This window comes from Centruroides vittatus, unplaced genomic scaffold (assembly GCF_030686945.1).
Source record: "Centruroides vittatus isolate TY-2023 unplaced genomic scaffold, ASM3068694v2 contig_726, whole genome shotgun sequence".
Lineage (NCBI taxonomy): Eukaryota > Metazoa > Arthropoda > Arachnida > Scorpiones > Buthidae > Centruroides > Centruroides vittatus.
Genome location: NW_027122463.1, coordinates 1,934,646 through 2,210,223, shown reverse-complemented (window position 1 = coordinate 2,210,223; position 275,578 = coordinate 1,934,646). Strand labels below are relative to the sequence as shown.

The window sequence follows — 275,578 nt, the reverse complement described above, 5'->3', positions numbered from 1 at the left end:
TTGATCTTTCTCACTGAATAAAATAAACTTAAACTGTAAGCAACTTAACTTTATGATACTACAATTCCATCTTTTCTGCTTTTATTCTATAATTCTCTTTACTAGAAGATAAAAATCTAAATAAATTTCTGACGTTTTTACTATTCTTATAAACTAATTTAACTTTATATTATATACGTAATGTGCTGAATAGATAATATAATTATTTAAAATAACTTTATTTAAATCATACGTAATTTTTGCCTGACAGATAAAAGTTTTTAGTTTTATTAAATTATGTCACTTTATAAAATATACGAGATGCGTTACAGTTACTTATTATTCATAAATGAATAATTTGCTTATAGATGAAAAAATATATATTTTTTTCGTTATGTTAATATTAGTGGTATGATGTGGACGAGTTATATATCAGAAACAAATAATTTCCATTGGGAATTAATAGTACGTGTCTCAATTTTAGATTTACAATTGGCATTCTGTTTTATTTCCACATAAAAAAATACAATATTTGAAAATTAAATTTATTTAAGTAAAATGTTATAAAAGGTTTTATTCTTTTATAACCAACCATTTTTTAAAATTAATATATATATATATATATATATATATATTAATTTTAAAAAATGGTTGGTTATAAAAGAATTATTTTAAAAATATTTATTATTTATTATCTTACTTAAAGAAATTGGAATTGGGAATTTTTAAAGCATTTCAATTAAAAAATAATGTAAACTTTTACTTAATTATATAATAAATATCATAATATAATAATATAATAAATTACTGCGATTTTCTATTTTGATAAGAAATATAATCATATGAATATTGTAAGTGTATCATTTTTAATATTTATTCGATAGTTTCTTTACAATTTTATATAAAAAGTTTACATTATTTTTTAATTGAAATGCTTTAAAAATTCCCAATTCCAATTTCTTTAAGTAAGATAATAAATAATAAATATTTTTAAAATAATTATACATAATTTGTACTATGAAAATTTTAATAAAATTCATTTAGTAAATTGATTTTTAATATATATAATATATATATATATATAAAATAAGCAATTCTTTTTATTACAGGCGAAAAAAACAAATTTTAAGGATTTACGTTATTAAAGAAAGTGTTTTTTGATTCGAATAAAATATTTGATTGGATCCAATTATCTCTTCTTTAATCTTATAAGATCCTATTGTTGTTTGTATTGCGTATCTGGAAAAATTTTTCTAGCAAAATAAGGTGTTTTACTCGAAAATGATATCAGACTTAGTTTCTAAAGGTGTGGAATCGATACTTTGTATCTTACACTACCATTGATATACTGTATCTCTGGCATTTGTATATATGACGATCTCCAATGAAGAAGGCAAAGTTTGCTCAATAGAGTTTAGGAAATGTTCTTGCATGCTTTATATCAACACCAAAAGGAATATTGTACAAGTTAAAATTGTAATTCATTAGTTTTTTAAGTCTTAATTTACACTTTTAAGTAAATTTTTTAAAATTATTATTAAATTAATCATCGTAAACAATATAATAAAGTTTAATTGATAACTTTAACTATAAATTAATGATTAAATTTGAAGAAGGATTCTCTAATTGGTATAATTAATTTATTGATGTATTTCTTGGTCTACTCTTCGTCATTTTTGTTTGATAGAAAATAAATACATCTGTCAAATTAATATTTATATCAACCAGAATCTATAAATCGTATTAAATTTTTGTAAAAGTTACATTTAAACAATTTAATTTTTAATTATGTTCAAGTTCTTAATGTTTTAATGCTTAATTTAATGCATTTTCTTTAACAAAGTATTGTACTAATTCTATTAGTTTTAATCTCTGATTATCATTTTATGTTTCTATATATCATAATTATGTTACAATGAAATAAATTTTACTAATTTAGGTCTTTGAATAGATACTTTATAACTATACTTAGTCCTACATAAGAATTAGGAATTCAGGAATAATCAATAGTGTAGTCGAGTTTATATAAGTAATTAACATATAAAACTCAATTTTATGTTAAAAAATATGACATTAATTACATATCTGTTTTAAAATTTAGAACATGATATTAATTTACATGTATTTATCGTAATATAACTTAAGTAGGCCCATTTATAAGCGTATAGAAAATTTTCCAGGGAGATAAAACTTAGAGAGAAATAACTATTACATCAATATAAATTTTTATTTAATTTTTTAATGTTTTGGACTTTCTTCTACAGATAGATCACTGACACGTTATAGCTTTATGGGCTCCAGGCGAATTTAAATTAGGGGGCCTCATATACAGTGTTGACTTCAGACATTTTTCTTCGAGGGAATTTTATGGGGAAATATTTTATTATAAAAATTGATTCAGAGTCTCGTGTTAATGGAAACCCAGGCAATTGCCCTTTTTGCCCATAGAATAACGCCCCGCTGAAGTAGATTATAAAGTGCAGTATTGCATGGTCGAAGGTGTAAGCTTACATATTTCAATCATTTTTATAATTATAATTTGTGGAATTTTTCATTCTATTCGGGGGCAAGTGTTCCTTTTTCCGTCTCTTCGTGCGCCCATGAGCCTACTAATCTAGAATAATATATTATTTATAATTTTTAACATTATAAAGTCTTAAATTACTAAATAAATTCTAGTAAAACTCTACTAAAATGTAGGCCTGTAGACTACATTTTAGTAGAGTTTTTCATTCATATTTTATGTTTCTTTTTAACGTAATCTTATTTTTTATATATATAATCTTTTTTCTTCTATCTTATTTTTCTATAATCTTATAAGATAAAATATTAAAGGCTCGACATATAATAAGACATTATTTAATCATTAATCATTGAATAACGTGGAAATTAAGCATTTTAAGCCTCTTAGAAATTTAAAACTTATAGAAAATTTGAATATTCAGATATATTAGGAATTTAATATAATGAATTAAAATAGATCAATACATTTACTTGATGATTTTGATTAATAAATTATTTAAATTCCATTATATTTGAATGGAAGCAATTGGAATAATCAATGTATATACTTGTAAGCAAGCCTATTTATTAGTTTAAATATTAATTTTTAATCAAAAGTTTTAATAGAATTATATAAATTAAAATATTACTTATTAAATTACGGTTTCCTGTAATTATTTATATTAAAAAAAATATATTTTATTATTATTTTTTTTCTGTTATATTATTTTAAGAACTCTTAAAAATAAAACCTTTACAAGTGACTTTTAAAATTTTAAATGGGTATTTTCTATTCTAAGAGATTAAGGATTGTCTCATTAAAATTACAATCCTTTTCAGTAACTTAGAACATCTCCAGTAGATAATGGAAAAGTAACAGAAAAATAATCGAGTTTTACAGTTACACCGTAACAGTATTTACTTGTATTTATTAAAGAATTCGTGGATTTGTAATTCTGAATTTAAGATTAAAATCATTTTAATCAGATTAAGTTAAGTTTCAATAGCCTGAGATTTGCGAAATAACCATATTAGAACTATGTGAAAATGAATAATATACATGCAAATCTTTGGTTTAGTTGAGTGCTATTTATATTCCTTCTTACCTTTTTTTTTATTCTAAATTTAGTTTCCAGATTTTTATACAAACTTCTACTGGAATCTAGTTTGGTTTTATTTATAAAAATCATGCAGATAAACCTGAAAATTCTGTTAGATTTTCAGAAAAACACGTAAAATTTTGGTAAAAATTATCAGATTTTTCAGACCTATTTAAAAATGTATTATCTTATAACAATTGTATAAAGGGCAGAGTAAGTTTTACGAGGGGGCCTCGTTCTATTCACAAAAACAGTTTATACATATTGCCTATTATTATTTAGTAAAGGATGAAAGGCCCCTTGTATGCCGCAACAATTCTAAATCCTCTGGAAAAAACTAGAAAAATGTATCTTTAAAATTACGTAGGCTATATGCTAATTTATATCAAAATTTATTTATAATGAAAAAATAAAAATTTCTTTAAAATATTTTATCCTAGAAAATAAATAATTATTTAAATTATCATCCTTAAACATAGGTCTATTCAGATGATCACATAAGTTAAACAAGTTATAACTTAGGCCCTCACACTGAGTAAACATATTTTAGGGCCTGACATTTTTAAATTTATAATTATTTGATGGAGAAGAATGCCACTTAATATATGATATATGATATTTGATTGCAACAACAAATCTAATTCTGACCCTAAAGATATAATTACATTGTAGATATTATTTTATATTTCTTAATAAAATTTAAATTATTTTTATTAACGTTCTGTTATATTGTAAATTATTTTTAAAAAATTACTACCTGTATTATCAATTTAAATATCAAAAATACTTAATATTATTTTAATAACTGTTTAAACTGTTATAACTGTTATAACTGTTGAATTTATTAATGATGTTTTAATAGATTTATACTTTAAACTTTATTATATATACATACAAAAATATGTAAACAATGAATGAATTTATCTGTATAATAATAAATTTTAACATATTTTAGAAGATATACAACTTAAATTAAAGTATTCATTTATTTTGGGCTCTTTTCCTCATTGGTACCCTCTTAAAAAAGGGACTAACATTTTTAGGGTCCTGTGGGTACTAAAAGGGCCTATAATAAAGGAAGCTGAGAAAAAGGGTCCCAAATATCCAGCACAGAGCGCCCATGAAAAAATTTTTGGGATTCGATCCCAGGACCCCCAGAGCAGTAAAACCATTTCGATCGATAAAATTAAAATATTTATTATATTGAATAAATAGTAATTTGATAGTTAATTAAAATTACTTAAATGTTTTTAAATTTCATTATTACATTAATTATTTTGAATATTAAATATTTATTTAAGTGTGAATGAAGAAAATGTTATTAATTTTAAAATACGTTAAAAGAGAATAGTAATGCCCTTGATTTAATATCATCGAATTAGAAAGAAAAGAACAATAAGTTAAAACAACTTTCAAAAATAATCAAGCGTACAAAAGAGATAAATGAATGTGACAGTGTAGTCTTTTTCAATATTGTTTGATGTGATGAAAACACGAGATAACTCCCTTGCAAAAATGGAGAAAACTTGTTATACCACTTTAATTAAGTTATTAATTATAATAAACACGTAAAATAAACCACATTTAAAGAATTTCTTTTATTAAAAAAAAAGAATTATCATTATAAGAATATATTCGTTGTACTTTATTACAATATTGTTCTTGTATAATACACTTTATAAAATTGAATATTTAAAATATTTTTCTGGTTGTATAAAAATATGATTTTATAATTTTAATATGAAGAATTTTAAAATTGATTATTTTGAATATTATTATATAAATATACGCTTCGATATAAGACAAATTAATATAAATATTTAATATATTCACAGCATTTAATATCAGTGGAAAAATATAGAGGTCTGTGAAGATTTTTAATGATAAATATAGAGTGAAATATGTGGAAATTTATATTTATTACAAATATTTCTAAATATTATTCTTCTCTTTTTGAGATAGTCAAAAGACAAGGATTGGTTGCTAGGTAACATATAGTATTCTTTTCTTCCTCAACTTCCAAAGTCATCTCGTCTATTTTATCAACTGATGTGTTAGATGCTTCGGGCAAAAATTCCTGAATGTCTTTATTCTTTGTAAAGTAATTCTGTTTCATTGTTTTTTTTACTAATTTTAACGAAAGATGTAGTTATTAAATAAGAAAATTTATCGTTAAGAAAAGAGATAAATTGTTTCTTAATTGTGATATATCAATGTCTAATAGCTTATTGTTTATTCTATTCACTTAAATTAACATGTATTTTCTCGAGAGACTACTTTGATCAATGAATTTCCTGGTGTAGATAATATATCGTTTGATGATTTACTAGACAAAGATGGTCTTAGAAGTTACAAAGTCAAGTATATGTTACCTTGGCAACCAGTCCATTTGAGTCTTGTATTCTACCGTAAAGTAACGCTAATCCCAAATGATTTTACCATCAAAAGTGATAATTACTTAGAGAGTTAGTAGTTAATTGAAGTATATTCTTAGACTAGCTACTGATTGTTTCGTTCGTTCAAATGCTTAAAAATTCATAGAGAAAAACTAATTAATACTTTTTATGAACTTATTTGTGTAGAGCAAATAGGAAATTTAAAAAAAAATTAAATTGTAAAAACACGTGGAAAATATTATTAAACTGTAAATAATATATTTTTAATCGATAAACAAAAATTATGTCTATAATTAATTAGAAAAAAAATCGAAAAATTCAGTAAAGAATTTTGAGTTCCATTAATTAAATATTTTAATTATTGTTGAAAGTGAATTTTCTGTTCGTTTTCTTCATAAATTACATTAAATTTTGAAATATTTTACGTGAAATAATCGAATAACTTTCACGTACGATAAGAGTTTTACTATACACATTTATATATTTTTGCTGAACACGAAATTATACTCTGTTTCACGTGTTTTATGTTATGTAAAAATATTTAATCTTTCTATTAAACGGTAAATACATTCGTTGAGGAGACTTCTGCATATCATTTATGAGTGTATATCACTTTATTCATAAGAAGTTGTTGTATAAAATTTTCAAAAAGTGAAAAGTATTGAAAAATATAAATTTAAATACTACTTTCTTCAGATTTAAATTCGTGTTTTTACATTTGACTATTGAATTTACTCCTGTGAGAAAATTTACTTGTTCATCTGAGTTTATCCTTTTTGAGTAAAAGTGGTGTTTCCATCTCTCTTTTAGAGTCTGTTATCTGTTTTTAGAGAGAAAAAACTGCTAAAGTAACTTCTTGTGAATTGAACAATAAAACTTTTAAGTTAAACTACTTTATGTTCTTTCCTCCTTGTACAATTTACAATCCATAAACAGTATGCTTATAATGAGTCTTTTCTATGATAGATATGTTATTTACAATACCCTTATTTGTTTTTCAACTGTATTTTTGTCCTTTATAATTTATTTACAAACTTAGCTGCTTAATTAAACACACGAGATTAATTCAGTAAAAGTAATTCATAATTTGAATACTTTTTACTAATTTTCTTCTTGGTCTTCTGCCCTGTAGGGACTAGAAGGGTTTTCTTAAGCCTTATCGTGTGTGCGACCAGGCCCACATTAAATAGTAAAGAAGCCTCTGAAAAACTCCTGAAATTTTTTGACCCCACCGGATTCGATTCCGGATTCCCCAAAGAGGTTAAACTGGCGTTTTAACCGCCAGACTAATGATTTTAAAAGTGAATTAATTCCTTTTACAATTCTACATTTCTGTATTTGATCCCGAATGTATCGTTAATTAAATATTTTTAAATAATACTATTTTATCTTATCGAATGGAAAACATTAAAATGAATACATCAAATACTTATAAAAAGTTAATAACATTTTTACAAAAAATATAATTATAATATTTAAACAATTAACAAAATATGGTGAATTGAATGTGAACGAACCATTTTTTGTTTGATCCCCATTTGATTTCGTGGTTTTTTGTGAAGGACTATCAACATAGCCAATAAGATAATTTGATTTGTTTGTTTGTATACGGCAACGCAAGTCGTGGGATCTGCCAAAGGAGACACCTCCATGGATGACTTTCTATGGGAACTAGCTCATATTTAGGTGTTACAAACGTGAAGAAAGCCCGGAAAACACCACCGTTGGCGAGGCGCGAATCCACGACCAGTGTTCAATGGTTTTAGCCACTCGGCCACTGGAAGACAGACCATTTGAACCAGACAGAAAGACCTCCGAAACATTTATTACAAAACTGTTGCATTTCTTATGTATTAATAAAAAGATTTAAAACATTTATTTATTTATTATTTATTAAAAATGTAATTTATTTTTAGTCAAATTTTATTCTTTAGAAAATATAATTTGTAAAGACTGTTTGCATATACTAGAAACCTCAAAAAGATAATTGGCATGTTCTCTCTTAACACAAGCAAAGTCTTGGTGCTAGATTTTATATTTTGACGTCATAAGTCTACAAGAAATATTTTTTCTGAAAAATTTTTCAGCACAACGTATAAGTTAATATTGTTTCATCAGATCTACTGGAATAATTTATAAGTGTCACTTTCTAATCCCATTAGTTATACGTAACATTAATGTGTTTAGTTCTTTTCAACAAAATAAAATTGTAATTTTTGAAAGTACGGTAAACAAATCTGTTGTATGGCAAGTTCAAATGGATCGAAGAGATTATTTAAAATTTATTCATTTCCATTATAATAGTGAAATCTAAATAAGCGCTTTAGAAGCAATATTCTACTGGCCTCTTACAGAAATTGAATAGACTTTTTGTTGCAAGTGAGATGTGTCTAAACATCTTGTATATGAATCATAGGAGAAAGAACATCTTTTATGGATAACTGGTTCCTATTTAGCTGTTACTGACGTGAAGAAAACCTGAAAAACTCCACGTTGCAAACTCGTTGGGGAGGTGCAAACCCACGACTAGTGTTCAGTGGGGTTTTATTATGTACAGTACAGTATTTAGTCGAATAAGGAATAAAATAGAATTCAAAATACGGCATTAATTACAGGTCTAGTTACATATACAATGCCCGTTGGCACTAAAAGGGCCCTTTTTCATATCTATCATGAATTCGGCCAGGATTATCATAAAGGCAGTTCGGTGAAGAGATAGAGACCCAACATTTTCGTAACTAAAAATTCCTGTGGTTTTTCTCCCGTTCCAGAAATTTTTCGGCTCCCCAGAGCTGATAACTTAACCATTTATCGGTTCAGCCTACTTGATATATTAAGAATTAAGAAAAATATACTGTTTATTTAGCTGCGCGACACGTGGATGATCTACAAAAGGATGCCTTACGGGAAATCTTTCTAAGAGAAACTGGACCCTATTTAGGTGTTATAAACGTGAAGAAAACTCGGAAAATCACACGTAGCCAGCTCGTTGGAGAGGAGCGAACCAACTATCAGTATTCAGAGGTTTTATCCTCCGCTCATTAGATCGGTATAAATCCTATCTTCTAAAAGATACTCTTTCTAATACGGATTCGAAGCTGATACCGATTTTACAAAAGAAAATTTAACTGATTTTCCCTACATTATCAGGAGAGTCAAAAAATTTGAATTGTGTTTAAGAAACTCTTCGAAAGAGAACAAAGACATCTCATTAGCAGATTTATGGTATAAAATATATCAAATTCCAGCAATGTTAAGTTGGTTAACCAAATCTCTTCGGTTAGAGAAAGATTAGGTTCAATTTAATACAATATCTAGGAACTTAAAAACCAATTTTAGTGTATAGCTGACAAAATTAACAATTTAGAAACGTAAATTATAAACTTGTAAATTAAAAACGAATTAATGTGATTTAGAATTAACTCTTTAACTTAATACTTCTAACGAAAATAATTTTACATTGCCGTATTCGATCAAAAACGACTCTACTTTAAAGTTAGAAAACTTGATCTTTAAAGGTATATAGAATTAATTTCGAATCCCTAATTCAAAATCTTGTATTATACATTTTAGTACCGCGTACAGATCAGATGCAAAATCAATTTTTTTTCTGTTTTTATTAAAGATAAAGCAAGAGAAAGTGTTGATTGAATGGCAAAATATGTATATATCAACTAGTTATACTTCCATTATAGAAGAAAATTCTTTCTTTTTTTACTATAATAACCTTAAAATCCACGAATGTGAGCAAAACTTCGTGACAATTATTTAGTATTAAATCAAACAAAATTACCTATAACTCCATAGAAAACAATTGGTAAATAATGGTCATAAAAACTTTCTAAAAATACATATAGTATATTAACTAAGTGAAATAGTCAAGGTTTAACAAAAGAAACAGGAGTAGAAAGGGAGAATTTAATCTCTTTTATTCCTGTTTGTTTTTTAAATCTGTTTATGGCAGGGGATAAAATTAGGGGTTCACCATTACCCCTGATTTAATCACCCTTATTAACAAATAAACACTGGTCAACCCGTAAACTTTTCAGAGGTTCCTCATTCTCTAGGACCCTGCTAACACGAAATGTAGCTAATACGAAACCTCGCACCCACTCCACCCTATTTCATCCTCTTAATATTTCATGATAAACGTAACAACGGTAGACTAAAATAACCAAACTATTAATATAGTTTCAAATAATAAGTTTAAAAATAAAGATATTAAAATTTCTCAGCTTAGAATCAATTATTTAATTTTTATTTATTATCAATTGCATAATTAAATACACAAGAAAAATAATAAAGAAAGTCGATAATAAATAGAAAAAATAAAATAAATTAGAAACTTTTACTGTAAAATAATGTCCAATAGTGTTTTCTAACTTTATCAAAGAAGAATTTTGTTATATTTATGAAAAAATACGATAGTTTGCCTATTTTTTCTCAACATTTTTACTTTCCTGGCTCTGTTATATATTAATATAACAGAGGGAAAGTATGGCAATAAGTTTAAAAAAATGATCCCTCCAAAATTTTTATATTTTTGGACTCAGAAGATCTTGAAACGTCCAGAAATTTAAGAAAATCCGGTAGATTTTTCTGTATCTTTGGATGTTAGTGTGTGGGGAGCACGATTTCGTTCACCCTGTTTGAAGCTTAATAACTCCTGTGCTTTTTGTGGAAATTTTCTGAAAATTTGCTGAGAGGTTTGAGTATTATGGGAATTAATGCTGTTAAATTTTGGTGGTTAAAGGTCGAGAGGGTGGAAATGTAAGGGGGTTTTTTGATTATTAGAAAAATATAATCTTAGATTGCTAGCTCTAACGTAATTCCTTCTTTTATATTAAAAAATATAAAATATTAATGGCATTAAATATATATATATATATATATTTACATATCTATTCATATAATGAAAAAGTATGTGTTTACTAGTCACAATATTTACTGCTTTATATTTTGACTGTTGCAATATGGAACTACACGTTATAAATGTAATAAATTATATATTTTAAATAAAATATTTAAGTATCAGAATTAATTCAGATGTATTCAAATTTTCAATACGTTACACGAATATTCAGTAACACAGTTTTTAAAACACACGAAACGAACGGAGGGGAAATTCATTTCTATCATCCATGACGTAATCATAGGAGACAAAAACCAAGTTTGAAATTAAATATTCATCGTATCTTAATGAATATTTATCTAGAAAATAAAATTAAACAAAAGTATAGCAAATAATATTAATATTCTGAATTCATTTCGAGTTATTGTTGAATTATAGAATATATATATATATAGTTTGCTTTCTGTACTTTTAATTATAATACCGGATTGATTTTCAACCGCATAAAAATTAGATATTCATTTCAATTATTCATTTTAAGTTTACAAAACAATGTCACATTAATGTTGTGGCAAGCGGTAACCTTCCACCAGTGGCGGATTAAAGCCTTCTGGGATTCCTAGGCGCAGAAGATTGTGGCCCCTCTACATAATTTTACGAAATCATAAACCAACAACTTTAATTGTAGCTACAGAATTATTTATAAACTATAATAGGCAATTGCAACGGTAAAATTGGTTAATTTTTTCCAATTTCGGGATCTCCGAAACCTAAGGTCCTCGTTCCTAGTAGGTAATCGGGCACTAATCTTCCTCCTATATCGCAATTCAAGCATAAGCAATCCTCTAGAGCCTCGTGTTTTTCAGTACCTCAAGTATGTACAGTACATAAATTTGTCGATATTCGGCTTTGGTACAATACTGGTATTCAGAATACAGTACAGCTTATACAATATGAAGTATCGTACTTCATATAAAAGGGCCTAAATCTATGTTTTCTTAGTGCCTCGCAAAACCATTATTCAAATTTATTCTACATTAAATTAAAATATATTTAATATTTATCTGATTTATACAGTAAAACCTGAACAAAACGAAAACTTGCCAAACCGGGAATAAATATTAAGAAATCAGATTAAATTTTTATTTCATAATTCTATAACTTATTAGTAATTTTATATATTATAATACGACACGAAAAGCGAATTGTTGTTACTTTTTTACAATTTTTAAAACACTTAAATTCTACTTTTTAGATTTATGAGCCACATAAAAATTTTTTTGTTAAAGTATTTGCATTAATAAAAATGTTAAAATATTCAGAATTCGACATTCTGGTTTGTCTTAATTAAGTATAGTCAGTGGTTAAATTATACATTATGATTTATGCATGAAAATTATAAATAGTTCAACAAAAAGAGTAATGAATGAATGTATTTATTCATTCATTAATACCTTTAGATAATATTTTATTATAGTTTATGCCAAAATTATTTAATCTTGGCATTTTTATAGTTTTTGGCGGGCATTTTATGGAGATCTCAAGCAATTTTTAATACATAATGACAGGCTGGACGAAGCGATGAAAGCTCCTCTAAGTGGAAGATCGCTCAAAATTTCTTATGGATTAGGCCCTTTACATTGTCATCGCATATCTCCATTATGGATGGATCTGGTCTAATCTATAATATTCTTATTAAAGAAGAGGCTTTCAGAAAAAAACAATTGAAAAATAGGCCTTGTAGAAGAGCAAGAAGGTATTCTCATGGTACTTTCAGAAAGGGAATATTTTAAAAAAAGGCCTTACAGAAGAGGATGAAGAGCTTTGGTGCTTTCAGAAAGAAAAGATTTTAAAGAAGAGAATTGAATTTCTTGGTGCATTCATGAAGGAAATATTTAAAAAACCACGCGTAATGGCGGATAAGTCGTGATACATTCGTTGTGTGCTTATAACACGATTAAAGCTTTGTGAATATGAGGGTTTATGGTAGGTGAATGATTTATAGAATATTGAATATTTTATAGAATATTCAATATTCTATAAATCATAGAATATTGAATCGTCTCTCTTAGTAAGCACCTGAAAGAGACGATTTAAGTTAAAAATTATTTTCTACTTTATCGAATCATCGCCATAATTATAATTATCATGATTCATTTGCATAAATACAAATATAAATAAAGTTTAATAAATTAGTTATCAAAAACAAAATTATAATGATTTGTGTTTATGGATCTCCATTGCTCTATATTTTAAATGAAGTTGATTGAATAGATAACATTTATAATGCATGTAGGCTAAGAAAATAAGTAATATTTAAGTAAATATTTTAATGTTTACTGAAGATTTTCGGTGTATCTCTCTTTAATAAGATAATTTAAAGAGTAAACGTGTCATAAATTACAATTTAGGACCCTTTCTCTGTTAATTTAAGCAATTATCAAGCTTTTAAAGTGTTTGATTAATTTAGAAGACATTAATCGATTTAGAATCATCATCGTACAATTAAGAGAAACTGAATAAAGCATAAAATTTATATTGATATCAAGAAACTAGATACTGGATAGTTTAAGAATATACATTAACATGCATATTTAAAATAATAGTAAGATTAATTACACAAATTTTAATAAGAAATTAGAGAATGAACGTTTATAAAATGAAATAATATACAAAAAACTTTGATTTAAAGATAACCTATTAAAGATGTTTCTAGAGCAGCACGCATCACTGTACAGATAGCTGTTTAATAATGTGATCGATGTTGATGTTAGAAGTCAAGCAAGGAGTCAAAATAAATACCTGGATGGGTTCGAGTGATTGATGTGTTTTTCTAGACATCTTAAAGATTTATTGTTCGAATTTAACGAATTTATCTGATTTAATTATTCACAGTGAATAATTCGGTTAATAATTCTACACTATCGAAACATGTTTATTCGGTTGATAAGCAGGATCACACTCTCAGCAAACCTCATACTATTATCTTAAACGTTAATGTATAGTGATTGAATGCTTATATCTCTTAATAACGAAAACGTATTGATATTTTCAAGGAGATTTGTAATGTAAGATGATCGATTTCTAATTTCCTTCTCTTAATTTTCTTCAGAAATTTGTTGAAAAATTATGTATATAATTATATTTTCGAGTTTAAATAATGGGTAAATTATATATTTGATATTTAATTTATTAAAAGGCTATAATTTTTATAGTATATAAGCGTACTTTTAAAGACATTTTAATTAATACATTTAATTAAATATACAGAAATAAAGACGATAAATCGCTTTAAAATGGCTGAATTTATTACTTTTACGAATATAAATGTATTTAAACAATTAACACAATTATTATTTATAAGTTTTATATTGAGTAAGTGTATTTTTTCCAGGAAATAGTCCACCAGTGACCGAGTAGATAAAACTGAACACTGGTTGGTGACACGAGCAGTGCCGTCTTTAGAACGTAAGGGGCCCTGGGCCAGGACCAAGATGCCCCCCTTAAGGAAACAGAAACAATAGTATATTACAGACCTAGGGATGCATTATTTGTTTCCTCCCGTGGAGTATATACGATTTTTCACCTCCCTCGGCCAGGAAGTGGAATTTTCTTTCCTCTTTATATGTATTTTTTAATAAAGCAGGATTTCCTAGTACAGAGATCAGTCTTAGAATATTTTTAACTTTAATGATTACAAATTATTCTGGTGACGTTCATTTTCTACTTTGAAATTTATAAAAAATGATCATCGTAATACGATGTCTCAATTGAGATTAAATAATCTTTCTATTATGAATGTAGAAGCGAATATAATTAATAAAGTAAATTTCAATAAATTAATTATGAATTTCACAACAGCGAAATGTCGAAGAAAAATTTTGTAAGTTTGCTTAGTTTTAAGATCATTTTTAACTACGTATAGAAAAAATAAAGTATTTGATATTTTTAATAATTTGTTTATTTCAATTAACCTATCTTTTATTTGTAACTTTATTACTTTCGGATTAAGGGCCCCCTACGGCCTGGGGCCCGTAGGCCCTGCCCTAAAGATGGCACTGGACACGGGTTTGACCCTGATCAACGGGCAGGACACGTGGAGCTTTTCACGTTTCCTTCACGTGTCAAACACCTAAATAGGGGCAGTTTCTCATAGAAAGTCCTCCAGGGTGGACCCCTCTTTGGCAGATTGCCCAAGTGTTGCACTACCTTATTTCATCAATCTAATTCAATCCTTTCCAGAAAATATCTAATTTTTCAACGTATATTCTATGTACTATTAATAATTTTAACTATAAACGATGTATAAATCATATAAATTCATTAAAACTTTAAAATTTTCATAGAGTTTAAGAGGTTTTAAACTGATTGTAATAAATAAATTTAATTAATTATATAGAAATAATAGGAATTATACTTATAATTTTCACAAATATAAAGTTCATTCATAAGTTCGTATTGAGTAGGTGTAATTAAACTAACTTGTAAGTCAATGATTCTCTCCAGAGAAAAAGGATACAATTAAGTTATTTAATAAACAACAATTATTGTTTAATCAGTAAATTAAGAAGCTAAATATATAATAAGAGTCATGCTTAGTCTCTTAGAAATGCTAATGAATTTCACGTAAAAATAATAATAAAATAAAATTATTATTCCTTTGAAATGATGAATGATAAAAATTTTATACTTCCGCAAATGTATTAGAATAATATCTATAATTAATTTAACCTTTTAGAACTATTAAATAAAATTATTATTTTTTTTTTTTCTAATATTTTAGCAACTTTTAACGCAACTTCTCAATTTTAAAGTTAATGGATAAATCATTTTAATTTGATAATTTAATGCTGATTAACAAATTATTATTCATTAATCAAACAAAATCGGGGAGATATTAGTAACTTCTAATTAACTAAATTACGAAAACTTTATATACGTAATATCTGTTAATTTATATATATATATATATATATATATATATACAGATAAAAACAGAAATTTTTTTGTCATCTTACATCCTTCACAAGTACATGAACACAGTTAACATTGGCAGAGTCAATCTTTTCTTTGAGGCTCTTCCCTGCCTACGAAACCTCAAAGAGAAGATTGAGTCTGCTTATGTTAACTGTGTTCTTGTAATTATAAAAGACGTAAGAGGACATCAAATTGTTTATCTTTTAAAACCAAGGAAGACAATGGAGTCAACGTTTTCTTCGAGGCTTCGTAGATAGGGAAGAACCTCAAAGAAAATGTTAAATTAACATCAATAATCTGAGGATGGTCCCTTGAGTGGGTTGAAAACGTTTGTTCATCGTAATAAACAAAGTCTCTCAGTAATAAAGTATGTTTGATATATAATATTCAAAAAATCTGAGTATAGATTGAAGAAAATATTAACTCTGCCAATGTTAATTGTGTTCTAGTGCTTAAGATGACAAAAAAAAAAATTCAGCTTGTATTTAAATTTGTAGTATTTTTAAATTATTACAGGAAAAATGAACTTAATTATTACTAGGTAGATCCAAAAGTTATTTAACCAATGTAAAGGCTAAATTAAGTCTCGTTAAAACACTTAAATATTTAATATCTACTAATTATGTATTTGTTTTAATAGCCACAAATGCACAGTATACGGAACACACACGACGTGGTTAACAGAATTTTTTGGCCATCCTGTATATTCGGTAATTTATTTTTTTATTTTAAAATTTTATATACCCAAAAAATATATATTAAAGAATTTTCTAAATGATGTAATTTAGATATTTCATAAAAATTTTAATATATATATAATGTATTAAACAGCAATTTCTAGTTTAATAAACGCTTCGATTTAGATTAAATCGTGTTAATAATATTAGATTTATTTTTTAATAAACAAGTAAAAGAAACACTGAAAATATATTCTTTCAAGAAAAGGAAAGGAGGCAGTAAAATAAATAAAAATATATTTCTCGAGGGCTTCAAGCAAGTCACATGAAAACACATCTATATATATATAAAAAAATTCAAAATATTTATGTATGTTAGGTAAAGGGTTGTATATAGTTCAACGTATCAGTACCAAATTTAGCATGGATATTCTTCGGCCCCCTAAAATAAGCATTGTTAAGATTCCCACCCCAACCACCTTTCAAGACTGAGCAATTTTTGTATTTCACAGTTTAATTATTGTAAATAGTCTACGGTACTGTACATTCTAGTTACAAAAACTATTGTTTTTATTACCGTCTCCACACCCAATCTCATCAATTCCTCCTCAAAAACCGGGACAATTTTTAAATATTTAATGGCATAAATGCATTCCATGATGACTAATTACGTACTATAATTTGGGGCATTATATTTTAATGTAAATAAATGTTGGGTAATTATATTAATGTACTGTATATATATCATCTGTAAGGCCACGTCTTTATATACTAAAAGTATTCATCTTGAGAATGAGGATTCGAGTTTAATATGGTTTAAACGTATTTTCTCTTATTTAAATGTTGTTTATTATTTTTTAATTTACAATATGACGGTTCGAGTATTAGTAATATATTAACAAGTCACTTATTTTCCGAATTTTTTTTTCTGAATTGAGTAAATGTGACTGTTGTTGTAATACTAATCGTAAATTAATAAAAAACAGCATATTTTTAATTAAAATTTAAAGGAAACGAAACGTTTTTGTCCTTTTTATTATAATCTGCCAAAAGTCTAATCACATATCAGATGCGGAGGGTTTCTTCACTACCGTGCCTAAGGCTTTATTCAACCTCCTATTGTTGTTCCTGTCAAAAACAGAACTAGGATTTAAGTTTAATTCCGCATTCTCTATTTATCCTTCTTGTGTGTCTGTCATTTGATAATCATTTTTCGACATTCATCTCGGATTAAACAGATGTTCGTAAACATAGATTTCGATAGTTCCTCAAAACAAATTCTCTTCAATGAAGTGATGCTCCACTATGTTAAAGTACAGAATAAAGTATTTTATATCTCTTTATTAAAAACTAACTTAATATTTTATGTAATTAATAGAAATTTTTGCCATCTAAAGTGAATTGTGGCATCATATTTTTCAAAATTTCCAGCATTTTTCATGCTGCTTCTGTACTATTTATATTGACATTTGAAGAGCAATTTTTTGTGATTTTTTCTTCTTCTTTCTTGAATTTATACATTTCTTTGACTTTATATAAAAGTCAAAAGATATTCGACTTTTACATTATTTTATATTTTTGATATAAAAGAATAAAAATTAAATTAAAAGTTCATTGTATAATTAGTAGTTGGAACTATGAAGAATTAACTGAAGCAATGTGCATTAATTATAAAAGAAATTAATTTTTTATGTTTACAATAATATAATTTATTTTATTTTTAAAATTTAAAAAAAAAATTAAATATTAAATATTTAAAAATAAGCAATATAAAGTAATTTAATTTTAAAAACTGTTAAATTTATTGTAAGAAAGACTGACATTGCTTTAGATCCTAATTAATAATCTTATTTAAATTATCTTTTATATAATTGAAATCTTTAAGTAGAATTAGATAAAATTCGAGACAACACTCCCCTATGTATTTTAGTCTAGAAAGAAAATCAATTTTTATACTTTACCAAGTTAAATACATATTAAAATTCAATATTATAAGATACATTTATAAAAAATAATAATAATAAAGTGATATATATTCGAGAATATCACATAAAAAAACAATTATTAATAACTGTTATTATCATTAATTTTATTTATATTAAGTATGATTAATTTTTGTTTAATTATTGTGATTTTTCTTCAAAAATATTTAAGTAAAATTTATTATTCTGGAGGAAATTGCGAGAGAAAATGAAAACAGAAGACATCTCATTCGTATAGTTTCGTACGGACTCAATAAAGTTGCCTTAAAGACAGAAAGCAAATATCTGATTTTCATAAATTATGGTATATTACTTATTCTCTGAAGTTTTAGAATAAGATCTGTAATGACCAAAGATTAATTGTAAATAACGGACACAGAATTTCGTTGTTAATGAAGAAGAGGAGAAAAAATTGTTTAAATGAGAAAATTTAAATTTTTCATTTAAAATGAAAGTTAACATATTAAATAATTAATAATTTAAATAATTTTTTTATAATTATGAAGAAATATATAAAAAACTAAAAGGTTGTAAAGATGATAGAAGTTAGTGAAAAATCAAGACTTTTAGATCCAATCTCTGATACTATCTAAACTATCAAGACATAGGAATTTTACAAAAATATTTAATAAATAATTGGCTTCTATACTTAAAATGGCAACTTGAAATAAATATCTTGCATAATTGGGCTGAAATTTGAAAATTTCAGACTTATAAATCCCCAATGTCGTCCGTCTTCCTGTCTGTCCTTCCTTTATTCTCAAGAACGAAGTTAGATAGATTACTCTATTGTCAACAGGAAAAGTAAGATGTGCAGGGGAAAGACACAACTAAAATCTAGTATATATTTTAAATTTATTTAATTTGGCATTGCGACAATGCCACAATTAATAATCACTCGTTTTCTAATACATTATACAATAAAACGGAACCCGAATAAAACGAAAATCTGCTTGAAGAGAAAAAAAAATCTTCGGAGTACAGTGATTTTATACGTTTAAAAAAAAAAAACCTGTTCAAAATGGACACCTAAAAAACCGGAAAAATATTATTTATCGTGCGATTCCTGTTTACGCAGGTTATACTTTATATATTAATTAATCTAAATAATTAATAGAAATTATTTTATTTTATAAAATTGAACGACAGGATATTATTGATCTGAATTGTTTCGATTTTCCTCCATGTAAAATGTGTTAGAAAGGCATCTTATAGAGAGGATGTTTTAGTATTTCTGACGCATTTCGCACAAAGCTGTACAAAGAAAATCGTCTCGACCTCGAATATATCTTTTACAATGGAAGCCCATAAATCTTTGTTTACTTTTCTTCCACTGTTGCTCTTATGTTAACATTAAAGCTCTCTCTCTCTCTCTGTATATATATAGAAGCATATATTAAATTTTAATAATATAAAATTATTTATAAATGCTTTGAAAAACTTTACATTAACAGTTACAAATTCTTTTTTATATTAATGATTTTTCTAAGTTTCAAAGCAATTTATTATATGCATACAGTAATTTATATATTAATTAAGTATTTAAATACAGTAAACTTATTTAATTACATTTGAAGAACTTGTATAGATTTAACATTATGTCCACAGTTTAATTTTCGTTTTTATTTTCTAAATAAATATTAAAATAAATAGATTATGTAAGAAATTTTGAATTTTAATCTTTATTAAATGTAAACATATTTTAGATATTTTTTCTAATAATATTAAAGGAAAAATACATATTTAATATATGTTAAACAGCTTTTATTATATATTAAGTTTAATCATCAGTACAAAAGCAATATTAAATTGAATTCTCACATAAATTCATCGGTAGATATTAAACACATATTTTAATATTTGACAATCGCTAAAAATCTAATATCTACAATTTTCAAATTTCTTTGATAAACTACACAAAAAATTTATATTAAATTTATTTCAAGACAATATTTATTATTTTTTTTATAAAATTTACTCTTGCTTATAGTTAATTAGATTAAATTTTTAATCAATTCTGATGAAGAGTTTTATTTTTCTCTTATTAAAAATCAGGAATAAATCTTTGAATTGCATAGAAAGATTAGTAAATTCATTGTTAAAAATATAATATTTTTAATTCTTCAATTATATTTATAGAATTTAAATGAATTTAATTAAAAATGTTGTATGGGAAGATTGAAGAATAAAAAAATTACTTTAAAATCATTATAGATTTTTGCGTAATTTTTTTCTGTTTTTCCAATTATTATTATTATATATTATTATAATTTGTAAAGGTATGTGTTTAATATTTACAACTATTAATTATCCATATAATTGTTTTATAATTTAAACTAGAATTATATCCTCATTGACAATTGCAGAAATTAAACATACATATAATCATGTTTTATAATAAATATCAGTAGAGATATTTTGATATTAATTAATTATACTGCTGGACATCCTGGTATATTTAGGCCAGATAATTGGGCAGATAAAGGCACAAACTAGCCATTGTCAGAGAATTTAATTACAAGTCAACTTGCATTCAAATCCTCTCAGTTTTGATTCAGGGGAGAGAGTGTTGATCCAGATGCAGGCCATCGCTTATCATTCGTTTATCCCACTTTTGAATCTGGCTGAATCTGTAATAGGCATGGAAAAAGCCTTTTGTGTGCTCATAGGTTCGATTTGGTGTGATAAGGAAACTCAATTCAAGAGTAATCTCTCAAGGGTAGATGTTTTACTTATTTAAGTGTTAGACATGTAAAGAAACCCCCGAAAACTCCACGCGACCAGCCCGTTAGATCCCTGCAAAGTGTTCAGCGATTGTTATCTACTCGGCAACTAATGGGCACAAATACCCATAGAAGAGTTTACAAATACTCCTAGATTATTCGTATATAATTGAATTGTTATTATGACGTACACTTTTATAATAAAAAAATACCATTATTTTAAAGAAATTCCTTTAAAATCAGCAGAATTTTTCGTCTATACATGCGTTTTAATAATAAATCGGTGATGATTTAGTGAACTTCAACTAGTTAGTGAAAATATAAAATATTGGTAAAGAATGTTTACGTTGCATGTAATGGGTTGGTCAACTAGATAATGAAGAATAATGAGGAAAGTGTCAACTTTATATAATTCATTTACATTTGTCTTCTTCTAAAATAAAACATTTCAATATTGCCATAGAGACAATTTGATAGCAAATTGATCCACAAGAAGTTTGATTACATGAACATAGAATCAATACGAAGTGATTATATATTTATGTATTCTAACTTCCTATTATCCTATGAATTTGTCGTAGAGTATTAGTTTTATAGAATAATAATTCTTTTATAACTAGGAATACTGTTTCATTCAATTTATTAAATAATTATAACTTTTGAAAAATTAAAACCATTATGTAAAAAACTTTTTAGTTTTCTATTTTAATAGTAATTCCAGATCGATTCGTTTAATGAAAATAAATCTTCCATTTATGGTGTAAAATAATATCACTTTAAGTTAATAGTTATATGATACTTACACAATGATTTATGGTTTAACCATAAATTACCATACCATAATTATGATTATAAATATAAATGCCATAAAATATGATATAAATAAATGGATGAATACGTATTTAATTGTAAATACCCATGTTAAATCACCCGAGAAATAAAAATAAGTAATTTTCATTTATTTATTGTTAAGAAATGAAATTCAATATAACACTATTATATTCTATTACATATAAACAGTTTTAATGAAATAATTATGTAGTTATAATATAAAATATCGTATAAAATGTTAAAATAATTGTTCACTTATTATAGTATATTATAACTTATAATTATTTTAAAATATATCGTAAATAAAGTTAATTAATCGAGGCCTATTTCCCTTAAGCTTCTCATATCTGGTTGCGACTTTCATCTATCCAACTCCGTTCTTGAGTAAAGAAGGGCAGACAGAAAACGGACCCTAGTAGGAATTTATTGGTCTGCAATTTGAAAGTTGCAGCCTAAAAATTTTAATTATAGACTATGGGTGGTGCATTATCTGAACTCAATGAAAGGCTATTCAGTGACCAAATGATCAAACTACTGAACAGTGGTAGTTAGTCGCAGGTTCGTTCCTCTCATTGGACTGATCACGTAGAGTTTTTTGGGTTTATTCACCTAAGTAGGGCCAATTTCCGATAGAATGTTCTCCCGGAAGATGCTCCCATGTGTTGCGTTGCCTTATTTCATCAATCCAATCCACTCAATGATAAATTCAAGTTCGAATCCCCAAGATTATTTGTGATTAGTATTGATTGAAGGAATGTCACTTTTCATTCTCTGTCCATGCTGGTATCTAAATTTAACTCGTATCAATCTGATGAATAAAATAATAATAATGCCTATAGTTTGTATTCATATATTCTTTCATTTGGAACTAATACTGAAATTATGAAGTTAAGCCGTAATTAATATTCATTAATAGTGATGTTTGCAAAACAGATAGCAGTGATGCGCTAATTGATGTTATATCAATCCGTACTGATTAAAATGTCTACTTTCAATTTTGCCCAGTATAAGTAAATCTGGCCGCAATAAAAGTAGCCAGATAAATCACAACTGTAGTTTCTTTAACTTCAACTTTCTACACAATAAAACTTCGTAGTTCGGGTCAAATTTAATCTCGTTTTTCGAAGCAGTTGAAATTTTTTTTTTATTTCGTAGATACTTATCGTCTATACAGTAAAGATATTGCCGATTATTCAATATAACGAGGTTTTCTACAATGGTACATGCAAAATGATACTATATACAAATGATTATTACAATAGCTAATGTTTAATATTGTGTGCGTAATACTAGAAGTTTTGCAAATAAACGAAATAAATGAGAAATTCTATAACTTGATGAGGATGAAACTGGATCAGCAGTGAATTATTTTAAAAATTCTTTCAATTTTGAGTGAAATCAAGATTTTACAAACGATTCAAATTTTTTTTCGGCGGTAGTAGATAAGCGTGTTTATTCCTTTACAAAAAGAACCAATTAAAATGCAACCATTTGCATTAGTCACGTGTTCAAAACACCTTACAGCATTGTAAGGCGTATTGAACATGTAATTGATGCAAATGGATTGCACATTGAGCGAATGTTGTAAATAAAAAACCTTTTGCGTGTTTTTATTTTGTGTTTCTTGTTCTTCATGCGCCATTTTTTCACCTAGTGGTAAAAATTCAAACTACATATTTTTTTGCATTTTCCTTTCCCCATGGTCCACATGACATATATACCAAGTTTCATCAAAATGCGTCCACGAGATCAGGCTCTAGACAGATCTGATTAGGACAACTTTAATTATCACCACCCTGTATATAATTTATGAAAACTTCTAAAAACTAAAAGTTTGTTTTATCTTAGTGTTTCATCTATTAATTTTTTCGTTTCTGTTTAAAAGTCCTTGTAAAATCTTGTGCTTTCTCTCTGATTCATTTATATGATCTAATCAAAAATGTCCTCAAGGTTAGTCTAGTTCTCTGTTGATATTACATACGGAAAAGATAAATATGAACGTGCAAACTAAAAAAGTCCTAAATAACTTTTTCCATTTTTTTCTTTTTTCATATGCTTTTTCCTTTTTGTATTGTCGGAAGTTAAGTATATCCCAGCCCATCAGTAGCCGAGTGGATAAAATAAGTGAATACTGGAAGGTTGCAAGTTTGCGCCTCACTGAAGGGGTGGCTACGTAAAGTTTTCCGGATTTTCTTCATATTTGTAACACCTAAATAAGGGCCAGTTTCCTATAGAAAATTTTCACAAGAGGCACCCCCCCGTTAGCAGATTGTTCATGTATTGCATTGCCGTATCCTACCAAACCAATTAAAATATCCCACACATGCATGCGTGAGATGTTAAAGGAAGAAAAATATTATTAAGAAAAGGGTTTTTCACTCAAGTATACTGTGAAACAGAAAATTAAAGTAAGTTACATCCGACGATTGAGTAAACGAGATCTGCGGCCCGAAAACAGCGTTGTTATGGACAGAGTCTTATTTTACACCGGATGGCTCAAAATTTGCAGGGAATTTTTACTGCGAGAAAGGAGAGTATTGAATTAAATTCTAATGTAATGAATAAAAAATTTATTAATTACTTAACATCAATATTCAAAAATCAGAACATTTTTTGGCATTTTATTTGTTCCAATTTAGGATTAATTTCCTAAATAATTAAGCCATTTTTTTCAATTGAGCCAATTTAATAATAATCTATCATTCATAATTTAGATATTAAATTTAAAATCTATGTTTAATCTTCTACTATTTTAAAATAACAGATCGTAAGTAGTTTATAAGCTAATTTGAATTAGTGTAAACTAGATTCGTTGTTCAATTTTTCATAAAATTGAATTTTCTTGTACCATTTTCAAAAGTTCCACAGAAAAGTTTGAAATATTTATCTAATAGATTGTAAATATTACAGAATCAATCACTTCATGAAATAGATCTTACTTCATTTGCTAATTATTTCAGGAAAAGGAAATGATGTTGTGGTATTTAATTACAAGAGGAAACTGACCATTAACAACAGATGTAACAAGCGATAAACATTAAATTTATTTTTAATTGGGCTGCAATTTAAAAATTGCAGACCTACACGTTCCCACTGTCGTCTGGCTGTCTGTCTGTCTGTCTGTCCTTCGTTAATCTCGAGAATGGGGTAACGTTAACTAATGCCCGTTATTCAGAGATTTTACTATATATAGCATGGTTTAAAAGATAGCTAACATAAATGTATCTCGGTTTTAGACTTTTAGACCATCTTGTATATGTGTATGAGCTTGTTTTTACGTGTTGATATGCCCATATTTTTACTAAGGTTTCTAATGCTAAAACGAAAAAGCAACCATAAATTAAGAAAAAGGTAGTTAGGACTAAGGTATATTGCAAAGCTAACAAGTAAGATAAGTGTGATAGATATAAGCAGATATAAACATATTACAAGTACTGTATTTAATTACTAACGCCTCTTTAACGTGAAATATATTAATCAAACTATTAATGTAATATAAACTTGCTCGAACATTTAATGATGCTTAAATTTAATTACCATTCAATTACCATATTTATAGGAGAAAAATGCAATTCAGATCGATTTCTACTGTTATGCTAAATTAATTTGGTTATTCTTACTAATCATAATTAACTAATAGTTTCTTTTTCCATTTTAACAAATGAATTATCTGTAAGTATATTTTATATATGTTTTAAGTATTTTGGCTTAAAATAAAATTGGACCTATTTTATTTTATGAATAAAAATAATTTATATTTTAAGTATAATTAATTATTATGTAAAGTGTGTTGTATATTGTACATTAAAGGTGCTATACAATAAGTATGAATCCGACTTTGGCGCTCTTCCTGTATATATTATATATACAACACCAAATTAGGACCGGTATAATTTCATATAAAAATTTTTATAATTAATTAAAAATATAGTTGAATAAACCTATAAAATCATACAAAATAATAAAAATAATATACAGCCAAACCTGTGAACAACGACCACTGGCTTGAACATTAGAAAACGGTCGTTGTTTGGAGGTTATTTTGTATCCATCTCAAAGAGGAAACGTTCTTGAAAAAATGGCCATCGTTTAGAGGTGCTCGTTATTGGAGGTTCGACTGTATAATTTTATAAAGTAAAAGAAAATTAATTATATTTTGATCGGGATTCGATACTTTTTTATAAAAGAAATTTAAAAAAAAAAAGTTAAATTTTGTTAAGAAAACTTTTTTAAAGAGAAAATACCTCACGTCAAATAATGCAAAAGAAGTAAAAATTGAAATAATTGATAAGAAATTAATAAAAATATAATTAATCAGTTCTGATTTAATAAAAAAAAATTAAGGATCATTCCTACAAAGTTAGAAGGAAAGTGTTTTTCTATCGAGGTTCTCTTTTATAATCCATCAAACATGGAAAAAAGAGCGCATCTTGTCTAGTCCAATACCAAGCAATTTGTCTTCTACCATGTAAAGTGACAGACTAGATGTATTTAGTGAGTAAATAATATTGATTTTAAAAATATTTATTTAAAAAAATATATATATATTCGATTAAATTCTTATAACGCTATTTATTTGCTTAAACTAAATAAATATGTTGCTTTGTTAATGAATTAAACATTAAACCAACTTAATATAAATAATTAAAAATGAATATCAATATCACATAAGCCATAGTAACTTTTCGAAATCTTTCTAATACACTTCATAATTTCTTTAATTAATTTATTTTATTTATTTGATGGTACAAATTTCTTAATTTGTTAAACTTAAGAAATAAGTTAAAATTTATCCGAAAAAAACATGGAATTTCGTAGAGATGAGTGATATTTAATTTGAATTTGCTTGCAAAGTAGAGAGGTAAATCATGAAAATACTCAATTAATATCTAATATACTGTATATCAGTTGATTTGGAGCTAAATAATGATGGTCCTCTAATACAGGTCGTTATATATTCCTTAATTTCACTTGAATTTTGTAGGAAGAAACTAGCTTGATGCTTTGGTTAGTAGTAATATTAGTTGATCTAAAATATTCCCATTCCAATACGTGTGGCAAGATACTTTTCTTTAAAAGTTTAGCTGTGAACCAATCGAATTTAGTGGCTAACCTTTAAACCTAACAGAAGAAACTGTTTATAGTAATCGGTAAAATTGAACAATTGATTGATGTTTCGCAAAATTTGAATAACAGCTCTTCCTTGTATCATAACCTAGGGAATACGTAATCTAATAAAGTTGACGGGCAAACATAATATTAGATATTTTCTGAGTTATTTAAGATAGAAGAATATTTATAAAGTATTACCATATTTTACGGCGTATAAGACTCAAAAGAAGGCTTAAAAATTGCTTTGTGTCATATGTGTAAAGTTGTGATATCTTAATGAATTCTCCAAATGCTCTTCAGAAGGCAACAGGTGACCTATAACTAGTCTAGTTCTTGAATAGAAATGTTATTGTTTAATTAAACGTATTATTATTTACAGTTGCGAAATAACCCCCCCCCCAATTTTTACATTTTTGGATTTAGGACACCTTGAAAATACGTCGAAAAATGCAAAAAAATCCGGTTTTTTTTTCTGCATATATAGCTGTTAGTGTGTGTGTGTGAGGGGCACAGTTTTGTTCACCCTCTTTCAAGCTTAGTAACACCCGTGTTTTGTATCGAAAATTTCTGAAATTTTGCAGGGAGTTTTGTGTATTATGAGCATTGATGCTATTTATTTTTGGTTGTTTAAAGTCGAGAGGGTGGGTACGAGATTCACTTCTCGTATTTCGAATGGAATCGGACTTGATTTTACTCGTTACTAGTATTTGCATTTTTTTTAAATATAAAACTCATTTCTATCTTCAAAATTATACTTTTTGCTACTTTATAATTATTTAAAAACGTTTTATAATAGACAACGCTACACAATTTTAACGTATAGACGGAAAAGTTGTGCAACTTCGTTGCTTAATATTTTAAACTAGAAAACAGTTTAAAAAGTGAGGCAGAATGCGAAAGGAAAATACTGGCAAAATACTTTTTCGTAAATACTTTGTACCGAAATTTGGCTGATATTTTTAACACAAAGGTTGAAAACAAAAAGGAAAATAATTGCCTTTCAAAATAAAATACAAATATTAACGCTGTCAATAATTTTTATGTGTTTTCTATTTTTATGCTATAAAAAACATCATTCTTTAGTCATCTTACTACTGATACAGTATATATATATATATACTGTATATACTGTATATCTATTAGTATACATGAGTATTATAAGTATAATAATGCCGATAAGAGATGTATATACGTATAAATCTTATTGAAAGTTTTTACTGGAGAATATCAGATCACGAAGAGATTTTTCAGAATTTAAATTTGTATTTTAAACATACTTTTTATACTTATTTTTTCATACTTCTCTTATAGCATTCTCTTCTCTTCAGTCTTTTTTTATAGCATTACAATACTTTTCCTCGAGATAAAAAAAAAAAGATTAAAAAGTTTTAGTTATTCTTTTTATTTTGAAGTTATTATTTGTTATTCTTACTTCAATCTTCTTCACCTCTCTGTGTGTGGGTGTGTCCACCCAAAGAGTCAGAGTTTTTATCCTTGAAATATGACACACCCACACAGAAAGAAGTGAAGAAGATTGAAGTAATTATCTAGCGAAAGTAGATGATCACTTCAAAATAAATATAAAAGAAAAAAAGATGTAAAATTAAAGGTTGAAAACGAACTCCAAATCTATAATAATACATGCAGTTTATGTAAATAAAATTACAAAAATTCTCTTTCTGGTTCGTTTTTCAATAAGGATTTCTAATAAAATTAATATTTACCTTATAATTTAAAAAAAAAAAATTATTTTGAAGAATTTATCTCTGATTTACGAATTGAAATCGTTTTATAAGTAATCACTTTTTTCTTTTAAAAAATAATATAAAATAATTACAATGTTTTATGTGCTACCAAGCGTTGTAAATTTAATCACCTACTCTAAATATATATATATATTTATTTATTTATTTATTTAAATAAGATTAAAGAGGGCAATATACCATAAAACCAACACACGTAAACCTAAATGGAAAATTTAGACTTTATTTTAACATGATATATTCATTTTAAACGTGATTGTTTTCTCTTTTCATTCCTTTTTATTCCTATTCTCTATACAGATGTTACAATTTCCATATATCTCTCTCTTACAATTCGACTACTTGCTCCGTTTAATTCTTAGCTTCTCTCTGTATGTGACCATGTGGTTCACATAATAACATTTAAACATTAAATATTATTAAAATTTGATTTTAAAAAATAATTTTTTGAGTTAGAAATTCATAGAACTTTACCAAAACGAAGTGAGAAAAGTATCGTACGCAAAATCTTCTTTATCTTAGAATTAATCGAAAAACAGTTTAAAAAACATTTAATTTTAGGAAAGTATTTTGTAAAAACAAACTACGTGGGTTTTGTTTTGAACATGTTATCGATCGTATCCGCAATCTGGCAACATTCACAACAAAACAATCGACTTTCCTAGGCACTTGCTGTCATTATGTGGGTACCATCAACACTTGGTGCCATTGTCATCAGACAATAATAGGCCTAAGTATATTTCTGCATGCAATAGATTTTTTTATTATTATATTCTATGTCTATGAATTATCAATAACACGTGGAGTTTCGAATCGTTAACATGATTTATATACGCAACTATATAGCAGTTTTTCGCTTTTGAATGTGAATCTGCACTTTAATGGATTTAATATTTTAAATTATTAACTATATTTTTCATGTTTATTTTAATCGAAATGTTATTTTGAAGCTTTAAAAACCTTTCTAGTAAATTATTTTTCATAAAATTAACAGAAAACTACATATTCAGAACGGATTTATACAAGTTAAATAAGCTTCATCTTAGTGCCTCACGCTATAAATCCATGGTTTCAGCCTTTTAAATTTATCATTTACTGGGGGAAAAGGACTTCTTATGCGTGCTTACGGCCACAAAAATTCTAAATATGTCCCTGTATATAAAGAAAATAACGTAACGTTAAGTACAGATCGAATCTATTAGTAGACTACTTGATGAAAGCTTATTACTCTTTAGCTGCGGGTAGAAATCCTTAGATAACACTTAGTTATTTATTATTATTATTTATCTTTGTCATTTCTACCCTTAATATAATCCTCTTGTAAATATTTGATTATTTTCTAAAATTACCCTTTTCAATAAATTATTAGTTTTAAAATTCTATATTGTTTATGTAAAGAATATAAATAACAGTTTAAAAGAAATAAACTTCATACTTTATCTGAATTATTTACTTTAACTCTACTTAACTTTACAGAAAAAAGTCCCAATTCGATAAAGGTAAGCACGAAACTGTGTTAAAGAAGTTAGCGAATCCAAACACTTTAGTTCCACTTCTAAGTAGTTTAAGCTGAAACAAAAAACTTTGAAGAATGTGTATAAATAAAAAAAAGGAAACGAATTTTCTTTTCCTTATATTTTTTTTTATCTATTTGAAGAATCGTATAAAAATGAATAAATAAATTCGCTATAATTCTGAATTTTGATTGTTTTCATCAACAGTGGAATCTCGATTATCCGTTATTTTCTGCTGCCGGATTACAGATATTTCTGTATATCTTTTATCTCTAAAAATATCACAGAATAATCATTTATTCTTGTTTTCATATACAACAAAATCTCGATTATCCAGCACTTTTTTGTTTTTTTTATGGCGAAAAAATTATAAAAACAAAGTTTTTCAATAAATTAGTAAATAAATCTGAGACAAAATATATCTTAATTTTTAAATTAATTTAATTTAATAATTTTAATTTCAAGTTTTAATTTTAAAAGCATTGAAATAATGATTTCTGCTTAGAATTGAAAAGAAAGTTTTTATAGGTTTTATTTATTTTATTGCTAAACTTATCTAAGAATTATAATAGGCTATATTATAATAGATTTGATAAGTTTGATTATATAATATGGCCTATTATTTATAATAGGCTATATTATATAATCAAACTTCAGTGTAGTGCCTTTCTAAATAGCCCAACTCTCGTAAAACGCCAATAAATACACGTGAAGGATCATGCCCATGAATATTAAATGAAGAACTCTTCAGTATCTGTGAATTACTAAATATACGACTTTTTTACCTTGCAAACCGCATTATAATTAACTCATGTACTTTCAAATTCTCTAACTTGTGTGTTCACCTCATTACTGTAGTTAATATACCTTGGTAGCGCCATACTCAATTTAATGTCAATTTTAGAAGCGAGAAAATGGTGGTAATAAGGCCGGATGGCCTAGCAGAGTTAGTGCGACAGTCTACCGCTCTGGAGGACCCGAAATTGAATTTGGAGGGTCGAAAAACCGCAGGAATTTTACTGGAGGTAGTCCGACCCAGATGTAACTCACCAGTACTAGGCATGAAATCAATGGTTACTGGTGGTCGTGGATTCACGCATCACCAACGGGATGGCCACACGATGTTTTCCGGTCTTCTTCACGTGTCTAACACCTAAATAGCATCCAGGAAATCCTCTCAGGAAGTAACCCCTGGCAGATCGCTTGTTTGTTGTCTTGTCTTATTTCATTGATCAATTGCCAACCAATCAAACGTCCTGGATAGGTCGGCCACCGTTCTTCATCACCTTTCCGCCCCATTGTGGGTCTGGTCGAACCCAAGACGAAAGGCCTCTTAGTGCCTACTAGGAGAATAGAATTTAAAAAATGGTGGTGCTAACTTCAGGTTTTATTTCACGTTTCTTATCCAGCTATTCCGGCTAAGGCCGGATAATCGAGATTCTTCTGTATTGCTATTTTATATTTTTAATTTTTAATAAAATTATTTATCATTACACTTTGTAAGAACATAAATTACTTTATTTAAACATATTCAATTTAAAATTGTAATTTCTTGCGTAGAAAATTACAAGAAATGTATCAAATAAATCATTAGAATACGATTGTAATTATATATCAGGATTTCTATATCAAGCAAGATCTATATTCTGTATTCAGATAATTGAACAATTCTCATTCGAGATCACTCGCTTGTATCTAGTATTATATCCATGAATAGCAGATGTGTTTCTCATAATTTATTTATCATTTCCACGTGTTACTAAATATTTTAAATAAACAAACACTTTGGAAATTTATTGAAGATTTGATTTTCTTCTTCCATACACACTTTTTTAACTGAATATTTATAGTGTTTCTTTACAATTTATCAAATAACTAAGTGATATCGATGCCAAAATAAAGGAGGATTAGTAGACAAGTGACAACATTGATGCATTAAACAAGTTATTAAATAAAGGAGATTAGTTGTGCCTTCCTTTGATATTTACATTGAATAAAATTACAAAAAAAAATTTAAGTTATTAATGCAAATTAAGGTTAATAAAGTTTTAGATTAAGTTATCTTTATTGAAACTTTATGAAAATTAGTTAACATTTTAAGTTATTTTCGATTCTTTACATAACACTGAATTTACAATATTCTCATTAATTCATCTAGTGATTGTATATTAATAATTGTAATTTACTAATTAAATATTAATAAAATTCTTTTTAGTATTAATTAGTTAATATTTAATTATAATCATTTCTTTTTGCTATATTTATTGAAAGTCGTAACGATATACAGCTCACCACTGACGAGTGGATAAAAACCACTAATACTGGTAGTTGGTCGAAGGTTCGCGTCTCACTGGGCTGATCACGTGAAGTTTGCCGGATTTTCTTCACGTGACTAACACCTAAATAGGAACCAGTTTCCCATAAAGTCCTCTCTGGAGACATTTCCTTGGGTTTTTTTTTTCTTGGTGTACACGTTGGCGATCTGTCGAAGAGTATACCCCGGGAGGACTTTTTTATGGGAAACTGGTTCCTATTTACTTGTTGTGTAGTATGTGGATAAAACCCAGAACTTCACGTGCCAACCCATTGGCGAGGCGCGAACCCACGATCAACTGACCGTGTTTAGTGGTGTTCGTTTTCTTTTGACAGATCGTCCAAGTGTTCCGTTACCGTATCCCATATTAATTATATGCTGAACTTCATACTTTCTCAATATTTGAAATAATTAATTGTCATAATAAAATGGAACATTATTTACACCATCAAACTTGTAAAGAACGGACACTGATGGGAACATTAAAAAATGACTTTTGTTTGTGGATGGTCGTTTTTTGCAGGTTATTGTTATTGTTATATTTTTATGCATTTAGAAAAGAGTAGTTCTTGATAACATGGTCAACTTTAGAGGTGGTCGTTAATGAAGGTTCGACTCTACTTATTGAAATATTTTGCCCATGTTTTCTTTATATATAATTATAAAATTATATTTTATAATTCGCTGATTTAATTAATGCAATTGATTTATTTTACTTTCTATAATACAAAACTATTTTCATCCTTTCCTGATTTAATGACACATTATGATTTTCTGAGTAAAAATAACATCTTCAATCACAGCTTATAACGACAGAAATTAATACAATGTAGTAGAATATGATAGAAAATAAATATACAGTATTAATTTATTTATTAAATTACTTGCATTTGAATTTCTTATTCATTTTTTACTATGATTTCAAGATCGATTTTAAAAATTTAACGGTTATCATTCTTTATTCTCAAAATTAAATTTTTAATTCTCTGTTCTACAGTACAGAAATCAAGATAAAGAGCGAATTCCATCCTAAGAAATCAAATTCAAACTTTCTTAATGGAAATTCAATGTAGTTCCATGCTGCAAACCAGATGGTTCCCGAAAGATAGTTACCATCATTAGAGACTGGATGACTTATAATGTTTAGTGAAACCTTCCAATAATCCTTTCCTCTATAATACCTTCTGTCTTTTTTTTTATCTTTTATTATACATTATTTTATAAATTGTAGTGTATAGGAATTTCAAATAATTTTGACATAATTTTTATCTTTTCAGTAATATCACCTTAATCACGACCTTTGACATCTATCATTATGTATCTATATAATTTTCATAGACGGGCATTTATTAATTATAAATTAATTTAAAATATATCCTCTCGTTCTCAAATTAATAGTATCGTGCCCCTGTACATCATACTTTCCCTGATAACAACAGAGTCATGCCGGTCATCAAAGTAGTTCCATTTTGGAAACCACGTTTTCATGTTTTTATTATAGAAACAAAAGGAAAATAATCTCATTACTGCAAACATTTTACTCCTCTCGCGTTGTTTTTGTTGTTCATTTGTTTTTTCGATTACAATTTTCACTTAATTTTCATATTTAATTAATGAAGCTGCGGCTCTTCCTGCAACGAATTGCAGAACAGAATCATCACGAGTATCATTACATTAAATTATAATAGTTCTGTACATTCGGTTTTGTTTGCATTTTCTCTATAATTATTTTTCCATTTCCGAAATAAGAATTTAATATTTAAAAATAAATTCTTCAGGAATTTCTGCTCGTAGTAAAGTATCCGTCTTCATAATCATCGTAAGAACTTAAGAAGATAATATTAAAAATAATTTATTTAATAGTTTTTAAATGCAGGATACTTTCCGAATTATAGATAAATTACATCAAGCTTCTTATTTTTAATTTATCATCGTTGACAAACTCAGAAAACGTTAAAGAAGGAAGAAAAAAAAGTGAAATTAATTATGAATTCTGGGGATGAGAAGTCTGAGTGTGAATGTGTTCTGTCACTCGGAGACATTAAATGAAATAAAAGACGATTAAACTACATCATCTACTGATAATTTCGAGGGAATTTCTTCGTGTAATCAGTTTTATTACAATATTCTGTAACGGAACACATACAAATTATAGGATCATTTCTCTAACTTACCATTATAGGCAAGTCGCTTACAAGAAATTCGGATGGTCTTACCACTTTGACGATGGCGTAGAATTTTATTAGGATTTAATATATCTTTAATCAAAATACAGAAAAAATTAATACGGATCTATCTGTATAAAAATTTACTTAATATTCGGTACGTAGTAGTGTGTGTAATTTAAAACTTAATATGCAACAAAGAGGTGATAATGATAATGTAATTTTCAAGTATTACATACAAATAAAATTTTATGATGATAATTAAATAAATATAATTAAGTATACAGCAGAGTATTTTTTAAAAAAGCATGTAAATTTCCTTGATTTTACAATACAGTTTACAGTAAAACCTGGGTAAACTGGACTCGCACGGTTCCGAATATTTTTCCAGTTTGACAGGTTTGCGCGTTAAGCAGGTTCTTTATGTATTATTAATCCTATGTCCTCTGATTACACCTTCAAATCTATATATACTAATAACTTATTTAAACTGGCAATAATCAATTATACAAATCTTTTAATAATACTTGTCGTCTCCTATCATTAACACACGTCTTGTTGTAGGGTTAATGTGTAATCTAGAAGCGATTTTATAATAATAAATAAAAATCTTTTTATTTGACTTTCGACTTATTTTTCTTAATCAAATAATAAAAATTAATTGAGATAATCCGAGACTTTATTAAAGGAATATTATGACGTATTTTTTCTACTTTTGTAATCCGGAAATATTATTTAAGGATAATTTCCTTAAATAATTTCCTTAAATAACTTCCAGCAAAACTGGCTACAGATAGACAATTACTAACGAAATTTATATTATATAACAGGGGTGTGCAAGCAAGCGTTCAGTGGGAGCCGAAATGTAGGTTTTGCAAAATGCATGGGAGCCGCAGTTCTATACTGTCGTAGTGGATAGTAAGGCGCGCGATTTTATTATATAATATAAATATAATATAAAACAAATATTGAATTTTTTTAATAAACATATTTTCACAAAATTATAAAAATAAAATTGTAAAAATAATAATAAAAAACAGAAAATAACACTTTCAGCAAGAGCCGCATGTAAGTCAAAAAGACCCGCATTTGCCCATGTCTGTTTATATAACAGACATGGGCAAAATGCATCTGTCGAAAATTTAAATCAAGTTAGGGGTAATATAAAGTCCTTGTGCATCTTTAAATGTTAATGAAATTGTATTATATATAATAGAAATACAGTGCAAACGGTATGTAAAAGCTTAGTCTATTTTCGTTATTTTCAATCGGTAAAACTCTAAATATAAATTTAAATTAATTTAAAAATTACAATGTTAAAACACTAAAACTTTAGGAATTAAGCGTTTTTTTTCTTTCTTTCTTTACAAAAAATGTGTTTACAGTTTATTTTTATTAAATGCACGCTTATACAGTTATTAAACTACATTAAGACTTCATAATCATGCTGTCATAAAATAGAAATACATTATTAGTTTTAAGTATGTAATATATTTCGAATTTGATGTGACATATTCACGCTTAAACTAAAGCAAAAAGTAAATTCATAACACACTATTCATTTTAATATTAAATAATCTAAATATACGTATTAAAATTATAAATTACTTTTAAAATAATCAATCTAACATTAAAATAAAATCCCATAACCTCCATACAATCAATTCAAAATGATTAAATTTACAAAATTATTATACGGTTTACAAATATATTTATAAGATCAAAGACTATATAATTTAAATTTAAAATACATTCCGTTCATATTACAATATTTACCTTACGAATAAAGCATATTCGAATTTATATATTGTTACATCGAATATCCACTTGATAGCTGGAATTCGAATCCTTTCAGTGGAAATTGATCCCAATGTCCAGCATCAATCAGAGTTATTGAATAGATAAAGTTATCTGTCAAAAATAACTATCCTCCTGCAGTATAAAGAGCGCATTTACTATAAATTTTCCATAAATATATATATATTTAATATAAGTTTTACATTACTTCTATATTTACTCTATTTGCTGAAAATAAATTTCATTTAACATTACTAAAACATTTCGAAAATATTTTATAAAAAATATTCTTAAAGTAAAACGTAAAGAGTACTGTTTTATTTTTTACATAAGTTAAAAATAAATTAAAATCTTTCCAAATTTTTTCAATTAATACTTTAACGGCGTTACTCCGTTAAAGTATTAATATTAAAAACTCTATCTCATATTTTATCAAAATTTTAAATAAATAAATATATAAGAATATTATCTTAATAAGTGTTGAAAGAACAATAATAAACAATATAATACACAGAAAGTTAACGAGCAAAAATTATTGTGACATCGTCACAATGCCGGGCTGCAATTTTTTTAATCATATTCTTAATTTATTTAATTTAAAATATATGCTCTCGATCTCAAATTGGAAGTTTCATGCCCCTGTACATCATACTTTTCCTGATAACAACAGAGTCATGCCGGTCATCTTTGTTCAATAGAAAATGTTTGAATTAAAATCACATGACTTCCGGTCCAAACTGGAACTTGGTTTATAGTTAATCGAGACCTGCTTCCCCTATTTGGTCTCGACTTTTATCTATCTAACACGTAAGGTTAAGGAAGAAGAGAGAGACAGACAGGCAGCAGTGGGAATTTATAGGTCTATTATTTTTTTCAAATTGTAGCACAACAGTTAACAATAGATTTAATAGAAAAACTACAACAGCTAATGACAGAATAGCGACAGGAAAACACAATACTCAACGACAAAAACAATAGAAAAGTTAACAATAAAACAACAGAAAAAAGGAAGTTATTACAACAACAAAATAAGAAGAATATTACAAATTTCACATCATCAGGAATTAATAATTAAGAAGAAAGAAATTTTACAAAAAACGTTACAAATCTTATAATAAAAATCTACAAGTGGCATAAATATAAGAGAAGAAATTATAAACGGCATAAAAATACGTAAATAAATCATATTACAGTTATATAAACATTGGTTTTATAACCTTCATTTGATAGATTTAATATTTTATTTGATATAAGTTCATAAATTGCCACAATCGTTATGAATACTTTATAGTGGCTAAGTTTCACATTACTCTTCCTGATTTAACGTTTATTAAGTGCGCTGAGAAATAGTAATTCAAGACATCTTTAATTATTAAATTATTACTTGTACTGTGTTTTTTATTGTATAAATAAATAAATTCTCTGAGGCAATAGAAATGATTTATCTATTTCCTCCATCGTGCTCTAACATTACTAACAATTAAATGTTTCATATTATTTGATTCGAATAAGAGCGATGTTATACTTTGCCTACACACTAATTATAAATTTAAAGTAAATTTTATTTAAAATTGTTCCAAAATCTTTACTTTTTTAAATAAATAATCATTTAAAAATACTAAAAAGTCCAGCAAGGAGTTGCTTAACTTTCCCGGCAACGTTTAAACCTGAGTGTGGTGCCATCTGGTAAGATATTTTATTGAAAAACCTTTTATATTTTTAATTATTATATAGCAAAAAGGTTAATTTTGAGGGTAGGGATGGTCTTTTATAAAAAAATTGTAAAAGCTAATAACGTTTAAAATCATTATTAAGTTTGATCCTACTCGAGATATGACACACGATCCTCTTGATATCGCCCCACTCCTTCGACCTTTAACCACCAAAATTTAATAGAACCAATCCCTCTAACAAACAAACCTTCCTGCAGAATTTCAGAAATTTTCGACAAAAAGCACAGGAGTTATTAAGCTTGATAGAGGATGAACTAAATCATCCCCCACATTGATACATACGAAAAAAATCTCCCGAATTTTCTTGCATTTCACAATATTTATAGGTCCCGAGTCCAAAAATGTAAATATCTTCGGGGAGGTCAATTTTTGACCGATCGCCATACACTCCCTCTGTTATATACAATAGAGCTGGGAAGTAAAAGTCAATTATGAATAATTAAAGTTGAGTAATTGTTAGAAATGTAAAAGTATTTGAATTAAATTCTTACATTTATATACTTTATATATAAAATATTTACATTAAGAAATATCAAAAATATAGTAATAAATGATTATTAATATTCTCCTGATTCTAAACGAATCATTAATTTTAATGGATCTAAATTGATTTATTATTATAAATACAAAATGATTACAAACTATTTAAGAAACTTTTCACTTCCTTGAAAAATAAATAAATAACTTAAGCAAAATTTATTGTCGAACTAACATAATTTTAAGTGTAAGATGTTGCTATTAATTGATTTAAATGTGAGTGGCTCTTTGTGTGACATTCTTTATCAGACTAGGCTATAGAAATCTGCTATATATACTAAATATTAATGTCTTTAGAGTTAGAGTGCGATGCATTTTTACTTAAATTTAAAATATTTTACATGTAATTTTGCATATTTAATATTTATGTAGACAGATATGTTAAAAACTATAAAAAGAGACTTAATTGTTTATATTTATTTAAATAAATGAAATTTATGTCAATACTGGAAACAAAATATGCAAGCTATTCTTTATAGCATTATCATAATTTAAATACGTAAAGTGAAATATAGCAATGTATTTTTATATAATGTATGATACGAATGAGAAGTATTGATATTTTGAAAAATACAATTTTAATAATAACTTTGGAAAATAATAATTACTACTACTGACCAAGCCGATAAAACTATTGAACACTAGTAGTTGATCGTGGGTTTGCGCCTCATCACGTGAAGAAAACCGGGAAAATTTCACGTATCAAATATCTAAATACAGACCAATTTCTTATAGAAAGACCTCCAGAGACCTCCACTTAGCAGATATCGCTCATTGGGTTGCCTTGTTTTATCAAGCCAGTTCTTTCCGTAGCACAGAAATACAAGGTTACACAAGTAAATTTCGTTCCTGATATTTTTTAAATACAAAATAACAACTTTTACTTATTTTATAATACAGTGCTGTAGTGAAAACAATTTAAATTTTGTTAAAAATTATTTGCAGTAGTTTCTTTTAAGTATGTAGTACAGTTGTTGCGTATGTAATTTTCCATTATATGAAAAATGGATGTATTAAACTTAAAACTATTTATTATGCCATCATTCGTTTTACCCTCTCGATGTAAAAATACCTAAATTTAGGAGACAATTTGGATAAATGTAATAAAGCACAGGTACTGTACGTAAATGGTACAGGTTCATTCACGTATCTGTGCTTTATTGAAATATAATAGAATATAAAATATGATAGAAAACGGTATAATTTTCTTTATAATGTAGGATAATGATACATATTACAGAATAAGAAAAATCGTCTCCTTGAAAGACGTTCCACGCCTCTTGCTTTGCTGTTGTAACAACAGCAAAGCAAGAGGCCTGCTTCTGTTACAATATATTTGAAAGTAATAGAATAAAATAAAATAAATTCTTGAAAATTCATACTCAAGGCTTCATGGGTATTTGCAGCTTCCACAAATAGACTGCTTGCGACGTTTTGCACCGATACAATTTTCATGGTTACTGTTCTCAGTCTCTTTTACATTTTTAGACCCAACACTAATTCAACACTAATCCACTTTTCATGACAGAACCATCTTTCTATACCAATACTGAACATAGTAGTTGGTCGCAGGTTCGCATCTCATCAACGAAAAACCACAGAAAAACCACACGTGGATTTGCCACGTGTGGTTTTCCATGTTTTTTTCACGTGTCTAACGCCTATATCGGAGACAATTTCTAACAGAAACTCCTCCCAGAAGGGACTCTCTTGGCAAATCAGCCATGTGTTGCGTTGCCTTATACCATCAATCCAATCCTGAAACCCAAATAAAATTGTTTATTAAACAGATTAGATCTCTGTCAACAGGAATCACTCACAAAATGGTTTTTTATATCGTTGTTTACGTCGCAGCTCATGCAAAAAGCTTACAAATATTCAAATATCCCTATTCACATAGCTCTCTTCTACCCTATTCTTTCTTAAAAGAAAATGTAAAAGATAATTTAATTATTTATTTAATTTCAAATTATTGAGTCATATTTTAATTTTTTATATACTGTACTTCTAAATGCTATAATTATTATTCGAATTATTATATATATTATTATTATATAACTTTGAACACAGTTTCAGAAGCACCGGTCTAAATAATATTGAGGGCAATGAAAATCAATAGTAGAATCAATAAATCTATAACTGCTTGAAGCAGGTATAATAAAATTTAATATAGACCAAAAGTAAATTTATATTAAAATATATTATGCTATATCCAATAATAATTTTATAAAAGCAAAAGGAATTAAATGTTAAATAAATTTATTCTTAAAATAATCCCAAAATATGAAATTTATATATTGCATTTATAATTTCTTGTGTAAAATTAATATTAAATTTTCAGCAAGATTTTTAATAGCAAATTCCATAATTCTTTACTTAAATTATGTTTTTAACCTTAATAATATGCGTGAAATATATTAAATTAACCTTTCTCTTTATTGGGCTGCAATTTTGAAATTGCAGACATACATTCCACTGTCGTCCATCCGTCCGCTTGTTTGTCCTTCGTTAATCTCGAGAACAAAGTTAGACAAGTAAGAATCGAGACCAGATATGGAAAGCTTAGGGCCTAAGGGCCTAATTGACTATATACGAATTTTCGGTCTGGACCGGAAGTCACGTATTTTTTTCAAAATTAAAAGATGATTAAAAACGGCAGTCCATCAAACTGTAATAATTTTAGGATCAGCTTGATGCCCTCATTACAAGGAGGCTCTAAGCTGTATACTGTAGAGAGAAACCTTAAGCTATAACTTACTTTAGTGTACATGTATCTTAACCTGGGCATTATTTTGCGATTAGAATTGTAAAATATTTCCATTTTTATCGCATGTTAAAGTCTGTATAAATTGCTCATCAAGTAAAATACAATAATATACTTTATGTATTATTTATTCAATCGATAATCATTGATAGAGGTAGAAATCGATGCATAAAACAAAAATTTTTAAATAAATTTACAACATTCAACGTTGTTTTTCTCGAATGTAACGTGAAAATAATTGAATTCGTTTTCTTTGACTGATATTTTCTTTCTAAGCAATTAAATAGGGAAAACAATAACAGTATAAGGAATATTTTTCTCGCTAATATCAAAATTTAAATTAAAAAAAAATGTTTATGTAAGTTTAAAAGTTTCAATTAAAAATATTAATATATATTTTTTCTTACTTCAGTTATGAAATTATTCGCATAAAACCATTTCCGAAAATAATGAATTGAAGAAACAGAAATTGTTTCTCATATCTCATCTTGTCATAGTTAATCGATTTGCAATTGGTGGAGAATTCACTAAAATCTTTGAAGTAATCTATCGTAGAAAAAATGAAAAAAAAAATTAAGTAATTCTGAATGAAATCCATATATAAATATGTAAACGCTAAAATTAAATTATTTTCATTGAAAAAAAATTAATAATTCTTAGGTATTTTTAATATATAAAACACGTATGCATCGCAGTATTTTTATTCGCTGGCACAGCGAGTTCTTTATGCTCCTTAAATAAAATAAAATTATGTTTTAATCGAAAAAATTCATTCTTAATTATTTAAAACACGATTAATTTATTTATAAATGTGAAACATTTTTTTTAATACTTTGTAAAGAGTTAATATTCATTGGCATATTCAAAAGGGGTTACGCCAGTGAATAAAAGAGAGATATAACTTCTTTAAAAATTAAATTTTAAAGGAAAAAAATTAAAATTGAATTCAATTTTTGATTTATTTTAATTTAAGTATAATGCTGAGACATTTTATATAGGCCTACTATTTCGAACTTTAGCACCCTCATTTTTTCACTAGTTATTAAGCTTTTATATCAGTTTCTAATGTGAGGATTTATCACACCGTTTGGGAAATGTTTTCACTTAAAAACCAAGAGACCTTTTTTTTTGCTGTTCTACTTTATTGGGCTGCAATTTTTAAATTGCAGACCTATAAATTTTCATTGGCGTTCGGCTGCTTGTCCTTCCTTAATTTCTAAAACGGAGTCAGATAGGTGAAAGTCTAGACCAGAGATGGGAAGCTTAGGGCAAGAGGCCTTGATTAACTTTATACGAACTTCTGGTGTGGACTAGAAGTCACGTTATTTCTATCGAAAAATTTTCTCCTGAAAGGAATTAGATAGATGTCCGGCATGATTTTATTGTTAACAGGAAAAGTACGATGTACCGGTGCTAAAATCGAGAGCATATATTTTAAATTAAATTAATTAAAGATATGTTTAAAAATTGCAGTATGACATTGTCACTGCCAAAATGCATATTTATTTAATAAAGTAAAACAACAAGAAAGTCTCCTGGTGTCTAAATGCAAATATTTCCCAGAAGGTGTAATAAGTCCTGATATTAGAAGCCAATATAGAAGCTTAATAACTATTAAAATTCGAAAAGACAACAAGCAAATTTTTGCTATTTAGATGCTTGTATTAATAAAATATAAGAACGTCCTTATTGTAATTTAAGTTTATTTGTTATCCCTTCAAATTTAGTTCCTGGTTACTTCAATGTTTTTACTTGAATTTGCTATTCCATATTGTCTGAATAATTCAACGTAAATAATACAAATTTGCGAATAACGAATTCACATTTTACTTGAAAAATTCAAGAGTGTTTTATTTTTCAAATGACTATGATGAAAAATTAAAATAGTCAATTTTTAAATGAAAAATAAATTATTTATAAAGATATATTATTTAATATTTTTCTTTATAAGTTTCTGTTTATCTAACCCTTCTTCTTTCTGTCATATATCATTATTGGCTTGTCACCAGTCTCAATCAAGAAAAATCTCTGCTACAATATTGCCACGCTCCCTCAAAGTCTAGAGATACCCGAGCCACTTAGTTTTTCATGTCCCACTATATTAAATAACGAAAAAACATCTTAAAATTGTTATATTTCTTAAAAAACACTTCATTAAAAAAGTATAAATATATTTAATACACAATAAAAGCAATGAAAAGAATAACTTGTATGATACCCAGCTGACTCCCCATGATAGAGCGCAGTAATTCTCTAAAGCTTATTAAGGAACATGCATGGGCACAAAGGGCAATTTCCTGGAGCTTCCACTAACAGGGTTCGCCAAACCAATCTTTTATAAGAAAATATTTCTCCCAAAACATCTCCGAAGAACAATGCCTGAAATTAACAATGTACACGGAGCCACCTAATTCAAATTCGCTTGGGCCCTACGAGAAACTATAAGAAAAACTAGTAAATACATGAGATGAAATAAATGAATATTTTATATATTTTATTACAACATATTGATAATCATTTCCTGTGACATCGTCACAATGCTGGGCTGCAATTTTTAATATTAACTTTTGACGCTGAATCTGAAACTGTGACTATTTTTCTCTATGATGACGTTATTTTTCACGTGAATGACTTTTATCTTAGAAAAAGTGAGATCACGTGAATATTGTACATATTAATAGGTCGAGTGATATATCACTCGACCTATTATCACTCGATCGCGGTTTATCATAAAGATCAATTCTATACCAAATTTATCGTTCCATATAGTAATGTAAACAAATTTTGAATTGAAATAACGTGACTTCCTGTCCAAACCGGTAGTTCGTATATAATTAATCGAGCCTCCGGCCCTAAGCTTTCTCAATCTGATCTCCATTTTCATCTATCTAACTCCGTTCTTGGGTTTAATGAAAGACAGACAGACGAACAGACGACCGACAGTTGGAATAAATAAGTCTGCAATTCGAAAATTACAGCTTAATTATATTTCTTTTTCCAATTCTGAAAACATTTTTAAGAATATAAATTTATAATAAAAAATATTTTGTTATTTATAATATAAACTGTGTAAAAATTATAAATTAATAAAATTAATATAGTTAATAAACTGACACAGAATTTTCTTTATATTTCTTCCTGATAAATTTCTATTGAAAAATGTTATAAATGATTATCCCAAGCTCTTCTCCCATAATTTATAGACTAGAAGTATTTATAATGTTTTCAAACACGATATAGCCATTAATAATAGTAAAATTTATTTTAAACAATTCATATATAAAATTGACGATGTAATTTATTTTTAAGACGAATGAAAATATTATCAAAGACAATTTTTATACTAGAATTATTAAATTTAAAATTATTATATAAAATCATGGTGCTGTCATGGTGTACTAATAAATTTGAAAACATTTTGATTTATTTATTATATGATTTGATGGATGGAAGTGATGTATAAGGATTATAATTGGGATAAATTAGGTGCATAATTTACCCCAAAAGAGAGAATTCTTTAGAACTATAAAAGTAAAAACTAAATTAATGTTTAGTGTTACTATATATTGTGTATTTTATTCAGACTAGCATAGAGATAGAGCCAAAAAGAACATTTACTTCGATCCTCATAGTCCCCAAATTTAATGTTTTATATTAAAAAGTAGGATATGAAAATCATAAATAAAGAATTACTTTAACAACCATGAAAAATCTGTTTGTTTTATTAATATATTTTATTAAAGGTGTATCAATGGGTGTGTCACGGTGTTGCAGCACCTCTTTGATAGCAAGCAGTTTTGTTATTTTAAAATAAAAATAAATATAACGAGCAATTATTTTTTATTGTGACATAGTCACAATTCCGGTTTGCAATCTTAATTACTTTAATTGAAATTATATGCTCTCCACCTCAAATCAGTAATGGCTTCCCCTGTATATCATACTTTTCCTATTAGCAATCGAGTGATGCCAGTCATCTATTTAACTCATTTCAGGGGAAAATTTTTAAATTGAAATAACATGACTCGTTTTGTGTTGGAGTTTTATATATAGTTAATCGGGACCGTCTACCACTAAGCTTTCGATATCAGGTCTTGGCTTTAATATATATAACTCCGTTGTCAGGATTGAGGAAGGACAGACAGGCAGACAGATGACAGTTGGTTTTTGTTTCGCAATTTTTCAAATTGCAGCCCAACAATGCATATCGCATAATTTCAATTAGAAAGATTAAGTAATTAATTAAAGTAAATCTAAAATAATTAAATAGCATTCTCTGAAAAACGTTAGGGGCATGGGCCTTGTTCCCAAATATACTTTGAGCAGCATCTATATTTCCAAAATCTTAGATATGCCACTGTATTTTACGACTTTTTCGTGGAAGTGGCACCACATATCTAAGCTTTTCAAAGCCAAAATTATAAACTGTAAGAAGTGAAAACTAAAGAAAATTGAAGATTTTATAAACATTGTTTACACATTTCAGACTAAATTAAAATATTTACAATGAAACCTGTATAAACCAGACTCGTATAGTATCGAATTTTTTTTCTGGTTTGGCAGGTTTTCATTTTGAACAGGTTTTTTTAAACACAGAAAAAGGGTGCGATTCTAAGAATTGTTCCCATTTAGACAGGTTTTCGTTTTATTAAGGCTCCATTTTGGGCACTGTTTCGGGTTTTACTGTACACGTATACATGAATATCCGTTTCTTGGTAATAAATAGAATAATAAAGATTAGTTACAGTACTTCGTTTATGAAAAGTTAAACATGAATCACATGCTCCAGTACTAAAACTATAGACCTACAAATTCTGGCTGTCGTCCACTTGTGTGCCTGTCTGTTTAGCCTTCCTTAATCTCGAGAAAGGAGTTTCATATATATATATATATATATAAGTCGAGACCAGATATGAAAATCTTAGGAACAGGAAGTCCTGATTAACTGTAGACGAACTTCCGGTTTGGAACGGAAGTCATGTTATTTCAATTCAAAACGTTCCCTGAAAGGTGTTAGATAGATGACCGACATGACTCTATTGCTAACAGGAAAAGTATGATACCTGTATACAGAAGCGCTTATTAGAATTTAAAAAGTACCATTCAGAAATGAAAAACCCAAGTCGTTAGATGTGGAAAATTAAACACTTACAGACTTTTCGCAGGGTAACACTTTAGACTTCACGCACGCGAGTGCTATATGCTACCTATCTCAGTAATGATATAGCGGGTCTATTTTGTGTTATATCATTGTCTCGGTAATTAAGTGAATTTAATACATATATTTTTGAATTATATCCTTTTTTATAAGAATTATATTCAATTTATTCTTTTGTTAAATTTTTGCCACTAGATGGCATTACATGTAACTCAATAAATTGAATATAGATAGAAATTAATTCAATTACAGAAATTCAATAACTATTTTGAGTGTGATGTACGACATTATCTAAGTTAAAAGTATGTAAACGTAACTGCCGAGCTTCGAAGCAATTGGTCGAACGGCCTAGGAATGTATAGCAAACAAACAATCATCGTCATTTATGTATATACAGATGCACTGTACTTAAAATTATCTGTTTTTTAAATATTAATTTTAAAGTAAACGAAAATATTCTCATATATAAATTTATAATTAAAGATATCGTTTCTTTACCTAATTAAATATTTTCTCAAATTACACCGTAAAGTTGGTTTGATTTGGTTTATTCCTATATGACAACGTGACACATGGGCGATCTACGGAAAGAGAATGCCTCACGGGATGGGAGTCTTTTATTGTGAGAAAGGCCACTTAGACACGTAAAAAAACCCGGAAACCACCAACTACCAGAGTAATGTTCAAAATAACCACTCAGTCGGTTTGACGAAACACAAAGTTTATATTTACAATATAAATATACAAAATAATACAGATTAGAGTCACAATTAAATATTCACAAACACTAATACAACGACAACCGACTATTCCCGTACAAATTCGTCGAAAGAACTCCTTACGATCAAACAGACTTGTAATTAACAAAACCTCCGAGTCAGGAACAAGTTCGTACTCAACCACTGGGGTTTACTTTCCCCAGATTTCTGTAGCGTCCAACGAGAGAGTTAGTTAGCACTTCGATAACGACGATCCTAATCCGATCCGATCTTCCCGATACGAACCCAGCCGATCCCGATACGAACTCACGATACCAGCTCAGCCGATCCCGATACGACTCACGATAGCTCCCGTTCCCGCCGAAACTACGGCTTAAATAGTCCCAACGTTCGAATCGTCCGCCAATCAAATTTGAATTCTTCCACGACAGCCGCCAACGGTCATTTCCCGCCGGCCAATCGTCCGTCTGTCGTCGATTTGAAACACAACGGATCTTCTAACGGTCGTTTCTAACGGCCGATCCCAACGGCTTTTCCGTTATGAAAGTTCGTTATAATAAACCAGGGCGGAAATCGCTCGCCTAGCGATTCCAAACCCTACAACCAGTATTTAGTGGTTTTATCTACTGGGCACTACTCTGTAAAGTAATATTTTTATTATACATCTTCATTTTTATATTTTTATTTTTTTCAATTATTATTTGAAAATATTTTAAGACTTAATTAATAAAAAGTCGTTTTTATACGAAATAATATTAAAGAAAGTAAAATTTCCAGCAATCTATGTCCTATTTCTAATATGAAAAATCAAAGTATTAAATTACATAAAAAATTTTACAAGAAAGTAATTACAGTACAGCATCGATTATCCGACTCAATTGGGAACTGGGGTTGGTCGGATAACTGAAAAGTCGGATAACCGAAAAGTATGAAAAATACATCGTTAGTATAGTATATTAGGCCTGGTTTAAATACTAGCCTCCCTTTCATGGTCGAGCCAGTGCTGCCAGCTAAAACATGCAAAAATTTAACAAAAATAATATTAAAGTAGCCAAGACATAATCAAATATTGTAGCGCCACATCACTAGCGGATATTTGAATTTGCCGACTAGAACGCGGTCGGTTAACCTGATAAGTCGGTTAATAGGGGTCGGATAATCGATGCTCTACTGTATATTATTCCATGTACTTGATTGCTTGCTGTTCTCTCAATTGGTTCCTTGGAATCTAACATAAAATTGCTATTGAGAACATATCATATAGGAACACTCCTCTTAATGGAAAAAGTGGATTTTTATTTTCTATAATTTATAGCGGATATGAATTTCGAGTCTTATGTTTTTCTTCAGCACTTTTTTATTATGCATAACGGTAAAACTAAAAATATAGTTATAGTGACTATTGCAATAGATTGGTTTTAAAGTTTTTATGTTTTTACAACTTCTAGTAGTCAATTTTTTCTACGTTTTAACCAAAATATTTTTATTTTTACAGTTTTACTTGTTCTACCCACGTTTTAAATAATTAGCTATTCCAGTAGTCATTATAATTATACGTTTAGTTTTACCGTTACGCATAATATAAAAAAAAGGCTGAAGAGGGGCATAAGGCCCGAAATGCATATCCACTGTAAATTATAGTTGGTTGAGGGTTCATGCTTCATCTTTGGGCTGGCCACGTGTACTGTACATTTTCGGGTTTTATTCGTTTATAAACATCTAAATCGGGCCAATTTCACTCGGAAGGCATCTCCTTTGCAGCTCGCCCATGGTTCCATCAATACAATTCAATTTTTTTCATAGTCTCTTTGAAAACCGTTGGGGCTGTCACAACCAATTGCTCTAATACAACATCTACAACCAGGTTTTCTTGTTTCTGCACTTACTTAGCAGATCATTGAAGATACAATTAGACCAATTTTTAGAACCATCATTCCGAGTTGTCTAGGTCTGCTCCTTCATCCAGAATTAAAGATTCTCTAATTGAAAAATAATGCAAATGTATTATTGCTTTTTTAAGATTAATATGATCAATCTAACTCAATTCATTAGAAATAAAAAGTAAACTTATGACGCAAGACATTATCACACAATATAAGTAGACTCAATTTTATTCCTTTGAGAGGGTTGTAGTGAGAGTACAGATGAGAGTTGTGGATGAGACAGTGATGAGAAATGTCAGATCTAAACTGGTCACGGAAAATTCAAGTGTTAAGATTGAATTCAATTGGATTATCAAAGAGATAAAAGGATTTTTTATTGTAAATTGCCCAGAAAATTGCAAAAAGTTGCATTTCTTAGTAAGAAAAATAATAAACACGAATTTCTAAACATTTTGTTTCAAGTTTCTAGTATCTTGAAATTCAAATCTCATGATGGAATATGAATTATATAACAATACATAAAATATTATTATATAGGTCTGCTGTTAACATATTAGACTAATGTATTAGAAAATGCACATATAAAGGCATAGTTGATTATAAAAAGTTATTTAACTGAAAACGACTTGAAATTAGCCAGTTTACTAAATTCAGTAAAATAAAATAACAATGCTTAAATTATATAGTGTAATTCAAAATTCTCCATAGAACTACGTGAGCAAAGGATTCATTTATAAGTTACAGAATTTGATCTACACGAATACCATTGAATTGGATGCACCTAAGAAAGCATTCTTTTCAATCCTTGTAAATGTATGTTAACATACATGTTGGTATGTTGCGCGCACACGTCACAAGTACAGTACTGTACTGTACATCCCTTCAGATAGTTTGTAATGAATTGAAGACTTTCAAATCATCCTCTAGATAAAAATGAAAATAAATTCATTTTAAAAGAATAATGAAGCGTAAATGAAATTAAACCGCTAGTTACAGCTGGAATTTTTATTCAGAAAGCGAAAATGAAATGTTGATTATAAAAAATGCTAAAACTTTTCTGAGATGTTATCCATTCTTCGATTAGTTAAAATTAGAATTAATTTGATTATTTCTTTACCGAATTCACTCCAGATTAAACTAAAAATAAGGAATACAAATACTTTTAAACAACGTCAGCTACTTTGTAATTAATCAAAATTTTAGTAACTTTCAAACATAAATTTATCTTCAGCAAGAACGGGTGTAAATATCGAATATTTCTCATCAATTAGTTAAATCAAATATCTAGAATAATAAAGCAACTTCTTAAACAGATATAACCTAGATGATAACTATCAGTCATGTAACTCCACTTCCGAAATCAAATGTAATTTTCGTAAAAGTATCTCTTAAATAATGAAACAATTCTAGTAATTATATAACGATATATGTTACAATTTCAGAGCAATTTATTGTAATTTGACATCGTTAAAGCAAACAGGAGTGTCGGACCTTACCTGTATTGATTACGTACGATGCGAAAATGAAGCAACTGTTTGTTCTATAATGAATTTATAATTTATTCAAGTAAATTCTTTAAAACAACATTAAAAATAAAGTTATTTAGTTGTGGAATATTTGAAATATTCTTATAACCAGAATTAACGCTTCGATTTTTCTAATTTTAAGTGTAGGATGATCAAAAATCAGTAACCGGGTTTTGTTTTGTTATAGACATACTTGTAGATATGAACAGTCAGCTGAATTTGTTAATTTGCATATCGATCAAGATAGTCACTTCGAACAATTTTTCTGAAGATTATAAAAGTATTTGAATAGAAAAAGCACTATTAGTTTATTGTCGATAATAGTTAACTGAGTTTTGGACAATTGCCCATTGTGCGCGTGCATACACACAAATAAATTACACACACACACACACATTTCAAATTCATATTATGCATTACATTTTCTAAATTGAGAATTGTTAAATCTAGACCTAAACATAATTGTTCTCGGTATGCGAAAACATACATAAAAAGTGTTTTACTTCTATAACTATTAGAAAACTACAATAATAAATAAGTTACTTATTTTAAATTTTGGTTAAGAAGATGCAAAGGACTCTCTGAATATATTGATCTCTATGATACCGAGAGTTATCAATCTGTGGATACATTTTAACGTACTGTACAATATGTGTGATTTTGGCTAACATTTTCAAGTTCCATAAACATTAATACATAATGGTTAAAATAGTAATGCTGGCAAAATAGAAATCCCTATTATTAGTAATAAATAATGTAAATGGTGCAAAAATAGCTATACACTTTATTATGAATTTTATTTATGGAAGGTAGTAAAGCAACAAAAGAAAAAATATATGGTAGTAAAAGTAATAAATTAGAAACATACTCGTACATGTTAAAGTATATAGCTGCTTCTACACTATCTTATACTAAATATTTTAAAATTGATGTAACCGAATTGCATATTAATTATTGAAGTTTTGACAGGAACATTTAACTTTCATTTGATCAAACTTTTTTAGAACATATTCTTAAAAATTCACAGTAGAACAGCTCAAATGAATAGAACAAATTTCCAGTTTTTTTTCAAAACAAGAAAACTGTTCATTAAAGTATAGGGTGATCTAAAAGTCAGTTAAAATATTATAAAAAATAAATTACTTTATTAAAATTATGTTCGTAAGTATATTTGAATAAAGTATTTATTCACAAAATTGACAATACAACATATTGTTGAATAGTCCATATTAGCAAGTAAATATGGGATACAAAACAAACACGGTTAACTGATTTTTGGGTCACCCTACTAAATTCTAAAGTAGAAAAATAAGACTTTAAATAAGACTAAAATTCCACCGCAAATAACGTTTTGTCTTTCCTGCAACCTTATGAGATTTTCTGCGTTAAAGATGATTAAGAAAATGTTTCACGTTGTTCTATTTTCGGTAGATATAATGAATAACCATGCTGCATTAATTTATATTCTCAGATATAATTAAAATAATTATATATAATGAAAAATTGTGGCATATTTCTTGTGGCAAACTGATAATTATCGTCCTCACTCAAACGCTGTTTATCTAAATAATTGTTTAAAATTCATTTAAAATTTTATTGATTTTTGTAACATGTAATTTTTAATTCATATTTAGTGAAGTGTTTACTTAGTATTAATGATTTCAATTTTTAATACTTTATATTTTTATTTATCCGAATAATCTTTAATTTATTTTTGTTTACATGAAAAGGATCATTCATCCACTTTATGAACCTTAATAGATAGGTTTAAGTTCAATTCTGGAGACGATTAATAATAATAAAAATAATAAAAATAAAAAACAAATATTAAAAAAGAAAAACACTAATATTTATTCCCATCTAAATAACAAATTCCCAATGTTTACATCAGTTTGACTTGAAATTCAATTTTATCCAACTATGGGCTATCTACAGATAACACAGATTCACGGCAATAATTTACTAAATTCAACCCTTCACCACAAAATAAAACAACAATAATAATTATAATAATAATAATAATAATGACAATTTTGAAAATACTTACAACGTATAATACAAAGAATGTTTCGAGTGCTTATGTTTATTATTATTATTTTTTTTTTTGTTAATTTTTTTAAATTTTCAAATTTATCGAATAATCTACATACAATAAGTACTCTACCAATTTACAGAGAAGAGTTTTCTTGATATTAGGAATTTTTATTTGTTTTTCTTTCCTAGAGAAAAACTTTTATTTTTTTTATTTTTATTTTTTCTTTGTACGAAGAAGGGGGAAATATAGAATCATAGAAGTAATTCCTGTTGCTTATTTGCACACAGATATTTTTTCATTTCTTTTATTTTCTCTACTGATCATCTCAATCAGTAGACAGCCGCTGGAGAATTGCTATACTGATATAACATCCTGTACTTAATTATCCTAGATGTTTACAGTTTTTCATTGTCCTTTCGGCTTTACGAACTATAAAATATTGTTTAAACACGCTTCATGACGTCAGACTAGGTATTTTTTTTAATATATAATAGTTATTAGATCACTGTCTCAAAAGTGAGTCCATCAGCACCGACTTTTTCAGTCAATCTTGTGATATTAGATGCCACAAGAGGATCCAGTGACAAAGCGCAGAATTGATCGATAGTCTCCGTAGAACCTGTTTGAGTCCTCATGGAACTGAGACAGCTGTTGATAGAAAATAAATTACATATTTTTCTTTCGACAATTAAATTTTTTGTTTTATAAAGTTTTCTTTTTAAAAAAATTCTACCTGCTTGTACTGCTAGATTTAGCAGAATCTGTACTACAAGAAACATCATTTTCTAGATTACAGCTTTCGTAACCAGTTAAAATATCGTCCTTTAAACGGTATAAAATCTTCCTAATTTCGCTATTTGTTGGGACCATATCTAATGCCTCTTCTATGTCTTGTAAAGCTTCTTCGGGACGTCTGAAATGATAAGATATACTCGAGTTCGTAGGTCATTCTGACCGAAGACCTATTTTAGATGCTCTTAATTTTAATCAATTAAAATTAAGGGCACCTAAATTCAAACCTTCACACACAAAATAAAACAACAATAATAATAATGACAATTTTGAAAAAATTAAGAGCATTTGTGATTTAATTAATTTAAATTAGATCGTAGTATTAATTATTATAATAATAAAGAAATTTATTTGAAAATAATACGTGATTTCCAGTTTTCGTTACTTTAAATTGATTTAAAATTAGTTTGTTAAGGTTAAATTTCATCTAAATTCTCTATTATATATAAACTATGTACAGTACATTATGTACAGTAATATAAATAAAAAAATTTAATCAATTAAAATTAGTATTAAGGATTCAATTTAAATTTTTCACTCCTTACAAAAAGTTTAAGACAATGTTTTGTAGACATTGCAAACTAGAACTTTAGCAAATAATTAAAACAAGGATATTTTATTAAATTAATTATTATTTGATATAAAGTTTTAAAGAATAAATTAATTAAAGTTTGAATAGAAATTATTTCAAAAAAAGTTTTAAAAATTTTAACTTGAATTTGTTAGAAGAGTTTTGAATGCTTAATTTAAAGATGAAAAATGCAAATATGGGATAGCTTTTAATGATCTATTATTATTATTTTTTCTTGTGGATAAAGTATAAAGTCTTCGTTAATTAATTACAAAATTGATCTGTTCTAACCAATTTTAAAATTTAAAAGATAACAAATTTGTTTCTGCCGACTTAAATGCACTTATTTAATTGATAATAATAAAATTTACATTTTTATTTATGTAATTTTTTTCATTATTTTTGTTTTAATTCGGCTGTAATTTGAAAAAAAAAAATGTAGACCTATAAATTCCCACTGTCGTCCGTCCGTCCGTCTTTCATTAATCTCGAGAACGAATGAAAGACGATAAATCTTATGATCAGGAAGCCCCGAAGAACTTCCGATGCAGACCGGAAGTCATGTTATTTCAATTCAAAACTTCCCCTGAAAGGTGTTAGATAGATGACCGGCACGACTCTATTGTTAAAGGAAAAGTATGATGTACAGTACAGGAGCAAGCCACTGCTAATTTTGAGATGGAGAGCATATAGTTTAAATTAAATAAATTAATAATTGCAGCCCGGCATTGTAACGACTGTCACAATAAATAATTGCTCGTTTACTTATTATAAACTTAGATTAGAGCAAGACAAAATCCAGCCCTAATATATAAAAGGCCCTGTCATTCCTTAAATAATATATATTTTGTTTTTTAATGTTAGGCCCTAAACCGTATCTAAATCCTAATTATCAACCTATTATTTTATAAGAAAATGAAATATATTCATATTTAAATAAGACAAAAGCGATAAATTTCGAATAAAACTCAAGATAAAAATCAATATTTTATAGAAACATTCCATTTTAATTAATTCCTCTTATCAACAATAGCATTTACACAGTCAGAATGCAGGAAGCTTTTAAAAGTATTTTGTTTATCTGCAAACATTTACCAGACAATTTATAAAATCGACAATGAGTGAATTGGTTAGAACTTAATTATCTTCATTAACGTCAATTTACAAGTCGTTATACGAGATTAAACAGAACGGTAATTTGCTAATAAGATAGTAACACTACTCTTAAGGGGGATATTAACGCTAGACGCACGTTGACATTTATATAAAACACGACTGAGAATCTCGATCGATGAAATATGACTTATACATGATATCATGTAAAAAGAAAAAAAAAACGACCTCGAGAATGCTGTTCTTAAACACTTCCCTACAATAAAAGTCTGGTATTGATTACATAAACCTACTATTATTCCGTTCTTGTGACGTAAATACAGTCCATGCACGATTTACGATAAAACTAGCTTCGAAAATAATACCAAGAACTAGCGTTAGATTACATGAAGTAATTTATATTTTTGAATTATTCATACATTAAATTATCCTAATATTGGACATAAATTAGACAAATGCAATAATTTACACGTAAAAGAATTTAAAATAGTCGAGTTTAAAAGATAACTTAGTAAAATATTTTATTACTTATTTAAAGTGTAGGTTTGAATTCAAACTTTAAGTAATATTTTTATTATCATTATTACATTTAATATATTATCTATTGGGCTGCAATTTTCAAAAATTGTAGAATATAAATTCCCACTGCGTTCGTTTGTCTGTCCTTCCTTAATCTTGAGAACAAAGTTACATAGATAAAAATCGAGACAAATGTGGAAAGCTTAGGGGTAGGAGGCCTGATTAACTATATATATATTTCCGGTTTGCAGCGAAAGTTGCGTTATTACAGTTCTAAAGTTTGCACTTGGTGACCGTCATGACCATTATTTATAGGAAAAGTATGATGTACAAGGGCATGACACTATTAAAATTGAGAGCATTGTACTGGTTTTAAAAGTGGTTATAAACAGACCAGAGTCATCCAGAAGGGAGCAGGGATAGGATCTGTAACTATTCCTACCCCAATAAAATTTTTCCTGTTAGTAAAAATACCGTTAAAGCTCTTTGAGGCTACTTTTTATTAATGAAGAAACATTCTACGTATTTCATTTGTTCAAAAAAAAAAGAAAAAACAAAAGGTTAAAGGAGTCCCATATAAGCTCCCGAAGGCCTTGATTACAACAATCATAAGAAATGAATCTACATATTTGTGGAAAATGTGTAAATCCGTTAAAATTATTCCCCCATCTTTAAAACCCTTTAACATTTTACAATACATTAATTAAAATTTATTACTTTAAGTCTTGTAACGTTATTGGAGTGTTAATTTTAAATTCTAATCGTGCATAACGGGAAAAAAACTAATTTTGTAGATTTAACTTTAATATTTCAACTTTTAATAGGTACAAATAAATACACAGAGAAGGAAACATTTTCCAAATATGTCCTAATGAATTATATACAACATATATTGATTTTAATGATAAAAATAGGTTAATGTAATAACCTTGAAAGGAGATTTAGGAATTAAAACGGAATAAAAATATTTTAATGCATACTTTTCCTCTGTTAAAATTATGATAAAAAAAACATTAACATTTTAATAATGAATTATTTGAAGAAGAGGAAAATATCTAGAATTTTATTTTTCATTCATTAAAATTTTATTTAAGATTATTTTAAAGAAATCTAAAACAATGTTTTTTCTTGTAGATTTGGCAAAAATTTCTTCTTAGTTGTAGGTTAGTTATTAAAACTAAATTAAATAATTAAGCATGTATTATATTGAATGAGTCATTTAAAATATTAAATTTTTTAATGTTTACCCGCTATCACTTGTGGCTCTAGCACGGACATAATATCCTTCCCAAGATTTCGGTTTTATCTGTATCGCCTGATCAGCAGCATCTATGGCAGTTGTATAATCCTAAAAATTAAAATAATAATATTAAAATAAGAATTATTATTAAAAACTTAATATCATTCCATATATTCAAAGTTTTATAACGTATATAATTACATTTATTATATTAAGAAATTTAATGCTGAAATAAGCTTAAAATTTTCGATCTTAGTTAAGAAAATCCTTTAAGTACCGGGTAATTTTTTTTTATTATTATTATTAAAATAATAAAAAATTATAATTTCAACCACAAATTTACTTTAAAGTCTAGTATCTATATAGGTTTTCATTCAATTTTATAGTATTTAAATAGATTAATCTCACGAATTAAGAAGGAAATGTAGCAATACTTGAAACTGGTCTTAGATTAAAATTAAATTTATATTTTCTAAATCGTTTTAATGAATATAAAATTTAATTTTCTACAGTTTATAATATAATTTCAAAAAAAAAAAAATTAAAAAATTTAGAAAGGATACATCAGAGCTATTAATGAAAAAAAGCACGTCTTTAGCATATTTAACTACTACTATAAAAACTATCAAAGGTCGTTGAATTTCCCAAAAGAACACTAACATTGTATTACATTCAATGACGTTAAACAGTACCAGTACCATACTGTGTACTCAATGACAATGAATATTCATTGACCAATTAAAAAAATCAATAGATCCACGTAAAGGGGAAAGTAATTAGAATAAGTGCGAAGAAATGTTATTTGAAGTACGAAAATAATTTTATGACTAAATAAAGAAGCAAGATAATATGCAAATCGATAAAGAAAATGATACTGATTATATATAAAAAAAAATTGCAACAAATGTATTAAATCTTTCATAGAGGTAGTCAGAAATATATTGAATAATATTAAAACATAACTCCTTTATGAATTTTAAAGTTATGAATAGTCCTAAGACGTAAACAAAATAAAATGTAGGATAGGGAATTGTTTATCTACAATATCTAGTCAAAATATGTATGTTAACAGTGGCGCGTGTATCCTATGGACAAAAAGAGCAATTGCCTGGGGCCTCCAGCAATAGGGGGCCCCAATCCAATCTTTTATAAACTCATTACTGCAGTAAAAATATCAAATTTTAAAGCTGGGGTCTACATTAACGGTGGGGTTCAAGGTGCACTGGCGCAAAGCAGAACTTAACCTGCTGGAATCGTGTTAAAAAAAACGAACTAGGCTATCCCAAAATTTTTTCCTGAAGAAAAATGTTCGAAGTCAACATGGGGCTCCTAATTCAATTTGCCTGGGCCCCATGAAGCTATAACGCGCCGCTATATGTTAGGTAAAAAGTTCTATACCGTTCATAATGTATCCGTCCCAAATTTGGCAAGAATAATCTTTAACACTTTATAAAAAATACGATGTGGGCCCCCCAACCACCACTAAAGCCCGAGCCATTTTTTTGTGTTTTGAAGTTTCATTATAGTAAATACTCTGACTAAAATGTACTGTACATTTATTGATCTAAGCCCATTATTTTTATCACCTTCTTCAAAAGACCGAGCAATTGGGAGTAGCTAGTGTTAAATAAATGAACTTATTGTATATTTTACATCTGAAATATTCGATTTATTTCACTTAAGCGACCATTTTTAATTGAAATTCTAATTTCGATGGGATTTAAAAAAAATAAATTTAATCAGATAATTATCGTCGAAACTTTGCGTGTGGCCTTACAACATCAATAAAACATAATATTTCAATTATTTATATGAGCTAGAATGGATATATTATCCAGGTAAATACAATAAATTGTATTTACCTGGATAATATATCCAGGTAAATACAATTGTAAAATGTCTCCCGAACTTTCTTGAGAATAAAAATCATTTTCGTTGTATTTAAAATTCGAGCAAACAGACAAGTTTTGATTTATTAATCTGAAAAGGTTAAACTATTTAATGATTCATTAAGAGCTAATTAATAAGCCTACATGGAAATTTAACATGAAATTCTGTTAAGATAGCATCTATAATTCCAGAGAAAAGGTAAACTAGGATTTGAGAGATTAGTAATTATTTAACTATAATTGATGTTATTGATTACTTGTACGTGTTTCTAAATTTGTCATTTACATACTTTTGTAGCTGGCTGTTAATGATCTGTCATTAAATGTCGTTGATTGAGAGATGTGACAGTAAATGGCCCCACCCAAACACTGTTATTACCGTAATGGTATTTCATCCGCTCGTGTTAATGTTATTTGCATTATAAAGTAAAGTTCGTTAGAAATTTAAAAAATCACATGAATTTGCGTGAAAATATCACATACAACAAACTCCCATTTGAATTAAAAGAAACTTTATGGGAATAAATAAATAACTATCTTAAGAAGAAACTTCGGTTTATATTTTCTACAAATTTAAAAAAAATCTTTTCGATAATGCTTGCATCAAATATCGTGTAAGTACTATATAATTAACAGTAGGAGATCATGAATTAGATAATTATTACGAATAAATGGTCTACTGCTATCAGAATTGATTGATTGTAAATAAATTTAAAGTTTGCATGACGGAAAAATCTCTCTCAATCTCTTTCTAAATAGGGAAATGTGTATGAATTAGCGAGAAAGAAAAATCTTTTAAAAATATTAAATATAACTCAAAATAACTTGAAGATAAACAAATATATAGATTCGAGTCACGTTCATGGACCTCAACATCCAAATGACGTGAACACACCATCTGGCGTGATGACACGGAACTAAAAACATCTCCATCCAATACTTTTTCCCAACAACATTAACAGGTGAAACAATACAAGTAGGATCCAGCTATAGGGTAAACTTTTCTAAAGACAAATCGTTCCTTTCTGTCCTTTAACTACAAATTACTCGTTTTTCTTTGTGTACACGCTAATCTTAAACAAATCAATATTCCCTTCTTACAACATCCTAAGCTGAAAATTAAATATTATAAATATACAACAGGGGAAAAAAAATCAATATTCTAGAAAATATGCAAGAAAAATAATTTTGCTTCTTCGAAAAATTTTTAAATATAAACAAAATTATTCTTTAATCAGCTAAAACATATTTAAAGTTTTCTATAGAAATTTAATATATTATTATATCTATAATTTCAGTCAATCAACTTCATTAGTTCAAGTGCATATAAATATCTTTTTATAGAATAAAATCTATCTAAATTAATTTATTGGATTTTTGAAGAACGGACAGAGACAGTGGAAATCTATAGGTCTGCAGTGTGAAAATTATAGCCCTATAATTACAATAGATCTAGCAGAGATGATGTAAACCCAATTCTTGAGTATGTTTATATTAATACTTATTAATGTTTATTATTAATAATTTTCTAATAAAATTAAAAGGAAAAAATTCATAATTTTTGGGATTTTTTTAAAGAATTAATTCGTAATATTTAGCTTCCAATTTTTCAATGGGTGTTAAGTAAAGTACAGTAGAGCATCGATTATCCGACTTAATTGGGAGTGGGGTTGGTCGGATAACCGAAAAGTATGAAAAAATACATTATTAGTATAGTGTATTAGGCCTGGTTTAAATACTAGCCTCCCTTTATGGTCGAGCCAGTGCTGCCAGCTAAAACATGCAAAAATTTAACAAAAATAATATTAAAGTAGCCAAGACATAACCAAATATTGTAGCGCCACATCACTAGCGGACATTTGAATTTGCCGACTAGAACGCGGTCGGTTAATCGTAGGTACGGGTCGGATAATCGATGCTCTACTGTAATGACATCATTTTCATTACGTCAGTTAAGATTTATAGGAATTTTATGGCTTTCTTTCATTACCTCAATTACCTCTAATAAATAACCAATTGAAATTTTTCTTATATTCTAATGTAACGATCGAAAATTAGATGATAAATGACGTGTTTCTCCTTCACTGTTGTAATTAAAAGAAAATAGTAATGATCAATAACGTAACAGAAAACGTGGAGTTAGACTAAATTTTAAAAATAATTTATATTAAAAAAAGAAATAAATGCATTATTAATATTAAGCTAACGAATGAATTTTTTTGTTCAGGTCCTAATAAAAATATTTAAATCAAAATTAGTGAGAAAAAGACTATAAATTATGCATAAACATGTCTTAACGAAACTTATCATTTATAGCTTTTTAACTCTCATTAAACTAATTATGAAGAGTCTACAGCCTAATAAATCATTAATTAACAATCGTGTATAACCTATATACATTAATATTAGCTGTATTAAATAAATTAAAACAATTAAATAAACGAAAATCGTGTTTACACGGAAGAAATAAATTCTGGAAAGAAGAAGAAAAAAAAACACCTGCTATGAAGAGATAACATCATTTATCTCATTCAATATCGTATCAGATTTATCTTCCTTTCCGAGAATTTTATTTTAAGTTACTTTCTCGGTAATTTCTATGTAAATTAACAAATAGGAATATGAAATTACGAACATCCTGTCGTCCCTCCTTTATAAAAATACATGATGTATAGATGCCTGTCTTAATTTGAAATACATGAGAATTTGCGTACAATTTTTATATTTTATAGGGGGGAAAATGGCGTATTTTTGTCTTGTTTTAACAATATTTTATCAAGCAATCCTTCGATTCAACATCAATAACAAAATTGTCAACTAAATCTAATAAAATACGAAAACAATTTTATCAATCAGGCTACTTTTTATACAAAATCAGCAATGTAATCTATTTTTATCTACAAGAAACAATAGCAAATTAGATTTCGTCTACAATTGAATTTAAAGGAATTGAAAAGAATATACAAATTCGTTACCATGTAAATAAAATAAAATAAAATAAAAATTTAATAATGACTAATTAACCAAATTACATCAAGCTAATTGCTTATTTACATTTGTTATCTGAAAAGAAAAAAAAAAGAAAAATAAAAGCTGTTTTAATCCTTAATAATTCAATCTCTTAAATAAAATGCTGCTAATTTACAATAAAACAAAACAAAATTATTTAATTTATTTTTAAAATTTTAAATCATAATAAAAAAAAAAAATTAAAATAAATTGAACTTAAATTTACATTTATTGTTTTTAATTTTGAGTTTTTCTTCTTTAAATTTCAATAATTTTATTAAAAATAAATCAAAGCTTAAAACTGTATCGTCTTTTTTTTTTATTTAAAAATTATAGTAAAACCTGTCCAAAGCGGAACCTAAGTAAAACGGAAACCTGCTTAAATGTGAAAAATAATTCGAAACGGCTCGTTTTTCTGTTTAAAAAAAACCCTGTTTCAAACGGAAACACGTCAAAACAGAAAAAATATTCAGTACCGTCCGGTTTACACAGGTTTTACTGTATTTATTTTTGTATTTTATTACTGAACTTTATAAAGTTAAAAGTTTTTAAGTTTGACTGACTTTAGAAGAATTTTTGCTATTAAATAAATAAATAAATAAATTTTTTCAAAATTTAACTGCAACAGCTCATTATATTTTTCATCTGTTTTAATTATACTTAACAAGGAAGAGAAAAAGAAATTAAATGACTGATACTAAAAGCAATTTTATATACTAAAGAAAATTATTTAATATATATATTTTTTCTTTTTTTTTCTGAAGGAATTTACTTACTTTTAATTTCTTCTTACAGCGTGAAAGCCCAATTAAAAGTTGAAACTTTAAAAGTTGAAAATGAGGTAGATCACTCCCAACGGATTTCTCCGATGGAAATTTTTTTAAAGCGTATTGAAATCGATGAGTCGCTTCTTTCAACCTATTTTTCTATATATAAATATTTAAAAAAATTAGCATTTAATGATTATTTTTTGTTGCTAAATAGGTAATAAAATTAATTGGATTATTACAAAAAAAAAATTGAATGTCTTTTCTTGTTATCAATTATTTTTCAATAGTATAAGAGGATTATTTAACTTAAATTTCCATACCTTATAAAATAGGGCACCATCTTCTCTTAGTTTATTTAATAATAATAATAATATATCTGGTTTCCCTTCTGCTAAAGTCCATGTCTGTGAACCTTCACCATTAAAAATTAAATAAGGTAATTAATTAATACTAAATTACCTGAAAAATTATTATATTATTATTACAATAAAAATATTTTAAATTGTCATTAATTAAATGAAATAATAATATTTATTTTTCTAAAATAATTGAATAATTTAAATTGTTTACAGTATTTAAATAAATGGATAAATTGAATTAATATTTATCTAAGAACTTATCTTTAAAAAAAGATGATAAATTTTGATTTAAATATTTACGTTAATAAATTAAATATTTATTTATTTTAATACATTTGCTAAATGTCAAAAATTAATTTAAGATTTGAATTGATATCCTATAAAAATGTCAAAAATTTTTGTTGTAAAAAGGTACTAGAATATTAAATAAAATTATGGTTTTTCCTTTATTTATTATATAAACTCACCTAATTTTGCTCCTTTATGAAGGAAACATGCTACTGATGCCATGTTACCATGAGCTATGGCTCTATCAAGAGGTCTAACACCCTGAAGGTCAACATGCTCTACTAACGCTCCTTTGTCTAACAACAATTGAACCTATCAAAAAAAAAAATAAGAAAACGGTTTATTGTCTGCTGCTAAATTAAATTCCAAACCTTTATTAATTAAATGGTAAAAATCATTGGTCTTATTATAAAATAGCTATCTCAGGTATTTAAATATTTCTTTTAACAATACTGAAAATAGTATTATTATTATTATTTTTTTCTTTCTTTCTTTCTTTCTTAAGAATAATTTTTAAATTTTAGTGATAAATGTAAGAAAAATCAATATTTGAATATAAAATATGAATCAATATATAGAAAACAATAGCAAAAACTCTTATCCATGCAAAATTATAGTCTATTACTATAATATAAGCTTCAAAATATTTAATTTGTTTATAATTAAAGTACTTTTTTTTTATTCCAATGAAATTATATTAATGATAAATAAAAGTTTATGTATCGAACTTAACTGTATCTGCATCCCCATGAGAAGCTGCTAAATCCAAAGGAGTCTGACCTGTTTTGTCTGTATGATCAATATTTGAACCATGATCAAGGAGACATTGAGCTGCTTGATACTGTCCTTTTTTGCACGCCCAACATAAAGCTGTCAGACCATCCTTATCCGTGCTGTTTGTAGATGCTCCTGACAAAAAACAATATACAAAATATAGTTTCATGTTAACATTTATAGATGTACCAAATAAATACAGGTTGGTCTAAGTTAGTTAACCGAGATTTTTTAACGAACTTAAAACTGGTTTCAGACGGTTGTGTGTTGTCGTTCATAACCATTTTCGGTTAACTGATCCCTATATAATTAAATTTTAGCGTATAATAATGATTAAATATGATGTACAGAATGTACATTTGTATCGTTCAAGATACTATGGGTTAAAGAATGGCATTATTTTGATATATCCTTTAATGGCATTATTTTGATATATTCTTTAATGGCATTATTTTGATTTCATCAAAAGTTCTTTAACCTATAGTATCTTGTACTTTTCTTTTACATTTCATCAAATTTGTACTTTTCTTTTACATTTCATCAAAAGTTGTTGGAGGAAATATCTTCGATTTTATTTTCTCTGGTCAATACAAAGAATGTGGGTTGAGAGTTTATATATTTATGCAATAATTTTTTTTTTATAAACAAGATTCTACATTTGCTTCCAGGCATAATTACATAATATCTACGATAGCAAATGGACAAAAAAAAGGATAAACTAAATTTAGTACATAGTCTAGGATCGCAAATTTCGTTTCGTATCCTTTTTGCCATGTAATAAATTTCATTTTTATAAGTTTGAAGTTTTTCTATTTTAGAAAGCATTTGTACAAATTGTTACCACCAAGTATATCCATTTTAATTTGTTGCTGAAAACATATATATATATATTTTCTTCATTTCTATTTTTGGAAGTGTAACGGACAAAAAAGCAATTTATCTAAACAAACCAGTGTGCATATTTTTAAAATTTAAAGGATATATAATTAAATATAAGATTAATTTATTTAGATGATGATTAGATTTGTCGTCATCATCATTTTTCAATGGTTTTACTTTAATAAAACAACATGGGCAAAGCGTGATTATTTCTTCCAATCGATGAAATTACTGAATATGAATATAAATATATTTTTTTTTTACTAATTATAATACATTTTTAATGTAATTTTATGGAATTACCTTTCGAAAGAAGCAATTCCAATACCCCCATATGACCTTTCATTGCTGCAAACATTAAAGGAGTCCTTCCTTGTCCATCTGACAATTCAAGTGATCCCTCATGAGTTAAAAGCAATTTTGCAACTTTCCAATCACCATCAACCACAGCACAGACAAGTGGAGGTTCTCTCTGTCGGTTGAGAGCTGATAAAGTAGCACCTCTTTGGATTAGCACTTCGCAGATATTACTGTGGCCGGCTGAGCACGCAGCTGTTAATGGAGTTTGACCAGTTAGATCGTCTGTTGAATTAACATCTACTTCAGCCATGTCTAAAAGGAATTCGCAAACCTGCAAAGAAAGAAAGAATGCATGATGATTCGAACGATCGATAGTACATTTGTAAGGTTCAACTCTTAGCTGAATTACTTACAGTAACGTGACCACGCCTAGAAGCGGCTACTAAAGATTGCTGAGCAGCCCTGGCCAGACCTGGATCATCTTTATTGTCAGGAGGCCAGTCGTACTGAATTAAATAACTAACTATATCAAGATATCCATTTAGTGACGCGTGAACTAATGGACATTGTCCATTATTATCCGTTTGATTTATCTGAAAATAAAGTTAATTCATCATTTAATGGTTCATAAATAATTAACGTAATATTTATAAATTTTTGAAGAGTTTATTGATAAAAATAATCAATATTGCTTTTACTACACAATGATTTATTACAATAGAGTTGTGTAGTATATTCGTGTGTGTTTTTATAAATAAACAAACGTCTACCTTTGCACCCCATGTGACCATTTGCCTAACGATTTCTAAATGGCCACGTCTGCTTGCTAAAGAAAGTGAACTCATTCCAGCATCAGTTGAAGTATTGACATCAGCACCGAATTCGAGCAATGACGTCACCATTTCGATATATCCCTCGTGAGCAGCGAAGCAAAGTAAAGGGGCATTATCAAGGTAACTGGTACGATAATCTGGATTAGCACCCGCTAACAACAACAGACGGCTAACCTAAAAAATAAATTAAAAAATTAAATTAACGAGAGCCAGCATTAAGGTAAAAGAAAGCAGATATACACAACAACGTAATATTTATTTCAGAAATTGAATTTGAACAGTATAATAATTTTAAAAGTTGTCTGGTTTTTCTCAAGAAAAATTGCTTATTAAAATTATATTTAAATCAATTTTTCTTCTTAAAATATTACTATATAATTCGTTTATTAATACGTTTCGATGTTATAAATACAAATTAGACCAAAAATAAGTTAAATAATATATATATGTATATATGTATATATGTATATAATCAGTTAAAACCGGTTGAAACAGCTACAGTCGCTTCGCTGTTTTAAACCGGCTTTGATCGGCTTAAAATAGGCTATATATTTCGGTTAACTGACTTTTATGTCATCTTGTATATTCATTGTGCATCATAAGAAAGTCTATTTTTTTAATTAAGTGCAAAATATAACATTCAAATTCAAGAACTATGTCAGAAACACCAAGAGGTGATCCCTCAAAGCAGTTTAAGCAAGAAATTTTTTTTAGTAGAAAAAATGCAATTAAAAAAAATAATACTCTGTAATAATAAATATGTATATGTAATAAATATGTAAAAATGTAATAAATAATAAGAAACTTAAAAAAGTAATAATAATTATTGAGCTTCTTTATTGATTATTAAATTTCGTCGTTAGATAATTTTTTAGTCGATTCAAGAAGACGTAGTCTGTTCAAAAAGTAATGTTTTGTTTTTTTAAAGGAACTATTTTAACCCGGCGGCCTAGCAGCCTCAAAGGAAAGGTCCGGTCGTCAAAGGGTGTTCTAGAACACAGTTAAGAAATAAATGGTGGACCCAAAAATTATTTTTTGAACAGACTACGACTTCTTGAATCGAACTTCTTTATTTATAAATTAAATACAGAATCTATCACTATTAGTAAAAGTAGCACAAAATGATGCCACTCTTAAATCGAAACTTGTATTAGAGTTAGAATTACAAAAAAATAAAAAATATCACATTAAAACTTTTTTAAAAAAATCACTATTACAGAACGATTTCTTTAAAAGTTTATATATTTCAATAAATATATCCTTAAATAATATTAATTTATATTACAAAGAAAAAATCACTCATGAATTAAAAGAAAAGAATCTTCAGCGCTTATTTTTTCGTTCATTCAAAAAACAAACAAACAAAACCAAAAACAGAGAAAAATAAATAAATATTTTGTTAAATAAAAATATACAGTAGTTTAGATGGCGCTGCTACAAACGATTTTATACAGTAAACTTAATACGTTTCAGGTGGCGCTACAAACATTGCAAATCTTGTTTGTGTGTTCGCAGCGCTACCTGAAAACATCTTTTTCAACTCAAACATTATTAACGTTTTCCAAATATATCTAGCATTTCAGAGAAGTAATCGGGTTTTTTTTTAAATCTAATGCTGAACCGATTTAATAAACAAATTGGATAGAGCAAATATACTTCAAATAATAAATATATATATTTTTTAAATTTTCTTTCTTTCTACAAGATGCGAATGAAAATGTAAAAATCCGTAAGATATTTGTTTACTACAGGAAATGAATAATTTTGAGTGCTTACTTTTTGCTGAAAAGTACCAGATGTTACTTTTCTTATTTAATTGCATGTGAAATATGATATTGAATTGTCATTCAGTTATATAAATATATAATAATATGCTGTAGTTCTTTTGCATGTATTCAAGCTATAGTGACAGCAATATTTTCAGTTAATTTTTTTTTTTTTTTTAATTTTGTAAACAAGAAATACAAGAGTAAATACTGTACATTGTAACAACTGTATTTGAAGCCTTGTAAAATTGAGACCCAGATAAAACGACCTTACAGGCCGCCTGTAAGGTCGTTTTATCTGTAATAGAGGCCTGCACACAGAATATGAAAAGGGTGTACAATATAACTTCTAGTCATTCTTAAAACAGTTTCAAATATATTTATAAATACACTCCACTGAGTTTAAATACAGTTGTATTCTTCAAAATACGATAATAACTTTTATATTCAGCTAAGTTTAAGATTTTTTTCCTCTACATTAAATACATTACAGCAAAAAATGTGTAAATTTAATTTATAAAAACTTAAAGTTGATAATATACTTTAATTAACTTAAATAATCTCTCGTATTTTCCCAACAGATGGCGACACGTTTTCTAAATTTTACACCATCGGAAAAATCAATGCCATCTAGTGAGAGAAAAATGAATAAATTTGCTCTATACAGTACTGTATTTATAATTTATGCAAATATATAAACAAATTTGATAACTTAAACGAATCTAAATACATTTTATTACCTTTACATTAGGATTGTAGAGATTTCGAAAAGCATCCAAAGCAATAGTAATATTTTCAGCACTTTGGTGAACCCAAAGAGCTTGGAGATCTCGAGCTGTACAATGAGGTGGTAAATCTCGTCCTACTATTTTATAAATATGTGCTTTAAGGATATGATGTCCTAATTCTAAAAGTTTGTCGGCATCTAGCGGCGTTTCAAACCTACTCAAGCGAAATGCTATCATAGCATGTCCCATCCTAAAAAAATAAAATAAATAAATAATAAATTAAAAATTCTATTTACATTTACAATAAATAAATTTCAATAAAATTCAGTTTTATTATTTAAAAAATAATCAAGAAACTGGAGAGAAATTATTACTTGATTTTATCATCATTTCTTATCGAAAGATGGCGCCACTATTTTTTCGATTTATCCATTATAATATTCGACCACGTAAAAGTATATAAATTTTGAAGTATTTGAATTAATTTTAAACAAGTTTAGTATGTTTACAACTAATTTAATTTGCATAAAATTGATCCTAATTTAAATTAGAACTGACACGTAATTCCGCGCGCTAATTTAATGTATTGTACTTTTATAGAGCATTATGCAGATTGACTGTTTTTTTAAAAAAAAAAACCAATAAAGTTTATAAATATTAATTAAATAAGAATAAAATATATATGAATTTCCTATAGAAAAAGTTTTCATTCAATTAGGAAAATTGTTTTTGTAGTCATCTGCAAATAAACATGAAGTTGATTTAATCGATTTTTCTTCCTGAATAATAAAAGAATGTTGGAGTTTCTTTGAGGAAATACCATTCTAGTTCATCAATTGCATCAACATGGATATGCCAATGATCTTAAGCAGATTTTATTACGAAAAATAACCTGAGAAAATGATTTATCATCATACCACGTTGAAAGAACCAATGAGAAACAAGGTTGCGTATTAATTTCCTTTTCTTTTTTTTTTAAGAAACTGAATTGAACAAATACTTACCAGGCAACTGGTGAACAAAATTTAAAAAGGTGATGTTTCCTTTCAACATTTTATTCCTTACTCTCACAATGCAGTTTCTTTCTTTTTTTTATCATCTCCATTTTTCAAAAATTTTATAACAATTCTTTCCATTTTTTTATTTTTCTCCAAGCTTTTTTTTATAGTTTTGAAAGAGGAAAATCTTTGTTTCATCTTGTCTGTATTTTGTATGCTGATACGAATTTTATCCGAGTAAAAAGAGTTTTTAAACCCTCAAAATGTATTTTTATCGCTTGTAGTTTAAACTTTTCTATGTTCTGTTGAGTGGGCATTTTGTTGTAAAATTGCTATTTTAAATGCCAATATTGTTACCATAAAAAAACCAGTGTAAAATTATTACGGAAGTTTATTTTAAACGAAAGTTAAGACATTTGTCACGGGTCTTGTTCGTTTTCTATGAAAAAAAAAATATATATATATATTAAAAAATTTATGTAAATCAAATTTGATTGGATTGATGGAGTGTATAATACAAGATATAGAGCCATTTAGAATGAAAGACAAAGGAAAAATAGGAAAGAATTAGCTATATGATTGTGGCAAAGAATCTAGAGGATGTGAGAAGTCATATGATGATGATGATGATATTTTATAGTGTGAGAATATAGTTCTCCATATAAACGTATGAGAATATAGTTCTCCATATAAACATTCAATAAATAATTCAGCAGCTATTGTTGGATGATATTAGAAAGAGATATTGCCACATCGTCATCACTCCACCCTTAACTCTTAACATTAGATAAATTTTTCGTAGAGACAAACAAACAGACTAACAAGCTGAAAAGAAAAAGTACTTTTAATCAGTGTAAAATTAGTTCATTTCCACAGAATTAATTCTAATTAACTGACAGACTTATTTCTTACAACGAAATTTACAATGGATTATGTCAGGAAACACATCAATTGCTTGTTTAAATCTTCGAATTTACCTACAAAAACAATAAAAATTGCTCAGAATTGTTTTGTTTCCTCTCTAATTTCATTCAGTAAAAACGATATTGCACGTAAACAAAAATTAAAAAGTTTTCCTTCGTTTCTATCAACAAAATAATAAATAAATAATAATAATAATTGATTATTATTATTTAATATGTCCAAGTAAAAGCCAAAATAATAGTATTATTCGAAGACTTTGTTTTGCAAATAACGCTCTTCATCAGTAATTGAAAACCAGATGCGATATTTGATTTCAACTTTGGAAGACCGAAAAGACAAACTCAATGAATTATATTCGACAAATACAATTGAAAAAGACATTTCAAATTTAATCTAGAACATATAAAAGCTATTTTCGTATGAAACGAAGCATAGATTTTATTAATGCTATTGTAAATATTGAAAGTAACCTTAGATACAATAGTAAAACCGAGAAAATTGGAAGCAGATTGTTTAAAAAAACAAGCTAAATTTGCAAACGTGACGCAAAATTTGATAAAAAATATCCCCTTTTATAAGTTCTCGATACGGGAAGGGTGGGCCAAAAGTTGTGTTTAGCTTGTGTTCCAGCTGTTCTGTGAACTGAGTATAAAACAATGTGCTAATAAAGAAAAACAAGACGTACAAAAATTGGTACAGGTTATAAAACAAGAGCAATTTATAACGGTTAACTGACTTTCGGTCAGATGTGTAAGAGCTTGTTTACCATTAATTTCTATTTTTTAAAAAAATGGAAAAATTTTGCTTATATATAACTTAAAAATGCTCATTTTTACAGAATTGTAGTTCTTTCCCCTCCAAGAAAATATTCAAGTTTTTGGGTGTAGAAGAAAATTACAGGATTTAACGATGGAACCGTTATATTGACAGATCTGTCACGATAAAATCGATGAAAAACATAACAAAAATAGCAAAGAATCGATCCTGATCCTCTTCCTAACTTTATAACATTAATTAAAGGAGTGTGCAAAAGCTTCGAGTATATTTTTTCTTAATTGAATTTATCTAAAGTACTTTAAAATAACATTAAAAGACAAATTAAAATTAAGTATTCAAGAAATCAATACTGTGAATGCGGTTTTCCTTTTACTAATACATGTAGGATTCATACAAGAAGGATACAGGAGATAAGCAGAACTGAAGAAATAATTGATAACACTCGTTAAAATTTAATTACGAATTTAATGAAGAAGCAATAAAGAATTAATATGCACAGTTTTACACATGGATCGTTTGAATTCTTGTTTTTAATTTTATATATTATCAGAATAGCATCTGACAGCAGTAAGAGCACAAACGATTTAATAAATCTCAGATGACAAATGTTTGCCCTAGGCTCTGGAAAGGTGCGATGGTCCCTATGCCACACACAAATGAACCTTTCCAATCAATTTTTATATATATATACGTATATATTTTTAAAACTAATTTTCGGACTTCCCCATGTCTAGAACTTAGATCAAATGACCTTGTTTGAACCCTAAATTGAGCCTATTTTAGCCCATTAAATCGATATCGACAAAAAATTTGTTATGATTTTTTAATATTTTAGCTTAAATATATTGGACTTAATATATTTAAAAAAAAAAAAAAAACATATTTTATATATTATAAAATAATTATTTAAATCTCTACAGTATTTTAAACTTCATCGAAAGGGTTGGTATGCCATTGTTATTGAAGCTCACTTTATATTTGATCTTTAGTTGAATAGTAAATTACTGACAGGATATCATCTCCTTGAGGCCTTTAATTGAAGATTTAAGAGGCTCCCTTTCAATTATGGATGGTTTAAACAGTGTTAAAAGATTACAGTTGCAAGTATAAAGTTGGCTTGATGATGATGATGATGATGATGATTTAACATTTAAAAAGTAAAATATACTTCAAACAAACATTTAATTTATTATTTATTAAAGAGAATTCTGCAAGTAAGTTTAAAAGTAATTTAATTGTGTTTTTGGATTAATGAAAATATGCTTGAAAGAATATTTTAATCACTTGGAAATCAGTGGAAAGTTTATCAATTAACTTTTTTTTTTCTTTTTTTAAAAATGCAATCAAGATAAATCAGTTATTTTTATTACTATTTGCCTAACCGAAATTTTTCCATCAAGCAGTTAATATTGATCGATGGCATTCATTCTACGATATCAAGACTGATAGGAATCAATGCAGGCCATTACCGCCTACTAATTAAAAGTTGTTCAAGTCCTAATTAAATCTTACCTAACATCACATAAAAATTTGGCACTTTCATTTTCTTCTCTTCTTACTAACCATTCCCTGAGAGAAGGATGAGCTAACATGACAGTTTTATCTTGCCTGGCCACTAATAATTTCGATGACATCAAAACGTCGACTCTTTGCAAGAATTCGTTCCAGCTAACCGGTTGTTTGATGCAATTGGCATTAACACTATGATAAATATCAGTTAGAGTGAGTGGTGAAAGTGTAGCTAGGCACACTTGTAAAATTGAAGATACCTGAAATGATCGTGGAGTAAACCAGTATTAAATTTTACATATATTACATTAAATATTTATATATCTATATATTAAATTAAATATAGGGTGTCCCAAAAGCCAGTTAACCTTTAGTTTGGGTGTGGGTTTTTTTTCCTGTAGGAAATTCATACAGAAATTGCTAAAAAGGTGTATTAAATAATATTGAATCTTCTACATTTTTGAGGCATTTGGTTCTGAAGATTCGACACTGTTAATTATACATACTTTATATAATATGGAAATCCATGTTGTGTGTATAATTTGAAGAGTATAAAATGGTTAGTTTGTTAATGAGCAACACATGGGCAATCTGCCAGGAAGAATGTCTATAGGAAAGTATTAGACACGTGAAAAAACCCATAACTCCACGCAACCAGCTCGTTAGTCAGGTGCAAGACCTCGACCAACTACCACAGTTCACTGTTTTTTATAAATTTGGCCATTGGTGGGCAGTATAAAATGGAATCGGTCACAAATATAATTTTTGAAATCATTAGCTGACTCTTGGGCCACCCTGTATATTTATGATTAAGCTTACCCTTTCGAATGATTTAATTGTAGTGAATTTAAGATTAAAACTTAGTAGATAAACTTCACTGAGACTAACAGGTAATACTCTATAACTACTACTCTTTACAACCAAATGTCCTTTTTCAATGAGATCTAAGGTAAGTTTGACGTATAATATACAACCTTTACTAAGAGATGCAAGATGATTGGCAAATCTAAAGGAAAAATAAAGTATAATTTAAATAAATTTGTAAAACAAAATATAGAAATATTTTAAATTATTATTCTAATTTACCTGTTATGAGATGTGCCTTCTAACTTATTATTATTTATAGTTATGTTCGCTCTTATAGTCGAGCTATTATTTATACGATATATAATGTAACTTGATATATCTTTCTGAAGATTTTCGTTACCAGACATTCTATCTAAACTAATTCGATGAAACTTTAATGATTTGACAATTTCCATAAAGGATGTTCGAATGGTTATTACTACCTGAAAATATAAAGATATAAGACCCAATTTAATAAAGAAAATCGTGGGTTTATATTATTTTAGACTCTTTCAGCCCTAAGAGGGCCTTTTCAGCAAGCCCATTATGGGTACGGCCAGAGCCACAATGGAGCGACCACGTGCTGTACCCCGAAAAATTCCTGAGTTTACGTCAATTTGACATCATTTTTATACTTTATTACAAAAAAATAAAATGTGTAAATGACGTCAAATTAACATAAAATCATGCATAATTTCTGAAAAAGGAATGCACCTGTAGTTTACACACATCTTTATTATATTCATAGTCCTACAAATTTTTACTTACGTAAATATTTAAAGGAAAGAAAAAGGTTTTTCTCCCTTTAAATATTTTTACCGAATATTTTATTAACGAATTTTCTACCATTTTAAAAATTCATAGAAAATTTAGAATTTTAATGGTGTAATATATCGAATTTTTCACGTTTTGTACGATGAAAGGTCCTGCATTTAAGAGAGGAAAAAATTGTAAACCGATGAGATTAATAGTGAAAAAATTGCAAATATATTTAAGTCAAAGAGTTATAGGCTTATGTATTCAATTTTGTACATTTGTACATAAAAATTCTGTATCGTAAGACTTCGCAAACTCCGCATGTGAAGAATTTTATCTAGTTTATTTAATTCTGAATATAAATAAATATACAACTAGCTTCATATATTTTGTAATACTTTATTAATTAGCTGCTAAACTATTATCGTGTGATCTTTAAATAATACTGTTTCATCAATTGATTTCAAAAGTACACTCAAGTTTGTAGTTGTCCTGACAGATTAATTTTCTTTCCAAGTAAGTTCCAAGAGAGAAAGTTAAACAAAAAAATATAGAAAAAATATTTTTGTTTCTTTTTTTTCTCAAAGAAAAAGAAACAGAGTTAATAATGGTGCCGTTAAGATTAACGAAATAAAAATTTCTCGAGATTCCATATACAGTGAAACCTGCTAATGTGACCATCTGTATAAGATGAACACTTTGAACTGGTCCCTTCAGTGGTTTCACTGTTACATCACTTAAGAATTAATTTACTACGAAAGAAATTTTTAGTGGAGGACCTACTGAAGATTATTAAATAGATAAATTTAATATAAATTTTTCCTAACCCTGTATTTTTCCCCGTATAGAAAACTTATAAATTAGAAATGCAAACGTAAGTAAGTTATATATTTACTTAAGCTTCTTAGATGTTTATCCAAAAAAAAAAAGGGTGGGCCAGGCTTCCCCATTTCCAGAACCCCTGCTCTTCAATAAGCCAATACTTAACGTAGTTTTGATTTTAAAAAATAAATAAAAATTTTTCTGTCTCGTTTAACACTTTTCAACCCTTAGGCCAGGGCCTTTTTTTCAGGCCCATTGTGGGTTTAGCCAGGTTTATAAAGGGTGCAACCAGATAGCAAGGGAATTAATCCTTAATCCGCTTCGGCCATCCAGCCAGAAAACGTTCTTTGAAGAAAAATCTATCATTATAAATTATTATTATAAATTTTAATATACTCACTTTTAACCAAGAAGGAAATTTATGGATATGCTTTGCTATAAATGAAGCAATTGTATCTCCATAATCAGGTCGATGAAATTCAGCTTCATTCAATGCATCTACTACCATCAAGCAGGGTGTATTTGGTATTTTGTTAAACATTCGTAAACTTTGTAACGGTTCTAAAATGCCTTTAACGAATGCCGTAGAAGAATCTGATACGCATGACCTCATGTTCAGCAATTCTTGGTACCTAAGAATATGAAATATTAATTCTCGTGCAGATGTAACGAAAATGTATTGTAGTATAACGTATAAAGGGACATTTAAAAGGGTGTATTAAGTAAACTAACCTTGGTTCTCGTACCACCAATTCCCTGTAAGCGGCTAGTTGAGGTGCTTGACATAACTGAGAAGCCATGTTGTGTACAAACTCCGGGACTAAACACGTAACATTATTATCTGCTTGACAAAAATGATAAGCAACAAGACGACTACCCAAAGATCTCGCTGCTTCTTGATTAAGACTGATAACAGATTGATACAAAGAACACCCAGTAGAATACGAATCGGCCGACGTAATGGAGTTAATGTCTGTGAGAATAAATGTAAATTACTTCAAAAGAAAAATAAATAATTTTAAATATTTTTCCTCATTAAATGAAAAGCAATCATTAGGACTTTCAGTTAATTAGCTTACGAAGTGAAGATACATCAGGTCAATTTACCTTCATAAACAGCATCAGTTTTCTTCCTACCGAAAGAACTGTGATCTACTAATTGTAAAATTGTAGCTGATTTGCCACTACCCGGTCCACCTTCTATTATAACACCTCTGTTTGATTCGGAATCGGTTGAGGTTAATTTCTAAACAAAAAAACAAACAAAATTAAGATTAAATTATAAAATATAGGCCTATTTACTCTCACATTCACAATAGAAGAGTCAATTTTTATTACAGTCGAACCTGCAATAACGGACACCTGAAAACGGCCGGCATTTTTCAGAAATTTTCTCTTTTTAAATGTGTACAAAATAAAAAATGGCCGTTTTTTACAGGTTATGTTCCTATTAGTGGTCGCTGTTCACAGGTTCGACTGTGTATTCGCTCGTTAATTTGCAGAAATTGGTATGAATTTTATTCGTGTTTATTATAAAAGTATCTTAATTGTATAAAAGTAAAATAAAATTAATTATTACAAAGTTTTTAATAAATATTTTGTAATAAATATTGTCATAAGAAAGCAAACAATAAGTCATATATTTTTCTAATATAATTTAAGCTGTAATTATACAATACTACAATACATTGTTTTATTTATAAACAATATGAAAGAATATTCAATTAATTTATTAAAATAAATCATTAAATTTTATTTATATTGAATGAAAATTGTAAGATCTTCCGAAATTTTACAAGAATATTGAATTTTAACCGACTTATGTAACATCAATTAGACTGTCAGAGAAAGCAAAACAAAAATCTATGATATTATCTCTTAAAAGCTTCTTAAATTACAAATAAAAATAGTAAAATTATTCATTAAAAAATATTAAAAAGTGTTTTATTTAAAAAAAAACAAACAACATGGAGTTATTGTTTTATCATTTCATTTAAAATTCACCTGTTCGATTTCCTTGAAGAGCCATTGTCTTCCAAGAAATAATGGTTCTTGTTCGTTATGGGGCACTTCAAAATATAAGCATTTCAAATCCGTATGAGACGTTGTTCTATAGTTGTGATTACGAACTATAAATCACAAAAATATATGCCATTAATATTCTTCTCTCCTTAATTCTTTTATTGTTTTTATATTATACTGATGAGAACATAATTTTCAATGGAGGAAAACAAAGGAAAAAAACGCTTCCTTCGCTTGTTTTAAATTAAAATGTCTCTTATTTAATTACGTTCATTTAAAATATATTTAATTCATTTATTTGGTAACAAAAAAAAAAGTAAATGCCGTCTAGTAGCTTTTATATAGAAAAATAAAGCATTTCTATTCGTTGTGTGACGATAAAGTCTCGTGTGTCGAAAAGTCAATATTCAAATATAATGGAAACATTATGAAAATTTAAAATATTCTTGTAAATATATATAATTGAATAGAACATTTTAAAATTTCTTTTAAATAAACTTATAACATTAAAATTCGTGTAAAAACGCTTTTAAGTTTGTGGTACTTCCTTTGGGATTTACATGATAAATAAACTAATTGAAGTTTAATTTGCATACTTTATATATATCTTTCAATGCATTAGAATATGAAGAATTACTTAAAATAATAATAAATAATATATATATATATATATATATAATATATTTATATCAAAAGATTTAGCCACGATTTATTTAGAGATTTTTATTTTTTAAATGCTTTGTGTATCCTTTAGCAAATAAGAAAATTCTATTGTCTATAATCACTTTAACTTCTATAACATCTTCCCTAAAAATTTCAAATGTTTAGATGCTATTACTAGATGTGACCCTGTTAATTCTGAGCAACAAGCATAAGAATCATCCTTAAGTACCATCCTTATCGAGCCAATGTTTCAGCACTTCTCCATCACTACCTCTCACATTTCACTCGATAAAAATATGTTTCAGCGAAGGGTATTTATATATAGATAAACAGATAGACAAACTAACAGACATTTACAACAGTTTTTCAATAAATTATCTAAGTCACTTCAATTGAAATGACATAATTGGAAAAAAAAAGAGTTAATAATTAAAATTAACACGATTTATCTGAAAGAATAAGAGTTTTAACTGCTAAATATTTCTTACATTTTTAAATAATTAAAATATATTTAAATAAACATTCAAATTAGAGATTCTTATAATTATTATATCTAAATAAATAAATAATAATAATCTAATTATCTTTTATATAATTTGCTATTAATTATAATGAAAAATTAAATATTTAATATATTCTTAATTTAATTTTAAATAATTACTTATATATATATTTAAATATATTTTTTATACAATTATATAAATTTCTACTATAATTAATTAAAATATGTGAATTATTAAACCTTAATTTTTCAAATTATTTTAAAATTAATTGAATTACTCCAAGAACATAACTTTTAATATTTAATTTTGTAAAGGATAGCCGAAAATTCGATTAACACCGTTTATTTCGTAAACTTAAATAGGATTAAACTATATTAATTACCTGTAGCATCCAAACCAATTGTACCCGTACTTCTGTTAGAACGTCTGAATGCTGTACCTCTTTTGGCAAACTGAAGGAATGTATCACTAGTTCCTGAAATGAAATTCAATATAATTTTCTGGATCCTTCAAAATTGAGGAAAGGAATAAATACTTACTTGTAGGGAGATTTCTATGAAATGTGGATGCAATAGGACTGGCTGATGAACTGTGACCTGTACTAGTGCTCGTGCTCATGAGAGATGCAACACTATCAGAACTATGTTCTCTGTTGGCGCAGCGAAGACCACTGAGTGGTGCCAGTGGCTCAACATCTGAAGAACCTGTAGATTTTAGTACCAAAATATAAATAAACCGCATAAAGTAATGTTTCAATAACATTATGACATCGATTGTCAGAGTTATAATATACTACAATATTCACTTATTATTGTATTAATATAAATACTATCAGATTAATGAAAAGATCTTTCAAAAAATAAGTTTTATTTTATTTTCTGAATTTAAAAAAAAAACATAAATAAGATAGAAGTTTATTCAACGTCTATGATTATAAATTGCAATTAACTTTTAAGATTTTTATCTATTAGTCGCCTATTATAAATCAAGTCGGAAGGAAGGTTATGCAATATTATTTTCATCGGGCCACCAGCAGAGTTTGGGACAAATCTGATTAGATCCAGATTTTCTTGAAGATCGTTGATCTTTTAAGTAGGTTAAGAAAAAATAATTATAACAAAAAATATAAAAAAGTGATTAAAGGCATTAGTTGTGGATCAATCTTTTTTTCTTTCGAGTTTAATGATGAGAATGAAAATATTTCTTATACTTTACATTAATTTCACCATAAAAATGGGATTCTTAATGCTCTTGGCTTTTAAAAATTCTACGTGATTAGACGCTATTTCAACTAAGTTAATTGGTAAATTCTCTGGCTTATTAATGGTAAGTTATATAATAGGATAAATTGTGAAAGCGTAAAATTATGACAATGACAAATGATCCAATGATGTTTGACTGCGTGGAAACTAACGCACGTTTCCGCTGAAATACCATGTTATTTTCACAATACGATACAATTTTACATAATTCAATCATTTCATTATAAACCCTTTGCTTCCCGATTCAACTCAAAAAATGCTTCACGACATTGAAGCATTTTGTGATAAATTTTTTAAAATGGATGCTTTAGACATTGATACGATTTCTGATAACAGAAAAGAATATTATTTAATGTATTTCCTTTAAGAAATTATGTATTATACTATAAATCTAACCCTCAATATACATTTGCAACACTTAAAAGTAACCAAGAAAATTGTTTCATGTGAATTTTAATATATATAGTTTGCTTCATTAATCTTTTCACAACATGGAAGTAGTATTATTAAGTGATGCCATACAAAGAGAAGGGCGAGGAACACTACTAAAAATATGGAAATCGAACCTAGAAAAGGATTCTGATTTATATTTACCGTAAGATATTTGAAGCATGTAATGTATACCACTTTCCTAATCAACGAACCCCTGCAGGCTATTACAATAATCTGCCACATAAAACACATCTCCAAAATGGGCCAGTTTCATTTACGAATATCGATAAAGGTCAGCCCATAAACAGTGGAATTCTTTAATATTACGTGTATTAAAACCCATATTAAAGTGGTAAAGAGAGACTAATTTTTAAAATACTCTGAATTATAGAAATTTTATACGAAATTCTGGCATATAACTATTAAAAAAATAATAAGATTTCTGCAATAAACACAGCAAGCAATAGGCAGAAGTAAGAAAAATTCTGGAGATATTTTGCAAACCCATTTTTCATTTTCGCATCTACACAAAACGATGAATATTACATTTTATTTTCTTCAGATTTATGTCATATTTTCTGGAAAATATTCCACATTGCGGTTTCAATATAAGGAACTATCCTTTACCTTTTTTTTTACCTGATACCAGAATTATTGACTGTGTGATATGACAACTATTGAATAGGTTTAAAGGCTAAAGGTTTCGTCTTCAAATTTCAGCTTCAATAAATTTCGATCTTTGCAGTTTATGAAGGCCATCTTTACAAAGGAAAACTCCTAAATAGATTTCTGTGAACCTATCGTAAGCAGCATTTCGAAAATTATGAGATGCTTCCTGCTACTTGAAAGGAACTGGAATATCCTAAACGCGACAATGTGAAGCACATATAAAAAGACGAAGTCATTTTAAACACCTGCTCTAACCGATCTTCTTCCACCATTCAATAAAAAAGGTAGATATTTTTTTCCCATTTCAAATCGCCGTTTCTTTTTATTGTCATAATTCCACGTTATGAAAGTGAATGAGCTGAAAATGAGCAATTTGTTAGGGCTTAAAAATGTATAAAATTATTAAATATTTAAGAAAAACGGGAAGGAAATCTCTTCAAAATATAAAATAATTTAAAATTTTTAACATTTTTTGAAATAAAATTCTATGGTTTAAGCTTGTAGAGCTTTCTTTCAGACTATTTTTTATGTTGAACAATTTACCACATTTCAATCATTTTGAGAAAAAAAAATGCAAACTTATGTCACTTTAAAACTAGAAATAAGATATTCTCCTATACATTAAATATTTAAATTTTATTAATTTATATTCCACAATATATTTTTTTAATTAAGCAATTTACCATTTACCAATATTTTTTAATGTATAAAACAAAAATAAATAAATAAGAACGTGTGGAACAGGAAAAATATTATATAAAAGTGAACGAATTAATTGGAATTAAAACTTTATATATATAAATTTAAGTTTTATACAATTTTTATATTTCAGAAATAATTTTCAGACATTCTTTTCTTGCCCAAACTTCACCTTGGTGTAACGTGAGCTTGCTTTAAAAAAAATCAATCAAATTTTATAAATTAATTATTAAAGTATATAAAATTTATTTCAGAAGAAATTTTTATAGACATTCTGTTGCTTTTTATGTAAATTTACTTCCGAAAATTTCATAAATAATTTAATCTAACACAAGTAAAAAAAAAATTATATATATATATACGTGTATTCTGTATATATAATTTCGGTATTTGTCGTAAATATAAAATTACGTTTTCCTAATTTTCTTTAATCTTTTTTACTTTCCTACAGAATGTCATATCCTATCAATAAAATTGGTTTTGGTCTGGATGCTTTTCTTTTCCTTTCTTAAACTAATCAAAATCTTTTCGAATAGAAAAATTCGTTTTATTTTATATATATTTATTTACAATATAACAGCGCTATATACATATATATACATTTAATTTTAATTGTAAACAAATTCTATAAATTGAGCTCATAATTTAATAAAATCCCAACGTCTAAAAGGTTGTTAAATTATAAAAATTAAAAATTATATATATTTAAGTATATAATTAAAGTTAATTGTAATTTAATAAATGCATTTAAATCATTTTCGTTAGTATTAATAACTCCAACAGATGGAGCCAAATGTAAATTTTATTAAACACGGCAGGTACAATGAGTGCTGAACAATTTTGTCTCCACGCACAGTTTCTTAAAGAGGCGACCACAGGGAAGCTGCAAACCAGACCTCATGTATTTCTTTTTTACTCTGCTCCTTTATATTGAACAATAGGGACGACACGTTTCTTTAACGGATAAAAGGCTTCAAATAACTTTCGAAACACCTCTACTATAACTAGGCTGAATTTATATTGACTTAGAAGATTATAATCTACTTAAAAAACAAAAAAAACTTTCAACACAAACAATAGAAATATGTTTGACAAAAGTATAACCTTCCAAAATAATCATTTTTCCATATTGTGTAATAGGAACCTTGCACGCTCTCACTCGAAGGAGCGTGCAAGGTGCTACAGCACCTCTTCAATATAAAAAAAAAACAATCAGTTTTGCTATTTTAAATACAAGGAAAACAATATAAAGGTACGCATCACGTGACGTTAACTACCCTCTTTAAAATCACCCCGAATATAAGTAAATATGTTATGCATATAGAATAATCAAATGAGTGAAAAACCTTCTCGTAAAGCACCAATGATTATTTGTCAATAGATCTAACCCATAATTATTATACAGAGAACCCTTTAGTGTCTGAATAATTATATTCGTGTGTACGTTATAAACGATACTGACTTTCACTCTCTCAAACTAATTCGCGTAGAATTATTATTATATTTAATTATTATTGTTTTAGTTTCTTCAATTTAGAGTCACACTCGATTTAGTGCCAACTTCCGGAGGCTAAATCAAGGCTTGACAGAATAACAATACCAATTTTCTCAAAGATCCTTTAAGAAATTGAAAGGTATTCTTTAAAAAGAATGAAAGTTATATTCTTCTAGATTTTATACAAGAGGAACTTTTATAATTCTTTTCAAATATATAAAATGAAAATTTACATTTTTTTTTTAATTTTGTTATATTCAAGTTATTTTGACTTTTTGTCAAAATAAAATGAAACTTTTCGATTTATGAAACTTTATAAATCCAATTTTTACCGCTTCTGTTTTTCTTAATAAAAAAAAATAAAATAAAATAAAGTTTAATAACTTCTCTAACTAAAATAAATTTTCTTTTTCCCTCCTCTCGAATAATTTATTTAAGAAATTTTTAATAAACTTCTTACTAATTTATTTTATTAAGTTTTAATCAAAAAAATTAAAAGAAAATATTTCAAAAATGTTTTATAATTTATTCAAAATTCAATTTATTTTTTTCCCCCACGAAAGCTTTTAATCACATTAAAAAGAAACCAAGAAATTTATATAATGCGATGTTATTTTGAACATAAATATACATTTTATAAGTAAAAAATTATTTATAATTTTACGACTCAGAAAAGTTAAAATTTTAATATATTTTTTCCACTTAAATAATCTTATATTATATGGTATTAAGGTGTTAAAAAAACCACTAAAATCTTTATTAAATACCCTAAATATAGTATAATAAATATACTTTTTTTTTCTAGAATTTATCACAATTCTTATCTGAGAAGATTAGGATATGCAATTTATTCTTAAGCATTTTGCAATCTTATAAGCAGAAACAGCAAGGCCTGAAGCAATATCTGTCTATAAAAAATACATTTATGTCACTTTTTCAAGAAAACAATATTGTACTTTATTCAAGATGAGATTTGATACGGAAAAGTCTAGCCCAAGGCTTACTGAAGTCAAATTTAGTAAGTGCTCATCCGTTCTACCGTTTGACATCACAATTGAGTAGAACTTGACGGGGGAGATAACTTCCCTTTTTTTTTTTTTCTGGTCATTTGAACAATTTCACATTTCTGTTTCTTTACAAAATTATATTCCATGTCAAAATATAACAATGGTAAACTACAGCATGGATCAAATAAAACAAAAATAACCTTTTGTTAAGTTCTAGTTAACGTTTATTTTTAGTAAGTCGAATATATATATTTTTTTTCCTCCTCTTCTAAGAAATAAGTTTTCGTAAAAACTTTATTAAATTATTATTAATTGATATTATTAGACGTTGTTGAATAAAATTTGAATAATTTAAAATGGTTGACAGGTTTTTATCTTATCGTTTTATGTCGAAATTTCGAAGTAGCAACAAATGAAAACAGGGAAAAAAAAAATATTTTAAATTTTTCTAAAGTCTTATCTAGTTCAGGGTTTCTTAACTTTTCCTGTCATGATTCCTTTGGCAGTCTGTTGAAGACTATGGATCCCTTCTCAGAATAATATTTTTAAATGTAGAAAATAAAATGCATTGACTTACAAAGAAAAATTTATTTTATTAAATGCTATCAAAATATAAAAACAAATTTGTCATATAATAATTTATGTGCATAATAATAATAATAATAATAATAATAATAAAGGGATTAATTATCAATAGTAAGCAGTGGCAAGCCAGAACCCAAACGGGATTTTATTCATAAATTAAAAATATTTGAATAATTGTTCCTCCTTTTTATATGTTTTGTTATTGTTATTGTTGTAGCGGGGGGTAGCATATTTTGTATTCGAGACATCACCAAATTTGATGTATAAAAATAAAATAATGTTTAGAACAAATAAATTTTTAAATTTTCTTGTGTCAATAGGGATTAAATCCCTGTAGCCCACGTAAATCAGCCCTTGATAATAAGTGACTATTGAAAATAAAGATGGAATTTTTATCCCCCATCCAAGTTCACTTACTCCTTGAAATCTCTCCATAAACTAACTCCTTGGGATCATTGGACCCTGGATTAAACTACGATCTATACCAAGAGGTTGTTATTTTTAAATTTTTTTTTATAATTGAAAAATATCGAAAGGAAGTAAATAGGAATAGAAATAAATATATCATACAAACATTTACCAGAACTCTACAATTATAGAGCAGCAGCAGCAGCAGCATCATAAGATCAGTAACACGAATGCATCGTAAAAATTTTTATTATAATATTTTAAAATTCTAAAATTAATTTAATAGTAAATCGATAAATCAGAACACGTGACCATAAAATATTATATCGTTTTCTGTTAAATAAAGTTTCTAAAAAATATATATTTTTTTAAATATACTTCAACAAAGAAACGATACAAACACGACGTAACGACTATCCAGCCATAATTTATAGTTGCTAGCTTCAATAATAAATTTGCTACACTTTACTAGAAATTTGAATGAACACAAATTTACTATGAAACCAAAGAATTATTATCGAGACAGAATTTATTTTTAAATATTATATGTTTAATTAATAAAGTATAACATAAAGAAGATTTATTCGTATATCTATGCATTTAGTTATTTTTCTTCTTCGTTTAGAGGATTTTTTTGTCAAATCATAGTTGTAATTTGAGAGTCGCAACAGAATTTATGCTGTTGTAAACGATAGAGAGAAAGTATGCTCTTAAGCTCAGTTGTAAAAGGATGACATTTAAAAATAAGTATCTCTGCCATAACGTAACAATATTTGTTAGAAGTTAAAAAAATTCAGAAACTATTTAAAATGGTGCCAAGATTTCTTACATTGCTCTCATGTAGATTTCTCTGTGAATGATGATATTCTTTACTTTGTACACAGTTTAAATTTTAATACGTTAGATACTAAAAAAGGTTATTTTGTATAGGGCCTATTTGTTTTATAATGTAATCTGGAAGTACAGTTTACAATATAAAACTTATACCAAACTGTATAAGCACCTCTAGTATAATATAAAGCAAATATATAATTTAGAATAAGATGACCACATGAAACTTTATTGTTCTACAAAATAAAACTACGAAAATCGATTAAATATCAATGTATAGGGTATCCCAAAAGTCTCAATATGTAAGAAAATTGAATCATCATTTTCAAGGTTCAAGGATTAGCGGTCCCATGGTGCGGTCCCAGGTCTTAACACACTCGATTTTTTATCTATGAAAGTACTTGAAGAATTCGGTATATCAAGAAAGTTTCATAACATAAATCACCTAATGGAACGTTGGAAAAATGTGACTATTTATAAAACTAAGTGTTAAATTTTCCTATGTATTGAGACTTTTCGAATACCCTGTATATACAGGGTTTTTTTTTTTTGTAAGTGGAGGCGAAATAAATGAAAATTTTGGTCGCCTTTTTATAATTAAAATATTGAATTAAATTCTTTAATTATCCAGTATATTTCTAGTAGATAATATCGATTGAAATGAATTTCTAAATAACTTTTAATTGATATATTAAATTATTTATAATGAGTAACAACTGGCGCAATAAAAAATTAACAACATGTAATTTATATAATATATAATTAATTATTAATATATTCTTTTAAAAAACACTAATTTAATAAATTTAAAATTAATTATCATTAATTATTATGTAAAAATTCGACAAATTAATTTAAAATATTTATATGATTTAATATAAATATATTAAATTACAACAACTACATATTTTAATAAACATTATTATAATAAATAAATTGCAAATAGAACACATTTAATTGAATATTTAAATAGAAAATTTGAAGCAAATAAATTAAATGAAATCTTAAAAATCAATTTAAAAACTTTTTATAAAATTCATTTATTTCACTTTTAAACAAAACAAAGCAAAACAATTAAAAATTATGTTTTGCTTCAGATATATGATTCCAATTACTTTCTAAGAAATTAATTTTTATAATTAAATAAATAAAGAAAAAAACTACAAGCAGGAAAATGAAAGTCTCAATTTTTAATGGCTTACTTTTCGAATTATACAAAATGCCCAAAAGTCAGGTAATCACGTCTTTTGCAAACAAGTTAGAAATTTGTGAAAGGATTGGATTGCATTGATAGAATAATACAACGCAGCACTTGGACGATTTACCAAGGGGGTACCTCCTGGGAGGATTCTACGAGAAAATGGCTTCTATTTAGATGTTAGACATGTGAACCCTACGCGTCTAATACCACATAGTCAACCTGTTGTTGAGCCGTAAACCTGTGACCAGTCATTATTCAATGGTATTCAGTGGTGGACTCATCCAGTATTCAATTGTATTCAGTGATGGACTCAACCAGTATTCAGTGGTTTTATCCGTTCGACTACTGGTAGGCATTGTGAAAACATAGCAAACCGTTGTAACTTTTGTATTGAATAATTTTTATACGTAAAAAAGTATTGAATAAAGCAGAATAGTCATTACAACGGTTAACTGACTTTTGGCCATCCTATATACAGATTTATACTTTAATTGGTCTACTTGTATGTGAATATAAATTATTCTCGTAGAATCAATTATAAATTTATCAATTAATTTTGAAAATACTACCATAAATAAGCGTAAATATTGTATAATAATTCAGGTATAGGTAATAATTTATATAATAATACCTGTCAACGTAGACAACGGACTTGTATTTGAAGTATTGGCTTCGCTGCTAGCCAATGATGATACAGACGCAAATGATTCTTGACTATGACTACTCTGATTGGCCGAACCCGGTCGAGGAGACGTGCTATTTCTTGTAGTTTGAGCAGTATCCCCCAATAATAAACCAAGTCTCATATATAAATCGTTGCGTGAAGGATCTTCATTGGCTGAAGGAAGTCGTGCTGGAATATCGTCATCTAGGGGGAAAACATAAATTAAACATATTGAAGATAATTATATAAGAACGAATCGAATTAATTTACATATTACACATTTAAATTAATGGATTTAATATATTTATAATGAAATTGTTTTATGAAATAATACAAAAATTGAAACTTTAGAAAGGGAAATTAATTATGGAAGTTATTGTGAGGTACTGTACAATATTCAGTTCAAAATTAAATTTTCTGGGATGAAAATATCTTTTCAAATAAAGTCGCTATTGTGTGCGTTTATAAACAAAACGACATCTGGTGGTATTAAATTGAAGCATTGAACGACAACGACACCTGTCTCTACCTGAAAAGGATTGATTGTCTATATTGACAGTATCTGCCTTAAGGAAACTTTTGTTGACATTGAAGGTTCGTTAGTTTAAAAGTTGACAAAATGTACGGAACTAAGTAAAGAATTCTTCATTTGTAGTAATAAATCTAGATTATTTTCCTCATGAATAAAGATTATCTTAAGATGTATGTGTTACATATTTAATTCGATACAAATACTGTGCTTAGGCCAACAAATAAATTCTGAATTAAACCCTACTTATTTAGAATTAGTATAAAAATTTATATGTAATATTTATAAAAATTACCTATCGTTTATATGTCAATAAAACTTTAATAAAAATATTCAATAATTTATTCAAATTTTATGGCTATATTTTAAAGGAAAAATAGTTAGATATGTATCAGAGATTTTTAAAAATTTAATTCATTTTCAATATTTAATTATAATAGATATAAAAACATTCTAACTTAATTCATAAATATGTATAAGTAATTTAGAAAATTTTTTGTTCTGTATATAAACAAATAATGATTTTTAATAAAAGTGAGGTCCACCCATTAGAATTATGGGCGGCCCTCACTGAATTTTGATCATATAGTGGCGGTTCCACTATGAACTCTTAACACGGGCGCCCTGACAAATTTTAACTGAAGACCCCCGACACGTGTCCCCCTTGCAGATGACCATGAGTCAAACTCCTAAAATGGTATTGATTTAATTAGGTACTGTACTGTACATTGCTGAAGATAATAAAATATGTTATAAAAACTGGAAGAATAAAATATATTTTTGATTATATTAAAATATCATTTATTTATTTTTAAAATTTGTTAAATAAATGATATATTAGTAGTATATTAGCGGCAGGACAGTTATTACTTGATAATTATTATGTAATAATTATCTTCCATTCATAATAATTCAATAATGTTTTTTTTTTTTTTGCATTAATGATTAAATATATTCTAATTTGCATAACTTTATACAAATAAAAATCAAAACAAAATTAAAATATTCGAATTCTTTTTTATTTTAATATTTGCTTTACATGGATAAGAATTTGCATAAATATTTCAATTTAAATACATTATTAAAAGAACCGTAAGATTTATTGTAAACCAATAAAATCGATATCATTCTGAAGGCCATTTGTTTTAATGTTTCGCTATCCAAACTTGCCCCATAACAACTTTTAATGGTTGACATAAAGGATATATCAATACTAGAAGTAAGTTACTTAGTTTATGGCTAAAAAGAATAAAGTTTTTCAGGCGTTTTTTTCCCCTCTTAGACCGCATTTCTCCCGCCGTCTCACAGTCAAACCCAACATCTGGAGGAAGCAAAAGAACCGGATGTTCACTCCAAACTCTGTCAGACACAATCGAGCTGTAAAATTCAAGCCATGAAGTAGCAACTAGTCAAATCTCTCTCTCTCTTCACTCCCTTGCAACTAAGTAGTTATTAAAGTTAAAAAGATTTACTCGTCTTCCGCTCATCTATTTATCATAATCTAAGCATAAATAAAATGCAAATTACGCCCAATAATTATAATTTACGAAAGAGACGTTTAAAAAAATTGTATGAAATTTAATAATATTTAATAGTCCGAATTCAAAACTCGTATAGATTTAATTAATTATTATTATAATAAATTAATAATCGGCCAAAAGACCCAAGAATCATATACGCTTATTATCATTATTAAATTAAGTATCACTATGATTTATTATGTCTATAGTATAATAAATCAAGAATCTTATTTCAGGCCCGACACATCGCACGTATATTGTGCCCTAGGCTTTTGACTATCTGTAAAATATTTAAAAGCGTACAATTATTTTTGTACACTTTGATCAGTATTAAAGAATATGAAACTTATAATTACGTCCTTATTAATGATGTTTCTACGGCTCTTCAAGCAAATCTCCTATAATCAAAATTTTAAAAAGGAGATTACTAAGAGTATGGATCACCTTTTTTGGCTTCAGACACGTAAGGGTGGTATTTTAATTAGCATATTTTACGGCTTTACGACTTCCTCGTTCGAACTACAATCCAAATTTGGAGTTGGAATAATCGAAAAAAACAAATATATTAACTTATAAATTACACGAATTGCTATATTAATTTTTGCAATAAGATTTACAGCTAAAGGTACGCCCATTAAAGAATAAAATATACTTCTTACAAAAGACCAATGTTTAAATTAATAAGAAGTTTAGACGAGAGTTTCGTCTTCTTCTTTCTTACTTACATTTACACTGCAGTGAATCGCTCGTCGTTCGATCCACCCTGGCTTTCATGTACGGCGTAAAATGCCCATTGGTTTTCAGTCGTGGTCGACTCGTAAGATGATTGTTGTGGACATCTTGCGCTGTAGGGCTGACCAGTTTTACAGGAGCTGAAAATACAAGGGACAATCTGGATTATATTAGTTGTCAAACATCCAACTTGGAGGTATCAGTATCGCATTACATATATTAGAAATTGTCTAGGGATCTCGTGTCGCAAATAAAGTTTCGGTTAGAGCAGCTGCTTCAATTTTTACACCACCTGGTGTTTGCTATATGGAATTTTGTGAGATTGCAATTTAAAACTAAGTCATTTTAAAATCCATTTAATTTTAGAAAAATAAAAAAAAATTTTTTTGTGGGGAAAAAAAATAATACCGAAAGGATGAAATTTGAAGATTTATTTAATGTTTTATACCCTGCAAAAAAATAAATTTATTTTATTTAATGAGGAAACATCAACAATTTTTAAGATTTTGCTTATAAAAAAACAAATGGTGATTATTATAATTATAACGATAGAAATTCGACGATTTTCTCCCTTAGCTTTCAAATTTGCATCATTTGGAAGCTGAGGAAACGTGTTTATTATTCTCCTGAAACGGATAACAATCTACAAAGCCTAATAGTCATTATACATCAAGCCGGTGAAACCAAGTTGCATGTTAAGCAATTAGCGTTAAAATTATTTAAGTGAGTCACCTACGACATTTAAACCGCATGACCCATTAACAGTTTCTAGATTTCCCGCTGCAAAGAAAATGGCGCGATCAGCAGTAGAGATTTATATCCGGAATAATTTCCTGATATATAAATTACTAGAAACTTTAATTATTATACGATTTTCCGGTAAATTCCATTATTATAGCAACAAATTTTACGATTTAATTATATAATTTACATCGTTTTTTTTTTGGGCGGTTTGCGTTTTATAAATTAAATATTAAATCGTTAAATAATTTTTGACAAAAAAATTAATAAAATTAATATATTTTAACGCTTAAAAAATCGTAATTTATATAGAATAAATTAATAATATTAATTTCTCTAATATAAAATAAATTATTTAAATCTATTCAAACTATTTTTAAATTTATTTATTTAATAATTTTATAATGGTTAAAATTCAAAATATTATCATCAAATTTACATATTAATATATTATCATTTGTATTACATACGTATTATATGGTGTAACTTGTTTAAACTTTTAACATTTATCATTAACAAAATTTTTGCATAAAAAAAAAAATTCCTTTGAAATTATATTAAAGTGGTTGGTTTATATCATTTTTTAATGGGTTATAGAAAACTGGAATTAAAAATAAATAAGAAAAAATTGTGCAGGAACTTGGCTTCGCTGCGCTCCAGTTCATTTTCACCATTTGTTAAGTGATGTTTGACATTAACAGATTTAAAACAGGTCTAGATGTAAAAATTAATTATACGTTATATAATTAATTTTTGGCGCTTCTGTTTAAACATTAGTTTCTTAAAATATCTGCATTAGAATTAAACATAAAAAGGAAATTTACTAAAGACGTTTAACTATTTTTCTTTAATTTGTTTCTTCATGTATGAGTTTCTTACAGATAAGTCTACAATTTAAAAAAAAAAAACCTTATTGATTCTATTAATAAATGAATCTGTGTAATTAATTTATTCTTTGGCTATTTGTTAGTTCAAAATTTAATGAATTTTTTCAGGAATTAATTTTAAAATTGTGTCTTAACAGTATTTAAAATTAATCCATATGTCCTAATTTTTATATTTGAATATAAAAATTAAACATTTTTAATATTAAAACATCAATTTTATTCAAAATATATTGATTTTCCTAAACTTTATTTGAATGCATTTCGCAAAAGTTAAGCAAAATCTTCCATTCAAACGTCTATTTTCATCTTCATAATTATAAAGGCTCTCTGGAAATCTCTTGTAAGAACAGGTAAAAAAAAAAAAAAACTTTTATTCCAGAAACTTTTATCTAGAATAAATCTCTATACTAACATTGGTTAGATTTTGTATGTAAAAAAAAATATATATGTTAATTTAAATATTACGTAAAACTATTCTAAGATAGATTCTGTGCTCTTGTCTAAGATTCTAGAGCAGTTTGTTATTGAGTTAATGCCAATGACAGAAAGCAAGTGAGACAATTATCAATGTGGATGGGTTTATCAATCCACGTTGATCTCACTTCTAGATAACATCAGTTACGCATGAAATTTTTATACAGTATATAAATATACGGATTAATAAACTGTAATTAGAGATAACTGTAGTACATCGTTTCAAATTATTTATTCTAACTTTAATATCATATAACTTAAATATTACGACAGCGGTTCGTTAAGTAGATAAGCATCTATTATTTCTTTATTAAATACAACTACAGTATAAATAATATATTTTTAAATATCTTAAATTTATTTTATATATGTATAAAAATAAATCTCATATTTATAAATTATTCAGGTCCATTCTAGCTATATATATGTACACACATACATACACAATGCTAGCAGTAGGCCCAAATAACTTATTCATGGATAGAATCTGGTGTTCAGAGAACGAAATTTTATACAAAGCGTTTCTGAAGTGCATCCTTCCTGTGAATAGAGAGATTGAGACTGAACGCTTAGAGTTATCATCAAAATTTAAAGACTTTTTCAACACATATATTAGAATATATAACTTAGAGAAAACTGTATTATGTCATATAATTTACATATATATATATTTATTTATAATATTCGTAACAGGCCTAAATAATTTATTCACAGATAGAAAGAATCTAGTCTCCAGAGAACGAAATTTTATACAAAGCGTCTCTAAAGTGCATCCTCTGTATTGAATAGAGGGGCTGGAATTGAACGCTTCTGATCAGAGTAAACCCCCAAAGGAGACAAGAACACTTCTTTTATTTCTATGCCCAAGGCCTGGAATAAGAGGCCAGAAAGTATACAATGTGGTTAAACGAAAATAACCCTGTAGGGCCTATTATTAGAAATTTAAAAAAAAAGAAAGAAAGAATTTAAAACCTGTAATTCAAAATAATGAAAATAAAAATTATTCATATAATGCATAATTTATTTATCACATCTTTTTAATAATTTATTGTTGAAAAATATTTTAAGACTAAGTTACTTTATATTAACAATTATTAATTGTTAGTTTTATCTTTATGACCTATTTATGAGGACTAAAATACATATATTTTTTTCTTAGTTAAGTCTGGAGAAATGATTAGTTTGAGTGAAATTCCGGTCATGCAACTATTTCAGACAATTGACTCGAATTATGGAAGCCATCTGCAATTAATCTACTTACATAAACTTTGAAAACCGTATAGGAGCGAGCGTGAAAGGATTCCTCCATTCTTGTAGAGCATTAAAATATATTCGGAAATGGCCACGCTGTTAAAGTTTTACTGTTTTCGAAAGACAATAGCATCGAACTAATCACTTAAATAGGAAATCATTGCCTTCAGCTTATAAAATTTCTAACCCTCTAAAAGACGTGATGAACATATTTCTCACGTCTCCACTTTATACCTTTAGGGGTTTGCTTTTTGATAAAGATCTGGTGTTTTTTGTAAGGGTCGTTAGGTAAGTCTTTTTTTATGGGCTTCTTATTTAAGGTGTACAGTTGCGGTAATATTTGGTTAAACATAAGGATCGTATATTTTGAATACAAATGAAAATCCATTAATACGTGATATGAATGAGAATTCGTTAGAAATCAATATTTGCGTTTAGAGAAACTCTTTAAGATAATATCGTCTTGCCTTTTTTTAAAGCATTTTCAATTAATCTAATCCCAAAAAATCTCTACAATTTAATATTCTAAATAGCCGTATTTAAAATAATCGCTAAAGTTATGAATAAATTGCAAGTACTTTGGTGCTATCGATAATACTTACGATACTTGAAATTCTAAACAATAAAACCTAATTAACAGCCGAAAAAAATTGTATAAAAATATTTGAGTTATTATTTGTACTTAATTTGAATTAAACTTCATAACTAATAATTATTTTAAGAAAAGAAGTTTCATTATTGACTCATACTTTGTAAAGAAATTAAAGCTAACCAAATGGAAAATATTTAATTAAACTTTACATATATATATATAATTGCTTTGTAATTAAATAAAACTAAGGAAAATAAATGTAGAAAAGCAAAGTAAAAGAATGAAGAGTTTTAATATTAATAATCATTTTTAAAAAATGTTATGCTCACTTTACTAAAACTAATTAGTAAACATTTTTGTAATTGAATGCTGTAATTAAACGTAGATTTAGAAAGTTTTGACATAGAAAAATAAATTTTTCCTATCTTTAAACGAAAAATAAACAATATAATTAATTATTAAAAAAATTGTTATTCAAACAAATAAGGAAAGAATATTAAAAACAGGAAGCACGAATCATATTTCTAACAAATATAAAATTTTTTATAATAATTTATTAATTATAAATTTTAAAAATTAATTAAAATTAACTCATATAAGTGTATTAAATTTAAATTTATAATCAAATATCATTTAAGAAATCTTGAATAACTTTCCCCCTTTTACAGATTAGCAATTTCTAGGAGAAATGTTTATAAAATGTATAAAAATAAATAAATTATTTCGATATATTTTTGTAAAATAAAAAATAAAAAATAAAAGAAATTAAATGATACTAATATGAAAATTACCACTGATAAATTGTGTATCGTTTTAAAATGTGTATCGTTTATTGAGCTAGCTATAGATATTGGCTAGCTCAAATAATGATACACATTTAAACTTACCATAGTTAAACTTACCCTACATCATGATTTGCAAGAGTGTAAATAATATTAAGATTCATTGCGGGAGATCTTTGAATACTAGACAGACGCCAAAGCGCTATGGGGGGTCATTAGGTAACTCGTTTGCTTCAAGAGGACAGTGAACTCGCCCCGGTAGCGTAAACAAAACGAATCATCTACCTCACCTACCTAATCCCATAAACAAAAATTCATTTACGAACGGGGAGACTGACGTTCAAAGACTTTCACTTAATTTCCTTTTTTTTTTCTTTCTTTCTTTATTAAAACAGTATCCAGTACGAAACGAGTCTGTGTTTAATGGCGAATTACTAAACTATTTTCGGTTCATTTAATTATCAATTACTCATTAAATCATTACATGAGATACATAAACAATAAATTTGTTCCATTATCTCAAGGTTGTTTGGTGTATATGTGGAAGCACCAGGAAAGTAATTTATGCAGAAAGCTGAACGACACCCAAAACTATGTGAAATGAGTGATTTATCTTCATTAGAAGAACTCAACCTTTATAAATGAATGAATGGATTTTCTTTCCCTGACCTAAATATTTAAAATAAAATATAATATGATTTTTAACAGTGAAATTAAAATAATTCGACTTCCAATCCATTAAACTTCCTTCTTTTATGAACTAAAACAAAATAAATATAAAGGGGAAAGCATTCTTAACTACTTAAAAACTTTATTAAATCGAGAAGTAACTTATTAAATTTATTTTTTATAAATAATAATAATGTAGGTTAACTCCATGCATGCATAGACATAACTAAGGTCTCTGTTGAAAGATATCAGGCCAAATTAACAGTTTATGCCTTAAAGAAAAATTAATTTAACTGTTAAGACCTAATAACTTTAGTTTTAATAAGGTTTTATATAACGGAAATTTACATTTGGCACACCTTTGCATCTAATATAAGATGCAAAGGTGTGCCCAATTACTTACCATCCATTAAGCAGAGTGGGCAGTGTTCTGACGTATAGATACAAGAATAACAAAGTTCATGGCCACAATTGTCAATCAATCTCCTCCTCTTTCCCTTATCGAAAGGCATGTGGCACGAAGGGCAGGAAGGAAGCCCAGTTGTTGTGTCCATCATCATTTTTTTGACCGTCTGTATATCTGAATGAAAAATAGAAAATATTTTTTTATGTTATTTATATTGCTAATATAATCCATCATAACAGACATATGAGAAAAAAAAAAGCTGAGCCATATTAAATATGAATATCTCCGTTAATATAGCTCAAAATTATGATAATTTTTAAAGTAGATATTTAAATATTTAGCTTTTAATTACACGTATAAAAATCGATATGTAAATTTACAGATAAATCTGCATACATAAAGATAATTATTTTGATATCATATATCAAATACTAATAGATATAATCCATAAATTATATTATACAATTACAGATAAATCCATATGAAATTAATTTTACTAATTATGTTTATTGAAGTGAAACATACGTACAATATAATTAAAATGATTACTAATAACAATTCATATTAATTTTTTCCCACTTGAAATTATTTAACAATTTAACATTGGAATTAATGATTAAATCGAATCTATTAATACTCGATGCATTAAACTAATGATAATTTCAAGAGATCTTAAAGTGATATTGGAAGAGTGATAATGCTAAAATTATATATATATATATATATATATATATATATATATATCCATACTGATAGTACTTGTCTCAACTATCTAGTCATAAACGTCCCTAGAGGGGGAAAATGGGACACTTGCCCCTCACTGGGATCGAGTAAAAATTATAATCGTAAAAGTGAGATACGTAACCTTACACTCTCGACCATACTATATTCAATAATCTAATTCTAAAAAAAACCCAAAAATTAAATAATTAAATAAAAATTCATTGATATAATTATTTGTCTCCAAGCTTTTCCCCTCTTAAAATTTTCTGTGGCTACCCATGTATCTAAGAATTACGTTATAATCTAATAAAAAATAAAATCAGTAATCTCATCCCTACAATTTTTCAGATTTAAAATTAATAATCTCATTATATTGTTATAAATATAACATTTATATATATTTCTTAATCAGTTTATCATTTAAAAATGCTTTATTTTAATATAATTTTTAAGTCATATTCTTATTTAAAGTTACTTACTTCAATATAAAACTATCGAAACTATATTATATTATATGATTTGCATAAATAAAAGAAGAAAATATAAATTTCTTTAAATCAAATATCGTATTTTATTAGATTTTACGTTTTCAGAGCAAGTAAAGTAAGTATATTTGCAAGTAAATAAAAGTGTATTCATAACATTCAATCAAATTTGGACCTAAAAAAAATAGTTTGTCTAATTTTCTCCAATTCAAATAGAAAATAGGTATTTATATATAATAAAAAACAAAGTAATAAAAGTTTTACTATATATAAATCCATAATTAAGTAAAATAATAATTAATTTTAATTGAAATTCATCTGAATATTTCTGTATATTATGCTATAACTTAATTTATTAACGTCCAATTTTTATTTTAAGATAAAGCAAAGTATAAATATTTATATTAAAAATTTGAAATTAAGTTGTTAAAATTTATAATTTTGTAAATAAGCTTATTTTAATGTATAAAAAAAAATGCTTTTGAAAGATTTAATTCCCTGTTTATTGAATATCATTTTTAATAAAAATTCATTCATTCATTTGAAAAATTGTATTATTTTTAGATAATTTTTATTAATTATATTAAAATAAGAAGAGTGAAATCTCATTATTTTGTATTCTGAATAATAATAATAATAATAATATCCATAATTCAAAATAAAGATTAATTTTACTTATTTCTTTCGGTATTTTTGATGTTTCCACTTCTTTCTTTTGTAGAAGAGGCATAAAATTTCTCAAAAAAAGAATTAACACGTGAGAAATAATTACATAAAGATAATTAAAATTTAATCTTCTCGTTCTTAAATATAATAGCCATAAATGTCTTTTAAAATATTAATTATATTAATTAAATACAGTTATATTGATAAAAATTAGATTTAATTTAAATTTTTCTTTAATTTGGTGAATTTATTTAAATGTTTAATGTGGATAATAATTAAAAATAATTAAAATTTTTAAAAGCAATACATTTAAAAATTAAATATTTAACATTAATAACAAATACCTAAGTTTTAAATTATAAAATATAATTTAATTATAAGGTGTTTTTTTTAATTACTTAAAAAGTTTATAAATAAATTGATTGTATTATATTTAATATTTATTATTTACAGATATTATTTAAATGAAGAGAAGCTTGATGATCCAGAATGGCAAATTATGTGCCAGATGCATTATCCTACTCTTCATGATGTATGAACAGGAGGATAATGCATCTGTTTACATGAGTATTATAATTATCTAAATATATCCTTCATTCACATAAGTTATTTTACCATGATAAGATAAAGTTTATCAATAGAATAATTTAATAAAGCATAAAATAACATTGTAAACATAGGAAAGAACTGTGTTTGATCAGTGTTTAATGATGCAAATTTTCTTAAAAAATTATATACATAAACTAAAATTTAAAGAAAATCAATAATCCTTATTATATATTTTATCGAAAAAATTCTAAAATAATGCTATTTAAATGAATTATTTTAGATAAAACTTTGAAAATAGAGAGATATATGTATATTTGTATATACAAATAAAACTCCAATTAGAAATATCCAACAAATCTATTTGACTAGCAAATATACAAACACATATATCGAATACAATAGAGAAGGTTAAACATCTGGAGCATGTGAAAACGAATATAATAAATAAGTTGTCTAGGAACTAGAAAAAACTTTTTGCATTTGTCAATAATCCTTTGCTATAAATAAAACTCGAGATAATGTTATAGAACTTACCATAAACCTACAAAATCGAATGATAATTATCCTACAAGAAGGTGAGAATATTTCGTATTCAAGGACAGGAAATAAGAAGGACATAATCTAATCTGAACCGGCCAAACAAGCAATGGTTCAGTAACCGGCTAGATAAATGAAGAAAGTGAAAGTGATAGGGTGGAGTTACCATGACAACACAAACACGTGACTAGAACCGAGACATCAGCTGGATGAGAAAATGTTGAATTTCATTAACATGAGATGCACGATTTCATGATTATTCTCCAAGTAAACTTATCCACCCTTGCTATGATGTCATATTTATTTCATTGTAATAATTATAAAAACTTCAAAGTTTACGTATAGTGTGATACTTATATATGAGAATATTTAAATTCCTCTGTTTTTTATAGCTTTCAGCATTAATTCATATTGAAATTTTTAAAATACAGTCGAGTTATGTATCCAAAACGGTGTTTAAAATGCCAAAAAACATGCTATAGTATAGCCTTACAGTTAAGCAATTTTGAAATTAGTTCTCAAATGAAAATCATGAACTGTAAAAGTTGTATGAAAAAAACTGTCAAAAATTGTATGAAAATACTTTTGCTAAGCAAAACTTGGATTTAGGCTAAAAGACATTTTAATGTAGAAAAAAATTACTGGTAATTAACTATTCAAAAAGGTAAACAAACATAAAATCTACATTATTACTCAAACTGAATGATATAATAAACTGCAAAATTTTATTATTTTGTAGTTAATTTTATATTTAAAAATCTACAAAAATCTTACAGCCTTTAATTTTTATAGCCTTTACCTTTAACTGCATACCTTTTGATATCCTTTGATTTTTATTACAGAAAAGTTTAAAGATTTTAAAAAAAAAAAAAGAAATCATTAATGGTTATTAACAACTCAAACATGAACAAAGATTTTACATCTTTCTTATTTTCATATAAATAATAATAATGATGATGAAAAATAATCAGATGAGAATCCATTTACTATTTTTCATGAATTTAAAATTAAGTCATTTAACAATTTATAAATTTGATAAATAATTTAATTTAATAAAACTAAAATAACCATCAACTGCTTAAGACAAATAGAATTTACAAGATTTGGTTATATTGATTGCTATTTCCTTTACTTTATTTATAAAAAGAACAGAAAATTTATAAATTATTAAAATTTTATAATTCATTAAAATGTAATATTTAAAAAGAGTTTAAAAAGAATTAAGAATTTATAAAAGAAAAGTATTGTAATAATTTTTAATATTTTATTTGAATTTTAAACAGATTGCATTGATTTAAAGATGATACATATTTATTTATGATAAAGGTTTTAAAAATAAATGCTTATTTTGTTCAAAATAATATTTAATTTAAATTATTTTAATTATTATTAAATAGACCCTTAATATGAAAGAAATATATATATATATATATATATATATATATTATATATATTTTATTTACTTAATTATCTATAAAAAGTAAAATATATTATTTCGCTGTATATAATGTTTAATATAATATATTTGATTTATAACTTAAGTTATTATAATTTAATTACTTTATATATAATATAATACTAATATTCAGAATGTAATATTTTGTTTAATTGAGATCCATTTATGCTGTTTTATTTAATAAATATTTTAATGATAAATGCTTATTTAAACAAAAATAGTATCTTTATTAAGAATTATTACACTTTTATATCTTTATTCTAAGTTTATATTACAGAATAATAAATTAAGAATGAAAGCCTAAATTTACTTTAATATTTAATTTTAATGCATAAAGTAACAGTATATTTTAATTAAAATATGATAAAAATCTGTTATTAACTATAATAAAGTCAAAACAAGCAATACAAAACTATTTATGAAAGAATCATTTAAAAATATTGCTTTAAATTACTTTATATTTATTCAAAATTAAGAAAAATTCATCTATGAACTAATATTTTACTTGCATCCATTCATTACTGCTATAGCTAAATATATTTTTATTAAAATTATACACTGTTTAAGTAATGAATTAATTAATATTTATAACTTCATATAATATAATTTTCTTATAATAATTTTATAAAGTTATTCAAGTCTATCTTAACATCTTAGATATTATTATTAACTTGTTATAAAGAACTAATTTAATATTTAACAAAGTTTATTGCATAAATTAACATATGTATTAAATATTTTAAATAAATGAAATATAAAATATATAATATAAGGATAAATATAAATTAAATTGTCCAACATTATAAATTGTCTGTATAAGAATATCTTTTTGCTTTTAACTAACAATGTTAATAAATTTAATTAATGAATTTCAGCTTTAACATTTTATATTTTTTGAATTACATTTGTGAAAATTTAGAATTATTTTAAAATAAATCATTAATTAAAATATATTAAATAATCAAATTCCCCCCCTCTCTCTCTCTCATCTGATTTAGCTTTTCAAATTAACAAAAAATAAGCTAATGCTATACTTTCTATATAAACTAAATCAATAATTTAAAATTAATTCTGTTCATTTTGTCCATTCAGGAACAGTTGTCATCAATTAGATTCTTGTATCCTTTGGGAATATAGAAATCAATCTATTCAGCCCTTGGGAAAATAAACAGAAGCATCAATTGTGATCAATGAAAGCACACAATTAAGTCGTACAATTTGCATAGCTTTATCAAATATTTATTATTTGTACTGTGTAAAGAAATTTTTTTTCTTATTTAATAAGGAAAAAAAAAACATATTTACTTACACTTAACCAATGATTATGTATAACGCGCACTTATTGGAAAATTGGAAAAATGGAGGGGAATGAGAGATTATTAATCGTATTGAAGCAAGTAATCTATTTTTCTCGTAAATTTAATTGTGATTACAGATGTTGTCATCCTCAACATACTACAGCTTGGTCTGGCATACAGCCAGCAATGGCAATTACACAAGTAACAGAAAAGTATTATCAAAAGACTAATCCGTGTCAGTGAATACCTCGTCAAGGCCGAAATATGGCAAGTACATATTTCTTGTTTAAACAAATAGCTAACGTTATTTTAATGCTTTATGGGTACAACATGATATTTTGATAGAGAGATGATTGTCTGTTATTAAGTACCCGAGGGTAAGCCTTTACAAGGTCTTTATGGTCATAACCATAAACCCAACTTGACTAGGAAAATAAAAATAAAAAATAAAGAACTGAGTCTATATGAAGGATATTATAACAAAGAAATTTTTTAAAGGAAATACTTTGATTTATAACATAAATACGGTAAGAAAAAAATTGTGTGCGCCATAAATTTTATACTTGTTGCCACATTTGCTTATAGCGTATAATGAAAGATGATAAGACACTAGAACAAATTGTGTATACAAAAAAGGAAAGTTTACTGTGAAAAAAACAGCAAATAAAATATTTACAAGCGTGTTTTGAATAATAAAAATTCACATTTCGTATAAGAAATACAAATATAAAAATGGTTTAAGCAATGGAATAACTCCGTTAATAACACGCTCATTTTTATACCTTAAAAATTAAATTAGATCAAAATTTAATTTAGAAAAAATTATAATATAAAATTTATATTATTTAAATTCAATTATTTTGAGTGACAAGACCAACTTCCTTATATTTAAATTATCATTTTTATACGGTGCTTGCTTTTTGAATGAATAGAAGAGTATAACAATAGAACGTGTCAAAACTTTATGTAATTTATAACTAATAAAAATTTTCAATTAAGAGATTTATTATTGATTTTTAGTAAAAGATTCGCAGCTTTCGAATGTCTAAGAATTGGTAGTGTTGAAGCAGATTTCAAATAATCGACAGGTGACAACTAGGCGCGGGGTATAGCATGATACGAGTGGGCAGCGTTGACATGTCACATGCGACTAGCTAGGTTTTCCTTCTCCTTCCGCTTAACGGTCGACCCAATTTTCAAAGTTAATTCGCCTTTAATCGATCTTACAGAAAAGTTTTTAAAATGGTAACTTTTTGAAAGCGTTCGAATATAATTACAGTGGGCCTCCACAGACCCTTAAGCGGAGGATAAAATGGGTCATAAAAGATCGATTTTGTGCAGTCGAGACATTAACGTGGGATATGTCGTTATCTGTTGATGCACAAACTTGATATTTTTGTCGCTAGCTGAGTACCATCAAATTGGATAATGGTTTCTGATTATCACTTTAGATATGGGCAAAGGTAGTACTTGTGTTTTCTATGTTGGTTTATTTGCAATGAAGAAAAACATGTTTGATTACATAAGAAAGGATCAAACAGATGATATACTACTAATTTTTTTTATTATTTAATAATTTTAAAATTATGTATAATGAGTCTTCACGTTTCCTCTTTATTTTTAAATGGTTTAAAATGTCTACTCGATGGGTCGAGCTTTGTAGCATAAAAAATCATTTACGATGCGATCCTTGATTCTACGCCTAGAAATACATTTATTAACATTATATTTTTGAAATGTTTGTCACAGTAAACATTTTGTCGACCAGGTGCTCCTTGATTTGCGCCTACGTATGAGGAGGCGTCGTCCTCAAGCCATCAAGTGGCAAGGACGTACAAGCCTCATTCGAATTTTTAAAGGACGCCTGTTATAGATGTGGGCGAAACACGTGACGTTAAAAGAATTGAAAGTGTCTACGAGGTTGTCATCAAAAAATTAAGCTTAATATTTAAAAATATATATATACGTGATTTAGTATTAATGGCACTATCGAATTTCGTGTTGGAAAAGTGTTAAACGAGACGAAATAACCGTAATTAATATTTCGTGAATGAACAGGTAGATAATTTCCTTCTACTATTTGAAATTTTTCATCATATTATGGTTTCTAATGAATAGTTAGAGAGTTACGTTTCCTTGAAGCGTGAGAGTATACTTAATATGATTATCCTTGAGTTAACTTTCAGGAGAGATGCATTTGACAAAGTACAATTTTCTATTATTATATTAAAAGAAAACACGAAACAGCAAAATTATATTTGGGACAAATTCACTTCTAGTTGCATGGAATGAGATCCCGTGGGTGATGAAACGGAACCAAATATCGTTTCCACCCTAATTCACGTCGACTCTCGGATAACCACCTAAAAAGGGATAACTGAATAACTTAAGGATTTGCATTTCTATCAAAAATTGCAATCCACTTTATCTAGATTACAAAGAAATCTATTTTCTATGCTCCAACTACATTATCTAATTTAGAGTTTTTGAGATTTCTGTCATTAAAAGAAAATAAGTCTAACTTACTGTCTTGCTAAAGGTTCTTGCGACGATCAATTCGTACATTATCAAACCAGTTTCCATCTAATAAACAAACAAGTTAGTTAGGGCATTTAAAGACCTTCAAACGAAATTGTTCTCAATGGAACTGTGTCATTCAATCATTATGAATATGGATTCTACTAAATTATATCTGGTAACGACCTTGCACTTTTGAACGCTAATCAAAGCTGTTTTTTATTTTTATAAAATATATTTTTTTAAATCTTAAACTCTTTAAAAAACAAATTTATTGTAGCAAATGTGTGGAATTAAAGCTAGAGTCTTGGAAACTGAATTATCAAATGGATCATGCGAATGATCAATTGTGCGATTGCATGACTACAAAAGTAAAAATGGCAATGATTTAATGTTGAAAACTTTATCTAACGTTAACTAAATTGGAAACAAATTACAATTTATCTTTAAAGTCAATCAAATAAAGTTAATTACATCATCAACAAATGTTTCAAACAAGATTCCAATATCATGTCCCGATAAATAATGATGTTGCATTATTATAAATCGACGATACAAAGTTTAAAATGGTTACAAAATGTATTGCAAATCATACTAGGATAATATTCCATACATTATTTGTTGTGAAGTTTAGCTAGTCTTGCCGTAGGAAAGCCAAGGTGTGCCCAGACAACTTAAAGATTCTCCTCCTTAAAAGGAAATGTGACTGTTTACGGGTCAACGTCCAGATTTAGATTGTCTCGGTGACTGCACATCATGCTAATTGTTGTTACGTTGTCTCGACCGTCACTTATTTTATATAGACCCTATAGGATATAATTTTCTATTAAAACACCGATCGATCGTAATTACACGAAAAATCGAGAGATGGCGCTAAATTGATGAAAAATGCCCACTTTTCGTACATTTACACGTTTGATCGTGGCATAATTGCGAGTGCAAATGCAATAATTCACAACTTTATAATGAAGATGCTATAAATTATATACTCGTTTCTCTCCTCATTTATCCTAATAAACTGGATAATAAAGGTTCATATTTTAAATTATCGGTTATATATTTTTAAGAAAGAATCATTTCACCGAAAATAAGATACCTTATACTTCATTCTATATAATTTCATTTATAATTTCTATCAAAATGTTTTGATAGTGCCGACTTTTATCTTTAATGGAAATTCTGTTAATAACCCTCGAGGATAAAATCTTCGTCATCTTAAATAAAATCATCAATTTATTATCTTATACGATATTTACTTCCCTCGACAAGCTTTTAATCGTACACAATTTTCTTAAAATCTCATTTATAAAATCAATAAAATTTATACAAATTTTCCATTTTCTCCACTTTATAATGCATTATTTTATATTTAACTTCTTTAATTTATTGAAATATTAATTAAACATTAAACTTTAGATAATGCACATTATACATTGACAAATATTAAATTTACGCCTAAAAATTTGAAATTCGTATGTAATATATTATACAACAAGTTAGTATTAGCCTATACTTTAAATCTAACATTAACAAGTAAGATTTGATTCATGGGAATTCTGGTTTACAAGTTAACATTCGCTTGATGTCATTGGCGACTGATCTCATGACCCTAGCCATTAAAATGGAAATTAGCATTCAATAAACTATAAAAGCGTGAGTTGGCTATCGACCTTAAAACTTAACCATTATAATGATTTACATGTTACAATATGCTAGCTTTCAACACAAGGAATACGAAGATAAGGAAAGATGGAAAGCGTATCCACCAAACCCAACATCAAATTCAATTCTGTAATTTCCTCCTCCCTTTTTTACATTAAAATACATTTCCGAGAAAACTGTATTTAATTTCTGCCTTTTGGAATGAATAAAAAGTGTATAATTTATAATATAATTTAAATAAAATTTAATTAAAGATTATACATTTTATTCCTGCTAAAAGGCATGAATTAAATACCAATTTTCTTGGAAATTTATTTAATCTACAAAAGTATTACTGAATTGAATTTCACGTTGAGGATTGCCTTTCATCTCTCCTGATCATCGTGTGATGATGATCAGAAGAGATGATGATATATATTATATATGTAATTCATTCCTTGTGATATGTGATACAGGGCGCTCAGAGGGGGGAAGCAGCAAATTGCCCTGGACACTGAGGAATTAGGATCCCAATATTTTATCGTTTACTTCATTTGTTTTAATACAATAACTTAGTTTCTCAATATGTATTTTGTCCTAGGCCTCCTCTGGAAGGCCTTCTACTTAGCTTACATATAACAAGGAATACGAAGATAAAAATATGTTCTTCCTCTTCTTCTCGTAAATATATTTAATTCTTACTTTTTTATCACTAATAAATTATGTAAACATATATACAGTGAAACCTGTGTAAGCTGGAATCGCACGGTACCGAATATACCGAATATTTTTTCCCTGTTTTGAGCAGGTTCCGTTTTATGCAGGTTCAATTTAAACAGGATTTACTGTATGATTAATATATATACTGTATATATAAGTTTAAGGAAGTAAGGATGAAAGGGTAAGATTATCGATGAAAATTTCAAAGATTTCGAGAGGGTTCGTTAAAAATGTTTAAAGATTTTAGCTTTTAATGGTTTTCTTTTCATTCTTTCACATGTTATAAGAAAAAACTTTAAAAGAATTTGAATATTTTTAACTTCAAATTTGTCTCGTCATCTTTTACATCGACCAAAGATGAAGATTAAAATATATTATTAACATTTTCTTTAATCAATGTGATTTTTGCAATTAATTTTATTAAGTTTGTAACAATTTATGATCTAATAAGACTGTAAACAGCTCAAAATTTCTCATTTAAATAATTAATTATTGATAAGTTAATGCAATGTTTAACCTTTCGTCAACTTTAAAATTATCGCTAATGGATTAGTTAAATGTTTTATAATTATATAATGTAAATAATTTAAAAATATTTATATATTTAAATTTATATAAGCACAAATCTTGCACACTGAAAATATTTTCAAGTTTAGTTTAACCATAAAAGTTTTAAAAACTTTCAGGAAAATAAATCATTAAAATTAATTTTAAAATAATTAATTTGACTGTATAAAATATAACTTTTAAACCTTAATTATTTTTAATGAGAAGCTATTTATCTTTGGTTAGTATCCAGAATTTTTCCATAAATAAATCATTTTATAAATATAAATATATTAACTTCAGAATTATATATTAATATGCAAAGATATTCGTTTAAACAAAGTCTAAATTTGGTAGCAGAATTATAATTACTTAAATTATCAAATTTGCTTTTAATTTTATTGTCATTATTAGGCCCTGTATATAAGCCTGTTTAGTAGTATAAATAGCTCGAAAAATCGATTTTTAAGCTATAATTTAGCTTAAATAATATAAATTAGCTTCTTTCTCTTATTAAATTCTCCATAAAACTGGCTTAAAGTTAAGTAATTATAGTAATGAATAATGGGCATATCCTTGTAAAAAAGTCACTCGTGCGATTATTTTTAGATAAGTCTAAGTATTAAATATTCCATTCTTGGCTTTTTTGTAAGTATAACTACCGAGTGTTACACTTTGGTGACGTTTCAAGCAAATATAACCACTAGGTGCGACGTTTTTAGGTAAATAAACTACCGAGTGTTTGACTTTTACGTTACTCTTGCGTAAGCTTTAATAATTCAACATTTAACTCACGTTTAATTACGTAACAAATGAGGAATTTATTTCTCTTTACTAACTATTTCTGAACAGAAAGATTTTTCCTCAAAATCCAACACGTTTTAGAATTCGTTACAATTGCATTCAACACCTTACAAGGTCTGTCCACCTTCTCATTCATCACCAAACGTAGGCAGACACTAGGATTACGTCATGTACCTTATGAATGGGGGTGAGCTTACTACGAATACAGATAGGCCAGTGGTCCTTGACTGTTACGATTGAATAAGCGTTACAGGTATGTAGGCAGTTGTTAAAATATTCTTCTCTATAAAATTTTAATAAGGTCGGATGTGCCTACATTCACGATACATGAATCATAACATTGCTATTTTAGAACCCTATTTAGGGTATTTTTTTAAATAAAATATATTTAAAATAATTATGAATTTATACGTTTTTAATCAGTTGATTTGTAGTTTTGTAGTCTCGAAGTGGGCATAAAAATGGTTGTACTGTTATTTTGATTTTGTTTTCTGAAACAATTTGAATTACTTTCATTGTAACTAAGTACATTCCTTTAATAAAATTCAAACGAATGGGCTAGAAATCGTTTTACTGGAAGATAAATGTTTACCTTAAATGGAATGACATAAGACAAAGTCAGGATCCGCATGTCAATTAGAAGAATAATTTATGTTGTAGTTTCTTCTTTCTTGCAACAGACACCGGATGAAAATCATTTTTTCTTTTCCCTTAGCAAAAAAGACAATTCGACAAAAATAATAGGATAATTTGTAAGACTTTTTTCCCTATTTTGAAGATGAACAGTAGTATTTTATAAAGACGTAGAGATAGTGATGATTTTTCTTCTTTCTTCTTTATAAATTACTTCACTACGTAGGTCTATATCAACTCAGCAAGTATTTTCCTGTAACTTTATTACAGGTTAGATTAGCGGTTATAATTCAAAGATTTTCGCATCAACTATGATTTATTTTAGTTTTATATCGGAAAAAACGTAAATGTATGATTATATATTATCAAATCTGTATAATTTCATCATTAATTTAATATAAACATATCAAACTCAAACGTTTTTTTCCCCCCCTAAGATCTGTCATATGACAAATTTGGTTATATTTTAGTAATTAAAATTATTAAATACGATTTTAATAATTAAATAATGGGAGAAATGTCATTTAAAACCTTTTGTTTATTTATTTTATTTATTAAGATTATCATTCAACTATAATTTTGCATATTTAAATAATTTAAACATCAGAAATGATATTGTAGAATTTACTATAATAAAATGCTTCGTTTATTTTCTCAAAAATACAAGAAAATTGTAAAAATTTAACGAGATATTTTTTAATAATTGAAAGTGATTTTAATACTGCAATAAAGTATTAATGCTGAATTTTTTTTTTTAATATTGTGATCCTCTTTCTTATATATAAATGAGTGAAATGGCACGTTATATAAATGAGAGTTTATCTGATGGAGAAGAAGAAAAAATCATCATTAGTTGGGTGATATGCTGCATCTCGTATTTGGAATTTTGCCAGAATAAAAATACAATATTTGTGAACCATATGAACCACCTCAAATATATCAAACCATATTAAGTAGTTTATTTTAATAAAATAGTAAGAAATTTTATAAATTTTCATATAAAATTATGGAGTAATAATAAAACATTCTTCATCAAATTTTCAACATTCACTTACTAAGGTAAATAGAGATAAATGTGAGCTATAAAAATATATATATGCCACTATAAATAATATATAATTATATATAAGGAATAAATAAATAATTTTTTTTAAAAATTAACCTGAAATTTTAACCTTAAATTAAACCAATTTTAGAAACTTTTTGACTTTTTTTTTTATCAATAACTCCCTCACAAATTCCATTAAAATCCGTTTTACTAGTTAGACGTTATCTGTAACGTCGACAGACGGACAAACAGACGCATTGATTGACACTAATAAGCGCTTTTCAACATTGATGCTGGAACGTAGTAAAAAAAAGAAAAGAATTTTTTCAGAAATTCCAGCTTACAAAAGTTGTCTTAGTTTGCTTTAAATAGCTATAGAAGAATTTTATTTATTTATTATTTTCATAATTGCTGCCCAAAACGGACAGGAGGGAGAAGAACACTTATTCCTCTTCACTAGGATGCTTGCATTTCATCACTCACCGAAACGTAAACAGCGCATCAAAACTCAACTCCCAAATGAAATACTGTATTTTCATATTTTTTATACATCAATAAAATAAAATCTTTTAAAATTTAAAATATATATATATTTTATTTTTATGTACAACAGAAATTTGATAGAAATTCGTAATATACGGGATGGATTTTAATCTTAAACCATACATCTCGTAGAATAAGTAATGTAATAAAAGCTCATTGATTGATTCAATTGCTAAAGTGGGGTCATTAGATTACATTATGAATAGGAATTTTTCATTTAAAATATTTTCTGAGCTCATTTTCTTAGCCATAGTCGATATACTAAATGGTACTTTCTATTTTATTCATCTCAATTGAAGTCTATTGTTACTCATGCAAAAAAAAAAATCTGATAGGATGGAATATATGCAAACAGTCCTTTAGAATAGTTTAGGAAAATTGAAAAACCATTTCTAGAAACGGTTATCAGTATTGCTGACAGGATTGAAAACGTTTTGCTTCACTGCATCGCTACGTATTCGTCGACTATCGTTCACATATATATATACATACAAAACCCAAAGCTAGACCTCTACACACGCAACTAAACAAGATCATTTTTCACTTCCTAAGATAATAAACCATTCTTAGCACGACAAATATCTTCTACAAAATCTATTCCTTTAGTTCAATCTTAAATTTTTTATAAAAAAAATAAAGGAAAAAAAAGAAAAGAAAACAGGAGATGCCCCTTGGGATACACCTTAAATATCTGTTGTGCAATTTGAAGTATTCTCGCGACTTTGAGTCCCTTCTCGGAATTATTTTTATTTTTATCAAGTTGTAAATCACCCAAATAGATCTAGCGTTAGGTTGTAATCTATCAATTTTGTTAGAGAGAGGAAAAAAAATTAATATATAAAATATTTCAAGCTTATTTCTTTTTATAATTGTGTAATCGAAATTGAATATTTCAAGAGGTAACTCAATTATATAATTACAGGACATATTTATGATTTTTTAAATAAAGATTAAGAAGGGTTTTATTTTTATTTCTTATATATATTGTATTTATATAGTTAAACCTCGATATAACGCGTCAATACATGAATCTTCCTCAAAAATATTCGAGAATCTCCTTCAATATCTGTGAATTACTAAATCTTGGATATTGCATTGTCATCAAATCACGTGATTTTCAACTCGCACGTGTGTAGACCTCATTACTATATATAATCCTTATTGTTCTAGTTATTTCAGATTAGCGCCACACTCGGTTTAGTGTCAATTTCTTATGCCAACAAATGGGAAGTGTGACTGTATACGAGTACACACACTTATACAGGCTACTGTTAAATTATTTTAATAAATTAAATAAAAATTTTGAAAACTTGTTAAAGAGGAGAGAAACTTTATTTTTCCTCAAATAAATCAATATAAAATAAAAATAAAATAAATTGAAAAGTAGTTAGTTTGTTAACAATGAGGCAAGACAGAGAGAGAGAGAGAAGATTAATAAAGTCATTTCAAGACACTTTTTTTTCTATTATAGAATCAGATGTTTAAAAAGGAATGGAAAATTATAGCTAATATAATTAATGTAATGGATAAAAATGAGATTTAATTAACTTAACTATAATATATAGAGTCTTCTTTTAACAATTTATATTGTATAATATTAAATTATTCCATTTTTCTATGCATTTGTAAGAAGGTTTTGTAATTCTGACAAGATAATATTTTTTAATATTTCTTTTTTTTTCTCTTTTGTTCAACTCATAAAATTATTTTTGTAAGAAGAAAAACAGTCCACATTAATCACTAAAAGAGCATTGTTTTGTGAAAGAACAAACAGATGTCTGAAGGGAAAGGAAAGCTGAAGTGATAAGCAATTAGGATCATAAAAAAAGAAAAAAAAAGGATTTATATAAATTTTTTAAAATATTTTATTTAATAAATTGAAAAATTTATCTTTAAAATATTTTAAATTTTATTATTTTCATTTTTTTTAAATTTTAATTTCATTTTAATTAAGTTAACAATATTGACATTTAAACGGGGAAGATTTTTTTTTTTTGCTAAAAATTCCTTGATTTTCATTTAAAAATTTATTTTAAAGGCAATTTTTAAATAAAATTACTTAGATTTAATGACAACAATATGAAATTATTTACTCTTTTTACTAAAAAAAATTGTTTAAAATTGTATAAAGAAAAGGTGAATTGTTAAGTTTTCTTCTCCCTAAAATGCTTTTCTATTATATTTATTAAATAAAATCTTTAAATTTGAATTAATATTTGAAATATTTTAAGAATATTTCTTTTATTTTTCTACACTTTTATAAATTAAAAACAAATTTTTGGAGAAAGGAAAATTTTAAAAGTGTATAAAAATCAATTCAGCTTTCCTCACCCAAAATTTGTTTTTTTAATTAAAAAGAAATGTAGAAATAACTGAAATTATTCTTAAAATATTTCAAATATTAATTCAAATTCAAAGATTATATTTAATAAATATAATATTAAAAAAAAAAAAGCATTTTAGAGAGAGAGGAAAACTTTCATATATATTTTAAAACAATTTTTTGGAATAAAAAGTAAATTTTTATTATTATTATTACTAAATTTAAGTCAATTTTTTAAAATTAGAAACAGAACTCTCTTTCTCCCTTATAATCTCAGTATTGTCAACTTGTATGAAAGTTAATTTAAATGAAATTAGAATTAAATATAAGAAATTTTGAATAATTTATTAATTAATGAAATTTATTTATTTTTGATATCAAAAACAACAACAACATTAGAAACAATGGTTAAAAAAAATTGCTACTAATGAGAATTGACGGTCAACAAATGATACAATGAAGTACTAAATAGATTAACTTGTCTGGTATCTACATTAATGATTGCAGGCTGTAGTAAATGTGATTAAGAACACTTGTAATGCAGTTATCTTTATAAGCAACGTTTTTAACTAAAAAATAAAGAAATAAAATAAAATTTGTTATATTTTTCTTTCTATCATATTTTATAAATTACAAAAATAATTGGAAATTAATTCTGAAAAAAAAAAAATTATTAATTTTCTTTAGTATATGCAATTATATGATTCTATACATTAAAATAAAAAGTCTTTAATTATAATCTAACTTTTTAAAATACAATGAAATATATTTCATCTTTAATTGTAATTAGTATTAAATATATTTTTATATAAATTAATTAGATTTTAAAGATTTCCTGTTGAGAAAACTGAAATAAAGTAAGGTTTCTTGGCAATTCTCAGCTTGTAAGGAATTCTAATCAATGATTTAGAACAAAAATTTAAAAACTAATAGAAATTATAATTAATTATTTTAAAAATAAAAAAAAAATTTATGATTTAAGTAAATAAAACGAAACATTTCTCCTAGTTTCAACGAGAGAAATTATTAAAATAAATTTATTATCGTTATAAAAAAAAGAGACTTAAATATAATCTTACAAATTAATTACTTCTATTCTTTTCATTATAAATACGAGGATTATATTATTAATTTTATCAGTTGGATTTCCGATTTACAAGCTTTAAATGGTGAAATCTAGGATTTTAAAAAGTTTAAACTAAGCTATTAATCTATTAAGAAATTATACTTAAATACTGTAATTATGTGAAGATTAATTTAAAAATGATAATTCTATTGTTCTGTTCATTTTTAAGGAGATAATAACTTGGTTAAAATTGTTTTTTTTTTTTTAAACTAAGTTTGAGGCAAACTGATATACTTATATTGATGGTACAGGCCTAGACATTTCTTCTTAGAAAAACAAACATGGTACATGTTTAAGCCAATCATTATATCTTGCGAAGACAACAAAATTGGATGTCAAAACAGCAAGCATCCTATGTTCATACTGTTGACGCAAATGTGTAATATTTTCCCAATGTTCACTTTTGCTTGGAAGAATAGAAAGGATTTCCTGTAGATAAAAGCATCGAGCTGTGATAACATCGAAATTTTTCTTATAATAATGTACCATGTGAAAGTTTTTATAAAACTCATCAAGCATAAAATGCCTGGAATAACTAACTATAGTGTAATTTCTAATTATTAAGCGTGTGGGTCTTGATACATGGTGATTTTATCCATTTAAATCATTATTTTTACTAACAGAAAATAAAAATTAATAAAGAATCGTAAACATTCTACGTATATTTAAATAATAACTGGCAAAAAAATATCATTTCTAAGCCCACACAAGCTTCGAGTCACTGTATATACAGCGTTATAATGAATGTATCCTGTAATGTTATTGAATTAATTACTTTAAGTTATTTAATATTACCTTTATATTTTACAGAACATGATTAATTATGGACTAATTTTTAAGGTTGAAACAGTTATTGATGCATATTTTTTAATGTTTGACGAATTACTCCAAATTAGAAATATTCTTTTGTAAATATTTGATTACTATATAAAATTTATGTAAGAATTGTTTCCATGAAATTTATGAAATATTTCCAAGTTTGCTAATAATTTTATAATTTAAGACTGGAAAGAAAGAGTTAACAAAGTACAAAGTACAATCTCCTGAGTATATATTTTAAAATTTAATTTTAGTTAAGATGCTCTTGTAAAACTTTAAGCATTAGAAATTTAAAATTTATTATGTCTCGTTGAAACGATAAAACCCAAAATAATAATTTTATAAAGATATTTTAAGCATTCAAATTCGAAATTTTCTAAAATAAACAAAACTAATTTATAAATTCTACTTTTATATTCGTTAAATTATAGATTACATTAAACCGAATTAAAATTTATGGATAACATTTTCCAAAAAGTTTGAAATTTAACACTTAAAATATCTTTAGAAAATTATTATTTTGTCATTTATTTATTGGTAAAATATACTTTAATAAATATAAGATTAAAATATACAGTGTATAAAACTAACATTTTGGTTATATAATTTTTAACAGTTATTCTCAAAGGGATCGATATAGACCCAGTGGGAGTCAATGAAATTTTGAAAGGGGCCAATGGAACTGAAAGGTCAATTGGGGGTCGATAAAAAATTACATACTTATTCGAGAATTTTAGATAATTTTCAAATAAGAATAATAACAATCATATAAGAAATTCATTAACTGATTTAATAATTTACTTGATATATTACCAAAATCTTGGGAAACAATGTACAAATTTTAAAGGAGATCGATTGAAAAGACTATTTTCTCTATGGGGGTCAATGCAAGGAAAAGGTTGAGAACCCCAGATTTATAATAAAGTTTCCTTTTATAGATTACCAAATTTAAAAAAAGAACACTGCTCCAAAGATTTTATTGCTCTTACAGGCATATCTTTTAAGAAGTTACAGACGAGTGTACAGTAAACTAAAAGCATAAAAATTTAACTAGTCTATATATAATTTTAATAACATTATTGAATTTTCAGCAGGTTCGTGTCAAATCGATGTTAAGCAATTTATTTTCGACTTCACACTTATTTTATTTCTGCCATGGAAATATTCCATCTTATGAGATTTTGTGCAGCGATGTTTGATTTTCAAAAAGATGTCACCAGATTTTCTCGATTTCATAAAGTCTATATCATATTTAGAATAGACTTTGATCAAGTAAGAGAGTAAACGTTAGAAATTCTGGTCAATAAATCGAGAAAAAGATATCTGAATTGCACACTTTAAAAGTTAATATTGTCTTCATATTCGTAAGTTTAAAAAGTCCAATCAATTTGTTAATAAATAAATTTGCATAAATTTATTTTATTATTAATTAAAATTAAATATAAAATTAAATATAAAAACCATTTTTAATATAAAAAAATTATTATTTTAATTATATTTTACTAATAAAATTATAGAAATTGAGCTTCCTCGCATAATTAATATTAAGATTAAAATTTTTGCTCTTAATTTTAATTTAAAGATTTTAAATTAGATTTAAATATATACAATATCTTCCTTTATAAATATTTATAGTGTTTATAAATATAAGTTTTAATGTATACAAACTTTGATTGAGGTCTCTTCAGAAGCTTATCTTAAAAGCACAAACTCAAATTCATTCTTACTAAGTTCAGTATAAAATTAAATTTAAAAATAATATAACTTAAAATATCAATATAATTCATAGGCACGTTCTATATATAGTAAAAGGGATCAATAAACTATTAAAGAATTATGCTATTAATATAAAATTTCTTTTAAATTTTAAAACTTTTCTTCGGGTTTAATCGTAAAATATTAATTAATTAATTAATTAATTAATTAAACTGTACAAATAATTAGTTTAATTAGTATATTATCAACTAATTAATGTGCGCTATTCTTACGAAAAACATTAATTAAACTATACAAATACTTTATAATTTATAAGGAGATTAAACGTGTATATTATTAAATAATTTATAAAATTAACTAATATTTATTTAAATTTAATATGGCTATTTTTAGATCCATTTAAAACAAATAATTGAAAGAGTTCATAAACACGTACTGTATCAATATCAAACAAATGTGTAACAGATGTTGGACATTTGTTTGATATTGCTGTTCAAAGATATAACATTTCAGTTGATTCAAATATATATTTTTTTAAATTTAATAATAAGTAATTTAATTTTTATTATTAGAAGTATATACATAAATTATTTATATATCAGGTAAAATGACAGTTAAGTGTAATAATGTATCCTTTTGTTTTTTTTTAGTTGTAATTGAAACAACCAATAAAGCGAATTTATATAGCGTTAAGCAATTTTGCTTGTTTTTCTATAATAAATACCCTATTTACAGAGAAGGAAATGATAATAAAAATTCATTTTTTAAATGGTAGTAACTATGTAAAATGAAAATTTAAAAGAAGATTAAACAGGGTGTGTCTCTCCGATGATAGAATGTAGGACAGAACTGTAACGCAATAAATACCACCTCTTCTTATGATATAGGCTAATATTTAGACAAAACAATCACCATAAATGGTTATTTAAACACTATTATTACCTAATCAATTTAATATTTATCGTTTATTTTATGTACATTCCACTTAAAATTCGATGGAAATTTTATAAGTAATTTTAGACAATATTTTAAGTTTATTGAACATTTTAAAAAAAAGCATAAAAGAATGCCTGATTCACCTGAATTTTTACAAAAATATGAAACACTACTCCATTTTTCTGGTATAAAGTTTCATAACCTCTAAAACCATTTGTATGATAAAAATATATAAAATAAATCAGTAGCATTAGCATTACATAGAGCTATTAAGCAGATTATTTTATCAAACCAACATTGTTTCTTTGTAAGGCTGTTCCAACGATCGAAACAGGTCTGAGAGTGAGTCATTCAGCCGCTGGTTGAAAAAATGGCGTGCGTGTGAAAGTGAATAGAAAGGTTCTCGTGACGCAAAGACATGAGGTACGTAAGGAGCGTATGACGTACAACCCCTTAAACACCTGCCTTCTACTGTGTTTCTATAAAACTAAAAATTCATTTCGGTGACGTTGTAAGGCCATTCAAAGGCTATTGTACTTCATAAAAAGTACTCTGACTTCTCTTTCGATATATGAACTATAGCTGATCCGTTTTTTTTCCCTCCTGAGAATAATTCAAGGACGAATAACTAGTGATTAACTTAGTAATATAGCCTTGTTTCTATCTTCCAAGTTTATAATCACCTTTATCTTCTGAATGAAGTAACAATAGTAATTTTTGTTAGCCAAAAGTACATAACCTTGTGGCTGATTGAATTTAAAATATTGCAATAAACAATACACTATAAATTGAACAGACAATTAAAATAAAAATAAAATATCTTATTGTAAATTTTAAAGATTTTGAAATTATTTATAGCATCGATAATTATTATTTTAATTAACTTTTTTAATCTGTTAACCTTTCTAAACGTTAAATTTTATATAAAATTCTCCTCCTTGTATTCGTATATAAAGTAAATAATAGTATTTCAGAAGAATCCTTACAAAAGATTTTTACAGAATAATGCGATTAAATATGGAACCAATGATAATATCTGAACCCGTGACTCCTGCTTGAAATCTTCAATAGAACTAGAAAATATTTGCTGGATAAATATGGCATATATGTGTGTTCAGAAGTATTGTTCGATGATAATATCCATTGATGATTCTATATGGTTACGTTAGTTCTTTTCCTGTTGATAATCAACCAGGTGTTACAGAGTAGAAGGCTATCAGATAAGGAAGTAACGGAGTAGATTGAGAACGTGGTTAGATTTACTAAACAGGAGGACATTGGTGACCACTTCATTAAGAACTTTGTAGTGTAGGAAAAGAGGATAGATACCACACGACACAGTAGAGTCGAGGTCGCCGGACCTTAACATCCCCCACATTCATCCAACCTGTGTTCAAGGACAGCAGGTACAAAGGATGACTCACTACCTGTTGTAGAATGGAAGATAGAGTATCATTTATCCCCCAAAATACTGTTGGCATCAGGTAACAGGTGTGTATAAAACCCAGCATACAATATTAAAAAAATATATAATTTAAAATCAACTTTTCATTTTTATTAATTTTGAGTCAAGATATTTCTAGAATATTTTATTTAATTTTATGTAACTTCCTATTTAATTTTCCTCTTGTAAAGTAATAAAGAATTAATCCAGAAATATACAAAAAAAACATCTTTTGAGATATTTTTAATGTAAATATTAATAAAAAAAATTATATAAAAATCTGATTAATTTGTAAAGATTACACATTTGTTTCATGACGTAAAGTAATCTTATCTAACCCACTTCAGTTAAGAGAGTCTATTTATAGATTTATAGGAAGCATGTATAGTATGTTTCACTACACTGATAAACAGATATTAAATGAGAATTACCTTTTCTGTACATTACTCAAAATGTAAACAAAAAAATGTTTTCTCTCCACCATCTTTTCCTCTTTACATTAATGCATTAATATTTTCATTTTATAAAATTTAAATTGCTTTCATTTTATAAACGTCGTGTGTCAATAACAGAAGATTTTTTTTTTTAAATTAAGAACGATGATTTCATTAAATTTCAGTTTAAAATTCCTTTGAAAAGGAAGAGGGGAAAAAATTATTAATAATTTTCTTATTAAGAAGTTAATTTGTTTGAAAAATCTTTAAAATGAAAGTCATTTGTTACCTTTAAAAAGTTTACCTGTTAAAAGATCGTTACAATGGATTAATTAAAGAGTAGCAAACAATACTAATAAGATAATTTAATCGATACCAATAATTAGATTTCAGTATCTGGCCATTGACTCGAGATGTTAAGCTTACTTATATCTTAAGATCATTTTTAGATATTGCCTACTGTATAACTTTTTTAACTAATAATCTTTTAATTATATATCTAAAAAACACTGTTAACTACTTGTACACAATAATCTTCCACTTGTTTTATTTTTATAGCAGCGAACATGCATACAGAACGTACCGAATTTATTTACATTAAATATGATTAAAACATGATACACTTGTGTTATTTTTCTGATTATTTAAATGCCAGATGAGGGAGGAAAGCTTACATCCCTGCACGTGTTTAACAGTGATTGAAGTGTACCGATGGTATAACTTATCTTCATCAAGTTCCCATCATTCTCGATGATTTGTCAAACGGTAGGTAATTAGTATAATTACTAATTCGACTTAATTATATAACAACTACTGTACATTCCCAATGATTTCTAATGACTAGAAACAAATATGTACAAGTATAAATATATATTTTTTAAATATTGTTTTCATATATATATATACATATGAAAACAATATTTATATACCAATAAATTAAATAATTTAACAATGTATTAAATTGCATACTTATTTTAAAACTTTAAATTTAATCTAGAAATTATAGATGATGTTACAAAGTTCAAGGTGTAAGCGCGGTGGCAAAATTTAATTTATTATCCTGTATACGAATGTACACAGGAAGAATTTTTAAATTTTTACGTGTTATAACTTTATAAATTAATTTTTTTAAAAATGCTTATTATTTTATTTTTTATGGGAGTAAAAATTGTTTAAAAAATAAATAAATTTATACTTTAAACAATCGAAATGATTTCATAATTGTCGTTATTGCGTTTAACCTTGATTCATGTCTAAAATATTTCTGTGTAAATATTTACTAAATTTATAATTCGTATAAAAGGAAGTAAAATTGTACCGCGTACAGTTATTTTACTAGGTTAAACGTGTATTTTCTAAGTAAAACTGTGTACAACTTTTGTACTCTACACACTCGAAGATAGTTAAAATAAATCAAATTAATCGATTAAAGTTGAAACAAAGATTTAAATTATTCTAATTCGGTTTGTAATAACATTCCCTCCTCTTTACAATTCCGCAAACCTGATTACAAATTAGTTTGCGACTTTGTACTTGCAGTACATAAGTACGCTGAACTTTATCACGACTGAAAACTAAAGCCAACGACATCTGGAGTACAGACTCTGTACCAACGGATGTCATAACAATCCTAACGACACTTTCTGTACACGTTCGACCGATGCACGACAAGGTGTCGAGTAGATTATCCATGTCAAAACGACAGAGCCGATAAACCTAGACTTACCTGCGAAAATCCATTCATTGATTTAAGCCAGGTATGAAAGAACCCCACAACTTCCTATCCGAAATGCTTTGTTTTCAATAGACGATTCTGACAGCCCTGTTGGCTCTAGCGTCCATGTTGCAACAAGTGCTCTCTGCTCAAGGACAGCAGCGCTCTAGGTGGCAGGAACGCACATTGCCCCGGGCCTCTATAATTACTCTACCTGGTCCCAGGTAACGGCTCATAGTTGATGATGAGTCATCCCTGTCTTACTCGATCTGTCTTTATGTTCCCTTTCTAGACAGGGCACGTGGAACTTTATCTCTACTCAGTACTAGATATATATATATATATATAATTTTTTTTATTGTGTCATATTATTATGTTAATACACAAGATAATTATGTAACTTTAGATAATTACAAATTAACATAAAACAGAAACAGTATGAATTTTTATCAACAAAACTTCACGTTTGCATAAATTTATTATTATTATATATATATATATATATTATTTTTTTTTTATCCTTCCTCTTCTTGAATTAAAACTTATCTAAACTTTGTAGGATTTTTTTTTTCTTTTCTTTTTTTAAATTTTACAGTCGATAGCGAAGAATGCCAGCGCAGTGTTGTCATACAAGAATGCAATTGTGTGATATAAAAGTTGGGAAGAATTTTTATTCCTAACAAAAAGCATTAGCAACCAGAACCATTTGAACTCATTTGCAATGCAAATAAGAAATGAATCAATATTTGTTAAGTTTTTATTATTCATCAAACAAAAATACTATTATTCTAGCAAGCTAAAGTCTTTTAAGGAAGTGCGTGGGAACTCCATTTACATCAAGATTTTTATTGTTTAATAAAGACCTATATTTTGAAGGTGGTGTTAAGTACAATTTAGATATTTGTATCATTCGAAACTGTACAAATTTTTATCGAGTTTAGTAAATTAATACACCTAATAAACACACAATTCACCTACTTAGCCACTACTGAATATATTGCTAATAGACTAACGTCTGTCTGTCCGCTTACATATCTAAAAAATCTAGAAAAATAATGAATTTTTATATTAGTTTTATGTTACATCATTCTTTAAATGCAAATAAAATATTTACGAATCTATTAATTTTATTTAAATGTATAGCATTAACAAGTAAATCTAATCAACCCACACACGTTATTAAAAATTAATATATTTTCACAAGCCCTCGGTGTCACGTTGATACAAGGACGATGAGTTATAGCATATCACAGGCCAAATAGGCTACAGGCTACAGGCCAGAACCTCTCTAGGTTAAGGAAAATTTAGTTAATTACCATTATTTATTTATTATTTTTTTTTTTACATAATCTAAAAATAAATCTAGGAAATAAATACACTATCATTAGAATAATTAAAATATTATTCAAAGTAAGATATGAGATAACATTTTATACGATTTTCTTTAATGGTTTCCTTTATGTTCCGTATCAAAATAAAGAAAAGTTTATACTATAAATTCGTTATGAACCTTTACTCTTGAACATTTAAACTTGTTCCATATTAAAAATTCATGAACATATAAGATTTAGTAATTTAAACGATTTAAAAAGGCGTTTTTAATTTAAAAATTTGCATTAAAAACCTATCTAAATTTACATAAATAAAGGCCCATTGTCTAATGAAAATTTCTATTTTTATATTCTATAAATGATTTAATTAATAGCATTAAAATCAGTGAAATTTTTTGATCCATAACGAAGTTTTATGAATTTTGTGGATCAAAAAACATTATAAATCAGGAAAAAAATTATAGATTTTATTTAAAAAAATAATATTATGGATCAAAATAATTACGGTTTTTATTAATATAGAACATTTTGGATCAGAAAAATAAAGGATTTTACGTATAAAAATATTATAGATCAATATTAGGCGATTTAGACAGAAAAATTGACTGATTATTACGGATTTAAAACAAGAAAAACTTATTAGTAATTTAAAATAATTAACTAATAATAAATAACATCAAAAATAATTAAATAACATAAGAATAATTTGCGAGAAGTAATCGCAAATAAAGAAAATTTATCATCACATCACTTTGGTTAACCATAGAATAAAAACAAATAAATGGCAGAAATATTAGACGACCGAGATATTTTTTGAAGTAAAGTGTAACGTTTCAGACATTACAGTCGGAACTTTAGATAACATTAAGCATTTAGTCAAATAGATATAATTTATATAGAATAATATGCTGTAATCTAAGCGTTAAATGGTATCGCAACTCAAAAGGATGTGTACACTGTCTGTCCACGTCATATATTAAATTACTTCCGGTTTGTTATTTTATCAACTGTTCATTAGCGTATCGAATCTATTATTTTTTTTTCGAATATTTCCACATAAACTCGATTCAAATTGTATTATAATAAATTTTACGAATGGAAATATTTAATTTTTTTATTTTTAGTAACTTCGCCTAATCACAGATGGCGCTTAAAATGTAATTTTTGTTTTTTTAATACTTTTTTTTTTAGAAAAAGTTACTTCACTCCACGCAAATTTAGAGTGAAAATTCTATTAAAATTAATATATTTTTTTCTTCTTTTTTATAAAGTAAAAATCACTCATCTTAAAACCTTTCTAGGTGCCCCTTTCTAAACAAATATATTATCTAGATCGTGTTACTTATCGACATACCCTTCGTTTAAACGTATATCAATAAGCTTGTATATGTATATACAAACTATTTTGATAAGTTATTGAACAAACAATTCCTCTTAAAAAGTTATCATTGCGATTAAATTGATAGCGCACGTATACCTCGTATATCTTTGATATCTTACTTTATATACATTCCATATGTTTAATGCATTGCATATAGGACGTGAGAGACGAGATGGGGCCAATAAAACAATTTAATTCTTTCATATCCTATTATTTTTTGGATGAAAAACTAAATTTTTTGTATCCTTCTACCCATAATTTTAAACTTTTATATCTGTAATCAAGCGAATACTCTGCACAAATCTTCATCTGGGCTCGAATTTATATCTTAATTCATCACGTTTTATATAAATAATAACGCCTTCTGTTTTAATTATATTTATTTATTTATTTATCAGTGATAAATTTTTGAAAAATGTTGTTTTTTTTTGCATTCGTTATCGTATAAAAATCTATGTTAACTTCAATACATCTGTGAAGTAAAATACTCCTTTCAAAGAAAATAAGCCTTTGAAAAATTTTAATAAGGTTATTAATACATAAAAATCTTGTATAACGAATATAGGCTATATATATAACATTAACTCGAATTTCAGACACTACTTCACGAATGCGCATTATACATGAAATCATACTATAACATCTCTCTCCTCCTTCATATTTTTAATTTATTTATGTATATTTAACACATTTATTTTAAATAAATACACCAAAATTTATTTTTTTAAATTAGACACTATAAAATCAATTCTAATTTCCACGTCACAGCAAACTGTGCGCTAGAAAATAACAAAGAACCAACCAAAAAATAGGACAGTAAACAACATAGCGAAGTGTAAAATTATGTTAAAAAAATATACCAAAATTAATGTAAAAAATTTAAAAATATATTAAGAAATTGTTAAGACAGATAAACGTAAATAATTTCGCGCAAATTTTCTGGAAATTAAAAAAAAAAAAAAAAAAAATTTGTTTTGTTTGCATCAATAAACCTAACTTGTTTCGATAGAGTTCAAAGTCCGAAACATCGTTATGACACAAGTACTATTTATCTAAGAAACCTGTGTAGACACAAGTAATGCATACAAATGACCTCACAGCTAACAATGATTGGTCGAAAGAAAATTAAGAACAATCCGAATTGGCAACAATTAGTCGAGAGAATGGTTTAGTTACTCTTCTCCTTTAGATACTGTCGATCACGTTTATCTGTCTGTGTGTAGACATCTGATTAACAACGAATGACGTAAGCAAACGTTAAATAGATTCCTTAGCAGTACGTTCTTTTATTTTTTTCCTTGTATTTTCAGAAAAATGGCGTACAATTTCTCGAGAGAATTAACGATAATGAACAGTTTTAAACCAAAAAAGAAAAAAAAAATTATATTTTATCAATAAAACAAAAGGGAAAAAAGTGGGAAAAACTGAATATTTCTTTTGACATTTTTAATATTATAAAATTTATTTTGGTTGTATATCTTGCTTTGCATAAAACAGTCTCGAAATTGCAACTGGGATCACAAAGTTATCAAACGACTTCCGGAAAACTGGATTGAAGTAATTATTGTAGACCGGTTCTCTGTGTCTTTTTTTAAAAATATATATATACTTTTTTTTCTGGTAAAAGAATGGTCAAAACCCTGATAGCTAGTTTTAAGTCTGAAGTTGCTATTCATGTGCCAACGGTAAATATGTAATAAATATCATCATAAAATAGGAAAAATTAGTGGAAAGTATTATAAAGGATATAAGTTTATGGGCACGTTGAGCTTAATATTAAATAGTATTTTCACTTCTTTAGGATGTATCAAATTTATTTCATGACCTAAACTTATATAATTCTTTCTTTACTATTTTTTTTTTATCGATTAAAATTTATTGCAGATTTAATAAATGTTACCTAACAAAGGCAGGATTTGCACGTAAAGAAAATAAGATGAAAACTTAGGGCCTCTATGAGTCTATAGCTTAGATACAAGGGAAATTGTGGGGCCTTTATAACATAACAAGCCCATCTCTATAAACATATTATTTTCTATATATATAAAACAGAAAAGGGCCCTGTTATATACGGTATTATAGTTTAGGGCCTTAATTACAGGGATAGATATCTTATATAATAATTATAAACTTCCTTCGCAATTTAACCTAAATTACAAGCTTATTTGTTTTGTTAACTTTGGGGTTATTTTTAAATATATATTACGAACTGTCGTCGGGTTTAAAGGAAAAAAAAAAAATTATCTTAAATCAATCACGAATAAATAAACTCTGATAAATTCATTTATTCTATCTTTTAACATTTAGCCTTTAAAATTTATCTATAGAGAGACGGATGAATGAAGTAATTCCAATTACTCGCAAATTGGTATCGACCCGTAATATTTATACATTCTTTCTTAAAAATATAATATAACAAGGTCTCGGGGGATTATTTCTAGAAACATGTTAACAAAATTCTTTCTCTTCTCGTTACTTGGAGACAGTTCATATGCAAATGGCAATCTAAAGTCAATCTTTTAAAAATAAATTTGCTGAACCTACGCCATTATTGTTTGCACGCGTATTGTTAAAATTTTGTTTATACTTGTTTAAACTGTTCCTAGACGGATACCAAACTCCAATTTAATTTTTTTTTCTTTTAAATTCCATTAAAAAAATCTTCATTACTTGTATGTACTCTTGTTTATATAAATCTCTATCTTCAAACGAAAAAAAAAAATAAGCCCAAACGTAAGATATACGGGTGGCCCAAAAGACAATTAATCGTGTTTTGTGTGTCCCGGTGAATTCATTAAGCTTTTTTTTTTATAATTTTAAACTATAAAACAACTCTAAACACAAAAGGGTGTGCCAAAAGTCAGTTAGCCGTATTTATTAAGTGCTTTTTATGTCTATATAGATCTTTTTTTTTTATCTTCGCGCAATGTAAGACCACTAAAACACGATAAAAGCGTGAAGGTTCGATATAAAATTCAGTTCACCGCGTGTTTTATGTGTTCCACATACACTTGTAGATAAAATTGAGCTTTAGAAGAGCGTGTCCAAAACGTAATCAAAATAAGCTCGGTTAACCGGCTGTTGAGCCGATTTATATATTATATTAATGTAAATTACACGCGGTTGATTATTTTATTATAATAAATTAACGGAATGAAAGCGTTTAATGGAGAGAATTGATGGAACTTACCGTTGTACCACGTTGGCTGTTGAGCACTTTGATCATCAAGGGACATACTTTTTTACTGTGTAATTTGACGTATCGTCGACGCCAAATTGGAACCAAGTGTTTACATTTCGCCGTTTTGCTTTCTGATAATCTGATAAATACTGATAATCCTAAATTAATAAAGGAGAAATTTATAATTGGCAACTTGTAATCCACTTCAAAGTAAAATTTAATTCGATATTACACAAATATTTATTCCTTAATTTTACTCAAAAATTCCAATTTAAAAAATATTAAAAAAAAAAAAAATTTCGAATTATACGGAGATAAAATTTTAATTTTTGTATTTATTAATACAAATTATCACTTTATAATTTTATAAATATATTTTTAATTTAAAAAAAAAAAATATATATATATATATATATATGACACATTTCTATTTATTTAGAGTGATTTTTAAGTTATAAAAAGCTTAAAATATAGGTTAAATGTTAGAGATAAAGTTATAAATAAATTAAAATTATTATAGATTTATTTTAATTCATTCATTAAAATTTTAAATCTTATAGTTAAAGTTCTATACGTTTAATATTGATGATAGCCTGAAGGGTTATCGGCAAAGAATATTTAAATTTAAATAATTACTGTAATTATTTTCAAATAATAAAAGTTATAATATATTCTTCTACGTATTGATATATACATATAATCAATAAATCAATTTTTACATTATTTAAATAGGGTTAAAATTAAATTATTTAATATTAAATATGGAATGGATTTTAAATTCATTTCTTTCACGTGGTCTAAAGGGTAAAAAGTTGTCACGTAATTTGTCTTTAAATCACGTGACATTTCAACATTTTAAAATTATTATTTATTTAATAATGATATAAATTAATTTAATTAAATAATTTTTTACTTTTATATAATATAAATAAATATGTAAAAAAAAATTAAATTTTTAATGTATAAATGCAAATTTAAATGTAAAAAATATATATATATTATCTATTTTATAAATATATTTATAAATAAATGAAATATCAACGCAAAAAATACTTAAAAATCAATTTTTAATTACATTTTTTTAAATTTTACGTAATAATTCATACCTAAGAATGAATTTCAGAGTAAAAAAGCAGTCAAGAAAGGCATTTTACGTGGCTATTTTATAAATACAAATATTTTATGTTTAAAGTTATGACGAATTCGAACAAGTTTTTAGGATAAACCAATCATTCTTTATATAAATATTTAAGAGTAGGACCGTGGAAATAATGGTTTTAGCTTGTACTAAAATATTCAATATATAAAAAATACCATAACAGCTATCGATTGGAAGAATTGTTAAGAATAAGTTACAAAAAAAAAGGGGAATTTATAAATAAAAATTAATGATTTATACGTATTAAACTAATTGAAAACTTTCCTACTAAAAACATATAAAATATAATAAATATATAAAATTGAAAAAAATATCTTAAGAATTTTTTATACAAAAATACAGCAAAAAAAAACACTTTGGATTTTTGTACTTTATGAATTGATTATTAGAGTAAAATATTTAAAGTTTACTTTAAAAAAAGAAAAAAAAACTCTTTAAAATGTCTCCTTTAAAAATTCTAATAATAAAAAATATTTCTTCGTTCCACTTTAAAATATAAAAAATTTATGAAATTTTATATATATATATATTTTTTTTTTTTAAAGTAAACAAAATCTAAAACTATATATTTGACCAATTTATTTTAAGGACTCGAAGAAAAGCATCAGTAACTTACTACAAAATAAAAGAAAATAAAAATTTACACGTCTGAACAAGAAAAAAGTTGAAGTTACAATCGTTAAAAATCTTTAAATCAAATGTAAAACAACCCTACTTCTGTAAAGTAGAATTTGATGTATTTATATTAAATTATAGAGTGAAAATGCAACGAATCCATCCAATTACACGGATAATATGGATTTTCAATGTAATAATTTCGTGTGTAAATTTTATAGATATTGCATTCAAGGGAATATAATAAAAGACTTTAATCTCTTATCCTACTCATCTGAATTGCGCTATTACAGATAGGGAAGGATAATGCCTTTTACAGCACTTTAATTCTTTCTAATGAATAATTATTGTATAATTAGAGTTAATTTAAGTGTGTTTTATTATTTATTATCGATAAATTATGAAGAATCGATACAAAAATTGCTTTTTTTTTTTTTGTTTGAAAAAAGTCGATTTATAACATGACCTAATCAATTGTTGGGCTACAATTTTCAAATTGTAGACGTATAAATTCTCACTGCCGTCCGTCTGTCTGTCTGTCCTTAATCTCGAGAACGGAGTTAAGTAGATGAAAATCAAGACCAGATGTGAAAAGCTTAGGGATTAACTATATACGAGCTTCCGGTCTGAACTGGAAGTCGAAATTCTTTATGGATCGGAGTTAAATAAACGAAAATGGAAAGCTTATTTTACTGTTAATACATTCATTTGTCTGAAGATAATTACAATCCTTCAAGTTTTTAAATGAAAAGATTACAATTATAATTAAAAATAATAATAATAATAAACAGGAATAAATAATTGTATACTCTATATTTTTCCTAAATAAAATCCTTCGTATTATTTTTGTACTTAGGAATTCCAGTTAATCATACAATTATTAATTATAGAAAAAATAATAAGATTAAGTCTAAAGAATGAGCAGAAAGATTTCCAAAGATCTTGGATTTCATCCTTTATCTTCATCCAAGAGGATTATCGTCCAACAGGAAAACAAAGAGAGGATATCCAAATAAAAGATAGAAGAATTCGTAACAGGTCATATGGATTAAGAACTTGGATGTGTTAATGATGATGATAATGATGATGAAATTCTTCACAGACGTGACGAATAAACATATTTTATCTCTGAATTATCTAATGCAATATCGGTTAATTATCAATATTTGACAATATTATAATTGTTAAATAATTGGTCAAATGAAGTTTAAAAGTGTACGAAGAACAGACAGACAAGCAGACATTCTACTTTATATTACTTTATATATAGAGAGAATTGTTAAATACTATTTTTTAACGTTTCTATATTTACTACTATAGATTTAATGGATTAAAAGTGTATTTAGTGTAGACTAGATACTGTTTTAATTATTATAAATAATTTTTTTTCATTTCTTCTGTGGATAATTACTGTTTTAAGTCTGATTTTATTTATTTGTCATCTATGTAGGGAATTTTGTACGAATTTATTAAAATAAGCAACTTTTTTAAAGTTAATTTTCTGTATTTTTTAACCTTATTCTTCAATTTTTAATGATATAGGAGGTAACCCTAATGGTTTCATTTCTACATATTAGTAATAATTCCTAGAATAAATTTACGTCTAACTTGAAGTATGTATACCAGCAATTAGTCTGACACATCGGAAATTGTTTTATGATCTTATACACTAATAAACCATTCAAATTTTTCAAGTAATTTTGTATAGATCTGTATGAAATTAAATATTACAGCAACAGATATTAATATATAGGCCTACAATAAAGAATTTTATTCTGTCCCATACAATAAAACATATTAAAATTCTAATTTATTCCCATATAAAGTTAATAATTTGTTGTAAAATCTTCGAAATTTATGCCTCAATAAGCAAATGTTATACTTATACTAAAAGTTATTAAATTTGAGTTTATATATTCGAACCTCTCAACGACGGTCACCTTTAAATAGCGGCCATATTTTCGAGAACGTTTCTCTGTGAAATGTATACAAAATAACCTCCAAACAACGGCCTTATCACATTAATTTCTGCGGATTATTCATTAATTTGTTGGATGAAAAGTACTGTTTTGTTGCTTTTGTTAGTAACAAACTATTCAAGTGGCGTGTCTCAAGGTTAAGAATTTTCAACGGTACTTCTCGTATAAACACTTTACTAGGTTACTTCAAACAAAACCCATTGATGATGAATTATATTCCTGAAAGGCACACTGAAGTCCTACATTAAGTAACATGAGCAGTACTTTCCTTAAGCTGCAAGTTAAAGAAAAAAAAAAATATAAGTGAAATTTAATCTCAGTTACTAATACTACATTGGAATGTTTGGTTTTTTTTACAAGAGAATTAATATAAGTTATTTATTTTATACATCAATACAGACTCTTATACATAATTTACCTTCAGTTATTATTATTATTATTATTGATATCATCATCAAAAATAAAAATTCAATTTTGTAGAGTAATAGTAAATATTTTTATATTTCCTTCCTTCCTCCCCTTATTTTCCTTCTTCAAATTTTATAAATTCTATTAAAGAAATGTTACGAAGATTACATCTTTCTTCGCTTTATGTAAATTCTCAGTATTAAATTAAATTTATTTTAAAAAAAAAATTAAAAAATGAAGAGGAGAAGCTTCGTTTTATCCTCGAGGGTTTTAAAAAGAGATGATAAATATTACACTATTTATTGATGTAGATCTCGAGTTATTTAAATTTAACGTCGGATAAAAGAAATAATTTTTATTGAATTTTATCCTTTTTCCTCTATTTTATTAAATTTTGTAAAAAGAAAAAAATTATTAATTAAATTCTACTAAAATTAACGCAATTATATTCGTCAATTAACAAAATTAAGATTTAGAAAAATTAATTGTTATTAATGAAAAGTTTTAATTTGAAATAAAATAATTGCTAACCATTAATAAATATTTATTCAATTTATAATATTTGTACTTAACATCATTAAATTGGTATTAATTAAGGTGCAGATTTATATTTAAGATCATTGTTAATGTTGCAAAAATAATATTTTATAATGTCTTTAGTTAAAGAGCTCGAGTTTGTCTTGTTTATTTTTAGATTTTAATGTTCTTTCTTCCAGTTTTTCTTTTTTATGGTAATTTGTAAGGAAAATAATATTTCTATTTATATATTTAATGACTTCAACATATCGTTACAACATTTTCTGTTTGTAAAATTCTTCTTCATTGAAACAAATATAATCTGTTACACTTAATTTTCATTAAGTATCAATTGAAACAAAATTATTACCAGAAAGAAACCATTAACTTTATTTAATATAAATCAAAAGCACGTAAAGGTAATTCATCTCGACAAAAAAAAGGAGAAAAAAAAACCATTTCTTTGAATTTATACATAATCGAACCTCCAAACAACGGTCATTTTTAACCAGCAACCATTTGAAATGCGTATAAAATAACCTCCAAACAACGGCCATGCTTTTATGTTCCCATTGTTCAGAGATTCGACTATATACTGTGTATATATATTTGATACTTTTTTGAGTCATACACATAATGGACTATACTTTTTTGCTGATAAAAACTTTTTTCCTAATTAAAATCTTATAGAAAGACGTTTGTACAACAGAATCCATAATATTCAAAAACTGTACGAATGTATTTTGCAGTAGAAACTCCATTAACCGGAGTAATGATGGGAAGAACTCGTAAAAGGATAACAGAAAACCACATAATAGAATTCGCATTTACAGTAGTGTATTTTCATTTATTTGAAAACACGAATTCAACAAAAAGTTTCTCTACATTCTCACTTTTCTACACTGCATATTAAGGACATTTTTCTTTCGAGATAATACACGTTACCACTTAGTACCAATTCTTTCCATACGAAAGCACATCTGAAACTAAAACTGAAGTGAAACTTTCTTACACATTCTCTTCCATTACTTATCCTGTATTACTAAATTATTTAAACTTCATTACAAGTATCTACAGAACTGGTTGATCGAATTCCGGTTAATGGAGTTTCTACTGTATTTCTTAACGTTTAAAGCAATTTATATATATATTATATATATATACTGTATAGGCCTATATATATAAAAGAATTGAGCTAAACCTGTATAAATTTACTATAGAGTTAATGAAATTTGCATCAGAAAAGTCGTAATCGTTTGATAGAATCATTAAAACATGTTTAAATTATAAATAATCCAATTAAATTGCTTGATTAGAATTTAGAAGTATAGTTAATGTTTATAATCCTATTAAGTTTCACAATAAGAACTCCAGCATTATGCAGAAATCTTAAATAAATTTCTTAACATTGAACATAAAAAAACTAGACAAACAATATCAATATAATTTTTAAAAAATAAAATGAAGTACCTGTAATTAAAGGCATTAAAATTCAATCCATGGCTAATTAATATACACCTGTTAATGTCTTTATATTATTTTAATTAATAGAATTAATACAAAACACATTTGGAATGTCAATTAATTAATTTACTAATGATTAAAAAAAATAAATAATTAATTAATTAATTAATTAATTACAAGGAATAAATATACGTTTTTATTTTTTATTTAATATAATAATTTTAATTTATAGATTTAATTAATTTAAACTTTACGTGACATTTGCAGAATTATAATTAAAAATTAATTTAATAAAACTTCAAAAAACAATTTTATATTTAAAACTTTAAAAGATTTTTGCTTTAATTTTAATAAAAAATTAAAATTATAAAATCTATCAGAATCATTAATTAATTAATTAAAATTATTATATACGTATGATTTTGATGTAAAATTTTATAGTAATTAAATAAATAATATAAAAAAATTAATTAATATGACTTATTAACTCCATGTTTTGAATTAATTATTTTAAATTTAAAATGTATTTTCTATAATTTATATAGCAAATTTTACAGATTATTTATCAATTTATGATCGATATAATCCTTTAAAAAAAATACCCCCTTGCAGCATTAAAAAAACAGTATTATAATCCTACAGTTTACAATGTAAATTTTCAGAGAAGCGCTCAAAATTTTGCACTTGTAATGAAGTTTAACCAAAAAATTTGAAGCTTAAACTCAATGTTTTTTTCTTCTTTTTTTTTAGTTTAAAATATAGATTAAAACAATGTAACAAATATTCCGAGATCGGTTGCCTAAGGCTAGAAACTTTCAATGTTATCCTCTAGTTAAAGCACGGTTTCATACGATTAAATCGTGCCTTCGCTGGAAAGAATGCGATTTTAAACAGAGATTTCAAATTCTTCTTTCTAAATTTAAAGATTTAGAAAACTTTTTTCCCCAAAGATTTCAACCGATAACGCTAGAAAATCGTGTAAAAAAGATTATCATGCTTTCATCCTTTACGCGGATTGGACGTTTTCTTGAAGCATTTAACTCTTCGGTTCCTAAAACACCATTATTATCCACTTGTAGATAAATGAGCATTTAATTGCGAAAAAATAAAAAAATAAAAGAATATAAGAATAAAAATAAAAAAATCTTAGTGGAAACGTTTAATTGTTAAACACTAGAATGCCTCCATTATTCGACATCGATGCACATCTTCAATCTAAAATTAATTTAATAATTAGCTAATGATAGTAATTAAATTTTATTTCTTGTTAATTTACTTTTATTTTAAATTTATAATATTAAAAATCTAGAAAATTTACGACTAAGTTTAAGTTTTTAATACAAAAAAAAAAAAAAATAGATTTTTGCGATAAACTATCAAACTTTATCAAGATTTTTAGTGATGTTTGACATTATCACTATCACGAAGCGTTGCTAAAATAGGAAATTATAATATAAAAAAACGTATAATTTTTATTAAAATAACTTTGCTTCAACGAAAAACAAAATATAAACTAAATTTCCGACTTTTTATTGTTCTAGCCTTAATTTATGTAATGATTTAACTTTCATGAAATAAAAAAGAATTTTTTTTTAAATTTCTTCTGATTTATTTTTTTAATTTTAAATAACAAAGCCAATACTTTTATATTTAAAAAAAAATAATATCAAAATATTACCGTAGTTAATTAAGACGAACATTCAGTACTCAAGATGGAACAGAGATAATCAACTCCTTTATTTTTTGTAATACACATCAAAAGTGAAAATTACCAGAGGGTAGAACTTTAAAAAAAAAATGTACGCTTCTTTGACGTCACGCTGCTTCTATTGTTCAATCCGCCATGTTCTATTAGTCACGGGGTAACAACAGAAACAGTGATTGATAAACCCAAGGCTAAGTGGAGATAAGGCCTGTCAACAAAAACAATACTATACCCTAGGGAATAAGAACATCTCATTAATAAGATTCACAAAAGCGAATAGGGAAACGTGTGACGGAATGAAAATTAGACTCACTTTTCTGCCTTAGGAAATCCGTTCGTTCATTCGATGAAAATTCGAGAATAATTGAAGAAAAATTCTTTTATATTATCACTATTACAAAATTTTCCCTCGCTTTCACTTGCCTGAATTGTTTTCGATTCGTATTTAATAGCATTACATTAAATTTCACGCGGTTATAGAACACATTAGTGAAGTTAGAGATAAAGGAGGCTTCCCTGTAAACATTTATGAAGCTCTTACGAGACTGTAGAATCATTTAACTAATGATTTTATTAGAGGAAACGTTAAAATTTTAACTAATTTAATATAATTTAATAGATGTATAAATTAATTATTATTTAATAATATTTTACACATCTAAGTCAATTTTATTTAGAAGATTTTGAAGTTAGTGTGAAAGTTATACTTTGAAAAATGAATTTAAAGGAAAGAAAAATTTTAAAATATTAAAATTCAACGTTTATAATTCGTACAATATATTATTATTATTATTATTATTGATTATATTCTTTTAACTGGAATAGATATGAGTTGTTTATAGCAAACAACACCCAAAATAAATATACATTATTCACAATGAAAGAGAGAGAAGCCAAGACCTTTCATTTTCTAAATCTTTGGCCTTGATTGAGGTCAAAAACTTATGACTTCAATGTTTAACAAATTAATAAATGATTACTTAATTATTCACCCTTGTAATATAGTTTGATAAATGTTCAATTAATCATATAAATTAAAAGTAATAATGTTTTGTTGTGAAAAAAATAATAATAATAATAAAAGTAATAACTTAAAATGGTTCAGTAATAATTTAAATACACTTTTATCCGTTTTAAGAAATAAAATTATTATTTTTTTTTTATACTAAATTTAAATTTAAATAAAAAATATTTTTCAATTTTATTCAACAGAAAGGTATCTGAAGCATTTTTTAATGAGATTGTTGCATGAATATTTTTTCTCCTGATGTATACCATAAATTTATTTTAGCAATTTCTTTTATGAAAATTTGGAAATGGATTGAAATGTCTTTTTATACAGAATAATATATATATATATAAATTTTTACAATGTTTTTTATATCGTGTAAAAATTTCAATTTGTTTCCTATATCTTTCTTCCATAAAAGTTTTGATATGCTTACATAAAACTGTAGTTTTCCTGTCATTTAAACTTGAAAAAAAAAAATGTTTAATTTATTATAAATAGCTTTTATATAACATTTAATTATTAAAAATATATTAAATAATATAATTACAAGTTTATATGAGAACTTAAATCAAGAAATGTATGAATAAAAGACAAATTTTATGTCCAAAACTTCATTAAAGTTTAATATTAAAAAATTTTTTTAATGAATCAAGAATTTAGTAATTTAGCATTTATGATAAACGACTAAATTTTTAAATTTAAATCAAATTTTCCTGCAATCTCTTAAATACAATTTATCTTTAATTCATAAACTTGAAACTTTCATTTGATTCCTTATATAAATTTATTAAATATTAATGAATCTAAGATAAGTCAATTACATTTTTTTTTTACTCATAAGCACGTAGAATTTTTTAATATAATATTTAAATCAATAAATTTGTAATAAGAATAAAAAATTGTATGAGAAAGTTTAATTTTTTTTTTAAATTTAAATAATTAATAAATTATATAATTTAATACTTTTAAATCTTGATATTTTAGAGCATCAGTTCTCAACCTTTCTCACTCATCCCCTGAGCCTTCTATAAACTTGTATCACTAAGGCTACGTAACGTCATATCTGGCCATTCATAGAAGGCGATATTTACTCGTTCGCCTCTCCCTGAGTCTTGTATAAACTTGTAGTAATAAGACTGTAACGTCATCAAATTTAAGGCGTTACAAATAACGCCTTCTTTGATTGGCCTGACGTAACGTAATTTAAGAAGAGCCTGCCAGAACACACAACCTAACCCATCTTTCTTGCTTACTCCCGGGGGTACGAGTACTACCGGTTGAGAACTGCTATTTTAGACGATCGCCGTCAAAGGAACAAGTGAATGAACAGTGTTGGAAAGAGGAAGTGGGTTGTCATCTTATCGCTAAGTCGTTAGGAAGAAGAAATAAGGAAGGGCAGGGCATCCGACTTATCAAGTAGACACAATAGGAAAAGGATCTTTACTTATTCCGCGATTTATAATGCAAGCTTTAATTCAAAAAAATATATATATATCTGAAAATTTTATTTAAATTGAAATTTAAAAATTTGACTAATCGTTTTTTTTTTTTTTTTTATGAATATCAGAAAATGCTAAATATTTATAAAGAAAATAAAAATGGGTAGATAGATGATTTCTTTCAGATTTTCGGATTCGGTAAAGAATTTATAATGGCAAAAAATATATATAAAAAATAAATATCCTAAATAAACAAAAATATAAATAATGCATATCGTACACGTCAAATGTCAAACATGCAAAAAAAATAATAATAATAAAATAAAACGTTTTATGAAAGAGTTGAAACCTAACTGCTGGCAAAATCGAATTTAATTCGGCGCCTTGTCAAAACATTAACGTTAACATATCAATCAAAAATAACTGTCGGTTCCATTAACATGGTGCTGATGATCTCAAGAATCCGTGTTAAAATCTTTCTTCTACACTTGGTAAAAATTAAAAAAAAAAAAAAAAAATCGAATTCTTAACTTAAAAACGAATATTTTTAAGGTTGCACACTTTAACATGGTTGATGTTCCCCTTAAGAGATTGAGAAAGATGATTTTATAACAGTATATAGGTCAATAAATCTAATTATATTACCATTCAATATACTAGACGTCATTTATTTATTTTAGTGTATAAAAATTCAATCAGTGAACCGTATTATAAACAATTACGCTTTCAAAGTTTGGACCTCCAACAGATTTAATCGTTGATTTAGTAGTAAGAACGGCGAATCTTTAGTATCAAATTTCGAGATAAATTAAAAGAAACACTACTTTTTCCGCCGACAAGGACTTTATTTTGTTAGATCAAACTTGAGTAACCGCCCGAATTTCCCAACAATGTAAAACTGGGTCGTCTCGGCTTGGTTGGTGGTGGTACTAATGGGCTGACCCGAAATGTGCTCGTTGATTTATCGCTATCGTTCTCATACTGAACTCTGACCTAAACGTGACCGTAGAGAACATCACGTCGTTGGGTAACCTTTGAACCTCTGACCCTGAATTGGCACGGATTTCTAACGGTGTTTTTTAAGAGTATGAATGATTTTCTTATCTTAAAGGGGGATGAGTGTTCAGATCAATATCTTTTAAGTCTATAATGAGCATAATCTCTCGAAGAAATTAGAAGGTCAATCGTGACCTTGACTGGTCATTCAAGATTTTCCAGTACATTACACGCCGTAATAGTGTCAAAAGTTCTTAATAATTCCATCGAAAATCGTGCGAATAATTGCAATGTACCATAACGGTTTATAAATGTCTTACAAAAGGAAATACGCCTATTATAAAGTTAATAAAGGGGTTTTTTTTTCTTATTTTATAGACTACAACTCTGAGTAGGCTGACATATTTTTAAAAGTTCTGAAAACCTTTTACAAATTTTCGAACCACTACCCACTTCATCTAATACGAAACCATAGATTTCAATCATTAAAATGGCCGCCTACAAGTGACATATCGAAAATTTCCTTCAGTTACAATCGAAATTTGTTATTGACGTGGTATCCAATAATCATTTTTTCAATGCAAACTTCTTAGACAAACATTTTTTTTTCTATCTCGTGGGACCAAATGGTTATAAACTTAAACAACGTACCAACAATTGATCAATAGGGATCGATGCTTTTATTATATTCACAATTTTAGAAGACATTCAAAAGAAATTGGATAATATTGCTTGACATTATCCCTCTCTTCTTTTCTATTTTAAAATCACAGCAAATCAAAAAATTCACAATATTATCTTATATAGACTATCATTGATGATTCAATAGATTGCTTTCCTTATTGTTAGCTAATATTATCCATTATATATGCCATTCTTTTCTAAGAAAAACTAATTTCCTGTCGTTTAATTCATCAATATTATATATATATATATTTTCTCATAATATTATATTATTTAATCGGATTTTTAAAGATATTTTTTACAGTCTAGAACCTGTCTAATCAATAAATTTTAAAGAAAAATTCGTCTATAAAATTTAAGAATTATATTATATCAAAATTAATTAAAATAATCAAAATATAAATACGATAAAAGAATCTTTATACATTAAAAATACTTGTTTAAATGTTTTTAAAGTAATAAATCATAAAAATATATATATATATATATTAATTTTTAAATAGTAAATTAGATTATTAAAAACGTTGAAATTTATTATGGGGCGATTAACCTTTAAACAAATTTTACAAACTTGATTAACTTTTAATAATGTTGTCAAATCATGCGACAAAAGTTATGTAATTAAGGTTGACAATTTAAAAATTTTTCAGGCTTCGGTAATTTAAGAAGCAACAAAGAACGAATCAAATTTAGATAAAATTATGTTTAGATACACATAGTTTGGGGAAGATTAAATTGAATGAATCCATGATTGAACTTAAATCCAACTTGTAATTTGTTACTTTTATTTTTTAATAACTCCCATTTATCATGTAGACTCGGAGTTCATTCTGAAATGCCAACACCATTTCCTAATTTTCAAAGTATTAAATTGTAAAAAAATAAATAAAAAAAAAGTTTAATTCTATAAAACATAATTATTTAAATTTTTAGTTATTATTCAGTGGCAAATTTGACAGAGGCCCGGGCAGTTGGGGATTTAATTAACACCTTGGCAAGAAAAACAATTTTTTTTCTTAATATTCCATTCAAAAGTATTGAATTTTTGAATAAGTATTCTATATAGTCGAACCTCCAATAAACGGCCACCTCTAAACGGCAGCCATTTCTTCAGAGAAGCTGAACGAAACTGCGTACAAAACAACCTGCAAACAACGGCCACTCCCCAGTTTATCTATGTTCTCAACAGTGGTCGTTGATTCAGGATTTGATTCAAAAATATTCAAAAATTAAATACTTTTGTATGGAATATTAAAATATATACAGTATATATATTATTGTTTCTTTGCCAAGGTGTTAATTAAAACCTCTGAACAACGGCCACTAACGAGAACAAAAAATTAAGAGTGTCCACGCGGTTTTCAGGTTGTTTTATATGCAGTTTTGTTCAGCAAACTCGAAAAAAAATGGTCGCCGTTTAGAGGTGACCGTTGTTGGAGGTTCGACTGTATAAACATGCTGTTTGTGGTCCTTGCTATTCGTTATGGAATTCTCAAAGGACTGAGATAACTCATTCACTATATAGAGTGTCTGCTGTAACTTCTGTGGGATCCTATAAATAATTTTTGTACAGGAATACCGTAACGATTACATAGCAACTACGTAACCTTTACCGTATTATTGTATTCTTTAAGCCATTAAATCATCAAAAAATCTCAGAAAAATTAAATATTTTTATGACAAGTATCAAGTATCTTCCATAGGAAATAAGATTCAAAGATACCTTCAAGATAAATTATTGATGGAATATAATATCTATAAGCTTTCTATCTAAAGATTTGTAGGATAATAATATCAAAAAGAAAGGAGAAATTATGTTTTATTATATACAAATTTTAATTTAAAAAATTTAATTAAAATTCTGAATAAATTTCTCGGAAAACTTAGTATATTAATATATTTAAAAATATGCAATTTAAATGTATGAATGATCAAGGATCGTAATCTAATTAACTTGATACTTTTCTAAATGTGTTAAATGTAAGATAAAGATTTTTTCAATCTTTTTCTTAAAAAGTAAAATTAAAAAAAAAGCACAGAAAACATCTCTCTTCATAACTCAGAAACCATTTTACGTAGAGTAACAGATGTCTCTATAAATAAAATATATATCAGCTTTCATGTTCTTCGTAAAACCAACTTTCATATTTAGTGTATCTATATTATTTTTGACCGTAACAAGACGTATGTTGTAGCGTCATATATTTAGTACAAAATACTAAATTTCACCCGTTCGGCAAACGCAAGCAAACTCATAGTAGTAAAGAATAATATATGGCATTGGTGCACATTAAACACTACGGATAAAAGTTTGCTGCAATAGATTTTACAAGAACAATTAAGAAAAATTAATAAGATTAAATCTCGACAGGAATAAAATAGATTCTTTTTTTTTTTACTATATAATCATATTTATGTTTTTAAATTGTATGGAAGAATAAGATTATGCAGTCTTGTTAAATGCATTAAACTTGAGGCATGATGAAGGCAAAAGTAATAAAAAGTTAACAGTAAAAACTCGATATAGTTCACTCCTAAATCTTCGTAAAGAGTTAATTAATACATAAGAAAGGGATCTTCTCCATAATGTTAAATAGAAAACCCTTTAATGTACAGCCCACAAATGGAGTTTTCAGGGATTTCTTCCCACATCTAAGGCAACTAGAGGCCAGTTTCCATGGGCAATGTGCAAAGTGGGTGCCTCCAGTGAAGCAGTGTTTTTTTTTTTTTTTTTTTCCTTCAGATTGCTCATATGTTGCGTTACCTTATCCTATCAATCCAGCCATCCTCTAGTTTCTATAAATTACTAACTATACGATTTTGTTCTGTAAAAGGCATGAAACCACATGACTTTATGTATTCAAACTCATACAGATTTCATAACTGTATATAATTCTTGTATAAAGTACTTTAAATTTAGTGCGAACAAATGCTAACGCTAAATCGAAGTTTCACTGTACTTAATTAGCATTTATTCAAATATCTTAATCTTACATTATTATTGGTTAGAGAAATAGGAATAAATTACGTATAAGTCTATAAAACTGGTAAGAAATCTTCGAGTTTTTGGAGTATTTTTCCCAATTTTTCAAGTAAATTTCACAGAAAACCGCTTGTTTTTAACCTTTATATAGAACTGGCATCTTCGACATTTAATATGTTTAATTAAGAATAATTCATCATATTTTAAAAACGAGTAACGCTATTTAACATTATTCATCTAATTTTTAAATATATATAAAAAAATAAAGCTATCATTTTAACTTAATCAAATGCTCGTTATCTTTTTAATTTCGATGTCAATTTATACTTTCATTTTAATAATTTAATTTTGATAAGGGAAAAAAAATTAATTCTAGAATGACAACGTAGCAAATTTTATTATTAAAATTTGAAATATCGAATTAAGTTTTAATTATATTTACGACAAATATTTTTAATCACAAAAATTACATCTTTTTTACGAATATTTGATTTTTTTTTATGTTCATATTATACAGTCAAACCTTTAAGCAACAGCCACTCGGGGAACATAAAAATTGCCGTTGTTAAGAGGTTGTTTTGTATAGAAACGTTCCAAAAAAATCATGGCCGCCGTATAGAGGTGGCCGTTCTTGAAAGTTCGAATGTATTTTTTTTTTACTAGCTTTTAATATAGTAAATTTTTATAATTTTTTTTTCTATATTACACGAAAAAACTATACTGATAGTCGCTATTTAATAGTAATACATGTAAAGATTTTTCAAAATACCAAAAACAGCACACACTTCAAGCTTCAGGAGGCCCACTGCATTGTAAAATTTTCTATAGTCTAGTTACATCGCTGGTCCCATTAGAAATTAATAAATGTTGAACTAAAATCAAATTATTATCGCAAAAACTGTAGACCTGTATACAATTTTTTTTACTGTGTACATTAAGAGAGCCTTTTTTTTTGTTTGGTTTAATGAAAGATCAGCCTTCGATGAAGCACGAACCCACGACCAAACTTCCAGTGTTCAGTGGTTTTAGTGGGCGAGGGCCTTTTTCCCAATTCATCATGAGTCCGAACAGACCTACAATAACCCTCCATTTTGGGCCCGAGTAGTAGGACCGAGTGATGAGGAAAGAGGACAAACATATCCACGAAAAATTCCTGAAAAGTGCTCGCCCAGATTCGATTCCGGATCTCCCAGGGTATGACGTCTTAATTCATCCACGTTACATTTGTTATTAGAAACTATATAATACAAGTATAAGCACAAAATAAAATCAAATATCGAATAAATTTTTTCGTTTTTAATCTTCTTATCGAAAGCTTATAGTAAACACCACTACTTTAAGTAAATTTTTGGAATGGATTAATATATTGAATACAGTGATATAAAAATTTGAAAATACTCTTAAGTTATTTAAAATGCATTAAATAAACCGTGTAACTGAATTATAAAAGCTATTTAAACACTTTTAATCAATCAAGAAAAATATCGACGTAGTAAGACATTATTTCGTAAAAATAGAAGTAATTCCCATCACTAATATAAATCTAATAAGAAATTTAATATAATAAAAAATTACTTCGCTCCAAATTTATAAAATTATTTACTAAAATAGTGTTCATTATCAGTATTACGTTATTTTATTTTTTCTATGTACAAGATTATAAAATTGATTTAGAGTGTAGGAAAACAAACACTTGACCTTAAATGTACAGAAGATTAATGAGAGTATTTACTGATTACTTAATAAATTCCTTTGGCACCCTGGATATTGTAAGCTGTATACAATGGCTGTGTGATAAAAATGATTCAATGTTCGACAATTAGGTTACTTCAGCGAGATATAGCAAACTAATGGTTTCGTAACCTACTACAAAATTACTACGTTTCATCAGTTTTAGTCAGATAATTGGTCAAACTGTTATTTTGCTTCTCGAGTTATTATCTCTTCTCCCTTTCTCCTTCGAAACATTAGCTCTATGGGAAATAAATCTTCAGTTTATTCTCTAAACCATACAGATCTATATTTCGATGTATATAAAGATCTACTTGCTTTTGTATTTCATTAACTTTTTCATCCCGCAAAACGTTCTAGGTAAATTAATTATTAAAATTAAAAAAAAAAACATCTAAAATGCATTTCCTGTGGCAAATTAAATTAATTTTTATCTTTTCTAGACTTGAATTTTCCCGAATTTCTACGATAAGGTTGTTTAAAAAATCTAAAGAATTACTTTGTATGATTTACACTTGATATTTCGACAAATGAGGTGGGGTAAGGATAAAGAGGCCGTGCCCTGTACAATTCCCGAAATCGTTCTCTATTCTCGAGCCCTTCGGGGTCATTACTACATACCATGAAGCCCAACAATGGCCCATGTTATTGTCAATGTATTGACATGTGGAAAAATAGGTAAGAAGCTACAAGGAGAGAAAGTGCATTAATAGCAAGCTGTGTTGTGACGTCATTGAAAAGGTAGCATTCTTTGTGTTCTTACCTATAATCTAGCGTTTCCTGTCTGGTCTTACTCTCCATAAAAGTATTTCTATCCGTTACTTATCTTAATGATTACGGATACATAAAAGAGCTATTCACTCTGAATGCAATGAGAATTGTCTAATTAAATCGTTTTTATGATACATATAACATGATTGCATTTATATTTTTCTAAATTGTTAGGTAATAAATCATTGAGTTAACAGGAAACACAATTTTCAACCTTTCTTACAAAAGTTTAATTACATAAATAAAATATAGAACACAGGATACGGTATATAAATCATTAGAATCAATGGAGGTTTTCTATACTGAACAGTTGCTTACTCTTGCACTTTTTGCTTGTCTTACGCTATTAAACAATAAAAAAATATATATATATGATTTTTATGGTTAAACCACTCCTAACAATATTTTAAAACTGTTTTTAAATATTGTTTTTATTCCATTTATTTAAATGTTCTTTAAAAGCACAGGTGCATACAGTTGCCAATTCAAATTATTTATTTCCTTATCCTAAACACTCTTAAAAGTATTTAAAATAATCCTAAATGTATAATTTCTTATTAAGCTACGTAATTACTACAATTAAACAACATTTTAATTGCGACAATTAACTTTAATCAGCATTACTATCAATCCCAAATAAAAATTTGTTACTAACACCTTCAAAATAAATAATTTTTCAAAAATCTCATTACAAGTTTTACCGTAATTTCTTTCACTAATACAACTACACATTTACTATAATACAATAATAAAACATCTTCGTATTAGTTCTTTCATATGAAAAGGCATAAATCACGATGATTGGTTAAAAATCGATCAATGACTAAGGGAGGAAATCGATTTTACTCATTAAGTAAAATTCATTAGGAAAGCATCAAGAAATAATTTGTATTTTTGCAGTTTTTTGCGGGGATTTCTCCCCGCAAAAAAAAAAACAAAGATAATGGAAATTTGTTCAGTTGCAGTTTGATCAGTGGCAAGTAGAACATGCAAGAGTTAACAAGAAAAGGAATTCACACATGTTAAATTCGTCACTGCTCGGAATTTACTGTATGAAAGACATTAATAAATCCAATAATAGGAAAAAGAATAACTTAAATAACAATTTTGAATATGACATATCTTATTACTACATATTATATTTACTCATAACATTTATGTTATCTGTAATTAGCTTTTCAATTAATTTACTACTCATACAGCATTATTAAGCATAAATTTAACATTAAAATTTGCAAGATTTGATGAAATTTAGCGATTTTGACGAGAGAACAACTGCTTTAGTATTCATTTTATTGCCTTAAACTAAATAATTCATATGAAATATATATTTATATAATCTAAAATCATATAAATTTCAACTTTCCAGTTAAAATTACATTAATAAAATATAATAATTTATGGATATCTCCAAATCCTGTAAGTAACTTAAATTCAAGGATGTTGGATTCATACTGATTAAAAAAAAATGAATTTTTAATTTTTATCTCCTATATAAAATAAATTAAATAGCTTTAGTAAATATCCAATATGGTGTGGCTGATATATTGGCTAAAGCATCGAATATAATAATTTTATTAATCAAAGAATGGAAAAAAAACCTTGAAAGACTTTATTAATTCTTCTTGGAACCGTTCTGAACAGTGTTTTAAGACCTAATAAGTGATTTCTATATCCGGACTTTCACTAAGTGGCTATCGTATGTTGATTCTGTGATAAGAATTATGAGTTTTTCATAGAATTTCTTAAATAAATTGATTTAAACTACATAAGTATCGTATTTTTTTGGAAAATTGGCCTATTCTCCGTTCGTAAAATTAGCTACAATTGGACGTTTAAACATTGACATGTTTAAATTTACAAAAAAAATACCTCCGAACACACGACCCAAATTTGACACAAAGAAATGAATTGAATAAAGGTTATGCTTGAGTGACTAGATTGGAGGAATGTGACCGTCTTCAAGGTCGAGAGTCGTTAGAAAGGAATAATTGGACTAACATTAAGTAGCTAAGTAGCCGGTATTTTATCATGTTTAAAATATTATATAAGATTTTTTTTTTACGTATTATAATTAATACTGGAGCTTAGAAATCCCATAAGTGAAATGCTAAACGTTTGATTACTAAGAAATGTTTGCATAATAAAAATTTCATGGCATACATTATCTTGACAGAATAATTTATTCAAAAATAAATAAAACTTGACAGAAAACTGTGCAAGACAATTTAATTTGGTTACTGAGATTTTATACTGTTGCTCTAACGATCTAATGATTAAGATTCAACGATGTTTGACTAATAAAACAATGTTTTCACTAAGGATTATTGTTAAAAGCAAAGTACTTGCTTGCTTTAAATTATGGTGAAAGATTATTATTATTGTTTTTTTTTAAATAAGTGTTTGAAGATGATTCATTTACACTATTTTATATATAATAATAATAATAAAGTATTTCCCATTTTCTAAATTTATTTAAGTTGATTGATGAAATGACCATTTTATTGGCTTTTCCAGATGGCTATTGTTCTTGAAATTTAATATGAAACACTAGAATGATGATGCTTCCGCCATAAAACCTTATTATATCTCGTTCTAGTAAAATAATTTATGCAGAAACGTTTAATAGAGAGGAATTATTTTTATCTTTTATCTTAAACCTCAGCACGAAATAATTATAATTAAATTATTTTATAACGAAAAATTTGATTATGTTAATTGTAATTGGCAATCGAAATCGCATAAAAATGATCAAATCTTTGTTGCGTCATACAACAATTCGGTCAAGTTCATAACAAACTGGTTGTTACGTCATCGTGTGTTACATATTCTGAGCCGATGCATCGTTACGTTATAAAAGATAATTGTTAATTGTGTTTCGAGCAATAAACACGTGCCAATTAAGCCACCGATATACAAAATTCCTACGTTGAAAAATTGCAATTAAATTCTTTAATTGTGATTAAAATATATAATATCATCTCTAGATTATATATTAATGATTTTTTTTTCGTGAATTAAATAAAAGATTAATGTTAAAATTTAATGTGTGATATTGTTTAACAATGTCGAAATGTTTACAGCGCACTAATCTGCAGAATACATACATCATTAGGGCTTAAGTACATAATCTGCTTTATTAAAATTAAAATTTAAGTAGATTTTCTAATTAATCTAAACATAGTTTATTTATTAATTAAATTCTTTGGTATCTTCCATTTTGGTTGGGTTAGAACAAAGGAGGATCAAAGAGTAAATAAACAATACAAAAAGTTTCAAAAGTTTTGTTAAACTTAAAATAAACTACATTAATTTTATATATAAACATTATTTTAAGGAATAATGAAGTTTCTGTTAGCAATATAATCTTATCAATAAGGAGATAAGACAGATCGCCCCTCTCTAGATCCCTCCCTGGATTAGGAAAAAAAAAACAATTTCTTTGTCTTTAATCCAATCAAAATAGTCGAAATAGTTATAAATTTTGAAATAAATTTAATTTAAATATTTTATTTACTATACTAAATGGAGATTTACATTATTTGGAGTCTTCTGTTGTTTGGGTTGAAGACACCAAAAAGTTATGTCGTATGACACTAAAGATACCACGCATTAAAAAAGTAGTATTAAGTCGGCATTTATTGCTTATAACAGAAATATTAAATATAAATATTGCAGAAAATTGTTTGTAAAGCATACTTTAAGAACATTTACTCCAGTTTGCTTATCTATGATTAATCTTTTGAGGATTCAGCTTGAGAGAAACATCAAACAACGATCATCATTACCAATTAGAAAGGAACTACACTGAGATATTTGTTATTGCGCTACTGAGTTTGGCCGGAAGTGACCAATTACGTGAAGAGACTTACACATGAACACAAACAGCATACTGTATTCTAACGGAACTAGTGGTCATGAATTGCATGTGAAAGGAATTTCTGCAGGGAAGGGAAAGAAAAAATAAAAAATAAAAAAAATAAATATAATTCATAGCACGTATGTTCTTGATATCCTTTGACTTTTGTACATGAAAACATCAATAAAAAAATATATATTTATATATTTTAAATTATCACAGTTTATGTATAAGATATGAATTTTAATTAAGGAGAATTTTATGCAATAATTATTCATTTCACGGTTTTTAATTGTTAAATTAATTAATAACGTGAGCTTAAATGTGTTAATAAATATATTTATACTTAAGGTTAATTGATGAAAATATTTAAATTGATACAAAAATATAAGAAATGTATTTAATCTGCTGAATATTATGAATTTATTTACGTGACTACTTCAAATGGAATGCAATTTTTTTTTTCCATGTAAATTTGGTCATTCAATACTACAGATCTAAGTACTGAATGGCTATCTTTATGAATTAGAATTTTAAATAAATATAATTAAAAATTTCTAAGTAACTGTCTGCAGTTACGAAATTAAATTCCTAGAATAATTAACAGGATATTTTAATTAACAAATGATATATAATTACTTTTTTTATCTATTTCTCCATTCATACTAGTTTAATTCATAACCTTACATTTATTAGACTTTATATTATACACAATTAAACCTCTAATAACGATAACCTTTAAAGACGGCCCATTCTGAATGCATATAAAATAACCTCCAAACAATGGCCATTTTTATGTTCCCATCAATGGCCGTTGTTCACAGGTTTGGCTGTGTATATTCAAAAATAGAATAGGAAAAATTCAGATTAAATTCGCTATAAAGGAATTATTAGACTATAACAAATCAGATACTGGAAGGATTACAATAATTTATGTGCAGATATTTTCTAGAAAGTAAACAAAATCTTGTAAGCTGTTCAAAGCCATTATGTTGACTGAATGAACATTATAAATGCCGTTAAATTTGATTATGAATAATTATATTAATATATAATAGTAGAATCTTAATATCAATAATGATAATATTCTTGAAAAGTTATATACAAGAAAATAATCTTATTACTTTAAAAAGAAGAAATACAATAAATTAATTACATTACACTAAAATATGTTTTACTTTGATTAATTTTTTAGTTTCTCGTATGTAATATTTATATAAAGTTTTAATTAAAACTGTATAAATTTTAATAAAAATTCTGCAGATTCAAGCCTTTTCTCATTTGGAAAATTTCCAATTTAAAAGTGCCAACAAGTTAAGTGACCAATTCTTGAAAAGGAGAAGGGAGGAGAGAAAAATAGAAAGATCCTTTATATAAAAAATAAAAATAAAAGTTTTAAGTGCAGTAAGCTCAGCCCTTTTTTTATTTTTATTTTTTTTTCAAAAGAGCTCTTGATAAAAGTTAAATTTTTTTTTCAAAGCTATTAATCAGTAACAGAGAAAGAATTCTAGAAGACCCGACTCCATATGAAGTAACTCTATGCTAACTGTACTTTAGTAAGAAACAAAGCTACACGTTCTGTTAAAGACTACCGTAATCTAAACAGATGTTAATAAAAATAAATACGAATAAATTTAATTATAGGAAATAAACATTTATTTTAATTTTCAATTCATTTTTATATCGTTTTAAACCGGAATTATATAAATAAATATAAACCTTAACCGATTATATATTATAATAAAGAATAGAAAGATCATAAATTAATAATAATGTATATTTATTTTCAATTAACGGTCATTGGTCTCAGATTAAATTAACAGAGAACTCTGACCTGTCCACGACACTAAATCGAGGTGATTACAAGGCGCTATTGGACAAATGCCAATTTTCTTCATCAAAACAAGCAACTGATCTCCTTCCTCGTTTTAAAAATACCCGTAATATTATCTCGAATATTTCAAAAAAAAAATAATAATAAAAATATATTTAAATAATTGATTATTATTATTATTATTATATAGAAGCTGAAACATGATAATTCTTCATATATTTTTTTCAGAAATAGCAAAAAAATTAGGAAGTATGTTCCATATGATGATAATTTATTTAGCTTCATAAATGTTATTGCAATAAGAAATATATATATATACTTCAGTTTCAATATTACTAAAAGCACTTGAAAACATTACAAAAAAAGAAGAAGCGAAGAAAATTAAATATAACAGAATTGAGTTGCAAAGAATTTTAGGCACACCCAAAAAGTTTTTAGATCCATCAGAAAGACGATTTAAGAGGAAAAGAAAATCAAAAAATAAGTAAAAAATAGAAGAGAAGCAATTGGTTACCATCAGGTAAAGCACGCTTTGTTCCAATTTAAAAGTATAGAACCCATTTCATCATATATTCCATTTACTTTCAGCTCATGTCGCATCTTAATGATAGTGACAATGCATTACAACAACATCTATTAAATGAACTTGAGCTGCAAGGAAACAAGAAAAAAAAAAGTATAATCTGGAAAGAGAAATTTGTCCTTTGTTTTCCTCACTTAGTAGACACTTATAAATCATAAGTCGGTTCTATGCAATTATTTCTTGACATTAATGCGTGATCTCAACTTTCTACATAAAATAGGTAGCATGGACAGTAACTAAGCAACTTAACAACCTTTCTTATTAGATGCGCCCTTATTGATCTTTGGAATAAAACAGAAATTTCTAAGTTTTTCTTATTTATTTATTGTGGAAAACAATTTTTTTATTGATAATATAATGTTTTACGTGTAGAGTAAAAGAAAAATATATATATATATATTTTAAGCGAATCAATTGAAGATAAAGGCGTTAGGAAAATGTAATCATGAAATTGCTTACAAAGTTAAATTATATCTACATAATTCTCGTTTTTCTATACATTTTAGAGATACATATTTTACATTTTATGCCATCGTAACTAAAAAATATATTATTTTTTTCCATTTTCTTAACTGTTTATTGTGAATATGGTTTACATTCTTGCCTTCTATCAGTAATTTTTTTTTTAATACAGTACTTACATGACCCAAATATACATAATGGACATGGAAAAAAAAACCTCAATAAATTAATTTTTAAGCGCATTTTTTAATTGTTTTTCACATTTTACTATGTGTGATTCAGTTTGTATGTATGTCACATGCATTAAAAGCAATATATGTAACTTTATGTATGTGAATTTTTATATTGCAATATTGGAAGATATGGCTGACGAAGATCAGTAAGATGGATTCAACAACTGTAATTTGCAGCCGGAACAGATTGTTATTGGCTTAATCCTTGATGATGATGATACATATAATTATGTATTTAATGTCAATTGTTTAATATGGTATATTTAATGATTAAGCAAGCTGCTACTGTGCTGCTGCATAAAATACAATAGATCTAAAAATGCCCTAACAAATATGACGAGTGCGTGATATAAATAGTAAAATAATTATATATAACATATATAAACTGATTAAAAATTCAACATTCTACACATAAATTATGCTAATTAGCAATTAATCAAATTTTCGATTACTACGAGATCCTTTCAGTGTTTACATATTTATTATTGTATTTTCGAGCAATGTCAAATACTTTTTTGATTCATAATACATTAAAACCTGTTAAAAACGGAACGTGAATGAAATGAAAACCTGCCTAAGAGGGAAACATTCTTCAGAAAGCAACGATTTTTTTTTTGTGTGTTTAAAAAACACCTGTTCAAAACGGAAACCTGCCAAACCGCAAAACAATATTCTGTACCGTGCCAGTCCGGTATACACAGGTTTTACTGTATATTTAATTTACATGCTGTTTAAAATTCTATTATGTATGAAAGCAGAAATTTAATTTAATTGATTTAATGCATTTTACAATGGTTGTAATTGACTGTCTTTCACTCCATTGTGAGAAGTAAAAGTGTTTGTTAATTTTATTATATTAATTAATTTAAGAAATTCAAAACTTCAGAAATAGTTTTGGTGATATAATATTAAGGAAAGTAGCTTAAAGGGGAATTTAGACGTGAAAAAAAAGGAATTAGGAATTCATTTTTTTTCCATATCTAACCCCCCTCTAAAGGGAATTAGGAAAAGATAAGATGTCATAATGAATGAGTTGACAGGGAGAAGAGAGGGGGAAAAATAAGAAAAAAAAAAAAAAAACGGAAAGAAATACTTAAATTTATTCTATTTTCTATTAATATAATAACATATATTTTATGGTTAAATCCTACACAAGATAAGCATTAGAAAAATAATTAAACAATATAAATAACCATGAACAGCATAAAACTTAATTTTATATAACATAAATTACAATGTTAAACATAAAAACACGACTAAAATATAAAATTAATTAGAAAATTTAAATAAAATTAAATTAATTTGCTACTCAGACACACTATCGAGCTTCATTAATGTGTTTTAATGTAAAATTTATATAAATTAAGTTAAAATTTCCTAATAAAATTAGTAATGTGTTTAAAAGGAAATTTTATTTATAATCTTTATACAGTCAAACCTGTGAACAACGTCCACTGACGGAAACATAACAAAAATGTCCGTTATTCGGAGGTTATTTTGTATGCATTTCTGTTCAGAGATTTAAAAATGGCCGCTGTAGGGTGGTGACCGTTACAACAACGTCCAACATATAATTTTATTTTTTATTCAATAAAACCTAAAGAAAAATATCGATTGTATAATTTCATTTTTCATTTGGAGTTTGATAAAATATTGTTCCATCGGTTAAAATAATTGAAATGAAGTTAGATTTTCAATTTAAAAAAAAAACACGCGAAATTACAAAAATAATAAATATTTATCAAAAAATAGAAGAAAAAGAAATTCAAAAGAAATTCCATATCTTCAAAAAAAGTGAATGTTCTTGAAAAGAAACACACTTCCAAAAGTTTTGAAGAAGTAAGCGAAATACCGACAGCTTGACAAATGGTTGTATTACGCTTTATTTGATACTTGATGAACGAGCATAAGGTGCGTAGAAATGATCTGTCGTCCTGCAGGTAAGACCGTTTCCTATGAATTTTTTCCACCAGAATAATTGTTTGATATATTGCATTTATATACACCAAAAGAAAATATCCTCTATGGCATTTTTCTTTTCAAAATTATATATAAAAAAAAAAAATTTAACTTAATATTCACACGAAAATAACTTTCATTTCTATCACAATTTACTTCATTTTCGTTCCTAGATCCAAAATCAATTTACATTTCTACATCGAAAATGTGGGGATGAGCCAAAATGAAATGACTTTTCGTTATTTTTTCTTGTTTTTTCTCATATAAAAGTGTATTTTTTTTTTTTAAAGCAAACTAAATTATAATATGACCAGGTTGTTATACTTTTATATATAACAAAACCTGTGTAAAGTGGAATCGTACGGTACAGAATATTTTTTCGGTTTATGAAGGTTTCCGTTTTGGACAGGTTTTACTGTATAAAAAAAAAAATAAGGAAAAATAAGAAAATAATCATTTCATTTGGATCATCCTCAATCCTAGATCATTCCAGATCAATTTAGATCATTTCTATGTCACAGAAACGTGAGGATGATCCAAATGACGTGATTTTTCCTTACTTTTCCTTATTTTTTTCTACATAAAAGTATATTTTTAGCGAACTAATCCTGTTATAATTTAGTTAGAAAGATAAACTTTCTTATCTTGATAAAAGCCTTTTTTTCTTTTTTAAAGATTTATTTTAAAAAATGATTTCGTTATTAAGTTAATGTATAAGATTTTTAATTTAGCATCTCTTTATAATTAACTAAAGATGTATTTAATTATCTTTAAAAGTTAAAGGAAAAAAAATTGATGTAGATTTATTATTTTAAAATTATTTTAAGGATCAACAGAGATGTTTTGCTAAGGGGTGGGAACCAGCGACCTTTTATGACCCTCGAAGCGACCTTTCCGCATACTTGTCTATATAAACATAAAGGGAGAATGTGATTTAATAACATCACAGAATGTGAGTTTTGTAGTCGAGTTAAATGGTTTTGATTTTACGAAAATTTTACATAACGACTGTCCCCTTTTTTTTCGCTATGACAACAATGGAAGGAGAATTACACAAAATTCAATAAAATTCTCTCATACTGCAAGATATATTTAAGGATTCAGTAGTAAAGTAATAAGTTCTCTTGAACTAAATTTCAAAACATTGATTCTTTTCAACTTGGAAAGTCAGTGAATATCTTAGGTTATTCATTAAAGAACGTCCCGAATTTAACAAAAACTTTTTCAAGATAAATTAGAATTGTTCAAATGAAAAAATATATTTAAAAAAACTTGATTCGGTTCTGCAATCTCTTTCCGCCTTGTTTGCGCTAAGAGGACCTTTTTAAAATTCGTGGGTACGACCAGGCCCACAATGGGGGTGGTCGAGTGGTCAGGGAATTTTTAAAAACTTGTTTATGTCTAAATTTTATATTTCTTGCTATATTTGAATAATTGTATATTAGAAATACTTATTACTTGTTATATTATTATTAATTATAAATACTGATATAATATATACAGTTATATTTACTCGTAATTATGTGTAAAGTAATAAAAACTGTAAAATAATTTTACGAAAAATTCCCTAATCTATCTGAAAATTCCCTAATACTGATATTATTATGAGTAAATATAGCTGCATATTCTATCAGTATTAGGGAATTTTTCGTAAAATTATTTTACAGTTTTTATTAACTTACATATAATCGGGAGTAAATATAGCTGCATATTCTATGTAAATTAATAAAAACCGTAAAATAATTTTATGAAAAATTCCCTAATTTTACATCAAAGGGAAAAATTCTCTGGAATTTTTAAACAAAGAAGACATTGTATTTATAAAATATATTATGTTTCTAATTCAATTTAATTTAATTCGTTAATGAATTTATTTAAAATAAAATAAATGAATTCTTTGATTTTTGTAAAAATATCAAGATTATTTTAATGAACAATTTATGCAAAGTGGATTATCTTATAATAAATTACACGGCAATTAAATTAAAATTTTGTCATTATGATTTTAAAAAATATAATGATTACAAGCAACGAACAGAAAAAAAAGCCTAGAAGAAATTATAGAGAAACAAGGAAAGGACATCAAAAATTATGATGATAAATTATTTGAAATCTAGTCACAGAGGAAATATTAAGCTCTACTGATACATTAAATATTATTTCATTAACTAAACTAGGGTTGTCAAACTTTTGCCATGCCGCAACTCCCTAAAATAATATATAAATTTACGCGACCTTCGTGATTAAAGTTAATGATTTCAATAGAATTAATGTTTCTGCACTGGCTACTTAAGTTAATCTAAGTTAAATTAACCTCAGTACAAGCTAACATATTATTCTCTGTATGAGCACCGTAATCATTCACATCATAACACACTAATTTCCATACTTTTCTGTAATTCTTCATAACTTTGCAACTATTTAAAACGTCCATATTTTAAGAATCTCTCGAGCGTGATCAGCTTCCTCCACTTTAAAAAGGTCTTATTAACTAATCAATTATAAATATATAATTAATTTTCTAATTATTATTCTGAATGTAGTGAAATGAATGTTTAGGTTAGCCCAAAATCGGTTAATCTTACTTTGTTATCAACTGAGTTTCCAACAAGAAAAAATACAATTAAGTTAATTGTATTAATTGTACGACTTTTGGACTACCCCATATATTTAAATCCTAATCTTTACGATAGAATTATGTTTAAACAATTGTATTATACAAAATTTTAATAATGTGTATCGATTCCTTTATGGAATTAAAGGATTTTTAATGGGGTTTGTGAAGGTTTAGTTTATTGTTTACGCTTTCCTCGAGCGTAATTGGTTGATGTAATTGAAGAATGTTAATATACTTTATTATCATGTTTTAATTTTAATTAAGTTTTTAAAGAACTTTTTATAGTATAAACTATATTTTTTTAAAATATAATTTATGGATAAATACATCATATTAAATCGTATATAAATTAAAATGCGACAGCGGTCTGTTGTTCTAAGAATGTGAAATCTAAGTTGACAAGCTTACATCTCTTTAAAATAAATAAAATAAATTATAAACTAAGAAAAAAAAAACAAGAAAATAAACTTAATATTTACTAAACTCTCGACTGTTTGTTTAATTAAAATTTTATTTTATGTGAAACGAAGCTTTTGTTTCTCGTTCGAAACAAACTCTTGAAATTTTGATTTATTTTATTTTATTTTTTTTATTTCAAGTGATTAATAAATAAATCAAGTTTAAAATTTACTTGATTTTTTAAAGAATTTATTGATGAATAATTTATAAAAATTCATAAATAATTTAATTTTTAATTAATTTTAAATTTTCCATTCGTGTGATGGTTTAATTTTAATAATTTTTTTTTTTTAATTTTCTAAACTTTATTTTTAAATGTAATTTATGGAATAATACATCATACGTAATTCAATTAATTCATTAATATTTATTATTTAAAATTATATTTTAAAATATTTTCTTAAATATTTATAAAGCAAAATTTAATAAAAGAGTAGATATTATTCAATTATATTAACTAATTTCTTATATTAATATTTAATATATTTGTAAGAAGTGGGTAGGTCTAAAGTCAGTTAAGCATAAACTCGGTTTGTTTTAATTTAAAAAAGTATAAGTAGTAAGCAATTTAGTGTTTAGAACGCTTAACTAACTTGTGAGCCCCCTTTATTAAGATTCTTCCTTTAATTATTTAATTATAATTTGAAATTATTATTCAATATTAAGTATAATAATAATCTGGAATTTAAAAAATCGTGCGACTAATTCCAAATTTACGTGTAATAAATTTGAAAAAGGGATGATTTTCTTAGGGGAGATTCATTGTATAAATCTACAATTAACACAATGTCATTTTTACATTCAAACTAATTAACTTTAATCCAAAGAAAAATTATCTCATCTCGCTTTATTTCATTTTTTTTTTTTTTTGAAGGTTTCTTTTTTTTTAACTTTCTACTGGGATTAAACAAACAAGACATCTCTGATAAATTGTTACTTGGTTCAGTTTTTTTGTTATTGTTTTCTTTTTTTCTTAAATCTTAATCATCTTAATAAAAAATTTAAATAATTTTAGTTTTTCTGTGGATTTTTTTTTCCGTGTTGTTTAATTGACAGTTTGAAAAACTATAATTTTTTTTAACTAAAGTAAAACGTTATCTCCATTGTCAAGTATGGAATTTATTCAGAAATTTCTTATTTGTATCAATATAAATTAAATCTAGGGTGGCCGAAAATTTTAACTACGCGATTCTCTCAATTATAACTTTTTTAAAACAATATTTTGAAAATAAATATATAATTTCATCCCTCACACTGGTTAACTGGACCATCCCGTATTAACAAAAATTCCTAATGAACTAGGAGGAGTTTTACTTCTTAAAATATTGTAAATTGATCTAGACATTAAAATCTCTTATAAATTATGGTAATCTACTTTTTAAATTGCTCTAAACTTTGATTAAATTGTTTTAAACAGAAATAAAGTTAATTTTACAGATAAATAAAGATATTTTCCTTAGTTTTCACGTTTAAGTTCATTAGAAACCTCGCCACCTTTTGATAAATTGATATATATCACGAGGTAAATTAAAATCTGACAAACTGCTATCATAAACAGGTATAAATAATATATTTTTTTTCCGAACTTTACTTTTAATTCGTAATTCCATTTTTAATGAGTAGCTACCGGTTGGTAGATTGCTAACAGTTTTCGAATGATTTAAATCCCTTTTCGCGTGACCAAATTAAGTAGGACCTACGGTAAATGACTTCATTGCTATAAATCTGAAAAATTTAATTAAGAAAAAATAAGATAGATAACATTTGTATCGATGTTTCACTTGCTAGAATTCGTATTTTTCATCCTATTTTCGAATGAATTATTATTTATTAATTAACTTAAACGTAGATTTTTAAGTATTTTAAACATTTTTCTTTGAAATTTTTTTCAATTAAATAGTTTTAAACAATATTCTTTATCGTGTAAACAAATTAAGTAACGCCTATAGTAAATGGCTTCATTTTTATTAATTAAACAATGGGATAAATAACATTTATATTGATGTTTTGCGTGTAAAATCTATACTGTTAACTGAAATATTATTCTTAAATTAATTAAAATATTTTTTATATGTATTTAAAACAAATTTTTGAGTACTTTACTTCCTTTTACGTGCTCACATTAATTATGACCTACAGTAAATGGCATGATTTTTACTGATTAAACTTGCTGTATATCATTTATATTAACGTTTCCTCTGTTAAAATTTCACAGTTTTATTGAATTATCTAATTATTAATTTAAATATAAAATTCTTGAGACTTTACAGTATTTTCTGTAATATAATATCTTAATTTTGTAGTTGTAGATCTTCACATTTACAAAGAAACTTCTTTAATAATCGATCAGAACTTACGATACAAATACAAGAACTTAGAGAAAAATCGATAGCATATACAGAAATCTTCGTCTGTAACATTAAGGATATACAAAAAAGAAAACGTAATGATACTTGTAAGATACATTGAACCAGACTTCGGATAAACAAATATTCAATATTAATATCTTTATGGATGATGATGAAATATGTGCACATGATGCCATACTACTTACACATTATCAACAACAATAACATGATTCAGAAATATTTCATATTACTGTATAAAAGAATCCAGAGATTATTATTATTTTTTATTTAAAGGCTTTAACATTTTTACTTTTATAATTTAATTCGGTTTTGTTAACTGTATCTGTTTACATTAATGTATTTTAAAGAAATTATTCTTAAAATTATAATAACCAAGTTTTAATGGAGCAGACATAGGCCTATATATATAAGATGAAAGACTCCAGTGTTCTTCGTGTACTATAAAATCATCATTAGGAACCAGACTTCTAAATGGAAAATTTAAATTTAGATTTCTTCGTTTTCTGATGAGTTCATGCCGAAAATTCTTAATGGTTCCTGATGATGAGCTACGGTGAAGGTTTCTGATAACTGCTCCTGATGATGAGTTCTAATGAAGCTTCCTAATAATTGTTCCTAATGATCAGTTCCTACTGAAGATTCCTAGTGATTGTTTCTAATGTTGAATTCCGATCTAAGATTCCTCCTGATGACGAATTCCAGTTGAAGATTCCCGATATATCGTCCTAATGAATTCCGGTTGAAAATTCCTAATAACTATTCTTGATGATGAGTATAAAGTACTCTAAAGTGTTTGAACCTTTTTCTTGTACTTTTCTTATCCATTAAAGCATTAATTTATTATATTTTTCAATATTTTTAGAGTGTTAACATTATGTAAATTATTTTAAACTTTATAAGAGTTAATTAGGTTCTATTCTTCGGGAATTTTTAGGTGAGGGAATCAATTCGAGCTTCTCTAGCATCAGATTTTTTTTTCATTTTCTCATCTTTTAAAATTATTTTTAAACATGTTCATTCTTCCTAAATGAAAATTTTAGCTATGATCTGAATATAAAATTTAAATCTTAAAGTACACTTAAATTAAATTTCGCTTTCTCAACTTATACGCCATTAATGAAACGTGAAAATTTGTACAAGAAAACATTGAAGTTTTAGTGATTTGCTGAAGCAGTTAACCAACTTTCAAGAAGATTCATTAAACTTTAGCACTCTAACCGATCTTAGAAAGGTAATTTTAAGCTTTTTAGGATGTTAGAAATCAATCTGACGCCCCGAAACAAGATTTAAAACCAACTTAAACAAGATAACTGAAAATTATCCACGCAGACAATCAATTCAACTGTCTGTCGTGGATCCTTAAATTGCTCAATAATGTGTGGAATTTCATTCTAACAAAAGAACTAAATTTACAAAAAGAAAAATATTACTGCTTACAATTTAGATGATCATGTTGAAATTAGTGAAATTACAAAACAAAGTTGGAATATTTTTCAGGAAGTTTTAAATGTTGAAGATAAACAACGACAATTGCGATTACCTTTTACATAAGGCAAGTTGAAAGTGTTTTGCCAGTTTTCTGTGCAAGAAATTGTCTTTACAAGAGCGAAGGACTTGTAATTTTGATAAACAAACTTTTCTCGTTCAAAGAAAATACAATTTCTAAAATTCACCAGAATAAAAACTCAGGAAGGAGTAATTCCATGTGATTTGTTTCGATCAAAAAGTATAAAACGAGAGAAAAAAATCGAAGTCCAAACATTGTTTTGAACTTATATTAATAAAAAAAAAATTGGATATTTTGTTAATCTAAGTGAATTGAACAAAATTATTTATGAGTCCTTTAATAAATGACTATTTTTCCTAATTCCTTACAAGTAGTCGGCACTAAGCCAGTTTGTTGCTAAATTTTTTGTTGTTATTCTATTATTCTTTAATGGTTATTGGTTTTGTGGAAACTTTGTCCACAATAAACAGAGGGAGATTCAGAGAATCACATTTTTTTTTTTTTTAATCTATCTGCAAAACTAACGTATGCTTTATATGAAAAAAACTATATGATGTATTAAATTAATCTATAAATTCATCGTCTCATAAATGGTTTAAAAATCTTTATTATCTTAATTATTAGATATGAGGATTTTAGAAATTACAATTGGAATTTTGTATAGAATTTATACAAAATACAAATGGTCGTCGATTTACTCCTTTTCCTCCTTCCTCTGGATATCCCTAGGGACCATTAAAGCCCTTAAGTTTTCTCTGGCCAAAGGAAAATTCCTAGCTCTCACCTCTTGGAATTACTTGATCAGAATTACCATTCTATATAGAATGAATTTAATGTGCGTTTTAGTCTACTAATATTTGGATCATCATAAATTCTTAGCAAATTTGTAAATACATTTTGAAAAATCATGATAAGAAACTATCTTTTTAGAAGAAATTTTCCTTCGTAAAATTTTACTTTCTTAGGAGACTATAAAACGCTCTCAAAACTCGTAAATATTCTAAATTCCTCAGGATATGTTAAAACTTTTGCATATATTTATATGTGCGTTACGTCAATTGAAAAGTTATGTATATTTTATGTTTTATTATTATTTTCTATCATTTCGTTCGAAGAAAAGTTATATTTTAAAATACTTTTAACTTAAATAAATAGTGGTTCTTATAGTCATACTAGCTGCGTATACCAATGTTGCTGGCACTTTTGAGGTGGGAGGATTAGTGAGGTTGAATTGAGAGAGGATGATAATAACAATGTACAGTACATTTATTGACCTCAGTATATACAATAATGAAACTCCAAAACAAAAATTTCTGTCTTGTTTGTCCAATAGACATTGTAGCTTTGTCACTTCGCACGTCTGAACCACTGCATCTTTCTTAAATCTCTCTTCAGCGGAATCAACTACAGGATAAGAGCTTTAATTTGATACATAAAGTGTACTTTTAGTCTCTCAATTAATATAGATAATTATAACTTATTAGGAAAAATCTTTGTTAGTATAAAACAGATGCAAGATTGTTTCATATTCTTTGGTATACGACAATATTTAACTTTCTTGTAGATACCTTCCGACGTGTATTACAGAACATTATCAATAATATAATTATTTAATTGAATTGTGTAACTGTATACAAAGTGGAAAAGGAAAGCAAATCGCTGTTTGCTTTCATAAAAGTATTTCTGACTTTATATCAATAAACAATTTTTACTGTTAGCTCTTTGTATACATTGTTCTTGGCACGTCGTTCAGCGTAGTCCTTCTTTCTCTTGTTTTGATATTTCTCAAGATGATCCGCTGCACCCGCTATTATTTTTGTTTCACGCCAATGATCTTTCTAATACTCTGGACAGTTTCACATATGATTGATGCCCTTTCTCTTCTCTGTACGAGCTTCACCAGTCATTTTATGCTTATGACAACTTCCAACCCCCGGTAAATTGTTTATTAGCTTTAGTAAAAGTTTATGAAATTATAAATTTTTTCGGCATAAATAATAAATAAAATTTTAATAAATCTAACGATCAAATTCATTAAAAGTTATAATGCTTAAAATAAACGATAAATGAAATTTTAATTTCAAAGTTTCACAAATTATAAAGCATTTTACAATTTATTTATTAATATAATCGAGTATGGAGCTAAATTGGAGTAATTCAAATAAGAAAAATCATAGGCACAAGTTTGAGGTTTAAAGTGTGAAATTCTCTTGATTTTGATGATAGCAATGTCGTTTGCAAAGCATAATGAGACACAGTAAAACCTGTGTAAACCGGAATCGCACGGTACCGAAATCTTCCGTTAGACAGGTATCCGTTTTATTCGGGCTTTACCATATTTAGAAATTCACAGACACTGAATGGTTCTCTATTTAATACTTATGAGAAAAATTCGTAAGTATTTGAAAGCTTTACGAGGATGACACTATTTAGGAGAATGCTATATCGAGGTTTGACTACATATGAAGTATGACAGAACGTTAACATATTGCTCAACTTCGGCTCTCAATTATCTCAATTCCAAATTACGTTGAAAGACCTTTTCTTATAAATTACTACCTGCCAGAAAATAATAATTCTTAATTTTATATGTAAAATTCCTCTCAAGCTCTCAACTATCGATCAAGAATTTGATAGTTTCATGAGAATTATATCTTCTAATATCTTTAAATGTTTTCCAATCTTTATTCTGATTAAAAGTTTTTAAATATTTTCTGAAATTCTATCAAAATTTATTATAAATGAGCTGTATTGAAACTTTTACCATTAAAATACAGATTGGAATGATTGGTTGAAATCATTTCAAACTGAATTGTCCTTGATGTAGCGAAACGAAGAATTCTAATCCAAGTTACTCTCTCGATCTTAAATTGGGTTCGAGAACAGTTACAATTTCAACTACGATTTAATAATCTGTATATAAATCACTTTTCAATAACAAAAAGTTTGTCATTTACAATCAGTTACATTATTTTCTTCGTGTTTATTCATAATAATAATGCACTTTACGTATGAAAAAAGGGATACAGTGAAACCTGTGTAAACTGGACACGTATGGTACCGAATATTTTTCGGTTTGGCAAGTTTCCGTTTTATTAAGGTTCCGTTTTGAACAGATTTTACTGTATTATTTATTACTTAATAAAACTTCGATTTAATGGCGTAGCCAGGTGTCATCTTAAGGGGAAACATATATTAAGTCCTATTAGATTTATTTATATAAAATAATGTTTGGTTTATATTTATTTAACTGTTGAAAAATCACAATAATTAAGTACTTAGCATAAATTTTCATTATGTATTTTTTAAATTTTTGATTGAAAAGGACAATATAACTCCCCCAGGAAAGGAGGCATATCTCTTCATTAATCGAAAATTTGTTACTGAAATGCATCTTTATTCTATTGAAATGCACTTTCATGCACTTGAAATACACCTTTATGCTACTGAAATTCAATTGCATGCTCCTAAATGCCTCTGAAATACACCTATATACTTCATGTTGAATACATCTATGGCTTGATATACTACCAAAAATGTTTAGCAACATTTTGCTTATGTAAGAGATTAAAAAAAAAACAATAGGAAAGTTAAATATTTCATATTTTAACAGAAAACTTTTATGAGTAGAACATAATACATGTGTAGAATATATAATATATAGATACACAAAACAGGTTATTCAAAATGCATTTATCAATTCTTGTCATTGCAGAATCGTTACAGTTCTTCACAGCTCTAACCTTTCAATATTTAGGGATTTTTAAATCTAAATATTTAAAATAACTATCAAATAATAATGAAAATAATAATATATAATAATTGGGTTGCACTGTATTACAAATTTTTAAAATTGTATTTTATATTTATCCATTGTATCATTTCTTCTGAATAATTAAGCAATTTTATTACTTAAAATCTTTACTTTTTTATTAATGAACTCTTGTTTTAAGTTTCTATATTTTATATCTTTATTATTATTTTAAAAAATAATGTTTTCCATCCTCCAATTGTAGAAGTTACTTCATCATCATCAATAAATAATAATATACCATAGAAAGGGTTCTTTAATGTTGTGTTTCTTTGCTCAAATTTTAATTAGATTTTCAACATAATGTTGTATATAAATAATCAACTTATTTATTTAATTTATTTATTTATTTATTTATTCAATTTTTATTAGATAATTCTAGTTAATTTCAATTAAATTCTTATTAATAGTTAATTCTAGAGGAATATAACGAATATAATAGATATTATTATATAAATAATTCGGAAAAAAAATCAATTTTAATTAAATATTTCAATTAAACGGAACAAAATAGGCGTAAATAAAATACAGATGAACATATTGGAGTAAAGAAATTTGAAAATTTTACATTAGCTCGAAGGAAAATCGCTGTTTCTCTCATTCAATATTAGTTTCTATCAAAAGAAATATTTTTTTAATTCAGTATACGCCTTAAAGCAAAGCTACTACTATTCAGAAACGGTGGGAAAAAATTATTATTTCCTATATTATTCGCCATTAAATATCAAAGAAAACGTACGGAAATACAAAATCGTATTTTTAATATAAAACAGAAATTATTTTATTATAATTCTTTATTGTAAAGAATTATATTGATGTCAAGAGAGGGAAGAGAGAGAGGAATGAACAAATTATAACACTATTCTATAAATTTTATAACCGATATTAAAAAGTTTAGTTTCGCTTTTTTTTCTCATTCTTCTTAGCTATAAAAAACTATCATAAAATTCTTCAGCGAGCAATGTGATAGACATGCGATTCGCTTTTACATCACATTTCTTCATGCAAAATACCCTTACATCTATGGATGCGGATGGGATGAAGATAAAATCCAATCAAAATGCATAAAAATGGCAATAATATTATCGTTAAATTAAACTATAAATAAATAAATGGCAGATAGATATATACATACGTATAATAAAAGAAATTCTTTAAATCTGTAGAGTATAATTTTAAATGCAATTAAAGATTTATGTATAAAGTTAAATGCATTGTTTCAAGCTTTCTTCTTAATCCAATAATTCTTAAATTATTATATATATTTTTTTTTTCTTTATTTTATAATGGATCTGAAAGGAAAATAGCTCAAAAGAGAATATCAAGTACTCATAAAATGACATTCATAGTTAGCTACAATGATAAATTTGCATAAGCTTTGAATAAAAGATACGAGCTCCCTATCATTTAGAATTACAAGAAAAAAAAATTTATTTTAAGTTTATTTAAAATAAATAAATAATTTATAAATTAAAATATATAAGATATAGAAAAATAATTTATCAGTAATTTAAAGTATGTAATTTATATAATTAAAATAGATATTTTTACGTATGCAAATAATTAATTTAATTAAAAATTTTTAATATAATTTACATGTTTAAAAGTAATTAAAAATGATGATTAATTCTATTAAATGGCTACTGTATACATAATTAACATTAAAAAAAAAAACATTACAATTATGTCTTCGAATAAATCAATAAAATTACCTAAAAATTTTAAAATTTAGTACATTTTGCACACAACATTTATATTTTAATCCAATTCCTAAACAACTAAATACATAATTAGATTATTAATTAAGATAAATATCTAAGAGAATTAGAGCTTAATTTACAAGGATAAAGATACAGTAACTTTCACATTATAAATTAGTCTCAGTAATTAATAGATCTATATTAAATGCACGTTGAAACTACCAATAGGTCTATTCTCTAATTACTTTTAGTATAATCGATTTCATTTTATAAATGAAAGAAGAAGAAGAAAAAAATCTGTAAAAAGTACGCTTAAAAAACCAGCAAAAAACGGCGTAATTTTTTATTTTTTTCGGTTAATTTCCTTTGGAATTGCAAAGAAAAAAAAACAAATAAATAAAAAAAAATAACGTAAAACTTTGTTTGTTCTTAATTACTTCTTTGATTCCTCTATAACAACAAAGCTAGCTCTTAATGGTACCAACGTATTTACTCCCACACTAAAGTCACGATGCACTAAAATCCCACACCCCACAAGTTTTCTTTATTTATTTATTTTTATTTTTTTTTCTTCTGCATCATAAGGCACACCGGTACAAGTCTAGTCACGTACCAGTTTTCGTAGTGTGCGTGATCGTCAATAGCACTCACCAGTTTAGACAGACAGCGACTTGTCCTGATGTAACCTTACTTGGGTGGAGATATTTTAATACCACGTGCTATCTGGAACATTGAAATGTTTCCTACGTCAAACGTGACAATTTCTTAACAAAACGTGTAAATATTTTTTCGGATAAAAACTGAATTTTTTTTTCTTTTCTTTTCTTTTTTTCTCCCTCTAAACACGAGTTGAAACTTTTTCCACGAGTTAAATCCATTAATCAAGATTTTGCTTGTCTAACTGATACAGATTGTATGTATTACATTTACATATTTAGAAAGATATCAAAACTTATCTCGAACGTTTTCTCTTCTAATTAGCGATTACTGGCAAGTTTTTAACTTGACTAGACCACTCTTAAAATTTAATCGAGCAATAAAAGTCATGAAATATTTATAATGTTAACCCATTTAAACGATCGCGATCAATTTATCTATATAAAGTATAACCTCCGAATAGCGGACAACGTCGGGAAAGAGAAGTTTGTCCGCTATTTAGAAGGTTAAATATAACAGATGTTCTATCAATATTTGAAGGGTCTGCGGAGTGTAAAAATGTACTGTATGTTAAGTAGAGGTGTGAGTGTACTTTAATGGAGATTTTCCTGTATATATATGTAAGATAGAATGTCTGTCTGTGTGTCTGTCCGTTATTCACTTCTAAACCCTTTCACTACTGGCTAAATTTTTCATACTCACTGTCTAGAACTGGAGAAAATATAGGCATAAACCTGAAAATCCCACTCCTCTCCTGATTTCCTCCCCTATTACACTAATATTTAAAAAATAAAAATATATAAAATAGTAAATAATTTTCTTTAATATTTACTTCTTATCGATTTTAAAGATAATTTTTTATTTATTTTAAATTTATCTATATAGTTACTATAGCATCAGTTTTCTTTAATATAAAATAACAGATTTATAATAATGAAAATATTATTTTAATATTTAAAATAACAATAGTAAATTCATGCATACCTAATGAGAGATTTGATTCCAGCATCAGGAGGTAATTTTATACAAAAAAAAAATTAAAATAAACTAAGAATGTTATATTCAGAGATGGACTTTGATACGCTTGTTGACACTTATCTAACATTATTCAGGATTACAGTTCAAAATACACAGACAGTAAAGCGATATCGTAACAACTATGAACTTATGTTTAATGAATTAAACCGATAATAACATAATAATCTATCTATAACTTTAATTATATTTAGAAGTTACTCGTATATACGAGTAACACATTTCTACATCTTCTTACTTCAACTATAAGTCCTATACATTATAAAATTGGTTAATTTAATAAATTTATAGACTTATAAAGTCAATTTTAAGGCTAAATATTTGAATAAATCGATAGGAACTACCCTTCTGAAATGATCTTATCTATTTATCATAAGGCGGAAATATTAAAAATTTTAAGAATGAAAATAAATTTTTCTATGTTAAAATAATAAAAATTCATTTAAAAAGTTGTTTTCACTCTATCTCCAGGCGATTAATGTCTATAATCCATCACATCCTACACTAGTATGTCTGACCTAGATTCATAACATACTATAGCCTGCAGTCATAATTGCATAAATGTAATTCTGAATGGATTTAACTTACTCTCCAATGCAATCCATCAGAATTGTTTTCTCGGGACATATTTTAAATAATTATTTACACGTAATTATTACGAGAGTTAAGTCTATCTTTAACTACATAATAATGGAGAACGGTTTGGAATTAAATTTGACGACAGAAAAAATAAATAAATAAAAATAATAATAATTAAAGAAAATTGTGTTTATATCATTTTTTTAATCATTTATTTTTTTAAATGTATTTTAATTATAATTACTTTAATTTTTTTGCAGTTAAAAAATTTTATTCTCATTTAGAACATCCTCGTTAGTTTTCTATTAGAATCTCCCCAAGGAAATTCTTGTTGAAATTAGAAATGTAATGAAATAAAATTCAAAGCTACCACTTCTATAGAAAATGCAGAAATAATTGAATCAACCCGAAGGGCATTTTTCATAAAAATAATAATTATTAGTGCAAAAAAAAAAATCGATTTGATCGATCCCTTTTTTTTCTTCCTTCCTTCCTTCCATTCCTCTCACTTTCTATCGTTTAGTGAATAGAAATTTTGATTTTGCATAAAAATGAAGCATTTGAATTCTATTATTGGAATGAATTAAGTGTCGATATTACCAAAAACGATCATTTTCCCATTGACAAATGACTTTCAATTTGACTAATGTTCGTCAAACCAATTGACATTCGCGTTTGAAAACTCATTTATTTAATTATTTTTTTTACTATGAACTTAATTACTTCTTTTCCTCGACAAATAAATTTACATTTTTATCAATAATTTCCATCTGTAAAATTTACTTTACGATAAATAAATTTGAAAAAAAAGTACATTTCAACAAGAAAAAAAAAAACAAACTTAAAAGTGCAATTATCAAAATTTCGTATTGAATACAATTCCTAATTAACTTACTAATGCATCATTAAATTTTTAATTAAAGCTGTTTAAATTTTCGAAAAAAAATTCTTTTAAAAAAAATAAAAATATTTAAACTAAACAAAATTAAATTTTATTCGCATTCATAAATCATTAATTCTTGTATATATATTTTTTAAATAATTAACCTGAGTTGAATGATGAATTTAATTAAGTTATGGTACAATTTAAGCTTGTATATCTTTACTTATAACTTGTTTAATCAATAGAATTGTGTCTGAAATAATAAAAAAATTTATTTTCGTGTCTGTCATCTATCACTCAAGAGTTGTCAAGCAGAAATCTTTGGGATTATAAGTAGACAAAATGCAGGTAACGTGCTGGTGTTATCATTTTTACAGCGCACTCAATTCTCTTGAAGTCTATAATTTATATTTCAATAAAAATAAATCTTGAGATGAAAATATACAAATTTTATTTCATTCTCACACTTCATCTCATCTGTTAGGTAATGTTGAAGTCTTTTGCCTGAGGCTCGTGGTCCACCTTGTCACGCGAAACTTTGGGGTAACCTTTGGGGTTGTGTAGGGTCGATTCAAGGTTAGACGTGGGTAGTTCGGTAAAGAAACGGTCTGTTAATTGAAGAAAATTTCCTTCTACGGTAATATTAAAACAACAACATACAGACAATTCTTCTAGAAATAAAATACAAGTCTTGTTTTTGATAAGGTTTCAGTTTTTTTCCTTCTCTTATCAACAGGGATAAAGTCTGAACGTTTAAAAACATTCTTTGCAGAAATTTTTGATGACAGACAATTGAATTTTTTTAAATTATCTACAAGAAAAATAAAAATAATTTAGTTTAAATCTGATTTTAATTTAAATCAAGCCAATTTTTCCAAACTAGTTAGGGCCTAAAATCAGAAAATAACGATTTCTCACAAGAAAATTGATATTATATATAGCTTATTTTTATAGGTCAGTGGGTATCAATGCATTTCTTATACTCGAAAAGTTATTTATATTCGAACGAATCCAGCGATCCTTATACCAATACAAAGTATCATATACGTTTTCTGAATTTCGATAAAGCAGATGCAATTTTCCAAAAACTCAAATCTGTTTGAAACCCTTAAAAGTTTGCTTATAACTAAAGTTCTACTCTTCCTCTTAATATAAACGAATAATTTTGCATTGTCTAATTATTAAAAAAAAAAAAAAACGAGTAAATGAGTATGTACAAGAACAAATTTTCATGTAGGGATTTAACTGGCAGAAAAAATTATACTAGACTTTATATAAATGCAACTTGACCCAGTAAACTATCCAATAAATTACATTACGTCTTTCCAGTTCCTAAATTTCGATCCATGCAGTTTGAGTAAATGATAGCTTTCTATACGTCAATGCCAACAGCCATAACACTTCCACGAAAAAAATAGTGAAAAAAGGGATGCAATTCCCAACTGAATAACATTCCAACAACCGTTTGAGTATCCAAAATGAAAATTTTTCCTATACGAATTCTATGTAGCTGTAACTTCAATAGTTTAGTAATAGTAGTGATATAGTTGTATCAATAGTTTCGAACAGTGACTTGCCTAGCAAATGAATAAAATGGAGCTTTTGTGGTTACGCTTACTAACTTCCTCACACCAGTCATCAAATGTCAAGCTGGAATTTAGGATGGTTTTTTATTTTTTTTTTATTTTTCTCCTTGTTATTCTGAGAGAATTCGGGTTATTAGCTACGAAACATGATTATGTGATACTTATAAAAAATTTCATATCATTTATAACTCAAATATAACATTATTAAAACAGTTATAATGAGAAATTTCCTGTTTTTCTAAGAATATAACACAGCCTAATTAGGAGTAACTAAATTAGAAGAAAGTAATATTTAAAATAGATATTTTAGTAAATTAAAATTTTAATTTCACTTTAATATTTTTTTTATTATTATTTACTTAATCTATTTATAAAATTAATATAAGGAAAAAAAATAAATTTAAATTATTTATATACTTTCCAATTATCAAAGTAAAAGTTAATTTTTACGTAATTAACTTTTTTTTAAAAGTGTTAATTATAGAAACAATATTAAATATTTAACTAAAATTACATTTTATATTCACATTTAAAGTATTTTTTTTAAATTTTGATTAGTAATAAATAAATAATCTATAATACATCCTTTTAGAAGCGCTTAAGAAGTGATGCGAAAGATAATTTAAATCGCATTAAACGTAACTTTAATTCTAAATTTCGTGTATATTTTTTTATATTTAAGCTCAATACAATTTATTGTATACATGTAAAGTGCTCGATGCACACTTGAGGCTTTGTAATTTCTAAGTCCTCGAGTCGACAACCATATTTAAAAAAAGCTAATTTCTTATTTCAACGTTCCCCACATTTTCTTTTCGAGGTCGAGAGTAAAAGGGAACGGAAACTTGTTTGTATTTATACTTTTCACGTAGGCCAGATTTTCCCATCCAATAGGGTACGCCTCTCTTGAGGCCAAACGATGCAGAAGAGGTTTTAAAGAAAGATGTATTATGTAGTAATATATAATCAAGGCTATTAAGGGAAGCAGTACAAAAAGATATTTTCCTGTACTAAATTTCAAGTAGACATTCATAATTCCATATTTCAAACTAATATTATATTATATATATATATACTTTTTTTTCTTTATTATTATTTTATTACGCTACTTTACATCATAATAGAACTAATAATTTATATTCCTTATTTTATCTTAAAAATTCTCTTCTTTGCTTGAGTGAATTAAGGAAATAATGGACGATCCCAAAACTTGAAATATGACTAGTTTAACAGAATATCTTGTAGTTGATGTCACCATTGAAATGGAACGTCCCTTAGTCGTCTGATAAAAGTTTAAATTATATAAAAATATATTATTATTATTATTTAAACGTGACATTTTCCTTTAAATTTTTGGTATAGCCCCTTAAAATATTTAAGAATTTCTTTTTAAAGTAGGCAATGGGTCATAGAATGGAGTTTAATAACCCATGACCAAGATGCTCTTTTAAAAATACATACAATTATCAAATTATTACTCTTGACAAATTTGTATGTGACAAGTTATAACCTAAGTAAACTGGTTTCAAAATTAGTCCTAACAAAATATTTTCAACTACCCCGAGGGCTGACCTCACTCATTTAAACGTCCCAAATCGAACCCAAGAAAAGAAAGAAAATGCCTATAAATTAATATTTCCTCGCTACAAAACCAATCAATATAAATCAGTTTATTATACGTAGAGTTTGATAAAGTTAAGACGAACAAATTACTTCTTTGTTCGAGAATAATTTATTCACTAACTGTTCTTAAAGTTAAGAAAAAGACTTGTTTTGTGTAGGAGCGTGGGTTCCTACCCACGTATTTTTAGTATATCCGCGAGAAAAACCGTTCCGATAGTTAGAAACCGAAGCGTAATTTACGATCAGACAACCCTACTAACACCTGTTAAGACGAGCTAGAACTATTGACCTCTATATAAACACCAGTTATCAACTAGAAGGCTCGTTATATAATTTAAAAAAAAAAAAAAAATTCTTAACTTACCGGAAAATATGTAAAAGTACGAAAGGCGATAATCCAACTTTAAAAATCCACATGGATTCGATTCGGGGGTGTCTTTATGCGCCTTTTTCTAAGGTACAACACGAAAGCACGTTCATACCGCCACTAACAAACATTGGGTCTGCTTTCTTACTAAGAAGCGCACGCTACCCTACCGGCAACCGGAATGAAGTACGCATGACCGGAAGTAGAAATGCGTAGCTTTTGAGGCGGAGGCTGCGTGGCCGTTTGACAGTTTCTTTCTCAGGAGTGGCATCGAAAGTATGTTGACCGTTAATGACGTCTCTCTGACGTCAACACTCATCCGCGTTGTGTACTCAATACGTTCCTCTTTATAATAATTTAAATAATTTAATTTTTTAAATTACTCTTTAAAACGACGCCATTTTTTATTTTAAATTTAATCATTTTATTTTTCCTATTTGTAAATTGTAAACTTAATGTTACATTTTTTTTTGTTTGTTTGTTTTAAAATTAAGGAGGGGAGAAAAAAGTCTTGATTCGTTCTACTTAATGCTTAATTTTATTTAATTATGTGAAGTTTCGTGTAGGGATAATTTACGTAAAGTATTGTCGAATGCTCTGTAAGACAGTTAAATAAACGATGCTCAAATTATATGGTTCTGTAAATAGGAAGTGGAGATAACTGAAGAAAGTAATTTTCCGTAAAAAATAAAATCCTAGGCTTCATTAATTCTTTATGGAACTAATCGAATAATTGAGTAGAGTCAATGATATTAATTATACATTATTTGCTCTGATTACACGGATCCACAATGTTGAAGAATCCAAAGTTGAAGTAGTTGTTTCATCTCATTCATTATCGAAATACACGTCGATCGAAAGTTTTGCTTGATAATAAATTACACAATGAGCCTAATTAATTTTTCACGTGTCTAATAGTAAAATAAATAATGTAAAAATTTTATTTTTAAGCATTCAATTCGTTCTATTCAACCAGTAAAGTTTTTAAAATTATTTTTTTATACTCTTGTAAAAAGAAGGAAAACTTTTAAAAGTTTTTTTAAGAAAATCTTTTAGTAGTTTCTTGTTATGTAAATTTATTCGAGTTCTTTTCAAAGAAATAAAATCGTATATATTTTATATATGTGTCTGTGTGTGTGTATTTATTTTTTTTCCTAAGAAGGTATTCTGAGTTATGAAGCGAGAAGTAAATAGGTCTAACTAAATAAGATATAACATCAAAGCAAACAAATGTAACAAATAGAAAAGTGGAAAATAAATTTTTAAGAGCAAATAAATGAGAGAAAAAAAAATTACTTACGTATTAAACTTTAAAAATTGCTAATAAAAACCGAAGTAAAATTTATATAATGTAGTTATTCCTTACACTAGGGCTACACCTATCAAAATAGAATAATTTTAATTTAAAAAAAATAAACTTTAAGCTGTTTTTAGAGTATTTTTTTTAAAGTATAAACACTGTATATTTTACTACTGTACACAATTAATTTCTGGCCACACCAATAATTATTAATTAACTTGTTTTTTTTAAATTAGTTTTTTAAAATATAAAGTATTCATTATGTTACAAAATCTATTATTCTTTAATTATAAACTCCATTACTGAACAGTCTGTTGAATTAATTAATTTGATAATATCGCTGATTACAAATGAAATGGATAAGTGTGTATTTTTTTTTTTCCAGAGATGCAGATAAAATCCTGAAATCATAATTAGTTTTAAATTAAATTACTCATTCATAACATGTTAACTGTTATTGAATGTTACAAATCACGCGAATCAATCGAATGTATTTCTTGTTAAAGAATAAATTTTAAGAAAAGATTTTTCTGATGCATTGACAATAATAAGATATCGAAGAGCCAAGAAATAGTAGATTACAAGATTCTTTCCTTCCTACAAGTCAAATAATAATCACCTACTTGAAGATCCTAAATCTATCCTTCGAGAATACTCCGATAACATTCCATTATGTTAACGTAGTGTAAAAGACCAGATGTGTCTGGCACGTTTCTAAACAACAAGATAATGGCAATCACACGGAGTATTTGTATCAATTTTGTGCATTTCGAACGTTTATTGTTGATAGTTCCATCTTTTATATGGAATTGTGGGCAATATGAAACAATGACCTGTATTGGTCTAAGTACCTAGAGTCAACACCCACGCAGTTAAACCTTGTTCAACCACACCCCTTACAGGTTTTTTTTTGCGCACTTTGCCCCGGGGTTTGCTGATTGATACATGGCTGTGAATGTAACGGTAGCCAGAGTCGTTCAGATATGTAATCTAGAAGCTGGTATCGGATACTGCACTTTCAATTACATTTATAATGTTAAATTAATACACTAAATTTCCTTTAATAATTCAGTTATCTGCATGATTTTTAAATAATGTTACTCGTGATATAAATCATGGAAACAATTTGTTGGATTATTAAATTATTTTTATTTTTATTAAACCTAAATTTAAAATAGGCAAGTAGGACACAATATAAAATATGCGACAAATCAGTTTTAAGTGAAAGCTCATTACAGTAGTTTACAATGGATTTAATAATAATAATAATAATAATAAATGTTTAATATATTTTCTCTACGTTTTAAATTAAAAATAAATATAAAAGTTAATTCTATAAATTTCAGGCGAAATTTTAATAATAATTTTATTGAAAACACGTAAAAAGAAATGAAGTAAACAAGTGATTAAAAATTCAATTTTATTTATTTGTTTTTAAATCGCTTTAATATATTAAAGTTTTATACTGCTTTTAAACATCTTTAGATGTTATTTTCATTTATTTAATTTAAAAATTCAATTCAGAAAACTCCTTGAATTATTAAGAATTTCGATATAAAACGTTAAATATTGCATACATCTAATTAAAGATCAAGAGGCCCGAGTAAACATGTTGACAAGTAAAATTAAGATGTTTTTTTTTTTCTTTAAATAAAAATTCAACACATTTTATCTTATAATCATATCTTTCTTGGTGAATAAAGGATAAGTGCAGAAGAACGGGTCACTCCACGATCTGTCGCTTGTTTAATCAGTCACTGTCACACCCTCTTCACGACATCCGGGATGTACCCTCAGGTATTTTCTTTTCATGTTATCCTACTTCGAATGAGTGTTTGGAATGTTCGACCAATATAGTACATCCCAACTGATATCGATTTGTAATAAGCTTTTCATTATATCTAATGATTTAAGATAAATTTGGAATAATAAATTCAGAATTCATTTCAGTAATTTAGTCTGTAACAGATGTACTGCAACATTAAAAACGCCTATTAAATTTTTTTAAATATATTAATTAAATATAGCTTTATAACTTAAATATATATATATAGATTTAGCTTATATTTATCTTTATTTATAGACAGGGTCGTATAGAAGAGAAATTGGGAATATTTTTCTTTTGGTTGGGTAAAAATTCCCAATTCCCCCTCTAAACATGTTCTAAACATACTCTAAACATATAACAGGCCCTACCCCTGCATCGAATAATGACAGGCCTTAAATGTGGGGAATTGCAGATTATTCCTCTGGGTGGGGAAATTTCCCAATTTCTCTCTCCATGACCTATAGCATTGTACGTATTTTCATAAGACAAAAGGGACATGCTCTACCCGGGCTCCATACCAAGCTTTCAAAGGCCTATCTATAAAATCTAAAATCATATAGATTGATTCTTTAATGTTAATTTACTGTTAATTTCTGTAATGGTAATCTAAAAATAATAAATAGGCATGGTGCTGAATACTTAAACGGCTTAATATATTTCAAGAATCTCGAAAGTTTTCGATAATTTAGACTTTAAATTTTAAATTAATGTTTTTAAAACACCATTTTAAAATGGTTATAGAACGATTTATATGTCGAAACAGGAAATTTTTAAAATTCCTTTACGTGCCAGTGAGTTAAATAGCCTAACGTGCATATCGAATTTTTCTCTAATTCGAAATTTGTTTAGCTGTTTTGATATACAAATAATTATCTGAGAGATTTAAAATGTGTTTGTTTGTTTCTGTCATACAATTTCAGTTTAAATTAGTCAGATCTGGACTTAGACTTGCCCTAAACATATAACAGACCCTACCCCTGCATCAAATAATGACACGTGTAAAAATGTGAGTCCTACTTACTCAAACATTTTATTTTTTAGGGAATAAAACCTAAATTTGTTTGGATTTAAAAGAAATAATATAATTTATGGTATAAAAATGTTATAACTTTAAAAAAGTACACTAATTACAGTAATATGCTGTTGAGTAAATATAGAAACAGATTAAACTTTATCCCGTTCATTATTTTTAAATAAGTTTTGTAATTACGTTTACTTTACTAAAAGAGTATTTTTCGTTAAATAAAGTTATAAAAGTTAATATTTATTTATAATAAATAAATAAATAATGATTTGAAAAATCGAAGATAACATGTTTCAGAAGTGTTCTCGAGTCTCAGTCAAACCGTTAACTCAGCAACATATTCTTGATTGTAAACTCCTTGGAGCAAATATCTACAATAAATGTACTCAGACGAGAAAGAAATATAACTGAAGAGGAAGAAAGAAAACAGACTATTGACCTGCAATAATAGCTTCTAATTTCTTCATCAAATTATTAAGATCAATAGATAAATTGATTTTTAATTACGTGCCAACGTTCTAACTTTAACAATAATTAAAAGCATAATTTTCCTTTTAAAATATTTTTTTTCTTTCTTTCTTCGCTTTTTTAAGTTAAACTGTAGAGTTAAATTATAAGAATATACATTACTCTTTAATATCCATTTATCCTTGTATATAATATATATATGGGCTACTTATAATGTGAAATACATAATCAAACTTCAGTTTAGCGCCACACTCGATTTAGTGCCACCATTTCTTCGCTTCTGAAACTGACACTAAATCGAGTGTGATGCTAAACTGAAGAATTTCAAACAATGAAGATTATGTGTAGTAACGAGATCTATACACAGGTTTGAGTGTTTGAAAACTATATGATTTGACGATAATGTTTGCAATGCAAAATAGTAATTTATACATGATGAAGGGTTCTTTATTGACTATGTGTGGAGAAGATCGGTTCATAAATGCCCCGTTAGCGCTTTAAGAGGGTGGCGTTATTTAAAGAGCGCCGTATAGTGTTTACTGACGTAAAACTATTCGCTTTAATGACAATTAAAATCATTTTTTTCGATCAAATATCTTAGAAGAAAGACAGTAGAGTTTTATTCTATTGATTTTACTATGGAAAATATGCAGTGTATCATTTTAATTGATACACTGTATATTTTTAATTGTTTTTCTTTATAGTGTTACATATTTACTTCCTGTCTTCAGCCTAGACTTTTGAATGGTCTCTACCTCTAATATTATTTTGGATATTTAATAAAAAAAAAAATTTACGTAATTAATAACTTGTTTTCTATTATAAAAATTGTATCAACTTCTCTGTTTTCTCTAAGTGCATAACTACCATTGACTTATCCTAAATTATTAATTTAATTAGTATATACAAATCTTTTATTCGATAATTAAAATGAATGAAAATAAACTTAAATGGTAAACAATATGTTAAATTTGATCATTTTTCTTGATTTACTTTGATTTTATGGTTACCATTTTAAAATTTTACATGTTAAACGTATGAGAAAAGATAACTTATTTTTTCCTTTCCTTCTTCTTCTTCTTCTTCTTCTTTTATTTTTTTTGTAAGGAACATTTGTAAGGTACTTTTCTGTAATTCGATGTATGTCGTCTATTTATAGAACATCCATCCACCCTTTATACAAAGTGCAGTACAATTTCGCTTATTTATTCTAAGAACAATCAACACGTCAATTATTAATTTGACAATTTCTTGAATGTATAAATTATTTCATTAAAAATTTATGTAAATAAATTTTTAATAAAGTGTATAAATTATATTTATCATATTTCAATTAAATTTTTAATTACAATTTTTAACCTTTATTGCTTAATTTACAACAAAACTATCGGTGATACTTATTGATAAGAGCATTTCTTCTTCTATTATTGCTATTAATATGATAAAATTTGTTCAATTTGCATTTCATTTTGAAGAATATTTATTCGACGAAAGTTAACAAATTGTTTAAATAATCATAAATTGTTTTCTCTTATTTAAAATCATAAATTAATAATTAAAATGAACACGTTTTAGTGTATTGATTTATTTATTTATAGAAAAATAAATGTTTTCGTTAAATTGTTATTAAATAATTAATCGAAATTTAAATAAAAATGATTAAATTTAAAAGTTGTTTTGTTATTTGTTTATAAATATAAGAAAATTTCTGAAATTATCAGCAGAAAGATTTATAGAAGTAGCTATTCTTATATTATATTTTTTAATGTAATAACATTATATATATACGTATATTCAATTTTTAAGATGAGTAACAACTTATTTTGATTTTTATACTTATTATTTTCCACTTTTTTTTCCCTTATAAGATTGGATTGAATTGATTTCTAAAAGCAACAAACCGAATTGTGCCAGTAAACCATGAGCACTTTCATTTATTCAATTTACTATATTCTATTTTTCAGTATATAGTTGGAGATTTTTTCTTTGAAAAGAATCCAAAAATAAGGTCAACTTAAACACCAGTATATAAGCAAAGAAGTCGTTATCAGAGCTACAAAATTTACCTTCCATCCGCATCTATTTTTGGGTATATATCTTTTTAATGTTTATCCAAGTTATTCAGCATTGGCAAGAGCTTTTAAGGATATCAAAATTGTGTATTTCTTAATACATAAGATACAAAATTAAAGTTTTCATTCGAGAAAATTCTTACCTTTTACTTAAATTTTATACTTGAAACTTATTGTGATTTAATTTTTGAATTTTATTTATTATTATTATTATTATTATTATTATCAATGGGTGCTAACAGATCATTACTTAACGATGCATTATGCATGATATAATACATTTTGAAGTTACTTTGAAGCCACACTAAAAGCCTGTTTGATGATTTAGACTTTACTGTAGTATTGCAAATTTAATTTGCTGTAAAATCATATTTTCGTATAGCATATTTAATGAAAATCTGCATGAGTTTGTGCATGAATAATAATATAAGTTTAAATCTGTTTGATTACTGAACTTTATTTTTATTGTTTAGAAGCTTATAATTATTTTATTTATATCTTTAAATCAATTTGTAGCCATGAGTATCGACTAAATATATTACAAACTCTACTCCATTCAATTAATGTAACATGAGACAGAGAGAGCCAAAATTAATAAATTTGCATCAGTAAATCCTTAATTTGAGGATATAATTATATCTAATAATGAGAAAATACTAATTTTCATTGATTTTATTCGAAATTCTTGAACGAAAAAAAAAAAAATAATATTACTGTGAAATTTTATAAATTTAGAATCAATAATATTTTGAAGGGTATTTTCAAATCCTCAATATTGAATTTGCCTATTGACTATTGACTTTTCAACCGAAATGTTCGTCGTAGGATCAAAATAACAAATGTTTCGACTGAATTTAATGTATATTTATTCTTCGACAGAAATCTAGAATAAATCCGGTATTTTCTAGGAAACAGTTTAGACTAGATGCAGCATTATTTGGATTTTATGTGAATACAAAAGCAGTAAAGATCGTATCATTTGTTGACAGTTGATAGTAAAATATAAAGTGTTGTAAAACTGTTCTAACACTAGTATTTTTGATTCATACTGCATGCAGCTACTATATCTTCAGTCACTTTTTAAATATTATTTTATCTTTATTAAAAGTTCTTATTTTATATTTGGATAAAGAATATTCTTTTTCCTATATTTATTCAATGATTTAGTTCAAGAATATATTTTACTACAAGAATTTAGGCACTTGCTTCATATCATTTATAATTATGAACATGTAGGATGCTGATAAATGATCTTGATTCAATAATATAATTCATTTGATAATGCTTTTCTGAAATATAACTATAATAAGAGATATTATTAATGATTATATTTAGTTCATCGTATATAATATTCGAATTATATCTACAGTTTAATAAACTATTTTAAGAATTGTTCATATTTACTAATGATTCAATCCCATTGTTCTTTATTGATTTTAAAATCATAGAAAATTAAATTATCTTTATGAAAGTGTCTTTTATTAGTAGAAAAAAGATTATTAAACTACTTTTTAATATAAAAGAAAGCTTACATCTCTGCAATTTCTTCAGCTATCTTTATATTTTCTGGAAGAAAAGTGAAGTCAAACTATTTTTATATCAAAATATTTTCCTCACAACCATTAATTCAAAAAACTATTAAGCTCATTTATTAATTATTATAATTAAGGCTTTATTAAAGGAAACTTTACGTTATAATTTATATAATATTTTTCTTATAAGCAGGATCAAATTAAGGAAATTTTCACGACCTAAGTCATGCTGATTTTTATCTTGGTACTATATTTATAACTCTATTGCTCTTTATCTTTTATACTGATAGCAATAAAGATCATTATATTTGCTAAATTTATAAAAGCATGTATCATGATATAGAAAAAACATAATGATAACTCAACATCCAGGATGATGGTAGCGTATAGTAGGCCTACTCTTCGCATTCGAACTTTCAAGGAATACAACGTTGTATTATTCGAAAGTTCGAGTAACGATAGCTCAATTCATGACTATTATGTTTGCTGAAATATATATACTGTATATTTATAATAGAATTGTAGAAATATAATATAAGAGAAGAGAATAAGAGCGCATTGAAAACAAATATATATATGTGTGTTTTTATATATATAGGTTTTTATATATATATGTTTTTAATGTTCCTACAAATACTTTATATATATAAAGTTATACAAGATCATTTAAAACGTATTACTGAAGCATTAAATATATTATATACAATTATGTTTAATGGTTTACGTAAGTTTATAATTTTATATTACAGAAAAATTAAAGCATTTATAAATGTGTGACGTAATTTATGAGTTAAAAATTTTTATAGCTCGATTATATATTTAGAATGCATTAATATAATTCAAAAATGCTATTTTATATCGATGCTTAATATAATAAATAATGTAAATAAATAAAATTGGTTCTATTTCATTTCAAATTTCTTTAAATAATCAACAAAAACTTTTCGTACGTTTGCTTTATAACTCTTCCATATTTAAACTTTAATTTCGCCATCAGTTATATATTATATGAAAAATAAAAATGATAAAAATGTTTATTATATAAATGTGTTAAGTAATTTTTCTTTTTTAATGCTTAATCTATTGCTAAATTGAGAATTATGTTGAAATAAATCTTGATTAATGATTAATAATGAGAAATGTTTCTAAAAAAAACCCTCTTAAATTGATATGTTTAACGAAAACCAGAAGTACATTTGAATAAAGAGCAATTCAGATAATTACAATGTTAGATTTTTAAAATATTTTTATTATAAAATTTAAAATTTATACGTAAATGATTATAAGCCATTCAATTTCTTGGATACATTTCTTTAAATATAGTAATATATTATCAAGGCCTTTTAGAGGGGGAGGCTGGAGATTTTTCCCTGGGCCCAGAATAAACCTAGTAGCGGTTTATGTTTCTTTGAGGCCTAGTTTCAATTTTGTTACAAAGCCTTTTATGTAAAAGCATCTTTTATATAAAAATTACAGCAAAATCCTTAAATAAGAACAAGGTTTTTTTTTCCTTTAAAACATACAGTTATTAAAAATTTACTAAAGTTTTAGAGATATATTACCTTTTTGCTATGTAATTTTTGAGACCCCTCTAGACGACGAGGTCCTAGGTGTGTGGAGGCCCAATCTAATGTGTTAATTGAAATAATTTACCCTCGATTTAACGCAGTTCGGATTTAACGAACAAAAAATGACTGCTCTAAAGGAAAATTTTAAAACTTTTTTTTTTCTATTTGAGAACAGAAAAAAAAGGTTGAGTCAATGGGTATAAATTACTCAATATACTGTACATTTTAATGTTTTATTTATAGAATATACTTTATAACGACATTTTAATACTTCTTGTACATTGATATATGCTTTGAAAACATTCGATTTAACGTCTTTCGCCGATTAGTCCGTTAAATCGAGGGCCTAATATTGAATAATTATTATAAATTTTATTATTGTTCTTCATTTTTCTGTGTTTAGAATGCACGGGAATGTACAAAAATAGCTTCAATTGAGTGAGGAAAATTTTATGTAAGAACTAAATATGAATTTTATTTTGATTGACATGAATACTGTAAGAATAAAATTATATTTATTGGGTTGTGTAAATTAGAATGCATTTGAATAAGAAGGATCTAATTTATATTCTTAAATTTGCTTTTATTAAATAATTCAGTATTAACCAATATTAAATTTTTTTATTTGGGTCCTTTATTTTAAAATAAAATAAAACTAGTAAATTAAATTTCTACCTTCTGTAAATATGGTAATTAATTTATATTAATTGTAGAAGCTAGAATAATTAAGATAAAGAATTAAACATTTTATATAGGTGTAAGGACTTCATACCAACTTATTCGAAATTATTCTATAGAGCCCCGATTTGTTAAATTCAATTGCTCAGAAGGAATTCTTTATTGAATAATTTAATAATAAGATTCATAATTGTGATGTCAAAATCCTTTTAACAGCGCAAAACCATGTGATGTCACACGAATTGACACACGTGGTTCTTCCATGTTCCTTTCGTACTGCTCTAATTCATGGATGTCCACATCATGATTTACCATTAAAGAATTTGTTTTCTCTTATCAATTTATTCAATAATTCTGTGGGAAATAACATATGAAATTCTGTTTTGACCTTCTTTGTATTTCTTTTCTTAAATTCTCAATTCTATCAACAACGGTTTCTTATATTCTGCAATAAAAATCAACAATAATAAATTTTAGTTTATGGCTGCAGCTCATACAATTAATGGTTACATGTAATTAATTAATATAACACAAGTATTAAGGATGCATTTACAAAATTACATTTACACTACATTGACATCTTTTACATCAAATTAGCAAATGTTAAGAAAAAGTTAGCAATCGAATAGACTGATTAGAAGTCTAAACAAAATGGTTTCAGTCAAGAAAATCGCCTAATTTAGCAAACTTTAAAATATATTTCATATATAATTCGGCTATTGGGATTCTTTTGCATTGTTAATGTAGGGGTGGCTTTTTTTTTTTTTTTCATTAGGCATCGCCATGTAAATAATAGATTTACAGAAGATGAAATATAAGAGTATTAATATCCTATTTATTGTACAGAATAATGTTTTGACGATCCAACTTAATTATATATAAATTTAACACATTTCGAGTATACTTTTAATTAAAAAAAATATAAGGAATCAATAATATTTCATAAAAATTTTCGTACAGATACGTATGTCACACCATAAATGATGTGACATACAACAAAGCCTTTGTTGTTAAATCATAAATGGAAATTTGTTGTATGTGTTGTATACAACAAAGGCTTTCCAGATTGCTCTTTGTTTCCTCTTTACAATCGTAAATTTGCTAGTCAAATTTAAGTTTTAAATCAATTATCTATCGTATCGTGTCTAATAAAAATCAATAGAACTTCTCTTTTATTAAAGAAGATAGGCATATAGATTTTATAAACAAGAACAAATAATTTTAGTTAATTAAAAATTTATATAATAAATAAATCGATTAAAAAAAAATTACATTTTTTTCTAGATTAATTTTATGTATAAATTAGTGTAAAATATTTTTTATTGGATATTCTTTTTAAATATATACTTGCAGGATATGATGTCATTCATCTTTAAATAAGCCTACTGATTTAAATATTTTGCGATTTTTATTTTAAATAATTAATATATATATATATATATATACATATTAATTATTCTAATTTATAGTTTTCACTGATCTTAAATTTTCAATAAAATAAAATAATTTTCTTATTTATAAATGCGTAAACTTTATAAGATTTTATGTTGTTTTTAATGCTATTTTATAAAGTATTGTTATTATTTTTGGAGGAGACATTTGAAAACTTTCATAAAACATGAGAGTTTACTGAATGTATCAAAACTATTTTCTCCTGCTAACATTTCAAAATCTAAAGAATTCAAATACGTCTTGTCGAATTAAAAGATTTCTTCTTGAATTTTTTTAAAAATTTAATCTTTAAAATGATCTAAAATATAATTAAAATGAATTTTCTTTTCCAAGTATTACATTAAGTAATAAATAAATAGATATATTTTATTTATTTACTTATTTAATAATTGTTTTTAAGGCAGCACTATAAAAATTCAACCATAACAAACTCTGTATTAGACAAACAAATATGCTATATTAAAACTATTTTATTTATTTTATTATTTGAAAATAATTGAATTTTACTTTCTGTTATACATACACAACAGAGGGAGAGTATGGCAATCGGTCGAAAAATGACCCCTCAAGAATTTTACATTTTTGGACTCGGGACCTTAAAACAGAGAAATGCAAGGAAAAAAAAATTAGGGATTTTTTCTTGTATGTGTGAATGTTAGTGTGCGTGTGAGAGGCACCATTTTGGTACCCTCTTTGAAGTTTAATAATTCCTGCTCCTTTTGTCGAAAATTTCTGAAATTTTGCAGGGAGGTTTGTGTATAAGAGAGATTAATGCGATTAAATTTTGATGGTTAAAGGTCACGGGGTGGGAAAATAAAGGGGGGCATATGTCATATCTCGAGTGGGGTAGGACATAATGATTTTACTCGTTAGCATTTGCAATTTTTTTTATTATAAAACTCATCCCTACTCACGAAATTAATCTTTTTGCCATTTTATAATAATGTAAAAAGTTTTTTAAAGTTTTAAAAAGTAATTTTTAATAAAATCTCGCAACAGATGGCGCCACACAAACTTTAACTTTTGCCGGGAAAGTTACTCAACTCGTTGCTGAAGAGCTGGTTTTTTTTTTTCCAATTAATTATCGCATTCAAAATTTTCACACAATATTCAAAATCATTGCTGACTTTTAACTTAAAATAATAATAAATAAATAAACGTCATCATCATCAACACGAAAAATATTTCACTTTTCATTTCAAATTTTTTAAAATTATAATTTTCTAAACAAATCTAACTTTATAATAATATTCTCTTACCATATTTAAAAATCTCATATACATTTCAATATCATTCATCCTACGTAGTTTTTTTGCACCAGTCGAGTGAAAACTCTTTTAAAATTTAAAATAATCATTTATATGCGACTTTATAATGTACTTTCAACGAATAGATTGTTTTTTACTTGCATGAATACAGTTTTCAAAAATAAGAAACGGAATATATCAAACATTTTGAAAATAATGTTTAGATCACAAGAGAATCCCTGAAGGTAATTCCTTTGCTCTTAAAAAAGGATCATACTATAGAAGTTTAATATAACCGTCAAATATAGTAGAAAGGAAACTATACAACCGTATAAAGTTTTACAGAAAGTGGATTCAATAAACCTGTGTTATTTTTTTTCCTTTTTTAACAAATCTGTTTCTTGAAGATAAACTGGTTTAATTCTATTTTGGATCTCGAGTTGAAAGTCTTCATTGCTAGCAAAAATCACTAGGATAAGAGAACAGACCCATCTACTTGTTTTCTCATATCTCTATGGAGTTAATATAAGTAGTTCTTGACTTCAATATAAACAATCTTGTTTTTTAAGTATAAAAGTGCGCTATATATTTATTACTTTCAATATCACAGGGGAAAATCCATATAAGTTTGTGTTAAAAAATATATATTAAAAAAATTGTGTTTGTATGAACAACTGTAAATTTTAATCATAATACATAAAGTATTTTTGAAGTTTATTATTATACACGTTTATGTATACACGCGCTATACACATGGGTTTATTGTAACACTTTGAACCCTTCTGTATTAAGGGATAGAGGGAGTTGATTTGCCTAAAATTTTACAGAAATAAATACACTAGTAGTAATATTTAATTTGTTAATCTTGCTTTCTCTGTCTGATTCGTTTTTCATTTGACTTCTCCAGGTGTTATATACAAGTATGGCGATCGGTCAAAAAATGACCCTCCGAGAATTCTATATTTTTTGACTCGGGAGACCTTGAAACGTTGAGAAATGCAAAGAAACTTAGAGGTTTTGTTCTGTATGTTTTGATATTACAGTGTATCAGGTAGAACAATTTTGTTCACTCAGCTTTAAAGCTTAATAACTCCTGTCTTTCGTCGAAAATTTCTGAAATTTTGCAGGAAGGTTTGTGTACTAGGAACACTTATGTTATTAAATTTTGGTGGTTAAAAGTCGTGGGCTGAGGAGATAGATGGAGTATAATGTGTCATATCTCGAGTGAAGTCGGACTTAATGAAGACTTTACTCTTTTTAAAATTTACAATTTCCTTTATGAAACTTATCTGTACCCTCAAAATTAAGTTATTTTGCCATTTTATAATAATTAATAATATAAAACATTTTCAAATAAAACTTCAAAATAGATGGTGCCATATGAAATTTTAACTTTTTTGCCGGATTTTTCCTTGACCCAAATTCCTACTGGCCGAATTTGGAAAGAAGTTGCCATTCCACTCATTCACATAGCCCATATTCATAGACTCCTATATTATGATAATATGATATTATTCAAAATTATTACAATTTAATAATTTTAAGGTAATATTTGTAATCTGATTAACACATCATCTCTTTAAAAGATTATTTATTGCTACAAAAATCGCATACACGTAAAGATATTTATCACTAGAACTAATTTAATTTTATCGCGTAACTTAAAATACGTGAATCTCCTTATTTTTGTAATAAATGACGTGATTTAAATTTCAAATATCTTTGTTGAAACCATTGAAATTCATTGAAAAACTAATAATATTCCGGTTATGTTATTTTGTATGCTAAGTTTAAATACGTATTAAGAAACTTAAAATAAACTTATCACTTTGTTTCAGTTGCTTATAGGCATGATATGTTAATGTAGGCATGACACATGGGCGTTCGTAGAGGGGGCAAACGGGGCACTTGCCTCTGGGATCGAGTAAAAAATTCCACACATTATAATTGTATAAGTGATTGAGATATATGAGACCTTACATACTTGACCAAGGAATACTTTGCCTGTTATTTTGTGTTGATTCAATACTGTATTCTATAATCTACTTGTGTGAATAACCCCAAAAATTAAATAATTAAATAAAAATTTATTGATGTAATTATTTTTCACCAAGCTTTGTCTCCCTGAAAAATTTTCTGTGGGCCTAGGGCCTCGTTGTCCTTCAAAATCGGAATAATATTAGTTTTCAATAAATTTCAATGGTTTCAACGAAGATATCTGAAATTTAAATCAGGTCACTTATTTAAAAAATAAAGATATTCGAGCATTTTAACTTAAGCAATAAACTTAAATCAGTTTTAATGATAAATATCGCACCTTTCTGCATCAATAGCCCATCGGGTGTTTGGGCCAAAACTGGTTTATTCATTCATCAGTTCTCATAATGGATGCAAAGTTAAGTCAGAGCTATCAACGCGTCGCTACAGTAAATATTTTATCTTCCTTTGATGACTTGGTGGTCCAGTATTAATTACATCGTCACGTTTCAGCAACTAACATTGATATACAATAAAGAAATACTAAACAGATCTATAATATATAAAGGGTAAGTTTCTTAGAGAGTGATTTATTTTTTAATTTTTAAAAATAATTTATAGACTTATAAAATAAATAAATATATAAATTATAGGTATAATATATTATATAATTATAAAAAGTTCAAGTTTAGAATATAAATCTATATCTGAAATATTAAATCAGCTTTTATGTTGTTTTTTAAGTAAATAATTTTAATATATATTTTTTAAAATGTAAAAAAAATGCTTTAATTAGTTATATTTTTCGAGATTTGGAGTGGCGGTTGCTGAGGGTGAGGTCATCCCCACCATCCCCACTCCACCATTACAATGCATTTACACATATACACCATGATTAAATTTCGGGTTTCAGGTGAGGAAGAGGATGCTGGGGGTGGAGCCACTCCCCAAAACATCATTAAAATGCATTGTCATCAGACTTAGGTATGTCTTCAAAATTTTAGCCTTCTATCTTAATTAGAAATGGAGGAAATAGCTGCCAGATTTGAAGGCAAGTTAAATAAAAAAACGTTTAATTACAATTATCTGGATTTCTTTAATTAAAAGTAAAGTTCTTTTTTTATAAGTAAAGCAACACAGATAAAAGTTATATTATAATATTATCACTTATAATAAATTCAGGAAACCTTCCGATTAGTAAACCTACTTGATCAACGAGATCATTAAGATTTATGATTGGGAAAGATTGTTGAACTTTAAGAAATTTCTTAGTGTTAAAATAATTTTGCTATTAATTCCTGTTTTTATAGTTCCTGAAGAGGTAACCGGTAAAGTTAATGAACTAATTATGAGAATTAATTATTTATGAACATCTGATTTTCTTAAGAGATTGAGTATCGACCTGCTTATAATGGCAATAAATTTACAGAATAAAAATTTGTTTTTAAATATAAATAAGTAATTTATATTAAAATGATAATTTTGAATTAATAATTAACACATTTTTCGTTAAAACTATTCTTTCTTAATGAATTCTGTAAAGTTAAATTTATTATAAAATATTTTATATTTTTATAGAAAAGAATTTAATGTATTTAATTTTTATTAATTATATTTATTATTTATTATTTAATTTGTGTTTTTTTTCGTATTTAATATACAGTATCCTCTCGTTATATAATATATCTATCGCTCCCTACATTCGCGATATAACGAGGGGCTATTGTAATTATGTAGTACGTGTGTATTGTAATTTGTTATTTACCTTGATGCTTTGGTAAGGGAAACAATTTAAACCTTTAATTCCTATTCTGATTGAATTCGTCCGAAAATATGGTCCAGAGATCATGTCCGAAAACATCTGCTTAGTCGACTGTAACATAACGCCAATGGAATATTGATTAAAAAAACACCAAAATACTATCATTTTTGTGACGGAAATAATAATATATTTATTATGAATTTAATTATAGTTTGTGATGATATTACATTACAATTTATATTTTTAAAATTTACAAATTATGTGCTGTAAAATATAAAATTTCTTTGTTGACAGGCCTCTGTTTAGGTGAGGTACGAACCCGCGACTAACTACCGGTGTTCAATTGTTTTATGAAGTAATTACTTGTGAATTAACGGAATAATTAATTTTTATTCATCATAAGTAAACACACATCTAACCTTTTGGAATGGACTGTACCGTATATTTTCTGTAAGCATTTTTACTGTAGAATCCTTACTAAGTATTGGTATTTTAAGCTAATTTTCATAGAATAAATAGGCAAAAATTGGAAATTATATTAAGTAGAATTATTAAGATTTAAACAAAAATTCGAATTATAGATATTTTTGCAATTTTTATAACGTTAACGATCGTACCGACAATGATGATAGACAAGAACGATGTTCTTGTTTGTTACTGTAATCGGTAGGATTGTTTCCGCTGACAAGAACATCGTTCTACTGCACGCTTACTTATTTTGAGTCCTGACTATAACATAATATTGTTGTGAATATTGGCATTGTATTTTCATTACACATGTACAGTACAAAAAATAATATAAATAACAAGACAATGTACTGTACGTGAATGTATATTAGTTCGATAAACATAAACTAAATTGCTATTCTTTCAATTACTTTCGGTATCGATTTTATCACTGCTTACTCGAGTAGTATACAAAGGTTATTTATGTGAATTGTACAGTAAATTATATTAAAAATATCAAGCATTATTGTGAATAGAAAATTTATTTAAAATAGTTTCAATAGAAATAGTTAGAGGCTGTCCATAAATTACGTTACGCAGATATGGGGGTGGGTATGCAAGTGTTCGTTACGATAAAAGGGTGGGGTGTTTTGAAAAATGTTACAGAATTATTCATTTTTTAAGTGTTTGTGTTACTGCTTTCTATGTTATACATGTAATTAATAAAATGATGTCACTTTCTGTAACCCGTGCTGTATATTATTCCTTAGTATAATTAAAAAGGATCGAAGATTTTATGTAATTTTGGGGGGTAATACGTAATGAATCACGTAATTTTGAGGGGTTTATTTATCTTGTTTTGTTATAATATGCGCAAAGAAGTTGTTGAAAATTACATTTACCAGGTTAATATCAAGGAAGCTGCCTTTATTTTATGTAAGAGAATTAATTTGCTAGAATAATTCATATGCAATATTAATTAAATTTTATGTAATAATTTATATATAAAATATGAAGAAAACACATTATATCAAATATTCTACTGTTTTATTCAAAAGAATTAATTTCATAAAACATTGTTTATCTTAGTTAATGAATCATTATATTTATAAATTATTCATATAATTTAATTATTATAAGAGGAGAAAATGTATAAATCAGCATACATCAAAGTCAGAGTTTCTTTCAATGATTCTTAATCACAGTTATTATTTCCACAAACCTTTGAATAACGGCCACTGACGGGAACAAAAAATGGCCGTTGTTCAGAGGTAGCCATTGTTGAGAAGTGGCCTTTATTACAGATTTAATTGTATTTCAGATTTCAGACAAAGTTCTCAACTTTATCTTTCCTCAGAACAATTCTGGATCGGTTGTTATTTCATGGATGCCAGTTCCATTATTTAAGAATAGAGTCTGAAACAAACGTACATATACATAAAATATTATCATTAATTAAATTTTTAATTCTTAATAAGATTTTAAAATTTTATCTTATAAATAATCTTTTATTCATTATTAATTTAAATTGTAGTGTATAATATTTTAAAGAAATTAATTCATAAAGTATATAATTTGTAAGTAAATTTACGACAAATTATATGATTAATTTATAATTATAATAAGGGAAATATTAAACTTTAAATCTAGTAATTAATTTGAAATAAAATTTTTCAATATTATGCTATTATAATGAGCTATTTAATTCATAAAGTTTTAATTAATGTGGATTTATTTTTATAGAAAATATGAAGTAAAGTTGTAAGGTAGGATAAGGCTCGAGTTAGTCACAAATGTGGGGCATTATCACTATACAAAAGCCATAAAAATAAATAAATAAAATCAATAAAACAATAGTTTCATCAATCATCAGAAGACATTTTGTTATGTATTTTATATTAGAAAAAAAAACTGAACTTTGGGGTCTTTCTGTGTCTGGGGTTCGAATCAAATCCAGCTCTCTGCTCTGGTTAAATAATGCTAAGAAGCTAATTAACAATAAAGAATAGCATACGAAATTAGAATGCGTTTCCTAGCTAAAAATATTTTAATTTTGTAAACTAAAATTTGTTAAAATACTTTGTGAATCATTGTATCCTTTGTTTGTATTTCTATTATACCATTGTAAAAATATTAATCGAATGAGTGAATATCAATAACATAAAAGAACATTGTTAACAATATACACAGTGTTCAAGTTTCTTCTATGGAAGAAAGCATGAGAAAATTAAATTTGACACTTTCTCATATTGTTTAACAATATTTCAATAGTTTTAAGCAATATTAACCTGACCAAAAATTACGGTATATGTAACCTATTTACATTATGTGTAATGAAACATAAAACATTAATTTTAAAATATTTTAAAAATCTATTTATAGTACATTTTTCTATAATATTATAATTGATAATATTAAGGCAGTTAAAGTATCAACCCCTCTCTGGAGATCCGGAATCAATTCCAAGCAGTCGAAAAACTCCAGGAATTTTTCCGGAAGGATGGTCTGTTCCGGATATGTCAGAGCTTGTCCCTCACCACGTTGTGGGCCTGGCCAAACCCGTGATGGGCTGAAAAAAGCCCTCTTAGTGTCCACATGGCTGAAAGAATATGAATAAAAAAGTATTAATGATAATTATATTTAGTAATTTTACACAGTTTTACAGTTGTAACTACTGTAATTAATTGTAATTAAAGAAGGAAAATGGAATGAAAATAGCTTTTGTTCTAGATCTTTATACAGTTATATCACACGTTATTTGTATTTATTTTCATACTTCTAAGTACATTTTTTAATCAAATAAGTTATTAAAATATAAAATTACATATAAAGTTTATAGTAAGCTAGTTAATTTAATTGAATTTATTAATTAAGTGAATATAAAAGTAATTTTTCTTATTCAGATCTCACTTTAAAGAAGATAATCTTAATTATGGCTTTCGTTTTAAAAGTTATTCCACGTACTTTATAAAATTATTTAAAATATTTATAAATTAATGATGACATTAAATGTTTTTTTAAAGTGATTTAAAACGTCGAGTAGATAATTTCTAACGATAAATTTCATTTTTTTACGTAACGAAGTTAATGTTTTTTATTATAATAATGGACGATAATCATCTTCAAATTTTTCTAGCATAGGTTATAAGTACGTTGACTTTAAAGAAATAAGGTCTTAAAATTGAACAAGTAGTGGGTAGATTCATTTTTCTTGTTTTGAATTGCTAAACCGCTTTTAAACATTCCACTGGAGCGTAATATATACTGAACAAACTAGGATCATCTATCACGAACGTTCAAGCAGTTCTCATGTTGATATTCAGAGTTTAGCCTCATTCCAACGTTCATCTTTGTTTACAGCTGGCCTAAGGAAGTGGAGAAGTTATCTTATCTCAGTCGATGAGGGAATTAAAAGAATAGCTAACTTTTGTTCTGTTGAATAATAAATTATTTAGGTTTATAAACTCTAATTCCTCGAAAGATTTATATCAAAATTTTAAATGCCTTACAGCGCATTACTCCTTTTTACGTTATACATATATTTTTTTATTAATTTAATTATTTATTTAAAATTATTTTTTGAAGCCTCCTATTAATGTAATAATACTGATGGCCCTTTCTTTAGGATTAAATATCTTTTCTGAAGGTTTTTTTTTTAAAGCCTTAATTTACATGAAAATAAGGCAGGGAAAACAATCAGATAAGTAAAGATATACTTTTTTTTTTCCTATTCTGCATTCAGTAAATTTATCAATTCTTTATTCAGCAAAATACAATGAATTTGATCTCGATCTTTTAAATATTTTCTTCCCTTATTATATAACAGGATCTATTCTTGTTCCGATTTATTCAGAATAATCTGTTTCCGTTCCGAATGAATTGTATTCTTATAATTAAAATTTAGATAATAAAAACGATGATGTAACAAAGGACATTTGTATACAATTTAGTCTTTTTTTTTTTTATTCGATAAATCGTTCGAGGGAAATCGTAAATTACCAAAATGATTGATGGAATTTATAAAATTCGATCTTTACTTACTATCGAGATCCATCTTTATGAATATTGTCTATCGTTTCCCTTCTATTGTATTTGTATGTGGTTCCTCTGAATTCTTTAAAGCATATCGTAGCGTAAAGACGATAAAATCTACAGAGTTGAAACCTTAGACGTCTACTAAAAACTTCTAAGGTTTCGGCTTAGGACTGCATTTGCGAGTGCCTCAAGTATTGCTAAAAATGACCGAACAGTTAAAGATTTAAAGCACTAAAACTTTGAGAAAGTTCTGAAGAGTTGCATTCTATCAATACCTTTTATATTAATAGTATTACAAGAATACAGGGTACCGCACTTTTTCCCAGAAACTAGGTAATTTGTATGTATTTGTATTGTAGAAAATAAAGGCTCTTATTTTAAACAAATTGCAAAATGGCTTAGTCACTTTTTCAATTTAAAAAATTCCAATAAACTATAAAATCAAGATGTGTGTTATGAGTTGTTACCAAGTCAATTAAGGAATTATTTAGTCATTATAAACATAATTTTATAGTAAATTAGGTGTAAAATGTAATTTAATATTTTTACAACATAATTGAAGTTTAGACTATTTACAAAAATTTATAATATTTTTGAGTCTATATCTTAATTCTTTTACATCACCACAGAAGTAACAGTTAACATGGTTATAAATTTTTGTAAATAGTCTAAACTTCAATTATGAAGAAAATATATCTTGAGTATTCATGAAAAATTGTATTTTTACAACGTTAACTGACTTTTGAGCCGCTCTATATTTATAATATATTTCTATTCTGTACAATCCCAGATTTTCAACAGTTATCTGACAACAGTTATACCTAAACTTCGTTTAATTAACAATAAGCAACTTCAGTAATTCTGCTTATTTAGGACGATGGGTATGGCCAAGGCGATTAAAACGTCATCCTATCGCTCTGAGGGGACCAAGGATCAAATTCGGACGTTTCAAAACGCCTAAAAATTTTTTGGGATGGTCTCTGCCGGATGTGTTATGCCCTTACACTTAATGGTCCTGTCCTAACCCTTAATGGGTACAAAATAAAGGCCCTCTTAGTGCCAACAAAGTATAAAAGGTGAAAAAAGATATCTGCTTAGAAAATAAAGTGTGGCGAAATACGAAATGCCAGTTAACTGAGTTATCTGGCATCTTTTTATACACAGGTTAACTGACTTGGACCACCTTTCTTGTATTAGTCCTATGATATATTTTTCTCTTGAACAATGATAATATAAAACTATTCCATTTATTGACTCTTTTGTCTTAATAATATTTTATTTTTATATTATATTTGTATTGTTATTACTGTATTTAATTGCAAATTATATGATTATTTCCTTTTATATTAATACGTGTAATATTAGAACAAGTAATATTTCAATTGACGAAATTATTAATATTATAATTGATTTATCTAAAATAATACTTGAGAAAAACTGAATACAATGTATAAAAATAATTCACTACAAGCAGTGTTTGTTATAAAAGATTGATTTGGGGCCCCCTATTGACGAGGGCCCCAGCAATTGCCCTTTTTTGTCCATAGGATTACGCGCCACTGGCTATAAAGTATAAGGACCTATACATATTCGTAGAGTCTACTATATACGTGTGTATAGTTAGATTTACATAAATATCAGTATTGGATCTTCAGAAAATAAATACATTATTTTTCTATTAAACATACTTTTATAATATTTATTACTATAGAATTAATTTCCCTATTATAAATTTGAAGAAATTAAATAATTAAAAATAGTATCATTTAATTAACTTTAAGTTACTAAGTAATCTCTAAGTTTTCTTTGTTATCAAATTACTCAATGGAAGAAGAAAAATATAAATTTAATCAATTTTAACTAAAGTTACGAAATAAAAATAATGAATAACAAATGTGTAAAACTTTCAAGAAAGATTAGAAAACACTTTCTTGAATATCTTATTATATAAGCTATGTGGGCTAAATTATATAAGTTTGTATTTTTCTTTTAATAATATACGTAATTAAAAAAGAACTTGAGAATAAACATTACGGCAAAAATATAAAAATAAAATATTAATTTATTAAGTAAACATTAAAAGGTATTTCATAGTTATCAAGGAGCGTAACATAAAAATTAATACATTATATATAATATATAAAAAAGATTACACAGTAAATAGATCTGTTCTTTATACACTTCTAAGTACTTAGACCGATCTACACCGAATTTTTCGTACTTATTCTTTAGGACAATTATATAGGCTACCATGAAACCTCTTTCCTTTATTTCTTTCCTATATTAACTCCTAAACTCTTTGACCAATCTACACCAATTTTTTTTATAGCAACTCTCCAGGACCCTGCAGAAAATATAGGCTACCATGAAACCTGGACACCACACTCCTCCCCTTGACACTTCGTGATAAACATAACAATGGTAGGCTAAAATTATCAAACGTTTAATATGGTTTCGTTTTAACGTCTGTCCTTATTACGTTTCTCTCAGGCATATCTGCTGGTATACCATAAAAACGTTCATTCAATTAACACATTAAAAACATTCATTCCAGTTTGAATGTATGATTTCAATTAAAAATATGCTAACTCATAAGAAATTACAGGAGACAAGTGTCTTGGTCCCCTGTAAACCTGCCTTGAGCAGCGCTCGTATTCTCGAAATCCTGGTTACACCACTGCATAAGATACGTTAAGAAATTATGTTTTATATAAGAAACTGCAGGCAATCAAAAATATATAAAAATATATTATTAAGAGAAAAACAAGCTATTTGAAATTTACTGTATTATATTTTCCAACTCGTCTTACAACAAATAAATAAATAAAAAGTAACTGTTATTTATTTATTTGTTTATATAAGTTTAATCACTGTAAAACTAAAAATTTTAAACTGGTTTTTTTAATATTTAAAGAAAATATCAAAAAAAATAAAATAAAATAAATTTTAATAAGAGACAAAGAAAAAATTACTTCTTTATGTTTTCTTAATAATCTAGCCTAAATATATAAAAGCTCATAAAATAAATGTATGTATTTAGTTACTATTTAGTCTCTCTTAGAGACTAAGACTTACCTCGTTGAGGCCCTACGATATTAAAAATAGTAATATTTTATTTTAAAATAATTTATTTTCTTTGTAAATATTTTTTAATGTTTAAGAAATGCAAAGGAATAAATAATTTATTCCATTAATTCCATATTTTCGGCTCTTTTAATTACGTGGAAAGGCCCTTTCTTCTCCTTAAGACAGGTAAATAAACTCAAACTTTAAATCTAAATAAAAATAAAAATTATTAGATAGCTATTTTATTTCATTATTTATTGTTATAAGCCTATATTTATTTATAAATAATAATAATAATAACAATAATGAATTATTAACCATACAAGAGTTGTCACAAGATCAGCACGACTATTTGGCCGGGCCCCATATTTGTAGGGCTTCAAAAATATTTTTTACTAAATTTTCTGAAGCATTTCTTGCGTATTAAGTGTATATTTTTATCAAGTTTTTAAATGTAGTAAGGCCTGAAAAAAGTAAATAGTCCGGGCCTCTTTTGGCTTTCCGGGAGGCCTTACATCTTGTCCAATTGTCAATAATATAAATAGATTTCGTAATTGAGTAAAATATGCCTAGTTTTTCTAATAAACTTTTATGCTTATGTCCAAAATGTATTTTTATTTGCATAATTTTAGATTAACATCAGTTCACGCAACATAAAAAAAAAATTTTTTTAATGGTGATTACGTTATCTAAAAATGGTGGAAATAGTTTCCTCGATGTATATTCACGTACAGAAACATAATGCTGTCAACTACATTTTTCTATGATAAATAGTGCTTAAGATACAGAGCGTGACAGACAGAGAGAAAGAGAGAGAAAAAGGAAGGACAGTATGGAAATTGTACATGTAGATAGAACAAATTGTGATTTATGAAACAAATAAAGGGTTATGGAAAATATGATAGAATTTATACTTAAAGTTATAATAGAATTTATACATTTTATTATACTTGTAAGGTAAGCTTACATAGTAATGGAAGAAAAAGTGATTTAAATGGAAGAACATCTCAGGGGCAATTTTTGTTTTTAAAGCATCTACTGTAAATCACAAGTTTGGCCATTATTCATTTTACTTGTAATGTTAAATAGTATTCCGAGATTTTATGTGGCCACAACTAGGTTGACATAAGGTGAATCTGATAAAGAATTAATGGTAGGTGGTGGCATTACACGGTCCTAAAGTGCTCTTTTCTTTCTTTAAACCCACGCTAGTGAAGTAAAGGTGTGATTTACCAGTCGCTCCTGAAACGCTAGCATTTTGATTATCTTTTCTGATAAGAATTCAAGTTTCAAGTCATGAAAGATATTCATATAGATTATATATATATATATATATGTATGCATGCTTAAATATGCATTGAGGAACAAACTCGTCCATTGACCCATAAACTAGATCGAAAACAAATATTGTATATAATTTATTGCTTGATTATTAACTAATGTTTGTTTTTTTTAATATATTTACGCCATATTTAATATTTAAATTAATAGAATCCTTTCTATTCTAAAGTATTACTTACTGTCATAACGTGATTACAAGTTACTCTCTATCTATTCATATTTTATATCTTACATTGGTTATTTCAGTAAATTCATGTTATGTATCATGTAATTCCTTAACTAAATGTGAATTTTGTTTCGGTAACTCAAGATATTTCTTGTCACTTTTGAAGTATTCTTGTATTCTCTTCTTGACAGATTGCTAGATGCAAGTTCAAAGACGTCAAGAAATGTCCTGAAACTCTTTTGTTATTCGCTCGAAATCGGTAAAAAGAACAACATTTTGTTTATAAAACTAGAAAAAATAAATAAATAAAAGTTTTATCATAGAAAAAACTGGACTTTCTGTTTAGAATTTTATTATTCTACAGTTAAATTTCTAAGAAATAATCCTATAATTTTTAAATTCAACACAAATTTATACTTTATAAATTAGAGAAAACAATTGTATAGATAAATTTATTTTTCTAGAATATAAGAGTTTTTAAATTAAAGAATAAGGTAACGAAACAGAAGAGAGATCTGCCAAGAGAATACTTGTCTGGAGGACTTTCTGTAAGAAACTTGTCCCTATTTAGGTGTCATACACGTGAAAATACCCGGAAAACTCCACTGTTAGTGAGATGCAACCCGTGACCTATCAGTATTCAGTGGTTTTATTTATTCTAGAATTTAATGTTCGGTTTTGTTTTTATTTTCCATTATGGTATGAGTCATCTGTAATAGTTTTTAAATTACTTAATAATCAGTTTTCCATTCTGAAAATATTAAAATAAATTATTAAAATGAGAAGAAAAGAAAATAAAATCCGGATTCATCTGACAGAAACATATCTTTACTAGGAATAAATGGGTTCGATTTCCATGCTGTAGACATATAGGCCTATTAAAGATGTAAAAACTTAGATACAAGATAAATTACTGTCAACGTAAAATAGTCTTTAAAATATTATGTCATTTCGAATTTATGTTGCTCGAGGTCCCAGATAAATTGCTGGCCCACAAATTATTTATTATATAACTTTATATAAGGATCCGTATCAGACAACAATTGATATTGTATAAGGTCTGGGATCCTGTTAGTACAAGATTCCATTACTGAAGCAAGACTGAGTATCGACAGGTATATGTGCGTGTCTGAGGCCCGTAAAAACGCGAAGTCTTAGCTTGTCTATGCCTAAAACCATCACTTATTTAAGACAGTTTTTTCATGTATTTCCGTATTTAAAATTGGCACGTGTCTAAAATTCGAAATGCATCAAGATATTTTTTGTCACTCTCCAAAACTCTATAAACAATGACAATATTATAATACTTTCAGTTAATTATACACTATTTTAAATACATTATTAACACTTTTACTGTTTAATGAATTGTTTAAAAATTGGCTTAATGTTACCTATGGTTCCAAGATGGCGGCTCGTCTCTGATTCCAGCAAATAGAAGGGAAACAGTGGGGACGCACGTTCTAACCTAACCTAACCTATTCTAATAAATTACCATAATTATTACCAACAAAATTATTAGAATAGATTAGGTTAGGTCAGAACGTGCGTCCCCACTGTTTCCTTGCTGGAATCAGACGGACCGCCATCTTGGAACCATAGGTAACATTAACCAAAAATTGTATTCATGACGAATTATCATCCAATTTTTTTCTTTCAGGAGGAAAATTAAAAAGTTTAGATGCATCTTAAATAATTATATTTCAAGTAATGAAATTATCCGGTTTAAGATAGGATAGCTTTTAGAATAATGAAAAAAATTAATAATAAACTAAACTTTTAGGACGATTTAAGTCGATTATTCATTCAAACTCGTGCTCACCAGTGCAGTGCCCGAGTGAATAAAAACCACAGAACACTGGTAGTTGATCGCGGGTTTACTCCTCATCACGTGGAGTTTTCCAGGTTTTCTTCACGTGTCTAACACCTAAATAGGTCACAGCTTCCTACGAAAGTCCTCCCAGAAGGCACATCCGCTTTAGCAGATAGCCCAAGTTGGCATTGCCTTTTTCCATCAACTCAATCCAATCCAACCCATTCAATCTGTTAATTACAATAATTTATGCTTGAAATCTGTAATGCAAAAGGTAGGTTCGGTTGATACAATTTTTTCAAGTAACATTCGAATCCATATCCTACATATTTTATAGGAGATGGGTTCAGATTCGATTTTCGGTAACCGAACTATAGTAATAGATCTTATTAAATCCTTTAATTACAATGACAAATTTTCTGATAATTTTCATTTGTATTTCAGTGAATAATTAATATTAAATTTATTAAAACATACAATTAATAATAATTAAGCTGAATATATAAGCTTTTGAATTTCTTTTCAATTTAATCTTTCAAAAGTTGTTTTAATAAATTTTAAATAATGTTTCGAAGAATAAAAATGACAAATCAAAATTTTATGATGTATTTTTAAGTTTTATTCATTTATTTTAGTTAAAACACTTTCTTGAATTAAAATTTTATTATTCATAAAGCAAAAATCTATATTAATAATTAAAAATTAATTAAAATTAAAAATATATTGTTTGTCTTTTCTTTCAGAATCATGTTATTAATTAATTATATTATTGTTTCGTTTTATAAATTCAAATATATAATGGTACCTATAAATATAGGCAAAATAGACATTTATTTAAGACCTTGTTCCTGTTCAATTTATAATACGTTTTAATTCTTTTATAAAATATTTACAACTAAAATTTCTAATGTTTATGGTAATAGTTTTACATTCTAATATCCAGATTTGAAGATATCTAGGATTCGAACCCATATCCCGCAAACTTCATAGAATATTGGTTCGTTTTATGCATTTTTTTCAAAAAGGATTCGAACCCCACATCATACAAATTTTATAGGACATTCTATGCAACATTTTATGCAATTTTTAAAGTAGGATTCGAACCCATATTTTACAACTTTACATATCCATATACTTTGTTTTATTTAGTTTTATATTAAATACTTTGAAAAGGACCAATTAGCGAAAGTGTGTTTTTTTTTTCTTTTAAATTAAAATATATATATAAGGTGTGAATTCGGATCTTATTTGAAAAGATTGTAGGAACTGAACACACATCCTATACCTATAAATCTCCCTTAGAGACTGATAGTTGCACTTCCTGTCTAAGAATATTTATTGCTAGCAGGAACTTCATTTTTCTTTAAAGTAATGTTTATATTTTTAAAATTTTATCACTGCTTTTTATAAGTTTGCATAGCTTATTTTAATTAATTATTAAGCAGTAAAACTTTTACATATTGCTTACATCATAACATAAATTTATAAGTGATCTTCTGAAGATTTACTCCTTGTTCCTCTTTCGTTCATTTCAAACAAATTCTGATGATTTTATTTTTCAAAATAATTTAAACCTCATTCATGAGTATCTATCTTTCAATTATATAGTAATAAACAAAATATTAATTTTTAAATAATACAATATATAAATGTATTAATTGATAAATTTATTTGTACAAAAATATAGAGTGATGTCACGTAGGCAACAAAAACTTACCTCTTTTACGATAAAAAATACAATAATATCCGTTGAAAGATTAAAAAGCAAGAAAGGACAAGAGATAAAACGTGATGAACATAAAATTTCTTACAATAAATAATACATTTTTCAAAATTATATTAAAAATGTATACTTTAAGAACCTTTCAGTTGATATTTTTAATATAATTTACAATAGTACCTATAAATATAGGCAATCTAGGCTTTTATTTAAGACCTTGTGCCTGAGTTCCTATGAAGTTGCCTGAGCCCCTATGCCTGAGCCCTTGTGCCTGACCCTTTGCCTGAGCCCCTATGAAGTTTTAACGCAGCACCGCTGCGTTAAAACTTCATAGGGGCTCAGGCAAATTTGAATTAGGGGCCCCGTGTTCAGTGTTGACTTCAGACATTTTCTTAGGAGAGACGTTTTGGGGAAATATTTCCTTATAAAAGATTGGTTTGAATTTTAACAAGACATATTTCTACTCTAACGAATAAAAATTGCAATTTCTTAAATTTAATTCTATAGATTTTAAGATATTTTAATTCTAAAGTAATTTTAAAACTAGTCAATATATTTCCTACACAATAAACTACATTAAAAGCAATTAAAATAAATTAGATAAAACTTTTATTTAAAACAAAATAAACAATAATTATTTTTAAATGAGTTTAAAATGAATTATAAAAATACTATTCAGATATAAAAACAACAATTAATGTTATTTTTGTATAATAATAAATTTAGTATTTATTCTGTATGTAAATATTTGCATTTTGTGCATCATTTATTTATTTTTCTGCACGAGAAATAAATCAAATTAATTAAGTATAAAGCACGTTTTATATTAATATAGAAAATATATGAAATATTTTAAACTAAAAAATGTATCAGCATTATTTTATATGATCTTAAGTTACTTTATAATACGAATAGTTTTATAGTTTATTGATATTTTCTCGAAGATAGTTTCTGAAATTTTCTCAAATAAAAATTATATTTAATAAAAATATTTTCTTATTTTCTCAAATTTTCTGAAATAAACACTTATATTTTAGGAAATTCCAATACAAAAAAAAATTGTCAAATATAATTTGTACAAGAAATTTTCAGTTTGGCAGATAATTTTTTTTTTTTTAAATTCATCACAAGAATTGTAGAATTAACTATTTTGTTAAATCAGCTTTGAATGAAAGACAATCTCCAACTCCAGGGGCCAAACTCTTATCGATCACGTCCTAATTATAATTTATATATCCTAACAGCAGAACTCATCCCAATTCCTATCTATCGTTGCACGGTTTGTCATTGACTATATCCTTATTTCTGTTAAGCTTACAAATCTCTGCATTCGATTTTCTGTTCTCCCAGAGGACTCCTCTGATCACATACCAGTCAAGTTTACCTTTTCTTCCCATGCCTTTCCAGTAGAAACTCACCTAACAAAATCCACGAATACAAACCTCCCTTCTCTGTAGAAGCCTTTGACACTCTCCTTAATAGTTCTCTTGTCAATCTTAATTTTTCTCACCCCTATTACTTCCGATACTTCTAACATTAATAATTCCTTTATCAGCACCTTCCACAACACTGCCAAATAAATGTATTTCTTTCGCCGTTCTCTGCTTCCAAAAAAAGTAACCTTTTGTTTGACTTTCAATGCGTGCTCCTCACAGACAGAAACCCATTTTATAAAACTATCACGGCACGACAATTTGGAAGACTCCTCACACCTCTTCGTAAAAGACAAGCCAGCCTATAAAAATGCTTATAGGGCAAAAAATCCCTCTTTCTTAAAAACTTAAGCCACCTGCTTGCCTCTGCCAGCAATTCCTCTACCTTTTGACTTTCATCAATAAGTTTAGGAGAACCTTTTCTTCCAACTCATGCACTATTAGTTTTCCTGTGTGGAAAACTACTAGTGCATGAGTTGGAAGAGAAGGTCCTCCCAAATCTCCCAAATCACAATAGATTTTCATTCTTATCCATACTAACCTCTTATTTATTGACTCTGTCCTTGACAAACCAATCGAAGAATCCGATCTTAGCGTTGCAATTTCTAAACCCAAATTCAACTCAGTCCACGGCCTTTATAAAATAACTCTTAAATTTGTTTCTCCTTCTGATGAACTCAATTCCTCACGCCTAATCATCTTCATCAACGCCTTTGCTCATCATATTATTCCTACACTATGAAAGAAAATCATTTTAAATAACAGGACCTAAAATTTTCCTTTAAATATCGCTCCATTGCCCTTCTTTCTGTAATCAGAGAATCGTCCACCTCGATCTTGGCTTCTAGGGTTCCATGATTTTAGCGTACTTCCCTAGCTTTTAATTTGTTTTCAGAAAAAAAAAAAACACTCCACTCTCGACTGCATCTACGTTCTTTACTCTCTGGCTAATTTCCATCCCCATCATAAACTCAACAAGCTCTTATCCACTTTCATTGACTTATCGAAAGCCTTTGACTATATTCAAATTCCCCATCTTTATTTTGAGATAAGGATTATAACATTAGCCATAAGTTCATTTCCTGTGGTAAATTTATTTTCAAGGATCTTGAGGCTGCAGTTATTTTTATTAATAATAAATCTATCTCTAACTTCGTAAATATTGGTCGTGGTCTCCCTCAAAGGGACCTTCTCAGCCTTATCCTCTTCAACCTCTTTGTCAATGATCTTCCCTCTTTCCTTGACAAAATTGAATTTGATATCTAGCGTAATGGGCAACCCAATCCACTTCCTCCAATTTTCAAACGAAACTAGCCTATTCTCTCTCACAATCACTGGGATGCAATGCATATTCAATTTTATGTATCTATATACACTAGACAGTAGCCCCACAATTCAAAATCCACCATCTGGACAACCTCCACAAATCATCTGAGAGGCTCTCCCAAGCGTTTTACCATCCTTGATATCAATCGATCATTCATCTCTCCGACCTTGCCTTTCACTTCTGCTCAACTATTCCCATCTCTCACTTATCATCCAAATCAGGCCACAGCAAACATTTTATCCACTGTCAAAAAAAAAAATCCCATTTCTACAACTGTAACGTCATCTGTAAGCTCTGTAACAACCGTACTCTGGAGACCAACCACATCTTTATTTGCCCTGAATCTTACTCTATTATGGCGAAATATGCTGACGTTTCTCCTATTACTTTCTTCAATTACAGGCAAACTCTTTCAAAGCATTCTATATTGCAATTGGCTAAATTTATCAGTAATTTTTAAAACTATTTTGATGTTTTTCTAATGAATCATTCCATTCTTATTATTATTATTATTTTAATATTTTGCTTTCATTATACTTGAATATTTTGTCCGCTATATGCAAATTTTTATTGTCAACCGACCTCTCGTGCTCTCAAATACGGGTTTTGTACCTTTTTATTTGTTAATTATTCTGAATTATATCCATCTCTTCTTAGCCTGCAATTAGAAAGCAGTAGACCAAAAGGATTGTAGAATTGCAGGATTGATGAGATAAGACAACGCAACACAAGGACGATCTGTCAAGCGGGGATGCTTTCCGAAAGAATTTTCTGTGGGAAACTTTAGGTGTTCCCTATTTAGGTGTAGACACGTGAGAAAAATCCGGAAAACTTCGTATGGTCAGCCTGTTGACGATAAGATGTGCGAACCCGCGACAGTGTTTAGTGGTTTTATCCACTTTAGTCTCTGGTTGGCACAGTAGACCAAGGGAAAGTTCTAAGAAGAGATGAACAAATTTGATTAAAGAGAACTTGATAGAATAGGAAAAGACTGGAAGATTTCCATGAAGAAAAGAATAGAAGGAATGACTTACTTAATTCAAGAAATTTTTGGGACAGGAAAAAGAAAAAGAATGATGATGATGATATTATTAAGATGGCCAGATGGCCTAGGGGATCAGCCTGCTGTTTGAGGGTCGAATCCGGGCTAACATTCCAGGAATTTTTCATGACTGATCTGATTTGGATATGTAGGGTTCTTCTCTCATTAGTTCGAACTATAATTAACTAAAATTCCCTTTAAAAAGAGATATCAAAATTATTTTTATAATTATTCATTGAAATATTGATGAAATTTTAAAGTATTAAATATATTTTCAAAACCAACAATACAAATTATTATAAATTAAGTAATTTAATTGCAATTTTCTGTATAGCGCATAGAACTTGAAGTCAGCTTAAAGTTTCGATATTATTTTGTTCGTAATTTAAGTTAAAACTTCATAAAACTATTTAAAAATATATTAAGCAAATCTAGAAGTGTGTATTACACGCTGAAATTGTAATAAAGTAGAAAATGCAGAAAATCTTTGTGTAAGTAAAGACAATTAGAGAGATAGAAACCAGAATGCAAGTTTATGATGAGTCCAACACTTATGTAATGTAATTAGTGAATTTTGTGAATGGAGTTAACAGAAAGCCAAGATGGAATTTGTCTGAAGGGAATCTATTAATGGAGAAAATATGATATCTCGATGGAAATTTGAACAAAATTTCTCTCTACCGCATTAAATATCAGTTCATTTTGTCTGGATGGGTAAAGAAATTGAAGTTATTAAAATTTATATTTCATAAAACAGTTTAAAATTGCCGTAATATACGTAAGAATTTTTTAAAAAATTATTACGATATTAATTTAAAACGAAGCTATAATAAACAATAAATGACCATTTTTCATAAAATTATAAATAAAATACTTATTTAAAAAAAATAGAAAAAAAATAGAGAATTACTCACATAATTCAATTGTTTAAAGTAATGAATACTTACTACTTTTATAGTTTGATATAAATTATTATTAATAGCTCAAAGGGAATAATAAACGATCGTTGCCATGCGATATTTAATATTGAGCGAGGGCGGAGAATTGGAATTCTCTGTATAGTATATTGCACAGGATGTAGTAAGAGTAGAGTTTATTAAATGGATACATTCAGATCCGCCTCTTGCTTTTGTTCCCATAGTGACTGTCATTTTCACACAGCCATCCATGATGTGCAATAATGATAGAAATGTCACTTTCATATGTTACTTGTTTTCTGAAGATGTCAACAATGTAGAACTTTGAAGGAATAGATGAGTTAAATTTCACAAATTCTGATAATAATGGCTTATCTTTTTAAAATCAATACTTTACTATTAGCATGTTCAATTAATCTGCTCACTTGTAGTGTTCAATATTGTAAAGTGATGTCAAAATGATAGGCGTGATTCGTCTATAATGGATGAATTTTGAAGTATGATCAATATTTTTAAGGGCAAAAAAAATATATATATATAAAAAACAACGTCCTTTATTTCTCATTCAAACTAACAAGAGACAAAACAGGAAAGAATGATTACCATTTACTCATTCTTTATTGCCTTTATCTACGAGAATTTTATTTAAAGACATAACAACTGCTCTGTTTATTAAAATTCCTTAAGGTTTTCTTAACTACTTGCGAAGCCATTCGAAACAATTTATCTGTCTGGGAGACATATTTGCAATCTCCTCCCAACCACTGCATCTTATGCAAAGTATATACATCATAGATTACAGTAAATGAATGATTGTATCGTTACTGTATAGTCCTTAACAATAAACAATGAGATAAAACTTCGAGAATAACTAAGTGCTAAGCTTATTATCTCAATTTTTCTCTGTATAAAAATCTATCATTATTATATTCTGACAAAATGCTATTTTTCTGTCGAATTTTTTCTGCTTAATTATATTTTATTATATTCAATATTTATCCTTTCATTGTTTATAAGTTACAGATATTATGTTCTAGTAATCCACTTATATTAGTTGTACCAATGCCGAAATCCCATTAGTTATACTTTCATGTGCAATTGTATACAATTTCACAGAAAATTTTGTTTGTTTATATAAATTTTACAGTTCAAATACATTTTTTAATAGTAATTTAAGTGCTCTACATTCACAATTATATAGTTTTTAAGTTTAATTATAATTAATATTAAAATTTAATTTAACTAAATATATAGGAAAAGGTTTTATGTTAATTAAAAGACAAATTATTTAGTGTTATATACAAGTGTTTATTATATACTCACACATATCTAAACTAAGAATTACTTGATTCATTGTTGATTTAAAAGCTTCTTTTCCTGGTTGTATTAATGTCTTCTGTGTGCATAAAATTGCTATAACTCGCCGGTTTTCCTGTACGATAAATCCGTTATACTTAATTCATATTTAGTATTAGCATAAAAATAAAATATTTAAAAGTTTTAAATTATTTTCCTTTATTATTGTTTCAGTTAAATACATTTCAAGGATTAATAGTTATAAAAGCTTTACAAGAAAACAAATACCAATTAAAATTCAATGAATACAAACGTTTACGCCCGAAGCAGGATTCGAACCCACGACCTGCAAGACAAACAAGCTACAAATTTTGCCTAAAGGTTTGCAGGTGCGTAGATAAATATCATAACAATAATTTATTAATTTACACTTTAAAGATTATATTTTCTTTTAGCAAACATTACATTTATATTACATCGTAATCACATAATTTACTCTACATATACATGTTAGTGTAGCTGTATATTAAAATATAGAGTTATAGTATATTAAATTTATACATTTAACTTACATTTTAAGCAATTAATTCATAAATTTGTTCAAGAAATTTCGAGAAAATTAAATTTATTAATGTATAAATATCAGCTTTACTGATCCACAGATTAAATGTAAATAATTTTTTTTTACTTTATTATTATTTTATAATTGTAGAAATCGTTAAAATGTGCTGTTTGATTTGCAACTATTTTTCAGAAAATTCATTTAATCAATTAACATGATGTTGTTAATGAAAATTGACTAATTTAACAGAACATTCAATTACAGAAGTTAACTTTTGATCATTATATAAATTATACTTCATTAAAATCATTAATTTTGCAACATCCTTTAGAATTGTTTTCAGTTGTAGAATACTTATTTAATTGTTTAATAATAATTAATAGTATGGATTTAATTATAAAAGGCATTTTCTGAAGACTGCGTTAATAGTTTCGTAGGAAGATGGTTTTGAAAATTTAATTAATTTTTATAATTGTAAGGTATGGGGTGATGTATGAGGTTAGACCCCCACAGATTTTAAAAATAAAATTTAAATTAAACAATTTTTTTTTAAATGTTTATAAATAAACGGTAATTTATGGCACGATCAGTGGCGCGTTATAGCTTCACGGGGACCAGGCGTATTCGAAAAAGGGGGCATCGCGTATAGTATCAGACATTTTTCTTCGAGGGAATTTTTTAAGGGGAAATATTTTCTTATAAAAGATTTGTTTGAGGCCCCCTGTTGATGGAGGCCCAGGCAACTGCCCTTTTTATCCATAGGATAACGCGTTACAAGGCACGCTTAATTTTTCACTGTTCTGATTGTACTTTTCACATTATCCTCCCTTTACTTACGTCTTGTATATTAGTGATATTTGAATAAAATTTTAATTAAAATTTACATTGTATTATTTAATTTTATTAATGTAATAATTTTCCCTTCTATGAATATTAAAAAAAAAAATTAGTGAAATAATAATTAAATCTTTCAGTTGTCAGCTATTGGAAAATTACAATCTTTTCTTACAAATGATACAAGTTTTCTAAAAATGGAGTAATTATTTTCTTGGAGAGTGACAAAGAATTTGTATTATTAATTTTATTAAAGCATCTAACGAGCCTCTTTAAGTAGACCGATGTCACAAAGAAGATATATCGTTAGTTGAATTCTAGGCAGCATCTTCTTTCTGTGCTGTAAATTCGCTAATCTTGTCACGAATAACTGATTAAGACCGTCCCATTGTATCAGATACTGTATCTGAGGTTTTCGTAACGTTTTGTGGCTGTGTGGCATACTAATTGTTACTTCAGTAAATGAGGTCAGTCTTGCGACAACGTAACTGCTCCCGGTTATTCAAAGACTCTTCCAAGTGAATTCATTTTGAAATCACTGACAATGACAGAAATTCGATTTCTTTGTATAATTCTTCTGTTCTAAATCAATTTTTCTGTCTTCTTCCATATAAAAATTCTTGTATATTCATAATATAAGCAATAATTAACCAGAAAAACATTTAAAAAATATAATTTACTTAAGCTTAAAGTGTTTAGTTTATTTAGATTTAGGTCATTTATTTATGTTGCATATAATATTATACTTCAGTTTTGTGATAGGAATTAATTATAATAAAATGATTTAACGTTTTATAATTCGAGTAATCTTTTTTGTATATAAAATTTTAATGATTTTATTTATTTATTTGATCAATTTGTTAATTTTTATTCGGGATTTTTTCCTATACGCTCAGATAATCGTTAACATACTCCATTAATACAGTTCTAAATTTCTCTGTAAACAATTTATCATCGTTTTTGTGATTCATAAATGATGTTTAAGAAGACAATACTTGATAGATATCGTTAAACATTATTATAATCGCTAGATAATAATAATTACATATCTATATATCACAGAAATTTATTTGTGTAATGTCTTTATTCTCTTCAAATCTCATAATTATAAGCTTATACGAATGAAGTTCTACATTTCCTCTCCAACACTATAATTTTCTCTAGTTTTTTGCTGAATATAAAATATATTATGTAAATGACGAAAATATTTTGAGAGGATAATGTCTTTATAGACTTACAATCGCTAAGTTAATGTAATTATATAGGCTACGTACAGAAAAGCAGTAAGTAAATTTTTACGCAAAATTACTTGTGAAAGTGTAAAAATAAATTATTTTTGTAATGTTTTTAAGTAAATTTAATTACTTATGTTAATATTTATAGGTAAATAAACGTTTAATTGGAATAAAATATATTTTACATCTCTATATTTATATACTGTCATACGATATTCGAAGTTGTATTGTTCTCTTTTGTCATATAAATATAATAGAACATTAATCTTTTTTTACAGTTTGATAAAATATATTAGATCATATTTCTTATATTTTTAATTAGAAATCCTTTAAAGGAAATAAATTACGGATTTATTTTAAATTATTTTCTTATATTAAATGTTCTAACAATACTTCAATATATTGAAAATTTAATATTAAATATTTATTATGCATAAAAGTAAATTATCACGCACGTTATTACTACTCAAAATCGTTCATTTTTCATAGTCTAGTTATATCTCTGATTATATTCATTTTAAATAAGAATCTATCTAAAATTCATACAGTTTTTAGGCATTAACAGGCTAAATTTTTGTGTAGGGCCTTGCCCTTTAGAATACATTTACACATACGATTTCAGTACTAGCTCCAATCATAGAACTTTATAATATCAATTAATATACGATAAGGTCTTTACATTACATAAACATTTATAAAAGGAGGCCTCGCAAGTCAAGCTTGCTAAGGGCCTCGCACAACCTTAAACTACCATTGATTAAATGTTTAGATTTAAAAAAAATCACTTTATAAAACTTAAATTTAATGTTTTTAATGTAAAATTTTATATAATTTTGAATCATTTTAAACAATTTTTGTCTATCCAGGAAGTATAAATTGACACCTTATTTATTTTTAAAATTTATAAATGCCTGTAAAAGTATAGGTTTGTAAAGATAAAGCCAAATATATATTTATACTTTAAAAAAAATTGAATTTCTTTGATAAATTTGTCAGTGATAAAGGAAATTTTATTTTAAAAAATTTCCTTTATCACTGACAGTTATAAATTTCTTTACTACAGTATTTAGATAGCCTGAATCATTACTTTAAATTCATATTAATCTTCAGGTATTAGAATTTAAAATAAAAGCTTTCATTCTTCTTATTTCGTTTATTCAAATATTTAATTATTTTTTTATATTTAAAAATTTTTTTAAATATTAAAATGTAAAGTTAATATTGACAATTAAAAACATCATTAAAACTTTCTTCGAATTGTAAATAGAATATGCATTATAAAGATAAATTAATTTTATAAATTTAACATAGAATTAAAGATTTATCATACTTTAATTATATTTATATAAGAGATATTTCATTAATTTTTATTTTTATTTTATTTTTTTCTAATTAAATTGTCATGCATTAATGTAAAATAATAAAGATAAATTCAACATTAATGGATAAAATAGATTTTCTTCCATTTAAAACGTTTCTATTTATTTTTCTTAAATTAATTAAATAATTTAAAATTAAAATCTAAATTTATTCCTCTGAAATGTTCTTCCTTTTATCCTATTTATTTAAAAAATAAGCATTAAAATATACATCATTAAAATTATTAAAAAAATTAATTTAATATATTTTAACATAACTAAGTTTTAAGGAGCTATTTAAAAAATATTAAGAATCTTTTATGTAAAAATGTATTTTTTGTTCATTTAAATTTAAACTTTTATGGTATTTTATGCCGGATTATAAACCTGTAGCTCATACTTTATATCTCTTTCCTTGATGTAAATGGCGGATATTTGATTATTAAGTATGAGCACGTTCAAAAAGTCTTCACGAATTTAACGAGTTAAACTCGTTCACTGAAATTTATCATCAGAGAATGCGTTATAAATGCCGAATATACTTAATGATTATCTTGTTAACTTTTCTTTTAACTTGTGAAAACTTTCCAACATGTTTTAAAATAATGAAAGAAAAAAAAAATGTAAAACAGTATGCATTATTTTATTAGAAATACAAAATTTTAATTTTATTTAATTAGAAATTAAATGTTGAGAATTTTGTAAAATTACAGTAATATTTGATATTTATATATATTAAAATGCTCATAATTTTATTTATATAAAGTAAAATTCATATTCTCTCATTAATTTTAATCTGCTCTGTAACCTGTGACATCTCTCCCTCTTCCTCATCCTCTTCCTACATCTTTGTGTATGCTCTATCCACCAATAATAATATGAAATAATATGAAAGATTGCTGTGTTTAAATCATAAAATTCGTTTTTTCTTCTTCAAAAGTTTGTAAATTGGCCATTTAATGAAGATTATTGATGAGTTTTCAAAGGGATTCACGAGGAAGAAATGTATAGATTGATTTGGATAATTTTTTGTACAGTTTTACACTTTTATAATAATTTTACTTATAAATTTTAAAAGTCTTTAAGCCTTGTAACACGTAAGAAAACCATTTTTTTTATGTCAAAGATATAACTGCTTATGCGTATTCCTTCTTCCAAATTTATCAAATTATAAGTTAAAGAAAGTATACTTACGAAAATATAAAATGAAATTATTGTAAGCAGGCAATCTTTTTACAGTTTTCTTTATTTAATTTTAATAGTTTATCAATATGTAATAAAATATATAAGAATCTTAGTTAAATATACAAGGGAGGGGTTGCAAAAGTAGGTATACAGTTGTTATTATGGAAAAAAAAACATACAGGGAGAAAACAGGAAGAAAAAACATTTATTTTTATGTACAAATTAAATCATAAATATACAAATTAATAACAGATAAAAAATAATAATAATAATGAACACCAAACATTTGTATTTCTCAGATTCTCAACTGTATATTTATTTTTACACCACCCTGTATAAGCTGGAATAGGCTATATCTGTATGAAATATATTCGGATATATAACTGAATTATGTTTTTTATCATATTCACAAACGTTATTATAAAAATTCCCATAAACAATCCATAAAAGAAATTAATATCCAAACAGGAAAAAAAGTGTTTAGCCTTAAATTTTCTGTCCTGTTTTCTTGTTTGAATGTTTATATGACATAACATTTAAATTAAAAATTCTTAAATATATTTTTTAGAACATTTTACACGAATATTTAAAATTTAATTTAATTTTTGACCATTTTTTCCGAATTTTTTAGCTCTTTTTTTTTTAAATTTAAATTCGCTATAATTTATATTATTTCCGGAATGCATGATTCTGTCTTTTATTTTACTTTAATAAAAATATAAATATGAATACCTTTTAAGAAAAAATTTAATTAATATTTATAATTAAGGATAAATAACCTGTAATTTATTATACTTAAACTGAACTAGATAAATAATAATAAATGCTGAAATAATTTTTTAAATCAAAAAATTTATATCATTTAAAAAGGTACCACAATATCTTAGTTATGAAATATGTAAATACTGTACAGTCAAACCTGTAAACAACGACCACTGATAAGGATATAAAAAATTGCCGTGGCCTTTGTTAAGAGGTTACTTTGTATGCACATTCCTGGAAAAAAAAAACGGCCGCCGTTTAAAGGTGGCCGTTGTTGGAGGTTCGACTGTATTACAGAGTAAAGTATTAGAAAAATGTTCTATTTAAAATAACTGTATATATTATGATAATAGAGAAATAAAGAATTTTTATAATTTTATTTATTTTATATAATTTAATTTAAAGAAACCATTGAAATATCAATATATGAATAAAACAAACTTATCAACTGAATCAATTCGGGACCTAGTTTGATAGAAACCAATAAATTTTGAACAATCCACGTAAAGAAAACACGAATGAGATTTCAGAACCGAAATATCACGAAACCATCCTCAGCATTTCATTGAGAAAATTTGTGTACATTCTTCATGTTATATTTCGGAATTAAGTGTGAGTATGTCTAATTAAATATTATTATTTGATAGTAAAAAAGTAGCAAAATTAACTTTCGTTACATTCTTAATCATAAGAATTTAATAAAGTTTATATTTTCACGAAAAAAAAAAAAAAATGCTCTAACTCAATAACTCAAACAGACCTTTTCTTATAGGCCAATGATATAGATAGGAATTTTAATCTTCTGTATACCAAGCTTATGGTTTTACAATTAAGGATATAAATAAGGTTAATTTTTAAATATTTTACTAAAACCAAACCTTCGAACAACTGCCATTGAAAGCAACATATAAAATGGCCGTTGTTTGGAGGTTATTTTGTACGACTTTCCGAAGAAATGTATGTAAATTCCTTTTTTTTAACGTATTAAATTTTTGTAATTGCGTTATATTACAAATATATTATAAAGGTATATTATTTATACTGTATAATCTGCAATCTATGAGTAAATGAGGCATGATTTAACATTGTTTCAATTTAAATTTAATAAACAGAAAAATTGTTAAGTAGGGCTTTTTAATTTGTTTTAAATTAAATTACGATTAACTATAAATATTTTAATTTAAATAACAATATTTCTAAACAAATTTAAAGTATTTTAAAAGCATAATTTGTAAAGAATAATTAATCGCAAATTTTTAATTTAATCAAATTTAATTTAGAGTTAATAAAAACTTAATCTTAAATATTTATTTATATTCAAAGAATAAAAATAAATCTAATGTTATATAAAAACTCTTAAAATATATTTATAACATTTAAAGAGTGTAGAAACTTACATAAAATAAATAAAAGTAGAAAAAGTTGATATAAAATTAATTATTAAATAATTATTAAAAAATAGATACCTGAGAGGGTGGCCTAAAAGTTAACCTTAGGTGCATTTGTTGCGTCCAAATAGATGTTCTTCTTAACAATTTAGCAATTTCTTCTAAGAAAGGTCCTCGTTTTAAACGATTTTTTTGTACAGTTTATAATTAATGTGTTTAAATAAATCAGCAGTTTATTTTCTACAACGGTTAACAGACTCTTAGGCCACCCTGCATATAAGTATAAAAGTCAGTTTTAATCATTTTAAAAATTCCGGTAAAATTAGTATCTTAGTTAATAATTAATAAATAAATAAAGATAATTTATAATTAATACAAAAATTTATTAAATATTTACATTTATTTAAATTTTATAAGATAAAAATCGAATTTGAAAATAGAATAGTTGCCATTTTGAAACAATAGAGAATAGAAATATAAAGCATGTAACAATATAATCTTAACTGCAAGAAAATTCGCTGAATATTTTACATTTTTATCCAATAAATGTAAACTGTTTCTAAATAAAGTAACAATTTAAAATAATTCTTCAGTTTTTATGCAAAATGGGATAAAAATTTTTAATATAAAATATTCAAAACAATTGGAAAATTTTTTTTATTTTATATTGAAAACAGCAGTTGTTTTTTTGTATCCTTAAATTATATTTTTCTTGTGTTTTAAAATTTATTGAGTTTTAAGTAATTGTAATTATATAAAGTTATATTTGCTTCATCATTCCTTTTTATTTTCCAAAATTAAAAATGTATTAAATAAAATAAGATAAAAAGTTATAAATTATTGGTAACTAATTGAAAATTTACAAAAAATTAATTTTAAGTAATTACTGTATTTACACAAACGTACTGTACATACATTTGTGTAAAAATATGTACATATGTAAATACAGTGGCGTGTTATCCTATGGGCAAAAAGGGCCCCCACTAACAGGGGCTCCATGCCAATCTCTTATAAGAAAAATATTTCCCCCAAAAAATTCAATGGTAGAAAAATGTCTGTAATTCAAATTTGCCAGGTCCCCATGAAGTTATGACGCGCACTCTGTAAATATGTACAGTTGTTACACATTACATACGTAAGACATATTGAAAAAATAATTATATCATTATTATTATTATATATTAATTAAATTAATTATAATTTATTGATTAACTGTAACATATTATTATTTAACTAATTATAATTAATTTATTAAAAATTTTCGTAGTAAATAAAAGCTAATTAATAGTCTATTGTGTAAAACACAATCGAATTACTTTTTTACTACTGAAAACTGTTTAATAAGCTGAAAATTTATTCAATTTTTCTACTTGAAATATGCAGACAGGTGCAAAAATGTCGAAAATATGATTTATGATCCAATATAATATATTATCTTTCAGTTGAGAAATTTATTGATTAACTATTCACATTTTTATTCTTTCAATTTTCTAATTATATCAAATGCTATTTTAGATTTCACTTGTATTACTTTCAAATTAATATAATTGTTCTTTTTTAATTAAAAAGCTTTAATAAATAATATATTTTACTAAAAATACTATTCAGTTTATACAGTAAAACCTGTGTAAACCAGAATTTCACAGTATTTTTTCCGGTTTAAACAGGTTCTCTATAACAGAAAATCGCTCCGTTACGACGAATTCTTTCCGTTTTAGTAGGTTTCAGTTTTATTCAGGTAGCCTACCGTTTTAGACAGGTTTTATTGTGCAGTCAAACCTCACTGACGGAAATGTATAAAATGGTCATTGTTCGAAGGTGTCCATTGTTTGGAGGTTATTTAAAGAAACATTCCTAAAATATGGCCGCCATTTAGAGGTGGTCGTACGACTTTTAATCATTGTATAATTAAATAAGTACTTACTTACTTATATTATTTATATAACTAAGTATTTATAAAGGTATTACACCTAATAAATAGTATTTATTTCTATTAATTCTACTTATAATATTTTCACTCTTACTTACATTTATATTTACTTATTCTTTGAGAAATTTGAATAAATATAAATCCTTTCGTATATTAACAAAAAAAAAATATGCAAATATCCATATTTTTTACTAAAAATATGCAGAAATATGCACAAATATTTTAAAAATTTATGAATATCATAATGCTTCCTAAGCAAAAATTACCATAAAATACGTATAACTAAATAAATTTTAAAAAGTAGTTTTATTAATACACAGAAGATAATTATAAAATGATAAAATATTCCGTTGGTCTGTAATTATAAATACAGTCAAACCTCTGAACAACGGCCACTGACGAAACAAAAAATGGCTGTTACTCGGAGGTGGCCGTTGTTTGCAGGTTATTTTGTAAGCATTTTAAAAAGAAGCATTCCCGTAAAGTGATCAATGCTTAGAGATGGCCGTTGTTAGGAGGTTCGACTGTACATACATTCCAATTGTGTATAGCAGTTTTTCTCATAAAATTAAATGAAAAAAAAAATGTTAAAATTTATGAATTAAATAAACAAAATTTAAAGTGATTAAACTTTAGTTTTCTGAGAAATATCCGTTCGTATTTTGTCTATTGTTTATTCCATAATATTTATATAAAAGCTCTCAAAGATATTTTGCAAGTTGGATGCAATGGTTCATTGTACGGTAAGAAAATAGACATATTTATCTAGAGCACCCAATTCTAAGGGGGCCCCATCTGAATTTTAGTTAATTCGCTAATTTACTTTTTAAGTTTTGATCTACTGTTATTATTATACAGGAAAATTAAAGGTTTATACTATGCTTTTATTTTAAATTATAAGTGTGTTTGATTCTTATCAAAATATAATTTACTAAAAAATATATTAATATATATTATAGTATATTATAAAAAATATATAATATACTAATATTATAGTATATTAGATATTTTTTATAATATACTATAATATATATTAATATATTAGTTAAACTTATATTACTTATATTAAAGTACAGGCTTTGTGGCGGGAAGGGCACCAAAGTTAATTTATTATATTTGGGACCCGCAAAATTTATATAAAACGCATTTGTTTATCTGTAAGCACATTTCCAATTATTTTATTCTGTAATTTTACAGAGCTGAGTGGTTAAAAAAACATGAACACTAGAGGTAAAAGGGTCGTAGGTTCGCACCTTAACGGAAAACTGCACGTGGACTGGTCACGTGCATTTTTCCGGATTTTCTTCACATGTATAACGTATAAATAGGGGCCAGTTTCCCACAGAAAGTCCCACTTGTATCGTCCAAGTGTTCTGTTGCCTTATGCTGTATCATCAATCCAATCAAATCCTGTAAATTTACAAGCTTAACATACATATATATATATATATATATAATTTTAATTAATTTTAATTAATTCAAAATAAATTATATCTACTGCAATTAAGTATTTTAATTAATATATACTGTATATAGTATATTAATTTATAATATAAAATGTATATACACAGAATGTAATTATATATCCTGTAATTTTTTAAAATTAATTTGGATTTGTGTGTAACTTATAAACGTTTAAAATCGTATTTTTAAGCTGCTTTATCTTCATGCAACAACATATTAAAAAATAGAGATGGATTTTTTCAGAAACTTAATTTGAAACAAAGGATAATTTTAATAATTTTTATTTATTATTTCTACAACTGAAACAAAAGAATTTTTGGAGAATTTAATTGCATAATTAAATTATATTTAAATGGAAAATAATATATAATTAACATAGTTTACATGTATAATTAAGTTTATTTGACCTATTTTATAATTTATTTTTGTAAAACTCACGACTTGATTTAATAAAAGTTGATGTTAATAGCCTGCATCAAGGTTGAATCTGTATATAAACTCATGTGTTTTCACTTAGCAGATTCTTAACTTATGATGATAAAATTAAATTATTCTAATATATTGTTAATATTATTTATAAATTATTAAAAATTCTTTTTAAAAATGTTTTAAATAATCTAAATATAATTTTTAAAGCTACATTTAAATCCTATCTGCTCAATACTCTACTGAAATCTTCTCTCATCTTTTTTATTTTTTCCCTCATCCCTTCTCTTTCTTTATTCAGGTTAAACCCTTGAATAGACTGTACTCCTTAAAATATTATATAAAGAATTAATAAACAATGTTTATTTATTTATAAAATGTTTGTTTAGTTTTGAAGAAAAATTAACATTATATTAATGTTTTGATTTTCATTTCCAGTTTTTTATTTCCTTTAATTTGAAACGAAATTAAGTCAAGGAAATGTTTTGAATTTTATTAAACATTTAATTTAAAGCATGAATATAATTTCCTTTTTTTTTCGAGAGAGGTAAGTACGAGTTTCATTCATGATAATGTTTAATATATGTATTTTGCTTTGATCTAAAAAAAATTACCATTATAAAAGGCCTAAAAGTTCTTAACCACTGTAAAATCGAACCTGTTGTTTTTGTTTCTATCATTTTTAAAGAAAGAAAACTGAATTGACGATCCAAATTTACAAGTATGTGTGAAAAATCAACACAGAATACGGCTAACTGATTTTTTGGCTAGTCTGTATTATTATCAAATTAATTGATACGAAAAGTGTGTTGAATTAAGTAAAGAAATTATGTTCCTGCCAGATCTTTTGTTTGTTTTGCATCTTATTCTTTAATTAAAATAGCAATCAACTAAATTTTCAGTACAAAATTACGTACACAAACATAAATATAATTAAGTGACAATAGTAAATTAATAGTAAAACAATATTTTCTTTATTATTATTTGAACAAATGGAAGTTTGAACAAATGGTCTTAATATTTATTATTAAATGAGATATTTTAATAAAATGAAATTTATAACAATACTGTATAATTTTCCTGTATAATAATAACAGTAGATCAAAACTTAAAAAGTAAATTAGCGTATAGTTTTTACGCTATATTTTTTTTTTGAATTTTATAGAAATAAATAGCAAATTAAATAAAATTCACATTTTTTTTATAGGTGCGAGAGTACTACATTTTTAAATTTATTATTTATTTATAATTGTTAATAAGGTCTTATTTCAAGTTCTGCCTAGATGTTTACATTCATTGCATAATATTATATTTATAAAAATGTGTCTAATTGTGTCCTAATTAAAATCAATTTTTATTTTCAGAAATTTGTTAGAGAATTATTGTTATTATTTAAAAAAGAATGTACGAAATATTAACTTTTTCTTTGTTTATAATTTATTTATCATTTAAAAATTCTTTATTAATTTAATTTTAATTATTTTTGTTTAAATTGCTATGCAGATATCAAAGTTCTGTAATAAGTTACTCTTGAAGAATCAATATTATTTTATAGAAATTTTGAAAATTTATTATTGTTATTAATATTTGAGTGTTTATTTTCATTAAAATTTGTCTATGACAAAGTAATTAAATACGTTCATAACTTGCCAATTTTCTGTCCCTAAATCATTTATTTTAAAAATATTTGCAATATCATTAGATAAAATTTTCATAAATATTTGGTTTAATAAAAATTGCTTCATGTTTATAATTACATGGACTTATTACTTATGTTACTTGTCGCCTTTTGTGGTTTCAATAAATGGAACATTTACAAAATAATTTTAAAGTGGTCATCTAGTAAATAAACTCTTTTATAAACCCTTTCTTCCCTGTGGGCACTAGAGGGAATTTTTTCCATACCCATTATGGGTTTGGTTAGGCCAATAATGGGCTATTCGTCTCGATATATCAGGGAATAACCACCCATAAAAAATCCTTTTATTATTTATTCATCAAATTCAGCACAGAAGAAATTTTTATTGTTCTTCTTTAGCTCTTTTATAACTATAATAGAAAGTCTGTCCGTTTGTCTGTTTTCTATACACTTCTAAACCCTTTGACCGATCCGCACCTAATTTTTCATACTTACTCTCGAGGACCTCGCAGAAAATATAAGCTACCATAAAAACTGGGTATCCCACTCATCCCCTTGACACTTCGTGATACACATAACAATGGTAGGCTAAAATAACCAAATTTGTCCTTATAGATATGCCCGGGAGAAAAGTTTACTTTACTATATTTTTATATTTTTCAAGTAGCCATAGAATGTATTTATTTATAAGTATATAATTATTTAAAAAGGATAGAGCACGTGAAAGCTTTCGAACCGATCAGATTATAAATTATTAAAGTTTCTATTTGTATATAATTCATTTATTAAATACTCTTTACAAGTTTACAATCATAATAATTGCGATAACTTTCAGTGACATGTTATAGCTTCATGGGACCCAGGCGAATTTGAATTAGGGGGGTCCCACGTACAGTGTTTGATTTCAGATATTATTTTTCGGGGAATATTTTTTTGGGGGAAATATTTTCTTATGAAAGATTGGTTTGGGGCCCCTATGGTCGAGGACCCCTGGCAATTGCCCTTTTATCCCATAGAATAACGCATTACTAATGACCTTTATAATATAATAACCATTTTTATTTTATTCTTAAGAATCCACTAAGAAAATAACAAGTAAATCAAATGGAGTACAGCACTTTTCTTCTGCAAAGTAAACTTTTCCCTGCAAGATAAGCAGTTATTTTTGTTATAGTTGACTTTATGATGAATGAGAAGAATATCAAGAACATCATACAAGAGATGAGCATCTTTTATTGAAACAATACTGTATAATTAATATACAGTACATGTTTTCAGTTATTGTCTGAAGATTGGAGTGATGCTTCACCCCAAAAAGTAAATTATGTAGACAATGCTAAATTATTTGAGTAAAAGTTGTTCATGTCAAGAATGATGGTCTTCTTGTATTCTTGTCACTCATAATAAGACAACAGATAGAAAATGAGTAAAGAAAGGTTAACGTGCTTAATACTGAATAAAGGAAAGTTAATACAAAAGTTAATTAGGAACAAAAACAATTCCTTAAATATATTTAAAATCAGCAATTTTATTATAAAAGTTGTCAAATATTTTAAGTTTAATTTTTTAATATTTATTATTAAATGAGATATTAAATTTTAATAAAATGAAATTAATTATAATTAATAATGAATTGTCATTAAATTTATATTAAATAAAAGCGAAAATTTTTAGTTTATACAGAAATGAATTTCAGAATATATGTTATACATAAATAAATATATTAAATGTAATATTATTTACTTATTTAATAAATAAATAATATACGTAATAATAGTTTATTTTATTTTTCTTCGTTACTCCAAAAATAAATAAAGAAATAAATTATAAGTGAAAGATTAAATTTACCTCTATTTTTAATGGCCTTTCATCTTAATAAGATCTAGATCTAGTTAAGAAGTATCAGAAAGTTATCACAGTGGCCCAATTAGAACCATTATGTGAATAACCAGATATCTATTTTCTTAATAATGAAATCTGTATTATAATAAAATTTGATTGACCAAAATTAGAATTGATATAAAAATTTAATTAGGAATCATTAAAATTCCTGTTAGAAATTATTGTGCAACAATATAATTGGCCACAAATTTCTGAAGTTAATCTCGATTCTTAAATTGTTAATTAATTTAGTAGATTTCAATTGGTCTTCCATGGCACAATGGTGTACCTCGAACTCTTCGTGCAGATGCCATAATAAAATTTTGAAAAAAAAATCATTTAAAATGCTAACTTTTTCTGTATTTTCATATTATTTATTCATATAATGGTGTCTTTTATGCAATGTCTCGGTGTGCCAACAAAAATCTTGCGTGCCACTACCTCGAAAAGGTTAAGAACCGCCGCATTAGAACCATATATGATACAATTGTTGAAAATTACGATTTTAATTACTAAAAATTGAATCCAAAATTATAAATTAATCTTATACAATTATTCAACTGTATAGGGTATATATTTTAAAAAATTTCTATACAAACACTAGTAAAAAATAAATTGTAACATAATTAATTTAATGAAATAATAGATAAAACTTTACAAAAATCGAAATACAATTTTTAAAATTAATTATTATTATTTTTTTTTTGAAATTTTAATAAAATTCAAGAACACTTTATGTACAGAAATGTACGTAAAGTGTTCAAAAGTTCTCTCGGACCATTGAACTTCATTATGTTAGTTTTCATGACAGCAAATGAATTGGTGACGTGACGTTACGATTGTGAAGTACAGAAAAGTTAATATCGATGCATGTAAAGAAAAATTTGGTATTATATAGCTCGAGTAGAATCCATGCAAAAGATTTGAAATGGAGCTGCTATATGTCTATTGTTGACGAGAAGTGGCTGTTCGTGCAGTCACATTTATCATTTCTATCTATTCTGCTTTTAACAATAGAAAGGCGTTGGACCGTGCCAACATCTGCCGGCAACTTTTCATCAAAATTATTTCTAATAAAAAAAAAAAAAAAAAGACTGAACCGGAAAAAATCATTGGCACTCTAGTATTGTGGAGAACTGAAGAATCGTTTTATTCTATATAAAATTGGTAGTTTTAAGCTTATTATTTTTTATTTTTTGAAAATTGAGAGCATGTTTCTTTTTCAAAATACTCTTTACCCAAATTTTCAATAGCCTTTACGGTTATTAGAAGCAAAATAATTTCAACCGTGTAACTAGATTTGTTAGAAAAATTCAAGTTCAGTTGAGTTCAGTAACTAATACTCGAAAAAAAAAAATTATCAGTATTTATTTTAATGTAAAATATTTTATAAAATTATTTATTTATTCTTAAATGATAATTGATAATTTTCTTAAATTAATTAAATGGCCACAATTCAAGTTATAATTTATTTAAAAATACAGAATTTAATATATTTATAAACGCTAAAAAATTTATTTAAATGATTTCGAAATTAAATTATAATTGTTTACTAAATATTAATCAAAATATGATTAAATTTGACTAATAAATAATGAGAATAGAAAAGAAATAAACTAAGCAATAAATTAATGAAAATTGTATGAAGTTTGTTTAAATTAACTTTAAATGTAAATAATACTGTATTAAACTGAGAGAAAACACTAATCAGTTTGTTTTTTAAACGTACTTACTATATATAAGATTAATTATGTTTACATTTCCTTCATTTAAATTCGGTTCTAAATATATATTTACACATGTTTTCCGTGTTTACTGTTAGATGTAATAGGTCATATCAATTATATTTATGATAAGAAAGTTGAAAAAGTTCACATCTTTTTATCGATTTTTTCTATAACTTTCGTATGTTTTGATTTATAGCAATGATTTAAAATAAAAATACTTTTTAAATCTAATATAAATAATTATATGTCTGTATAAGTAAGTATTTATTCATTATAATACTTATTTTTCATTATTGTTCTACTGAAAGAGCTGTAAGAACAATATAATACGAGGTATATAAACTTTATTATAATGTTTTATATTATTAATTTTAATGCATTTTAATAAAGCATTAACTTGTGTATTAAACAAGAAGGATCTAGTTTTTAAACAATTTTTGTAAAGTTTGCCTTACAATTTACAACAATTTAGTCTTTACACTGATTAATTGTCCTATATTTTGAATGACAATTTATTTGGTACAATATATGAAATTGAAAATAATTTTGGTTTGGTTTCACAGAATACGGCAAGGCAACACGTGGACAATTTGCCTTCCTGGAGGATTTTCTACGGGAAATTGGTCCCTATTTAGGTGTTAGACACGTGAAGAAACCCAAAAAACTCCACGTGACTAGCCTCTTAGACACGATTCGCGACCAACTACCAGTGTTCAGTGGTTTTATCTAGTTTTAAATTTAGCCCACCAGTGGTTACTCGGCCAATGTGGATTAAATTTAAAATAATTATTTAAAGAAAATATTTAATTACTAAAATTAATTTTTTTTATTAAATTTTAATGGCTAAATTATTATTTTTAATAAATAATTGTGATATAAAATATGGTTATTTTTAATCTTTACTCTGTATTAACACTCTTATAATAAAAAACTACATTTGAAAAAAATATATATATATAGATAGATATATAATAATTTGAAGAAAGGAAAGATTTGAAACTTTATTTAGAAAAAAATCGGGGGAAAAAATTCGGAGGATTTTGTTTCTGAAAATGAAGAAAAATGTCTTCATAAAGAAAACTGTTTCACTTGTAAGAAAAATGTCTCCATACAAGTGAAACTATCTCCAGAACAAAATTCCTGATTCTGCCTGACAAAAGGAAATTCCAAATTCTTTCTCTCATATATATTTTTGCAATTCATTGTTTTGGGAATCGGTGCTGCAATATATTATAATATTGTATATATATACATACATATATATTTTAAACATAGAAAGAGTTTGCTTTTATATTAAGCGCGTCATTTTTATATTTTTTATTATACATGCCATTAATAATAATATGAAACGTGTATAAGGATGTCTTGTGTTGTCTATTTTTTAAATTTAATAATATAATTTAAAAATTTCTTTTAAAAATAATTTCCAATTCTATAAATTTGGAAGGTAAAATTCTATCTTATTATTATTTTTTTGCATAAATTGTTTTATGTTAAGTTGAATCACGAATTGTTTAAATATTAATCACTTTTTTTAATCGAAATAAACGAATTAAATTGTAATAAATGTTAAAAACAATTTAAATAATAATAATATGACAAAACTTCAACAATTTTGTACATTAATTTGTTAAAAACATAATTTTTTTAATTAAACGCAATTAAATCACATTAGTGAATCGAAAAAATTATTCAAAATTTTGTATTTTTTTAAATATTTATATCTGAAGAAGTTTAATATCAGTATTATTTGTTTAATATTTGCTGTATACATAGAACATGTCCTCTTTCTTATCCTGTTTTACATCACCTCATCCCTTTGCTTTTTTGAGTAGCCTCTAATCCTAGTAATAACAATAAAAGTAGAGCATGTGGCAATGTAATTGATACGAAAACACATAAAACCATTAATAATGCGATCAGTTTAAAGATTATTTACAAATCTAGGAGTAAACAGGTATAATTTCAGCTTTCATTAAAACTTAATCAGTAAAAAGTGTGTGAACTTTGTCCGCTATTAAACACGCAAACAATTCATTAAATTTTATATAATTTAACAAAAATAATTTCTTTAGTAATTTTAAAAATATCATTTTTAAAAAGAAATAAAATTGAGTTATCAGTTACTACTGTTTGATAGGATCTAATATCACCCCACGCATTTCGATGACTCGCCATATCATTTTTTCACATCACGCTTGATCCGTAGAATGCACTTAGAACTAAATCTAGAATCGTTAGAAAACAAATTAAAACAGAAAAAACTTCCTTTAAAACCTTTATAATTCTAATTTTTACATTATTAACATTCAAATATCACGTTTTAATTATATGAAGAAATGGCTTCTTTTATGCTAATTAGAATTGTAAATTTTCGTGTATTGATGTTTTTAACTCATGCTGTGAATCATTATAACCGAAGTTTAATTTCCTTTCCTGTCTATCGTATGACAGCTTTCATTCTAAAGTCTAAAAGCAATTAGAATATGAAGTGAGAGTAGGTGATAATCACTCGTCTTAACGAAAACATTGGTATCAACGATCTGACTGTCTGATGTCAGAAGAGATTTAAACTCGATAGGAGCCTCCTGTACACATTTTAATGACCAAAAAAAAAGTACGTTCATCGAACTTACAAGTCTACATTCGTGCTGAGAAACATCCATGAAGAGCTTTCTATATAAAAATAATGTATCCATTTCTGACTAGAATTTAATTTAAAATAATTAAGTTGAGGTGAAATTCGTGTTTCATTATAAATATCTTAATAAAAAAAATAATAAATTATTTTAAATTAAATTCATAAATTATTCATTTCAGTTAAGTTATCTCATGTTAATAGGAAGAGTTTGTTTGTGAAATGTCAAATTAGAATGAAAACAACAATTACTTTGAGTATTTTATATTGTAATTTTAAAGATATAAGAAAATATTTAGCTAGATAATTGATATGTACCATTAAATATTAAAATTTCATTCATCAAATAATAATATGAGTGTATGTAATTTTATTATTAATTCATAAATAATTGGTGTTGTACAATTTACACAGTGTTATACAATATTTTAACGTTTTATTAAATATATTATTAGGACTTTGTAAACAAAATTTTAATAAAAATTTGTTTCTTTCAATATTAAAAAATTCGTTAATTAATTTTTATACAAAATTGAAGTTAAATTAAGTAAAAATTAATTAAATAACTCACAGGTAATCAATTAAAAACATGATTTTATATAATGTAAGTTATTAAATTGTTGTCTATTATATTAAAAAAAAACGAATAAAGTTCGTATATTTTAATCACAATCAAATTTAACATCGAATTTTATTATGATTAAGTAAAGAAAATCAGTTTTATCCATTGTTATGTCACACAATAAGCCACAATCTAAAAATTTACATCAGACAAAATTATGCTTTTACGTTGAATATTTGTGAAAATAATATAATTTATTTGCTTAAAAACTTAAAAAAACACTTAATTTTTTCGAGCTTTCTTCTAAACTAACAATAGAGAATAATTCAAAACGCTTCATAGAAAACAGACACCTGAAATGCACTTGTTACATATGTACACACACAACTATGTTAACATAAATTCGACTAAATGGTACCCACATAGATCATATTCTGACATTTTGTTTATGTATGAAGACTTTAATCGCGTTGTATAAAGCACAAGATTTTGTATAAAAATCTTTATAAAATTTAACAATTGTTACTATAAAACATATCAAATAATATAAATAAACGTTTTACTTCCGTAAAAATGTAGATTTTATATTTTAAAAGAAAAAAAAAAGTTTATTTAATTTTTTCATTATTTTCGAGCTGAAGTAATTAAAATTTTAATTAAACTCTAAAATCTGAGTGTATGAAAATATCCAGGATTCATTAAATGAAATTTTAGACTTATAAAAACCTTTTCAAATTTCCTGTCATTAATTAAGAATATTAAAATACGTTTAAAATTTCACAATCATCGACGACAAGACTCGTGTTGTTGACAGAAATCTTAAAAAGTTGAAGATACACATCGTCTTAACAGGTATAATAATATCTGTTAGTGCCGATAGAGGAGCTAAAGTCACTCGCCTTGACACGTGATCGTGACTCTACGTCCGCCATCATGAATATTCAGACCACGAATTTGTTTAATACACCACTTAACTCCTGTGTTGTACTTTAGATTTTTTTTTTGATTGTGGTTTTTTTTTATATATATGGATACTTTATATATAAAAAAAAAAACTAAAGAAGAGAGTTAAAAGCTACAGATAACGGATTGGTTTAACAATTTAAGGAATGTAAATATAAATATAGCAAGTGAATTTAAATTAAATTGACTTCTAGTTCATCACAAACAAATGTTTTTTAAAGTATTATTAAGCATTCTAATGCGAAATTTAGATTCGTTACTTTATCTTTTTTTGAAATTAGTTTTAGTTTATTAATCAAAATACGATAAAGTAATTTTAGAATTCAACTATATATATTTTTTTATTATTATTATTTGAAGAATGTTCTCCTCGTTAATCGTAAAATCTGAAAAGAGATTTCCTTTTTTTTTATGATCGGTAACGAAGAAAAATATTTTCATGTAACGAAGCCAATGTCTGAAAGAATAAATCTAAGTTCCGCATTTCATTCTCGAGTGCAGTTAACAATGTAATTTTTTTATATAACGATAGGCCCGAAAACTTTGGATACATCATTAATATTTTTCTTTGATGCAACAGTTCTATAATTCTGTTAATTACAGAACACTTCTTGCTTTAATTGAGTTTAAATTCTAAAGGATTTCTACGAATTCTGATTCTAAAAATAGCCATATATATTTTTTTTTAAATTTAAAATAATAAATGTTTTATATATAAGTTTAATATTTAAATAAATTAATCTACAAATACATTTACATAAAAATGTTAAATATTTATCCAAGTCTTCAACGTGTTTTTGAAGTAAAACTTTCAGCAAAGGCAAAGAAATTCGAACACTTCTATAAATACAGGTAAACCTTTGAACAACGGCCACCGACGTCGACATAAAAACTGGCCGTGTTTAGAGGTTATTGAGATATTCCTTATTGAAGGTTCGAGTGTATTTAAAAAATTAAATTAATAAAATTAAACTCCTGTCTATTCAAAGTTGATACATAAATATATTTTAAAAGTTATTTATCTTTATTTACAACGTCTCTCTAATTTACTATAAATTAATTTTGAATGAGTTAATAATATTTATTTAAAAAATAAATTTATTGTAAAATTAAGTATGCAGTTAAATGTATCAATAAATTTTATTAAGGAGTCGTTTAGAATAACAAATTAGCCTGGAGGATTTATTTTGGACTTGCTTCTTTCATTAACCAACTCTGATAGGACGACAATATATATATATATATATATATATATATATATATATATTATATAGAAACAACTACGCATTATTTTGGCATCATTAACTTATTCTAAATATTCATGGGAAAGTTAATTTGATTTAGGAGTTATCCTTGGAAGGGATCGAAGGCCCCGCGTGTTTAAACGACATTGATTCAAAAGACGTGCAGAAAATATATAAATAACAACAAGAATTTCTATACGCTTGGAAATTTAAAAATAAAAATAATAAATTGATTTTTCTCGAAATCTATTTTAGCGTAATAAATTCGCATTGTTTCACTATAAATTCTTTAATTTATCCAGCTTAAAATTCATCACCGTATGACTTTACTCACGGATTTATTTCGTGTCAAACTGATAAATTAGCCAGTCCTGAATGTTAAACAGCTTCGTAAGAATGAATATATACGTATTATGTTTACGTAAATATAATATTTTTTATGAAATATGTTCATGTTCATGCGTACCATGTCTTTGAAAGTGGGTGGATTTATGAAGTGCCTTCACGAAAATAGATATGCAGATGATATTCGTGAAATATGTTGATGAAAATAAGCAGATATACGGACTTATTCTTGAAGATAAATGTGTTCGTGTAACGTGTTCATTGTTCATGAAATATGCACGTGAATAAACATGCATTCGTAAAAATGAATATGTAAATTATAAAAATGAAAGCCATATATTTTAAATATGTTTATTAAAGAAATCACATAACGCATAAATATTTAAAAAAATAAAAATAATTAATTTAAAAGGCTTCAGATATATTTTAATTTCAAAGTAATAACATAAAACTCATCTAGAAATAAACAATAAATAATTTATAAATTGCTAATTCATTATCTAAATTTGATTAAAATTTCACCGTTAATTATTAAACTAAATTTTAATTTATTAAAATTTATTCTAATTTTATTGATTACATCGAAACATTATTAAACTGCAGTTAATTAAGGTCGTATCATCAGTGTAATGAATTTCTTATCGCTTTAATATTTGTTATATTTATTTCTATATATAAAATTTTTTGTTATACTGTGGAAAAAAGTGAGGTAACAATAGAAATGACGTCACTTTTATATAACACGTGCTCTCGAAAATAAGATAAAAGAACATCCAATATAACCGATCGTATCGGGAACTTAAACAGTTTCTCAGGAAGGAAGGAATTCCGCCTCTGGGATCCATTATCCACTGAAGCCAGTAAATTTTATATATTGTTGTTGGAGATGTATTGCTTTCTGTTGAATTCTAGCTTGGTATTGGACTATAACCACTCTTCTTCATTTTGTGCCATCAACTACTTTGCAGGAAGTCGGAGTTTATTTTCTATAATTTATCGCTACTGTCATTTGAAAATATCCCAAAGTGCATTCGCTATAAATACTAACTGAAAACATAGATTACTATTGTTTGAAGCTGATCCATCTTCGATTGTCTCTTAAACAACTTGATGCAAACAAAATAAAAACAAAAAAAAAAATTTAATCTGTACCATTATTATTATTCTCGTTTTGTGTGCCATTACGCGGGAGATGCAATAATAATAAAAAAAACTTCCTTCACCAACTACACAACTTTTGTCTTTTATTTATTTGTTTTAAAAATAAAACTGATTAAACCTTACTTCACTTAGGGGAGTATTACAGATTACTTCTACTTGTAGAGCATGTCAATCCTAATAGCTTGACTTTCCAACCATTTGAGCTATCTATTGCTGGGAGGCCGTTCACTAAATTAGAAATGCTAACACGCTACAGGTCATAGAAGCTATTATAATGAAGAAAAGATGCCTAAAGAATGGTCTGACATGACCTGTCGAGGATTAGGTAGTGTCAGAGTAAAGAGACTGACGTAGAGAAATTTTTTTCCTATTCATCAATTTATTTTTAAATTCGACTTTTCATCATTTATGTTTATCACCGGGTTGATATATATGTTAATTCTGTTGACTAAAATGCATGGACACTTGAAAAACTTTTTTAAATTTGCATATAATCTAACATTTTTTTTTTTTCTAATAAACTTAACAACTGATATAATTTAAAGACTGTTTTCTTAAATATTCCTCCTGAAATCTTAAACTATTACATATAAAAATTAGTATTACAAATGTTTTTTTTTATACTCATAAATTATTATAATTTATAAAAATATTTTATAAAAACAGCGAAAAAGTTTGATTGTGTGACAATCATTTGGGGGCAATTTTTTAAACTTTTATATATGTGAAATTTGATGGTATGAAGAGGATTGCTTGAATACCCCTGATCATAAATTGCCAAGAATGGTCCATCAGCAGTCGAGTTCTTTTAGTGTTTGATAAAATTTTCGGACAGAGTGATGGAAAATGGAAAAAAGTGAATATAAAATGTCAGTTCCCCTGGTTCTTGCAGTTTTCGAGAAAGTTAATGCTTTGAGTTTTGCCTCTACTAAAGTTTAGAACAAATGGAGATGAGATCCGATATGAAATTCTGCGAAAATACTTTATCCATCACACAATCTCTAAAAATTTTAACCTTAGTTCTTTTAGTTTTTTAGAAAATTTTGCCAACAGACAAAACTTTCTTCTTTTTTTTATTGATGTAGTTGAAAAGTTTGGGAGGGAATATATAGTTTAGCAATTAACTGATTGATAAAAATACTTCAATAAGTATCAGGTAACGAATTAATAACGTAAGTGAAAGATGAACTAAGAATGAAATTAGTGGGAAAGACAGAAATTAAGTTCGATGGGGGCTAACAGAGCTTAAATTACAGCAGTCACATATGTTCTTATATTTTATTAGTAGCAACATCAAAACAACTGAATATTTTTGTATCAGTGTTGTTATATTTAAATTAACAATTGCTAGAAATCTAATTTTATTTAATTTATTTTATCCAAATTTTCTTTAGGGAGGAACTAACGCCTTATCTCTTCATGGGAACATGGATATGTTGTCTTGAAACGATCGAAAGGGCAATTTAAAGGGAAAAAAATGAATAATTTCATTTATTTTTCTGCACACACAGTTGAAATTTAACCTAAATTCTTGACTTTATTCGTATAAATTTTGAACTATTTTAGAAATTTATTATATTTAAACTTATTTAAAATTAATTTCTTCTACATCTTCCGATTAAATAATCGAGTATCGAATTTAAATTTTAAAATTTTCATCAAAAAATTTCAAATTTCCTTTAGTTTACTTGCCATTTTTAGAAAAATAATTTTATTTAATTATGTATAATAAAATTTTTAAAGTTTTATATGAAAGAAAAGAATGTAAATAAATTTATCGCATATTTTAGTTCTAAATAATTATTTCTGATGAGAATATTTGGACTTATAAAGCATTTATTGTAGGAAATTAAGTTAAAAAAATAACTAAGGTTTATTTACTTAATTCTAATTACAGATTTAATTAAAAATCATATAAAAATTACAAGAATTTTCAAATTATATAAATTCCATGAAAGTATACGAGAAAATTAAAAAAGATAGAGAGAGAGAGAGAGAGAGAAGCTAAAAGGAATTTTATTATAGTTATAATTAATTATTAAACTTCACGATTTTATTGAAAGAGCAAATTAAGAGCAAAAATGTTTTTCAATTACACTTTTTATGCAGCCATTAACTTAAGCAGTTCCTATTCACTACTATGATTAAATTGGCAGGAAAAAAACAAAAAAAAAATGCAGATAAAATCCCTAGAGTAGGCCTCCAATCGGAATTAGATAGTTATTTTATACGGTAGCTGGTTCACACTTTTTAAATTAATTAAAATTAAAAAAAAAATAGAAGATAGCAATTCATTTTAATCTTTGATATTAAAAAGAATCTAAAAAATAATTCGCAATTATTAAGAATTGGCAGGTTTAAATTTATGCTTAATTTAAAAATAATAACTGATTTACAGCTTAACATTTAGTACATGGGGCCCGCAAGAATTTGGATTAGGGGGCCTCACATACAGTGTTGACTTCAGACATTTTTCTTCGAAGGAATTGTTTTGGGGCAATTTTTTTTTTTTTTTTTTTTTTTTTATAAAAGACTGGTTTGGGACCCTTTGTTGATAGGGACCCCAAGAAATTGCCCTTTTTTTCCTGTAGAATAAAGCACCACTGCACTTAAAGGATTACGCCATTTATAAATATAGAAACTATGAATAAAATCTGCGATATAATGTTTAATTAAATGCACCATTTGTCTGTTATAATAAATCATCGGCAAGTAGGCTATAATTTATATTATTTATAAAATAATCGCGTAATAAACAATGAATAAATAATTATACATTTAAGTATATTTAAAGATCCTGTAAGCATTTGTAAATAGAGTAAAGCTCGTTTGATAGGAAGTGACGTATAAAGACAGCACTCAATATTTGTTTTATAAAATTTGAACGATATATCGAATATACGACATTTATTTTTCATATTGACGATCGAATGTGAAAGTCGAGAAAAATGAATGTCTTTAAAGTATGATAAATGGACTGGAGAGAATTACTCACGAAGAAAGGGGGGTGAATTTCGTCACGTGATACGCTTCGCTTTAACAATTGAATGTAGATAAAGTTTAGTATTTTTTGTATTAAAGTAAATATTTAATTAATTCGATTCATTTCTGTTAGTTTATTAATTAAAATTAAGAAAATAAAATTCAATTTTTTACTTTATCATCATCATCGTAATCATTATCAAGTGAAGAGAAGAACTACCCCAGCAATTATAAAATTAAGTAATCTATATTCTTCTTTATATATTATATACATATTTTATGTATATTAAATAATAAAAATTTTAATAAGTGAAATTGCATTTTTATCAATTAATCTAAACATTTTTATCGGTTATAATTACTGCCTAAGGAATAGTTATATTAATAAGTATGAAATTTCGAAATAAAATTATAAGAAATTTTATCAATAAAATCTTAATTTATGTTTATTAGAATCGAAAATTTATATATTGCATTCTTTTACGAATTTCTAAAAGTACTTAATAACCGATTACTGATTTATATAGGCCTACTAATGCGGCGAGAATCACACGCAACCTTACAACGATGATACATTCCTAACACATGCAGGTGTGGAATTCAAACAGGTGCAAAAATTGCCTTGACCCATGAATCCCACGCTGTAACACAGGTGGGGTGTATATTTTTTGGCACTGGCTGATCTGGTCTACGACATCAATGTTTATTATTGATGTATCGTTGACAACAGTACTTAAGTATTGAGAAATGTGTATTAATATTTGGGCGGAACCGTTCGTAGCAAGGTCAAAATATGCTCTTGTCTAGACGCTTTCGATAGAAATATTGTTGATAAGAATTAAATCTTTAGAAACGATATTATCGATGGTCATTTATATGTAAAAATATTGACGTTTTAATTCACAGATGCTGCCTGTATTCAATATTTAATAATTAATACGCTTCAAATAAGATTTTCGAGTTAATTTTAATGAATACTTTTAATAAAAAGTAAATTTATTAAATTTCCTTAATGTAAAATTTTTCTTTTTTGTGTAAAAAGTATGAAATTTTAGAAGTGAAGCATCATTTACAACTTAAAAAATTAATTAGTTAATGTAATATTAACTTTAAAAAATTTAATTTTTAAGCAAAATAATAATAATTTACGTTAATAGATATAAAATAAAGTAAAAATTTACTTTAAAAAATAATAAAATTACAAAGAAAGATACATTAATTTAAATCTAACATATGCTTAAGAATGATGCTAACTTTAATGCAGATATTCTGAAATAAATTAAATATTAACTACATAATAATAATAATAATAATAATAATAATAAAATAGTTTAATGAGATTTTATTTATACTTTAGTCATGTTCAACACAGTTTACACTTATTACTCCATTAAATTACATCGCTTCAACAGCATTAAGATATAATGTAGGTTATTATAAGAATAGCATTAAAAAATAAAATTGTATTCTTCTTTAAAATATAAAAACTCCTTTTTTATATTCGATAATAATAATAATAATAAAAAAATAGAAAGGAAATTACAACAAGGAGAAGAATATAAAAGAACAAGAAGCTATTCATTTTAAATATTTTCAACAAGAAGAGCCTTTATTCTAGTAGCATATCTAGAAAACGAAATTTAGAAATGTATCATGTGTAGAACGCATGATAGACCAACCTACTTTAACAAATGAAACGAGGTCAGAAAACTGAAAAAGTCAAACCATGTAAAAAAAAAAAAAAAAACCAGTCTAGGAACGATTCATTGACTTGGTTTACAATGACATCAAGAAGAAAGGCGGAAGTGTTATGGCATTTTTAGGTTCAAGAGAACGAATCTACTTCTCTTGTAACAGAATGGCATACTGTAATTCGTTACCACTGCTTTACTTTCTCGATTAAAAAAAAAAAGTCCTGAATTTTAATTTTATTTTATATTTTTAAAACGTTAGTAGATGCTATCAACCTTTAATAATAGGATAACAAATATAGCAGTTGTTATCACTTGGAGCGATGGTTTATTAAATAAAGATAAAGAATCAATAAATCAATATAATTTACTGTAATCGTTCGAATTTAATAATTATAATCAGTAGAATTTTTTTAAATAATAATAATAATAATAATTTATATTTTAGGTGCTTTTAAAACATAAATTTCACTTTGAATAATACAGATAGCTCTTATAGAGATATTTTCTTTAATATTTAATGATAATTATCTTTTAAAATATATTATTAAATTAATAGAAATGATTATTTAATTAGTTTGATTAATTTTTCGTATATTTTTCCACTTTTTATAAATAAGATATTATCTATTTTTGATAAATAAGGGCTATAAATTTCTTAGAGATGTCATAATATAGGGAAATTTATTGAAATCGGCTACAAAAATGAGTAAATTTAAAGGATAATGGATGTGAAAGAGCTAACATTTTAATTAGAAAGATTTTCCATAAAATTATTTAATAATATAATAAAATATTTTTTTTTTAAATTCAATAGTGTAATATGGTGTATTCTTGGTCAAACATACGAAAAATTAAGATGTAAAGGGTATAAATTAATTTATAACTATAACATAAAAAACTGCACGTATGTATATAAAGTCTATAAAATAGGGTACAACTGAGCCACCACTCTACATAAACCAGTAATGTAATAAATAGTATAAAAGAGAAGTAATAAAGCAGTTATATTATTATATCACTATTTTGAGTATTAATTGGGTTTTCTTTTGTTCTTTTAATTAGTAATTATTTTGCTTATTTAGATTTAATCTGCAAGCAGTGAAAGGTTATAAAAAATGGAGAACCGTAAATAACACTGCAGTGAGAGAATTGATAAATACATTGATATGTATGGAGTATCATAAAAATTGTTGTAATTACAGTCAGATTTTTTTCTGCCTGTAAATATTATATTCTACACATAATTATGAACATGTTTGAATATTATATTAGACATATTGAACACGTAGAAGTACGCAGAAAATTTTTCAGGTGGGGTAAAGCTTGAAGATTTTTATGTAATTATTTAATTTTGTGGGTTAATAATTACCCAAAGTTAAATAATTACATAAAAATTACGAGAAAAAGGGTGTAAGATTACCTATCTCAATCACTTTTACGATTATAATTTTTGGAAGTTTTTACTCCATCTCGGGGGAATGTGTCTTCGTTTCCACCTCTACAGATGCCCACAATTGAATGTATATTATATTGTAATAAAAATTTTGCTAAAACGTTTAATCTATTACTGTATACAAAAATAAAAGCAAAGAAAAGAAAGGAAACTTCCAATTTTATAAATTAAAATCTAAGAAATATATAAGAATAAATTCAATGAATTTTTAAAATATTTTTTATCAGAAGCTGATACAAGTATATCCATTCTTCAAACATTATAATCACTCCATTATAAGATTTTCAAAATTATCTTTCATCTTCACGAAGTAATTTCTTAATAATAAAATTTTCCGGTAGTTTTTTTTATTATTTTTTTAACTTGGAAAGCATTTTCCCATTAAATTTTTTGTCATTTCTTTGAATCATTGTCGCTCTCACGAGACACTACAGTTATGTTTTTTCTAGATTTTTTCCCCCTCAACGGATTTAGAGTAAGAGGAGAAGAAAAAACAGTAATAAAAACATGGTGTCTAGTTATATAGTATGGGTTACTTAAGTATAAATATTAGACTTTATTTATTTTCTACATTCCATTTGTTCGCTTTTTTTCCGGTGTTATTTTTTGTCATCGAACAAAAACCAGACTGTGTACAAGTAATTGAGTAATATAATACGGTGTGTAAAGGAATTTTATTTTTCTTTATTTTTCAATGAATTTTATTTTTATTTCGATTTTTTAAAAAAGGCTAGTTAAAGTAGTCAAAGTAATATATTTATCGATAAATTCCCTTTAATTTTAACTATATTTTTACAGAAAATTTGGGGAAAAGGTGGTAAGTTGGCTTTGGTAATGGTAACTTTAAAAAAAGAATTGTAAATACCAATAATAATTGGTATTTTTAAATTTAGTAAGATAAAACTTGTTGAAGTAAAATTTTCATTAAGTCTGAACCCATTGGAGATATGACCCCATATCTCTTTCTATCTCCCTCCCTTGACTTACAATCTGAAAAATGTAATTTTACCTCATAAACAGAAGTAGTCCTGCCAAATTTCAAAATTTTTGGCTCATGAGGTCCTGAGATATAAACCAAAAACAGCAGACACAATTTCGTACCCCCTTTTATTCATGCTATTGGAATTAGGGGACAGTTTACGTTGAAAACCCCCCAAAAATTTTTTAAAAAAATCTGAGTCACAATGTAACTTATTATAATACACGAACTTTCTATATAGTTTTATTTTCTCCTCTGTTCTATAACAGTAAAAGAAGAGAGAAGAGACACAGAGAGCAGCGAAATTTAAGGAAACCACAATAATTTTTATGAATTTCAGAAAATTATTCTAAAAATAACACGATTCTGACAATTACAAAGTGAAATGCAATCAAATTACATTATTATTAAAATAAAATATTTCTTTTGTGAAGATGTAGAGCGTGGCATTTGAACTTTTTAAAGTGTTAAACTCTCTATCGTTAATACGAGGTGGCATTAATAAGTTTCAAACTACTATAGAGATAAATTACTAAAGTAACATTCAATAATAGAATAATTATTAACATTAAACAACGACCCACTTAAAGAAAATTCAGCATGAACAAAGATGTTAACGAAGTTCTAAAGCAACCGCCAAATTGTCTATAACTCTTAGATTGGCAAGTAGATAACTTAATTTTTCTTTGTGTACATAGGCATCAATTTTCGTTCCTTTTAAGAACATACGCACTGTGATTTGTTTTAACTATATATTCAACTGAAGTACAGGATAAATAGTTTATAATGATATTATTATAGGGTTATGTTATGTGTCTAGGTGCGGGTTATGAGGTCAAGAACTAGCATTATTTTCTGAATTCAAGGACTACAAATAAGTACAGTTAACTAAATATTGTATCAAGCTACATTCTGTACAATTATTAAGGAATGAAACAATATTTTTACAGTAAAATTATATAGAATGTAAGAAATTTTTATTAAATTAAACGATTTTAAATTACCTAAAAGTATTCTTAACCTCTTGTTTTTGAAAACGTTTCAATAAATAACTTTGTTTATATCAAGATTCATATGAGGTGTGGTGTACTTATGGAGGATAATGTGAGTGTTGGATCCTCCCAGAGGCTTTAGGAATAAAATGTAAACTAAATAAATAATTTAATATAAATCAATTATTTCGTTTCTTATTATAATATAAAAAAAATAATAAATGCTTTAAATGGATAATATACAAATGTACTTTTTAGATAATCCTCCCAGATGTGTACCCAAGATGTACTGTACCTAGATGTGTATATAGAATGTATAGGTGTACACCCAGGATGGATGATCTATAAATGTACTTTTTAGATTATTTTCAGATTGGTGGATGAGGTCTGTCATTGATCAACAGAGCAAAATTTTAGTTAGGTCATTGCATATGAGAATATTAAGAAACAGAGTAATTAATACATAATTTATTTTAAAAAATTATATCCTCATCAATAACTAAAACAATTTCTAATTTACAATTAGCATATTATTCACCTTTACAATATATAATTTGTCAAATTTTAAATTAAAATTTTTGAATTCAAATTCCGGGTGTAATTTTAACGTTTAAAAATTAAAGTCAAAAGCAAACGTGATGGAAGGTAGCGAGTATTGTAAGTTGAGCGTGATTAAAGCTATGTTTTACGTCCTATATTTTTAATTAAAACAGTAAACAAATACGATTTGTAAATTCATCATTTACTTTATCATGCAATCTAATGTTTTTCCTAAATTAAAATGTCACGGAAGACATTTAAAAGAGAGAATTTTCGTCCAATGAGTTGATTGCTTCTTTCAAGTAAATTGAAAATATTTATAATACTTTATACTGTAAAATTTTATTTAAAAAAATGAAAGATTTATATTATATTTATGGGATAATAATTAATTATATATCAATATTTAATTACATTTTAGAGTTAATCTGAATTAAGAATCTATATTTTTATTTAACAGAAATTTAGAAACATGTTTTAATTTTCAAATTATACTAAATTTAACCTTTTTTTTACATGAAATTAAACTCATTATTTCAACAAAATATTAATTATTTTTTCATTTCTATTGACTTGAAAGGTGATAATTAAAAACTTTTAAAAATATCTACAATAAAAAAAAATTTTTTTAAATATATTTTTATCCGTATAATAAACACTTTTCTTATTTTTAACACGTTAATTAATGTTCAAACAACAAACTTTTTCATTAAAAATTTTTCCATTTATTACATTAATTAATGATCAACTGCATTCTTTATTCACCCAAAAAATCATCTAAGATTAAATTATTATTATTAGTTTTTTTACGCATTTTTACGCATAAAAAATAATTTTTAAGATCAATAATCCAATTAAAATAATTATAAATTTATATGATAATATTTAATGTGTTATTAAGTGTTATAAAAAAAGGGGCAAGTTATTACATAATTATGCAATCAATAAGTAATTCAAAGTGTGTAAACCATTAAATCTCTAGTATTTCGTGCTATTTGACAAGTATTCCCCAACGAGAATGGTATTCTGACAAACATTAACGTTAATAACAGAGTGACATTCGTCCCAGTGCGTTACTGACAGCCACTCCACTTTGATTGGTGGTTGGGGTCTGTCATGGATCAGCTGTGTTCTCTTTTATTGCTTCTGTTACTCCCTTGGACTTTCATTCTGACCTTCAGATTTGTTCTGTAAAATTCACTATTAAAAGTATCGCACATTGAAAAGATTTCATTTAATTTTTTAAAAAAAATAATAATAATAATAACTTTTAAGTTAAAAATCACTAAATCATAAAATTCATTTTAAAATATTCTGTTTTCTCCCTTAATAATAGCAATTACTGATATTAGAAAGTATTAAAATAGAAGTAAATAATGCTACAGGTGAATTAAATAATAAATTTATTAACATTTTTTAAAAAAATTTAACGTTTTAAAAGTATAGAAATTATAAAATTTAAAATTTTCTTTACTATTTTAAAAAAATATTGAATCGTTTCTAAAGTAAAATTTACTTTCTATAATTCTTTCATTCTAAAAATTAAGCATAATTTATTATTTTTTAAAATATAAATTTTATACGAATATAAAAATATAAGTTATTATGCATTATAACGTTAAATATAATGATAAATTTATCATTAAATGTTTAAATTATATAGTAGTTTTCTAAAGAAAGAAAGAAAAGAAAAAAAAAAAAACACATTACTATTTTTGATATTTTACATGAAACTTAAATTCTCATTCATGTCAAAATTACGACATAAATATAGTCTGTCAAACATAACAATAAATGGCGTAAATAAATGTCATTTATTTTTAATATAACGCGTATAAACTATGAAAAGTTTAATGATGTTCGGTTGTCAACATCATCACGAGTAACAAGAAGCCAAAAACATCTGTTACAACAATGAGGTACAAAGGGAAAAAAAAGAAAAAAGCAGCAGCAACAACATACGGAAGCTATAGATAAAAATTTTCAGGATATTACAAACAGAAAAAGAAAAATGCATGCAGAAAATTGTTAAAACAGGGAACATTAGTTAGTAGCGTAAATGGATATCTGTAGTTTGTCCATTATAACGCAGATATAATGCTCTTGCAATTCATTTAATGGATTTTTTTTTCGGTTTAAGAAAAAATACGAAGGATTTTAAGACCAACGAAACAAAGGAACTAAGTTTTTCCGTGTTTATCTTAAGAATTAAATAGATTTTTATAGACTATATATGAAATAAAATTAATTTCTTTGTACTCTTAAAAGATCTATATAATGAAAATTCGCGAATTTTATGATAAATTTACGTATAATTTAAATTACTTAAACGATAATAAAATAAAGTTATAAATTTTAAAGCTTGTTAGAATTCCAATAAAACACAGCAGAACACATCTGCATTATTCTTAATGATGCCATAGAAAATAAAAAAAGAATAAGAATATATATATATATATATATATTTTTTTTTTAATGCAAATAAAATTTTTATTTTTAATACTAATTTAAACTTTATTTTTATTTTTAAAATATATTTAAAAAAGTAAGTTAAGGTTTGTAGTTACTAGAAAAATGAGAATAAACTTATCTCTCCAGATGTTACTTTAAGAAAGAGGTTACCGACCTCTCTGTATAAACTTTGATAGTTCTTACCTTATACCTTTCAGGCATTACATCAGAATGATGGAAATAGGATTTTTAAAAACAGACAGAGATTTTAAATCATTTATAAAAAGCTACTGCGAAGCAATTTTTTTTTTTCTGCAGATGATTTAAAACACTTAGATTTGTTCTTTACTCCCTCCTCTAAAAAAATTTTATTTTTAACTTTGAAAATATAAATAAGAGATGAATAGAAAATTTACTATTTTGTTTAGCTCTATTCGATTATTTTCGGTTTAAATTTTATTACAAATTTCTTCATTTATTTTTCAATTTACTTTAGCTTTAATATTAAAATTTATCTTAAATATTTTTTTCTTTTCACATTCGCTTCTCATCGGATTATTTAATACAAAGGAAACAATTCCAATTTTCTAGAAAATTATTATTATTTTCTCAGAGATTTGACAGTTGCAATTTATTTATTTATTCTACAAAATGGAAATAATAAAATAAGCATAAAGGATAAATAACCTTTTAGAATTTCTATAGCTTTAATCAGTAGATTCTTGTTACATATAATTATAACTTTCTATGTAATTATATGAAACAATGGAAGATTAAGCAATAAAATTATAAAAAGGACGAGATTTTATTTAAATTTAAATCAGATTTTTATATTTTTACGCCGTTGGAAATTTTAGTTTTTTTTTTTTTTTTTTATGCTTTGCTTTACTTTAGTCACGGAGATCCTGATTCTTAATTTATTGCCGATTCAAACGGTCTTTTTCTAGAGTTTAATCATGTTAATCAAAATCACGAGCGGGCATTAATCAATGCTTAAAAATAATGTGCTCGATCATGTGATTTAGAATATCAAATTAACGAGTAAAAGAATATTTATTTGTTTATTTTACTTATATATGCTTCATCTACAACTGATTCATTCTTCGTGCATAATTCATTTTTTTTGTATTAACATATTATTGTTATTACTGTAAAAGCTCGATTAAAATTTAAATTAAATGTATTTAAGTCAAAATATTTCGTAAATAAATGTATTTTTATTTAATTTTTCTTTTTGTTTACGGTTAATCGATTTATTTTGCACTTAAGACGAAATTCGTTTTCGTAACGTGGATTCGGAAGAAAATTACAAGAAAAGAAAGAAGAAAAATCATCGATAAATAAATTAAAACGACAGAAAACTGTGTTTTATTTTTATTATAGTTTAAATAAAATTATTTTATTTATAATCTTCTACAAAAATTTCATACTTATTTCACTAGAATATTCATAATCGATTCGATTTTTCGGTAAGAAAATTGAATAATTTATTAAGCAATCTATCAGAAAATATTTTTAAATTTTATAATTAAACCATTAAAAAAAAATATATATATATATATTTAATTAATAATTAAATAAAAATTCAAAAGTACATTACATATTTTTCTTCTTTTATGTTCAAAAATGAATAAATTAATTGAATGTTGTTATCATCGGCAAACAGAAAAAGAAAATTAAATATTTTGCCTACAGAATTCTGCTTTATGATCGATAACAACAGACATAAAACGAATTTGTCAAATTTATGTTATAATATGATTCGACATTAGAATAAGGAATCAATCACAACGGAGAAAAAAAAGAAGTTTCGAATGACAGATAAGAAACAGATGGAATCAGTCGAACAGATAGCATATGAGATATGTAATAAAATGACGCTTCAACTGGCATTTCACACTTCACATTCTTCCTTACTATTTTTATTATTATTATTATTTTTTGTTATTTTTCACGAAAAGTAAAAATGCATAAATTACAAAATGTATCAACATTTGTTCGCTTTTTTTCAATTTATTGTAATTTTAAATCGAAATTCTAAATTCCATTTTATTTTTATTTTAAAAAAAATATATGTATATATATACTTTTTTAATATGTAAAAGAGTTTTTTAAGTTAAAAATAAGGTTATTTCATTTATTAAAATAAATTTAAAAGGAATAAAATTCAATCTTAAATGTTTAAAGTAAATGCAATAATTAATTAATTATAATAATTACAAAATTATGTATTGTTTTTGCGTGTACATAAAACCTGTGTAAATCGGACGGTACCGAATTTTTTCCGGCTTGGCAGGTTTCCGTTTTATCAAGGTTCCGTTTTGAACAGGATTTTTACTGTAATTTTATTTGGTTTTCTTCATTTATTATTAATATCTGATTAAATAAAATAATTAGAAGTATATTCAGTCGAACCTCCAATAATGGCCACCTCTAAAGACGGACATTTTTTTCATGAAATTTGTTTTTGGACAAAAATGCATACAAAAATAACCTCCACAAAACGATCATTATTTTTTGGAGTCGAACCTCTGAACAACGGTCAGTGACCGCTGTTTAGAGGTTTGACTGTCTTAGAATATCCTATTATCTTGTTTAACCTTATGTAATTACCTATTTATACTATTTTATGTAATTTTCTATATATATTTTTCTGACGTATTATTAATAACTAATTAAATAAAAGAATTAAAAACATATATTTAAATTTCACATCAGTTTTATATAAGATATAACAATATTACTTTAATTATTCGAGATTGAATGAATGAGGTTTATAGGGAAACGTTTTACTAAACGCTTTTATTTAACTTGCTTTGTGTCTTCCTCAAATCCTGCGACTCAAATTTCATTCAGTTTTCATTAAAATAGAAGAATGAAACTTTGAAGACATGCCTAAGTCCGATGACAATGCAGTTTAATTATGTTTTAGGGGGTAGTTCATCCCACCATCCTCTCCATCCAGAATCCCGATAAACACTATAAATGCGTGTGTAAATGCGCTGTAATGGCATATATGTTGGGGTTGTATACTCCACCATATATGCTATTACAGTGAGATACGGAGGGATGGTGGGATACAGTGAAACAATGGGATAGTTGGACAGGGATTTCAATGGGGCAGAGGTATTTGGCGGGAGAAAGACAGAGGGATGGTGGTATGGTGGGATACAAAGAAATGATACGGGTAATACACTCCAACATTCCTCACCCCCAATCTCGAAAAATGACCAATAAAAGCAATTCTTTTAATTAAAAAAAATTATTAAAATTATTTACATAGAATAATCACATTGACTTCAAACAATATAAGTTCAAAAATCTAATCATATTTAATCTTAAATTTAAATAAAAAAGTATGTTATAAAATAGTTTTTTTTACTTAGATTCTTACTTTATATTCTTCAATTTAATGAAATTGTTTCTTTAATTAGATTGAAATTTAAGTGAAATGACAGATTAGAGAGCATTATTCAAGTGAAGTAATCCTATATCATACTATTTTTTATGCATTACGTAGGAAGAAAAGGGTTTACGGTATAGAATTTTAAATAGTTATATAGAAAAATGGCCCGGCACACCCACCATTAACACGACATCATCTCTTTAACAAAATTGCCTGCAAACAAGATAGCATATCAGAACAGTAGCTTCATCTACAACAATTCACAATAATACATTAATGGTTTTCAAATTATTCTAAAGGGTAAATTAATGTCTGTGAAACGATATTTTTATCACATTATTAATGTAATGAATGCCATCGTCGCTGCACAAATAACGGAAATTTATGAGTTTAACATGATTTATAATACACGTTTAATGTGTTTAAGTATTTAACACGAATGGATAGGTCTGAAACACTAAAGAAAACGATCTAAACTTACAAGATTTGTGTTAAAAATAGGATAAAATAATAAAAATAAATACATAAGATTATTCTATATTTTATTATAGGGCTATATTACATAGTTTTTAGCTAAATTCCTGAGATATTCTATGATTTATATATAATGTATCGACAATGGAATTCAACAAGGACAAATATCTTAACAGTAATAAGAGATGCCTTTGGGAAAACTTCAAACATTCGTATTTTTATTGCAGGATATGACATCACAATTATGATAAAAGTTTTAAAGATTGCACTTAGTCGTAATTAAATCAAAAATATTTACTTAATTAAATTTATTTTATTTTTAATCGTGTTTAAATTTCAAGAGAGAAAGAGAGAGAGGGGGGATACGAAATAATTAAATTAATGGATACTAACTAAAGCTAAATATTTTTATTAAATAATAACCCACTTTAACACGTAATATAATGGATTGATAAATAAATTTCTATCGATTTATCTTAATTTATTCTTATTCGGTGGAATTAGAGAACAATAAAAATCAATAAATGGTGTATTAACAGAAGAGAGTGAACAAGATTCTTTTATATCATCATTAGGAATGTCAATAAACAGACATTTTCCATATATCCATTTGGAAAATCCAATAATACACTAGAAGTGCCTGCACTATGAACAGCACTACATAAGTGATAGAGCTTTTAGATCAATTCGGTCTCTGTTACATTATGTTCTGAACAAAAAGAAATTCTTTCAGTTTCAGAGTGTTTTTACAGCTCTCTGCTATCTAATGCTTGAAGGAAAATAACAGAATTAGAGTTATGTGATAGTAGTTTCCTTCTACATAACCTTGTGACGAAAGCGAGAGGAGTACACTAAGCAGGATAGCTTATCTATAACTTCATTTAAAAGTTAAATAACATATAGATAATATAATATTTCATATATATAACATATGATGAATCATTACATTTGCTTTATCTAATTTTAAAGTCTGATAGGCGATTTCTAAGTCTTATCTGATAAGTTACTTGCACAGTACATTGACACATGTTTAAATAACTTTATATATTACAAATTAACAGATTTTAATTTGTTTTTTTTAATAAAATATACAACTATAAATTATTATAAGGCTTTAAAAGTGAAGAAGATAAAATATTTTTAACAGGTGACAGGACTTTTTTTTTCTCCTTTTCAATAAACTTAAAGGTAGCAGGAAAAGACAAATGGCAATTCAAGATCGTAAGAAAAATGGTGTCATATTTTAACTTATCACTTTCATAGAGAATAAAAATAAAATATCTTACATTCATGTTAAATTTGAAATGTAACAAACGATACAACTTGATTCATAAAATTTGGATTTCCTGACAACTATCAAATATTTTATAGAAGATTTAAATAAATTTCTTTTTATAAATATTATAATCGGCTTATTTCATAAAAATATTTACTTCATTATACACTATAAACGTCAGCGACATTCATTAAATAAAAATGTATAAACAAAAAGAAAATAAGTATAATTTATTTATTAACCTGTTACTGACTTAACGACAAATTATTCAAAATTTCAATTATGTGATTATGTAAATTACCCATAAATTTATTTTTTTTTGTAAACAATTTCAAATAATTTTCCTATAAAATATTGTATTTTTTATGCTATTAAAGAGCATTAACGAGCGTAAAAAAGTGCTTTATTCAACACTTAAGTTATAAAAATTAGAAGTTTTAACTCTAATCGAGTGGCTGAAATTACATCTGATAAATGAAAATAAATAAAATTAAATTAAATTGATCATATATGCTTTTATATTTTTATAAACAGAAAGGATTTTAGAATAAAATATTCAATTTTAATTTTTTAAATTAAATTATTTGGTCTTTGGTACGGATATCTTCTTGTTATGCCAGTGAAATGAACCAGAAATTCGGATAAGAATATCTGTAAGAAAATAAAAATAAAATTTTTAAAATTCAGAGTTTTACTAGTGAAAATTTAAAAATTTTCATCGTGTTCAGTGGACAAAACCCCTGAACACTGATAACAGGTTTGCACCTAACCAATGGTCTGAGTATGTGAAATTTTCCGGTTTTCTGCAAGTATCTAACACCTAAATAAGGGCCAGTTTACCATAGAGAGTCTTCTCCAGTGACAGATCGCCCATGGGGTGCATTGCCCTATTCCATTTATCTAACTTCACTTTGTTCAGGCCCATCACGAGTTTGGCCAGGTAAGAGCCCAAAATATCCAGGATAGATAACTCCCCGAAAAATTCCTGGGGTTTTTCAAACATCAGATTCGCTCTCGCTCCCCCCCCCCCAGAGAGGTAGGTCGACATCTAAATCGTCTGGGCCATCAGGCCATATTGTTGTAATCTTTTGTAAAAATTAAATTAATTTAAAATTTACAATTTTGTAAATGTATATTTATAACTTTAATTATTATTTTTCGCCGCGTAACAAAGCATTACAATATGAAATAAGTAATGATTTTATAAAATGAAAAGTTTCCTATCAGAAGTGTAATTACATTTGCGAATTCACAAATCTAGGAGTTCTTAGATAAGCTTTCGATCATTTATCAATGTTTCTCAGATTACTTATTAATGAGAAAGTAAATTTTCGTCATAAATGGAAAAATATTTTACTTCAATAGTAATTAATATTCACTTAAAGTGACAATTGATGTTAGTCGTTAGCGTGTTGATAAATTTTAATGATACGAAATGAACTTAACACCCGAAGGAGTTTGATTGCAAATATTGACAGCAATTACCATTCATTTTCTGTAATGTATTTCATTTTCAGTTAATAAATTGGATCGTAGGATAAATCCAATGCGAGCAATTAACGTCAAATGCGTTGTTAGAAAAATACTTTTAAATGCTTTAATATTTGAAATTAGGAAATTTTTTAAATTGCTTTAAAATGTCAAATGTGTTTTTTGCGATAAAACATTATCGTACTTAGTATAAGAACGTTGTATTTTATATAACACGAAATAAAAATGTAAATTTCTTAGACTCTCTCTCTCTCTCTCTCTCTCTCTCTCTCTATAGCGTAATTTTCGATGCTGTATTTTATGTAATTGAACCCATTGTAACTCAAGAAGTGTAAGATTTTATTAAAATATTATTTTATCTTATTCTTTATAAAAGAAGTGTAGGAAAACAGAATTCTTGATTTGTCTGTTTTGTAGTTTAAACTGAAAAGGAGCAATGCAGCGCGATCCGCCAACGGGTGCCTGCAAGAGGTGGGAGGATCTTCTATGGGAAACGGACTTCTATTTAGACATTAGACACAAAAAAAACATGTCTAGCATCTTCACGCGACCAGCCTGTTGGTCAGATGCGAACCCATGACCATTGTTTAGTGATTTTTTTTATTCCACTCGTTCATTGTGGAATACAATTTTATTCAATCCTTATATTGAATAAAATTGTATAATGTAATGAAAGGAAAGGATCAAAGGAAATATTACATACTTATTCCATTATGTTTCGAAATAGTTACAGTTTGATAAATTACACGTACTCGAACTAAACTAACCTTTAAAAAACCGAATAAAAAGTAAATAATTTACCTAAATATATAGTATTAAATTTTCCATACTTCACAATAAATTAAAAATACAGTATGCTATTAGCAAAGAATATGTAATGAAAGGCAAGGGTCAAATTATGATTTCTTGACTACTGTTTACAGCAAAATTTTTGTCCTTAAAAAGGGTAACGTTAAATTTTAAAAGTAATACATAGATTTTGATAACATTTTATTCACAAATTACAATATAAATCATACATATACCAAAGAAATAATTAAAGAAAATAAAAATAGAAAAAATTGAATTCAGTGCTATATGGAAATCAAATTTAGATAAGTCAAATCTCTGTTAGATATAATTATAGCAACATATTTAAAATTAATTGCTCTATACAAGTTTGAAAAATTGCATAAATTTATAAAACAGAATTTATTTATTTATTACACATAATGTAGGAAATGTCATGCCGCAATGGATTTCCACCCCCCTAATAACAAAGACCCCAAAAATTATTTAAAAATTACAAATTTTAAACAGTTATCAGATAAATTAAGAGCACAAATTTCCAATTTCTTCAAGTAAGAAATAGAAATTCAGTAAGAATTAGAGAGGATTTTTATAATTATAACTCTACGATTTATTTTATGAATGGTATTCGTTTATTTACAAACTAGTCTTTAAGTTATTTCATAATTAAAAATTCATTAGTTAAAATCTGAGAGAAATTAATTTAAATTTTCAACAACTTATTACGAAATTTCAATTAATTCGAATCACTGAAACTTTAGTTTTCAATTTATAACGAATATTCCGATAATCATTTAAGAATTAAAAGAATTAAACGTTTGTGTTATGAAAATAATTAATTTACATTTAGACGGAGGCATCGTAATATTTAAATTTTTCTTTAAATATTCAAAAAGAAAATTTTGAATTTCTGTAATTAGCGATTTCTGAGTAAAAGCTTAAAAGTTTTACTTGTATAACTTATAAGTAATAAGACTTCTCATATAATTAAGTTGTAAGTCATAATATAAATGAAGATACAATGAACTTTGATAGGTAAGTAATTTGTATATATATAGTACATATAAAAGAAAATTAGTCTAGATTTTAGAACAGGATTTTGCCTAAGATCACGTGCTTTTTGGAGCTCAGACGTGCATAAAAAATGCCTGTGTTGGTCTAAAAATCCAGTACTAGCTTAGATCCTAAGATCGTATCACGTGAGCCCTGAGATCCAAACCCGTATTACATGACATTTAATACTGTGCAAGGAGACAAAGTAAGTGTGGTATGATACCAGCTTTACATTATATAGACCTAGACTTACTATAAAAAAGGACCTTGCAAATCCACGCTTTGTATGGCTTTACACAATCTATAACTGCCACTGAGTTTAACGTATACGTATACAATATATGCAATGTATGTGCTTAAATATAGGCATAGAAATAGATATACTGTATAATAATGTTTCAAATATAATTTAGATATAGATAATTACGTCACATCCTCTACGTAGATTCCTTCTTGTAGACAAGATATAATTTCAAAATATGAACACAGAAAAGCTATAGACGTACTGTACACATTGTTTATTTAAATAAAAATTAACTTAAATGAGTTGAAATATTCTATACTTAAAGTTAATTATAATAGGATTATTCAATTAAGTCAAAAATTTATAATATAATAAGTTAATTTACAGTTATAATTAATGAGCCGCCTATTATAATCTATCTATTTTTATATTTTGAAGACTGAGATCGTCAGACAGATAACAAGGTTATCATTGATGTCATCCTTAAAAATCTTATACCAAATACAGATATTAAACTTATCAAAAAACTCCTACATTCAACTACAAAAGGCAACAATATGAAAGAGTTGCAACACAGTAACAAAAATTCTTAAACTCTGACTTCACTCAACCCACACAAATTTCATTAACAAATTAAAAATACTGTGTTTCGTCGACAACAAATTGATATTCGTCCTTGGCTCGTACAATGGCTTATCTAGGATTTGTCTGTGTACAAAAAAACGACTACTTAACGTTAGTAACTGTATATAATAATCAAAATAATGAATTTTCACTAAGAAGAACTTTCACTACTTCCATAAAGAAATATAAATAAGGAAAAAATATTATTCTTTAAGATTGTGAGTCGTATAAAATTAGATTATTTTTGCATATACTCGGTGATATCGCAAAAGGTCGTAAGTCAAAATTTCGATTTTGATATTATTGTATTGTTGTAATCAAAGTACCAAGTTTCATGGTCCAGCAAAGGGTTGTAAGTAAAGAACCAATAGAAACGAAGAAACTTACTCCTTAACAATAAGATATATGTAAATAAAATCAGAAATATTTTTGGCTCTCCGGGAAACTTGCATACGATCTATTGTAGTATCACCAACGATATACAGAATGTAGTATAAAGTGTAATATAAGAAAATAATCAATGATATTCAGGAAAATATGCTAATAGAATGCATAAAATGATACAATTTGAATAAATACGGAGACTAGATAATGTAAACTATACAGTATATAAAATATAAGCGATGTAAACATTTTTTTTCATAGATTATTTCCATTAAATTATAATTAAAATAACAATTCTATCACGGAATATTTTATAAACAAAATAATTTTTCATATTTGGTATACGATATTAAACTATTAATTATTAAATACTTATCTAATTTCATATTTATTTTCAAAGATGTTTTCGTGAAGATTCTAAGTCAGTGTCCACATGTCCAAAATTTCATTTTTGATTCTTTGACAGATTTCAAAATGATGACATTCGTGAAAGAAAATATAAATTACATTATGGAAAATGCCATAAAAGTGCCACTGATTTTTTATTCTCTCGATAGCGAATAAGACAATCTGGGTAGTCAGCGTGTTGCAATTAGGATCCGGGATCAAATACAGGTCGACCCAAGAATTTTCGTATTTGGGTTCAGAATATGTCAATTCGCTCCATTATCAAGCTACCTCCATTGTAGACCTGGCCTTTAAAAAGGTTTTCTTAATGACCCTCAGTCAGAAAGAGTTAAAAATAAAAGTAACCAGTGGCTAGATCACCGAGGCGATAAAGATATCAGCCTGCTGTTCTAAAACAGTAGGGCTCGAGTCTGGGTTGAAATATTATTTTCAGTATAGTCTAATCTGGCTTTCATCACCCAGCTCACCCATTGTGAGAAGGCAGGAAACTGTCTTCAATAAATGAACCTTAGTGCCTACAATGTGAGAAGAGATGAAAAAATAACACTGATCATTCGAATAAACCGTTAAAAAATAAAAATTACTTGGAATCAAAATATAATACAAGAAATTTATAAAGCTGTAGTTTCCAATTTGTTTTTAAACCTGAAATCTTCAATGGCTTATTTCGGTGAGTATGGCACACTTGATCCTCAATAATTTATTTAAACTGTAAATAAATTATTGATTTCCGAATTAATTAAATTAAATTAATTTAATCAATATTAAATTGTTTTAAATCAATAATTGAATGTAACATTTTGTTTACTCAATAGATTTACTAAGTTACACAATAACACAATTAATTAATAATGTACATATTATATATATATTAATTTTACATTGTCTGTGATAAAATTTCTATTATTTTCTAAAATGGACCATCAAGCCAATGGATCATCATTCGCTTAATGAACAAATTGAAATTTATTATTAAGTAGGCTTGTATATATTAATAATAAATTTCACTCTGTGAGCCTTCAAGAGCTCGTTGAGACACCTGAAACCACTGATAGGCCTAAAGACGGTAAATAATAATAAAAAAATAAAACTGTGACTTGTTTAAATTTCTGTAGATCTTAATAATACATTTCACTGTTTTCGTCGGCTTGATTTTAAGTATTAATGGAATATTTTAGGAAACTTATAGCTAAGAAATTACATCGCAAACATGTTAAATTGATACGTTAAAATTCTTTTATAAGATTTAAATTATGAAGATACATAATAAAACTATGGAATAATCCTATATAAATTTGAATTATAAAATCTTTTTTTAAATAATAAATTGTTTTTTCATCGAAGAAATGAAAAAAATAAACAAATTATTTTATAAAAGCTTCGAATGAATAAATTAGTCCATGAAAAGTAAATGTTTTTATCTGAACAGCTGCTTTAAAATTCTTAATTTATATTTTTTAATGTAATATTTTAAAATAAATAAATAAAATTGTAAAACTTTTCCTTAAAGCTATTCATACATAATAATAAAATATAGAAATATAAATTTGTAATATTGTAATATCATACATAGGCTTACTGTATATAACTTATACTGTATATGTTATTTACAAAATATTATCATTATTAATTATATTAAAACAATAAATAAACTAATATACAGGTTTATATTATTCATTAAAAATTCCTTAATACAGGAAATCTCTGAACAATAGCTACTGATGAGAACATAAAATATAGCCTTTGTTTGGGGGTGGTCGTTATTTGAGGCTAATTCTGGAGGAAATTTGAAATTTATATTCATTACACATATTTAATAGGAGTAGACTATATTATAAATTTCTGAATCTCAATAATTTCAATAAAGTTAGAAATGTCTTTCCACCCTTTATTTAAGACCTATTACATTATTTCTATTTAATATTGACAGGCTATAATGACTTTGATATTAGCATTTTCTAACAAATTTTGGTAAACTTTAAACACTTATTGTTTATTAAAACACTTATTATCTTTTAGATGTAATACATTTTAAAATATGGACTAAATCATATAACAAATATAAAGAATTGTTTACGACAGATGAATTTATAACAGAAGAATGAATCTCTGATATTTAGTACATGAAAATCTGAGTAATTTCTTAAACCTTGTAATAATTTCATTGGTTTTCGGCATCAAAATTCAATACAGTATAAATTTTCGATACATCTTTTTGTGAGGAAACTGCAAACGAAATAAAAAACACATTAGCAATTTTGGTAGCATCATTACAATCAAAGCTGAAACCATTTAATAAAGAATCTTTAAGTTAACCTTGGATCTATATATTAGATAAATTGCATCTAATGATACTGAAATGATGTTTTCATGTTTTTGTAAACAACTTATTCTTTTCTTTAAGTAACCATTCTCTGCATTAAAGAAATCATTACTAACATTTTAACTGTTTTTTTATAGAGTTCTAGGATGCGGAAGAGTAAGAAATTTAGTATTCTTAAGTGTTTGATAAGTAGATGATGATGATAAATATAATTTAAGTGATATAAATACGTATCACAAGTAAATCTTAATTGACTTTTGGCAACATTAAGTAATTCAATTTGTTCACTTAAAAACTTTATCTTAAACATCATTATCATTTAATTCGGTTTTAAAATTGTTTAGACGTCATGTTTACATGTTTTTGTGTCTACGGAATCACAACTCATTATTAATGAATCCTAAATGACTTTTTAATAAATTTTTTAAAAATTTATACTGTGACAAATAGATGATCAACAGATAAACTGAGCTGCTTTTATATAAACATAAAATGTCAATTCAATATGATAGTTAGCCTATAGTCGTAACAACACAAGGATAAGGTAAAGTAGTTATATTTAATAATAAAAAAAGGATAACTTTTTATTAAATAAGTCTATTCAGAGAATTCTGATGACTTAAAACAATTTATGATAACTTCAAAACAGGATATTTTAGGTAATTTCTGTTCTTTTTCGAAATTTTGTCAGCTTGCTTCAGCTGCCTGAATTATTTTCTCACTTCCTCTATCAGTCCAAGTCTTTCTTTTCTCAGGTACCTTCCTGGTAAGATGAGGAGCAATATTACCAACAATAGTGGGATAAGCCTCTTTAACAAGAGCCAGTTTGTCTCTCTTCACTGTGACTTTTTTCCATTTTTACGTGTGAATGTTTCCTCTGAAATAATAAATTCAGGCAGTAAATGCTTTATGCAAACAACTGAAATTTCTGTTATTTTGTAATCTTCTCGATAAACCTTTACTATCTGAATTTGGAAGAAAATGAAAAACTGAAACTTAAGGTTTTTCATAATTAGATTTGCTGTTTAGTTCTTGAACAGAATAGGCATTTTCAATAGTGATTCTAAAATGAAATAAAATCAAGAATTAATCATTAATGAATTGATTTTTTAAGTTACATTTTACATTTGTTTTCTAATAAGATAAAATTATTCTATATGAAATGGATATACTGATAATTAATAAAATATTATAGAATAAAACACTGAGCATGATACAGTAAAACCTGTTTAAATCGGAAACATATGGTGCCGAATGTTTTGTCCAGTTTGGCAAGTTTCCGCTTTGAAAAAGTTTTTTTTTTTTTTTTTTTTTAAACATAGAAAATCTTTCCGTTCCGAAGATTTTTTCCGTTTAGACAGGTTTCCGTTTTATTTAGGTTCCGGTTTTTAGTACAGTACTTTAAATAATATACTTTTATTCATATTAGGAAAATTCTAACTTTATGATTTGATGATCTTGCATGATAATCTAATTATTTACATGAGAGTATAAGTAGTTCAAATATGAAAGAAATAAAAATTAAATAACTTATATACTGTAGAACAAGTAAATATAATTTTGAAAAATTAAATTTTATGAATAAATAGAATTCAAAATATACAAAAATTTTAAACTTTACAATTTACTTTAATGCATTACTTTGTGGAACTATTTATAATATTCATAACATCAGATATTTTGTTTATCGTCAATAACTATGTAAACAAGTCGAATATCTTTCGTTTTATAGTGCATTATTCATGTATTTATGTAACTCTAAAAATAAGAGTCGTTAGTCCTTCAAAGGTTGCATTAAAGAACCAGGATACCAGGGGAATTCCCCGAAAAAATTGCTCCGAATAAAGATGTCTAAAGTCAACACTGTACATGGGGTCTCATGAAGCTATAACATGCCACTTATTATAATAACAGAAATTTAAATAGAAACAATTATTGTGACAGCGTTACAATTTTTTTATCGATGTGATAGTTTGGTTTTGATGAAATAAAGCATGGATGATGTGCCAAAAGCAGTTACCATCCGATAAGAATTTCTATGAGAAACTGTTCCCTATTTATCTGTTAGACACGTGAAACTCCACGTGGGAACTCGTTGGTGAGAGTCGAACCCGCGACAAGCTACCAGTTTTATCCACTTGGCCATTGGTAATCGTAATCTTTTTTGCATAAAACTAGGTTATTAAAAAGTGTAAAAGAATTTGCATTTCAAAATTGATATTAACATTAGCGTTGAAATTAACTAAGAAAAATAAAATGACAATTTACTTAATGAATATAATTAAAATTTTTAAAAAGATTCCCATTTCTAAACCTTCAGTTTTCCAGATAAACACTATTGATTGCAAGTTTTTGAAATATTTAATGAAAAATAGTATCATTAGAAACTTTTTAAAAGAATATTTTCATCTTAATAATCATTTACACTTAAAATATTAAATTAAACAATTAATAATGTACTTGTACAGTATCATATAATTTATGCCATGTGATAGGCAGTTATAATGAAAGTAAATATACAAAGTATAAAAGAATAAAATAATAGAAATTATTTATGTAAAAATAACCAAATTAATACATAAAGAATAAAATACACAGTTGTATTAAATTGTATTATATAAAACTAAAAAAAATTATATATTTTAAAGGCTGTACACAGGAGACTTTGAAGCACTAAAATTGACGAATGTAATTCAGCGATTCTAGTTTCTAAAGGCTCATAGACATTAAGGATCTTGAATTATAAATATTTAAATACTTTAAGAATAGTGAATTATTAATGCAGAGGATGAACTAGGTGAGTTTTATAATGTCTGTTCTAGTAATTTAGCAAATTTTAAATCACCACCTCCACGTTCAATAATCTAGAGTCGATTTTTTGTATGGAGAAAGGCTAGATGGCTGCACTAATATAAAGAGCTTCTTAATATCTCAATTAGTATTAAATCTACTGTTGAAATTACTCATTCAGAAGCGAAGAAAGAATATATTTAGGAGTAATCAGAGTAAAATAACTGATGTAATCGTCAATGATCGTTCAAAAATCAGTGAAAAAATGCACTCGTCTCCAGCATCTTCTATTCTGCCTCTTAGCGCTCATCAATGGGGTGGAATTAAGAAAATCCCACTCCGTCGATACCATTGGCTTTTCCATTTAAAAACCTTCCATTTAATATACAGAATAGAATAAAAAAGATAAAGTGAAAGTAAATTTTAAAAACAAGTTTTCATTCCTCCTACACCTACCAGTGACCGAATGAATAAACACTACTGAACATTGATAGTTGGTTGCTGTTCACACCTCACCACAGGGCTTGTTTTCTAGGATTTCTTGACCTAAAGAGGAGGCTAATTTTCCATAGAAAGTCTTCCCGGGATGCACTCACAGTAGTAAATTTTCCATGTGTTGTATTGCCTTATCCCGTGAAACCAAACAATTCCTTTTACTATTTTTGAGTACAAAAGAATGAAATCGTTAGAACGTAAAATATAAATTTAAACAGAAACTGAATTATCGCTGATATATATTTAAAATTCGAAATTAATGACTACAATTAAATAGTTAAAACGTATTTATCATTTAAAAGCTTTCTTAGAAATCACTTGAGTAATTAATCATAATTTTTCATTAATGAAACGTAATCTTACAAGGGAAACCTTCAAACCCATTCATATCAAGAGCTATTGCATGTATTTTTTCTGGGAAAAGAAAAAAATGAGGTCCATTGTTGCGTCCAACTTCTCCAAGTGCCAAAATATAACCACAAAATTTACTCAAAGCACACACAGGTATATGAGTACCATTGGCGAAATGGCAATCTACCTCTGATAACTGGTTTAAATCAAATTTATAAACCTGTATTTTTGTTTAATATTTATTGACATGTTTTTTTTTATGTGTATTGCTGTGTTTATAATTGATTTTAGTGATTTTCGATAAAAGTATTGAAACAGAAATCTTGTAGTCACCAAATCTATGGAATTTTCTTGAATATTTGGTATACTTTCTGTAGTTCTTGCATCAAACGTTTGACTTCCCAGTGATAATTATATACAACTTACATGATTTTATCACTTTAAGTAAAAAGCATAGCATGCAATGGAGTATTATTCAAATTTTTCATTACAAACTTCTTTCTTTAATTGAGGGTTCAATGTAATTTTGTAGTCCAAATTCCGGAAATGTATTACAAATGATTGGTTATGCTTTACTAATATTATTTGGCATCTGTAAAATATAATTTAAAATTATAAACATAATATATTAGCGCTTGACATGAACACATTAAAGTGTATATAATCTAACTATCATCAAATTAATTACGTGCCTTTCGCGAAGTTAATGTTTCCACTGCAACAACTGTAACAAAATTCTTTAAATTGATAAAAAAAATCAAAACTTCAGAAAATATTAAAGAAATTTAACTTTTAAACTTTCTTTTGAACCATGGACACTATACAGATTTTAATGGTAAATGATGATTAAAAAGTAGTGACGAGCGTTACCACATCACTACGGTGGCAGCTGGAAAGGTTGGTTACTTATTTATGAATTTATTCCATTATTTTAGTTCATTTTTTGGCATTTGGAGGAGTCAAGTTTTAAAATAAACCTTTCTTTCGTTTTACTCAAAAACAAATACATCTAACAGCTCTCGAAACATTATTTACTTCGTGTATGGGTTGAATTTTCCTTTGCTAGACAAATAAACAAGTTAAAATTAATAAATTTATTTAACAATACATAAAAAATGTGGGTTTAGTAATGTAATATCACAATTTATATATTTAAATTAGTAAATAATGTGTTGTTTTAGAGTAGACAAAGCTGTAACAAATATAAATATAATAATAATAGGTTCTTTAATTAATTTTTACTTTCAAAAGAATCTTCATTTTTAAATTTCAATCGTCTGTCTTTCGATAATTAATCGATTATAAAATTTACATATATTATTCCTAAGAGATTAAATTACAAATACGATAGAATTACCGGTAAATAAAATTTAAACAATGAGTTTAATGTAAATAATTTTAAAATTGTAAATAATAATCTTTCACGTCGTTAATATTTTTAAAATGAAAACTTAATAAGATAAATTAGAATTATTTTTTTATTTTGCTTTATTTTAATCTATTAAAATTAAAAATTTAAAGAAGAAATTAAAAGAAAATGAATTTATTCTGTTATCTTCTTTGTTTATCCCTATTAAATTTTGTCATATTTAATTATATTTATAATTATTTCTTTATTTGTAAGAATTAATTATCCTTTCTGGAAAACAAAGTCACTTAAACCATACGAGTATTTAGTTTTAAGAGAATTATTTAAAAGTCTAAAAGTATATTTATTCAACTCTTAAGGTTAAATTTGTTTTATAATTAACCTTCCTTAGGTTATATCGCTTTATCTTAAATAAGTTTACATAAAATTTACATTTAAGTCTACATATTAAAAACATTAGTCTTTATTCTTATGAATTTTATTTTCATTAGATAAATTTGTATTTAATATAAATTACTATCTTCTTAATTTATCAAAGGATCATTAAGTTCTTTCATTTTTCCCCTTCTTTAAATAATGCACTGTACGTTGCTGCAATATTAGAAATCAAATTTAGGTCAATATTGTTGCGTTGGTTAATATTCGTATGCGAATTTTGAAAAGATAAATAATTATTTCAAGGATATATTTTAATATTCCCATCATTAATTTGTATCATTAATCATTGATAAAATTGCAGTAAAGTTAATTGGTAGGAAAAAAAATTAATTTTTCGCTATCAAATAACATTATTATATATTTTTAATTGGCCTATAAGTTTTCAATCCATGGGCGTAAAGGATAAATGTTAATTTAGCAGATTTATGATTACATTTAAGAACAGTGTTTCTATAAAATGGAATAAGTAAATAAGTAAATAAAATCAGAATTTGGTTCTGTATGTATATTTAAGGAGAATTAACAATATACAAAATTCAAATGTAGACAATATTAAGTCTATGTTTGTGTTATGTTATGATTGTGTATATGCTTGTGTGGTGTTGTTTTCTTATGTTTTGTGTGTGTTGTATTGCGTTGTTGTTGTATATGTGTGTAAAAAATAAAGAAAGAAAACGTAAACAAATATATATATTTTATACATTTAAAATATTTCTCTTATTCGTCATATAATTTTGATCCTTACGGTCCAGATAATAAGCATTTACGAAATATATTTATTAGATTCGATTTTACGACTTATTAAGAATTAAACGATACATAAATTATGCGGATTAAGATCAAAGAAAATATTTAATTGCAATTTTCTCTGACATTAATTTGGTATGAACGATCAAACAGATAGTTTACCTTCACTATGTAACCTTAATGTTTTTCCGCATCACGATTCTTATTTTTTCACCACAAAAACTGATACGTAAGTAGAACTTATCTAAAATTTGATTTATGGAAAGGAATTTTAAGCGTATTTTTTATTATTATTCTGCATTTATACTCTGTGTAATTTAGATTTTCGACCAATTTAAGCTTTTAACAAGAATTTCGTTTAAAGTTTATTTTTGTTAATTGCTAACACGTGAACATTATTATTAAGCATTTGATGTATAATTTATTGTAAATTATTGTCATATTATTATTATTTATTCGTGCTTCGTATGTTTATTGTTGTTATCTTATTACTTTTATCCAAGGGCTGTTATCGACATTCAGTCCTTAGAATATTACCTGTATCAATTTAAAAAAATAAATAGATAAAATAAATTAGTGTTCGTGTAAAGTTGAAAATTTAAGTATTAATGATACTGAAGCAAGAAAAAACAACCCTTTCAACATATGTAAATAGTATTTAAAGGTCATTTGACGCTTCTAGAAATATCACAAACAAAAGTGCTTGTTTGATAACACACGGCAAAGCAATGAACATTAATGATCATTATTTTTAATGGTTAAAATTTATTACACAAGAAATCGGTATGACGTTTTTATAGTGGTGAATCATATAAATATTTTCATTTTTTTTTTCCTTGTTTAAATTATCCAATTTCGAAAAATTTAATTTATTTACATAAACTATTGTTTATTACTATTATTTATTTATTGTTAATGTAATACAAAGCAAATACCTAATATATGAGCATAAACGTAATATATTATTTAAATAAAATTCACGAATATAGTCAAAACCATCATCATTATCGCGTGATTTCCTATCGCCTTCACTGTTGTCCGTCATTCTTTTCTATCCTCCAGTTTTGTTTTTCCGTTGTCTTCTCTTCTAAATTGCTCTAAAACAATAGTCATCGATTATACGAAAAGAAGTAAATAAATGTACACAATTTTACACAAAATCAAAATTTAAGTGAAGATTGCAAATTACCGACACTAAACTCAACACCACTAATTGTCGAGTGGATAAAACCATTAAACACTGTCGCAGATTCGCACTTCACCAAAGGGGTGGAGTTTTCCGGATTTCACGTTTGTAACACCTAAATAGGTATATATAATGGAATGATGCATATTATACTTGAAAGTTTTACAAAAAAACATAATGGTCTTAAGTCTCTGTGTGATAACCCCTAAAATAACTGGAATACAACAGTATATGAGAACCTAAATAGGGACCAGTTTCCCATATAAAGTCTTCTAGCAGACATCCCGTCCGCAGATCGCCAACTTGTTGGGTTGCATTATACAAATAAATAATAAATTAATAAACACTAAACTCGGGTAATGGAAAAAACAAGAAATAATTTGATGATAAATAATTTATTATTGAAATTATACTAAATCTTTTCAAAACTTTACACGCAATTCTGTTGTTATTGCATAAGTAGCCAATTGTTGTAAAGTATTAGCCAATCAACGTGGAAATCCGAGTTTGAATCCTTCTAGAATTCTATAATTTATTTTGTATGCGGTACAGAATATTATTCTTCACCCGTAAACTATGCTATTCGACACCATTGAGGGTCAGGCCCTATCGAAATGGGTATTTGTAACCACTTTACAGGGTATGATATGAACATATCTCATTAATTAATCAATCATTCATCCTATAAAATTATCATGGAATAAACTTAACAGATAATTCACCATATTTATAGAATTATTAATATGAAAATTTAAGAAATATAAATTATTGAAAAAAATATATATAAATCAGAAACTATAAGGGTTGAACTGGATTAATTAAATAAGGGAAAGCAATACTCGGACAATCCACCAAGGCGATTCTTCCTGGAAGGATTTTCTATTGAAAACTGGCTACTGTTTAGGTATAAGAGATGTGATGAAAACCCGGACAACTTCACGTGGCCAGCTCGTTAGAAAGGCGCGAACCCACGACCATTACCAGTGTTTAGTGGTATTATCTTCTCGACTACTGGTGGGCATTTAGATAAAGGTATTTCTACATTAAAAAGAATGAGAGAGAGAAGAAAGGGAGAGACAGAGAAAAAGAGAGATAGAGATAGAGAAAAAGGGAAAGAGAAAAAGCGAGAGAGGGAAAAAGAATTAGCATATTTAGACTCAATTTTAAATTTTCTGCAAGAAAAATAGAATGATTATTATGAATTGAAACCAGATCAGAATTACCATAAACTAAAATATAATATACGCATATTTAAAATTCATAAGCACTTTATTTGTATTACAAAAGTATACATTTCTCTTCTCTACAAGGAATGTCGATTTTTAAACGAGAAACTTAAATTAGTCACAAAGACTCAAAAATTTTAAATAAAAACACCATAAATATTTCATTAATAACGAAGTTAAATCGATCTTTCATTCTTACGAGAATTATAATATTTCAGTTTTACAGTGCTTGAACCCAGTTTATATGTCCATTAAAAATTTTTATAATATGTTAATTGATAAAAAATTTTAAATTAAATTATGTAAATATTAAGGCCTCTCAGAGGTCCATTTACATTTTAAAAGGCCTCAAAAGGCAGAAGTAGTGTTAAAAATTCTTTTAAATAACAAAATTTGAATAAAAAGTGAAGATTTTTAAATATAAAATAAATTAAACCGAGTGAATAGTATATAATAAATGTTTTGGAGGCCTCTGTTGATATGAGGCCCAAACCAAATAGCTCTGCAAGCCCTTTGATAGGGCTGATTTTAATAAAAATTTGATCTGTTGCTTATTTTTTAGCCTTTTTTATATCTTTTTCCAATAAAAGAAAACAATAAAAAAAAAATAAAGAAAATCTATTTAAATTGAAATACAAATCCATACTCTTCTGAGAATATATTATATATATAAAATATTCTCGTAAGAGTCCGGATTATATGCAGTTACAACATACAATTGATTCTATAACAGTGGCTTATAAGATTTAATATCAAACTGCAGTTATTTGATTTAAAATATTAATATTAAATTTTATTATTTTAATTTAATATAATAATTATAAATTTCCAAATAAGATGTAGTAAATAGCAATAATTACACAATTATCCTCCTTTTAAAGTCATATAACTGATTGATTTACAATTAAGCAGAGTTGAATTGTAACAAAACTGCAAGACAGCAGATCACATAGGATATCCTGGAATTAAATGTTTAAATAGATAAAATTGTAAATAAAATCTCTTCTTCGTAGAATAGTAAATCGAATTTAATAGCAGTTAATAACATTGCAGTAAGAAACATTAAAAATTTGCTGTAAGATTATAAGTCTTTACCTTTTAAAATTACTAGAAAGTTTAAGGTAAAGATTTTGATGAAAATATTTTATAAAATATAAATTTTAATATGTTTACGGTTAAAATTTCGGATAAAATCCGTTGATTATAGAGAATTCTAGATGCTTTTATGAATGTAAACATGGGCATCCGCCGAGGATGCCCGTTTTACATGCATAAAAGCATCATCCCCTGGAATCGAGTAAAGTGATTAAGATACGTTGAATAATAGCCTAATTTTTAATTTAATTTATGAAAATATTAAAATAATATTTTTTAAAAATTAATAGAGTAAACCAAACGTATCCTTAAATAATTTGACTTCAGATTATATATTACAGACACTAATAAAATTATATGATTTTATATGGATCATAAATTATTACAAAGAAAATAAAAGTCATACTCTAATATAATATTCTATAAATCTCGAGAAACTGTTTATTTATTATTATTATACAAAAATTAAATTAAAAAAAACATTAAACATCTTTATAATATGTGTACTAAATATAGTCTGAACATTATATATACATATACATAAATTTTAAATATATATTTAATTATTAAAATGTTATTAATGTGATTTAATTATTAATTTCTTTGACTGAAAATCACACATCATCTCATCACTTTAATGAAGATTAAAGCTAAAAAAATCCAACTCGACAGAATTTTATAGAAAGTTAAGATTAATATTTAATTACATTATTAATAATTCTAAACATACAAACAATTTTAACTTTAATATTTAATAAAGAAATGTATCAAAGTGGCGACGATTTATTTGCAGACAGCATAAAAATAAATAAATAAATAAAAATGGAGTAAAATCACCCGCATACTGTTTACTACAATGATAGATGAGAAATCTCTTACAAAAGTAATCAGAAAATTATACGTTTAAATCTATAATCTGTAATCGATATATGTACAAGAAGTAGAAACGTTGAGTAGTGAATTAAATAAGAAAAAATTAACGTGTTCTTGACAAAGAGAGGTTATTCACCCTCTAAAAAAATGAAGGATAGTGTTTGACCCTTTCAAAATGATATTTAAACTGCTAATAATTAAAGTTTTAGAAAACTTTACCTGACAACAATTTGTATTTTCCTGTATGGAAAATTGCCTTAAGTTATTACAGGTGTGAGAAGTTGAGCGTTTAGAAGAGCTGCTTGCATGAATACATAAAAATTGACCGCTGTGAAGAAGAAGAAGAAGAAGAAGAAAGAAGAAGAGGAGGAGGAAGAGGAGGAGGAGAAAAAAATTATTTTGTTATTAAACAATAAATTATCAGATTAATTTTATTTTCTTGTCTACGCTTCATTATTTCTAGATTGTAAACATGATTTATTTATTTTTAATGGTGAAATTTCAATGTAATTTTTTTTTATTTAAACAGGAATAAGTTTTTATTCAGTTCAGTTCTCGAAAATCGATTATTTTCGTGAGAATTATGGTAATTTTTGATCTTAAAAACCTCATATTTAATACGTTTTAGTTGAAAATGTATATTAAATATTAAAATTTTCAGTCCATTTTATAGTTGTTGCAAATCCAATATCTAATGTATTTTAGTGAAAGTTGGATTTTCAACGATAGAAAAGTAATCACGTTATTAAATATTTTTACTTGAAAATACATTTAAATATTTGATTTTCACACCAAATATTAAATTATTGGATCATTTTTAGCTTATGAAAATCCAATATATAACGTCTTTTATTGAAAAATGTAATCATTTCTCAGTACTTGAAAATCCAATATTTAATATTTTTAATTACGAACGTGTTAAATATTGGATTTTCAAACTAAACAATTAAAACAATGTTCTTTATTTCTCAAAAATTCAATATCTAATATATATTTTTTTATAAATATTTTGATCATATTTTATTCCATTTAATGAAAATTGTGTTGATTTTTCTAACCGTGAATCACATTTTGATTCACGATCAAATCGTGATCATGGATTTTCATAATTTCTAGATTAAACTGAAACAAAAACAAAAGATAAATCATTTACATAGAGTTTTGTGTCAAGAACATGAAAAATTACCTTTCACTAAAATATTTTAGTTTAAAAAACAAGATAATGAACGTTTCAAGCATATGTAATTCACGAGTAAAAATTGAACATTACATGCATTTTAAAGATGAAAAGAGTGGATAATTGAATTATAAATTGATAAATTTTTAATGAATCGTTGTTCCTTTTATTAGAAAGAAAAATAATTTATAGAATTTTAATGTAAAATTATTTTAAGCGAAGAGTTCATTAAGACGTTATTTATTTTATTATTAAGAAAAAAAATATTTGGTTTATAATATAGAATTTTTATATATTTTTTGTTAATTTTATTACGAAACAAATTACAATTTTATATCTTACCATCATTTTTAATTTATTATTATTAATATAATATTTTAAGTATACAAATTATAGTCCAATTAAAGATAGGATATTTGAACGTTTATCATTATTTTATTATCGTTAAAACATCCAGGAATTATTTTTTAAACATTAAATGTATGTCATGCAATTTTTAATCACATTTTAATTTAAAAAATCACTTCACTTCCGATCCATTCAGGAAGTTCTGGTCTCGATTTTCATCTATCTAATTCCGTCCTCATAGCTTAACGAAGGACAGACAAACGGACGGACAGTATTAATATCTACAATCTAAAAATTACAACTCAATAATTGAAACGTTTGTAATATATTATAATACGATAGAAATATAATTCAAATTTAATTTATTTTAATTAAATTTTTTAATATTGTAATTACTTTTCGAAGTTTTCAAATCCATAATTAATTAAAATCATTCATTATTTTCCTCGCATTGATTTTTAACACACAACATATTTAACAAGTTATTAACAGGCAAGTAAATTATTATTTATTTTTTCATAATCTATATAAAATACCAATAAAAATTAATTTTAAAAAATATTAATTTAAATGGATATTTTTATTATTAAATCGAATCAAAGAAAAGTACAAAGATAAAAAAAAAACAAGATTCTTCGAGCGTACAATAAATCAAATTGATCTCAACTAATCAAATTTGAGCAATTTGTAGAAGCTCCCAACCTTAGATAAGCTTCATTACTGTAGGAACTCAATGACTATTTGCAGGTTTTTCTTCTCAGATATTTCTCTATCATTGTGTGTCCTACCTTTTAGCTAAATACATGTGACTTACTCGTTTCGTCTTTTCACCGTTCATTCAACTTTAACGCTTTAATTTTCAGCACTTATACTATATTTAATAGCGTTAATTTAATTAAATTAACTCATTTACTCCAAGTATTTGATCAAAGTAATTTTATTTATTTTATTTGACAAATTTCTAAGTCATTTTCTGATGCGAGAAATTCTCTTACCTACTGTATTAAAAAAATTTCTTCTTTACATTTATTTAAATAATTGAAAAAGAATATAAAAAAATATTTTAATATTTTAGAAATAAGGAAAAAAAAATTAAAATTTAATTAAATTTATTCGTGTGTTTGATTTAATAAACGAAATTTTATAAATTCAGGAGAAATTTATGGTTTTGGATACGTCATATTAATTTGTAAAGTTAATTAATTCGAAAATAAATTAAAATTAAAAGAAGGAAAAAATGTAATAATTTCAGTAAAATTTCAAGTTTTGTAGACATAAAAATACAGATGTTTTTAATTAATAAGATTAAATTAACAATAAATAAACATTATTAATAAAAACGTTTTTATATAAAATATCGAGCAGGAAAGTAAATAATAATAAAATATATTTGAGGAATCCAAGATCAAATCCTGTCCGAGACTTTATGAATTTTTATATAGATTTTCCAGCTACCGTTTTGTTTTTTATTTATCTAGAAGCCCACCAATGCCTTAGTGAACACAACCACTGAACACTGGTAGTTGGTCGTGGGTTTGCACCTGATCAACTTGCTAACCACGTGGACTTTTTCGGGTTTTCTTCACGTATCTAGTACCTAAATAAGGGCCAGTTTCACCTTAGAAAGTCCTCCTTGGAGAGTCGCCCCTCTCTTATTCCATCAATCCAACCCTTTTCCATCTAGAAACAGCATTCGTTAATTTACGAAAAAATAATAATAATTAAATGCATAGGCTCTCTCTCTATATATATATATATAATATTAAAAGCTAGAAACTCCCATTAGAATTATAGCTCCCTGGCATATTTGGCCCCTTCATTATCTCCTCACCACGTTCCTCCTTGGATGATACGTGTCCCCTTATCCTCGTTATAGCATAAAACAAGATATGCATTATAAAAGATTACACAGTATCTTATGAATCATAAATTTCGAAAATAATGTCAGAGTTCATCCTATTGAATTATTTACACATTATTTTTATTATTATCTATATATTCGTTCATAAAATATTCTTATTATTGTTTATTATACGTCATTCTTTTGTACTATGAATACATTACCGAATTTTCTTTAAATTTATATTCAAAAATAACAAAACGAATAAATTAAAGTGTAGTTGAAAAAATGAGAAATTAAACTTAATTTATATTATAGAAATTTAGGAATTTAAGATAAAAATTTTAAGTAAATCATCCATTAAATTAACAAAGATCACAACAATTTGGTAGAGAATAAACAAATGTTAAGTATCTTTATTATTGAGAAAAAACATAATTTATGCAATAAATTCTTTGATACGTTGAAGTCGAGGGAAACTTTGTCATCGTGCATTCTCAGATATAGGGCCTATGTAACAGGGCAAAATTCCCAAAAGACTAAAAGGAATGATAAATCGTTTCATAGATTTGATCAAATAAATACCTCAAATTATTACTTTTACTTTATCTTTCAAAAATAACTCTTTTACTATATTTTAAGCATTAACCTCGTATATTATTATCCAATAGATCTATATATATCAAGTGTATACCTTAATAGAAACCTTAATTTATGTAAAATAATCGTGTAAATAATATTAGTTAAATTTTCATATACAATAGTTAGGAAAAGATTCAGATTCATTTTAAACAATTTTCCACAAATTAAAAATATGTATATTAATTAAGTGTATTATATAATTACCATACGAATGAAAAAAATGAGTTATAGTAACACATAGAATTTGCTTTTATACTGTTCTTTCGCTAGTTTAACATAACTAAATTATATATTTTCAATCAATTAACCATTTGGATCAATTTCTAGAAGAGGGATACATAATGAAATCTTATTAAAAACTACACAGGACTTATTCTCAATACGATATTCTGTATATTTAGAATGATGATTATAATATCAACGATTTTCTTATATTTAAGCAAATCTAACAGCTCCATCAATAATGAATCAGAAGTATGGAGGATTAATGGGATGATGCAACCCAACAACACTTAGTCAAGGGGAGCACCTCCAGAGAGGATTTCTATGTAAACTGTGCCCTCCCCATTTAGACACGCGAAGAAAACCCGGAAAATTTCACGCGACGGGCTTGTCAGGCACGAACCTTCGACTAAAACCACTCGACAAATAGTGGTTTTTATTTATAGTGGCGTGGATAAAACCACTGTTTAGCGGTTTTATCAACGCCACTGTGACAAACACGAATATAATCTTATAATTTTGTTACGAATTAATTTTTTAAGTAAACACTTTAGTTAAATATATATAAATATCAATACATAATGTTTCTTTGTTAAAACAATTTCAAAGAAAAACCAAAATTTCTTTTATTAAAACATTGATACAATATCAGAGTACAAAAATGAATTCGATAATGGAGGACATTCGACCGCTTGTAAATACTTAATCAATTTTAAGAAACGAAAAAAAAAAATCTACTATCAATAAAAGGCTATTAACATCCTAATCAATTGTTTGCAGTATTTTTATTTTGTTTAATAATTTATTTTTTTCTATAATAAAAAACAAATTTTAATTCCTGGCTATTCTGTTTCTAACGTATTATGGATTTTCCTTCTCGTTAAAGTGAACAAAGTATTTTGAATGACAAAGTGCTAATGAGTTTAATCAATCACTTTGCCTCTCAACTGACAACACCAAAACCTTCCTTAAAATTACGAAACATCTCAGGCAGATTGCCAACATCATAAGATCTTTTATTACACGATTCCATGTCAAGAATAGTTGATATCACTGATTTCAAATCCATTATACAAGTATAAAGCACCCGAAAGGATCATCGGAACCAATTGATTAACGTCATGGCACCATTCATAAACCAATGTAAATAGATGATTTATTTCAAATTTTAATAAGTTTTTGAAATAATTTATAATTTTTTGAATATATTTCCTTCCGTTTTTATTCGATTATAACTTGGAGAAATTTTCTGTATATAGGTCAACCATATAACATTTTTATTAATAGAATATATTAGCTACATATATTCTAACTCTCAATTTATCTAAATTCAAAATGTCATGCCATATTTTATAGCTAAATTTTACTACATTTTTATCATTTTAAAATATTATTATTGTTATTATTTATTATCAGATATAATTCACTTTAAAATTAAATTTAAAACATCAATCATTAGTTATAACCTTACATTATTTGTCTTTTTAATAGAAGTTAAGTCATTTTAACTTAAAATTGCATAAATATGTAATTATTTTTTAATTTGTTATATGTAACAAATCGTTCAAAAAATGATCCCCCACAGATATTTACATTTTTGGCCTTGAAACGTGAAGAAATGCAAGAAATTTGGGGGGTTTTTTTTAATGTATGGATGGATGTTTAGGGGGAGCGAGTTTGTTCACTATGTTTGAAGCTTAATAACTCCTATGCTTTTTGTCGAAAATTTCTCAAATTTTACCGAGAGATTTGCTTATTAGGGGAATTGATGCTCTTAAATTTTGGTGATTAAAAGTCGACGAGGTGGAGAGATAAAGGGGATCGTGTGTCATATCTCAAGTATGGCCGGACGATTTTACTCGTTATTAACATTTACAATTTCTTATGAAACCCGTCTCTACCCTCAAAATTTAGCTTTTTGCCATTTTATAGTAATTAAAAATTTAAAAAATCTTTAAAAAATATAATATTACAGCAGATGGCGCCACAGATACAGTTTTAAATGTTGCCGGGAAAGTTAAGCAACTCGTCGCTAGATTTTTAATGATATTTTTATTAAAAAAGTTGAAATTAAGAAAAAAACAACTTTTAAAATTACAATACTTGACAGATTTCGATCAATTATTGTTGAATTTATTTCATTTTAATGTATCAATTTATCAGATTTTACACTTTAATCTTACGTAAATCTACAACAAATTGTAAGAAATATATTATGTTAAGCGAACATTTGTAAAGCTTAGTTTCCAATAGAAAAAAAAATAAAAAATAAAATACGCTAGCAATTAATTTTAACGTAATATATTTATTCTTAAATGAAAGTTTCTAAACTCTATGTGACATCTCAATTTTTTAAAATTTGATATACTCTAATACGAAAAAAAAAAAAAAATTTAATTTAACAATTTTCTGTAGTTCCTACGCGAGATTTTTATCTTGAAAGAGAATGAACTATATTTATTTTGCTTCTACATAAAATCTGACACATTTAATTCCTTTTAGAAAGTTTTATATAAATTCTTTTCTAAATTATTTAGAAATAATCTACTTTTAAAGTTCTAAACTGGTAATATAATCTTGATTTCTTGATATTCTTCCATAATTAATTAAAGCAGTGTTGTCGAAAATTTTTATATCCGCGTACACCTTATATTTGCATAATTACAAAGTACTTTCTTTGTTAAAAAAAAATTATATAAATGTATTCGCAAATTATCCAAATACAGCACTTGGAATAATGGAATTTGGCATAAATCATACACCTGAAGAAAAATGCCAAAAATAAAAGCTATTTTCTTGGATAAGATGCTTAATGATTTATTTATATGTACTGTACACTGAATAATACAAATAATACTAATGACTGAAAGTGAAAAATTCAGATTAATTTTAAGTAAGAAGCCTTTCAAAACATAATGATACCGTTTCATTTTATCCTAATTGCTAGGGTATAAACGATACACCTGAATGAATTTTTGCATAAATCACATATAAAATTGTTTTTTTCTCTTGGTGTGATAAGGCCTGCACATTTATCACGCATTCATAAAGAACATTTCTTACATTTAAACCAGATTTTCTTACACAATTTATTGGAAAGTATTTAGTTCTAAAATAATTCGTTACTGCAGTAATTTAAACAGAATATTGAAGTCATTACTGCGATAAACTCGTTTTATCTTCTACTTTTCTATGAGATAAACACAGAAGAGAGTTTTAAGCAATATGTACTCAACATAATATCTTATTTTCCACATAAATTTTTAAAGATTTACGATAAAGAAAGAAGGCAAAATAATGAATAAATAGCAAAACATCTCAAATATAAAACGTATAATTTTAAAATTGTTCTGAAACATCAACAAACTGGTCAAAATTCGATCATATTAAATTAGGAGCATGGAGTAGTTCTATAGATTTGGCAATCACAGAGACCACTCAACCACCCCCTAACATAATTTCTTGTACTAACTGACTTGGGATTCAACTTTGACTGTTCATCCATCAATATTGTGTCAGTAAGCTTTTCTACTCTCTTTCTTTTCCATCAAACTTAAGCCTCGAGAATAATGCATCGACAGAAAGCACTCAACGTAACAACTTAAAGATATCTCAGGAGACAAAGCAAAGTCCATAAAAAGTTACAGGTTTGATATCTGATTTTAGATATATATAGTAAAATCTATGCTTTCCATCATAAAATTGTTTTCCTCTGCCTGTAACACGGAATATTTCCTTTGATGTCTGGCATCTTATTGAAACTTTACCTAAAAATCGAACATCGGAAACGTTTTACATATCGTAATTTTATTATCCAGAAAGAAAATTGAAGAGCACGTTTTGTGTATAACAGTACGAAAATTGCCAAAGAAATTAATTTGAAGAATATTTTTATATTATAGAGTGATGATCTGGACATCTTTCTATAACATTGAGACCGATTTAAACTTGCTGTCACTCCAAATTACGACTTATAAGAGATATTTTCAAGTACTAAATAATAGAAATTTAGTACTGCACAAAATGGAAAAATATTCGGTAACGTACGATTCCGGCTTACACAAGTTTTACAATAATATAAGGCCTTAAGTTATCGTCTGATATCGTGAAGTCCTAACTCTACCACGTGTAAATCCCCTAACTTCGTTGATAGAGTGAGGTATTCCTTGTTAAATATAAGAAAAAATATATGTAAAGGGATATAATTTTGATGTTTTTAGTTAAATATAATGTATATATTGGAAATCTTTACTCACTGAATACCTCTCCCTTACATATTTTATTATATTGCTCAATTTTCTACTACAAAAAATCTGGCCCAGTTAAAACAATAAAATGCTTTTGACTATCAGATCAATAGATCAATACTTGCATTAATTGGTAGTACATGTCTGCACCTTATAATCTTATTAATATATATATAACATATAGTAAAACCTGTCTAAAACGGAATCACAGGATACCGAATAGTTTTTCAGTTTGTCAGGTTTCCGTTTTGAACAGGTTCTTTTTAAACATGGAAAATAGCTCCGTTCCGAAGAATTTTTTCCGTTTAGACAGGTTTTTGTTTTATTTACGTTCCGTTTTTAGCAGATTTTACTGTATTATATGTTTATGGTCTTGGTTCATTGTTTAACGTTGAAGGAACTAGATAATTAATATAAAACTTAATTTTAAACTCTATTATATATTATATAATACTTTAATTTTTTAAAAAAAACGAAAAATTGTTTAGCTTTAATTACAGTAAACCTGTTGAAAAGGGAAAAAATATTCGGTACCACGCGAGTCCGGTTTACACAGGTTTTACTGTACATCATTTCTTATCAATCAGTGCGCTCGTATATTTTATCGAAAATAAATTTAAGGAAAAATAAGGTTGAAAAAACGTTAATTAAATTAACGTTTAATTGAGAAATTTAATAAAATTTATGTTTCAAATAATTTCAGTTAGCTTCAAGACTTAGGAAAAGTTTTACATTGAAAATGGTCTTACGTATACTCATTAAGTGATAATGATAAAGAGATTCATTCAACAGTAGGCCTACTATTGCCTCATTAAAACATTTCGGCATTGACTTAATTTCGACATAAAAATGACCTAATTGAGGAAGGAGTATCCTCTATAATGGCGCCAACATAAATTCCGTTTAATGTGTCTGATGTCAAACATGAGTAGTTCTGTATTGCTTAACAATTAAAAATTATTAAGTAGTCTAATATAAAATTATCCTCCCGTTTTATGATTTCGAATCGAGTTTATAGTATAAATAAACTATAATTATAATTATTTGTATCATTTGTTACAGGATATTTGTCAATTTAACGTCTTACGTTTAAGTAACGATGAAGATAATGGGCAATATTGTTAGAAGGCTGTTAGAATTTCATATATAAAGCTTCAACAGAAAATTAAATAATATTTTTATTGCTATTTTTACTTTCTCTGCTCTTATATATAACAGATACTCCAAGAATTTTTACATTTTTGGATTCAGGGGACCTTCAAACATCGAGAAATGCAAACAAATGCGGGTTTTTTTTTCAGTATTTATGGATGTTAGTGAATGGTGGGGGTATCCTCTTTCAAGCTTAATAACTCGTGTGCTTTTAAACGAAAATTTCTGAAATTTTGCGAGCAGGATTGTGTATTAGGGGAATTGATACTATTAAATTTTGGTGGTTAAAGGTCGAGGGAGTGGGGAGATAAAGAGAGTCGTGTG

The 275,578-nt window shown here is 26.3% G+C and overlaps 1 protein-coding gene across 4 annotated transcripts; it reads right to left on the bottom strand.

Moving 5' to 3' along the window:
• Positions 1–52,831: 52,831 nt before the first annotated feature.
• Positions 52,832–172,845, bottom strand: LOC136980833 (protein TANC2-like). Of its 4 annotated transcripts, none has more exons than XM_067277036.1 (25): positions 172,679–172,845; positions 127,106–127,254; positions 96,523–96,699; positions 90,717–90,863; positions 87,910–88,146; positions 79,229–79,393; positions 79,072–79,164; positions 77,506–77,630; positions 76,609–76,747; positions 76,234–76,474; positions 75,902–76,133; positions 74,164–74,366; positions 73,897–74,083; positions 73,081–73,337; positions 68,882–69,119; positions 66,313–66,549; positions 65,956–66,135; positions 65,546–65,873; positions 64,323–64,498; positions 63,769–63,901; positions 63,263–63,354; positions 62,949–63,098; positions 57,282–57,382; positions 53,773–53,952; positions 52,832–53,687 (listed from the first exon to the last, which is right to left on the bottom strand). In XM_067277036.1, the coding sequence occupies exons 2-25, from the start codon at positions 127,149–127,151 to the stop codon at positions 53,537–53,539; spliced, it is 4,215 nt and encodes a 1,404-aa protein (XP_067133137.1). In that variant the 5' UTR covers positions 127,152–127,254; positions 172,679–172,845; the 3' UTR covers positions 52,832–53,536. The 4 variants fall into 4 exon arrangements, with proteins under 4 accessions (XP_067133137.1, XP_067133139.1, XP_067133140.1 ...); XM_067277038.1 differs by lacking the exon at positions 172,679–172,845 and adding an exon at positions 114,375–114,569 and having other exon boundaries at positions 127,106–127,252; XM_067277039.1 differs by lacking the exons at positions 127,106–127,254; positions 172,679–172,845 and adding exons at positions 114,375–114,569; positions 121,216–121,496.
• Between the last annotated feature and the right edge of the window lie 102,733 nt (positions 172,846–275,578).

Bases quoted from the DNA above. Each gene is read 5' to 3' on its own strand.
- LOC136980833 (XM_067277036.1), bottom strand. From the start codon at position 127,151: ATGTCCCTTGATGATCAAAGTGCTCAACAGCCAACGTGGTACAACG. The intron at 77,631-79,071 runs GTAATTAATATA...TGTGATTTATAG, and splicing joins AATTGGTTTGGATGCTACAG to TTCGTAATCACAACTATAGA. The intron at 63,902-64,322 runs GTTAAGTTCGAT...TTTTTTTGATAG, and splicing joins CTCATGGGGATGCAGATACA to GTTCAATTGTTGTTAGACAA.